Consider the following 262,166-nt stretch of genomic DNA (forward strand, 5'->3'; position numbering starts at 1 on the left):
CTACATTACCACATGTAAGAGCATGACTGCAGAACCGCATGTAAGAGCATCAGGCAGCATACACAGACGAGCACACACGCTACAATAAAACCCTCTATTCCTCTCCTTCCAGTGCCCTTTCTTCAGATACCCCACCGCCCTGTGCTCTTCGATCCAGGACATGTTTGACAGCAGATGGTATGAATTATTTGCTCGCATCTCATCCAAGGCTTCTTGACATCTTGTTTTTTTTTTAGGTAAAATATTTATGGGGCCAGTGCTTGCCTGCGCAGACGTGCACCTCGCTGTGCTGCCGTTGTGTGTTTGTGAGGAAATGAAGGCAGACTGCAAACACGAGGGAGCGGATCTCTCTGCCAGATGGGTCCTGACTGCTCTCTCATGTGCCATCAGCGCTGATGTGTCGGCTGCGGTTAAAGTAGACGTCAGATAGGTTTGGATCGAGCCATGACGAGAAGCCCCGCATGCACACAAACAGTAAGAGAGAAGTCGTCTCACTGCCCTGCAGCCTGCCAAGACTCATATCATCTCTGCTGCTGGGTTGAACCTCATATCTCGAAGAAGGAGGTTTCTATTATGAATCTACTCTTTCTCGCAAACTGCTTTGAATTTTAGCAACAAAACATGTATAAATCTCTAAATTAGCTCTGTCTTGTAGTTAGCAAGATATCACAAAAACAACTAAACTAAATGAAGGAGGTAGTGGGTCCGAGAGGAAACCATTTGATTTTGGTGGAGATCCGGATCAGGGGGCTAATGCAAGACATTTTTTTATTTTCAATTTCAGGCACATTTTGGGAACTGATATCTATGAGTGAATGAAATTTAGTGCAAGTTTATTGAATTTACTGACCATTTGGCCTTGGCAGAGGTACGGGCTATACCGAGTGTCATTCTAGTTCCATGTATTTATCAATGTCTGGTATCAAGAGGTTTCATGTAACATATAGTTAAAACAATACCATCTTCTACATGTTTTATTAAAGGAATACATTGGACCATGTTTGTGTAATATATATATATATATATATATATATATATATATATATCTTCATCCAAACCCCCTGAGCTGACTCCTCCACTCAGACACTTGTCTTTCTGGCTGTGGCCACATCAGCCTTCCACTCAGACAGTGCACTGCATTTAACCTCAAATTAAAGATGCAGTTAAGAACAATAAATTAGTTTAAAGACGTAATACTAAATAACTTGGTTGTTGAAACTTCCTATTTGTTTTTCTATAGTAAAAAAACCTTCATTGACATAACACTGTTCAGAAAGTTAAAGCTAGCTGCTGTATTAATAGCTAATGTTAATCATTTAAAGCCATTTTTATCCACGTCACACCAAAGACCTTTAAATAACATTTTAAGACAAGAATATTACTGCATGTAAAAGGTGATACGGAGGCTAGTTGTCTGAGCCGCTTGGTTTAGTTTTGAAACACTTATCCTCCTGTTGACAGACGAGACTCGAGTTTTTCCATGACAACCCCAGACTCTGGACACCTAACAATAGTTCCTCCAGTCTCATGTCTGCTAACGGGCAACAACAGGACTTAATGAGAACAAGGAGAGACAGGGCTCATTCAGCACGGCCACTGTTGCCAGTATAAACAGAAAATCTATGGAAACTTTTGTTGTTTTTCACGTAGGTCCCTCACAGAACCGGCTTGTATTCTGTAGAATATTAATAGAATTACATTTAAATACAAAGGATATATGATATAAATGTGTAATGACTAATTCTGTGACTTTTATTGAAGCAGCAAGTGTTGACAAAAGCTTTTTTTCACATGTGTGGACTGATGATTTCCACCATTAAAAATCTACCCGTACCTTTCAATTCATTTTTTACTTTAAGGGGAGCAATGCAGTCAACACATGGTCTTTGGACAGAAACATTTCCCTACAACTTAGAATGGGGTGAAATCAGTTGAGCTTATTTACATAAAAATAACCAGGATATTAACATTTTTAAAAGGTTTCTGTGTTTTCCTGTAAGTCTTCCAAACATCATGTGAAATCACTTAATTAATTAACAAATGAACAATTGAACGGTCAGTAGAAGTGACTTGAGGGAACCAGTTCTGCTGTTTTGATTTACTTGGAGACTCTGACCCACAAGCAGTGCTGTTGCCAACAGAGGAGAAGCTACAGGGTTAAAATAAAACAAGTAACACTTGGGCTGCGTATGACAGGCTGCCATTTGTATTGAGACAAATGGCTTTTTAATGGTCTTCAGGGATTGATACTAATCTAAGGAGGCCGGTCTCGCTGTTTCTTCCAGTGTGGGCTGAGACTCCAGATTGGGTGGTAACAGGGGACAGGCAGCCGACCACTGTTGGGCCTCAACATGCCACCCTGACAGAGACCACTTACAACTGGTGCAATGATATCCAGAACAAAGAACGTTTACACACTTCTTTTTTTATAGAGTTGTAAAATCATAAATTGAGTTTCAAGCAACTTGAAACTCAATTTATTGAAAAAAAAAAAGATAAAAAGATAACATTAAGTAGGGATTTGGTTTTATCTATATTTCTCTTTATTTCTTGGTAAACAATAATTATATGAATGCAACAAAAGCACATTAATGGTATTTTAAAAAGGGAAGTAAAATTATATATTTATAAATATTGTCACCAGTAAAGATAACTGGTTGTTAAATTAGGTTTGTAAAGAAGTCCTAAAGCAAAAAGGGGAATTTCAGATGCTGAGCAACCAAATCTCATCAAAACATAACTGTGTTATAGATGTTAGACCTTAATACCAGATGAGAAAATCAGTTCTGAAATGAAAACGGGTAAAAATGGCTCATACCCGTGGACAGAAAACGCAGCTGTGTGTTTCATTTCAGAAGACTCAGACAAAATATGTATTTTGTCAGGCCTCAAGCTTACATGGATGCTATTGACAAGCCCATAATATTGATATTTTAAATGGTTTTAAATTCAGTTTTTTTTCTCCTTCATCTAAATTGCTCATTGAGACAGAGTAGGTGCCCTCGGTGTCCTACTGTGGCTGTACAAGAGGACCTAATTTCACACTGGACTGTGCTGCTGTGAACGAGAGGCTGCACTTTACCTGAGTGAAAAACCCTAAAAGAGCTGGTGTGTCTGTTAAGGTGACAAAGAGATAACAAAAGCTTGAGTGGCCTTTGTTGTGACTGAGACTAGAAAGAGTGAGAGACAGATGGGGAAAATGACAGATGACAACAGCAAGTGAAAAAAAAGAGAGAAAAAAGGATGGAGGCAAAGGGAGGGTGAGAGTGAGGGTTGGAGAGAGCAGGCAGGTTGGAGTGTGCTGGCCGGGCCCCAGTGGAGCCATCGATTCAGGCTGGCCTTACATCAGAGACAGGAAACCTGAGCTGCGTGCTTCATCACCTTCCCCACGGAGTCCTCCCTCTCTCTTCTCCTCTCCTCCAAATCGTTCCCCACCACCATCTTCTGTACTCAGCGCTGTCGTACTGTGTGCTAGTGTCTTCTCCATGTTTTACCGCCTCTCCTCCTCCTCTCCCTTTTCCTCTCCTCTCACACGGCCTGTCAGCTTCTGCTACAAGCTGCTGTCAATTCATCATCTATGGCCAAGGCTGGCTACACCCGGCGCTAAGTGCATACAGCCATCCATTCACAACCACTCATTCATTACACTCCCTGTGCATGTGTGTGTGTGTGTGTGCACTTGTGGCTTTCAGTGTGTGAACATGCGTGCACATCAGTGTGTATATTATGCACAGCCTGTCTTGCCTGTCTGCTTAAAGCTATTGTTTTGAATGGAGGTGGGGGTGTTATGGAGGCCAGTGCCATGCGACTCGGGGGTAACAAGGTTAGGTTATCGAATTTGTTTAGGCGTCACCGTCTCCTGTGGGAGTCTCCTCAACCCCCCCACACTCCACTCCCTCAGTCCTCATCTCTCACCCTGCCCGGGCTAAAATATCTCCGTTGTGAGGCGTCTGTTGTGCAGCAGCTGGGGTGTTTGCTTATACATGTTTCATCACACTTTACGAATGCATTCATTGTATGTTTTAAGAGATGTTATCACTAACACTCTGCAGTTTGCCACAGCAGCCTGTGAAGAAAGCAGCATCATTAAAGAGTGTCTTAGGTTTCACTGCTGGGAATGGAAATAGTGACCGTTGAGAAGCCTGTTATACCATTCAGGTTAAGAAAACTTACATTTAACCTCATGGAAACAAATATGTTTATTTCCTGTGGCATTTAACCTACAATACATTTTATAATTAGAAACCTCACTTGCCGAGATCCATCTACACAGTCATCATTTGAGGTCAAGATAAACAAGTAAAAATACACAATGTGTTTTGAGAGTTGCATATTTCATCAAAAAATCTGACTGCAACTCATTGAATTTTGAATAAAATGTCATGAAATTAGGTTTGTTATTACATGTATTTGTACATATGAGTGGATACTGAACCACAACTCTCAAAAAGCAGCATGAAGTGTCAGTTATACTGAATTTCAACCTTTAGTCTCCCTTGGTTTGGACCATGGTCAGCACTTTCAATAACTTCAGCACTGATTAAAAAGTTCAGCATTAATCTACACTGGAGCTAAAGATAACTTCTACTGTTAAATGTCCTGGGAAACCCCCCATCCAGATGTGTTCTAAGTCCAGCATCTCGCAGACCACACAATCTGCCCAACACACACTGTGTGATACTCTCAACTTACACATGGAGACATGAGCCTTATGATCAACCCAAACAGACTTTTTCTCCTTTCTCATACTGTATTGATCTTCTGTTGACATCATAGCCCCCCCCCCCCCCCCCCCCCCAGCCCTCCCTCTCTCCCTCTCTCACAAACACACATTTGTACATCATCTTAGTGAGGACACTCATTGGCATATTGCATTTCCTAGCCCCTTACCCTTATCATCAAAACTAAATGCCTAACCCTAACCCCTGATTCTAACCATCACCTTAAAACCAAATCTTAACAGTGAGGACCGGACAGAATGTCCTCACTCTGTAGGTTGTTGGCTCAAAACCGACCACACAAACATATCTGTACAATTACACACACACACACACATACACACACACACACTCCTATGCCATGTCTTTCCTCACACATCACTCTCCATTGAGTCTACACATTTGAAAGTTAACAGTATTAAATTGACTCTATTCTTAAACTCTGTGCCTCCTTCTTCATAGTGTTATCGTGTACATCCTTTCTGTCTCTGCATGTACAGATCAATGTTGATGGAATTCCCTGGATGAGGCTGGTGGAAGAAAATAAATATTTGTATATACATTTTCACATGAATAATAAATTGACTAATAACTGCAGAATGACATCAGTGCATGTGACTGTGCGTGTACGTCTTGAGGAAGAGCTGTTATACAAACCAAAAAAATGGTGTCATAATGGGATTATAACTTGATTATGTGTTGTTTTTCACTCGGCCTCTATCTCTTGGTCTTATCGCTCTAAGTCCCAGAGAGGAAGATGCTCAGCGACCCTCTTAGATGCAGTCTACCCAAAATAAGCACCAGCTTGTTGCATTGTTCTATGTTCTTCTTCCTCCTGAAGCAGTGACAGTATAGGCTACAGAGCCAGAGTTAGATAGAGTCAGGCAGATGTGCGAGGGCAGTCAAGAGGAGAGCCCTGAATGAAACATAACCCCAAAAAGCCAGTTCGGCTGTTATCGTGGTTAACTGGGCTATTCTGAAAGGGCATTAGCCACTCTTTTTTTACATGCATGACTGGTTGGTGCATTTGGCCCCTCCAATGAATTTTTCAAGATCACAGGTAGTTTCAGGAGCCTTATAAAGGAAAAGAAATGCAGACACTAATGGCAGCTGAAAGCCGGGGCTTTAGTGTCTGGGCAAACAGATTTCTGGGATGTGAATAATGTAAAAACCAGAAGAGATGTAATGCGGAAAAGAAGAGGATATGGCTCTATTTCCTTCTCATGGCAAGTGGTGAAAAGTATGTGCTGCCCTGTTATCTCAACATCATAATGTAGAGAATGGGGTATATACCATATATCATTTTCAACAACAGACACTAATGTCTTTGCTACATTGTTTATATTTGATCTGGTTAATTTTGGTTTCTCTTTGTAATTCAGGGACCAAGCGATAGACCTTTGTATGACAAACTATAATCATCACTTTGGTAGGCTGTGTATACTTGACACTCTAACCCTGGTTTGTAGACGGAATATGGCTAAACTGATAACACGAAGAAAATCACATCGCAGTCTGTCTACAGTACAGAAGACTGCTAGGCCATCTCTAGAAGGATCTTCTTGGTAGCTCTTCTCTTTGCCCCCCCGTCGCAGCGATCATGATCAATATCTATTTCCTGCTGTGTCAGGTTTCAGAATAATGTCCATATTGGGTCAGTGTTTCGGCCGACTCCCCCCACAGTTTTTTTTCTCGCAGCCATCCACCGTTTCCGCTACTGAAGGAGAGAAAATCCCTACAAATCAGATTAAACAAATGATTTTCAGACAAGCCATTGATCATCCATCTTTCCTCCAAAGGCCTAACTGGGAGATCCTAACGGTGCAGACTGGGCATCTGAGAGGGGAAGGTGCCACTAATCTGGTTTGAAATTCCTGTTTATCCTGCACAGATCAGCTTAATTTAATAGGTGGAAACTCTTGATCTCTCGGAGAAAACCAACCTAAAGCAAAATCCACGTTTTATACAGGGGGAGAGAAAGTTTGGATTTCAGAAACAATAACCTGTGATCTCATTAAAACCGACTTTCCTACCTGACACTTCTGTGGCCACAGATTTTGTCAAATTTACTGTAGTTCAGGTCACATTTTCTGTTATCCTATAAACCATAAATCCAATAGGGGCTATATGAAAACAGTTTTGACAGTGGCGAACAGAGTCAAGATCGGGACTGACACCCCAGTATCATAGATACAAAAAAAGAATATACATATAACTACACATACTTAAATGGAAATGCTTATTTTCCTTTTGAGTTACAGAGTAGAATTAGCTCTCATCAGTAGAAAGCTTTCCTGAAGCAGCGCCAGTTAATGTGATGGTCTCCCTATTGTGAATCTATGTAATCCTACAAACCAGCTCATGTAAAATACATTTTACATTAGTAAACCAGGTTAAATCCCATATGGGAAACAAAAAGGCAGAACCAATGCAGAGCACTAGTAAAACAATCAATGAAGAGTCTGTGCTAAAAGCTCGATTTGGGGGAGGGGCTGCCTACACTTAAAAGCCCACACTTTTGTGTCTTAATCAATTTATGAGTGTACTGGTCATTTTGTTTAAGCCAATAAACTGGTGGATTACCATGAAATACTGCTCAGCCCATTGACCAGCCACGTTTATGATGCAAGTTACACAGGTGTGTGTGTTTGTGTGTGTGTGTGTGTGTGTGTGTGTGTGTGTGTGTGTGTGTGTGTGTGTTTGTGCGTGTGTGTACTTTTCTTGTAAACTTTAGTAGCCTTACCTGGTCAGACACAATGTTGACTCATGAGAGAATTGACATGTTTGCAGATGAAGAGTTTAGGGAAGATTTATACCTTGCTGCGGTAACTCTTGGCCAAAGCCTGACATAGGCACTTTGATCGTGCTCAGCATTCCAACTGCACTATGAGAGGAAAATAAATACGTATCCAGTACTTAGGGCGCTTTCACAACTGAACGTCCAGAAAATTGTCCGAAACAAGGTTCACTTGTTTGTAACATTGTTTACATTTGATCTGGTTAGTTTTAGTTTCACATTGCAATTCAGAGAGAGATTATTTTATGACAAATGTATGTCGTGGTTTTGTCGACCTATAATCGACATTGATTGGTTTGTAGACAAGCTTGTGTCTGACGTTGATGTATCCACTAACGTTTTTGAATACAGTACTCTTTATTTGATCAGAATTAACCAGTTTACTTAGTTCATTTCGTTGCTGCTGTATTATCATGACAGCATTACTACAAGCAAATTGTGCCTCGTTGTTTAAACATTGTGTCTTTGTAGGCAAAGACTACAAATAATTCTGTAAACTGCTTCCGCTTACTTTTCAATGCTGTCCCAACTCTCTGAAATTGGTCTAAAAGTGAACTCACACACACACATGCACAGTATGTAAATGACAACTTCAGGACATACACGTGTTTGTCAGGTATCTCTCTCTCTCTCTCCCCCATTCAGGTTAATTCTTCTTTTCTCACACTGTCCCTCTGCCTCTCAGTCCTGCTCTTCTCTCTTTCTCTCTCCTCCCCTGGCAAACAGGAAGTGTCAGGTCAGACCAGGTTATTTCAGGCCTAATTGGGAGATTGATGTTCCTGCAGAAACCTGGCACCGTGACATGCTTTCATCCTCCCTCATGCACTTCCTCCCAAACTGCAAGAGCCAGACATGTTGACGGCTCGCTGAAAAACAGACAGCTGTCCTTTCTGAGAACTTTTCTCCGCTATCCAAAGACAGGAGCGATGAACAGCATCATTGGGGAAGGAAATCGCAAGTAGGCCGAAGGTCTCCCAAGAAATGACTGCTTGTTCTGACCAGCTTTATCTCCCGTGATTCCATCACACTGGTATTACCTATTACTTATGCTGAAAGGTATCCTTGAATGGGCTGGAAGAACAGGGGCATCGCTCCCGGCTAATGGGGCTATTTGTGGGGAATGTCTTGGGGGGATAGTGGGGGCAGTAGCTCTATTGTGTCCCCTCTTACCAGGCCACGACGGTGCGGGAGGTAACCTGAACCTCACGTCCACCACTTCTACAACACAGACAACGAGGGCCAGTGGAGCATGTCCTGCCCAGTGCTGTCTGTTTAAATAATATATGACTCGGAGGGATCCAGAACATTTTAAAAAGGGTTAGTTAACCCAATATACGAAAAACATATTTTCTCACTTAAGGGTTCAGTGGGTTTAAACTGAAGATCCTGTTAAATGATCGAACAGCCTCTGACCATATACACCTCGCCTGAGATTTCTGCTGCCACCACACTTCAATCGAGGTGGGTAAAATATGGTTTGTTTAGCAGAAGCACTGAAAAGTGATATTTCAAGAATTAAGCTTGACTCTCCGGAAGCAGTGTTTTTCGTTACCCTAATAATTCACAAACATAATGTAACTAGTTTTAACACTTAGCTGTTGTATTGTCCCGCCAATATGTCAATAGTCAGTTTACATCCATGTCTTCCAAGACAAAGAATTCATCGATTTTAATAGAAGGTATTAAGTTCATTTACAGAACATAATGATGTCACTGTAAAGTGGACCTTTGACCTCATGGACATAACAATTTATTTAATAAATTTCTTTCCCCGTAGACATTCGTTTGAAGTAGTCATAGTCCATGATCAGCATATGAAATTATAAGTTATGTTAAAAAGGTGTTTTATAAGGTTGCAATGACCATGACACTTCACCGCCAGAAATTTCCATGCTTCAGTACCCAACCAATCAGCGCTGAAAATACTGCAAGCCCCACCCCAAAGGTTGTTTTACTTTCGAAAAGGCACTGCCCCCCTGTTCAGGAACTTTTGGGGGGGTAAAAAGACTCACATTGAACTTTATTCAGACCTTGGTTCCTGTGCGGAAAATCAACGAGTTAATGCAAAGGAAGCATCAAGCCTCTGACCACAAATATTGCTGAGGCATATAAATAGTTTTTCACCAGACCGTTATCCTATCTACACGAGACCTTCGCCATCCTCCACTGGCTTAAGCAAAGTCTCTCACTCCAAATGCACAAGATTGTAACATTCATATCTGGGATATTTTGGATTCTTCTGGATACGAAACACCAGGTGTAAATGGAGTCTGCTTTAAATGTATGTACTAATTCATATTTACTACATATTATACTTTCAATTTTTTTTACAATTTCTAATAATCCGAACGCTAAATGGAAAGTCAAAAACTAAATAAACAAGTTTGCCTTGGCTTGAACAGACTGAAGTCATGGTTCATGGAGTCTTCAGTGATTTCAGTAACACTGTAACTACAGTAGACTATATTTGGGCCCGGCTACAGAGAACAAAAGTCCATCTGAGTGGCCCCCACCTCGAACACCACCACCACTGGCCACAGCTAGATGCCCATCCATGAGTAGATGGGCAGCTGAAATTACCAATTAGTTTACCAATTGGCTGCAGCGGATTCGATTGGTTTGTAATTAATTCTAGTTACTGGCCCGTGGAGCAGGACGGATGGCGCCATGTCTTTGTCCTACTGACACACTATCCCACAGAGCTGGGCCTCAGGGGGGAGGCAGCGGACATCAATACAGGGCCCTTCAGCTACTGAGCCCTCCACCTTCTCCCCAACACACACACACACCAAAAAAAAAAAAACACAGGCACAGCCTGCTCACCCTGCGCACACTTAGACACACAATACCTTACACATACTCACTCTCTGATACGAAAACACACACAGACGTACCTCCTTTGCAGCGCTCGGCTGATTCCGGATAAGGCGAAACCTCAACCGCCTGAGAAGGTGCTGACGACAAACAAAGACAACAGAAATCTTGTGTTTCGAGACCCTGGCCCCCTTCGTCTGTGTGTGTGTGTGGGGGGTTGTGTTTTCACGTGAAAAGAAGGGAAGAGATTCTCCTCTGTGTGGGCGGCAATTGCGATCCGGACAGTGCGGACTGCTGGTTGAAGAGGGAACTTTACACCTAAATTCCTATACTTTCATGGCATTTTTTGTTATCACTGTTATCTATGACACACTGTCAATGACTTTTTGCATTTGTAAGCAGGTGTGTGTGTGTGTATGTGTGAGTGTGAGAGAGTGGTGTAGCGGCAGTGGCCCAGAGCGGAGGTCACATGGCTCACTGATACCTCCCACACTGAAGGTCAAGGCTTCTACACCCAGGAGCAGAGGAGGGAAGGTTGAAACAGATCGATGATCCAGATAAAAATACACTGCACCTCAGCGAGTCTCCTTTATATAACACACACACACACACACACACACACACACACACAACAAATGACTTAAATGCCACTACAAATGATCCTGGCCTGCTTTTAATGAAAGTGATATGAAAGCGAGAGTCCACAGCAGCGACTGCTGGCTTTTAGGATAACGATGCAGTAATAGAAGACCATTAAAATATCATAACAGCTTAAACGATGAGGTCTCTATTGTTGCTCTGGCCTAAACCTCCTGCAATCAACCCACTGCTTGCACTCGATATAAAGGAGGACAGGTTGGGAGGTAAAGTTACTCCTCATAATGGCACGACAGCAGCATCCAGAGAGTGCGCTGGTCACTGAAGTCCCCTGTGAAGCAGAGAAAGAGAGCGTGTGAGTGGGTGAGCGGGCGAGCAGGCAGCAAGCTGTATAGAGAGAGAGAGAGAGAGAGAGAGAGAGAGAGAGAGAGAGAGAGAGAGAGAGAAAGAGAGAGAGAGAGAGGGAAAATCGTGAGCTTGTGAAAGACGACAATGTGTGATTTATGTGAGCAGCGAGGGGAGTGGTAATTGGGAGTAAAGCTCCACAATGCTTTTAGTTAATGACTAGTCAACTAGTGAAAGATGTCCGTGCCACCACAGCTCCTTATTATGGATGCTGGTTAAGAGTGGGAAGGGGGCCGTGCCGGTGAGCACCCATCAGGTAATGAATGAGGGGCCCCGCTGAGAGGATGGGGGACGCAACAGCTACAGAGGAGGAGACAGGAAATGTGATTTTCTATAATCTGCCTCTTTAGTGGTCACCTGGTCAGTAAACAATAGTAGAATAATGTTGACAAGTAAACAGGTTTTAATACACAACACACAACACTTGAATGCGGATCTCTGATGGTAGTTTTTCTGATGTTTATCAGTTTAAGGTGTTTTTTTTAGCTCCATATGTTTTCCACATCGGAAAATAATTTACATTGTTATAACAGGGTCCTGTAGAACTAATACAGAGTGACTGAGAGCTATCACCTCCGCTGAGTAAAATAAATTGCTGCTTCGTCCGAGAAAATGAATGAGTAACACATCTGATCTCACCGCACTCATCATCGGCCATCAACAGCAGAGACAGATGAGTGAGGTCACCACAGGAGAACTAAAATCAATTCTCTTACTATGTAGCCTTTTCAGACATGAACTAGATCGATTGGATCCGGATGTTATCTGGAGTTTGCCTTTTCGCATACGGAGAACGCAGCAGGAGATTCTCTGGTCGGACATGTCATATACATATTCACAATAACCAACTTCATCAATGCAGGTCGCGGTGAAACTCAGGGCTAATCTCTACCTGTATTCTCACAGGGCTCATTCTGACATTATCTAAAGTTTTTACTTGGAGCGCCAACGGGAGAAACTCCTAAGTATGTCCGGACTCCGCAGCAACTGACTTGGTCGTTTGCATTGCCAGAACCTTTCAGATCATTTCAGGAGAATATTCTTAGTTCAGTGCATGTCTTAGGGCAGCACATTTTATATCAAATTTACCATACAGCTGTTTGTTTTAAGAAAACGACAATAAGATCTGCAGGGTTCAACAAGTTAAATCTAAGACCTTTTAATGAATTGGATAGCGAATAAGTCCTATATCAAGTACGACAGATATGAAGGAAGATCAGAGTCTCTGAATAACTGACACTTAATTAAAGATAAGGTGAAGGCGCCATAATAGAATAACCCTCGACACGCCACGTTCTCTCGCAACCCACAAGCAAAGACAGTAATCAGTCTTTCCCACTGCCAAGCAGAATGTAGTCTCGTTAGTGGTTTTCATACAGCATGGTTATATCTACAACATTGAGAAAGATTTGCAACGCACAGATATTACAAACTATACATGCTGCCACAACCTTTTGTCTTAAAAAACAAAATTTGAATAGCGATAGAAGTAGCATTAAATTATCATTAACATAATTAAGACCTACCTTAACATATTTAATACCTTGTATGTAATATTTTATCATATTTAAGACTAAGGTCTAAAATCCAGAAAATTAAAATCTGTCAAGACTGACATAATAAACCAATATTCCCACTCAGAGCACAGGAGCGGATATAACTTCGCCTAATCTGAACAGGATTATTGATGCCTGGATGTGTTTGGCAAACAAATTATGCAAATAGGCCTCATTTGGAAGACAGGGAGAAGTGCCTCAGGTCCTGTAATGTATGAAGTGGCATAAATTAAGGTGCTTTAGGAGCGTTTGATAAAAACTGATTCAGTATTCGGGCTCTGGATGTTATTCAAACAAATTCATTCAACATGACGCGAACGTCACTGCAAGAGAAACGGACAGAAGCATGACGAAGTGTATGCTGATTTTTTTTGCTGATGCTTTTTAAACACAGACAACTTGAAACTAAAAAGACTTGAGCAGCTCATATTATTTTGTATCAGGAAGTTAAATTATGTCAACATCAACCATCTAAAGATCTGTGATCACTCACTCATGGGTTCTCCTATCAAATATATATATTTATATGTTAATACATTTTATTTATTTATTAGAATGTTTTTATAAATGTTTCTATATTCAGGTCAATTTCATACCTGTAAATAAGGAACTTTAAAACACAGAGGTGCAGACAGGCATCAGTATTCTATGTTCATCTTTGTGTCGGGGGAATTAAAAAAACCTCCAAAAGTGTAATAACACAAACAAAACCACAATCAATAGCTCCAGTGTGTCATGACTAGAATCAAGCCCGGTCGAGGTTAAATACATCTCATCAAACAATCGACTAAATGTTGAATAAGATGTCCCCGTTCCACCGCGACCGTATCAGAACTGCTCAAGCTTGCAAAACATACAGAGAGGGGACAGAGGCAGAGGAGGTTCAGGGTGCTCCGAGCACGCCTGTGGCAAACCTCCGTCAGATATTGTTTGTGTTTAGCACCGGGTCCCATGAAGAATTGATGAAGCTCTCTGGAACGGGTGCTATCATCAGGACAAGGAAGAATCAGAGCATGGCAAACACCGCATTTCTGCCTCCCCTGTGCAAAGCTCCATGCCATTTATGAGAGCCATCCATTAGCTCCAGCCACAGGGCCCAACTCCTGCATGCATCTGTGGTCACTGTGGTGTGAGGGGGGGGGGGGGGGGGGGGGGGGGGGGTACAGTCCCTGTACTCATATTTATGAGGACCATTTTAAGCATAGACCCTAGAGGTTGAGGACATTTTTGGAAAGTGAAGACATTCTGACTGGTCCTCACTTCTCCAATGGGCTGTTTGAGGGTTAAGACTTGGTTTTAGGGTTAGAATTAGGTTTCTGGTTAGGGTCAGGCATTTAGATTGGATGGTTAAGTTTAGGGTAAGGGGCTAAGGAATGTATTATGTCAATGAGTGTCCTCACTAAGATAGAAATACAAACTGTGTGTGTGTCTGTAGCAGGGATGAAAAAGAAAATGGCAAAAAAAAAAGAAGATAGAGTCTGATGGGTTAAGGTATTATATATTACATTTCATGTCTGTGAAGTATGCATATTGAAGTATGGACGAGTATGGAACCACAGTGCAGGTGCATTATCAATTGTTTGAAGGCGCTTCCACATGACTCAATGGTAAAAGCACATGTGTGTGTTCTACCAGTGTGTTTGTAAATGGCACGGCAGGGGGAGATGGGCAACTGAATGAGAACAAAGAATAATAAAGACAAAAGTTACTAAAGTAATAAGAAAGAAAATGATCTAAAGGACAGAGACACAAAGCATGAAGACAACAGAGAAAGGGCACAAAGTAGATGACACACACACACACACACACACACACACACACACACACACACACACACACACACACACACACACAAACACACGCACACTGATCTTCTTACACAGCCTTGGCTGTCTGTAGGCTAACCACAATCCTGCTCCCTGCAGTGCTGACCGCAAAGCAGTCAACAGAGGCACACTGGGCCTTATCCTGCATGACACGCTGGTCGATAATCATGCACACCACCGCATAGCACAACACCACTGTAACGGCGATACCTGGGCCTGCCTCCCTGCATAAGCACTCGCGCCTGGATGGAGCCACACTCACCCCAACACTCATGTATCATGTGGAATCAAGTTTTTTTAAATGTGTTATATATTTAATTATTTATTATTAATCTGGGGGGTATGTATATATTTGTGCAGGTTATATTAAAATGGTTTGAGGGCAGACATTTGCGTTTGGGGGGAAATAAAAGATAAAACAGGACTATAACCAGGCTGATAATATGCTATAGGAAGAATCATGAAAAATTACACCACTGCTCCTCACTGTTGTGAAGATGCAGTTGAGGTCAGTGGAGTAAAATGTTATTTATGACCATAATATACAAAATGATCCATCGTCCAATAAAGCAATTTGTTCTTTTTTAAATTCAATATTAAATGATTGCATTAAGATGCAGTCATACATCCTCGACATAATCAGTCTCTAGTTGATTGCGACTCTGGCTGACTATGCAGAATCAGTACAAAACATACATTAGTGTGTATACAACCCACATCGCTGTAGTCATACACGCTGCATTCATTATGCATTAGCCGTCCTGTCATATATTTTGCGGGCTTAACAAATCAGATAAACAAAAGCAGAAGACCCGGATGGAGGTAAAGAAAAAGGGGAGTTAAATAAACGAGAGCCTCAGTTAATCCAGGTCTGCCTTTATCCATCCCTTCTGTAATACTGTTAAATGCAACCTGCGCTGTCCTCGGCATTAACGTGGCAATAAACTGTCTGATGGATTGCCAACTACCAACCTTGCTCTGCTCACAGCCACACAGCATCAAAGGCAAACTGTCACATAAAGGTGCTGATGCTGCTCTTGTGGAAATCCTACGTCGGTATGCACCACCTAAGCGCCAGTGCACCATCAGACCATTAGCAGCAGAATGTCTCTGATCTGAGCTTCAGTCTGGTTCGCTTTGGTTCAGAAATCGAGAAATAATCAGGAAAACTTAAAACTCTTTGGGGAAACATTGTCCTTTGTTTCCATGCAGAAAACAAGACAAAGCTGTTATACATTAGATCCAAAAACAGTAATATAGAATATATTAACTCAATATATTTTAATTAAATCCTAGACCAGCCTGTTATCAGCAGAAGGCCTCGTCGTCCTCTTAGAGACTGAAGAGAAAGCAAAAAGGAATGTGGAGATCTGCTGAAGATGCATGTAACCACGAAACAACAAATTTAGAAATTCAACAGCCCCACCTGCTGTTTGATATGTGCATCGTCCTGGTTGTGTTGAGTGATACTTTGCAGACTGAATAAGGGACAATAAATATTTTTTGCCAAGGGATGATACAATGTGTTGAAATAAAACAGGTCTATACAGATTTCATACATGAAGTTCAATTTACTTGTGACATAAGGAGTGCTGCTGCTGCTGCTGCATGACACATGTAAAGTTCTTGTCTTCTGTGGCTCTGCAGCAAACGTTATAAAGACTGCAAAAGTAACCTTGATTTGACCCTCTATCTCTCTCTGTTCAGATTCCCTCAATTGTATGAGCAATCTACTCAACAATCCCAGTGAAATGTTACAGCTCCAGTTTTAAACAGCCAGAAGTCCAGCATTTTTGTTGCATTACAGTTTGGGGAAAAGAGACTTGACTTTTGAATGTAGAATCACATTATAGCATCAAAATGATCATGTGGAAATAATATTTAAGACAAATCTGTATTTTTCTATTCTATGTATTAACAAAAGTTGAGGTGGTTTCATTCAGATAATGGTGTGGACAGCTGAGTTTACTTTATTTAAACTATTCCACATTATCTTGTAGAGCAAGTTCAACTGTGTGTATATGAATGAGATAGAGGCTTTGAGGTGGAACCTGATACCTTTAATCAGTTTGTCAAACACCAGGGCACTTTTCACTTTATAGCCTTTTAAGCCTACACACACACACACACACACACACAAACTAAACCTGCACATTCCTGCATGCACGCCCACGGCCCGTCTGTACTCTTTGAACAAAAACAACAAAGCAGAGACAGGAGCTGGTGTGTCGGCCTGCATGTGGCCACACTCTGACTCCCCCTGTGGCCTGGATCAGAGGAGTGAACCCAAGCAGAATCTCCATCTTCTGCCAGATGGATGAAACCACTTAGCAAATTAGCAGTCTTTCCTTTCTGGCTTTACAGCACACGCACACACACCCACACACGTGGACACACAGTGCAAACACATACTGTAAAAGCACAGGTACGTGCACAAGTGCACACATCAGACAAGAGGCATGGGGTGGTAAAAGCCTGGGTCACGAGAGACTGGCTGGACTAGAAACATGCAGTGGCTGGAGAGAGAGAGTGAGAGAAAGAGGAGGAGTGAGAAAGAAAGGGAGAGCAGGAGAAAGGTGAGAGAAGAGGGAAGGAGGACAACATGGTGTGACAGGAAGAAGAGAGGTGGCAAAAATTGAAGTCAGAGGAGAGAAGAAGAGAGGAGAAAGGAAGAGAGGAAAGAAGTTGGTCAGAAGATGTAAGCAAATATATAAAGAAAAGAAGGGAGGACATGGGGGCAGGTGAGGAGGACAAGGTTTGCAGAGAGAATGGCCGCCGAGCTATTTTGTGTAACACCAAAATCCAGTAGAAGAAAGCATGTGAGGGAGGCAGAGAGGAGAAGGGCAGAGGGGGAATTGCCTGTGGCACGCATCCCTGTCACAGAGGTCACCACCAGTACACATCAAATCTACAGACACACACACACACACACATAATCCTTTCCTCACATATTCTCACCAGCCCATAAACTCATACATGAACACACATGCGAGCAGGCGTGGCCATTTTAAAATCATCAGATAAACACAAAACTTTGCCAAGATCGCGTAATGCAACATCCCGGGCTCATCAAAGATCTATACAGAGAAAGAAAAACACACACACACAAGTCGTGTGTGTCCACACATGATTTCATCCTGGTGTCCAGAGAATCCCATCAGGGCCTCAACGGACACACAGGGATCAGATTGATTGAAGCAGGAGTTCTTAGCAGCAATAAGGAGGATTAGGGCAGCTAATAAATGTTTCATTTGAAGCCAGATGTAGATCAAACGTGAGAGAGGCCCCCAGCTCCTTCTCTGAGCTTGGTGTGATTCTGCTCTTCCTCCTCCTCCTCTTCCTCCTCCTCCTCCTCCTACACCTCCACCACCGCCGCTGCCCTCAGCTGTTGGTTTTTCAGCTGTATTATGACAGCCACTACAGATTGTCTCACTAGCAACTACAGGCCCTGCTCCTTGTGCCTACACATCATTAGCTGCCCATCTGTCAGCTTCCCAACAGGTTCCCACTGATGTAGCCAAAGACTCACTTCATTGCATTCCTATTCAGAAAGCAGCAGCAGCCACCCGAGCTCCGCACTCACTGCTTTTCTTTGACTTTTACTCCTCTCTCCTTAACTTCCCCTCGAGTTCCCTTCTCCACTCATGTCAGCTCCATCCCTCTGTTCTTGCAACCTTTCAACCAATCCTCTTCCTTCTCGCTCTCCACATCCACTTTTAACCTTTGCAGCCTGCTACCTCCCACCCTACTGCCTCTGCTCTCCTCCAAAGACACGTTCCCCCAAGTATCTGTGAAGATGCAGGACTGGTACCAATGGTCAACAGGGGATTGGCAAGAGTGGAGGGTGGAGAATGTGTTAAATCACACACTCAGCAGGCCAGAGGCACTCACACGCACACACACGCACACACATACACACATGTACATACATACACAAAGTGCAGATGACCCACACATGCACACAACCCAAGCAACCAGGCACAAGCTGTTTCTGGCATCACATGTTTAACACTCAGCGTGCACATGGGGAAGACTCTACTGCTGAGTGTGAATATAGGCAAACACAATCAATAAACATATAGCATGTTTCACTGCTGCCTTAAAATAAAATTAGATAAAATTAGATAAAATAGAAGGTTTGTGTGAGAAAGATGCCGTGGCTAATGGCAGCGACAGTGACACCGGTCCTGGCAAATGGGCTGTGTGGCAGTGTGTGTAACTCTATCTGTGGAGGGGGAATACAGCAGTGGTTGGGTAATGGAAAGGTCATTTAGCCAATCCCCCAGGTAGGGGGGCTGGTCTGACACGGCTCGTTTGTCACAGTTCAATAACTGCCACTCCAGGGGAGTGCATGTGAGGGAGAGAGAGAAAAGGAGTGAGAGAAGGGTTTAGGAAGTGTGTGTGTGTGTGTGTGTGTGTGTGTGTGTGTGTGTGTGTGTGTGTGTGGGTGTGTGGGTGTGCACGCTGAAACCCTGTGTGTGACTGTGTGCTCAGACCCGGGCAGCACAGCTGATTCCCAGAGCTTGTCCCTCCATTAGAGGCCTCAAACGGGGTCACAGCGAAGGCCGAGCACTGTGAAAACTTGTCAGTCCCGGTCTGGGAGGGTTATCTCTGCTCTACTGGTTAATGTCAGGCTTTTCCAAGTGGGAAATGTGAATTCATCCTCTTGAACTCAAAGATGGCCACTCCACAAGGATGTCTAGCTGTGATCCATGGCTGTAGATCAAGCAGAATGAAAATGTGTAGCTGCTGAGGTATGAGTGGACAACACACAGGTGGAAATAACAGGCTACAAACAACTTATTTGGTAGACTACTTATTTGAAATATTTATGGATGTTAGTTTTAGTTAGTTAGCAGTAACATTCATAAACTACTGGACAATTGATTGGAATTAGAATGCTGGAGTGTGGGTCAAGGAGGGACCCAATTCAATTTTGACCAGATTCTATCAGATGCCACATAGGATTGGAGCTCAAAGTTCTTCACAAACTGATGAAAGCATTATTCTCAGTTGGCTGTATCGATCTGCACTGTCCCTTTAGCATGTCGTTAGGTGTGTGACAGAATGATCCCCCCGGCTTTTTGGGGGAGCCAGCGATTTTCACACATCTCACTGAGCGCCTGGTGAGAGACACCACAGTCTGTCCATCTCCACACTTTGAAAATCCATAAGAAGCTTCGATGTGTTCATTCACGTGTCTCTGTCGTCCCTGAGAGACCCCTCAGGCACACATTTGTGTTCACCTCAGCAGGATTGAGAGATTCTGGATTTCATGTCTGATGCCCCCCCCCCCCCCCGTGGACATTTAAGACCTACTAACCCTTTGTGATGAGGTGGTTTGATCCCACTTAATACTCTACTACTGGGTGTGTTTGAGATGTTTTAGAAAGGTCTATGTCTCCCTCTTGTGGTCTTTGAGGGAACATACAAAACAACTGTTGAATCAAATACAAATATTTCCACGTAAGATTTTTGTACAAAAATAAAGATATTCACATTATAAATCACATGTAGGGTCATATTCAGATCAAACAAACATTCTCTATACTATCCTTAAAGGTTGCAGGGGGATGGAGCCAATCCCAGCTGACATTAAGCGTGAGGGTGTGTTAACCCTGGACAGTTCGGAAGTTTCACAAAACGATTTACAATAAATAAACATGTCGCAATTTGAATTAATTATTTAACTGTCTTTGACTTGGTGGATTCTGACATTTCTCACTGGGGGGATTGGGCTTTGGAAAAAGTCAAAAACAACATTTGAACATCGTGGGGTCAGCTCTCAAATGGCAGGTGAATCTGCAGTATCCCTAGGTGTATATTTATTACAATATAGTTTGAAGTACAACATGTATCACAGTTTTTATGGTAATAATTAAGTTTGTCTTATGTAACTTATGTTGAGGTCAATTAAAAAAAAAAAGATGCATGAAAAAAAGGATCAAGAGAAAAATATCATACAAATAGCAACATCATAATTTAAATAGATTTGATTGTTTTGTATAGTTTTACTTTAATTCAATTTGTCATATGTTAACATACTGCTGATAACACAAGATGGTGCAACTGTACTTAACAGTAACTACCACAAACTGTAATTCTGTCATAGACTAAACCATCAATTTCTTTGCCAAAACAAAGTTGACCTGCAGCTGCCAGAGAGACACAGAGAGACACAGAGAGACACAGAGACACACAGAGACACAGAGACACACAGAGACACACAGAGACACACAGAGACACACAGAGCGCTGCACAGTCATTTATCTAAGCAGACACCTATGAACTATACATGAATGATAAAGCCTAAAGACACAGCCTGGTCTATGGAACCACAGTGAAAGAGAGAGACGGCCTCACACAGGGGCTGAGCTGACTGTGGTCAGTGACATCATGGGACACAAGCTCTTCCTCATTCAATATGACTAACTGACATTTGGGCTGCTCACGGTTTTAAACACAGCTCACTTGGCTCAGTGTCAGCTGACCTTACAAAACGTTATTTAAAATCCTGGAGGAGAAGTCCATCCAGAGGAAAACAAGCAGCAGCTGAGATGACACCTCTGATGTTTAAAGATGCTTTTTGGGTGAGTTCACTCTTTAGTCTTAAGCTTTGATGAAGAGGTTCTTGTGAAAAAGTGGAGGATTATTGAGATCTTAGTTTATTTTAGCTTTGACTTCACAACCTAAGTAAAGTCTAATGGACATATGTAACTGAAAGTTTGTGCGAAATCAAAAGTTTGTGACAGCACTGACATTACATCTTAACTTAAACAAAAAAATGTCGGTTGACAATTCCACATTACTCAACAGAGTACTGGTGAACATACAAACCACAAAATGCCTACACACTGTGTAATTCCTCGATGTGTTGAAGAACCATTGACACTGCATTATTATGATCTAATCTGATAATCTAGATATCCACACATAAGTGCAAGTTGAGGATGTACATGGTCACGTATGTTACCAAGTCCTTTACAGGACTGTGAGTAGTTAGTTCTGCATTTTTACCAAGAAGTGAGTCCAGCATTGGCACAAGAACATGTTGCAAGTGTTGTTAAGCAACGGCGTTCATTGCAGAGTTTAATTTTTTTAATTTTTTTAATCTCTTCCACATACAGGGGTCGGACCTGACCTGTCACGCTGGGTATGACGCTGTGATCCAGAGGTTACGAGATGGAAGGCAAATGTGCAAAGATGTGGAGGAGCTTTTAAAGATGAGGTAGCATCAGTTCGTACAGTATTAGGGTTGGTTGTGGCTCAGGAGATAAAGTGGGTCGTCCACTAACCAGAGGGTCGATCAATCAATCCCCATTTTGGACTTTGGACACAATGAAGAGTCCCTAATCCCAAAATTGCTCTGGAAAGCTGTGCCAGCATGAGTGATGTTTGATAGAGAACGTGCTGCTCAAAGATGGTTGAATGATAAAACTACTGTGTTGTCGGATTACTTTTCCAAAAATGTTACTCATGCAAGTTTTTGGTTTATCATATAAGAGCCTTTTAAGTTGCACCCTCAACAATGTGAGTCTTGGAAGAACTTCCTGGAAAAAATAAATACATATACATGTATATATATATAATGATTCAGTAATACTAAGCAGATGTTTCACCAATTCCTGAAAATGCAAAGAGTGAGTGTGTCTGTGAGTTACAAATATTCTATATCAATGATTCGGCAGATCATATGAGTGACTGAATCATATGAGTAACTGAATCCAACAAAACGTGGTTTCAGGCCGATGAAGCACATTTTGTGAGCAAGCAGAACAGCTCAATACAGTATTAATCCTAAACTGGGAATTGTTGTTGTTGTAGGTTTATGATGTTCTGGTGCAAACACATAGAACAGTGCTTCTGTGTGGTAACAGGTTGAGTGATATGTCTGCATGTTCACACTGCACAGGGCACTGGCAGAGGAGAGGTACGGGAAGGAGCTGGTAACCATTGCTCGAAAAGCTGGAGGACACACGGAGATTAGGTAAATGCATAGTTTCACATTGGGTATCTGTGCTACGTTGTCAGCAATACATTGTCTATATCCACTGTTGATTAGTCATTTGGTTAAATATTGAACTAAAACATACATAAGACACGTTTTAATGCTGACTCAAACATCCCCCATATGTTCTTTTTAGAGGAAACACATGTCTGTGAGAGAAAATGAGTGGTGAGTGTGTGGTGGGTCTAGCACCTAGCAGTTTGTAAAGGGGTGATTAACTGTTTCCTGTTACTACTTTTCTGTTCTTTCAAATTTCTCTCGGGTCAGTCACCTGCCACTGACAACACTGTAAGAGTGAAAGCGACAGAAACAGATGACTTTTACAATGAGCTAATTGAATTAAATGAAAATTAGAATTCAAAACACTTTTTCCATTTTTACAGAAGCGAAAGTAAGGTCACATTAATGCTCTGTTATGGTTGTGTGTTTGACTCTAATTCTCATGATCTCATGAACTCATGATCCACAATTCAATCTTTCTCCAAATGATGAGATGCTTTCTGTTAAGTCTGATATGATAGTGTGCAACTGTTACGGCAGCCAAAAATAATGGACTTTTTGGTTTGCAAAGATAATCAGCCTCATTGTTTCCTATAAGAATCTGCAGACAGTCACTGAATCACGTCTGATCTGACATGTGTGTCGTTTTTTTCCAGCACCTTGAGAGCGTCATTCGACCAATTAAGAACACGTAAGTTCATTCGGTTGTTTACTCCCCGGACAATAAACTCACCACTGAGCCCTGCTTGCTTCCTTCTAATCATTGAGTTTGCTTGTGTTACTTTTGGCTGCAGAAATGGAGACCATCGGGCACTTCCGCATGCAACTTTCTGATATATTGAAAGAGGAGGTGAAAAAGATCGAGACATTCAGAGAACGTCAAAAAGAGCAGCGGAAGAAGGTTATGGAAAATTCATGCTCCTTAACAACTGACTCATTGTTTACTAAGTCTAAGGTTTGATTTCCCTGATGAACATTGTGTAAAGTCTAATATCTAAGACTGGCCTCATGCTAACGAGGAACCTATAACCTACATAAAAACATAATATGCAAGACTGAAATCCTTTACTTTGTCCTTATAGTTTGAAAGCATCATGGACAAGGTTCATAAGAAAAAGATTTCCTTCTTCAAGAAGACCATGGAGGTAGGAAAACGTTTCTAATTAATCGACAAAACAGTTTCTTATAGTGAAACTGATGAGCATCACAGTTCTTGCTTTCTATTTCTCTTTCTGCCAGTCGAAGAGGAACTATGAGCTGAGAAGCAAGGAGGCCGATGAGGCCGAACAGGGCGCTGAAAAAACTGCTGTCACATCCAAAAACTCAGAAAAGGTACAATCGGTATATGAACGATCATATTTCATGTTGTATGGTTGATCCAGGACGAAGGGGATCACGGTCCAATCCGAACAGGCTGGATGGGTTTTTAAAATCCTCTTCAGGCTCCAGGGATCAGCTTTTCTGCCTCCACTGTCAAGAAACTAGTTTATCTGTTTTATTCCTCCTTCCTTCACCTCCTCTCACTTCACTTCCCCTTCATGTTGGATTTCCCCTCTCTTTTTTGGCTCACAGGTGGGTCAAACTTATCATTTCCCTAGCTCCTCCTTCTATTCCCGTTGAGGTGTAAAAGGCCATTCTATCCATTTCCATGTTCTCCTTAATGCTACAGTTTCAATATCAGGCAATTCCCCAAATCAACCTGATTACATTCAAGAAAGTTGCAGGAGTAACATTTACTTCTGTTGTTCAAGTTCCTCGTCTCTCTGGTTTGTGATCAGACCGTCACATGAATCCTGCATGTCACTTCCTGTGCAATATTTTCTTCACAGATACGTCACAGGGCCAAGCAATGCAGACAGACAGCCAACGAATCAGGTGGGACTCAGAGCCACTGTGTGTTCAATGAGCAGTTTCAGTACTAACCATAACCGTCTATAATTAGACTTTGAACTCTCACAGAGAAGCTGTACTTCAAAAACGTCATGCAGCTGGAAAGTGTTCGCCAGGACTGGGAGGAAACACACCAAAGCACATGTGAGGTACTGTGGATGGTATTCCCTGAAATGCTCTGGAACATGGTGTCTCAGCCCAGATTAAAGCTCCACACACACTCAGCCTCACACCACATCCCCCGGACTCCCAGAACACCTTCCTACTGCTGCCCAGTGAGGAGGTGCAGCAGTGAGCATGCAGTCATTTACACCACCATACAATTATAATTCAGCCATGTGCAGCGCCAGTGGTCTCTATTTATGTATTCAGTGTGCACAGAGGCAGCATTAATGTTAGATAGAGGGATAAAAGGAGGAAACACTTGGTGTTTTTTACAGGCATCTATTGCAACATATTGCTTAACATCCCACTCACACACATCATGTCACTGCAGAAATGAATCAGTTGCTGACACTCACTTGGGAAAGTTACATTAGGAACTAGTGGTGTCCACTTGTCCTGTCAGGTGTTCCAGCAGATGGAGGGAGATCGAATCGGCATGCTCAGGTGTGCTCTGTGGGACCACTGCAACCACTTCTCCCTGCAGTGTGTCAAAGATGATGAGGTAAGCTCTCTGCACATTTCCTCCTGATAATAATCTACAACTTCACGAGGTACCATGGTAATATTGTTTTTGTAAACATGGTAATGTGGTCACAATGGTATAGTCCCAGTGACCAAAATACCACCTAACTGCACTACAATAGTACAAAAATAACAAGATAGAGGACCATTCTACTAAATTCCAAAAACAACACAATTATCAAATTTAAGCAGAATGACTTTATCAGAAGACTACAGTCAATACAAATTATGTATTGGTTTTTAAAAACTCAGCACTTCAGATTTTGAGTTTTTAATATATTTTGTTTAAATCTACGTACATCTTCAAAGTAAAAAAATAAAAAGTATCATCAGAAATATAGGAATGTTGCAATTCCTGATTGCTGCACTATTTGGGTACTGAGTTTAAGCCACACCACAAAGGGCTTCCATTTCCAAACCTAAATTAATGTATTCATTTAAGAATATCAACGTAAGTAGCACAGCTCTATGCACGACATTTCATACAGACATTCATGATCCCCAGAGGATCTGCCATTTAGCAAATGTTAGCAGGCTAAAATGCTGAATTTGATGCAGAACACCAATGCTGATGTAGGTTATTTAGCACTGGGGAATAGTAACCATTTGGTAGATGATTAAGCAAAAACAAAAGCTTCTCATACGTGGTCAATGATATTTTTAGCATGGATAACTGAAAAGCCTCTAACCACTGAGTTAACCAGAGAACATCAGCAGCTCTGACCTCACACAGATTGTCTCCCGTTTACAAATCAGTTCTACGAGGAAGTGAGGAAGCTTCTGGAGCAGTGTGACATCACGACGGACAACAACTGCTTCATAGAGACGAAAGGAACGAGGTCGCAGCGTCCAGGTGAGACATCTCACCGTCCTCTCCCCTCTAAAGAAAATCGACTTACTCGAAAAGAGAAGCGAGAACAAACGTTTTATCTACAGTGCTTATCAACTATCAACTTTTTCTCTTGCGACTGAGTGACAGTGCAGCACTTCTCACTTCTCATTTTCTCTCACAGAACCCATCGTGTTTGAGAGATACACTCCGACTGAGTCACCCGCACACAGCAATGGCCAATCACTTATCGCACGAGGAGGAGAGGACGTGATGAGGAGGTGTGACACAAATAGTAGCTTGTAGGAGGAATCAGCAGGAAGTAGCATTGTTACTGAAACTTGACAGGGTTATATAGGATTGTTGTTGTAGTCACACAATGCCGTCTGCTATCGGTTTCATCTTTTCTAGGGCACCTTCCTGTATTTAGACCATTATTAAATATTTACATGTTAGTGTCAGGCAAACATACTCATACATCATTGAACCTGTGTGACACAGAAACTCTTCACATCGCGGGAGTTTTCCGAACATCAATATGGACAGTGCTCGATCATCACTGACATCTGTTGGTGAGTGTTAGTACTAAAGTTACTCACTCTTATTCCAAGTGGATTTCTATACAGTTTTCTGTTATGGATTTACATATTCATATGTATTGTTAAGCAAACACAGTGTATGGCTTGAGATTTAAAACTGAAATGATCTTGATTGTGTTGAAATAGAATCATGATAGTGGTAGTAGTGAATTATTGTTATACAAATTAATCAGATATACAGATGAAAAAATAATAAAAATATCATAAAATGTTTCTTTCTACTTTCTATGCTTGCAGGAACACGTCACCCTATTTGGGATTCAGGGTTAGGGCTTTGTAACAATAGATAAACAAGTAAATCAGGAAAAATCATTTTTAGATTTGAACTGCATTCATTATTAATATGATGTAAAGAAAGTTTTATGCTTTAAACTATAAAGAGAAGCTCACATGTAGCCTTTACAAATGTCTCCCATGACTCAGTTGAGATTTCAGATGGAGGATATGCGCCTCTAACAGGCCTCCAGCAAGACACATCACTGGCCACATTTACAGCGGATGAAGAGACCTACCATGTGCTTTATGCATACACTGCACAGGTGATCACTTTGTATCATTTTATTTATATTAGTTATTTATTAAGATCATATTGTTATTCATGAAAGGGAACAGAAACAGGCTGGTTTGTGTTTGTGGGACTCACCTTTAATTGTCTTCGTTCACATGAACTGGTCAGGAGGAGGATGAGCTGTCTGTGGGCAGAGGGGACGTGGTCCGAGTGTTGGAGCGAGGAGGAGATGGTTGGTGGACTGTGGACAGGGACGGGCTGACTGGACTGGTGCCAGGGAACTACCTGGGCCAAATCTGAACACACACTCACACACACACACAGACACACACACATACATACACACACACACCCACAGACACACACTCACACGCATAAGGCCAAATCACATATTGCCACACACCAACATATATATGTGCTTAAAAATAGTCATTGCTTCCTGTGTCACATTTGCATAACTACATAGATGAACATGAACACATATTGTGCATCACTATAGATTCACTCACATACACAGTCCTTTGTCTAGTGGGTGTGTTAGATGTTTCAAATTCAGATGCAAAAAATTGAAAAATCAAAAGGAATATTAAAAATGATGGACAATGTTGATTATATCTGTGTGATACTTTTAGCCTGAAGTGATTGTTTTGTCAAACCAAGAGTTTAAAATCCTATTGTGAATGAGAAAAGTGTCAAATCAGCACCTTTGAGAAAATGGGTGCAGCAAACCTTTGAAATTGTTGCTTAAAAAGTAGAATGAAATGTTCCTAGAATATCTAAATGGTTGACGGGTAATTTTCTGTTGGTCGATTTATCAATTAATTTATTAAAAGCCCATTTTCCCCTGCTACCTAGTCTATAGGGTTTTTATATTGTGTTTTATTAACATTGTATATATTGGTTTATTTTTGTTGTGCACTGATTGCTGGTTGTAAATCAAATTGCCCTTGAAGGATATTAAAGATTTTCTTTTATGGATAACTCTATTTAATCCCAAACTGCACAGAGGAACCCAGCAGCCAGCAGGGGGCAGCCTCAGGACACAAGCAGCTGCAGACTGCTTGGAAATTATGCAGCAAAGATCCAGGGATTTGTTGTTGTTGTAGAGTCGTGCAGTAGTGAGTCCTCACCTGGTCTGTGCATGAAGTGGAACAATATGTTATTTATTTGATAACCGAATATAAACAAGAAGGTTTTGAATGAATTTTCAGAATTTTATTAAATTAAATGTGTCCCACACTGTGATTCTTGTAAGGCGTCAGAAGCCAAAGTTGGAAACTACTGGGTTATTCTCTAACAATAGGTTTTTAAAGCATGTTAAATCATCCAGTAGTTGATCGATCAGTTGTTCATCAGAAATGTTCTGTCAACCAAATTATTGACTACTGTTGTAGATCTCAGATATTACCTATATAAAATCAAATATATACTAAAACCAGGATTGCTCAACCCTGGAAAGTACCAACTAAAAAATGCAGTTTCTAAAAGGACTGCAAAGCAGCACTGAGCGGGCCCGAGCACACATTTTGAAGTGTTGCGTGAGTTTTGCCTTTTGCCTGATAGGACAATGCACAGTGGAGTTATTCATTAAAGTTGCAATGAAAACATCACATTAAAATGTATGACTTTATTTGTCCCCTGCCTCTTCTCCCATCGATACACAATTTTTGTTTGCGTTTTTTTTTTTCAGCACTCGCTAAACATTTGGGGGTAAACTTAAACAACTCAAAAATATTAAAACAGGGTACAAGTTCACAAAGATGTATAAAACGTAATTTTTCATTATAGCTAACAAACTTAACAGAAGGAATTTTCTGTACGTACACAAATGTTCAAGTAACACTGATAATAACTAAAATCACTGGAGGTTAAGAGTTGATTCACAATGTAAATAGTAGGAATGTCTCACTAGTGAATCTAGCTTCGGAGAACATCCACACAAAAACAGAATCATGTGCATCATTCACAGCCCGGATATTTGAGTATATGAAGAAGTCGTTTTTACCAAACGTGGCTTTGAACGCAGCAGTGCTTCACAAACAAAATCTAATAAATCTAAAGAAAGATAAAAACATTTCTTTCTACGGTAAAACATGTTCACAAAAGTCTGGTCAAGCCAAGGTATCAGGAATACACAACATGATCTTTTAAACACAAATCCTCGCATTTGAATAACTGTGGAATCTCTCCAGAGCTCCAGCCGTAGTGCAAACAAGTACATTCCACGCTCCCAGTCGTAACTCACAATCATCATCCTCACTGGGTAAGTGACAAATTTCACGAAGCCATAATTAAAGGAATAGAAACAATTCAACATCAACATCACAAATGTAAATTAGCCATTCACAACTTTGGCTTTTGTAAGTGTTTCAGTATTTGTAAGGAGAAAAAAAGAACATTTAAAGAAACAGTAACTTACGATGCATGTCAATAAATAACAGCTTTTTTCGCCACGAGGCCCCCGCCCACCCAAACCACGTCCACCGTGTTCGCTACTTTATCATGAATTGTGCAAGGTGTGCTTGAGCTTATATAAGTACAGCTGAAATCTACTGTGGACATGTCCGGTGACGCTCCTTTTTTGATTTTCTTGAGTGCTTCTCTGACTAGCCGCGACCTTCACGCGTAGTTGTTGGTTGTAACCAGCAGCTCATACGCCGGGTCGTGACTCCTCCTGCACAGCACCACGCAGGCACAGAGCATCCCCAGCATCTGCATTGACACGACACAGGAACGAAAGAGAAGCTGTTATTCAAGTCATTATTCCCTGACGCAGCAAATAACATCAGTGTAATCACAGAAGAAGAACTTTTGTCACTACTTTAGGATCTGTGGTTTCCTGGTCAGCAGCGACCACAGCTGGGTCAGAGTTGCTGTCAGCTCAGTTTCCTGCTGACTGAGACGTCGGCAGCTTTAATTACGTTCCCAAAAGACGTTGTTTGGATTTGATTTTAAAATAGTCGTGTAATAATAACTTTGGGAGTAAGGATGCTGGATTTTGAAAAATCAGGCAGCTGACTCAGTGATTACAACTCAAACTGGCTTCAGTTGTTTTGTAGACTACATCCACTCTTCTATGTTTTAGTTTTTTTTAAACGCATCATTGTTGTTAAGTTAAGATCTGCTGTCAAACTATTGTGGAGAACTTTAGAAACACTCCGGAGAAGAAGCAGTCAGGTGAATTTGCATCAAGACACAACTACAAGCGATGAAGACAAAACATTGTAAACACAAACTTTCAGTCACAGTTCACGTCACCATCGTCGTTTCTCGTGTGTAGTATTTTTTGTAAGTAAGAAACGAGTGGCAGAGCAAACAATCTACTTCCTGTTTACGCCAGCAAGCACATATGCAGTGAAATTGAAGGGTCATGTGATATGCATTTCTGGTGAGTTCATTTGGATGGGTCTATAACTTATACGGAGATAAAATGCTTATGTGGAAGGAGATCTTTTTAGTATGGATGAAGCTTTAGGGTTAAGATAACTGTCACATATTGTCTTATTTATTTAAAATCTTACCTGTATAGATGCAAAAGTTAATGCAGCCCATATGACGTACATCATGATCTCCTTCAACTTCTTCACGACAAGAGCTTCACAACCCTAAGACAGAAAATAAATGACCTTAAAAGAGCTTTCAAGGTCAGAAAACGGTACATCAGAGAAAAATATCATCAGAGAATTTAAGTCTTCCTGAGCCACTGGTAAATATACTACAATTCTGTGGTTGTAGCTGATGTTCCCCTACAATGAGGAATTGTGTACCTCTTGGTAGAGATCTGATGGTCGCGTGAGAATACCAGTACAGTTGCTGATGCCGGGCTGACAGCAGCTGACTGGGACGCTGTTGTTCTTAGATTCTTTAAACCAGCGAGTGTTCCTCCAGTCAGAGTAGTTGTGGATGCCGCAGCAGTGAAGCTAACAGGAGAACAGAGAAGAAGGATGAGCGACAATCTTTATCAAGAATACAATCTGAAATGTGTCTCTCAGTCTTAAACATCCATCAAGACAATCAACAGGCATGAAAATAGGCAGACTTTTTTTGGACTCACCTGCTTCTGCACATAGTCGATAGCGCGGCTGGGAGCGTCGGTGCTGGTGCCGTTGTACTGGTTGTAAACCTTCTGGATGGAGTGATTCACCTGGTCTTCAACCTGGAACAACCACAAAGCTGCTGTTACTGTCCCGGCTCAGGGATTTGGACTGGGTAACAAACATCAATCATTTAAAAGGTGGCCACCAAAATGTTTGAGTACTATTGAGCATCTAAAACATACCTTGTAATTCAGTATAGCATGCAGCATGCCTGCATTAAGATCTCATAATGCTTGGGATTGGCTGTCTAATGAAATTTAACCCAGAAATCTTCTAGAGGCATGCATGAGAGGCTAAGCTACACACTGAGATGAGGCTCATGTGTGTTGCATTTTAAAGGCTGGACTAAAGTGTGAATCGCACAGAGACCAAACGTGTGGCTCTATTGTGCCAGTGAGGCAGTGTTTACCTTTGCCCTGTAGGTGTAGCCGAGCACCACCACCACACACTCTGTTACAAACACCAGCAGGAGAATTGCAGCAAACTGAAAAGACAACAAAGACACATTGTTCAGGGACCCGGGAGTCAGGTAAGTTAGAAGCAGTGCAAGTACAAGTGACAACAATCCACACTCACGGTGGCCAGACCACAGGAGCTCTCACGTATTGTTGCACAGCAGCCAATCAAGCCGATGATGAAGAGAAGAGTCCCCACGGCTATTATTATGATGGCCGGGATCAAAGTGTACACGTCCTCAAAGAAGTGGTCATAGTCGTCGTATGTGATAAACACATAGGCTCCGATGTAGCATAAGATTCCAGCTGCAGCCTGCACATTCAAAAACAGAGAAAAAAGTTAGAGGATGACAGAGAGAAGGGCCTCCTCTTTTATTTATTTAGGTTTCATTTGATAAGGACTTGCTCTTTGCTCTATGAGTCACACATGACAATTACACCAAATTGTAAGTCTGTAATTATCAGTAGATTTCAATAATTACCTACATATATGTCACATTCATATTTCCTTTCAGTTTTAAGACTTTAGGGTTAGAGGTTACACTCAGGAGTGTAGCTTGTGGTTTTACACTTTTCTTTATGAACATTTTACAAACCTTGAGATAATGTGACATACCTCCTCACTAAGCTTTTTTACAGTCCAACCGGTTGAGGCAGATGGCCACTCCCACATTGAGGCTGGCTCTAGAGGTTTCTTCCAGTGAATGAGACAGCTCATCCTCCCCACAGTCTCCAAAGTGCTGCTCATTGTGGGAACTCTGGGGGTTTCTCTATGGATTTTAAGGTCTTGACCTTGTATGTAGAGTGCCTTGAGATCATGTTTTTTATGATTTGGCATGATACAAATAAAGTTGAATTGAATAAACATTATATCTTTATATGGGACTTTTGTTATATTGCTATTGATGAAAATTATGTTGTAGCAGTTATTATAATTGTTTTATTACCAAGCTGTTTGTTAAACTATGTCTCATTAATAATGCATATTATTTTTTAATGATTGATCATTTGCTTTTATGTGACTATAATAATAATATAATAATTCAGTTGGTCAAAGCAACAGGACAGCAGACAGACTTTTTGACTTTTACAGCCATTTAGCCTCAGTTAGGTGCATTGTGACCAGGGCCACTTGTTATCTCCACATACAGATAGATGGTGGTAAATTAGTTTAGATCAGTTTATCGTTATTATAGATATGAATGTAGCTCAGCTGATAACATATACTGACACATGTATATGTGCGTGTTGACTCAGCTGCAGCAGCTGCCGCATAACGTCATAGCTACAGGTAGTGGGCGGCAGACACACACTGCAGCCAGCTACACATATTACTGTTCGAGTCCCTGATACTGATACAACATTATAAACCCAGTGTCCGTGGATGTCCCACAGCAGCTCGGGTGTCCTACAATCCGCACACAGCGCAGCTCTGGCGCAGTTAGCTAGCTAGCATTAGCATGGCTCTCCATCCCTGGCCCCAGTGCTGCTGCTGTTGCTCATTGTTCCCACGTCTGTCGCTTTCTTACCCAGAATATGAGGTTGAGAAACACCAGGACGGTTTTCGACGACGTTATCCCACACTGTCCCATCGTGCCTGCAGCCTAACACTGGAAACCGAGATTGGGAAATACGACTATGTACAGAAACTGTGTTTACTGGTGCACCTGCTCTTCCGCTGCTGGGATAATAAAATGGCTTCGGCTGGTCCTGCCCCACTGTGCACGATCTCCTGGGCTCCACCAATCACATGGCCGCGATGGGGGGGTACGTGCACAGATGACATCATCAAAACATATGGAGGATGATCCACCATTAATTTAAAATAATTTATTGTTAATAAAAATAACGATTATTATCGTTATATTACTATTCAATTTACTGGATAGATAGATGGGGTGCCAACATTGCCAGGGCCGGCCCTGGATATATATATATAGATAGATAGATAGATAGATAGATAGATAGATAGATAGACAGATAGATAGATAGATAGATAGATAGATAGATAGATAGATAGATAGGTAGATAGATAGATAGATAGATAGATAGATAGATAGAGAGATGAATAGAGCTGAGAATTATAACATTGAGTTCATTATTAACCTAATGATTCTGTTCAGTAAATGCAGAATAGCAAACAATGCCCCTAATTTTACAGAATTTTGATATGAATTTAAAGAATATATCAAGATACTTTTTTTCACGTCTTTATTTATCTGCATGTCTGTTTTTTGTTCTGTACTGTATTTTTGTCTATCAAGTGCATATCTGCAATGTTAATACAGATACAATAGTGCAAACACTGTTGTTAAAGGAGGGATGTTTGAGCACTGATCCATTAAACTGGGTTAATATTTACACAATGTTCATTTGAATCTTTTCATTTCAGCCCCACTACTTTACTCTTTTTTTTTTTCTCTTTGTATATCCCTCTCTACACAACAAGGATGATATTCAGCTTCATACTACGATGGCCACACATTTGGATGTACACGTGCAGTAAGAAGAGTTTGATAAAAAGCAAAAAGGACAGTATTTTAAGTACATTTGTATTTGTTCAATAGTCAAGCTTATCCAGACATTAGTAATTATTTTCATGAATTAATGCATCCAGACCTACAGCAGCTCAGGTGTGATGGAGGCTGACGCTTCTCTTTTCAACACTTTGAATTTCTCATGGGCCTGTTCAGCCTGTTAGTGTAGTAAGGGTCTCACTGCCAGAGGGGGGCAGTGTATGATTGTTAGTTTAACACTGGGGTGTGTGGGAGGACGGTGCATCAAGCGCAAGTAGTTGCTTAGAACACACAACTATATGAAACGAGCCATGCTGACGATGTACACATTTCAGATGTTCAGACCCATGGATGCTATACAAGGCTTTTTTAAATACAATATTGTCCCGGGCCTGAATTATTAATAATAATAAACACACGGCACCCACACATTGCCTGAGCAAAAATGAAAGAAGGTAAGAGACACATATTACATTCGCAAGTCTGTCTCTACTCAAAACCTATTAGACCCATGCACCTCGTATGAGGGCAAGATAGATTATTCAATAGAAAATTAGCACCTTTGAAGCACTCAATCAATAATGACTGGGACCTGTGCCCAAAGCCTTGCTTGGTTTTATTGAGTTACAGCTTGCAACATTTGTCTCTGTCAGCTTTGTAGTGTTCAAACTGAACAAAAGCACAACTTTCACTCTCAAGCAGAAGCTGAGGCTGCTTCTGTTGACACAACATACATCCACTATGTGAATTATGCATCAAGCTGCCCTCAGGGCTTCAATTCGAATCATTATTAAGCCAGGACAAGAATCAAACTGATAGGTGGGAAGGCAAAGACAAATACCAAAGGTTACAATTTGCATGTGACTTCTGACCAGGACAAATTGCCTTGTAATGAATGCGTCTGTTGCTGTGTTCAAGTTTTTGCATAAGCTCAGGCAATCAAACATATAAAAAGCAGTTCATTTATTTTCAGGCTAGTGAAATTTCCCTGAGATTTGGACAATACGGTTCATGTTTAATGTTGTTACAACAATGGTGATATGGTCAGAAAAGAGGAAAAAAGTAGAAGAGGATCCTTTATTAATGATAACTGTTTAGATTTGTTCTTTGATTAGCTTCGCGATTCAATGTAAAAGATTCCATAAATTGAATAAACTATATGAAATATTTAGTTTTGCTGTCTTTCGTTGGTAAAAGCCATATAATATGACCCTACTAAACATAGCAGTGTTAACGCCACATTAGCTTTTAATTTTAATTATTTTGATCATATCACCAGAGAGAGAGTTTAGTGTCCCCTTGACACGCTGTACATTAAATATGAAAATTCTGGGTTGTCCCATTCTTGGTGATTGTAATATGGAAAATTAAAATGAATGCTCAATTTTCAATCTTCTTTCTGATATTAACATGCACAACCCAGTTGCTTCAGATTCTTCTCTTAATCATGTTTAGCTCCATACCCTCCCGTCTCAGTGATAGAGATTTATTCAGGGTGAGTTAATAAATGATGATAAAGGATTTTAATGAAATCTTATCTCTGCGGAAGAAGAATTTCTCCTCCTGGAATTTCGATTTTAAGACGTTTCGTTCTTTTACTAAGCCTCTTGTGAATTTAGAGTTGCTCATTTGTGTATAGGTTGACATAAAGAGAGATTATTAGAACAAATCTGAGCAAGTAGATAAAGGAACAAAGCACTAATATGAGCAATAGAGCAAATGCAGAGTACACAGCCCAGAGATGTTAGATTGGCTCACTCCTCCCCCCCAGGAGGGAGGAAGCAAACATGGGAGATGCGTGCATGCTCAAATTGTGTGGAGACGTCGCCTTCCTAAACAGTTAACACTGTGCAACATGTTGGGATCTGCACTTTGAAATCATGAGGGGGCAGTTAAATCCACTCAGTCACACAAGCACATATATACATGCACCATAATTGATTATTAATGTTTCAACACGCTGAACTGCACTGTGCAACAGATGAACATGTTAATTATGGAGATGTTTAATTTACATTTTTAAAAGATAGCGTTTGTGGCTGATGATGAAAACTCTCTCCCTGTTCAACTGGCACGTCTCATGTATCTATCTGTGTGACAGAATAAATCAAATACTGTGGCTGATCCCAGACTTTACAATACAATGTCCATCTAATAGCTTTAACAAAGTGTTTACTAACAAGTACATTGTTTGTACTCTTTACCAAAAAGATGTTTTTAACTTTCCAATCAGAGGTCGGGATGCAAGTTTCCAGTGCTTTTCTATAGCGACTTACTTTGCCTTTATCCTATTGAGGAGGCTTGTTTGTGAAACTGCACCAGCCTACTCTCTTACTTATTTACAATGTTGTGCAGCTGAAAGTTTCTTTCTCTCTGTTGTTTGTCAAAAATGACATTTGGTTAAAATGTGTGATTATGGAGGAGTCAAAATCAACTTCTTGTGTGAAAAACTCACAGAAAAGACAAAAAGATTATTGGTTCGTTGGAAATGATCGCGTCCCTTAGCTTTACATTTCCGTTTATTTGGAGAGCCTTCACCAGAAATTCCTCCATCCTTATACAACGGTGTGGAGTTAGATGGATGCAATGACCACGATCGTTACAATAGGAGTGGAAACAATATTACAAACACCTTATTGTAACACAAAAGTACATTCTCCAAAATGACCACACAATTCAATATTTTTCCAAAGCAGTTTCAACATAAGTTGAACATAACCTTCATGGATTTATGACAGGACTATTGTGTCAGGCTGCTTTAAAGTGACAACCGATACAACTGTCTTCTTTGTTTTATTATTCTTGTCACTGGGCCAAAATTATGAAGATAGGCAAATGTCAACACTACACCACACGCACCTCTCTCACCTGCATAGATGAAGTACTGGCTTGGCAAACATCACTCACCATTCCCACCTTCTCCAACTTAAAAATGACACGACGCAGCAGACAAGGTACTGTGGGAGCAGAAGTGAAAATAGCTGTATACCCTACCGACTCAATAGATTGGCCCGGGGAAATGTAGCTGCATGAGGCATCTCACTTCACCACTATATCGATCGAGAGAACAGATCATCCCTTCATGTGCAGGACAAGCAAAGTAGAAAAGATAATATCGATTTCATGTCCAAATGTTCAGACAGTGTGATTCATATAAGCTGCCCACGCGTGTGTTTATATAAGTGTTACTTTGGAAATGTTTTTTCAGCCAAACAATCCGGCTAAGTTATCAGTTGATTGTCAGTGGGAGACCTATAAATAATGGCTGTAAAACTCGTGTGGAGAAAACAGAGGGGGTGACTCAATGTTAAGCTTAACGATGAACTAGTTGACATATCTTTGAGGGGCCAGAATTAAATTCAAGGAGCCATCTATCTTATTTAAAGAGCGGCTGGGCTGTGGGATTTTCTAGTTTTTGTCTTCTGCATTCTCCATTGTCCTGCATGAATATTTTCTAGATGATTAGAATAATCCAGGACACAATGAAATTATGAATGTTTCCTCGACGCAAGCAGACAGTTATCTATAATGCATCACAGATCAAGGTCACAGCAGTGCAAATAATACCTTTATTCAGTATAAATATTCTTTAACGACGAGATAATGTGAAATTTCCTCTTCAAAATCAAGTGAAAATAAATGACATTTACTTGTATTGCAAATGAGCTGCAGAAGTAGAAGTGATGTTGATACAGTGAATTACAATCATGATGAGCAGGAGACTGTATATTCTGTTGTCTAATGCATTTATTTTAACAGTGGAGCTCAGGATGTTCATGCGTGCAACACTTTTCTTCTCCTGTATCACTTTCTGCTTTGGATGTAGCTTTCTAAAATCTTCATCAACAAGTCCGCCTCCTGAAAATGAAACATCAAGTTACACAGGATCGTTACTTCAGTCAGTTTTACCGTGACGGTTTGTCTTTAAAAGTTTAGATATCAGTGACACACTCGCCTGGTTTTTCGAGCGGCTCTCCTGCGTGTCCACCTGCGTTTGTAACGCCACCCGCAGGAACTGTTGGAAAAGCTCCTCGATCGCGCTCTGCTCCCCCGGAAAGGAGACTTCCAGCGCATCGTGCCCCTGCCCCTCCGCTGAAGGCATCAGGGGGGCATCCATCACACTCTTCTTCCCCATGAAGTGTCCTGCCAAGTCAGAGAAAAATCTCATTAGAAGTGGCTTTGAATTCTGTGAGGAGTGAGGGAGGAAGGAAAACACATTTTAGTGACCTGGCACATGCATCAACACTTTAAGGTCACGTTACAATTAATGTAGCATGACACTGTAAACATGAATTCCCTGTAGCCTATACGGAGAACACATAAGATGCAATCGAAGACAAATAAAACAGTGTTGTCCACAGTGAGTTAGATTGTGGGATGGATCTTACCTGTAGCCCAAAGATTGCCTCTTGGATTCACTTTAATTTTTGCTACTTTATTCCTGAGCTCAGTCAGGTCGAAACTGACTGCATCCGTAAAAGATATGAAGGAAAACAAGACAATATACGTAAACAAGCCAGACTGGCAAACGTTATTCAGAGTGAAGCCCCTCATCTCAGCGCGTAAAGTGGCAAACTGATCCTTCTCCGAGAGTCTCCTCCTGTTGGTCGTGGATTGCTCAGTCGCATCATGCTTTTATACATGGTATCCTGGCCGGGGTGGGCTCTCGTTACGTTGCGTGTCAATTTTATTCAGCCTGCAGCCAAAAAAAAAAAAAAAAAAAGCTGTAAGTCGACGCGTTATCAAGTTTCGTGAGAGCGCGTCTCTGACCGTGCGTCTTTTACGCACCGCACGATTCAGCTCCAGCTCGGTAGCTGAAACGTGCTCAAAAGACAGATGGGGATGTTTGCTCAAAAGACTCCACACTACGATAACAATCATCAATACACTTCAGAAATTGTTTTATTCAGTTTGTGGTTAATTCATTGAGGTTTAATTATTTACCTCTGTGTTATGGTGGATATAGTTGTAGGTGATGGATATACAAGTGATGGATAGAGGTACCCTGCATAAACAGCTTATTCGTATTTCTTTAAGAGAATTTCACTCAGATACATTCCTTACATCCTTGTGGATCATAATAAATCTATGAAATATTGCACAACACACAACCATCCATATAACCTCCATAAATTAGAACAGAATAACATTTTCTCCCAGCCTGGGCATTGTTGGTGTAAATTGTTGTGTCAGATGATGGCACATCATCCCCTCCACAGCCACACATATAGTAATTACCAGCCTATGCCCCCCCATCCTCCCTCTCTCAGGGCCTGGCCCCTCACAATGAGCAACATGATATTTGGCCAGTTGCAGCACGCCGCTGTGATCACCATCAGTCCTTTGAGAACAAGAACCTGCTGATTCTCACTGCTAATTTAGAGCTGATAAGACCGACGGCCTCTGTGTCACTTCTGGGTGCTAAAGTTGCAAGTTTATAGGAAGAGCTGCAGCTTGCGTATTGCTCTTTTCGTAAACCTTTGGCATTTGCACACACACACCATACCTGACCATTCAGACATTCTGCATGTTTGAGTGTCGGCCTAATTAGAAAAGTGTGACCATCACGGCTTCCTTCTCACTAAATCTCACAGATTAGATGAAATGAGACAGCCCCGCTTCTATGAAACACTGCACTGTTCCTAAAAGCTGTGATGGAGATTTGCATCTCAGGCTCAGTCCAGCTCCAAGGGTGAAATTAATTCCAGGCGGAGATGGCTTGAGACAACGGCCTATACTTTCTCTGTTGTCCCATGGCCTCAAATTAAAGGTTGACTGTGCAAAACTAATCCCACAAGTGACACCGTGTAAGTAACAAATATGGACGTCAAACCTGTAGTTGTATTTTGGAGGTTTAATTTTGGTGGCTCTTGGAGATGAGGTTCAACCAATGCAGCGTAATTTGCTGCTGAAAATAACAGTAATAAGCCCCACTGAAGTAACATAACAGGGAAGGTCTTTGAGGTCCAATAAAACTGCACCCCAACACAATCAATCTTAGTCAGAGATGAACAACCTCGATAGTCTCAGGTGGATCCAACTAAGAGTTCTGTATCAACAGTGACTAATGTGTGATACATGAACGTGTTGAATGGCCCAGGTATACTTCACCTTGATTGTAGGAACACATAGGTCCAATTCAATTCAATTTTATTTGTGTAGCGCAAAATCATAATATACATCATCTCAAGGCACTTTACATAGGTCAAGACCTTAAAATAAGTGTGCTCACAGGATGTAAAACAAAGAGGGGAGAAAGGGTTAATGCTCACAGCCTGAGCCCCTCTTCATTGACTGTGTATGAAAATCACTATTACAACATTTCAATTACAAGAAAATGAGTGAACAACAAATTATATCTGTCCGTTCTGTGAACTGACCCTAATCTGACTGAGGTCGATGTGTATGGTTTCATGGAATATATAAATAGCCACTTATGAAATACTACAAAATTCATTATGAAACAATATATTGTCGCTTTAAAGATACATTTTTGTGTAACTTTCTCTTGAAAGAGCAACAGGAAAATGAAACAAATTTTCAGATGGTAACCAGATCTCATATTTAATATCATTCAAATTCAGTTCTCATAAAATACATCACACATTTCCCCCCCAAACGATTCAACAGGAAACAAACAAGACTTATTTCACCTTTAAGAATGCCGTTTCCCATTCTGAGGGAATAAAGACAAACTTTGAACAAAATTTATCCTCGTTCCCTCACAAAAATATTTTTAAAGCTTGGCTTCTTCTTTTTTTTTCAATGTAAACACCCTATCCACAGTTCTACAAAATGTTCAAACAAATGGTACAAAAAAGCCAGTTGGGTTTGACAAAGTTGTAACTAAATTCTGTTTTGAAAGGCATGACTGAGGTTTCCTGGACGTAGTTTATCCTTTTTGAGTCCTGAAGTCTGGGTACCTCACTCCCGATGGACCAGCACGAAGAGACCCAGCAAAAAGAGGACAGCGTACTGCAAAATCAAAACACAGAGCAGTTAGAATCACACAGGAAACATCAACACTACACAGAGCCAAGCACATCCTCTTGATTAGGAGCTGGTCGACAGACTTACTTTGAACTTGGGGTAGTCGTTCATGAGGATGGTAACAATTCCAATGTATGGCACAAACCTGGAGATGACAGAGACTCACAGTCAAGAAATTGAATTGGGACATAAAATATGTCAGTTTGATAAAATTCCACAGCAACTCAAGCAATGAGAAATCTGTTCCATATGTATCTGGATCACATTTCTTCATAGTTGGTCTATAATATTGTAAATTGTAAAATGCTTTTTTATTCCTCCTTTCAGTCTTCTCTTCCAAATCGAAGGTGGAGGGAGTAGACTGTAAATCGCCTTGAGGCAATGTTCTGATTTGAGATACTGGGTAATACACATACAATTTTTATTTAAAAAGGTTCAAGATTTGTACTAGCATAACATATGAGATCAGACCCCTCAGACAGTTGATATTAGACCTTATACAAATGCTACTTTTTTCATCTAGACCATGAATTATTCGCTGAAAGACAATTTGCATAATGATACATTTGCGTAACATACATATTTGCAAGGTAATTATTTTGATAAGTAGACGTTTTTTTCAAGCTTCTCACATATAAAGATGACATGACGATGTTACATTATTTTTTACCTGTAGTCAAATAAAACATGGAAAGAAGATAGAGAAGTAACAATCATGACTTGCAGCCCTACAACCACAACTCTGCTGTAATGAAATGAAAATAGGAGGTTCCCAATTATAAACCTAAGTCCTCAGTGTCCTTTCTGTCCTTCTCATACATATGGACAAGTACAGATCAAGAGGATGAACTACTCCAGTCACATCTTGTTCAGTGTAAATTAACTAGCAAAACATAAGAGACCAACCGTAATCCCCAAATCTGAAACAGCGGAGAAGTGAAATTACTTGTTTTTCCAGGTGACCTTGACACATTGTCTTCATAGAGAAGAACCTCTGTGACCATCAGGTAATTAACGCTATTAGAGATTACAAATATTGCTGTGTTTGTGTAAACACATACTGTTGTAAATAAAGATTTTGTCTCTGAACTCCCTAGATTGTCATTTCCCAGTTTTGTTATCTGTATTGAACATGTGATTAAGATACCTGCACTGCTGTGCATCTACCTGACCAAAGAACTTACCCCCTAGCTCGTCCCACCACATCTTTTTTCTCCAGCCAGTGTTGGCCCTGCTTGTACAGGCCTCTGTCATCCACTGCATTGTTGTCGCCTTTGGTCAAGAACTTAATGTCTCCATTTTCCCTGTGAACAAAGTATTAGCATCATTTTAGACCACAACCTTCACTGTGTCCTCTATGTGTAGATTAGGAAATATAACAACTGTGATATATATTACCGGTGTCCCTGAGCATTTTATTTAAATACTTTTAATAGTAATCTCTGGTTTGATACACACGTATTGGACTGATAATCATGGACGATAATAACAGGTGCAGTCATACTTTTCATGGATCTTTAGTACTCTGTGTACTATTGGGATCTCTCGGCCTTCTATCCTGAAGACTACGATCTCTCCAACTCTGATGGGATCCTCTACTCGATTGGTCAGGAACAAAAGGTCTCCTCTGTGGAAAGCTGGCTCCATACTCCCACTGAAATGAATGGTAAATACACATTAGAAAAAAATTGTCTAGTGCCATTTAGATCATTTTAATATTTTGTCGACATTGATTAACAATATGATGAAACATCACTGGAACTATTTTATATTCAGTTTCTGCCAATTGATCCCTTTCACCTAAATCTTTAACAACTACTTTGGACATAACTAATAAGGACCCGCAAAATATAGGGAATGCAAATGCAGACTACCATAGTTTAGACTGGTATTATGTTACATTACATTACATTACACTCAACATTTTTTATGAGGGGCCATTTTAGGGGTTCAGTATCTTGCCAAGGACACTTAGGCATGCAGATGGGAAAGAGTGGGATTCGAACCGGCATAATAATAATAATATTATTTAAACGCTAAATGAATAAAATGTGACCAAATTAAATAGTTGAATCAAAAAAATGACTGAAAGTTTTACGGATCGACATGTGCGTTTCTAAGAAGAGTGACAGTGACAGGATGTTACAAACCATAACATCCTGTGAACAGCGCAGCTTCATCTTCCTCATTTTTTAACAGTATCGTAAATAGATCAACTCTTGTTGTGATGAGTATATTGTCCCCATTCTAAATGTAAGTAAGAGAAATGCATGAGAGGATCAATTATCATCACACAGTTAAGCAAAACAATATGTTTGTAGGTAATCATGTACCATCAGGAGGTGGTTCTGTAAAGAGGTTGTAGAGAAGTTCCATTTCAAGATGTGCACCAGAATGGCTGAATCTGGCTCAAAGATCTGGAAGTATTGACTTATATTGGATTTAGCATAATTTGAGGTTCCTGTGGTTGAGAGTTTAAAGCTATTTTCTGTTTAATATGTCTAACATGATACTCTAAATCTGACATGGTTTGCGTTCAGATATATAAACTCAAATGCACGGTGAGGTAAAGGTATTTATAAAAAATAACTGATTGATTTCAGTTGGGCAGTCAAATTAACGTCAGTTAACATTGTGTATTGGTTTATATTGTTGATTCCAGCAAAAAGAATGTGTCCAAGCAGAACCCACCACCCTGTGAGGTTTGCTCAGGCTACACAAAATAAGCAGCACAAGAACCGAAAGCCTTGTCTTGTGAACTCACCTGAGAACAACCACAATGGGGCTCTCGCTGCCTGTGACCACCATCAGCCCCTTCCAGATCATCAGCGCAGAGGAAACTATCATACCGAAGTTCAGCACCTGGTAATAGAGCTGCAAACACAGAGCAGAGAACAACACTTCCGTTAGCAGCAGCCCTGCAGAACACACACCCGCCTATAGAACCAAAAATCATGAGCAGTCAGGTATAACGTGGCCCCAATTTAAAAAAACACATGGGATTTATTTTGGATAACACGACTGCACATATGGCGTTAGACCTCAGCTCCCACTGCCATGACAGTAGTGTGCTGAGGAGAGGAAACTGGCTAGCTACCGTGAGGTTACTCATATAAAACCCTTTATATACAGTATATGTTTAAAACTAAGGTTCCCATGCGTTTCAATAGCTGAAGCGCGATATGTTAAACAGCTGGCCCGAGCATTTGACTTTTTATGCGGCTAACACGCGCCCCACTGGGGCTGCAGTGATACAAAGCGCTCGGCGGCTAGTTCCCATTAGCTCCGACAACACAACATGGCTCGAGCAGAGTGAGCCGAGGCTGCTGGTCCTACCTGCCGCTTATTCATGCGACGAACATCGTCCAGAAAGTCTAAAGACATCATGGCTACACGGGAGAGGCACACGGCGTTTGAATTACACGGAACCCGCCGATCTAACGAGCATATGGATGATGCACGGTCACACACAGACCGCTAACGCCGCATCCCTGACTTCCGGGTGCGTTCAACCGGAAGTCCCGCCCTCCCGGCGAGCGCTATGTTGAGGTGTCAGTTTAGGATACGAGAGAGAGGGGGGGAGGGAGAGAGAGAGAGAGACGTGGCCTTACTGAAATATATAAAAAGATAATAAATAACCAATGCGTCTTTACACATTGGTCACTTCTATGTATTTAAACATAAATAACTTATACATCTTTATTCATAAATAAATTATTTGTCTCTATACATAAATCACTTCCACATCTATGTACATGAATCCCTTCTATGTCTGTAAACCATGTTTACATCTTTATACATATATATATGTGTTTGTATATAAATCATATCTGTATGCATTAATAACCTCTATATGTCTTTATACATTATAATACATACAATCACTTCTACTTCTTCAAACGTAAACCATTTGTACATCTCTGTATGTAAATGCACCACTACCTCTTTAAAGGATAAAGCTTTTGTATGTGTCTATCTGTTTTTTCCGGTACATTTCCAACACACATTTTCTTTTCTATTATCGGTTTCTGTCTTCCACAATCTCCTGACTTAAGCTTATATGCTCTTCTCTTGTTTCTAATAAACGTAGCTGTTTGGTGCTGGGCAGTTAGCTTATACTAGTGCTTGTCAGTGCTTGTTTTGTTGCTAACGTGTGACTTAAGGATACACAAGCTGTCAATGAGAAGGAGATGTGAAACTCAACTAAGATGGTATTTTAGTAGAACCTGAAATACTGAGCTGGTAGACACATTAATGCTCTATAGAGATAAATCGGGTTATTCTCTCTGGATATGCTACAACAACCCCCTTCAGAGTACTGATGGTCATCTGAGCCGGTTTTCTTTAAAAATACTGATTGCTGTTCTTGTGAGTCAGATGAAGTAAAGATTATAATCAGTTATGTGGATATAATGTCTCAGTGGGTAACTAGTGTAAATCATACCACAACAATCATCGAATTAATAATTTACGACATACTAATAACTGCCTTTAATTGTTGTTTAACTCTCTTCTGCAAATAAAACGGTGCCTAAAGTGATTGTAGATAAGTTTACTTTCCACTACAGCTTTAGTTAACATCTGGGTGCTCTTGTATGCAACGCTGTCACATTCTGACTTACAAAAGAGCAAAATGTCTGTTGACAAGTGCAAAGCTTTCATCACGACTAATTATTAACTGCTTTATTTTATTGTGGAGCACATCTAATTTCCTAGAGGAAGTGCGTTCCACTGGATTTGAATGATATCATAATTGTTCACCACACACCTGAAACCCACCGGCCAGTTTTGGTTTGTTGACTCCATCTGTGGGGATTATTCGCAACACATATGTCCAACGTGGAACAGTCATGAATCTTGTTTCCATTCATATGACTGGTACACTATGTGTTTTTATGAGTTGTGTTTTGATGTTTGGTTTTCCTGTGACACAGCGCAGGTTCACACGTATAATAACAAGGAGGCCCTTGTTAGACTAATGTAGTCATTGGGAAATTACCTACAGTTAGGATTTTAAAATGTCCGGCCTTTTTTCTAACAATTTCATAATCAAGTGTGCCAATTTAACTTTTTAAAATAGCAAATCACCAAATTTAATCCGAAACAACCAAGCAAAGACTTTAATTACTTAAATTCCTTCCTAAAGTGCTGAGTTAAGAAAAAATATACATCTAATTATGCAATCATTTATATTATTACTATCATAAACACAAACAGGCCAGTTATTCATCACTGTCATCTGTTCATCTATTTGAATATGTGAATCAACAAAATGTGAATACTGATTACAAAACTCAATTCACAGTTTGTGACATTGTACATTCATACTGATTTTTGTGATCTCTCAAGTATTTCAAGATACATGTGTCATGATTCATGCATGCCACAACCCCCACCATCACTAACCCCCTCCCCTTGTGCAAAGGAAAGCATTCATTGGGTGACATCCACTACTCTAATTCCATCAAAGTCTAATGTTTAATCATTTCTGAACTGTATTATATTGTGAGAACATTTATGATATAATGAATGTTTTGTGTGTGTAATTTACTGTTATCCACTGAAGCTGATAGAGGTTCTGCTGACCTCTTGAGTATGAATGTCCCTGTAAGTCTAGATTCCAGTGGAATTCCTACATGTATTTTGCAGATACTGCAGACACTCCCTAACACTCCGATGTCACAAGAGGTGACTGTGAGCTTCATGCTGAGTAGTGGAATCGACATTTCTCTGTTTATCAGAGGATTGTTTAGAGGACATTAGTGAAGATTCTCAGTTATCCAGGTCACCTTCAGGAGTTGTTGAAAATATTCTCATGACCCTATTAGTCATGAGTCTATACTGTATACAGTACTAAAACAACTTATTTCATTCAGGGTTAGCCTTTAGAACTTCCAATCAGAGGAAATAATGCAGGATAGGAATCTGAATGCCATTTTTATAGTCACCAAAAGCTATCTGATCATCTCAGCACTGACTGTCAACCTGGCGATGGCCCCGAGAGCAGTGGCGGCCGGCGACTTTTGGCGGACTGAAGATAAAACTTTTTCCAAATGCCAACTGGTCTGTGACATTTAGGGACGTGTGATGCTTTTCATTTAATCTGCCTAAATGGTCACAACTACCTCGGCACGACAATGGTAATTGAGGTCAGCCAGGCACAACGATGGGACGTCACAGAATCACAGGCAGCCCTGTGAGAGGGAGGTTCTTAGATACCACACTTGCCAGTCGCTGTTTCTGTTTTCACCCTTATGTTACGCGCCTTTTCTTTAATGAGCTCTAACTGACTGTGCCACAGGGTTGGTGTCTGCTTGAACGCAAAGATACAATTCTATATTCTCGTATGACCTTTTGCATTCTCCCCTCCCTTTTCCCATGGCTGCCGGTATCTGTCCAAACAATCACTGAAATGCAAATATGATCTTTTGTGTGGAGCATTTTCTTACATGTTGCCACATAATGAGCCTGCTTGTGAGGCTGAACGCTGCAAATGTGGTTAATGTGCCACAGACCGAGTCTCTGGGTGCGAGAGCTTTGCATTAACTCAACATTATGTCCTGTTAAATAAAATGACAATTACTTAGGCCGTAAGTGTACACGCACAATCTCTTCAGTTGGGGACTAGCAATTCTCTCATTTGCCGTGTGCTATCCTGGGTATCAATGCTGAGATTACTCCTAGTGATCCCGGGCTCTTCATGATGGAGCGACTCAGTGCAGCATGAAGAGCTGTGCCGGTGCATCTTCCCTCTGTAATTTCCCTGCTCCACTCGTAATGTTTTCCACTAATGTCGAGTAGGAAACAGTTGGATTAAGGTTTTTTCTCGATGTCTGATGTAGGACAAATTAAACAAGACAAACTTATAGACAGAGTTAATGACGACGTGAATAAATCTTACAAAGTGAACATACAGATTTGAGATAATTGCAGATCACATTTTTCTCTATAGGTATTGTGGATAGCTCTCTTTTTACATTATTAATACTTGTAATTGTACGAGTGTAAATACTGGGGTAGACACTGACCAGACCATTGTATGAAAGGGCCAACATGTGCCGAAGTACCTTGAGAAAAGCCACACAGACAGGGGGAGAACATGCAAACTCCACACAGTGAGACCATGGATGCCATGGGCCTGTGAAGTGACAATGTTAAAGGTAAAGACAAATACTTCATTGCTGTAAACTGTATGCACAAGTCACTGCATGTGTACTGATGATGTTGAGCTAGCACTTTTTAGATACAGCACTCCACCTCACAGCACCCTTGTGGTACAGCTAGTTATGCAAACTGATGTACCAGGAATTTTGCTCAAGCTTCCAAGATGGACGAATGCAAACCAGAACAATGTCCCCACCTTTCCTGCTCTACTGAAGAATTCTATGCATAATTTTATGTTTCGATTCGATTCAAAACAACAATATTTTGTCTATCGAGGCACAGGAATAAAATCTCTATATGATTTTATCCTTTTGTACTTGTGATATGTGATGATTGTATTTCTGTGTTGAATTTATGTTTTACTGACATGTACCTTTGAATCTGACATGTATTCAATAATGCCTGTTTGTCATTGCCAGTTTGAAATCTTAAAATTCTGTGTCGCACAAATCAATTGCAATAACAGTGGTATCTTGTGTTAACAAATATGATTCAGACACTACGAAATGCTTTGAACATCCTCGCAACTGTCACAGGTCAACCAGACATTCTGGTCAAATAAAAACAATGTAAATTACTGTGCATGTGAGCAGGATTGTCCTTTACCTTGCGTTTGATCAGTGGCAATGAGGCATGGTGATTGAACTAACAGTAGGTGGCAGGAGCGTCTTGTGTCATGAGAGGCCGACTCCTCTAAGTGTTGTTATCACGCCTCGGTCACGCTCGATCCCGTCTGTTACCTCGGCGAGACATCATCCAGGATAGTTCCTGTGTGGCTTCTCCAAACATAGATCCATGTCCCCTAAACCGAGCGGTGCATGGAGGGGACCAGGTCTAGAATCAGCGGACTTGTGGTGTAAATTAAAATGTAGAAGGTTAATCCCCTCTTAGAGATTTCCTTTGCTCAAAAGCATTACAAAAAGCATGAGGGCATCATAGAGCTTGTTACAAATAGTTACATTTTAAGTGTTTTTTTGCTGTGTGATCAATTGCCAACACAGTTGACACAATTGATCACAATTGAATTGAATTTCTAGCTTGTCACAAATATGTGCGTAGGAAATATGTATAACAGGATCATACGGCTATCTCACAGGAACAAATCCTGTGATCTCAATCCAACTGTTGACACCATCTGATCTAATGCTGCAGGACATCATCAGAAGTGATGCAGAGCTTCTTTTGTGTGACGCTTGCCTTCAGCTTCCTGGTACTGTTCACACGTGTGCGTGAGGCCACCGCTTACATAAACGATGACTCACTAATGACTGGGACTCACAAATGATTATCATGATGAAGCTAAACCTTTAACCTTGCAAACACACATTGGTTTTCCAAGCAACACTTCTCCAGTATCTGCGTAGGGAAACGGTTTGCCCCTGAGTGGTAGTGCTCAATAGGCATGTAATGGCATGCATAATAAATCGGCTGCACACATTCATGTCACCCTCAAGATTAAGTGTTAAGTTCAGGAAACGCTTGCCTTTTAGTCCTTTGTCATCAAGTCAGATTATATCTGTCAATCCTTTGGTTTATGACTAAATACCTGCAAAGGTAAAGACCTTGGGAATGAGACTTAACCACACCTCTTTATTTACACCTATATTAGCCGCTAAACATGATTTATTTATGTTTTGGCTTTGGAGCATCTTCATTGCTGTATCTGTCTCCCACAGCCGCAAGCACGTCTGTGGACTCTGTCTTATTTAAGCTTGAGGGTTTAATTTTGATGCTGAATGACCTTTGTATTATGTATGATCCACTTTCATGATAGGAAAGAGACAGGTTGATATTCTACAACTTCGATCAGCTCTTCATCTTCTGCAAAATCCTGACGTCACTGGAGAAGATAAAGTTAAAGTGCTGTTCTCTGAAATAATCTGCCCAGAATAGAAGCTCATAAATAAAGGTCGCATTGGTAATGATATCAGTAATAAATGAGACAGATTCCTCTCAGATAATCGGAGTCAGTGAGATGACACCGGGTTTCTTATCTTTGGACGATATATATGATAATGAGTGAATGCGTGATGGCGTCCGTTACTTTCCATAATGTGATCATTTCTATTAAGAATGACATTTGGAGTTTATCAAGCACATGTCATGCACTTCACAGCTCCTCCAAATGCAAAAGGCTTAATATATCTTAATATATATTTTATTTTACAGCAAGTTGCATTCAAAGGTGCAGTTTCTGAAAATGTGGTGCAATGTAACAGCAGGTCAACATAGCAGCGTACAATATAAAAGCTCTGCAGCACCAGCCACTGTACAACAGTGTGATTTTGAGGCTACATTTGGACTGATACATGGAAAAAAATATTTTATTTTCCTCCAGCCTTTAGAATGTACTCTCCAACCAGATATATCCTGTTGTTTGTTTCCATTGCATTAAAAAGGTGACTATAAAAGAAAAAATTGTGCTCTTACATCGATAAATACACATGGACTAGACAGCACTTGATGCCACTTCAGTCCAAAATGTTTTATGTCACAACATTGTACAAAAACACTAACCTCTGACTGGCACCTGTAACCAAGGGTTCATGGTATTATAGAACACAATCCCAGGACAAGCCAATACTTCTGATTACACAACAGCTTCAGTCACAGCATTTCAACATACATTCCCGTGGAGATTTATCACAACATGTGAAGGGATCAGTCAACAACAAGTGATCATGATGCGGAATGGTGGCTGTTAGAAATAAGTCAAGTCTTATTATTTATTCATCCCCTTCCCTGGGGTCTGAGGGGTTTCATCTATCGTCCCTCCAGCTCCTTCTTGTTTATGTGGAGATCTTCATTCTGTGTCTGTCTTAACTATGTTGGGAGCATCTGCAGCTTTTTGTGTAGTTGGGGTCTTTGTGGCGTCCTGCTCTGTCTTTCTTGGCACTCTGGGGCTGCCAGCGGCTTTCCGGCCCGTCTGGGGGCTGGAGGAACCAGCAGCCATCTTGCGTTGAAGCAATGGGCTCCTGGAGCCTTTGGGCTTTGTTGGTGTCAGTAAAGAGTCCATGACCTTCAGTGACCTCAGGCTCAGCAGACCACAGAAGTAGTTGCACTGGTGCTGAGAGACAAACTGCTCAAAAACTTTGGGATTCCCTTCAATAGATAAACCTTGATGCCTGCAGAACCACGCAGCAAAACCAAATGAAACAGATGTATGATCAGAAGGGACAAAAATCGAATTAACTTTAAAATGCAGGTTTTTAAAGCATAATTTACATAAACAACACAATGGAAATATACTGACCCAGTGGATTTGACTGAAATCCCAACATTGGTGAGCCTGGTGTCAACACCTGCAAAAATAAAACCATGCAATCACTTTATTTTTCTCTTATCCATGTGGTATATTCAGACGTGACACATTGAGTCTAACAAACCATTAAAAATGTGAAAAACAATATTTAAGCATGTCCTGAAATAACAACACACAGAATACTAAAAATCTGATCAGCATAAACAGCGGGGTCAGGTGTCCCTTACCTTCCAGCCGAGTGAGGAGCAGGTTGCCATTGGTCCACTGAAAGATCCAGTGCTGCAGGGCACAGCATTTCTGCGCCACCTCCGAACCGGTTTTCACGTCTAATCTGCCCGTGTGATCCAGGACACAGTGTTTCTGGTAGACTCCAGTCAGATCAGCCTCCACTGTGGCGTAGGGGACAGTGTTTGCTGGTCGGTAAATCAGGTAGACTGGAATCACCCTGTGTAACAAAGATCATGGTGATGTGTGTTATGTGCTGTAAATAACACCCAGGCTGTTATAACTTTAAACAGATGGTACTCACTCAAGAGAGGAGCCAAAATTATCAAGCACTCTTGCTTCAGCTGAGAAGATTTTGCAGTATTCACGAGCCAGGTTCTGGATTTTACAATGCTGTGGGCAGAACATTGGAGGACAGCCAGTAAAGATGAGCTCAACCTACACAAGTAAATGTGTTAAATCTAAATTTAATTCAATTTGTGCCATAGTAATCCATATGTGGGCGGCAGGACCGACACCTGACTGAGTCACTTTGATGCCAAAATTGTTAGCTTACTGTTTTACACATTTTCGGTAAATCTAGGATGACATGGATAGTATGCGAAATCCAACCTTCCCTACATACCTGCTTGATGTTGTCCAGGTTTCTCTCTAAAAGGTTTCTTTCTTCTTTGCCTCCATATGCGATAGGGTTACTTATTTTGATGATGCATGTGTTACCAGACTCAAACACAGGCTCCAGACCATAGATGACTTTTGCCCTCCAGACTTTGTGAGAGCAGCCAAAGCCGATGTGTGACTCCTGCATCGTTATACGGCCAAATAATTTGTTGGCCCAGACGCCAGAATCAGCCAAACCCTTGGTGAATATCAGGGGCGTCATTTCGATTTCTTCTCCAACTGCACAGCAATAATGATAGTAATGCAAACTGATGTTACAAGGCCAGGCAGTCAGATGGGCATATCAGGCTTGGACAAAAATCTGTGACTAAGACATATAAACTCGTATCTTACCACCAAGATCCTCACGTAGGGACATTCCGGCTATAACTGAGAGAGCAGAAAAACAAAATGTGATGTGCTGTTAATAAGTAATGAAAAGAAAATGTATACTTTAATGCTAAATGTAAAGAAGACGACATACTTTCTGCACTAAGCAGTGTGTCTGTTGAGTCCGTCCCATATTCGTTTGTGATTGAGCAGCCGTAAACACCGAAGTCTCTGGATGATGCCTGAACAATGGCAAGATTCACCTGAGTCTCATCCCCTGCACTGAAAGAGAAACATGTCACAAATGATACAGAATCTGTAAAAGAACGGTCTTTAAAAATAAAGAATACCTAATTTAACCGGAAATACAGTAAAACTGAATATACTTTTGATTTTGTTCCAATTTTAACCCTATAAAAAAACGTAGCAAACCAGAATATTTTATGAGGAGTAATACATTTCAAAGAATTTTTATACGAGAACTCACCTTCTTTTAATCTGCGTGATCACCTCTTCATTTTTGTACCATTTGATTGTAGAGTCACTAAGAACATTGAAGAACTGGCACCACAGTTTCAGGTGTCCTGAGGCGTCGGAGAAGGTTTCGGCCCTGATCTTGCGGATAACTTGAGGAGCTGGAGGCAGAGACAGACAAGACACACACACACACACACACACACACACACACACACACAGGTCTCAGTTTGTTTTCAAGGATATATGCTAATGCTGGCTCATCTCATTACTGGAGCTTATTCTGCTATATAAATTGTATGCTGTTGCTATAGGAAATCAGAAAAATTACACATCTTTTAAAAATTTTAATGACAAAGTTAGCTATCAAATTCAAATCTAACCACTTCATATATTGCAAGACTATCACACACTATATTGTTATCAGATATTCATGAAAACTAAAGTGCTTCTCACGGGACATTGCTGTGTTCAATTGTTTCAGAATTCTGGTAGATGGTGCTGTGAGCTAATGAACCGTAGGAAAGGAGTATTAATCAGTCTGTGAACATTTTTATTCATGACGATAGTTTTACCTTTGAATGGGTCGTGTTTGTCCTTCTCTGTAGGTTTCCCCTGTTCCTCAGTTTTCAGGTTGTTGGTCTTCTCAGTGGGCTGCTGGTTTGAGGCTTCCATCTCTAGCATTGTCTTTCTCCTGTTCATAAGAGGAGAACGTCTTTCTACAGGAGACGTCCGCTCACCAGCCGGCTGACGAAGAGCTGTCCGTCGAGACAGGCTTGGAGACACAGAGGGGGTCACAGGACTCGTGGAAAGCTTGAGGTTCTGTGTAGAAACCTCCTTTTTCTCAGCTTGGTTATCGACAGGAAATGTAGCCTCTGCGGCCTCCTCGGATTTGGACTTGGGCACCAGGATTTTACGGCGGGCCCCAGAGGCCAGCTCTTGTGGAGTAGCAGAGGGAATTGGTGAAGCACAGTCTCTTCTCTTTAGCAAAGGGCTGGCCTCAAGAGTTGGACTGATTAAGGGGTCGCTCCTTGAGACTTCCTCCACCATAGAGCTGTCTGGCGGAAGAAGTTTCGGGATATTCTCTTGTGTTTCTGAGCTAGATAAAGTTTGAGCGGGAAACATTTGCACACTCTGCAAAGAACTTGTGTTTGTGTTCTGTTCTTTCATGTCGCAGGGATCTAAAAGTGTTGTGGAATTCATTTCAGTAATCTCCCTTTCAGGTTCGCCATTGAGTATAATTTCTGGAGTTAACCTTTTAACCGATTCCACTTCTTTGCCTTGAGCAGGTTCGTTTTGGACATGCTTCACAATCATAATATTTGACTCCTGACTGCTGGACCTTATAGTCCCAGGTCCTCGGCTGACAGTTCCGGATAGGTTTGAATCTGATGCCGGTCTGTTGGCTTGTTCAACCTCAGCAGTTGAGGGAGGAAGTTTGTCTTGACTTGTGAGTGAAACAACAGGACAATCTATCGAAGGAACCAGACGTGTTGCCCCAGTGTCCACAACACCTTCATTTTGTTTCTGTGGCGGCTGAAGAGGTGGTGAAGTTTTACTAGGAGTATGAATTTGTTCCTCTATAGTTGTATTGAGTTGAAGATACACCTCCATAAGTGTTGCCTTTATGTTTGTTGGGGGAGTATCTTCAGTAATAGTCTCAGATTTGCTTTCAGGCGGTGACTTCTTCACTTCCACTGTACACTGTCTGTCATCATGTCTCAATCCCTCAACTGTAATTGGAGCAGCTGCTGTTGGTTCTTGAACTGGCACTGAATATGTTAGAGTGGGATCAAGTAGCTTTAATTGAGATCTAAGAAGTTCAGCGATAGATATGACTTTTGACACAGGTTTAGGAATTTCATTGAAGCCTAAACTTTGCTCCTGTGTGTTTTCTGGGTTATTTGGTAACTGTGACAGGACATTCTCAGATATATTTGGCCTTACAGTCGGCAATTCTGGACAATTTTCTTGCACCACTTTTGATTCATTCGTCTCTTTGGAAGAAGCTTCCATAATTTCAAGATCCACGTCTTTATCCACAGCATCTCTACTCTTTTCATCCGGAGCAGCAGCGTCAGTCTCCATTTCAACTATCTTCTCAGTTGGGTCTACTCTCTCAGACTGCATTAATACCTTACCTACCTCATTACCCTCTACCTTCTCATTAACTAGTATATCTGTGCCTTCAACTGTTTTAACAGCCGTATCTGCTTGGCTCTGGAGGGCCAGGGATGAAACATTACACTCTTGGTTGTCCACACCACCATCCAGACTTTCAACGGTTGGCTTCTGTAAGTCTGTTAAAAGGACTCTATGGCTTTCATTTGATCCTCTGGAATGATCCAATGTGTCCTGTGTCATCTTGCCAATAGGTCCTTGAAGACCACGCTGCACAGACGTGGTCTGCAGGTCATTCCTCGTCGTCTGTCGTTTTGAAGGAGTCTTATGTGGCTGTTGAGCCTCCAGCGTACCCTGGCTGGGTGGAGGCCTGAGGCTGACAGGTGCATCATTCTTGTTCTTCTTTGTACAGGCCTGAGTAACCTTGGGACAGAGCACAAGCAGATGTTTCCATGTTGTAAGTCCCTTATCCCCAGCTATGCAGGACATGGGTGAACACATGTAGTTTTAAAAACAGCAACAGCTTAACCATGAAACAAACAGAGAAAGGAATGGCAAAAAGAAAAGATATAGTTAGTAACTGCAGCATGTGATCCATCCTGCTCTGAGGGCCACATTTTACATTGACTCCAATTTTAGATTCCATTTAACATTTAACTGTGCCTCAAAAAGCAGCCACATAACTCACTGTGAAAATGTTCAGCTTTTAAGATCACATACAAAACTATATTTCTAATTGTTTCCCTTCATGGTGAGGCCTATTCAGAAACCCGGCCGCTAGTTTACATTGAAGTGTAGCCAGAAAGGTATGCGAGTCATTTCAAGAGGCTTGTCAGCCCTGCTGGGTTTTGTCTCAGGTCTCAGTGCCGTCAGCGTTCAGCCATGTCGCTGTGGCCTTGACCATTGCATAAGCAGCGCACAATAAAGATTCCCCACCCAGACAAGCAAAATGATTACAGGGGATGGAGGATAGAACCATGTAGCATACAAATCTACAAAAAAAAATGTTTTTCTTATTACTTACACTCATATGTGGTATTATTGTCATTGCATGTCTGTATTTTATTATGTCTTTTAGTTGCCCTAAACCTTGCTTTCAGGATTAGTAAAGTTGTATTGTCCACAGGACACCATCCATTTTACTTCTAAGCAATATTTCTAAAACTATTTTGAGAAATACTTCCTAGAGTTAGATAAATACAGAATGCAGAAGATAAATACACTAATATTATCTGGTGATTAAATATATATTTAATGGCTACAGCCTGCAGCAACAGAGTTTAAAATAGCACAGAGGATGGAAACAGGGGAAACACCCTGTATGGTTTCATTCAGCTGTAACTAAATCTGCCTGACTAAACCTCTAAAGCTCAAGGATCAACACATTATATCTTGTTTAGTTGTTAAATTGTTTGTAGTTGTTAAGTGTAAAACCAACAAAAATGGTATTTTAAAAGAACAAGCTAGCCGTTTCCCCCAAGATTCCTGTCTTTGTGCTAAGCTAAGCTAACCCCCTTCTGCTCTGTCAAAATGTCTATCTTAAGAAGATGCTTCTCTGGTCGTCTCTCACACCTCTGAACTGAAAATGTCAAATGTGCTGAATCAATGTAAAGTCAGGTGACTAAATCAAGGAAATAGCGACATGAAGTGTCTGAGTGAGGTGTTGGGCCACTGTATGCTTCAGTGCCCTTTGGTATCACAAGTCTACAAGTCCCTGGACACTACTAGACAGATCAATGTTATTCTTTAAATGATGTAACATGTTGACATCACTTTAGAAAGTAGAACAAAATTAAAATCTCAAGTTAAGTAACTCAGATCTCACATTTAAACCTTAAACCCTTGAAAACAGTGGATTTCTGAATTGATTTATTGGATGAGGCAGTGTTTTACGGTTACAGTTAGAAAGATACTAGTTTCACAACTTATCCTACGTTGAAGTTGTTCACCAGAATTTTCTATAAAACTTCATCCCCTCCATGTTATGACAGACTCTGCAGAAAGATACTTGGTTGTTCCTTCTTTACAAAACATTGCTCAATGTTGGCTGATGATTCTGTTTCACATATTGGTCTTAATTTCCCTATATACATTAAACTGTCTTGAGATCTGCCCTGTCAACCTCTTTCAACTAAAACTTTTTTGGGGTTTTCCCTGTAATTTGTCACCTGGCTTTACCATAAGCAGCTGTCAACGCATGCGTCATTTAATTCTTGTCACACAGCACTGAGCAGCTATAAATAGCCTCTGGGATTCTTGTGTTAGTGATGAAGCCTGTGTTGGCAGTACAAAGCACTCATGAGCTCATGCGAAAGCACTCACCTCACTCTCTGGGACGGGTCGCGGTGCGGACACACTTTTTGGGCAGGGGCCTGATTCCTTCTCAGACGGCTTATCTCCAGCCTGTTCACATGGAAGCTCGGGCAAAGCAGCCCTGATTTGACACGGTGTGTCACCTGTCGTGAGCTCTCTGTGTCCCAAAGTTACACTAGTGGAAGTATCTGACCTCTCATCAATATCCATGGCTTTAACATCTCTTTTGATAGCGTCCTTCTCAGTTGTGCGTAGGTGTGTCGATGCCACTCTTGACTGTCTTGTTGAGGTCATGTTGAGGTTGAGGTTGGGACTTTGTTTCTGCGTTTCCACATTCTCCTCTTGGCTCCTGAGTCCAGCCTCATTCACATGCTTTGCCACATGATTATCCTCAGGTCCTGACACGAGCTGACCTTCAGAAGTAAGAGCAGCAGGAGATAGTGAAACAGGGAGCTGCCCAATCTGTGAAGGCACATGACACACGCCATCACCCTTTGAAGGCCTTTTAACTAGGATTGCCTTCTCTGCTGCAGACTTTTGACGTGGTTCTGTCATGTTTCTGTACTTTGGATCCAAAATTGTTGGAGTAGAAATCTTCTCTACTTCCATAACTTCTTCTTGATTCCCTTTACACGGTACTGAATCTCTGCAGGTTGGAGCTGCAGAGGCTGAGGTCTCGTCCTTTGCCCTCCTCTCCTCAGTCGCCCTCTCTCCCAGAGCATCTGCTTTTGCAACTTTTGCGCAGTTAGACATTTTTATCTTCTTCTTGACAAAGGGAGTCTTGGGTTGGTGCGCATTTAAAATCTTATGCCCACCATCATATGTGTACGTTCCGCCCTTGCTTCCATTTTCAGTTACGACTTGTCCGTTAGTGACTGGCTTTTCCTCAACTTCCTCCACAGTGGCCTCCTGTAATCTGGCCTCGGTCACTGCAGCCACAGCCTGCTGGTTCTCCTCAGTGGCCTCCTCCTCCGTGGAGCTCGGCGTGCTGAGGAAGGCCTCCATTGTGGAGCGGCGTTTCCTCTGTGCCCGGTCGGGACTGATGGTTCGTAGCGGCTCCTGGTTTTCTTTACCTTCTGCTTCCCTGCGCCGATTCTCAGCTTTTTGTTTGAGCTTTGCAAAGTAGCGCTGGTGGATCTTAAACTCGTTCATTTCACCCACCTCCAGAACCCCAGAGCAGGACACGATACCTTTACTGTTGATGGCTGAGGCCTGGTATATAGCTGCATCCTCAACAGTGCAACTGCAAAAGAAGACCATTTAAGTTCAAAATGAAATACATCAATTAAAATAGATCAAGAAATCTAACTGATGCAACAAAAGTAAACATTGATGACAAGAGCACTATTAAGGGGATAGGCTCTTTTTTTATGTTTACTAGGTTGAGGCAGTCTCAATATTTGTTTGACTAAAAAGAAAGATATGATTAATACAAACAGCTTTAATACAATGTTTTTTTGTCAGATTGTTCTTTGCTGTGTAGTGTTTCTTCTTAATGTAAAGTATGATCTTGGTAATATCTTGATATAATAAGTGTTGTCATGCATATTAGTGGTTTGAAACATACTTACTTGTAAATGTGAAGGGAATAGTTCTGTCCGTTGCGGAATATTTCATATTTAGGCAGGCCACAGTATCTGTCTAACTGCACATCATCCTTATACCAAGTAACCTGAGGGGTAGGGAATCCTGAAAAACAAATATTTCAGGGCATTGGTTAAACAATTTCTTTATCCAATAAACATAAGTAGCAGTTTGGGTTATATTGGCTAAGAGCAATGTTTTCTTGAGTAATGAAATAGCTTTATTTGTCTTATTGTCTTGTTAGCCTTGTTATAGCCATGTTGGGAATCTTAATGATTTTCAAATGCTCAGTAAGTATAAATCCATGTGTATGATGTTGTTTTGTAATTTTGTTTTTCTACTTCCTTTTAGTTGTTACCGTCTCATGCACATGCTATTCAGAATTAATTTGTTTTATTGAGCACAATGGGTTACTGTGTCCAGTTGCAATATATTTCCATTATGTCACACAAGGCCTTAAACTGTTAGATGTTTGAATCATGTGTTTACCTGTAACCACACATGAGAACTTCACGTTGCATTTCTCTGACACAGCTTTTGACTTGAGGGTGGTTTCAAAGGAGGGCTGCGTCTCCTCGGTCAGTTGTGCCATCACGCTGGAGAATGTGCTCCTGTAAGACAAGGCAGAGGGCATCGTCATTATTGTGTTGTGAAGGTCAGCAGCATTGCAAGTACAGCCCTGTCAACAAGTTAATTTTAATTATATCGTTTTTTTGGAGATTAAAATCCAGATCATTCTTTAATTTCATTTTTCTAAACTTTCTGATTTGATCATTTAAAGTCACATTTGAGGGAAAACATCACATGTCAATTGATGCCGTGCATATTTGTGGCTTTTCCTCAGACCACATATGCAAAAATAAAATGTACAGTCCAGAGTGATTAGTTGGAGGTGTCATCAGTTGAGTTGAAATTAATTCCAGAAATTAGCAAATCACTATAAATAGTGTGACCGAATATTGAACCATTATAGCATGTGGAAATGCCCAAGGAACATCACATGGACATCACAGTATAATATAAAGTGATCAGGGCTTGCATGCATATCCTACAGAATCATTATTATGGTGCTTGGGTTAATTGCAGTTGATCCATGTCTGGTGTTGACATCCATTTCATTGCTGGGTCAGTTTACGGTTTAAGGATAGTGTTACACTTCACCGCACGTTGCTCACCATTAAGCAAACAAAACAAGACAGCAACGATAAAGACGTTCACTCTTGTTATTTATAGGAATAATATGTATGGTTTAATGTGTGCACTTCAATATAATGTTTGTGTTCATGTATTTCAAAGTTTATCTACAGACATGCAACAGAAATAATATCAGAAATCAGCTTGAATATAACTTTAAAACAAAGGTTTTGCAGGAAATCTGTCTTGTTTTTGGTTAAAAAGTAGGTTTTCTGACAGGATTTTATAGTGAAAGTCTATCATGCAACTACAATGGCACTAGATCTGGATTTTTTACGGGATCTGCACCAAATTGCAGACACTCATAAACATCAGTCCCACACCAAAATAGCATGGATTCTAGCTTGAGAAACGCCCAACCCCTCCACAAGATGTAATGGCAATGTTATCCTGCTAAAGATTACTGAACATTCTTGGCAGAGATAAATAGCGGGGTGCTGGACAACACATACTTCCTTTGCTAAGTTTAAAAAGCCCTACAATGCTTGTTAAAGAAAACATTTTAAAAAAAATGGATCCACCTAGAGTTAATCCGGATCTGACCACAATCGAATGGTGTCTTCTTTGTGTTATGCCCCACTCTTCCGCCAAATTTCATGAACGTTGATCTTTTGGTTTGGTTTTTGGGTAATATGGCTGACATTCAGACAGACACAAGCTAATAGCAATTAAATCCTGCTTGTTGGAGGTAAAACTACATGTGGAACTCACTGGTTTCGTTCAGGTATGTTGCCCTGAAACATAAACTATATAATCCATCAATATTTATTGGTAAACACATCATGATAGACTGAGACCTGAAGGCCAGTGCTCTTGTTTCATGAACAAATCTTTCCATGCAGGATCTGTTGTCAGTGGATTGCACGATGTGAAATGGGCCCCATGGTGCATAACTGAGATGCTGTTCTTAATCAGCAGTATATTTAAACTTTGGGACCATGGCAACAAAGCAAAGAAATAACATGCCGCACACTTTCATCCCAGGTTAGGAAAACCATGAAGTGTTGACGTCTTACGGTGCCCACGGAGTCAGTGAAGAATCTGTACCTGGTTTCTGGCCTCACATTGGAGAGGTAGCTGCAGCCGCTGGACCTACTACTGCCAACAATTGTTTCCCCGTTGGTGGATCTTCCATTCCCAGAGTTGGAGCGAGTCGGTGCCCTCCGAGAACCCATTTCAAACAGATATTGTGACACGTGAGGATAAAAAAAATATGTCTTCAGGAAAAAACGTATTCTGGCTTTTCTGGGAGATGAATTCAAGCTAAGAGAGAACAAATTAGAGAAAGAATGAAAGATGATAATGTGACAATAGACAGAGGAACAGAAAGACACACAACTAAATAAACACAATGATCTGCCCTGTTCATTAGTTACATAAACAGCATTCAGTTGTCTATTGTACAAAGTTTACTCACCGTCCACAAGTGTCTTTCCCTCCTTTGACAGATACCCCACAGCTCTGACTTAAGGCACAGAGATTTCCAATCTTACATGAGCATGCGTGGGCTGCTGGACTATTTATAGTTGGCCTGCAAATAGGCACAAGAGCACATCAGACTTTCCAAAACTTCCCTTTGGACCATAATGTAAAAAACAATCAAAGCGCAGCAGCAGATAAAACAAACATGTAGGAAAAAGCTTTTGCATAAGCAATTGAAATACTTTTAGAAGAAGAGCTTTCCCCAGGTATCCCATGCCACATACAAGGTCATCCCAGATTTGGTAGCTCCCTGAATAGGAGGAGAGGATTTAAAAGACAGGGTGAGGGTTTTGTTTTTCTATTCTCCTAATGTACATCGTGTGCTCAGAAAAAAAGGGGGACTATTTGTGTGGTCAGCGGTCCTCTGAAACTTTTTAGCTCATGTGTTCACACCATAATAAAGAATCACATGAGCCTGTCAATCAGGAGGATGAGGCCTTCATTTTACGTCCATTAAAATGAGCCGCCCATTCTTATAGTTGCACAAGGTTCTGGTCATAAAACTGTGGAGTAATGTTTTCCACCAAGGCCTGTTGATGCCGAAGCAAGACCGCATTAGGTGAAACATTAATTCAACTATCTTCTTTTTTTTTTTAAAGGCTGAAAGTGTGTTTTTGTGATATAATATAAAATGGAGAGGCCTAATCATATTTCTGTTGCATGCATTGTCCCGCGGGTGACAATTGCAGTAGATCCCCAGAGATGAAGCAGTAGGAATAGAACAGCCTTATATAGGCACATCCAACTGACTGCCAAAGAGCTATGGGCTCTTATCTTTACACAAGCCAGCACACACACACACACACACACAAGCGTGCCCACACACACACATGCACGCACACACACACACATACACACACAAAATGAACCTGTTTTTTTTTAGTATCTATATGTTATTTCTTTGATACGGATTGTTTGTTGATATTTTTCCTCTAAAATATCTCGATTAGGACAATTTTAAATAATTGTATGTTTGAGGAAAAAGGCACAACAAAATGACCTTTAAGAATGGTAAACAAAATGTGACCTCTACAACTCATCATCACCTGACACAGTGTGAATACGAGATCTTTGTAAATCACTGTCCCCGAGTGAGTTCTCACTAATTCACCTTCTGATAAATCAATTGCAATCAACTCCTCATGTTACCACATTCACTTCTCACATCACACATGCCTGTATGCCGTCTGTCAAGCTATTTAAATGTTTCTGTTCCATCCATTAATCATCGTCTGAGACTCCCTCACTTTCCCTGCCAGCGAACGGATAAACTGCCACGACTCGACCACCAAGATTAAGAATTTAATTTCAAAATGAGATAAACACACTTATAAATCTTCTCATGAACAATGAGAGAGCTTTAATGGACACACGCAGTGTGACATTTCACATCGCATTCCACGATGATTCCCATACAACACACACGTACACACACACTTCAGTGATAGACATGTATGGGCTGGAGGACCATGTGTGTGACTGGCTGCCAGTTCTCTGTGAGGGGGCTGGAAAACACAGTTGCCTCAGCGTGGTCTAGATATTCTGGATGGGGCGTGTGGAGAGAGATCAAAGCACGACAGGGTGTGGAAACACCACAGAGACTGGGGGAGTCGCTCACATGATTCTCTCTGACAGTGTATTCCCCTTTAAACGTATGAATAAACTTCTCCTGGTGGGAGGGGGACTTCCTAGATCCTGAACCAGAAATACAGAAAAGATGTTCACTCATGTTGTTAGATAGCTGGTAATAATCTGAAAGCGATCTGCAACTGGGCTAGTAAAAATAGGATTAAACTAAATAAACTAAATTGGCACTCATACATCAGGCCAAGGCCCAACAGTCTCCTTATGAAACCACATTTAAATTCACTAGATCCAGATTTTTATTTGGATTTTATCTAACTTTATCTAAGCTGGGCCTGATTTCATCCATGAATTATCCTCTGAAGGAATCAACGACGTTGAATGTTGAAAAACTTCTTGGGTCACGACCCTCTAGAAGATTTCATGTAAATCAAGTATTTTTTTCGTAATCCTGCTAAAAAACAAATGAACGCAGACGTAAACTAAACTTCCTCACCGGAGGTAACAAAATATATGATCAAATATTCTTTGACATACATCAAACAGTAACCTTTCCATGAAGTTTTGGTGAATTCCTGTCAATTTGATGATCCCTATACTCAGAATAAATCACTACGTCAGTGTTTGAACAATCCCTCTCCAAATCTGAATTCAGAGGGTTGGGTCTGTGGGGACAAGAATTTAGCATTGCATGCTCATTGCCTCATGCCATCTATCTATAGAGCCTGTTAAAAACCCTGTTGTGGTTGAGTCTGTAGAGGGTTGACAGGAGATGTACCCTGAGATCACTACCTCTGGCTCTGTTTATACCATTATCTGTCTGCCCCCACATCATTTTTCTCCAGCAGGGATGGGGGAAGGTTACTGCAGGGCAAATGTGAATGACTATGACCATTCATTAGAACCAGAGGGGTAATGGACACATACAGGTCTGCAGGACTGTTGTTGTTCAGGATATGTGCGTGTGTGTGTGTGTGTGTGTGTGTGTGTGTGTGTGTGTGTGTGTGTGTGTGTGTGTGTGTGTGTGTGTGTGTGTGTGTGTGTAGCATAAGCACAAGGGTGAGGCATCTAGTTGTGGCCAGGGAATGCATTATGTCAATGACTGTCCCCTCCTCTCTAAGATAGAAGTACAAGATCGTATGAAGCCAAAGTAATTCTCATGATGGGGATCTAAGTTTCCATAACATAAATCATTACGTTTTAAGGTGAAGACCTGGGTTAAGGTTCAGTGTAAGGTTTAGGGTTACAGTTAAGGTTAAGTTTTAGATTAAGGTTCAGGTTCGGGTTCAGGTCCGGGTTAAGGTTTAGGGTTACGGTTAATGTTAGGTTTTAGATTTAGATTAAGGTTCAAGTTAAGGTCAAGGTTAGAGTAAGTCACCAGCAAATCAGAGGATGTCAATATAATCGAATGCAATGTCGGCTGGAGTCCTGGAGACATGACCGTGTGTGTGTGTGTGTGTGTGTGTGTGTGTGTGTGTGTGTGTGTTTTACTTTTGTGAGAAACATTTTGTGCATGAAGTGAGGATCTGTGTGAGGGTTAAGTCTTGCTTTTGGGGCTAGAATCATGTTTTGTTTTCAACTGGGGTTAAAACATAATCCTCTGAGTGAGTGCTTTTAAGAGTTTGGGTACATGGGAACCGTGAGTTTTAAAGTCACTTTCAAAGACCTGCATTAAAACCATGATTGATTCGTAGAAATCCCGTCCAAAAATGAATAAATATATAAACCAATAAATTCTCTGCCCTTGCTTTACATAAAGAAACTGTTGACATGACATATCTAGAATAAATAATAATGAATAACAGCAATAATAAAAAAAAAAAAATCATGATAAGAGTATATTAAGAATAGGTATTATTTGAGTTAATTAAAACCGTTTAACATAAATTTATATACATGTATGCATACCACAGTCAAGTATGATAGGATTAGGCATTTAGATTTAATGTTAAGGTTAGGTTAAGTGGCACGGGAGTGGATTATCCAAGGAGTCAATGTCCTCACTAATATAGAAGAACAAGATTGAGTGTGTCTATGTGTGTGCCGGTGGAGACAGCGAGTGGCCAAAAAATAAAAGGTATGAAGCAGGTTCAGTTTCACCATTTATTTTCCAGCTCCATGGACGTCAAGTAAATAGCGACCTTTCAGCATGTGGTCGTGAACCTTTCACTCATAACTTTGTCCTGTCCCCCTCTGTTCCTCCTCAATTTGTCATTAGCACGGCTGACAAATTGTGTAATTTTTTGTATTAATCCCACCATTTCATTTAAGCGTAACAGGCCAACAGGAGGACACCTGGCTTCAGTCCGACAAAATGAGCTGCGGTGGTTTCAATTTTCTGTGCAATTAAACAGACGCAGCCGTTAAAGTGAGGCTGTTTGAAACGTCTCACCTGGTGAAGTCGCCTCACCACAGGGAGCTTTTGTTGGTGGACGGAGCTGTGTTATTCGTTGGCTACACCGGCGCATAGAATTAGAATGGGATGTTGTGGTTAATCTTTAAAAAAAAATGGACATGTAAACTTTACCAGACTCACTTTAAGCCAATGAAGCAGCTCCTGCTTTAAGTCAGTGAATAATGGCCAATATATTTCTTTTTGTTTGGTTCTGTTGTCTTATCAAGTGGTTGAGTGGCATCATATTATTCTGTAATCTCAGTTGATCAAATTGATTTCTTACAAATGATGCTTCTATTGAAGTTGACAGAAAATGTAAAGCCTCATCTCTTTACAACATGCCGGCTGGACCTTTTGCTTTTCATCAATCTCGCAAATTTAATGTGAAAGTGGAAATGAAGTGTTTGATGTCACTACCCGTGCAGAGAATAGGCTCTTGATATAAACCACTAATATTATAGCTACATGAAACCCCAGCTGCATGGGAACACGCCGTCCTTATCCAACTGGGATATTACAGCACCCAGATCCAAGATGGTGTGAGTGGTGAGGTGTTGACACACTGGGGGACGGGGGAGAGGGGCACTGCAGTGGACGAATAGAGGTCAAGAGAGTTTTATTTGTCGTTCTGATTACAGATCAATGAGGGACTGAGGCTGAATTAAATTGCTTTAGGGCCAAAGTTGCAGATAAAATTATGGATGATTTCTAAATTTCCCACAAATCTGTACACAGTTGCATGATTTTAGTTCAGTCAGGCTTGTTGGGGTCAGACCTGTTCTGTGGTTGTGTCATGAGAGTTCAACAGCAGAGTGGCCCGGTGCCAAGTGTAACCCCCCCCCCCCCTCACCCCCACCCCCATACATCCATGCAGACGGACAGCAGATTGTTTTGATGTTTGAGAGGTCTCAGTGGAAACTGAGCCTGGCTTTGTAGAGACGTCTGGCGCGCTGCTGAGGCCATGACATCATCTTCTGGATATTCACACCAGTGTCAGCTCCAAGGAAGCAGAAACAGGAGAAGACTTCCGAGGACAGCTGTGTGCCCCGCGCTCGCTCGTACACATCTTGCCTTTACGTAGTGCCGCACTGCTCACGCTGCCTTCAGTCGACCACATGCAGTCTATAAACATACAGCATGTTGTTCTATATTGACTTGTGGCTATGAGTTAATCTTCCATGGAGAGAAAATGAAACAGGAGCTGCTGGCAACAGTGATGAATGGGATCAAATTGAGTTTTAGAAATGAGTGAAAAAAATAAAGGGTGAATGTTTGACATAGTGGTTTGAATTAATGAAACCTTAATTAATTTTTTTAATAAAATGTAAACATGGTACATTCAAATTGATCAACTAAATATTTAAAATTTTTAAAATTTTTGATTTCATTGCACATAGGAAAAAACCTAAACTATCAGGATAGTGTTTTTGCTAATACACAGAAATGTATTCTCAAAGTTTTCATATTACTCAGATTGTTAAAAACTTAACATGTCTGGCAGGTAATAGCACTTATAATTATTATCATCACGGTTTTATTTTTAACTTGGTCGTCTTTACTTTTATACAGTATGAATTAACTGAACAGCCTTGTGACTGATCATCCTGCATGTAGACTAACAGTGATCTCTAGTGGTAAAAGTGAATGTTCTTAATATCAGAACTTTAATAGAATTTACATTTTCTTTGTTATTAAGATACAGAACATTTTGTTTTGATGTTTTATAAAAATTACTCATATTGCTTTTATATGGAATGAATGCAAACACCTGAGTAGTGACATCAAGGGTATAATAAGGCAATTTGGCATTTCAAATATTTAATATTTAAAAAACATAGCAGTGAACCAGAATGATCAGCAGCCAAACATATATGAAACAACATTTATCCCAAGACAAGAAACAAGTCTCAAGTGTTAAGTCTTCCAGTATAACTCTAACGCAGCAATTCTACTCAGAAATAAATGTTTACAATAAAAAAAGTGAAAAACAAGAACCGTATTAAATATATAACATAGAAAACAATGTAGGGTGCAATAAACCATTAGATATAGTCGACAGGCTGCCTGCATCAACAAGAAAAGTTTAAGATAGACCACTTTACTCAGTTCAAGCTTTAGCACAAGATGAACACAAACCCTATGTATTCAGTTATTTTTAACCAACAGTCACTCAGTGATTTACTTAGACTTAACTAGAGGGTGATTTCTTTCTTTTTTCTTTTTTCTTCATCATGTCGACAACAGATGGACCCTTGCGCTTTACACCTATGAGGAAAACAGAACCAAAGACATATTGAAGAAGTAGGATTTCATCTCTAAACTTAACAGACACCAAATGAGATCAACGTCTAATAACAGTATTTGTGTAATACCTTGCTTTTTAGTGGGTGAATCAGTTTTGTCTGAAGATCTCTTTGCGTAAGCTGACTTCATCCTCTGGATGTTCTTCTTGCTGATCACATCATGTTGTACAATAGGATGTGGGTAGTCTTTACCCACAATGCATCCTGCTGCCTGCTGGACGCTCCCAGGAGCTTTCCAAGGCTCATAGATGTACTGAGCTGGGAACTTCTTTAGAAGAGGAAGATACTTCCTGCAGAGAAAAGGAATGAATAATAATGAAATATATCCTGTTATTATCGATATCAACTGGTATGAACATTTTTATCTTGATATAATTTTGGCCATATTGTCCAGCACTACTTCAACTTGTTATCTTACTTGATGTAGTCTCCATTCTTGTCAGTTTTCTTGCCGAAGGCGACAGGCGAGTAGACCCTGAAGTACTGATGGAAGAAGGTACTGGCTGAGAGCCACTGCCAGTTCCCAGCATTCAGAGCCCAGTCGCCATCCAATAGGAGATCTTCAAAAACCTGGAAGCACAGAGAGGAAATACAGACGAAGCCCCAAAACCCCTTTAGTAGTGAAAGGGTGCCATTTTCTGGGCTGCAGAAATGTTCACTGATGCACTTTATTACCAACAGGCCTCATGTTTTGTGTGAAGCAGTTATTAATCCCATTTGATTTTACATTTGTATTCCATTTGTTTAATCCTAAATAGTTGAAATTGTTTCAGCTCTAAATATATAGCATATGTTGTTGTTAGGTGATAGTTTGGATATAATAACATTCGCAATGTTCGTTTCAGCACAACACCAAACTGTAGCATGTGACATTTTCTGTCCGAGCTGGAAAAAGCTAATTTCAGTTCTGCATGGGCTTCTTGTTTATTCTCTGGTAGAGACCAGGTCACACATAAAAGTTAACCTAGAGAAGTAATAAAGGCAAGACCATGTTAACACCTTCTGTCCTTCTTCCCAGTTGATCCACAGGTCTCCCCTGGTGAGGAAACAAGCGACAGCATGTCTGGCCAGGTGGTGGATCCAGCCCTCCTGTCTCAGCTGAGTCATGATGGCATCTATGAAGGGGAAACCAGTCCGAGCCTTAAGGAAAACACACAATGACAGGAACTATTTATAGAACAGGACATTTTAATAAATGAAAGGATAATAATGAACTTTTTTCCGATAGAACAGAAACAGAAACTCAAATGTCAATACCTCTCTCCATGCAGCCAGATATTCGGAGTTAGTGTCCCAGTCAATTTGAGTACATACAGGGTTTCCCACCATCTTGTTGAAGTTTGGGATACCCACACTGGCTGTGTAGAAGAATTCTCTCCACAGTAACTGGCCATGCAGGGACACTGGAGGATCTGAGTGCTTCTTCTGCAAAGACGACACATGAAACAATGTGTTCATTTAACTTCTGATACCATTATAGACTGTGGACTGGGCAGCATCATCGACCATTTTGTTTTCCAGTGATGGTGACCATGGGGACACTCACCCCCTGGTAGACGTCTGCCAGCCTCCACCAGAAGGTGCGAGCGGACAAGCAGCCGACCGTGACGTACGGACTGAGAACAGTGGTGCTGGGGCTCAGAGAGTTTGGAGACGTCTGGGGCTTCTCAAATTCACACACCCATCTCTGAAATATAGATTCAGAAGAAACATGAATCAGACATTTATTTTGTTTGTGACTTGACAACAGAGCTTAAATTAAATTATTTTTTATTACTGAAATGGGAGTTGGGTAATAAAGCTGCTTTCAGACAAGCACTAAACTCAACAGACTGTTTCCTGAAATTATTTGGAGGGTCTGCAAACATCCAAGTCAGTTCCAGCCCCCAAGTAACTTGTCTGGAAATGCCAGTGTGTCCATAACAGCAGGATATTGTCTGCAAAATTCACTGTGCGCAAATGGGCGTGTTGATGTCTGACACACAACTAATGCAAAATTTAAACACACAAAAAGAATATGAGAAAGTGGTGGTTAAAACAAAGAACACGCAGACAAAGATGAAAACTTGGAAAGACAAGATTCAAGAGCTTTTGGTGATTAGGGCCGACGCCAGTGTTGATAAAAACTAAAACATGTGATTTCAAAGCAGAATTCACACGTCATGTCCTTTCTCTTGTATGTTCGACCCCACGCCACCCCTAGTGGCAATTGTCCGAACCCAATTGTCAGGACAGTTAATGTCGGTAAATGGCTTAAAATGATGTAAAGTCATGCAGAGTTAGAGGAGGAGGTGAAATACCGTTCGTTTCATATGTTCATCCAGTCTCCTCAGAGCCTCCTGTTCTCCTCCTGGAAACGGCTCCTCTCCCGGAGCTGCAGCGTCTGGGCAGAGCTCCTCCAGAGCAGGGATCCCATACTGCTGCTCATGGCTTTCTGTACAAGGAGTCTTCACCTCTGTGCCACCAGAAATAAATACATACATATTACAAAACAGTGCTTAAAATATACACTTGTAAGTTACATTTTGATGAACTTGATCTAAACAAAATAATTTGAATGATTATTTCAACAAAGGTAATGATGATCGAGTGTTTGTGGTCGTGGCCCACCTGCCATGTCCTCCATGGTTGGCGCAGGGACGGGTTTCTTCGGAGGACCAAGTGTTTTCACTAATGCCTGCATTCGTGTATAAGTAAGAGGAGCCTTCCCATTGTTTTCCTCAATTATCCTGCAGATAGGAGAGAAAAAGACATATTGACCATCTGAATGTTATATCACAACCTTTAAAAACCCTCAAAGATTGTCTGAGTACCTCTCTATATCATAAAGGGTATGAGAGATTTTGTAGATGACTTGGACTCCGTGTTCTTTGGCCAATGCTGTTACTGCCGTGTCCCGGCCCAGACTGTAGGGCTCAGTGTCGTACTCATAGGTCAGCTTTGTTATTTTCCACTTGTCGAACAGCTTTGGGAGCACGTCCTCTGGTCGGCCTTGCACGACAAACAGCCTGGAGGAGAGGAACACGACTTATTGGGAAAATAATAAAATATTACAATTACATTTTTCAGTTTTTAACTTAATTCTTATTCAATATTTCTGAAGAGTCCCCCCTCCAATGTTCGCACCTGGAGTTAAGCTTCCTCAGGCTGCAGTCCAGGTCTTTCAGGGCCCCGACGAGGAACCTCCAGCGGTTGATGCACATGCTGTTATGGAGGTGAGGGTCCAGGAGGAACACAGGGTAGAGCTGCTTACAGTCCCTCAGAGCAGCCAGGAGCGCTGGGTTATCGTGCAGCCTCAGTCCCTTGCGGAACCAGTGAATACATGTATGAGCCATGTTGGTGAGCCTGTGAACACAACAGTGGGAGGCTTCTGATATTATTTCATTTAAGAGATACAGGAAGCAGAGCTTTGCGTCACTGAGGGGCTGCGCAATGAAACTATGTTAATTATCATCGCAGCTTAACTTTCATCTAGAACAGGACAAGGGTTAAAATGATCAATATATTTGTTATGTATTATAACTATATCCACCTCAGATTTGTAAAATGTTTAACTGTTTATCAACTGTTGCCATTCTCTGCTGTTAAATAATCATTAAAAAAATCTCACTCTAGAGCAAACATCTTTAAACTTGAAACAAAACAATAATAAGACATTTATCGTGATAATCATCGACATCAACTGATATGAAACATGTTTATCTCGGTATAATATCGTCCAGCCCTACATCTCTGGTCTCTTTTCGTGTAACCAGGGCATTCAGTTGCATGAACACTGCACGGATTCACGGACACAAACTAAAAACAATGATATCAACATGTGACGCAGTCAGTGAATCACATGCACAAGTTAAACCAACAACAATGCACTATTAAAGAGAAAACCTTTACCTTGAACGCACTTTCCTTCCACGGTTCCAGCTATGCGCGTGCTGAGTCGTGTTTGGTAACACACAAGATAGTGACTCTGTTACAAAACGGGAAGTGCTCCTACGTCAGAATCAGCCAACCAGAGGAGAGGGGCCGGAGACACATGGTTGTGCGTGACTCCATCCACTAGGGGTCAGTACAGCGCCAACAATGATCGCGGTAACTGACAGCTGTGTGTCAACGAAGGAGAGAATTTTCTTCGTCTATAAGATTTTAGTATTTTTAGTATCACCCAGATACAAGATACAAATAAAAAGTGACTGAGAGGAAGTTCATTAATTACAAATCTTCATGCTCAGAGCCCTTGAAGTTGAGCAGAAGACAGGAAAGGTTGGGATTTTATTTTCAATATGTTTAAAAGTAAAATGAAAATATCTATGTAAGCAAGTAAGCAAAAGGTACAGCAAACCAGTTTGACACTTTAGTTAAGAACATCAATAATGTACTAAATACTTTGACCACACTTTCTTATTATCAAACTTCCTGCAGTCTTTTCAATGGTTCTTCATTGGAATGTGTCACTTTGACTGTGTTCTGTCCTGAACTCGTTAATAAAAACTGCTGCCAAGATTTGTGTCTGTCAAGGTTTAATAAAAAGAGAGAACAAAAAGTCACAGCAGATAATAGCACTGTTGTAATAATGAGAAAAGAATGCATTGAGTTGTGTTGCGTCGAGTGATGTTTTGTCAAACCCTTTCATTTTCAATATTGCTTTGACAATATGTGGGAATACTTTTTTTTACATTAAAAGACCCACATTAATATAGGCGACATCATGTTGTGTCAAACTAGATGAAAAGTTTAAAGTCAGGCCTTTATTCCAGTTAAAAACACGAGGATGGTGGCACTACGAGGAACCTTTTAAATCATTTCATTACCAACACCAGAACGCACCACTAGATGGAGACAGAGTCAAAGAAACTGCACACTCTGGCTTCCTAATCACAGACTTACTGTACCTCCTCCAATGATCTGTCTCTTAACAATATTCACGCAGAATCTTCAAATGTATTAATGGAGAAATTCCCTCCACACAAAGCTGTATGACAGACAAAAAGGACGAGGTTATATAACATTTTTAACAAAATGTCTCCCAGTGGCAAAGTTCTGAGTACACTTAGCCTAAATGGTTCATGTTGAATGTACTTTATTCTACTTCATTAAAATAATAGCAAAAACAACATCAAAAAATAATATAATAACAACTTTATTTATATAGTACCTTTCAAAACAGCAAGTGTTTTACAAATAGGACACATAAAAAGAAGAATCTCAAACACCTAAGACAAGAGGTAAAATAATATGAAACCTAAAATAATCATTATAAAGTAATGGCGAAAGAAAAGGATAAAATGAAAATGAGAAGAAACTAAACACAATTGAGAAACATTCCCATTTAACTTGAAGCTATTCAGCAATTATTCAAGACATTACATCAACCTCTTCTGAGAATATTAAAGGTTCAGTGTGTAGAATTTGGAGCTGAATACCCCCCCCCCTTCCAAACATGAAAGAGAACCTGTGGTAGCCTTCAGTTGTCATAAAAACTTAAAAGATGTTAAGTTTTTCCAACTGTAAAATGCATGTTGGCCTCCGTAGAGAGCACCTGCTCCCGTTATAAATATAGAGTATTTAAACCTAAACTGCCCATTCTAGGGTAAAGAAAGCAACAATTTGTACAATTTAGATGATTAGATGATGATTATTTTATATTCAATTTCTGCCAATAGATCTCTTTCACCTAAATCTTACACACTGGACTTTTAAGACCATATATTTTAGTTATCTATATGGCATTAAATGTGAGACGTTAATAGGGTAGTTCAACTAAAAGTAGGCTAAAAACATGGTGTAAATGACCTCTTTTAAAGACGAATTTCGATTTTGAATGTCGGGGGTTGTGGACACTTGGATGACACCACACGATCAGTGTGTAAATATTTTCTATTAGCTTTTTAGTTAGTAGTAGCTTTTCTGTTGTTTTTTTTACTTTTGAAAATCGGTCACCGTTTACTTCAATTATATTGGATTTGTCTACAATGCTGTGAGACTCCAAAAGGGTTTTGTGTACTCAAATACTTCACCCACCCCTCCATCTGCATAGTGGTGAGATACTTTTTATATTAGGGTGAACTATCCCTTTAAATGTGAGACCTCCGTTGTATTTTGGCACGTTTCTAAGTTATTTGCAAACCAGAGCAATGCTCAGAGTCAGTTTGTTCATCAAACTCCTGCAGCAGCCTGGTTGTTGTTCGTCTCATGCAACTACAGTGGCCGCACTCTTTATCATTCGCGTCCACGAGCCTGCTCGGTCACGACGCGCTGTCTGCACCTGCCTATCGGAATTTCTACTCCTCTCTTGAACTGTGTGAAGTCATCGTCTCTGTCACTGCGGCTCCGTTGGCTGAGGGGGCTGCCATTCACCAAACCCGCCCGCCCCACAGCCCCAGAGCGGCGCGGCAGCGGCGAGGAGACAGGGGGAGAGGGCGCAGTGAGGTGTGACAGGAACCGGACCAGGGAGGGAGAGGAGAGGCGCAGGCACCATGTCACTGCTCCACTGAATGAAGAACCGTGGGGTGTCTCTGCCACTCAGCTCCATCCCTCTCTCTCTCTCTTTCTTTCTTTCTGTCACTCTCTCTCTCTCTCTCTCTCTCTCTCTCTCTCTCTCTCTCTCTCTCTCTCTCTCTCTCTCTCCCTCTCTCTCACACACACACACACACGCGCCGCTGAAAGGATGCCCCAGCGTCGCCGCCGCTGAGCAGGTGTTGCACCTCAGACGAACACCGGGGACGTGGTTGCCGTGGACGTGACGGGAGATCAACTTGTTCGTGTGCATGTGCCGTGTGCCCTCGTCCCGGCCGAGAAGATGCTGAGCCGCCTGATGAGCAGCAGCATCCGGAGTCTGGACAGGGAATACGAGTGCACCGTGAGGCTGCTGGACGACTCGGAGTACACCTGCACGATCCAGGTCAGTGAGCACGCGCCTGTCTCTCACGTCACCTCTGTGAGGTTGTTTGTGGAGAGCGCAATGCACACGCGCAATGAGGTGGTTGTCCTGCAATGCAAATCATCCCACATGAAGCAGGTGTCATCCGTCCTGACTCCATTCAGTGAGTATGTGGACGTTGCTGTGGCCATGACCAGGTGTCTGTTACCATGTTGCTTTCGTCAGACACGTTACCTCTGTGGAGACCCCATCATGATGCATGTGGTGCGTGGAATGCGCATAACACAATCTGCAGGACTGTCAGATGTATTAGATGCGTTTCCAGTACGAGGAGCCTTGTCAGAGTATAAGCTGTTGCAGTTTCAGCAGATTCAAGCATGCATTGATTTGAATGCATTGTGGAATAATCTGCATAATCTGATCAATTTAATTGGAAGGCTCCGATTTTTTTGGGGTGGGGGGGATCCTCTGACTACAGGAGGCAGCAGAGGCACAGGAATTTCTGGTCCATATCCAGGGAAAGTGACATGTAATTTAGACTATTTAGTTTAAGAGAAGGATGGCAATAAATCTGTGTTAACAAATTGCAGACGTCATGCTCTCAGTTGTTTGCCCTTCAGACTGACCCTGGGTTTGACAGAGGTCTGGACAGTTTGCAGAGGGAACTCTCCATCCACAATTGAGTATCAATAATACAATCAAATCGTTATATAGTGGAGATAACTTTAATGTGGGCATATCTCTTCACAAATCAATGTCTTAAAACGATGACTCATTGTAACTCAAGGGCCTCCTGTCTTTTCTCCCAGGGTACAATCAGGTCCAGAAGAGCCACTCTTCTTGCAGCGCTTGACCAGAGTAGTATGTCAGGTCATCTACAATAAATAATTTACTGAAAGGTGCTGGAACCAGAACGTACTGATCCAGACTTTCTTGATCCCTCTGCTTACTTTGTTTGTCTTTAGCCATGTATGAAAAACTCACAAGGCAGTTATTACTGTGTAGCCTTGGCTTGCATCAGACAGCTGAAGTAATGCTTTAAGAGGAAACAAAATAACAATTTCTGCTCTTTCTCCAGACTTCATTTTATGAAATGTGAGGGTTGAAAAGTGTTAAACTTTAAAAAAAAAGGCCACTTTCAAGTATCTGCTCTATTCTGTAATTTTCTTACTTCCCTTCTCAAATTGAAGCCAGATTTCCTGCCGGATTGTTGTATTAGACTTAGGCTGCATTGGTTTTCTATGGAAGTCAAAGACTGGAGAGGCTGGTCACTCAGGGTAGAGTCAGGTCAGTGCTGTGCTTTGTTTCCCTGAAAGGTTTATTCAGAGGTCTCCCATGTGTTCTGGTAAAACCGGATTAGTGATGCAATCAGTTCCGCACTTATTACTCTGAGTTGTTAAAAAGAAATCAATCTTTATATTGGCCAGAATGGAGTAGCGACATCACTGGAGTCAGTAAACAGACCGTGGGTTTGTAAAGAAGAGTGTGGAGGAGTACGGGCAAGCGATTAATGTGTGTTACCTCCTCTAAATCAAGTGTGTGTGCGTCTCTGGTGTGCAGCTGCTGTCTGCTGCGTGCATCAGCTCACCTGGTCGTTCGAGCTGCTGGAGCTGCGTTTGATGCTCGTTCCTTGAAGGGATTCCGATGATGCTGAATCAGAGATCACAGCAACACAAAGACCATCACCACCACGCTCAGTTCTAGGGTCTGACGGCAAACGAAAAGAAAACCTTTCAACATCTAACAAGTTAAAAGTGACTGTTCTCTGGGGACACACATTTTACGTCAGTCTCAGGTCTTTCCCCACAGGTCCTCCTCCTAGCTCCACGTGTAATCATGTTTTGATGTACAACGGGTGTGAGTATATAGTCATAAGGTTGTGACTTTCACACTGTCCTATTTCTCCTCATTTCAAACATCCATTGATTATCTATAGCGCTTACCCTTCGAGGGTCGCGGGGGGGTGATGGAGCTAATCCCAGCTGACATGGATCGAGAGGCGGTGTTCACCACAGACAGGTCGCCGGCATATCGTAGGACTGACTTACAGTGATCAACAATCATTCAAACTCATATTCACAATCACAGACAATTTGAGTCTTTAATTAACCTATCCCCAAATCCGCATGTTTTTGGGCTGTGGAAGGACGAAGCCGGATGCCCAAAGTAAACCCACATAAACACAGGGCGAACATGTAAACCCCACATACAAAAGCTCAAGCTGGGATTTGAACCTGCGACAGTGCTCACAACAGCAGCACCCTGCTCCCCCTCATTTCGTCTTTACGGGAAAAAAAGAAACCCTTTATGGGACTTTTGATCAATTTCCTAACTTAACTTAAAGGTAAAACAAGCTAAACGTGATTTTGCCCTCTGCTGATCTGAAGTGGATGTGGTGTCTCTGGTGTTTTTGTGATGAGCTGTGTTTAACAACGCACGGCCCGCACTTGATCACCCTCTTGACGTCTGAGCAGCTCACCCAGTGATTTTGTAAAGTGTCTGGCTGTCAGGATCTGCTGATCTCACCCTTTTAGAAGCTGAAAGCACACAGCAGGAACAGAATGCGTAATTTGTGCTGCAGCTTCTATTGAGAGGGATTAGCTCTCTATTGGCATATTTCAATATTTCCACCATGGGAAATAATAGAACATGCCATTATTTCATACTATGGGGCACAACTGGTTTAAAAAGGAACATAAATGGGATCATCAGCTTAACCAATCATCTATTGTTTACAGAAACAACACAAACATAACATTTTCTGGCATCAGAATATGCAAACCCAGCATTTAGAGTGCTGCATTAATTATATCTCACACATTTCATCTGTTAAGCTAAATCAGCATGAGTGGACACATCATTTGTCATTTACCTAAATAACATCACGGTGACCATACTGCAGGATTGTTGGCTCGCTGAGAAGTAGACTGGATATCTGCTGCTCCTTCCCACACACCTTGGAGATGTGGCCCAGAATGAAGGGCCCTCATGAGGCTCAGCAACCGTCACACTCTCCATTTAGCTCAATTAGCCTATACTTTGGACTGTTATAATCATAGGGGAACGATGGTGGATATGACCTTCAGAAATGGAAAGGAACATAAACGTGAAGGCAAAGCTGAGGCACATGTCCTATGTTTTAAACATCCTCCTCAGACCCCCACTCCTTGCCTCAAAACCTTATACCCCAGGGGTGGGCAAACTTTTTGACTCGCGGGCCACAATTGGTTCTAAAATTTGACAGAGGGGCCGGGCCAGGACCTGATGGTTGGAGTGTTTTTATGAACTAATATAAATGACGTGGAGAAATCATTACATGAAAGGATTTGGCCCTTAACAAGTAGCAAAGCATTTATTTGCAAGGCAATTTAACAAAAACTCGCCCTCGGAGAAGGCTTCCCAGCCTTTGCTGCTGAGTCTGTAAATTAGCCGCCAACCTCTGAGCTGTAGCCGCCCGTTTTTGCGTTGACTGCTTGCTTGGCACACTTGGCACTCATTGTCCACCTTCGTTCCCTTGATTCGCTCATTTTACAGAAAAGCTCATAGGGCAAAGCGAAAAAGTGAAGGGAGATCATGTGCCCTTTCGAGCCCTATACACCACACTCCCGGTCAAATTTAATTTAGCTGGCGCTTTTATCCAAAGCGACATACAATAAGTGCATTCAACCCCGAGGGTACAAACCCAGAACAACAAGAAGCAAATATTTGGACAAGTTCGGAGTGCCGGATTAAAAAGCCCAATGGGCCGGACTTTGCCCATGTCTGTTATAGCCTCATCAGTTTCCACTGCCACCACCCATTTATCTAGCCCATGCTGTGTAGGCTACCTCCCCCTTTTCCTTCTAATTACATTGTTGCTGATAACATCATACCCAGAAAGCCGGGGCAGAATCATGTCCATTGAAGTCACTCTTTTGACACATTTAGCCCATTAGGATGTTCCCATGCATCTCACATCCACAGGTCATAGTACGATCTCCCAAAGCTTCAACCCAGGATTAATGCACAGTGCTATTTCTGCTGACAGAGGGTTAACCGGAGAAGAAGCAAGCAGAGAGGCATAGCATGTGACTGAGCCGCGGAGAGGGTGAACTGCTGTGGGAAAACTGTGGAAGGTGCAGAGAAGAGAACTTAAAAACCCTTGATGGGCACTGGGAGGCCCCAGGCAGTTGGGAGAAGGACTGTGTGTAGCCACGTGATGTCGGTGGGTGGGGATCATCAGCGACTGTGTGAGTCAATGTAATGTAATGTGGAGGGGAAATGGAAAACAGCCTTTAGTGATGAGGATCACAGTTTAAGGATAGATCGACCCAGTAAGTGGTCACTTTGCTCTACGTGCTAATCCACGGAACCCCTGTTTTTGACTGAATGTGCTGCCGATGTGTTATGTCATGATCTATCAGTATTACAAATATAGGATAATATATAGTATATCACAATAGGATATTTTATCTATATGACCAATACCTCTGGGTTCAAGATTGGCCAGATGATGAGATGTTTGATGAACTGACCCTAATAACCAAATGTTGTCTAATAGCCAGAGCCAGATATGGTTTATATATTTATATACTTTGTCATAGAGTTCAGCTGATTTACAAAAAGATCAGTAACATAATCAGCTAGCCACACTGCTGCACCTGTAACCCGTCCTTCATTATCATTGGCCAATGCAATTCCGTGTACACCGACTCATTAGGCTATTGAGTACCTGTAAAGAGTACCTCTTTCTTTAAAGTCAATATCACTGCAATTACAAAGCTTAGTACAAACAGAGATAATTAAGATCTATTTTTTGTTTGGCAGATCCTTTAAACTTTGACTTGTGAAGTCGTGGGCTCTGTGATTACACAGCTTTGGTCTTACATTGCATAATCTCATTAGGTAACATAAAGGAGTTAAATTATTACTCAAAAATCGAATTTAGTCCGACCAAATGAGGTCGTCTTGGCACAAATCAAACAGAAACGTTTGCAGTGTGAAAACACTTTGGATTGTTTGGATTTTCGGATCAATTGCAGGAAGTTGAGAGAGCATTAAACAAAAGAAGAAAAATAAGCACAAAACGTACTGGTCTCTCCAGGAACTGAGTTGCCCAGGTTTTAAAGATTATTTTTGTCTACGCCTCAGATATTATGTCTGAATGGCGAGGACGTTTATTTGGAGCATTCGAACAAGTATCGACTACTGAGCCTGAAGTTGGTGATGCTGTAGTAATATCATAACGATATTGCAGTAGGAAAATTTACAAAATGAACTGGTTCACACAATGTCATCAGCGTATCAATGTCAAGTATAGGTAGATGGAGCCGACATACTGTAGCTAATGAAAACAGGACAATTGTTGAATTTGCTTCCTAAAGTGCAATCTGAAACTGAAACAAACCAGATTAAATAATGTAACAATATCTGGACTTTGGTTCGGTGTTTTTAATGTCGTACAATCAGGCTTAATCATCCGGGGAAGTAAGCATCGGGCAGTTTCTTTCTTAAACATGGAAACTGTGTATAACATTTACGGGAAATTATTATTCCTACCACGTACCAAAGACATAAATCAGAGATTGAAAGCAGGATGAGTGTCAGAGTAGCATTGATCCAGAAAGACGTATACCTCATCACTGTGAGTTAGAGGTTGAGACACCTGGCACCAGCTCAGCTCCTGCATAGCTCTCAAATGAAATTAGGGAACGTTCCCAAATGCAGCAGTTGGAAGGAGCTCCACTCCTTTTGCACTGTAAATGCATTATTAAAATAGGTTGCTCTTGTCTCCTGAGTGGTCTCCCTGCACTTGTATTGTTTTCTTCTTGGTGTGTGCTGCTAAAATTAGAACAGAGCTTGTAACATATTTTGTTTTCATCCATGGGTGGGCTTGTTCTTCTGCTTATGTTTCCCACTCAAAGTTTCCACCCTAAAATGAGGTTCAAGCATTATCTTACACCAAAATCAGAGCATAGGTTTAATTATTTAAATTGGTCTGAACAAATCCATAACCAAATATGAATCTGAAAATGTCTTTTATGGTTTGTTTTGGAAGAAGAAAGTTAAGTGAACATGTCTTTCTCTTTTGTGGCTGACAAATGGATAAATGATCTACTCACACTTTGAACTACAGCAATCCTATATTCATCCTTGGTATATATCACCTCACACATGTATAGTACAGGACCATGATCCAAGTGCAGGATAATCCATAATCCTTCTGTGGACATCAAAACGATACTGCCTAAACCTTAATGTTAACATCAGCATGATAACCTTCTCACAACATAGACTTTAAAAAGATGGATGACATGACTGCTCCCCAAAATTGAAGCTAACGCAATCAGAAAACACCGCCTGATGGCTGACTGCAGTATTTGTCATAAATATTCCTACATGTAAGTAGCTGGGATATACCAACAAAAAATCAAAGGACATGTCAAATCATTTTTTTTCAAATACAGCTTCTGTCATTTTACGTAGTTCTGTGTGTGTGCGTGCATGCAAGTGGATTTGGTTTTCCATGTTGGTTTTATTTAAAAACCTCACAAATCTACAAAAATGTGTAAAATACAAAAAAACGGTTGATTTTCAGTGCTTAAGAATTTAAAACAAAATTAAAATGCAGTTTGTAGTTGTACTGCATCTCAGAACCATATATACATCAATATGTAACGTTCATGACTTAAATGTACAGACATGTAGCTGACATCTTGAGAGAAGTTTAAAGTAACGGTGATTAATAACAATCAACATAAACTGGGGATACAACTGAAGAGGGAAGTAAAGTAATGCAGAATATGTCACAAATGATAATCATTACATTACATTACATTACATTACATGTCATTTAGCAGACGCTTTTATCCAAAGCGACTTACATTTTTAGAACACTCATCATTTTATGAGGGGCCATCTAGGGGTTCAGTATCTTGCCAAGGACACTTAGGCATGCAGATGGGACAGAGTGGGATTCGAACCGGCAACCTTCTTGTTGCAGAGCACCCGCTCTATCCCCTAGGCCGCGCTCTCCCCCAAAACATACATTCAATTATTATGGTGTCTCTTTCCTCCAAACATTACATTACATGTCATTTAGCTGACGCTTTTATCCAAAGCGACTTACATTTTTAGAACACTCATCATTTTATGAGGGGCCATCTAGGGGTTCAGTATCTTGCCAAGGATACTTAGGCATGCAGATGGGATAGAGTGGGATTTGAACCGGCGACCTTCTTGTTGCAAAGCACCCGCTCTATCCCCTAGGCCACGCTCCCCCATCATACAGTCCCACCTACTGCGTGAGTAGTACTTCTGTGTGTGTGTGTGTCTAGAGCTCTCTTAAGAAATTGTTTCTCAACCAGCGAACGTGGTAAAGTTGACTGTAATTGCAATTAATTGTTTTGGATGTTATGCCAATTTATTTTTCTTATAACAAAGTATTTGTTTTTCGCTCTTTTGTTTTATTTAATATTTTCATTATTAATTCTGCCCTTTTGGGCCTTCTTTATGGGAAAATAAAAATGTCCATCATACAAATTACATCTCCAAGACCTCCCGAGAGTTTTTCTACCTAGCTCAACCGCTCCTCTACATCTACCTTAAACACACATGCACAGGGGGAAACTATTGGCAGTTTCTGGCCCCAAGCCGGTTTCAAGGTTCCCCTCATCACCTTTATATTATTTTAGACATATTTTTCTTATTTTAAATATTTTTCACAATAGGGGGCCGCGATAGGGGCAGAGGACCCCTGTTTGAAAACCCCTGGTTTACTCTGTACGGCAGCTTTGGGAAATTATCAAAAACATAGGGACCTTATTTACTCAGTGGACAACCAACTGTGATTTGGTTTGAATGTTTGGAGTTATGGATCAGCTGGGAAATGCATGAACACCCTCACTTCACTCAACAACTTCTGTCAACATGTCTTTGATCAGGACTCTCAGTCTGCGGCTGTGGACCTGCTCAGAAACCGATAACATAACTCTGCTTGGATGGAGATGCTCCCAGGTGAAAGCTAAAGGAGCTGAATGGAGAATTTTATAAGGAGTTCTCTGTATTTTTAGACATCTTGTGAGAGACTGTTAATGGCCTGATTCTCACACCACAGTGAATGATGCTACACGTAGCGCCTTGAACTGTATATCAACAGTTATGCTAACAAAGGCCTTGAAGCTCAGTCAGCCCTCCTTGATAAAGGTTGTTGGCAGGCAGACAAACATAAATTTCACCTGATGTTCAAACAGCCAGCCAGTAGCTCACAAGCATAGAGTTCAGGTTGAGCTGTTTACCCATATCATCAACAGACTGGGAATGCTGGACCCTAAGTAGTATTTCTCACTAGTAAAGGCTTAATATAGAATAAAATGAGGATGTGCATTAGAGTGACCTCCTGCCTATCAGCCTCGCTGCCATGTGCTGCAGAATTCTGCAAGGAACACGTCTTCCTGATGTGAAAACTCCCTCTTAAATAACATGTTAATCCATAATGTGGAGAAAAGGTGAAATAAACCCTCAAGGCTTTGTCATGCTTTCAGATTAGAACATTCAGCTGTTGGCTATGAAAGTGATATCAATGACTCCAGTGGTGTCTCAACACAGCTCATCCCCACTGACTGCATGTTTTCGTGAAACCATACACATTGTGCACTAAAACTAGTGCTGTGTAGATAGCAGACTAGCTTCAAATTTTGAATTTCATTTTGATTTCAGTTTGTAATTTTGTTACTGGATTATTCAGTTGAGTCTTGGATATGATATGAAATGATCTGCATCATAAGATGCTTTGAACTTGATTGTTCTGTTAAGGCTTCAGGATAATATAAATCTCTTGGTCAACCATATACATGTTAAAATATGTTTTCATGTGAATTCCCAATAATCTAGATTTGTTGTCATCTGCAGTGGATTTCAGAACTATGTGTGAAGGGAGTATGTTTTACCTCAGAGGTGCCTGTGCCTCCATGTTCTGTTCTCATTTGTGCCGGTGAGGATGATTAAAGTTGTTTATCTAAAGTTGAGGTTACTGGATCGGGTGTGTGTGTAAAGATTTTCTGTGATGCACATGTTTCATGACATGTTTGATCAGGCGCAACACTGCAACCTGTAGATACACTTGGAGCACTTGGCTGCCTCATGCTGACGTAATTGGATTTGTAGCACAGAAGACTCTGAAGGATCGAGAGTTTAAAGTGAGGCAAAGCTTCCTCTGGATACTCTTACTCACGGCTGCTCTTACTTCACTCATAATTTCTCCCTGTGTCGCTGTGTCTCCCCTAAACTATGGCTGTGTTCGTAAAGTCCATTTTGGGATAAGGAAAGGAGCTTCAATGCTTCCTAACTTATCTCCTTTTGCGTAGGAAACATCGGACCATTCTTTATGAAAGGAAAGGAGAAAATGCCGCCCAACAATTATTTGCGGCAGGATTTAAATGAACAAAACCTTGTATTTGTACCTTTTCACACCAACATAAATATGGAAAAAACACAACAGCTGTTTTATTCTCCTAACACGATCCAGAACTGATGTAAATTCTCAAATGATCGTCTGAGCTACTGATTTCTGTCCAGTGTACAACAATCTGATTTAACTTATAATTCACAACATCATCATCAGAACTCAATACTTGGGTAAAAGTTATTTGAATCTCCTGATTGTGGAATGGACAGAATCTTTTTTTTTTTCTCCACGTATATTCCACACGTTACTATATTATTTCAACATTTCAGTCCTTTATGGTAACTGTCAGCACTATACATATTCTGCATAAAGCGTGTAAGGGTAAGTGAGGTCGGATATCATCCGCCCAATGGTTCTCCTTTACTAACTCTTTTCTTAACTCCTTTCCTGACACCTTATGTCTTCTCCTACACATCTTTCCTTGACCTTGTGACGTATTCCATCCGGGTCAAGGAATGGTGGTGAGGAAAGGAGATAACTTAGACCTTTCGAACACAGCCTATGTGTCTTTAACTCTATTCCTTTTGTGCTATATATATATATATATATATATGGTTTCCCTTCTTTTTTGTCCTGTGTATCCTGGCTTCTTCTCTCTTCTTCTTCTCATGTGCTGTGTGTCCTTGCTGACCTCTGAATTCCACGAAATCTCCTCTTTGTTTCTTTTCACTTTCATTCCTCCTCCCTCTGTCTCCGTCTCTCTCTCAGCCAGTAGCACTGCGCCTGAGTAGATAAATGAGCTTGCCCTGACTGAACCCGACACTGGAAGACAACACAGCAAAGACATACTATACGTGACACAGCACGGATGGTGCTTGAGGCATTTCACAGAAGGCTGTTAGGCATTACAGCCATTTCTTTACACTGAAAAAGTGTGGCTGCAAGTATGCAATACTTTGAAATTGAATACACAGTGGTTTCCTAGCTTTCATGCACATGCACTATAAGGATGGATAAAACGCTTTGGCTCAGAATGAAATATCTCAACAACTCTTGGATGGATTGCCATGAGGTTGAATCCTTTGCTCTTGCTCTTGTGTCTATAGCACTTGAACTTGATGTGCATGAACACAAAACCACTCACTTCTATGTATCACTTCTTTCATCTTATTTTGCCCTGACACATATATTTTACAGCAATATAACACATGCAATACATTCATCCACTGCTTTTTTTCTTTAGTGATGAACTCCATATCCTAGATTGGTGCTGTGTATATTCTGTTGATTCCTTGATGAACCAAACTGGGAGAAACGAGTGCAGACAACTGTTTGATGTTGGCAGTGGGAAAGGAGGATGTGATTGAAGAAGAGTAGGTCAAGCTCCCAGCCAGTCGAGCTATAAGCCTCATCAGTTTAATTAAAATGGTAACGATCAGTGTTGCAGAATTTCGGCGCAGCATTGTGTGAACAGAAGTCCCCTGTATGGCTGCTTTTAATTTTTGTAGCTGAAACATAATTAAGTAATTTCCCTGTCATATTTGGGAGGCATCAAGGAGATTATGGTTTAATGTGGGGAACTAAGCAGCAGCCAGACTGAAACCAACCAAACTGAATCACCCTGCTGCCTGTAGACGAGCAGTTCCACCTCAGAGGGATTATGTAGTCAGACTACCAGGACTGGAGCAGCTCTGAGCAAAAGGGGTTTGGAAATGGAAGATTTTTTAGTATTTCTGTTTAGCTGCTTTCTCACATGCACTGAAGTCACTGATTCACTGAAAGTGCAGCCCTTATGTGAGAAAACAGCGGGTGAGATTGATGACATTTCTTACATGCAGATGCAAAAATGAATAAAAAAAAAACAAAAAAAGAAACATCTCAGGAGGAAAAAGTGGCGCCACACAAGGAAAAGACACTGACGAAGAGCGGACGCCGGTGTCGGTGTGCTGTTAACAAAAACATAGAATAATAACTTTACATTCTGCCTCTGCCTGAACGCTGCAGAGATTTCTGTGTTGTTGTGAGCACGTCCGAGTGGAGAATCTCCCGCTGCACTGTTCATGTGTGAAAGGCAAACCGGACCTAATTGTGAGGACATTTTTTCAGATTTTATGTCATGTGTTCATGTCTGAAAACGCCTCTATCTCTTCACTTCTGTAACAACTTCATTCACAGCATCAGGCCCAGCTGCAGTTGGGTTTTAGTGGTATGCCATGTATGAAGCGCTGAAGATTAGCACAATGAACGTGTATAAGCCCCTTAAGGCTGCTTCATATCCGCCTGGCAGAGAGATCCTTCTCACCATGGCACAGGCTGTGCAGCAGGGAAGCCTTTAAAGACTTAACTGAAATAGGGGCACGGTTTCCTCTTCTTGCTGGTGTCTTCTCCAGCGTGCCTCTCCCCTCTGTTTCTCTTCTCTCACTTCTTTCATGTCAAACTTGAAAGGAAGAGACGGGAAAAGCAGAGGCTTGTTGAAGATTCACAGGAGAGGATGTGCTCAGACTCAACAGGGATTCAAGACTCAGACTCAACAGGGATTCTGTGTCGGCCGATGTTCGGGCGTGATGAACTTGGAAATCATTCTTCAGTGATTTCTGGACAGACATGAGCCTCATGTGTTATTCATGACCCACTTCCTGCTGGCTCCGATGATTGATATTTATTCACCATATCAATGATGTTTCCTCCGAGGTGTTTCTCCTCACTTGTGAACAAACAGTGTTTGTAAGGGACTGTGTGTCAATATGAAACAACGAGGTCAGCTGCATATCTGATCTGTGTAAATTGATGCATAAAGAACAGATGGCACCAAATGCAAGTAGCTGGTGACTTGTGGGTATCAGCTAAAGCAAAAAGCTTTAATTACACACGGATGCTGACATCCTGTAAGGCTGCATGCCTGCTGGCTCAGCACATTACAGAAAATGGTGTCCTCTGAGTGTTCAATTGCGTGTGTGTGTGTGTGTGCGCGCGTGTGTGTGTGCGTGTGTGTGTGTGTGTGTGTGTGTGTGTGTGTGTGTGTGTGTGTGCGTGTGTGTGTGTGTGCATGGCTTCAGGAAGAAAGGTTTACATTGAAGAATGGTTAACACCATGAAGATGTCTGTAATGACTCCAGGACTCTCATGAGGGTAACACACTGTGTCTGCTAATTACTCTGCGGCTAAGAGACACAATTCAAATCCACCAATGTGCAGAGACAGAAACCTGCAGATAGTAATGTCACTTCAATTCTTCAGTGTTGTGCACTGATGTGAGCAGTGGAAACACACGAGCAGCCTGGTTCATACATGCATATAGGTTCACCATATACTAATGTACAGTGTCTGTGTCTGTGTGGTAGATCCAGGCCATGAGCTGTGGTCTGTGGTGTGTATTGTGTTTGTGTTGTTTGTCATCTCTTGGGAATGTGTGGCGGTCTGCTGCTCTTCCTGCAGGATCCTCAGAGTCAGTTTAAGGGAAGAGGCCACGGACTGCAGTTCAGTCCATTCTAATGCTACTCAGTATCAGTGTTCAGTATCAGAGTCTTAATTATTAGGGTCATATTATGGCAGAAATGTAACGCTGTGAGCAGATAAATATCTTTATGGCTATATATTGCAATGCCACCTAATGTAAAAGCTTTCACGCAACAAATTACAAATCTAAATTGAATGCATTCAGACAGAAAAAAACAACAGTTCCTATGATGCTCCTGCACTGCATTATACTGACCTTGTAAATGCGGGTGAACTAAACACGTCTCAGTATAATGCAATACAATTGTATAATAAAATACTATTAAATAGCCACGCACACAACGACCTCTAAAACCTAAACAATTCTATCAAACATATATCCGTTTATGAACGTTGGATTTATTGCAGGACAGAAAAATGTACGTATGTTTGCTGAAACCTCATGTGAACTTGAAGTGCTAGATTTACAGAGAGCTAGAAAAAGGACAAAAGCTGTTGTTATTGTAAAAATACTGACAAAAACTCGTCTTCACAACATGAAAACTCTGTAAAGATGTGATGTGAGACTTGACCCAGATTTCCAGCCTCACTGGCAGGACAACAACCTTTTCCTGTTTAGATTTTACCAGAATGAATATCAGACCCGCTGTCTCCTCCTCAGAAAGGCTGGATCAAATTTTTCATTCACAAGTTCAAGTGAGAACAATCGCTTGTGCTGGTTGAATTTCAACCAGACTCATCAATATTTCACAAGCTTCAGGAGAGAGAGCTTTTTGTTAAATCTCATGTGTTTTACAATTGGAGATACTCTGAATTTAGCAAGTGCAAAATCCTCGAGACCTGTAGGGTTCATCACGTGGCATTGCACCTCACGTCACCTATGTTGGTTGGTTAACCTTTAGTTAACCTCTTTGTGATATAGTCAGTTGTATGTGCTGTTGAAATTGCTTAAACATCCTCCTATTAACGTGTGATGTCTTTATATACAGTATCTTATGATGTTTGATTTTAAAGAAACTTCTTTGCTTAGATGCTTCTGTAGCTTCTCTGCCTATTAAAGTTTATCTGGTTGAATATATCTTATTTGATTAGGTGTATGTTGTTAACTGCAGGAATGGCTGTAGTTTTAATAAACAAGTTATAATAGACGTTTAGATTGAGAATAAATTATCCATTCATAGATTTTGCTTTCCCTTTATCAATTAAGAGCACACAGGACCCTCTCTAATGGTTATTCTGAGCAGATTCAGATCACATCTTAGTTTACGTCATTTTTCCAATGCTCTGTGTTTTACTGGTGGGAACCAGTCAATAATTATCATGACTCAAGTCAAAGCCTTCCATCTTCCTCCTCATCACATTATTCAAACCAGTCTGGCTCCCCCCTCATCGTAAGCTACAGCACCGCTCTTTTTAGCCCAGCTCCACAGTCCACAAGTCTGCTGCGGTCTATTTTTAAACCCTTGCAATAGCCGAGCAACTCTATGTGCGTGGAATATTAAGCACTGCTCCTCTATCACTGCTGCTCATCCCCTCTCTAAAGTCACCATCAGCTCACTTCCATACGCAGCGCGAGCAAACTTCAGTCGAGTGCCCTTGCGTTTCCTCCTGGCCCTCCGGCTTGCCCTCTTGGGCTCGGCCACTGACACACAAAGACAAAAATCATTCTGCTGTCTTCTCTCATACATGTGTGACTCTCTCTTTTTCTCTTGTCCTCATATGTCTCAGAGATGTTTTAGAATGAGTCTCTGAGAGGGACTGATGACTTGGACCTGATGTGTTCTTATATATCAGCACTGACTCCATGATGCTGCTGACATTTTCTGTAACATGTTGTTCTCTGTTACAATGTAATGGCTATTTTTTAGTTTTGCTCCATTGCTGCATTATAACGCTGTGTGCAGCACTGCTCACAGAGCTGTTGGCTGTCCACACACTAATGCACTCGGGCTATCAATACAAGGTTGTGTTTCAGTCTTTAATCTAAGTACCTGTCACTTTATGGGACAGCAGCGTTTGTGCGTGTGCACCCACATGCTACTGCCATGGATTTACTGAATTCTGAGGGAAACTGCAGCAAAAGTGAAACAAATGTCCTGGATCCACTCATTTATTTAGATCTGCACCAAAATTGAACAGGTTCTTTCCTTAGCCGTACCACAAGTATTTCATAACTAATAGATACACAAACAAAAAGGTGTTGTCAAAAATGCATGGTCATCTGTCATGAAAGCAATAAAAGGATAAATTAAATTAAAGCAGGGAGGCAAATTGATAAAAATGAAGTCTATAGCCTTTTGAAACACTCTTCAAACTCAAATGTCAAGTGAAATTAGTCCAAGCTATTTGTGATTGACATTTCCTTCAAACCGCTCCAAGACATCCTCTTCTCTCATTCAGGTATACAGTAAGAAATATATGTGATTGCACACATATTCAGAGAGAAATAAACTGATCACACATCTCCATCCAACAGTCAGACCCTCGGCTTCTGCCATTATCACCACAGGAGGCAATGAATCTATCCCAGACACATTCTTCATCAATCACTGCAGCTCCGATAGTCACAGTATGAAATATGGATTTGGACGTACCCAGAAAATCTAATTGACTCTCAGCCTTGATGAGTTCTCTGTGCCTTTTGTGAGAATCTGACTCTTGAGATTTTTATCAGGATAAGAAAAGGAGGCTTGAGAGTCACCTTTCTATTGAGTACTAGCTCATTTTAAAGCCTTTTGACACTTTCAAAATGATTCAGAGGAGCTTTTATTAGAAATTATTACATATCTCTACTGTCAACTGTATTTGAGTTTATTTTATCACTTTGCCTCAGCCGTAAAGCCCCTAAAGACTTGGTTTGAAATCCTGAGTGTTGATCAATAACGTAAAAGATTAGTGACAACTACATTTCTGCAAAATATAATTTAAGCTTTTTCTCTGATGAATGTAAAGCAAGGTCATGAGTGGTACAAGAATTGAACTGCCCTGATCTGACCAATCAGATTCCACATCCTTCGATCATAATATGTTCGGGAATAGGCTTGTCATTAAGTAAGGAGATAGACATACTCTTTGTTTCCCCCAGTGTTTTTCTACTTTCTGTTTTTTCTCTTTCAACAATATCCTCAATGTTTCTGGACACAGATGCAGGACTCGATGTAGAATTCATAACTTTATGATATCAACACCAGATTTACTTATTTCAAGTAAATCTGGAGATACCAGGAGTGGTAGCAAATTCAAAACACTCAGTATTCCTAGCTGCTGAATTCACCCACATTTGAACCAGAATGTAAAAGTTAATCATTTTATCCTGCAGATTATGTCTTAAGTTGTTTCAACACTGATGTAATTAGCGTCCACCCACCATTAGTGGTAAACACAATTGAGTTGCACTGCTGTGCAGCTGGATGCTTCCTGCTAAAATGCACCTTTGGAGTCGGGAATGTGAAATGAGATTGTAGTGAGAGTTGAAACTTGATGTCATGGTTCCATAGCTTCCTTTATCATACTGAAAACCGTCTGAAACAATGCAATAAAGCCTCATATCTGTGAATTTTATCTTTGCTATCTTATAGTGATACTGTTTTATAAGAGCTTTATTGATTTGAGGATGAGTTTGGGTTGACACTGCTTCACTGAACTCTGGTGCCTCCATCGCCTTTCTATAAGGTAGGCTAACAGTCCTCTTTAGGCCTTTTAGAGTGGGCAGATGATTTCTGCTTTTTTCTGGTGATGATGCTTCTAAAGCGCGTCAGACAAGAACAGAAAACATAAGCGGTGAGGAGAGAACCTCCTGCTGTGTTGTGCATGTGCTAAATGACAAGTCAATAGGACATGCAATATGTGTCACATCCAGACTATCAACACTTATCACAAGTATTTACAAATGTAAATTTCCTGCTCATATTTTAAAAGAATATATATTTTTGAATTACAAGGGACAAACACACTATTAAGCCTAGTTTGCTAATGTTAATTAAAAAATGTAATAAATGACTACAAACAGCTGAACATAATATATATCTGGCAGCTTCTTCACGACTTTTCAAATACGGTATAATGTTTTCATAGTATAACTAAGTTTTAATTTGATTGAAACTTAAAAACTGTGCTTCCCTGTCTTTTCTCTTTGTTTGAAGTGACAGCAGATTATCAATGAACTCTTAGCAGTTAAAATGTATGAGAGGAAATTAACTGTTGTGGGAGTAAAATACTCAGATCCCTTTGTTCTACTGCCCAGGCAATAATGGCATAACTTCAGAAAATAATAATTTTTTCCACAGTTTTTTATCATGTGAAATAGTTTCACGCACTGACTTCTTACAAAAGAGACAGCTAATTAGATTTTTGAGTTCTGTTTCTGGGCCTCAGACATCAAGGCAAGGGCACCACTTCATTCTCTGTGTTTTGAGACAATTCGCTTTTCATAAACTGAGATGCGGTCTGCTACGATCGCTGCTTTATTCTCCAACTTCCTTTGTTTCCATTTGCTTTGTTTCCCTTATTATCTCAGCCAATTTTTTACATCTTTTGCTTCTGTCTCTCCAGAGCCTCCTCTGGATCTCAAATCATCTATACCAAATGACTGGAGGGGTTCGCTTCCTCAATTAAGGGGGGGATGCAGACTCAGAGGAACAAATAATAGTCGTGAAAACTTTCTTGCATTTACACTTTGCTCCACACGGTTAAAATGATGAAAGACTTTGGATAAATCCTATGAGAAGCAGGTTTTCCTCTTTTCCAGCAACTTTGCCCTTAGCTTGTTCCCGTAGCATCTGTTTGATCGGATGATTTATTTGCAAATCCCAACCCAGCTGTTTCAACATCATGGGAGAAGCTCAAAAGGTCATGTGGGTTTAGCTTGAAGGGCTAACTTGCTCACATGACAATCTTCTTACCATGTATGCTCCTCTTATCCTGCAAATGGTCTTGTCCCGACCCTACCAATAAATATCATGATGTGGATTCTCTCATAGTTCTTTTTTTTTTTTTTAATCATACTTTAAATTAGGTTTTCTGTCCCAGCATGAGCACTCATTAAGTTTGTACTGTGCTAATCAGCGTGACGATTATTCAGGGATGTCTGTTCCGATGTCCCGCTCCCGTGGCTGTGTATTACCTCGTCACTGTGGCCCAGCCGGCGAGGCCCAGTGACTTTCCACCGCCCTTGGATTTTTTGGGAGATGTTGGGAACTACAGGTCTCCATGGCAACAAGATTATTACATCACTAGTCTCCAGCTGCTGTCGTCAGGCTGGTGTTTGGCCAAGCTCTGCGGCAGCCCAACAGTGACTCCACACACTGCTACGCATGCCAAAACCCTCACTCTAAACTCTTCTTACTACAAGAGGATGATCACATACTTATCGAGACAGGAGCTAGTTCCATTTGATTTTTACTGTAGAATCTATTGTTTTTACCTCAAGATAATGTGTGGTAAAAGGCTCCTTTAAACACGTTGTGTATTTCGGTCTAAGCAGATGCACTGCGGTACATTTATATCAGGATTTCATGCATATTAAGGTTTAATCAAAGGAATAACTATTTTATGATTTTATGATTCCAAATCTGACACTTTACTGCTTTGAGATAAATTGATTTTGGGCGTTTGTTTCTTCCAACAAAGGCAGTTTGAATTTTGTCTCTCATGACCAGAATGACACTATTCCCTGACATTTTATAGATCAAATAATCAAATAGTTTAATCCAGAAATTTGTCAGATTAATATTTGGAAATAAAAATACTGACAAATTCTAGCTCTACTTGATACTATAGCTGCTTTCAGACTTGACCCAGAGGATTCATATGTGAAAAAGCAAATGATTGCAGTTGCTCCCCACATTTCTGGGAACTTTACCCACCAGCCCCTAAATAAATTTCCAACACATCTGTTGAGAATATTCGAAGTGAGTAAATGGGCATGTTGCTGACGTTTCTAAATCAAGATGGAAGCAAAACTGGAAAACCAAAAAACTGACAAAACGAATACGTATCTCTCAATAAAAAAAAGGGGGTGTCATACATGTACAATACTTGAGAGCACTTGATAACGGGTAAACACAGACACGTGTATTCCACAGCTGAATTTTATGTCATGTCCCGCTACCACTCATCCAGTTGTTCCAAGTAATGAAGAAGTCCAGAGAGGACAGAAAAATGGGAATGAAGGAAGGAGATCGAAAGAAACACAAGAAAATAATTATAATAATAAATGTGAAAGCATAGTTTTTTCAAATTACTAAGTCATAGAAGAAAATCTTGAAGACCATAAATAGGAGATGAGAATCTGTAGCTGACTTCTCCACTTGTAGCCTCTTTTACCCCAGTTTAGTATTTGCCTTGGGGAAGGTTAGTCCTTAAAATGTTTGGCACTCTTTAAACGGGGTTAACAGTCCATGTTATGTGGGCTGGGTCCCTGTGGATGTCAGTGACAGATGGCCACATGTACGAGACGTACCTACAGCTGGCTGGGATGTGCACATGCAGAGCAGGGGGTTGTGATTGGTACAAATAGGTCTGACAGCATCAGGCATGTCATTCGTGTAGCTTCACTACGGCTGGCTCCCTTTTCTTAACCCCTGTCCCTGCCAGACAAGTGCAAGAGCGTTGAGAATTCCACTGTGTCCCTCAGCTACGTGATTCATCAAGTTGCCTGAGCTGCTGCCGACCTGACAGTGTATCCCAGAAGGCCTCATATATTTCCAGCTTCAGCAGAGGTCAAGGTGACCTTCCCGCCTGAGTGAACTCCCCCCACTCCTGACTGTGTTCCTTCAGCTGGACTGAACATGAATGTGTGTGCAGCGTATCTCGGGCCCTCGGGTCTCCTGAAAAGGAGATAGTTTAGGACGGAAGTCATTATAATCAGGTGAGGGTTGAATAGAATGAGAGGAGAGAAGGACAAGGAAGAGAGGATTGATGGATAAGAGAGAACGTCAGGTGTTTCACACGTGGTTTACTTTTAAAATATTATAGTATAAAGAGATAAATATTTATATTTAAAATACAATATTATCCGTTCACTCTGGCTATGAAGGTTACCTTTTATCCTCTTGTTCTACGTCCAGGGCTTACATAATTCAGGTAAAACTTCAAGAAAATCTAAAATAAGAATTATGACGTCAGCGCACAAATATCTGCAGAACGGTCATGGGTGATGGGAATTAAAAATGTATAAATTGCAGTAGGTGGAGGATAATGCAGCAAAATGGGAGATGAGGCCCAGGAAGATATGGGTAAAGAGACCAAAATGGGGGAAAAGATAGGTCTGACCACAGAGCAAGGATGAAATCATTATTTTGTGTAAAAATTATCAGGATTTCCAGTCCGATGAACTTTCTCTTCATTCAGTTCTACCTTTCCTTCAAGAAGAGATCACAGCTCACCTCTGTTACGTCAGCATCAGCCAAATCCAGTACCTCTTGTGTCTACATGGTCCTGATCCAGTTAATATATTAACTTGTTCCCATTATGGCCTGAAGAAAAGGTTTGCTGTATACTCACTTGATTACAGTCTTGATCGGAATGGATTTCGATTAACCTTTATTACAGTATCAAGAATAGAAAGAAAAAATATTTAGTTGCTGCACATCCATTTTAAGTATATATAACATATAGGTGGCCTTAGTTTCCCCCTGAAAATGAGCAAAGTGTTCACACTTCTCTGTGGCTTTAAGGGACCTAATAAGGAGCATTAATTGTGGGGTAAGGAGACAGCTACTGTATTCAACGAATGAAATGTCACCTATTTGATATCAATTTATCAAGACATTAATCTTAAAACAAATTAATGAGCAGAGATGTCAGAATCCGGGGTTATTCTTTAACACGTCACCAAAGTCAATATTTCTAATTAATATAATTCATTTAAGACATGACAACCTATTTTCGCAGGTCAGGGGAGGTCTCAGAAACCCTGTAAAATCATGAGAAATAGAAATGTTATTGTTCCCTGCCTCATTTCAATAAGCACACATCACATTCATTGAGAAACAAAAATTTGACCAGTTAGTGTCATATCATATCCTGGAAATCTCCAAATTACTTTCTACGATATGGTCCTAATTGTGTGACAATAAAGAGATTTATTTTTCTACATTTACTGAGAAAAGGCTATTTTATTTGATGTTTGTCTAGGCTATGGCATCAGAATGAACAAAAAAACAACTGTAGTTCATCAATTTTTTATGTGTTTCAGTCCATTTAGCATTCCCCATGAAACAGGATCTGATGTTTTCAGTTTATGCACCTACATTTATTTGTATGAGATAACACATCCCTCCCCGACAACTTGACAGTAGCTTTTCTCAGCACTTGTCTCATACATCATAAACATTTTCCTCCCTTCTCTCCTCTGTACTGAATATATGGCCGAGCTGTTGGAGCTCATTAATTAGTCAGCGAGCTCTGACTTTGCAAAAATGCATGACCCCGGTTTCATACAGTCTTGTGTGAATATGGGTGGAACATTAATTTGCTCTGGCAGGAATAAACCAACACGAAAGTGCTTATAGTGAATTCTGGCTAATGTTGGAGAAGACTTGGGTTGTTCAGTATGTGATAAATCAGCAACATTATTCTCATCCAAGGCCATGATAGGTCCAACAGCATCGACTGGGGATATAAAAATCATCATTTTCAAAATGCAAATTCTATCACACTTTCAGTTTTATTTACTCCTAAGCCGATCTAAACAGATTTCTCTTAAAGGTTCAGTGCATAGTATTTAGTGACATCTAGTAGTGAAGTTGTATGATGCAGCTGAATACCCCTCATCTCACCCTCCCCTTCCAAGCACGAAAGATAACCTGTGGTTGCCTTCAGCTGTAAAAACTCAAAGGGGTTTAGTTTGTCTAGTTTGGGCTGCTGAAAAAAACATGGTTGCCTCCATAGAGAGGACCCGATCCAGAGTTAATATAATGTATTTAAATATAAAGGGTCTATTCTAGGGTAAAGAAAACATCACTAGAATTATTTTAAATTAAATTTCTGCCAAAAGATTCCTTTTACCTAAATTGAGCTGCCAGAACACAGATGACAGAAGCTAAGAGTAGATCAATAAGGGCCAGTGTTGCAGTCCAGTGGTGCAGTAATTAGCAGAGTTGGCAGAGGTCTTTCTGTCGGAGTTTGCATGTTCACCAGGAACTCCTGGTTCCTCCCTCATTGTGTACCCTGCCTCTTGCCCAATGTCAGCTGGGATTGGCTCCAGCTCCCCACGTGACCCTCAGCAGATAAGCGGTATAGATAATGGACAGATGGGTTTCAACATTCAGGTAGTCCACGGTTAGGCTGTCCCATTTCAAAGGCTCCTTCGGGCTGTCGAAATGCTTCCTTTCATCCCAGAGATCAAAACGCTCCAACAAGTGGATACTTCCTGGCCAAAACTATCCCAGATTTCCTTTGTGTACATTGTGAATTCAGACTCTCTGTTTGATTGCCGACCTGCCTATTTATCTACCAGAGACTCAGTATTATTATTGAACTGGTCCTTGCTGGTGCATTTTGTATGCCGAGAACCTATCCTCACAACGGCAGTAAAGGACGGTGTCCGCTTTATTATGCAAATATAACATTGTTTAAGAAGCAGTTCAACAGTTCGGAAAAAATGCTTTTTAGCTTTTATGTTGAGAGCTACGTGAGGTGATCAACACAACATATATGTTGACTTAATACATAACTGCAATGAGCAGAAGGTATCTTAGTTGAGAATTTTTTTTTTTGTGTATAATTGATACCATAGCACCAGTAGGAATAAAACTATTCTTGACTACTTATTTTACCCAAGTAGTCTGATGACCCTTTTATTCACAACAAATCCATAATGTTTCAAGTAATATTTCTGTGCATTGCAAGGGCATTGCCAAGGCACCAATTGTAATGTGTTGGGGTATTTTGGATCTCAGGTTTAGAGTTAGCGTCAGCCTTCCCATGACCAACCAGGTCAATGAGATTCAGAATGCATCTAAAAGTCAATTAGCATTTAAAAGCCACAGAGAACCCAGTCTAATCATGATACAGAGGCCTCAGAACCCAATCTTCTCTCAATGAATCTGTTTTGTTGAACAGATGGTTTTTTATTTCACTGCAAACCTCACATAATTTGTTGCTTAGACATTTGTTCAGTATTACAGCAGTGAAGCAATGATGAATGTTCAGTCGGACTATTACTAAGAAACTAAACAGCTCTGCCTTTAAAAACATACAGGTATTCAAGTGCACTCAGTTGGATACATGTGGTGTACAGCAGCAACACTGCACACATTAACTGTTTACCTTCAGATGAAACATTAATGCTCACGCTCACTTTCCTTGTTTATACTGAACCAAACAAAGCTGACATAATGCTGCCCCCATGTGTGATACCAGCTTTACCATACCAGTGTTACCATGCCACTAAAATCAAGGATTATGTTCTGTCACATAATACCAGCTCTCCTTTTTACACAGATGTGATTCGACTCTGTGGCAATGTTCCCCCATTTTTACTTCAGGATAATATCTGGATCTTGGACTGATAAATATACCCAGTTGTGCTGGTTTGCTGTTTGGTGCTTAGCAGGATGGTTTTGAGAGGGTTTTCACTGAAAAAAGCCTCTGTAACGAAAAGTAATGCTGAGAGCTGTGAGTGAACTCCAAGTTTTGTGTTGTAAAAACCAAAGTAGTCAGGCTAAATATTTTGTCAGGTCTGACAATCGCTCGTAAGGTCTGACAATCGCTCGGAGGATTTCATCCCGGTGCTTAACAGCGGCCAGTGTATCGTTGGCTATACCATGGAGATCTGTGCGACCCACCAAGAACATGACTCCCCAAACCATCACTGACCCACCACCAAACCGGTCATACTGGATGAAGTCGTAGGCAGCATAATATTCAATACGGCATCTCTCTCTATATATACCACTCCCTTTTTGAGGGCTGTCTTGCTTTTTCTTCCCAATTGCGCCTTTTATTTGCACAAAAGTAGGTGAAATTGATTCCCAATCTCTTTGATATCCCTTACTTTGTTTGAGGAGTGTTTTTTTAACCTATGTCTAATATATATGCATGTGGCAATTATTGTTTTCCTTTTTTATGCTTTTAATAATATCTAATGTGTTAAAACACAAACCACACTTCTTTGAAATTACCTCTTATACCAAATGTCTCAAATAGAACAGTAGAAATATTCGCCTCTTTAGTTATCAAAAGCTTTCACAAGTGGACATTGAGTGGCAACAAAGTACAGATGATGTGTGTTCACGGCTAAGACAGATGCAATACAAAAAGCCTACAGATCAGTCCCTATAGCTCTTAAATCCCCTTCAAGTGTGTTTTGTCTGCTCTCAATTTTTGCCCCTGGCTCGTGTTAGGACACACAACCAGGAGGATGGACGGCTTACTCCCCTGGTGAGTTGAAAGTTTGGCACTGGTTGCCTGAGCTGTTTACCCAAGTTGGCACTGCTTACGTCGGCCTCCAAGGGGAGGCTGGTGTGGCTGTTTGGTTTAGCTGGGCATGTGCCCTCAGAAGAGGCTTAGCTTACACATGAAGCATCGAGCCCTGCCCTGTGAAATGAGCCAGCCTGAACCCCTGTGTGATTATATCCAGCTCTGTCTGACCTGCAGCTCCGGGCAGGCTGACCTCCTCCATCAGGCTGCACTTAAGACTTCAGACTTAATCTGGCAGCCTTACAAACTGTCTGTCATTTGTAGTTTGAAAAGCAAATAAAAACTTTACAAGGCTAGGAGCTAAGCAACCAACAGAGGACAACAAAAATGAATCATCGAAAAATAGAGAAACACTAGTTGCACACTGCTCCTGCTGCTGCTGCTGTCTGTGAAGGTGTCCTGAGTGATGACATCCGCTCCCTGAACTCTCTCTCTTGTTGGACATTGCGTGGGGCCAGGACATAAACAATAAGAATCATGGCTTAAGCTTGTTTTCCTTTCTGCCAGAGAGTGGTTCCTGTGAGGCATGTTTTGTTGAGCTCAGGGTTGTGTGACATGAATAAGAATGACTTCTTGCTGTCCTCTCGGGGGGCTCGGTGAATCTCTGCAGCTAATTGTCTCCTCCGCCATGTGTTGGGATCCTGAATGCTGTTGCAGCAGTGCTGTACCTGTCACAGGCTGCTGTTTGCCTCTGGCAGCAATGGAGAAGGTGCTGCCTCACCAGTGAGGCTTTGAACAGCAGGTACAATAATGACAATAATTACGAAGCATAGATTTTCACTTAAATGTCGGTCTAAAGTGTAATTTTCTTTATTTCAGCTAAATTAAACCAATAATCTAACAATAACCCTCAGACACACAAACTGTCAGGAGTCGGCTTATCTGTTTTCTTCTTACACCAGGCCCCGACTCTGTGATCTGTATGTTTTCAAATTTGCATCTGCATGACTTCAAATATGCTTCAATGCATTCATCTGCCTTAGCTTCTGTTTTTGTGTCTGCTGTGTTTTCGATATGTGTGTGTCCAGTCCCAGAATTGTATCCAGCGCCACTATTATTAAATGTGAGTAGTTATGAACCTTTTATTCTTGCAGCCTGGAAATAAGAAGCCTTTGCAAAGCATGGGGATTGTGTTAAAGTAAATGCATTGCAGTCTTTCTTCAAATCTGGTTCTTACTTGGCCTCTGTAATAAACCCTATACCCTTTTTTAAATGATGATCTAAGATTAGATCAAGCCTGAGGAGACTGAAGAATATTTTAGGCTCATTTCCCCTGCACCAAGTGATGTTTTGAAAACTGGATCCAGTCATGTTAAATTTATGGCGGCGTAGATGTTTAGTCGGTTCACTTCAGCAGAGAGGCAAACCACCTGCCGATGAATTTATAAAAAACTGTGATGCAGAAACATTAGTCTCCATCTCTGCCATTACATCTTAATTAAAAAGAAACCACTCTGTATTAGCAGATGGTGTTTTCAGTTCTGCATTTATTAAATGCAGCCATACTTGGGGTAAAAGTCTGGCTCGTCCTCATTTCTCTTTTGATACTGAATGTGTATGTTTATTTCCAGCTGGCACACTTGCTGGGTTGCAACTGAGTTGTATTTTGATGACTCAGCTAAACCCTGTATTCTGGCTTCCTTTGCATCCTACTTGATAGATGCAGGCCACTGGGATTGTGTACGCAGCCAGCGAACAATGCTCCATTTTAAAGCTGCCGTTTGCATCAACTTTAGTGTGTCAGCTGCACTTCTTACTTTGCACTCACAGCAATGAGCTCATCAAGCAGCAGTGTGGTGCAGTGACGAACTACGAGACTTTTTTCCCTGGGTTGCGTCTCTCAGGCCAAAGAAAGTCTGTCTTATTGTAAATACATTAGAGATTTCTATAAGATGACGTCATCATGGAAAGTACTATATGCTAATTTGACATAATTTATCAATTATATCTTATTCATATTTTTCCATACCCTGAAACCTTTTTTTATATTACATTGCTCTTCAGTTTAGCTTTTCAATTTAATGTAAAAAGGTTAAGTGACATTGTAATGGTTATTTGTGCTCATTTTCGAGTGTGTGTGTGCTTGTCAGAGGCTCTTGTGCTGATGGAATCCAGCAGGCTGAATATATTGACGTGATGTGAATAGACCTTCATGCAGTTATGAGCTGGTTTGCAGTAACTCTGGACACTGACACTGGAGATACAATCTGACAGAGCTGGAGGAGGGTGAGAGCGGCCATGAAAGACGACTGAGCTCATCTCAGGATACTAGTGCAAATTCTAGATTGCACTAGTAACTGAATGAGCTTTGCAGTCAATTTGAGCCAGTGAAGGCTGATGTGCTGTTCATCTGTGTCTACAAATACTCTGATGTCATAGGTTCTATATAAGCCTGTACTGCAGGATGTAATTGTACAAGGTGTTATATAAAAGACAGCTGGGTGTGTAATGCAAATAAAATACAATGAAATGTCAGTTTTCTTCTAGTCTGGGAAAAGCAGTAAAATAATTCTGCTTATCTTCAGTAATCTTTATGCACCGAGCCTGCTCTCTGTGTGTATGAGCTGGCTTTCCATCACTTTGATCATGAGAAAAATCCCTGAAGTCTCACTGACATTTCTGCACTCCCCTTCCTTTCATCAACTGTATGAGCGTTTCAAAACGTTAAGCAGACAAGGGCCTTAAGATACTTGGAGGGACAAAACCGCTACAATAATCAGAGGGAAGAGTACATTTTCCATCTTAAATGGGCCAGTGGATAATTTAAAAAAACGTTGTTGGGAAGGTTAAACCCTCAAAGCACTGTCCTGCTGCAGGTGGAGCAGACTGAAGAAAAACCTGCTTGGTGGGGGCTTTCATGTTCTTGACCTCATGGCAATTTGTTTCAAATTTAAAGCAAAGTCTCCTTATATATCCTCTATTTATCGGATCAGTTCCGGTGTGAGTTATTTAAGGGATAGTTCACAGAGAAATAGAAATTCATTCATTATCTACTCACCATTGTTCCGATGGTGGGGTGGGTGAAGAGTCCACGAAACCCTTTTGGAGTCTCAGTGACAGTGTTGCAGACAAATCCAATACAATTGAAGTTACTGGGGACTCCTTCTTCAAACATAAAAAACAACAACATGCCTCTATACTGGTCCTTTGGTGTCATCCAGAGTCCGGAAGCCCCGACATTCAAATTCGACTCGAAACGGTTTCATTTAACTCTGAAAGACTGAACCTGAAGTAGCGATGCTAACGCTCACCCTACGCCTGCCATTAGGACAGAGCTTTTGTGCAGTGTGTGTACTGTGTTTCCAGTGTGTGCGTGCAAACATGGCTTCGAGGAGGATATCAGAAGACATTTAGACTAAAAACATAGCATGAATGACCTCAACACTTGGATGAAACCACAGGAGCAGCATGGAGACATTTTATGTGTTTGGGTTTGAAGAATTGGGGACCAGTTACTTCAATTGCTTTGGATTTGGCTGCAACACTATTTACCCCTGACACTCAAAATGTGTTTTGTGGACTCAAACACTCACTCAGCCCTCCACCGGCATAGTGCTGAGTAGATAGACTGAAATAAAAATTTTCGCTGAACGATCCCTTTAAGAGACAAGAGGACTACTTTTCTTGTGCACACTTTGCAGTTGTAGCGACACCATGCTTCTCATTGCTGTCAACTTAATCCTCTGTCAGCTGTTGAAGAGTTGTTACACATATCTTCAAAAGCAACTCAGCAATAGTTTAGTTTTTTACTATTTCTATTCTTTTAATAATTACTTAAAAATATACCATTATGGTGGACTATACCATAATGGTGATGATTTATATTTGAGCACATATTGTAAGTCTTACAAGCATCAATGTTTTGCATGAGCTTCTTTGTCTGAACTGAAATCCACTTTCATTCCCCTCACCAAACCAATCTGTGGATATTGCGATTGGCATGGGACCTACCACCTTGCGCTGGTCTTTGAAACTGTGCCAATAATCATTTATCTTATCAGCTAGCAACGAGCTGATTGGCCGAAGCAGAGCGGAGTGAACGGGGTGGGGTGTAACGTTTGACCATGTCCTGGATGTAGACTGGACCGGATCCGTTCACAGCATGGTACGCAAGTACTAGTGTTTTGAAACGGATGCGAGCAGCCACTGGTAACCAGTGAAGGGAGCGGAGGAGAGGAGTAGTGTGAGTGAATTTAGGTTGGTTAAAAAACAGTCGAGCTGCTGCATTCTGGATGAGCTGCAAAGGTCGGATGGCAATAGCAGGTAGACCTGCCAGGAGCGAGTTACAGTAATCTAGACGTGAGATGACCAAAGCCTGGACCAGAACCTGCACCGCCTTCTGAGTGAGAAGGGGGCGTATTCTCCTGATGTTGTACAGCATGAATCCACAGGACTGTGTTGTTGCAGAAATGTTGGCAGTAAGGGAGAGTTGGCTGTCGAGTGTTACGCCCAGGTTCCTAGCCGTCTGAGTGGGGGTTAACACAGAGTTGTCAAAGTTAATAGTCAGGTCGTGGATGGGAGAGTCTTTCCCTGGAAGGAAAAGTAGTTCAGTCTTGTCAAGGTTAATCTTCAGGTGGTGTTGAGACATCCACTGAGAGATGTCGGTCAGACAGGCAGTGATTCGTGCTGCTACCTGTGTTTCTGATCGGGGAAAAGACAGGATTAGTTGGGTGTCATCAGCATAGCTATGGTAGGAAAAGCCGTGCGAGTGAATGACAGAGCCGAGGGAGTTGGTGTACATATAGGCCGAGCAAAGAGTTTCCATGGATGATTTATGAAAGTATGAGCTTGTTATTCTCTATTGTGGTCCACTGACTTATTTCAGAACACAACTCTATAAGGTTCAGGATCTCACACTGTGCGATACACTGTGTTTTTTATGTTTGTGCGTATATGCTGTGTTAAAGGTCCTGTGTGGGCAGTCAATCATTGTTCATATGCTGTGGTTATATGGATGAGATGAATACAGCAGAGAGGGCCATGCATGCCCACAGGGATAAAACACTGGAAAGCATAACATTGTAGTATTGTGTGTACAATTGGTTAGTATAGGGAAAAAAATTGAAAATGGAAAAGCAGCAGATTAGAATGTTTTTAAGAATAGTGGCATTTGAAGTTATCATATATTAGAAACAATCGATCCATTTAAAGTAAAAGGCATTCACACCTCACTGTGTAAAATAACTGCTGACAAACACCATCTGTTTCTGGGATTTCTGAGTCTGGGATACTTATATGGGACATTTGTAACACTTTTAAAGGGTTACACTATTACAAATGGGACATAACTATTGAAGACCTACCTGTGAGTAAAAGCCGTCATCACTTCTTCCTGTTTCACAAAGCTACTGGTGCTGGATGATTTACAGTCGTCTCGACCTCGGAGTGTGCAGCTCTGAACTATCCTGTCACTTTGGTTTTGAAAGTACTGTGTAGTTGGTCATACTGCGAATGTCCTTCATCCTGCCACTCAGGAGTTCTGTATGTACCAACCACAGCCGAATGTTTTTTTCTTTCACTCTCGCACTCGCCTGTGCATTAAAACTGCCCAGCTCTCAGCAGGAATTTAGTTTTAGATCATTTAAAATCTTCTTGTGAAACATGATTGTGATTGAATTGAAAATATGACAGTGTAAACATCAATCTATAAATTATTCATTCATAATCAATACTTTTGGTGGTTGGAATGTGAAATGGATCCTTAAAAAGTTTAAATTTTACAGTAATAGATGACGGGAAGAAAGAAAAACAAAATGTGAAATAAGCTACTGAGAGTTTCGGAAATAAAAATTGAGGCAAACAATAAACACACACATACAGTTATGTCTTCATTTCATGAGAACATTCAGTTACATTAATTTACTAATGACTTGAACATAACAAATACTTGCCTCACATTAACCTAACCTGAATGATATCCCCACCTTGACGTTTAATAATCTATGAAATCTGGATATTTTTGTGCCCTCGAGGGAGCTGGTCTCCATAATGTTACTGTGTAAACAGATATTATTCCCAACAACAGGACTACCACACCCACACGCCCTGTCAGTCTTTTTAGCTAGAAGAACAAGGTCAAGACTCTTGCAATCATATTCAATTTATTCTCAGGTTTTCTCAGGTTTCCTGTTTGCCTTTAGACCAGCTTCCTTTATCAACAGATCGGTAGAAGAGGGAAGCTGTTTTACTGCTGCTCTGGCTCAGTTTTCTCATTCACCAAATCCTTCTGGCAGCTTCCTGAGTGTTATGACAGCGCATTGATGGTCACATTGTCCCCAAAGGAGATAACCCAATTCATCCAACTTTGATGCATTGGTGGTGCATTCTGTGGAGTCTGAGGAAATAATGAAAAACCTTTGTGTTTGGAGAATACATGGCCACTACATTGTCTGAGGGTTATGTCCGTCTATGTGTGTGCACCATCTGGTGCTATGATGAAATATGATAATGCCGCACCATGTGCATGTGTGAGCAGAGCTTTAAGATATAGCTGGATCCAACTGCCCGAGTGTGTGAACTCTGAATCCCCACCTCGCTCTCCTGAATCCTTTACTGGGTGCAAGTGCAGCATATGCGGGGCGCCTCCTCCCATCATGGGCTGCGATCAGTAACACATTTGACCTGCTCACTGCTCGGTCAGGGCAGCAGTATTGCCTGTTAGCACTTTCTACAGAACGACCCACTGTCTGTGGTGTCAGAGCTCTAAACTTACAGTCCTGACCTTCAATGCTGCTAACAGCCAAGAGTTTCAAGAGAGAGATATTTGAATTTGTAACAAATCTAGAGATGTATCTTTAGGTCATGTGAAATCTTCCATTGTGTTCTACATGCCACGTTACATTTTTATGCAAATCTTTAAAATGGTGTGTAATTGGGTTTTACATTCACTAATTCGACCACAATCTCATGCATTGAGTCATATCGCTTACCTTTTCACAGCAAGCCAAATGGTTGCTCAGCCAAGTAATAACATCTATGTATTAGCAGGGCTCCTTGAGTTAATTTCTTTAATGTACGACCATTATAAGGCCCAGGAAGCTGAGTAATTGTCGGGTAAAGTGACCTCTGGGCATTTACTGCAGTTACCTCCCACTTATTACTTGCACTTTGCATGAACATAGAACAAAGAAGCCACTGCCACCATAGGGTTGTTTTTTAAATGGCTCTAGAATTTAGACAGGGGGGAAGACCTGCATGGAGGTCTCTTTTTAATTCTTTATTTGCCTATACTTTCTTCAGATGTGTCGGTCTTGTGCAAATATATACACAGTGAATAAATCATGTTCACTATGGCATAGTAAATGAGTTGGTCCTACTTCTGCAATAGGGATGATACCACAGCTATAGATGAAGTTATAAAAAACAATAGCCAAAGTGGAGGGTTAAATTTGACAGTGTTTTGTTTTCAGTTTGGAAACATGCAGTATCTTGAATGATATCTTTTGGTTTCATTGGGCAAAGAACTGGCTCTGAGCTAGAAGAAATGGTTCGACTGTGGCACCAACTAACGCTGCTCTAGAAACACAAACTGCTTATGTCAGGGACTGGGGGGGGGGGGGGGGGGGGAATTATCAATGACCATTGAGACCGACCAAAACACTGTGACCACCCTTTTAAAAAGAAAAATTGTGCCGTGTGTAGTCTGAATATTTTAAATTGATGCCAAAGCGAAGCAGCATCTACATGGAGGAGAAAAACTGTCACCTTGTTTTGTGGTCATCAGCTGAAGAGCAGACCAAACTAGAGGAAGCTTCACATATGCATGTGTTGGAGGATCATAAACAGAGAGAGATGGCTGCAGCAGGATAAGAGATATGTTTACAAAGCCAGGACAAACACTTGAAAGGAGATGCTGTAGTCCACTCATTTTGATAGCTATGGTCTTCAAGCTGGATGCTTGAAGACATGATGATAATGTTGCTGGTTGGAAATTTTTGGAAATCAGAGACATATACGGTGATGTAGTGAGATGGCTCTATGGTGCCTATAGTCCATTGAACAACAAGCTGTTCACAAGCCTGTCAGATGTCTGAGTTTACCAGCAACGCTTTACTTTGTTTTCAGTGATGCTTAAGCTGCACCAAGTGAAGCAGAGACTAATACAATGACAAAACAGGTTATTGTATTGTTGTCTCCAAGATACAGCAGGACGACAATACAGGAAGAATCTAATTTAGCTTCTTGATCTAGTTATAAAACTGAAACAACAAATGGAGACAACAGGGATCAGAGGTTTAATGGTTATTACTTGCAGATATGTTCAAGTGAGCTTCAGGACTTAACTGAGTCTCATGCAGAAAACCTAATAAATCTATAAAGAAATGAAAGTGTGGAGGTCATTACATTTCTATTTGCGGAGAGTCTCTTGTGATCAGGAGCAATGTTCCAGATTTTGGCACAGTTTAGGGAATCCAATTTACAGTGTCCCCTCATTTCTTAAAAGGCCCTGCTCAGAATGACAGTGATATTTTAATGCGAGACAGATAATGCGCTAGCTATACCTGGAGGCCTGACATGTCTTCTGTGCTGCTTTGAAGTGGAAATAACGTCACTGGCGGTCAATTGTTTATATGCACATGAAATATTTGCAAGGGAACCCGACCCTTATATTGGATCCTGACTGATGAATGAGTTATTACAAGTTAGTAAATGGCCTTTGACCGCAAGTTATATAATCGCAAGAAGGAAAATTTGAAGATTGATTCAGATCCTCCATGTTAGTGGATGAGGCATGGAGCACACTAGAGAGTAAAAGTACATTTTTCCCAAAGATTGTTTCAAACATCTCAGGTAGTCCTTATCACATGTATGTTCAAGTATTCATGTTTATTGGGTGAAAGTTCATTATTGATAGCTGAGAATAACTCGCTTTTGGTTGAGTGTGTATTGGCGGGACCTCTATACTGTGGTTCAACATCACTCTTACTACTATGTAGACTCCAAATGATGCCAGAGGATAACATGGCGACACCCATATCAGAAATATTATAGCTGCATTTCTCTAAACATCTTTATATACAGTCTACAGAATACATCATATTGGTCTGGTAGCTAAAATTGTATGAATAGTTAACGTGTGAAAATAATAAGAAAAAAAAACAAGACAGAACCCTCACAGATACCAAGGTGTTTCCAGGGAATCTGTAGCCTACTCTCTCTGCTGAAGGACATGGCATCATATGCCCAGGGGTGCCAGTGTTATTGATTATGTGTCTTCTGTCCTTGGCGTATCTGTTAATGTCATACCAGCCATGCTCTACTAAATAACAAAGTCAGCTCTCTCCATTACAAGTGAGAGCGCATCTGTTACAGAAACCAGAACACAAAACATGACCCACGTTATTTTTCAAGGTTTAGGTTATCATCGTCATAAACATCATTAGGAATACGAAACTTTTACAAATAAGTGGTGTATGTTTTTCTCTGCGATCCTTCAATTCTTCAATACTTTTGAAAACAAACCCAGAGGAAAATTGGATGCAAATTGCAAATTTCCTGACTTAGATGTAAAGATTTAAGTTTCTTGAGTAAGTGCACTGCTGAGTCCCTCGAGCTGGAGGCGTATGGGTAGGACCGAGAGGACATGTCTTCATTTCATGTATATGCACATCGCTGCCCTTTTCCTGGACAAAAGCCTAAGAATTTGCTCACCTGGGACAATAAGACGCTTCGTGACGCTTTTACTTTTGTGTTCTTGTGCTTCTCTTTACTTCTTCTTTCCTCTGTCCAATGCATTAACCCCTCCCCTCGCTTCTCTTCTACCTATAAAAATACCCCTCTACAGTCATTAAAGCTTAGGGTTCTAAGAGTATAGTTTCCCCTATAACTCCCACAGGTTTCCTGCTCTTTGGCCGGCTTCCCCAGGTTGGTATCCTGTTATGGAGCCCTCAGGAGGCTTTAGACAGGATTTACCCAAGTTCGCAGCAATTGTGAAACTGGTCCAAGAGTCAGTGAGTCCCACATGGCCACTTCAAGAGCAATAAGAGGGAAGCCTGCTGATAGTGAACATCGTTTTAAGAGGATCGCTGTCTTTCCTTGCAGCAGCTGAGGGGTTTGTAGGAGCATGTGAAAGCACATAAGAAAGAAGGGGAACAGGTGCAATTCACAGAATATAAATGTCTTGTCTGGTGAAAGCCTGTTGTCAAATCATTGCAAAGTTTTGGTTTTTTGAGTACTTTATTCTGAAGGAGATTCTGTCTTTAATAATGCAATGCTGTAGGAAAGTTATAAACTGACTCATCACTGGAGTTTACAAGTATTGGTAGATTTATTTTTGAACCTTTGAGAGAGCCAGGTTAGGTCTTTCCGCCTGATTCCACCTCGGGAACCAAACTGGAGCCAAGCCCCAATTACCAAAATTCTGCATTTCTTTGAACTGTGGGAGGAAACCTGAGTAACCAAAGAAAACCAATGCAGACACAATGATAACATGAGCCTGAACTGGGATCACACCGGAACCTTCTCGCTGAGAGGCAACAGTGCTGACCCCTTCACTGTTCATATTCTGCTAATTACTTTACTTACATAAGTAATCGTGTATGAATATAATTGTACACATCACCACGTTACTCAGGTTTATTTACTAATGTGCTGGATTGCACTATTGCCCTGTTTTGGTTCCTACTCTTTATTACAAGTCATACGCCACATAAATTCACGTGTGCATTTGTGACATTTTGTGAACTACATAAAACACATAAATGCACGTGAATATTTATGTACCATGAAAAACTACTCCTCAAATCCGCAGGCAGTGTTGTTATAAAACATATTAATTACTTCCTCTTGGAGCAGAGGAAACCCATGTTGAGTATAAATCTTCTTAAACTATCAGCTGCCGACTGACGGGAGCATCCACTACAGTCTTTCACCTATACATGTACGTCTGCTTTCCGGAATATGGAAAGTAACCATGTGATACAATTTCCTGCTGGCACTATCAAAGGCAAGAACTTAAACAACAGTGAGGATCAGGTTAAAGATCAAAGCATTGGAGGACTGAGATATACCAACTATCCACCCTGTGGTTGAGCCCCCGAGGAGCGGGTGTTGTTAAAAACATCAAATAACTATTCCTCGACTTAATCCCCTGCCACCCAGGAGCTCAGACCTGCACGGTAATGTAACACAAACAAAATCCCTGTTAAGCACCAACGTTCGCAGGAGCTGCTATAGAAGCAGTTACCTTTCAGGTCCATTTGCTCAGTTGTTGCAATTTCCATCCTCTAGCTCAAAATTACACCATCATTTATTGATGTGGTATTTCCCAAGCTGATATGGAACCTGTCTCAATAATTAATATGACGCAAGGCCTGGGCACGCTGAGAGCGGCGTGCCACTGCTGACGCTTCGCTAAGGACCCCGGTGATCATTTGGCCCCAGTCTGGGTTATTTCCAGCTCTCCGTTTATCACTTTTATTGTTGCTGTGATGAAACGCTGCGCATGCCTCCACAAAGCACTTAGAGGCCTCTGCTTGTTTAATACATTCCTCTCCCACTGACAGGTCTGCACTAATCTCATTTGCGATATCTCACTGCGGCTAATATCACAGCTGCTCCAAACTTGTATTACTCTTATCATTAACAAATCACAGAAGACTAACAAGAAACATCAGTATTTGATGAACAGGTGGTTGAAACCTAACAGCTAATACAACTGGCAGTTACCTTAAAACTTCCAAAACAGGGGCTTGTACCCATTGATGCCTGAACCACCTCAACTAGCTTCTTGCAACTTAAAATACAAAGATACTGGTGTCTGAGTTCTTCAACCCTCCTTTGATGGAATGTGCCCAGAAACTCTTATGCTTCCCTAAACATTAGATCATAAATTGACATGTTTACGGAGAGCTTTTTCTTAGACGCTTACTCTCCACCACAAGAATCCATTTCAAGTTCACTTAACACCTTCAGCAACTTCTTACCAACCCCCACTTTTCCAGGTAATTGACAACGAGGAGCTGATTGTTATTCTAGTTGCTTCGCACACAGCTGCAAACATTCCTGTGACCCTGAAACACTACACAAGTATGTGTTGACTGGTTGTAATTCTTTGATTCCTCCAGTGTCCTTGCAAGTACAGAGTTGATCTACTTGTTCCACAAAAGAATAGATTCTTCCTCTTCAGCTGGACTAACAATGACACTTTACTCTCTTATACTTTCAGGGAAAGCTGATTAAAGGAGTATACTCAACCTACTCTTTTAAAACACTCAATATTTTACTTCTGTGACATCAAATCATGCTGCAATAACTGATTAAGGTTGATGCTATAGCCTGATCTACTTCTAATAAATCCATATCAATGAGTTGTTACTATAGATTATTTTGTCTCCTGAGTTCAGTTATGATCAAAGGTGCACGCAAACTCATACACTCTAGCACACAATATGTAGCCTGGATGCCAGACGAACTTAGCCCCGCCCCCACAACATTTTTGGTTGGGCAGTTCGGTCTGGAGTCGCTCCATTGGGAAAAAATTATGCCCCGACCGGGCCAATCAGATTGTCAGGGCGGGCTTTATACGATGATTGACAGATTATCAACGGTAACGTAATCAACCACGTCATCAAAGTGCCCTTGGGTTGAATTTGTTTTCAACAAACATGCCTGCCGCTGGCGAGCTGAGATGTGTAGATGCTGCCATTGAGTCTGTTTTAGAAGACATTGACAGCGCATTCATTTTGAAAGAGGAACTGAGAACGTGGAGGCGACGCCAAAGCAACACACTTATCCCCATCGCCCCGGTGCTTGGCTGTTCACACCGGACACTGAAGCGACGCTGAACCGCCGGGCAGCGCTAATAATATCACCCGTTGATCGAGTAGATCGCTGCACGGCTTTGTGCCGGTCACACCGGGTTATTTACTAACCCGTGAACCCGGCGTTAGTAAATAACTCACAATGCGTTGCTTAGCATACGTCACATACTACGTTGCTCTGATTGGTTGTAGGTCTATCCAATCGAGCGAAGAGGAATTTTACTTCCTGGTCAGTTGAAACACGCCCCATAATCACAGCCCAATGGAGCGGTCTCAGACTCACATTCTGACTATAATTGTGAGTCTGACAACGTCAGGCTACACAATATGTAGAGGACAGGGCCTCCAGGCCATCCATTTGTCCTGATCAGGGAAGATATATGAATCCAACATCTAACCTTAATGACTTCTCTGTGAAGTGAATGGAGGTTGACATGGTAATCATGGCCCAGCTTCTTTATTTTATTATACTTATTATACAAGGCTTCCAGCATGCACAGTGCCATAATATGGAATTGTACAAAGTGTTTGTGGGGACAGTGCTGTTTGTTGGTGGTTACAATGCAGGTGGTTTTGCTCATAGCTGGGCAAACTCATACTGCAGATATGTTTATCACAATATATATCAATTTATCTTGTTGATGTAGCCTAAAGATTATATTATCTTATTTTTAGTGAGAGATGTTACAACCTCAGAAAAGTGTGGCGCTCTAATTAGATAAATTACTCTGAGAAGTTGTTTGGGCAACTGGGTGAGACTACAACTAGCTTTACATATGTCCCCATGGACACATAGAAAGCGTCCTTGGGTCTCTTGAAAGCCGCTATATAAATTCAAGCTATTATTATTATTATTAACTTCATTTATTTCCAATTTTCAACACAATAGTGTGAGGAGATGACAGTAGGCAATTTGCAAGCCACACTTTGTTTACTTTGATATGTGACATAGCATTACTGATTACAACTCAGCTCCATAAATCTCTTTTAAAGCCCAATTACTGTGGCCTTATTACAGTCCTGAAGAGCCCCATGAAAACTTTGAGCCTTAGATTTGTTTTCATAATTTAAAAGTTTATGATAAAAAAATGTAGGCTAATGCGAGAGACACTTTTAGTTTTGTATGGTGTATTATTAAGATAAAGGCGTGGGAATAGTCATAAGCACAATGGGATACCTCATTAAGAATGTGTTCATGATACACAATGGTCAGTGTACAGTCCTTACGTTGAGTATAAAACAAAAATGTATCACACTCCAAAGCCTAATGTATACATACCTAAGTGTGTGATCATTTATCTAAATTCTAGGCTCTTGTATTTCCTTATTTCCTGGTGTTTTTCCAACAAAGGGTTTTTAATCCAAAGATAGCATGGATCTAATTATTTCCTCCGCAGCGATAAAACCTGAGGGAGAGATAACTGTGAGAGAAGCAATTCCCTCTCTGAAATCGCATGACCACAAACCACATAATAGAACTTCAGTTTATCCACTCAAAAACAATAAAAAAGAGTTTTAACTGCACACATATAGAGTTACCTCGGGGCAGCCAGCAGTGTATTGCAGCTTGGCTCTAAGTAAAGTCTCATAAGGATGTTGAAGAACGCTTAACTCCAGATCAATAATGTTTCTGCCTCAGAGCCTGCCTCTGTGTCCCAGGGGAGCCCCGGTCAGCCCTCGGAAATTCAGTGTCTCATCATTATGCAACACAACAGCACATATACATTACAAGTGTTTGTCCAGCTGCCCATATGTGCAAGAGAAACTGTGCCGCTTTATTCCGTCCCTGAATAGTCGTGCCAGACAATGAGCACTGCAGGGCAAAGTTAGCGTATCGATCCCATAACGACACACTGCTTCATAGTGCAGAGTCAGGTAAATAACCTGCAACAACAGGACTGCCTGCTCTCATTGTGATGCACAATAGAAGACTTCCAAGTTCTTTATTGAGTCACACGGTTTGATTTCTGTTGTAACAGCTGATAAACCCACTGTAGAAACTTGGTATGATTAAACTGAGCTGCTCTTTTAAAAAGCACTGCAGCTGGTGAGAGCTTGCTTCTTTTAAGGCATTTCATCCTTTCTTTAATTCTACCTCCACCAAGAAAGTAATGTTTTTTTTATTGGCATTTGCTTGTTGTTTGTCTGTTAGTTAGCTGGATTACACAAAAGCTACCGGGCAAATGTCCACAAAACTGGAAGGATGTGGTTCGGGTCAAGGAAGAACTTATTCAATATTGGTGTAGATCCAGATTTGGGGGGGGGGGTGCACATTTCTTTTTCACTTTCTTTAACATTGTAAAACTGGTCTTTTTTAAACATTTTCACCATTTTCTCAGTGAATAATTCATGGATCTTGATGAAACAAATCAGGCATGTTAAGGGGACTGATATTTATGAGCGGTGCAGATTTGGGGCAGCTTGCTTGAATTTAAGGGGCTGTTGCAGAGGAATGCACTCCACTGAGTCCCAATCTAGTTCATTGGTGTTTTCTTTTAATGCGTTTGATCCTTTTTCAGTTATTTGCTGAAAAATTGCTCTATGATAAATTGCCCTGTCTTTCTGTTGTTGTTGTTGTTATTAGCTCTCTCATACACACAGAAACACACACACACATTTCACCATTTCATATACAAACATAATGACGCACACATAGGAGGCTGGAGCACAACGTGATTAATTAGGAAGGTTTTTTGGGGGCCTTTCTGTAGTTTACACTACAGTGCACAGCAGATGGAGTGAGTGGGAGGTACAGGCTCTGAACATGTTTGGGATCTAGAGGTTACACAGGTGTACCACAGACAAGCAAGAGGGATTAAACCTCTGTGTATGTGTGTGTGTGTGTGTGTGTGTGTGTGTGTGTGTGTGTCTGTGTGTCTGTGTGCGTGAACATGGATGCGTTTGTTCCTATTTTTGCTGCGGGGATGCTCAGCAGGCATTTACTGATGTGTCCTGGTGTGTGTGGTGACAGTGACATACAGACACACTGACAGAGGCGATGGAGGGTCAGCAGCCATGGAATAGTCTGGCCATTGGTGCACTGCTTGACAGAACTGGAGCTGATAGATTTTTGGGGGGTTGGGCTTTGGTTGAGTTGCTTTGAGTACATTTCTTTGGCAAATATTTCATTAAAAAACACCAGGAACAGACATTTGTTCTTAATGAATCCCATCCCCTCACTTAACTTATAAATACATGCTGTTTCTGTGATTTTAATGTAATATAATTTATAACTTTTAGGTTATACTTATTCTTACACTTCTTTCCCAGGTTCATCATCAGACTCATATTCGACCATTATATTTCTAAATCTGCAAAGATTTGATTTGATTTCAGTTACATTTTGGTTAACAATGTGTGCTGTATAGATTCAATGAAATGATGTCACAAGGAGCAACAGAATATGTTGCTACCTGGGTTCAGAATGAGTTATCATGACATGACGACATGAAATCATTAATGCATCTGAACAGGTTCATACATGGACTGATCCCTCATTTCAGGTTTTCTCTTGTTCTCTTTTTGATTGCTGAGCTGTGATGTGCTGTACAAGGACAGATCAGTGTCACCTGGCCTCATTTGTATCTCTCCCCTTTCTCTCTATTCGTTCCCTCTCTTCTTTTGGTTTAGTCTTTCTCCTCTCTGTTCCCCCTTCCGTTCTCATATATCTGCGTTTGATTTTCTCTGACTGTGCAGTTTTGTGTCACTTGCTTGAATGCAGTGTCTCTTCTAAAAGGGCAGAGTAGGATATTTTATTGTGTCCTTTACCACTGGGGAGGGAAAAGCTGAATCCTCTATCTATAGTACAGATGATACAGAAAACTTTCCACTGGATGTGCAGGCACTCACTATGCTGGCATGCACAAATCTCCTTGGTGATAAAACACTAAACAAAGAGATCCTCTCCAGACATAAAACAGGGATCAAGAACCCCATATACAGCCCTTGAGATGATTCATGAATCCAAAAAGTAATTCTCATGACTGCAATACATTTTTTGTGATAAAAGAAAATAACAGAGACAATCTTGTCCTTCAGGGCGGTCCCTTCCAGCTGTGTGCTTGTCAGGTCACAGTCAGGGTGAAGGAAAAACACATTATTATTATGATGTGTGATGATCACTGATCAGCATCATAGTGACTGTCAAGAAAAGATGATGCATAATGAGGCACTTTACAAGAGAAACTGACTAACAAGACCGTTTGGACCAGACAATCTAGCCTTGTTTGCAGGGACGTGTGGTTGCAGAGATGAAGAGAACAAATCTCGAGCCTCATTACAGCTGTTATCTGCAGCTAGCCTGTCCTGTTATAAGGACAAACTGTCTGGATAATGCTACACTCTTCAGCAGAGTTGTTATGTCAAACAAGCAGCACAAGAACATATTCAGACAGGAACAATATTCAGCAGATATGTTTTGTAGTGAGTGAGTTAAAGAGTAGAAACAGATCCTCATGCATAATGCCACCATCATAAGAGGACCAACAGTCCTCTTATGATTATAATTTGGATCTGAACCAAATTGCCTATTCTGATAAATATTTATCCCCTAAACAAGATGCACAAATTGTTCTCTGAGAAATTAACTAAAATTTTTAACAACATTTACTGAATCTGCTTCCTGACTCGGATCGGTACCAACATTTAATGGACTCTTTCCTGACCGATCACATCCCTCGAGGAAGTTTTTTTAATAATCTGTTTAGTAGTCTTTGCGTAATCCTGTTTACGAACACAAACAATCACAGTAGATAATATCCTCAGCTTGGCATCACATTTGGATTTCTACCAGGAGGTGGTGATAGTCTGCATGATCTACCACTTTGAAGGTTCATCTTCCTTTAGGCAAGGGTGGGTGCTAGTGGAAGACGAGCAGCCAGCCACCAGGAATCGGTACATGCTTTGGCTTGAGCCACTCTGCTCGTACAACACAACTTAAACTTAGCACAGAGACCACTTTCCTCCTTCTGCAGATGCAGCTTTCCTCTTATTCATCATAGCAACCTGCTTTTTAACCCGCTTCTACAGTTACTGCTTTTCAATCTGAGGTGTGTTCTGCAGTTTTGGTGTGTTCCTCCTCAGACAACAAGCCTTTGGGGGACTACAACTATGTTAATAAATGGCAGTGTCTTTATTAACTGTAAAATGTTGCTGACTGCGCTGCCAAACTCCAATTACTGGTTCACGTTTTGTTGTGTATTAGTGGCAGCCTCGTTGTGTTGCACCTTATTCTTGCAGTTCAATCTGAATCACGACTCCATTTAAAGAGTCTAATGAGTCTTTTGGGGTAGATGCAGCTTCATGGAGGAAACAGCTCATGTCGAGTTGAACTGTTAGTTCCAAGATAACAGGCCTGTTTTCTCCTCATCTACTGTCATAGCATGACATTTTTTGAAAGAATAATCAGACAAACTATTTAGTCTCCCCCATACTGCGACCAGTTAAGAGATTGTTTAACCATGAAAAGATCGTTGTATTTTCAGTTTCTTTGCTTGGAAGAAAACATAGTCCGATTTTTGTAGTCCACGGTATGACAGTGGCTTCCTGTCCCCGGCCTGCATGTTCTTTCCCTTTACCTTGTCTCACTGCTTCTCTCAGGTCTTTTCCTGCAGCATAAATGTCTCAGAGCTTCCACAGATGGCTGCTGCCTCGATATGAATATTTGATAGTCCTTCTATACCTCCCTTGAGAGTGGTGAAATATTCAAAACAGTTTCTGGTGGACGTTTGGACTCCTCAGAGGCTGCAAAAGGACTGGACTTCCTGATGAGTACAGATTAAATCTTTTTAGAAAATCTTATCTTTATTTTCCTAATGTGTGATGGTGGTTGCTCCTGTATACCTGGACTCTTGAGTGGAGCCTTCACATATATTATGCACCATTGATTTGCAAGGGGGTTAAATAACTGTGTCTGTGAATATGCAAATATTAGAATGAAGTCCTGTGGAGTCCTGTGTTTTCTATTTCCTGCGTTGTTTTTATCAGCAGTATTTACTTTTTTTTGAATTTTCTCTTATTCTGTCTCTTCCAGCGGGATGCCAAGGGACAGTACCTGTTTGACCTGATTTGCCATCATCTCAACCTGCTCGAGAAAGACTACTTTGGCATTCGATATGTTGACCCAGACAAGCAGAGGGTAACTATTATTTTTTTTAAATAAACCCAATTAAAATTTCCGTGAGTCACATAACGTGGCGGTGAAGTTCCTGTGAAGTTTAGTTTTTTCACAGGACCTTCACTTTTTACTCTTTGGTAATTCATGAGTACAAAATTGCCATTTGTCCCCTTGAATGAAAGATAGCCTTGGAAATTAGTTTCTGAAACTCTTTTTATCGTATTTGTTGAAATCCTCTCCACAATGGCCATCAATAATTAAAGTCCATAAAAAAAGAAAACCAGCCGGTGTCTGTGATGCTCACAGGAAAGTAATAAACACAACCAATCATTATAGAGACCAAATTCATATGGCGATCATATAGCCATAGCTTTGACGAGGGGCTTGGTAAATCCTGTGTGGCTGATGAAAGCATGAGAGTCCACATTAATAAAGCAGGTCCCAGTTAGTCATTACCACATAGACAGGTCCTGCAGATCACCAGGTACAGCAGATTATCAATTAGATCTCAGGGACAGTGACAGAAACCCTTATTAAAGGCTGATAGATATAAATGTCAGTTCTAAATGGCCTAATGACTTTTTTTCACTCGCTACATAAATATTCAGGAGAGGCTGGTGAGTCAGCAGGTTCATTATGCAAACTGGTGAGAAACCATCCCCTTTAATTGATGTGAATATCCATCATCAGAATTTACACAGGCCTGGGTGAATTTGCGTGGACACCATGTATTTATATTATCATGCACTTTTGAACAGTGAATATAGGTTTAGAGATTAAAAATGTATCACCTTAAATGTTCCTCCATATTTCAAAGGAAAGATATCAGCCAGCTGAGAGATGTAGGTAGTGTAGCGTCATTGTGGGGGGCGGTGCCTCATTATTGTCAGCGTGTCATCATCTCAATGATCAGGGCCAGTTGTCGACATGTGATAGTCGTCGTTCTGACAGAAAACAGGGCCCCTTCAAAACATCTCTTCTCTGAGTCGGTGGGAGTCTGAATGAACAGAGGGCCGAGAGATGGGAGTCATTGTGCTGTGCCCTCCAGCTACAGAGTACAAGTCGTCATGCTGAGGTGCTGAGCAATCAGTACCTCCAGTTTAGCAGCTAAAGTCCAAAATGCAGATCTTCTTTTTCTGTCTCTTTCAGCACTGGTTGGAGTTTACAAAGTCAATTGCCAAACAAATGAAATGTAAGTATCTAATATAACATGCCAGATTGTTGTGTGCCAAGAAGGAGCAAGAAAGCTATTTAACATAACGATTTAAACTTTAGAATTATAACAAAACAACTTTAGAACATACTTGAAAATTCTTGTCTTTCTTCTGCAGCCCAGCCTCCATTCACTATGTGTTTGCGTGTCAAGTTTTACCCCCCCGACCCTGCTGCCCTGAGAGAGGAAATCACCAGGTAAGATTTCAAGATGGCTCAGAGCAGGTGGGAAAGCTGAAGTTAGAGATGGAAGATATACTTGAGTCTGGGAAAGCTTGCAAGGGTCAATTTGTTTCTTTCAATAAGTTTTCTAACTAATGGATTTTTTGCATCATTTAAGTAAAAAAAAAAAAAAAAAGGAAAGTAGCATAGCAGTGTTTGAATGAAGGTTTGTCAATTTGCAATTGGTTTTCAGGACCACAGCTATTTAATCTGAATGGAGGACGAAAGTGGGTGTAAACCTATACACAGAGGTAACCACTGTCTCTCCCTTCTCAGAGACAAACATTCTTCATTCAACATCTGCACACATGCATTTACAAATTTGGTAAGTGTGGCTAAAATAGTGGACAAGGAAACTGCAACTCAACAAAGAATCCAGACGGACAAATAGAGTTTTTATCGACAGCCAAAAGGTCAACGGGCAATTAAAGAGAGGTTTTGCGAGGCAAAGTCAATTTAATGGAACCTAAAGGTCTCTTGAATATTTATGCATACATCACGATTCGGCCATTTGTTTTGAGATGCTAAATTGTGTCTGAAAATTGTATTATGTAAATTTGTGGTGCCACTATATTAAAAAAGGGCTGAGTAAGTAAAATGACACAGATAGTAAATATTTTTACAAACACTGCCACAGAGAACATCCTTAGAAATCCAGTTCTATTTATTTAGAGCCGCTACCTGTTGGTTTTTCTTTGATGTGGCATCAAACATCCCGTGCAGCAGTGATGTTTGATGGGGAGGAGCACAGGACTGGAACAAGCTGAGGCCTGAACTAGAAAATAGTCTGAAGCAATCACTTAACAGCAGTTTAGTGCCTGAGCCATTTCAGCAAGGGGGTCACAAAAATGTGTGATTACACTGAAATGGGATTAGAAAAATGACAAAACAGGACAGATAGGAAAGAAGACAAAATAAATCGCAACGGAGAATTACATTGTCATCTTCCAGTATTTTCATTTGGAGCCGATCTCAGTAAAAAGAAGAGACACAGTTGAAGTTCAGTTTTGTGCAGCAAGACAAATCTGGTTCTACTGGACTTCTGACACTGACTGACAGAGAAAGTGAAGGGTGTAGACAAACATGTAAAGTGCGGGGCTGAATTTTAGAATGACCGCCGTTATTAAAACGAAAAGTCAACATAGAATTTCATTTAATAAACTTCTTACACTCAAATAGGGGTTACAACCAAATATATCACTACTTTTCGGGAAATTGCAATTGCATTCTAAAAATGCTGACATTGAGCATAGCTAGCTTTAGGATACCTGTATTTCTTCTTCTTCTTTATTATCTTCTTTGTCGTAAAAGGTATCTTAAAATTTGCTGATGGGACTTCATGTCTCTGCATCCAGATTTTACATAATTGAAAAATTACAGCAGCAGATGAATAGTTGTATGACTAAATAAAAGTAATTTTCCCCCTTCAACTTGCTTTGAGTGAAAGTAGCCATCTTATAAAAGGGATCAGAATCCCAGTGTTTTTGTCTGAACTCTTAAGATAGGCTGGTTTCAATACAGTTACAAAATAAAGACCACAAGTTCAATTTCATAACAGCATCCAGAGCTCCATAGTGAGCCTGTGTGCAGAGGGATTTGACTCTAAGTTTTTTTTTTATAAGTTGCAGTGTCATCTGGCACCTCACCACTATTATATTGTGTGTGGCATCCTTGACAGCTGAACAAACTGCTGTGAGGAGTGTGCCAAATACCGAGCGCTCACAAAGATCCCTCAAAATCACATCCCTCCACTGGTTGCCATGCAATGAAATCTTTGACTGAGCTGAGCTCCGGCAAGGGAGCGCTCCTCCATCCCCCGCAATCTGTTCAGACTGAAGGCTTTCACAGACAAACAAATATAGTAAATGGGCAGGTAGCAACATTAAATTAATTTTTATTTTGCTTTAACGATTCTATTTAATGCTTGTTTTAGAGAAATCTAATGTGGTTGGATGCCTCCACCAACCAGTACAGTTTCAGCCTAAATTCCTTTTTTGCCAGACTTACCTGAGTTCACCATGACCTCTGACTACTGAAATCTAATCAGTTAATATTTGAGTCTGAAGTGAAAACTGGTCAAAATTTGTAGAGATTCCCTCTGGCAGACTTGAGATATCATGTTAAGGAGGCCAGAAACATATTTTGTGAGGCCACTGTGACCTTGAACAATGACCACTCAAATCTAATCATTTAATATGTCACACACTGTGAACATTTTTTGACATATTTGAAATGATTCTCTGAGGTGGAACACAGTCAAATGGCTTTTTTTTTTTTTTTTTTTTGATTCCCTCCAGAAGATCTTTAGACAACCAGAAAACCTAGAGCCTCCAGTGTGGAGACATGAAAAATGAGATTGGCAATATTTATTCATTTGCACATGTAACCCCACTCAGCTTTCCCTTTGAGATAGTGCAGAGTATCTGATCTGGAACCAGGGAGTATTGTTCTCTAATCTTCTCTTCTGTCTGCTTAAGTAGACATTAAACATCCACCCCTGAAAACGCACAAAATCAGTTTCCAAGTCACTACGAGTATATAGAATGATGGAAAATCCTAACCTTCTACTGGCCAAGTAATTTGTGGATCACAAACCAAAAACCCTGAGATCTCAGGAAACTTTTAAAGTTAAAATAAGCCAAGAAAATAAAACATGCGTTAAAAAGGATAATAAAATGAGCGTACTCAAAAAGTACTACTGCCCAGTCTTCAGTCAATGAACAGATGAGAATGTAGACTGATGTCGACTCAAGCTCCAGCTGTAGACCTCTTCAATAAAAAAGACGGTTACTCATTAAAATCCATACATAAATGTCCTCTTCTTTTTTTGTAACTCAACCTCAATGTAAATGTCATGCTCACAGTGTACTTCAAGGTCCATACAGTCAACATTGACGTTTCAAAGTGAATGCACATTTTATATACATACAGTTGTACAGGGAAATAACGCAGCAGCTCTGCAGAGCCGTATAAACATCTTTCATGAGCCTTTGCAACACGTGCAGCACCTAGCTAGCCTTCAAGCTAAATGGTTTTAGCGGCTCAACACAACTCAATTATCACATGTTCATGAGTGAAGTGCTCATGTGTACCAGCCACATTATATAATCCCTGCGTGCTGTAGTAGCTAATGTAATTAGCATCATGAGCTACCATCATGAACTCACCGGGACATCAACGTTCACAGTCCTAAGCCTCTCCAGGTGAAATCACAGCTCCTCTTGCATCTCTCACAAATCATAAATATCAGGTTCCAGGTTCCTGCAGGACCGAAACATGGTGGAAGGAGGAAAACAACAGGAGCAAACTACCATATCAAAGATTTGTTTGATGAGAAAGATGGAGTGTTTTTTTCCCAGCTGAGGTCAAGTGTACCTGTCACTATATCAACCTAAACTGTAAAGAGACAGTAACAGTCTGGTTTATAAAACAGGCCTGACAACGGGGAGAAATAATCACAAGGTGTTTCCTCATAGGGAACTTTGAATCTGGTCAAAGTCGTACAAAAATACAACAGCAAGTGTCATATAGGTGAAGTTTAAAAACTTTGCGTTCATCTTACCTGGTATATCTGCAATGAACCAGATGAAGTAAAATTTTCTCATTTGCCATTACTCTTATTATCTTGGGATCTGCTTACTTTGTGAATGATAAATTAAACCCACTGACATCTGCATTAAAATAAACTCAAATTAACTTATCTGATATTTAAAATCTACAGACATCACGTAATATCACCAGGTACTAACTGTTATTTGATGTTTAGTATTGCTTAGTGCTGCTTTACTATTTATAGCTTTGCGGCTTGGGGACAAATTGCTGTGTGGGAAAATGACACACAAAGTAATTTGTGGTTGTGAGGGACGAGACCAGCCGAGCTGCCCCAGTGGACTTCATTGCGAACCAGCAATCATATTTTATATCACCGTCAGTTCTCTGAAGCTTTAGGTCAAGTTCTGTCTCAAGGCAGCTAAAATGTCCTGTGTCCAATGGTCCAGAAGATAACTTCCAAATTGATAATCATACATTCATTATATTATCTCAATTGTAATTATGATTGGATTGTAAATGGATTGTGAAAGTTAGTAGTTGTTGCTAGCCTACATTTATTTTATATATATAATATCATACATCCAAAGTAGGCTGGTAAACACAAAGGCTCCTTCATCATTAGCTATATCATGATCGATTTTTTAGTTTTTTAGTTTTTAAGACCCATATCTTGCCGACAAGGTCATATGTTTTTCAGCCTGTTATTACCATGTATTGGTTGGATGACCATTAAATTAATATTTACTTAAATAGTAAATAATTCACAATTCCTTGACTTCTTAAAGACTGCCATCAGCTCAAAATGTTTTTCTGTCTAACACTGGTTCTAGGGAGATTGTACGTGGGCTTGTCTTGTTTGAACCACAAGTCCAAAGTTACTATGTGAAGATATTTCTTCTCACAGTCTCCTATTAAGTTGTTAATGTCCAGCTGTCAATATGTTGATCCTAACTAAATAATGACCCCAATTAGTTTATTTGTGTCCCGCTCCACAGATATCTCGTCTTCCTGCAGGTTAAGAGGGATCTGTACCACGGTCGCCTGCTGTGCAAGACGTCAGATGCTGCTCTGCTGGCTGCCCACATATTACAAGGTACGACAATGTGATCATTTAAGAAAAGTGATTTCAGCTACACTGCATTTACAAGCAATTCCCCAAAAGGCACAAACATGTCCTCACACAAGACAGCTTGTTTTTACCTTGACTAGAAACACACGTGTTGCAGAGGCTCACTCTGACTGATGCATTTCAACTAAATGTTAAATGTTATTTCTCATTGAGAATTGCTTTTATCTAAAATAAGCTATTTTAAATCTCAGTGTTAGTTGTTCATTGTTCTTTCTACTTGTGCTTCTCAATCATCATCTCAAACTATATTTCCTGTAATTGTATGTAATATTCATGTTTATGACCTTCTGTAGACTCTATATGATTTCCATACAACCCTGTCTTGTTAACAAACAAGAGTGTGTGTGTGTGGGGGTATTGTGCAAGCACAGCATGTTGAAGGTGCTTTGCTTGTGTTTGATTTATACCTTGAGAATATGTTGTGTTTAACATGAATTGACTAATTACTAATTTTAATAACCCTTCACAGCACAAAAAAAACATATTGTCAGTTATTATTCAAATTCAACGGAGAGTCTGTCAGTTCTGCACAGACGTTTAACATCTTGGCTTCTTTTGTCATTTTGGCTCATCAACATGCTGAGAGGCGAGAAGGAGCAGTTCACCTGCCAAGCAGCTCCTGTCAGCCTTTTCCTTCTCTAACAATCCAAGCATTTACATATTTCTTTGTGTGTCCTTAACCCACCATACAGAACATCGATATACTGAGGGACACTGGCTGATATTGGCTTATTTGTTCGGCAAATAAACCTCAATCTTGTCCACAGAGGTGCTGGACCTTCTACAACACTTATTTTAAGCACATTTATTTAAATACAGTTCAGCCTTTCCTTGCTATTTATGGAAAACGCAAATGTAGTTGCTCCTCTCATAGGCGACACAGTATGTTAAAGGCACATTTCACAATTTTAACTGTTACATGTTATCTATTCATCTGGTAAAAACCTCATCTATAAAGGCTGGCTTTTCTATAAAGCCAGTCTTCACCAGGTGTTTCAGGCTTATATAAACACTTTTTGACACTGTTTAACATGTCATCCCCTGGGAAAGCATTACATCTACTTGCTCCAAAAAAACCTAGTTTTGATTGCCTGGGTTGGTACAGTTCTCTCTACAGAGCAGAGAAGGAGCCACAACCCTCTGTGTGTTTTCTCCAACATCTGCAATCAGCACTGCAAAGAACACTGGCAGGAGGTATTACACGTCAACTAGTGAGTGGAGACGTGGATAAATATTGGCAAAATAATTCCTTCTATAAAACTTAATGGTCCACACACATTTTTTGTGTATTTGTCTATGTTGTTAAAAGATGCTGTATTCAAATGACTAAATATATATCGCACAATAAACCACAGTCAGCTGGCATTTTTTATTTAAAGAGGATCTTTGTTAGATTGAGACCTGGTGGTTGGAGTTTCTCTGATTCGGCTTCGGCCTATTCACTGTGCACATTTATGTTATAAGGTGCATTCAAAACCTTGATTTCTTGGTGTGTGCCTTTTATATTGTGTACTTGTGTACTGTGATATTTTCTCAGAACGACCATATAGAAATAGAAATAGAAACATGTCCCTGGCAGAGTGATGAAAAACAAAGAAATAAATCAACTAATATTGTGTTTTTTATAGCAAACATTTTTATGTCAAATTTTTACTTTATATATGGGACAACCTTTTAGTCAGTAAGTGAGCCATGTGCCAACCGTCGCCATTTGCTCTTGGCAGAAAAGAATATATCACGTAATTTTATTGCAGATGGAACAATGCTTTCACGTCTTGTTATAACTTCTTCAAACCTTGCTCAAGACAATACGTAAACTGTGCCTCGCTGCATGTTTCCACTGTAGACATTTTGTGATGTTAATGCCCAGAGCAGAGCACAAAACTCACCAACCCAGCAGCCGGTCCATGTATTATGAAAAAAGATATTGCTCACCGTGTTGGACAAAAATAAAATGTAAGATAACGGTTTGGCCACAATGCATTTCCAAGATTTCAGTAACAAAAAGTTCTTACAGAAAATCCTTTTTTTCTTTTTTTCTTTTCTTTGTTGTGTCTCCTTTTTTTTTCTGCGTTCCAGCCGAAATTGGGGACCATGACCCGGGGAAACACCCAGAGGGCTACAGCTCCAAGTTCCAGTTCTTCCCCAAGCACTCAGAAAAGCTGGAGCGGCGGATTGCTGAGATCCACAAGACTGAGCTGATGTAAGGTGACACCTGTCCATTTCCCTGTGTGTCCTCCTTGAGAGAGCAGGCGCCATAGCTGCTACATGTGCTCTTACAGGGTTTTTTAAGAAATAACCCATGAGAGGTCAACACTCGTTATTGATGTAACACTGGAGTATCACAAATTTTACATGATCATCAGAGTCAATCATAAAGCGACAAAGAAAAAAAAATCAAAATATTTTTATTAATCTGCTAATATCAGCTTTAAGTAACAGATTATAAGCAGTCTGGAAATCTAATACATTTTTTGGGACTTTGACAAACCAAAGGATGACAACTCAAATCTACTAGGCAAGAAAATATTTGAAGAAAAGGAGAGCTACTTAATGGGCAGTGTTAACACCTGTGGTGATGTGATGTGTGAGTGTTTGCGTGTGTGTGTGTGTGTGTGTGTGTGTGTGTGTGTGTGTGTGTGCTACACTCTAAGGATTTCCTTCACACTCTGCGTGCCTCTCAGAGTGCAGCTTTAGGACAGACACAAGCTGCTACACATGTCTGGATCTGGTCCTCAGCCTCCTGTACACTACGGTGTTTGGTCAATAATTCAACAGTGGCATCGGTGCAAAGAACGTTTTGACTGCAGATCGAAGACTGCAAGTGTTTGCCCTCAGTTTTGGAGGGACCTTGCCTCGGGCGGTGATCGCCACCGGTAAAATAAATGTGTTTAAAGAGTGTGAGCTAAGTCAAACCTCTCAGCTGGCAGGAATCAGATTTCAGAAGCGGTGAGGTGAAAAATTGACAAGACTTTTACTTCTGTTTGATAACTTCACAGTCTGTGGCTCAGGAGAGGGTCATCCAGTAACCAGCAGGTCGTTGGTTTGAACCCCCGGCTCCTCCAGTCTGAGTTCTGAAGTATAACTCAAATGTTCCTGATCCATTGACTGTGTGTAAAAGGTGTTGAAAGATGAAACACTGCTGACTTACCTTCCCTTTCTATGTCTTCACTTGTGAATTCATAATCCCTACTGTGCATATAAACTTGGAGGATTTTGGCTTGTAAATGTAGTTTCCAACAGTGATGGCTGCCTGGGTTGGTGCAATCCTCACTGCAGAGCAGAGAAGGAGCCAACACTCTCCATGTACTTTCTCCACCATCTGTAATCAGGCGTCAGTTAGTAAACTCTGCTGCTACATCTGGCTGCAGCACTGCAGAGAACATTGGCAGCCATTATGATACAGACACACCAGCTGATTAACTAATGAATGTAAACAGGAGTTCCTTCTATAAAACGTACTGGTCCACACACATTCTCCCTGCATTCATGAATGTTGTTGACAGTTCCTGCTATACATCTTAGAGCAAAATACACTCCACAAATAAATCACAGTCAGTTTGTGTTTAAGACTTTTAAAAGGACATATTATGAAACTTCCACTATTGTAGTGCTTCTACACGTTCATTTGGGTTTCTGGCATGTCTGCCGATCCCAAAACTCTGGAAAAAAACAACTCTGGAATGGGAGTCTCTCTTCCATGGCCCTGGCCGTGTCTCCGCCGTGGAAAGACACGGGAGTCTCCGAGTGATGGAGAAGGGACCCTCAGACAGGAGAGTCAGCCGGGGGAGAGTCAGGGGGGGGGGGGGGGGGGGGGTTTGCTGACTCGTTAGCTTTCAAAGGAACAGGCACTTAAAACAAGTCAATCTGAGGAGGGCTGTTTTAGACAGGGTAAAAAGGGTGCTGTTTTAAATTATCCTTGTGGTAATTTGACCAAAATATGTTACAGACATTTCATTGAGACCCCAAGGAACCAAAATGGGCATAATATTTCCCCTTTAAGCAAAGCGGATCAAAACCTTGATTTCTTGGTCTCCGGCTTGTGTATTTCAAATACTCTAAGTACTGAGTGCTTTTCAAACACTCAGTCCACACAGTATTCAAGGTCAGGGCGCTCACAGATAGATACATAAACATGCCTTTGGCAGAGTAATTTAATACAAAGAAAAAACGTTTCACGATATCGATAAAAAGATATTGCTGCAGTTTTTCTTATCAAAAATATTTGCTGTCAAAGTTTGACTTTCACAAGTGTTTCTTTCTGAATCCTGATGGTAAAGGTGTAGCATGTGAGTACCATGGTACAGGATGGGTGGGTCCACAGTCCACACAGATTCTTCTACATAAGAGTAGGGCCATCCCACGTGACACTTCCATGGGAACATGTTTTTGCACTTGGCCTTGGTGTTTGAGAGGTGCTGTATGAAAATCTAAAATTTATGCATAATATGTATTATTAGTCTCCTGGACGATTGGTGTGTCAGGCTCCTCTTGACACAGAGTTTTTTATCAGGCGACTGTTCGGGTCGCTCAGTCAGGTTCACTGATGTTGCTTTGCTATCGAGCCTGTGAATTAAGAACAAATGAAAATGGAAAATATTAAAATAGTCAAATATATTGACCTTGCACTCATCCTTGTGTCCGACTGGTGTCACAGCAGGATGTGTAAGCATCTGCTTTTGCCTCCAGCGGTCCAAAGACCCAGATCAATAATCAATACAAATTAAGATATCTTTATCTTTGTTACATGTCCACCCCCTAACATCAAGGCTTTTTCTTTTTTCAACTATAACCAGGCTAGCAGAATTCAAAACTAAAGACCCACACGGTTCGGCTGAGATTAAGTGTACTCACATATGATTCTCAGTGAGGATTAGAGAGACAAAAGACTGATTTTGAATCCTTTATTTCTTTTGGTTGGTATCAACTTCTGGCTACAGCTGCTTTAAGAACATTAGTAACAGCTTTGGTCTCTGTTCTGGGAAAGATTGGATCAGACAGGCCTCTGAAATATGACACAGCTTGAGTGTTATTCTTTTGACACAATAACCATATTTGATTATCAGACAAAGATTACGAGTTCAGATTTATTTCTTATAGGGACACACACCCTGCTGAAGCACTGGATCATGAACGTTTAGGCAGATCTAACAAGTTTTCTCTTGTGCTCCAGGTTATTACTGACATTTTTCAAATTATTTTCATTTTAAGAATAATCACTTATTCAATCATATCTGCCTGAGTCTGACGGATTGGTTGTGACTATCCAATTAACAGACTTATTGTTTTGTTTGATGGATTTCCAGAGGTCAGAGTCCTGAAACGTCAGAGCTCAACTTCCTCCAGAAGGCTCAGATGCTGGAGACATATGGAGTGGACCCTCATCCATGCAAGGTGGTCTTTGTAATACAAACCTATTCTGTAATTAGAAGCTTCTGAGGAAAAACAAATTTATGACTTAAATTTGAAAGTATTTTTTGTGGATCATTTCCTTTCCTTTTTCAGTGTATCAATGTAACACGTTTAGAAAAAAATTCTAATCTCACCAATATTTAAAGTTCTGCATCGGCAATAACAAAACCTATGGACGTGTGTTGTCTGTCAGGATGTATCTGGCAACCCTGCCTTTCTGGCTTTCACTCCTTTTGGATTCACTGTGCTGCAAGGAAACAGGAGGGTCCATTTACTCAATTGGTGAGTTCAGATGAAAAGTTATAACTGGACATGGTGAGAACATGTATGAAAGATTAGTCGCTAGATAATTAAGTGAAAGGTCAACGCATGTGTGTTTGTGTCTGGCCACAAGAGAGAGCCAGTCTTGCCGTGTCAACGGATAAATACAACAATTAAACAGCATATTAACTGTCCTTATATCCACAAATTAGGATTCCTTCCTGCTTTAAATCCTATAGATCAGCTATACTCACTTCAAAATAACAGACATGCTTCAGACAGTGTTATTTTAGGTGCCAGAACAAGAATATCTTAAAATCTATTCAAACAGCTCCTTAGGCTTAATCCCATTTAAATGAAATCCAAATTATTACTGTTGTAATGTTTTTTCATTGTCTTTAGGATTTAGATTCTTCCTATTTCCCACTTTAGTCAAATCTCCCAATAGATTAAACCTAATCCGTCATTTTATAAAATGTCTGGGAGGCCTAATGTCTTGTGTGAAATGTTGTGTAAGAATAAAAATAGATCTATGATCTGAAAATGTATACGTGAAACTAATTTATTTTGATCAAATATATTTGATTGATTCTGAGCCCCATATCTATGAGCCAAAAAAATCCCAAAACGGACTTGGAGCTTTTACTCGAACAAGTATGCCAGGAACACTGCTGTGAGTTAAAAATGATTTGGCCTTAATCATTGTGTCGTGATGATGGCTTCATGCAGCCAGATGAACATTTGTCTGAAAACGTATCTTTGTGTTGATCAAATGAGAGTGAACGAAAAAGTGGAATATGAGTCACCTTTTCAAGACGACTGAGTCGACAAGCTGTGACGCTCATGTTTTCAGACTCCGAGGCGTGTTGTTGTAGAAATCTTTTTTTTCATCACTTGTAGGTTATTCTTGTAATTTGTGATTCTTGTAATATTCTTTAATCAATGTGTTTTGACTTTTCTTCTCTGAAATGAACGACTGTTGGGTTTATTAATGTGCCTCCAGCCAAAATGAATAATTTAGCACCTTTTCTCAACTCTCTGTTGCGCCCTTCTCTCTCTTCCCTCTCTGCCTCCGCCGCTCTCGTTGATTTTGTTTCTGCTCCTCCTTCATCTTCTGCCTTCCTTTAATTTGACTTTTTCATCATGTTTCCATTTGTCATAATTTTCTTCTTCTATATCAGGGAGGAGGTGACCAAACTCAAGTTCGAAGCAAAGACATTCCACATATATGCAAATCAGAAGGAGGTAGGCGTGCATGCATTATTGAATTGCTGCCTTTTCTGGCCTGTGGAGCTCAGGAAGTTAAATGACTGTGGCCTTGTTTAATGCACGAAGACACTGTTGCTGGGAGCTAAAGTAATCTGTCCTTTATAGAGAGGTAACTAGGAAATGATTGGACAAAAAAGTGATTTAGCTGTGTGTTAAAGCAGAGTGTGGGAGTTGCCTAATATACTGTATATTCTGCAAATTCTTAAAGAGTGATTATACCTTGTATCAAAGAGCTCAGTAAGTCTGAGAGTTTAAATGTCAGGGAGGGCTACATACATTTTCTCTTTACACGGAGGAAATTTCAATTTAAAAGAAGGATTTAGGAGCTTTAATTAAAATAATCTTAACATCCATCAGTATCAGAAAAGTGTCTTAATATTTTGTTCAGTCAAACACATGTATTGTACATATGGATTCATGTGCTGGACTTGTTGCAGGATAAGAAGATCATACTGACTTACTTTGCACCGACACCTGAGGCCTGTAAGCATCTGTGGAAGTGTGGAGTCGAGAATCAGGCCTTCTTCAAGTGAGACGCACCACCCGCTAAACATTGACTTCTGAGAGGTTTTAACTTTGTTCCAGTTTATGATTGAATTCATGATTTTTCTCCCCATATCACTAACAGGCTGGATAAGTCGAGTCAAGTCCGAACTGTGTCCAGTAGTAATCTCTTCTTCAAGGGGAGTCGCTTCAGATACAGGTATCAAACAGGACTTTATCATTGAACAATCCAGAAATACTACATGTTTACATACTGACAACTTTCTGTATACATTTTCACAGAGCTGTGCAAATATTCTGTGTGTTGAAATCGCTTGTTTTGTATAAATCTGTATGATCACAAGATACTTTGTTTTCTCAGTGGAAAAGTTGCAAAGGAGGTAATGGAACAAAGTGCCAAAATTAAAAGAGACCCTCCTGAGATCCACAGGTAAGATGTCAATCTTCATATTTGTAAGGAATTATTCATACATTTCAAACCCTCTTGTATCCAAGAGTCCCACATGCATGTGTTTCTGTTATTTAGGGCTGGCATGGTACCAAGTAGGAGCTGTCCGTCCATCACCCACGGCCCTCGTTTGACCAGTGTACCTAGGACCCGACGTAGAGCTGTGCACATCTCCATCATGGAAGGTAGAGCACACACGCACACACACAAAACATACACACACAGATACAAGACTAGATAAAAACTTAAGTCTGGTTGAACATTCAAAATGCATGGCATCTTAACGCTTAGGAAGTCATATTGTAATGTGTGAGTACAGTTTCCAAACATATCTGCACATCTGTAATAATCTCCGTACCATATCATAAATTATGGCAGCTTGAAGCACATGCATCTGTAGCTATACCTATAGTCACCCGTTAAGATCCCAGAACTATCCACCATGCACATGTGCAAAAGTTCAAAAGATCCTGCTTTGTCCTCTGCTTGAAAAGCCCCGGCTTTAGTCAACAGGTCACAGCCCCGCCCATGAAAACGGCAGAAATGGCAGACACAAGACTGGCAGTCAGACAATAGCCTGCTGCTGCCACAGGTGGGCAGTAGAATATAAGATCCTGTATGGGACAGAAAGCTGTTCTGAAATACGAGGAGTGATATCACACTTTGTTCTGATTGATTCGAAACATTCTCCTTTCTAATACAACTAGTTGAGACGGTTGCTTGTCCTGACTGAACGCTGCTGCTGTTAGATATCTTAACCATTGAGAAACCACTGTTATTGAGATGTTAAGGTTGAGCCTACATGTTGTCTCTGGGACTCTGGCTCTTGGCTGCGGCCCCGGGCTCTTTTCCTTGTTCAAAATTCTCTCACAGGTAATTGCATTATCTAGAGCTCAGGTGTTACAGCTGGCGTAATATGTGTATTTTTTATTTATATTTTAAAACAAAAGTCAGAAAAACACTAAACTGAGGGCTCCCAGCTAATCTTATTTACCAGGCATTGGTAAAAACTAAAGTAACGGATATTGAATTAAATTTGCCATCAATGCACTGTGAGGTTGTTGTTTGTTGCCTTTAGTGTGTGTTATCGTAACCCCTGGCAACTGCCCCCCCCCCCCCCACACACACACACACACACATGCAGCAGTGTCGGGGAATAAACTTTTTCTTCCATGTGATTTGATCTGCAGTGGAATTAACACCTACAGTGCAAATATTTCTCGGCTATTAACTCACAAAATCTGAAACTTTTTCTCCCTCATTCTCTCTGGGCAATGTTGCCTTCTGAAACACCCAAAAAAACACACACGCATACATACACACACACACACACACACACATACACACACACACACACACACACATACTCACACAGGCTGAGTAGCACCCGTCAGCCTGTGGCCTCAGGCATTATTTTGACATGAGAAAGTCATGCTGTCAGTTCATAAAGGGCACTTATTCTACCCTCTTTCCAACAACAGGCCATTAACCTTTTACCAGGGCTGCCACTGTGAGTCAGTTTGCTGATGATTTAATAGCCTGAATAAAACAAAATGGACTTTAAGTTTGTTTACAATTAGATCAAAACGGGTATTAAGTCACAGTGGCCCCTCTTGTCATTGACACAGAGAGCAGGAACCCCTGTGCTTTGTCCGGTTGCTCTGTCTGTGCTGGTATGTCCACTGGTAATATCATCTCTGGCTGAAAATAGCTCCTGCTGTCAGCGGCCATGCTGTGTGTGTCACAGCTGACAGCAGGAGGGGGCACGGGGTTGAACTGTGGCCCAAGTAGAACACATTCCTGTGCCTTGTCTTTCAGTCTCTGTCCGTCTCTCTGTGTCTCTTTGGCTGTCGGCCTGCCTATGGGAGGAGGGGGTGCTGCTTAGCCTGGCTGCCTGCCGACGTGGCTGTGGTGAGGTGGTGGGAGGAACGAGCAGAGAAACAGTTGTAACACAGAGATAAAGAAGAAAGTAAAAGAGCAGTGGGTTGGAAGGCAGCTAAGGTTCCGCTGGTGTTTGTTGCTCCTTTTGCACCATGGTGAAGTGTCTGATCCGGATCAGGACCAAGGTGAACGTTCACCTGCGCATGATCAACCATTGTTACCGAGATGTGACTGTGCGCGTGCTGTCTATGGGACCCCGGCTCTTGGGCAAGGCCCTGGGGGTTCTCCCGATCGTCCCTGCTCTCCCTGGGGGATCCTTGAGCTCAGGCTCAGGCTCTGGAGTGGGACAGAGCTCCAGGACCCCTTCCAGGCTCACTGTCCCACCCCATCTCCAAGGCTGCCAGCCAGCAGGTAAACAGCTATGAATGGTTGTGAATAGGATTGAAAAGACCAGCTGGGAAAACTGTTTCTGTTAAAAATAAGGAAACAGTGATTCAAAGATTTCAAATAGTGCATTTCAAAGGTTTGTTTCTATGGTATTCCGTTAGTATCACATCAAATTGTGGAACTATACAATAAGATTTGTACGGTCTTGATCTGGCTATGCAAAGTTTCTTGAGATGATATATGTTGTGATAACAGCTTCTAGGGAAGATTAGGATCAAGTGAAGGTCAGAGTTGAGTATTTCATTATATGATGGGACAATTTGATCAGTTTCTTAAGAATAGGCAATGACAAGTTAGTCATTTAAAACGAAATCCTTCTTCCCCTCTGGCCATTTAAACGAAAAATAAATGTTGGCACAGTGAACACAGTGTTCCTGATGCTCTGGCAGTGCAGCAAACCCGTCTCTGAATCATAAGGGCTGAGTGAATCTCACTTTGGAAATAATAAAATGAAAAGTGAAAATGGTTTTAAAGTTGCTTCAAAAACAAGGACATGCTCTTCGAGTTTACTGAATAGAAAATGGAAAAGTAAACTATGGTTTGACGTGCAAAGACAGAGTCTAATATCGGAAGAAAAGGTGCTTTGGTGAATTTGTTCCAGTAATAAATGTTAGGTTTGAATAGATGATATGAAATAAATTGTGTGAATCGATTTCCTTCAAATGAATTGTAACTTCTGAAAGTAGGTTGTGTTTTCAACCATTTGCGTGGGAGGGTCTGTTGGTTTCTCTGCAGGGTAACACAAAAACTCATGAGCTTGTAGAAACGATGGGACATGGATCAGGAAGGAATCCATTCAAATTTGGTCTGGATCTGGAAAATCTGAAATTCACTATTTTACTCTTTTGGCTCTTTAGTCATTTTCATCGATTTCCTGGAGAATACAAAATGGATCTTGATGAAAAGCGATCGCAACAAGGATTTTATGATCTGCTTAAGGTGTGAATGAATGGAATAAGGTGTGAATGAATGGAAGAGGACTGTCAGGCCTTAGCGGAGCCACGTGCTCTACTGAGTGCCATTCTCTTATGGTACGGTTGGTTTCCTCCATGTCTGAGGGTGGGGATAATCTCTTTAACCTCATTTATTTCCACTTTGGTTTTCAGAGTCATGTCAGATAATCTATCATGAACCCTCTGCTGTTGGTTTTCAGGTTTGGAGTCCCTTCGAGACAGCGCCCACTCTACGCCTGTGCGCTCTGTGTCCCACGGGGACTCCTTCATGTACTCCCGGCGCCAGCTGATAGACGGCAGCGAGGCGAGCACCTCAGCAGTCATCTCCGACGAGGCCTACAGCCCCTCGGACAGCATGCTGCCCACGCCTGTGGCTGAACACCACGCAGAGATGCCATCGGCTCGTAACCTCAACGGATCGACCTGCAGCAACGACGAGGAGCAGGAGGCAAAGGCGGGAACATCGAAGAAAGAGCAGGCGGCAGAGTTCGGGCCCGGCAGGAGAGCGTTGCGTATGGTCAGGAGCCGGCCGTCGCCACCCAGCGACGCAGAGGAGCTGAACAAGTTTGTCCTGAGCGTGTTACGTCTATTTCTGGTCACTATAGGATTGCTGTTCGCTCTGCTGCTGCTCCTCATCATGCTGACTGAGTCCGACCTGGACATAGCCTTCCTGAGAGACATCCGCAAGACACCTGAATTCCAGCAGTTCCACTTTGAATACTTCTGCCCTCTGCGGCGCTGGTTCGCCTGTAAGTTACGTTGGATGGGAGGTTTCCTTGTCAGTCAGTGAGGAGAACTGAAGGATGCAGAGACTGAAGGACACAACACAGGCCTCCACTGAGATGGGACATGTACCACAGACCGTCAGGAAAGACGGTGAGAGGAGGGCAAAGGAAAAGTGTGGCAGCCATGTTTCCACCATGGACTCAGCTTCTACCGAGGAAGGAGTTTCTATCACAGAACCATGGCCTGTCCCCTTAATAGCCTTGTTCGACCATCACTGCGAGGAAAGTAAATCATATTTTTCGGAAATTATTTATTCTTATCATTTTTACACAAAGTCACAGCAACAGGGTTTAATTTAAACACTGAAAGGGACAAGCAAGTCTGACAGACTTCACCCTATCCACCACCGATAACAGTTGCCTTTATTTTTGTATCATTCATGTGTTGTGACATTATTGTTGTCCGAATTTGATGTGTTGGGCTGTGCATTCTGTTGACCTGCATATTTTGTTGTCTTTAAAGTTTAGAGAGAAGGCGACGGGACGAGGGTGCGGTATAGCTCATCTTGTCAATTCATTTCAAAGCCAACAACAACATTTGTGATGATTAAATGTTGTTATAGTCACTTCTAAGACTGAGAACTGCTGTTTGGAGCTGTACCAGGAACCTGGGTTGTGTGTGTGTGTGTGTGTTTGTGTGTGTGTGTGTGTGTTAAAGAGAGCGTGAGCAAATCTGAGCAGCACTTTGTGAATGTAGATCAAGTAAAATAATATTCGCAAATATTATATTTTTTTCTTTATAATTTTTAGACCGATGTGTGGAATCTGCTGTGTAGAGCAAAGATAATGTAACGTACTATAAAGTAATTGACAACTTTCCCTAATTCATCTGATGTGGTAATCAACGACAATTCTGGCATATGACATTTTGTTGCATTAGCTATTTGACCCTGGAGAGATTTCGGTGCTTCCCATAGATTGAATATAAAGATGGATGATTTGTCTCCATTTGTTCCTGTTGTGCAAAAATGAAGCCAAAATATCTTGGATACGGTTGCTGCCATCCTTCACTTTTTGGCAATGGAGCCAGAGTCTGCAGTGTCTCTATTGTGGTGCTGCACTGTGGTATCAGAGTTCAGATAATACACATGCCCGACTAAACACAAGTAAGTCTCAGCTGTCAGTGGTGATGTTTCCCCTGTTTTATTTCAATCAAATATCTGACACGTTTTTCTTAAAAAAAGGATAGTTGAGGATAAGCATGACTTTTCCATATTTGAAGTTTAAATTCAATACATAAGGATACATGTTAAACATGCAGCCAGCCACAAGGAGGCTACTAAGGTGATTTGGCTTCACTTTTGGCAGCTGTCATGTCGTCCATCTTTGTATACAGTCTACGATGCTGCCTTGTTAGAAGCCTAGTATCATTTTCTTTTTTTTTAATTGTGGCTTTATTAGGGCCCGAGCACCAAACACGATGGGAGGCCCTATTGTTTGTGAGATGTGTTAAGGCCCTATTGTTTGTGAACGTTAAGACTTTATTTTGTTCAGATCACCAATACACTGTCATTGTCCAACGATCATAAAATTAGCCTTTGTAAGTATATAAGTAACAGAAATGGTAGGTTTCCTGATTTTATTAAGTAGCAGTCAAATAATGATAATAACTACAATCGTGTGTTTAAGGAGCAGCTGTCACTTTGCTGTCGTTATTTTAACAGTAGTTGTAAAAGGGATGGAGCTATGTGAGCTAGCACTGTAGTGATAGTGAAGTGTTTGGTTAGCTCTTTGATTCCGTAGAAGGAGTTAATCTTGATGTGCTATGCTGTTAAAATGAAATATTTTTCCATTATGGTTAATCTGACCTTGTTTGACCTTTGTAACTGCTCAGATTACAACTATTTTACCAGAGTAGAGAGTTTAGAGGCAATTGTACTAATTTTTTGTTTTATTCAAGACCCAAGTTCCATTTGAGTTTAGCCTGATCCGTTACATTCATACAGTCATATATAAGTGACTGTCTAAAGACAGAATTTATTTAAATCATGTTTTTGTACAAACTGATGTCTTGTGAGCACAGATATCCTCACAGTGACATTAAATGGACTTTGAAGAGTTATTTTTAAAGTGTGGATAACCGGTTTTCAGCCCTGCACCGGCCTAACAAGAGAGCCTAAGATAAATCATGTTTACTTCAATCTTCATCGTCGTACCTACCAAAGAAACCTCTGTTGTCTGTTTGTGTCAACAGATGGGAACTCTGATAGTCTGCCGTGCTTCTCCAGCCTTATTCTGTTGCTTCACATGTTAGCCTACAGCCCAGAGCGACTAACAGCATACTGGGAAACCACAAGTCAGTTTGTGACCGTTAACTTCAACAAACCTGTGGCTGCTTCATCAGGATATACAGTGTGTAGGTATATGTATGTATGTGACAGTGGTAATTCAGATTAACAAGAATATGGATATATTATTCATGCAACAAGAGGAGTGGTTTTGGGTTGTGATTGGCTGCAGGGTTCAGTACGTCCAAGGGCGGTTTGGAAAGTGACAGTAATAATATTAAAATCTAAAAACCTCCACAGGCTAAACGTTACATGAAAACAATACTATGTGAAAGTCCCTGTGTTATTATTATTAATATTAATGTTATTTCTATACAGTTGTAGGAATGTAGGAGCTATAGGAATTATTGCCTGATATATTTAATTTTAATAGAAAACCATATTTTGCAGGTGATTGTAAACTTTCCTGATGAATTTACTTTTATTTAAGATGGTGCTTTATGGTTTTTAATTTAAGTGAAAGAAATTTTGCTTTTTACCTTGTTTATTTATTTTAATTTGAAAATCTAATTTTATGTCCATGTGTATGAGAATAATACAGCATAATTTGAGCAATAAATGAAAAATAATAAATGAGGGGTAATGTAATAATGAAAACCAATAATAATGAATTGCAAACCACTGTTTGTCTCTGTCTGCCGGACATGCTAAATGTCTGGAATCTTGTTGAGAAGCTGGAACAGCCTGTAAATGTACGTGTGAGGGGAACAATGTTGGCTGAGGCTCTGTGGTGCACAGATATTTTCCTCCAAAGTATCAATTGTTCTAAAAAAAGAAACTTGTCATGTAAATCCTGTTTGGTCATTGCCTAATCCTAGATCTGCTCTCTGTAGATGAATTGTGTGAAAATACATGTAAATGAACTCAACACCTGACAGTAAATCATTTTCACATGATTCCAATTAGGTTTTGCCAGTGAAAGCAAAGCGGTTTGTATTTTTGGCCATTTCAAAAACAGCATAAGTAGCGTACTCAACTACCTGACTCTTTCTTTGTGTGATGTAGTTACATTTTTTTGTATTGCTTTGACGGTTTTCTGATCCCCTGAACCACACATTTAAAAAAGGGTGACAGCTCTGATGCTTTACCGAACAATGTGAACAGGAATAATGTCTCCGATGTGGTCTTACTGTCAGCTGCTCCCTGTACCATGGTCCCACACATGGACATGTCTCTGTAACCATGTGGTCTGCTTTTATTACCTCCAACAAGGCTGCTTCTTTCCACCAATGACTGAAAACTGGTGTCCTCGATTTATGAATAAATGTAATCTATTCTTGACATCCAGCAGTCACTGTGGCTACAGGCTCAATGTTGAATTCACAGAGGAAATGATCGACAGCATAACATAGTTCCTTCTGAGGCTTTTCTGTGTCCCTGATCTCTCTCTCTCTCACACACACATTTGTATGTCTATTTTAGAGAGGACACTCATTGGCGTAATGCATTCCCTTGCTCCTTATCCCAACCCAAACCATCCAAGCTAAATGCCTTCCATAAACCTAAACCCAAGTCTGCACCCTATAACAGCCCTTTGAAGAAGTGAGGAGCAGCTCTGTTGGGACTCTGCTTAAAATGGTCCTCGCTAAGCAATAAGTGCAGGAACACACACACACACACAGACGTTTTATGTTACAATGCTGCCATCTTCAGGAGCCGACGATAGTACCGCTGCAGAGACGAACCGAGATTATTTTTTAAACATATTTATTGTTTCTGCTTCAAAAGTAACACAAAAAAACAATATAACAACAAAAACAACCAACTTCTCAAAACCCATGTTCAGTCACCTTCATGGTCTGTACATTATCCATTGCCTTTTTATATATTGTTGATTCAACGGTTTGATCTGCATTAAGTGTATTTTTAGAGGCTAAATACATTGAATGATCACGTGTGTGACATTAAATAAAACAAATAAAAAAAAAAACAGCAGAATCACATGAAGATGAAAAGTTCAGGAGACGTGAAGATGACCTCAAACGGGCCGAGTCTCCTCAGGAGTAGGGAGAGGAAGGAAGATAAACAGCTGTTAGCGGGAAGTACAGCTGTATATCTGACACATCTGGAACAAAACTGAGCTTTTTGTGGCCGTTGAAAAATCACTGTAACTAAGGATTAACACATCCTCTCCATATTAAGCACTGGTAGAGGGACCATTAAGAACACTTTGAGGCAGAGTGTTAAATTAAAGTTGAAAAGAACCCAGAGAACGCCGGAGAAAGGCAAATGAAGGTGATGGTCAAACATGTTTTGGTCTCAGTCAGAGAAGAGGTGCAGGCGGCCTGACGCGTTGGCCCCCAGGAGGGCGTTCCTAGTGGGGTGGAAAGCAGTGACGGACAGCACTGTGGTAAGGTGGTCATCGTCACTGAATGTGTGCTGAAGCCGCCCACCTTCGTGGAACACCTCTACCCTCCGAGGCCTCATCATGCTGCCCACAACAAAGCAGTCTTCCTGTTTGGGGTCCCACACTGCTGATAGTTTGGTCAGCCAGCGGCCTGTGTGCATGTTATGTCTGAAAATTGAGAGGACAGGTTGTCAGCAATTTGAGGTTACACAGGTATGAAAACACATAAAAGAAAAAAATCAGGACATAGCATGAAGTAGGTGAATTAACAACTGTCCCAAGTTCAGACGTACCCGATCTTTTTCAACAAAGGAGATTGTGTGGTCATTGCAGATGTGTCATATATTCTGTGATAAAAAGAGAGGACACATTGAGCTGGGATAGAAAAATTGACCTGCAAATAGATCACAATTTTTCAAAGTGCTGAGGTGGCTGCACCTTATGTGGTTATCCATACAGGAAGTGAGAACTCTGTTCCCCGTGTTAGGGGAGAAATAAGCGCTGGATATGCTCAATGAGTGGCCGTGCAGCTGGGAGACTGCCTGGCATTTCGTTTTCTTCAGGGATCTGCTGTCGTAAATACTCACTGTCCTGTAGACAAGATTAAAACATCAACATCAGAAACGACAGACTGACAGAAGATTTTAAATAAAAATTTTAATTAAAGTCGGTATTCAGCCATACTTGCTTTCTGCCACGGCAAAGTAGTGCTTCTGCACAGGGTGGACACTGACACAACGCAGGCTCTTTGGGTCCAGTGAGTGGACGGACTCAGAGGAGTTTCTGCAAATAATTAAATAACCGGTGCTCATCAGTTAATCCATACTGCTATTCCTCAACATCATGGAAAGAGTTAAAAAAAAAACGTCAATAATGTGTTACCCTGGGGTCCGCCTGTCAATGATGGCAACATCTCCATACCAGGCTCCGACAACTAGCGTCAAACAGTCATGAGACATGAAGTCAAAGGTTTTCAGGCCATGATTAATGCCATAGACCTGGAACAATAAACACACATACACACATCTAATGTTAGTCGCTCAACTCTAGACTGAAAGTGCTGCACAGATTATCTTATTTTTTTATCTCCATAAATTGTTGCATTCGATCACTGTACTTTACAACTGCTACAAAATGTACTTAAAAGAAAACTAATTTATTTAAACAGAATTATCTCACGTCGTCAAAGACCGCTTTCTCTATATCCATACAGCGAAGGGACCCGTCGTAGCTGAGACTCAGCAGCTGGGATGCCTGAGCCCTGGAGAACGCCATACAGGCAACTGGACCAGTGTGAGGCTGAAAGAGCAGCACGCCATCATCTCCCCAATCAGCACCCTATACGGAATATAGACGTGCACAAAATGTAGATTACATAAAATGATATCGAAGAGTTGGGACATTTAAAATCCAGGAAATCAATGTGTTGTGTGCTTTTCATTTCAAAACGCTGTTCTCACTGTGCAGGTTCAACAGTCAAGGCCTGTTGATCGGAGGATGTATTTAAGCATGCATGCTGCCGTCTGGTGGTCAAATATCCATCTTCAAAATCAGAGCAGAAAACTAAAACCTACCAACGTCCACAGGCCAACTTTCCCCCACTTGTCTCCTGCGGCCATCAGCAGGCTGCTGCTGGAGGGGTGGAACGCAGCAGAGAAGATTCGATCCTTCACCACTTTGGTCACTCTCTCCCCAGCCAGCTTCATTTTCTTCAGAGTCGAGCCGTAACTACATCAACACACCGAGATAGAGTTATGTTACATATGTTTGTAAAAAAAAATTACATTTATCAATATACAACTCAAAAAGATATGTTGCCAGAAGTGGAGCACTGGGAGCAGTCATCTCTTTAACAAATGACTGATTAGCTGAAACTGAGTGGAACCAAAATTCCATAACTTACTTTTCCAGATCAAGCTCAACTTTTCTTTCCTCCATTGAGTTCTATGAAAAGAAAAGCAATTTTAACAATTAATTACTTTACAAGCCGCAGAACTAAACAACAGCTGGATGTATCACAGATTAACAGCACTGCATATATTAACTATATAAAGGGAGGAAGTTTCAAATTTGTGGGGAAACTGAAACAGCCTTTGCAGTGATATAAACTTAGTTGTATCACTTCAAAGACTTCCTCTGGTTGTTGGTCTCCTACCTCTGAGCAGATTTCAAGAAGTTGCGATGGCAGCTTGCATCCTTCCTCCGTGTTGAGTGGATCCATGGGCAGAGGACCAGTAGGCTTCTTAACTGTCGGAGACTTTAAAACAAGTAAACTAGTGAGCAACAAGCCAAAGAGATGACAGACAGGCAGGCAGCCGTGGAGCAGTATGAATTCAGAGATAACTATCTACGTCTAAATGGTTATTTATGTGTGGCTTTACCTCTCTATAGATTGTTTTCCCTGTGGGTTCAGGGGGAAGTGTCCTGATCTCTGCATCTTTGTTTTGGAGACGAAGGGATTTTCGAGGGGGCAGCACTTCTTTTGCAGCCGTGTTTGACCTGCCAGAAACAGCAAGATATTTTCCTGACCTAGAATCTGATCTTTAATGTTTGAAACTAACAAACAGTCTGAAGTAAATCTGTCAAAAAAACAAACAGATGATCAACGCTCCGTGGTATTAAGTTCACTAAGTTTATATTAGGAGAAATGAAACAAATCCTCATATTTAAGAGGATGCAGCAACAAATTTGCTTTCAACGTCTGTACATTTCTTAGTCGTCAACACAATTATTAAAATGCCTTGTGACAGCTCAGCTCAGCAGTTTTTACAGCTCAGCATACATGCAACCCCACCGGAAAAAAATTAAGAGCAGTAACTATCAGTCGTCCATAGATACCTCATGAGACCCCTCTGCGATGCTTTTGGTCGGGACAACTGCTTGAACTCGTCAGTGGCCTTTAGACAAAGACATGAACAGTTAAAACAAATCCTATCTGTTCAGTGTCACAAGATGGCTGTAAAAAAAAACAAAAATCAGTGTATCCATCCGATCAAAATACACAAACAGCCACATCCTATCAATTTTGCACACAACTGTTAAGTCGACCTCGCTTCACTGAATATGCAAAAAGCTTAAACAACAGACAGCATTCTGCCGCTAATACTCTAGGTTGATGCAAGGCCTCCTTTCTAACACAGCGTGAAGAAGGGAGGGGCTTGGTGATATGAGATAAAGTATCCATCACCAAAGAAATTCCTGAGCTAGCTTGCTCCAATACTGCAGTAACAGTATGAAAGAACAATAGACTCAAAACAATATAATTCAAAGAAAAAAGTGAACGTGTATATGTGAAAAGAAGAATGTAAAGAGTATACGAAGTGAATATGGAATCAATGCTTGGAAATAACAATATCAATTAAATAGTGAGAATATAATTATGTGAGACTGTAAACAATAAAAGTACATAACTGATTTATATTATATTAATAAAAGAACACAATTCATACATAAATATGATCCTGAAAATGCTTAATGGAAACTTACTTGGAATAGTTTTCACATATTGCAACAGTCTGTACGGTTGGTGAAAGCTGCTCTGACTGTTTATGTTAGAATGAGACTCCGTGTCAGTTACAGCGGATCTTCCAGTTTATATCACTGCTGGACTCATCCTCATGTTTGCTGAGACCCGGACATGCTGCGGCACAGAGTCCAGCTCCTGTGTGTATCTACCTGGAACAGGTTGATGGAGGACATGAAGGCCTGGTTCTGTCGGATGTTCTCCAGACGCTCCAGCTCATACACAGACAGTCCCTGTTGTCCACTCTGTGTGACACAAAAACACTCGTGTTCTGTCCTTCCACAAACATGAGTATGATCCGTAGTGCAGGGTTCACACTCACCGACTGACGCTCACTAGTTTCCTCCTCCTCCTCCTCCTCCTCCTCTTCCTCTTCATCCTCCTCCTCCTCTTCCTCCTCCTCCGGTTCCTGCGTCTTATTCGGAATGTTCTCATCATTGCGCTCTTTGGTTTTCTGCCGTGAAAACGTGGCCATATTAACAGAAAGCCAAACAGAGGACCCGTTCCTGTCTCTACGTGTTGGTTCGGTGTCTCCTCACCTGCTTCTTGTTGACTGTGACCGCTGGTGGTAGATCAGGAGAGACCTGGAGGCGTTTAGGAGGCACGACAGCTCGAGAGGATCTTCGGACTGGACCCTGGAGATCCAGGGGAATCCTCTCCTGAAACATGAGCTCTGTCAAACAGCCACCTACCTGCTAAACTACTAACACGTGCAACTTTCAGAGAGACTCACAACACACTGGACATCAAATATTACTCGACCCCCCGACGCAGAGGACGTAGAAGTTATCCAGCTCTTAATGGTTACAGTTGCAGGTTCCGATAAAGAACCATTAAAAGAGTTATAAACGAACCATTAAAATAGTTATAAACTCACCATTAACACCCTCATCGCAGCTGGACGTTTAGCTCGTGTTGTCGACATCTTGTTATTGAGTCGGGAACGCTTGGTCCTCTTCACTTACACGAGCAGGTCCCGGTTCGAACCTCTCAGCTGATCACTGAGCTCAGTTGGCGCCACACGAGCCCAATGTTTGGTAACCAGTCCCTCCCCCTCACTGCAGGTCATTGGTTTGAAGGTTATACGTCGACGTAAAGGGGGTTCGGTCTCTTCTGTTAACAGCCAAAGAACGCCTTGGATATTTGATTGACACCTCAAGTGTGCTTCCGCAGAGCCGCGGAGAGCGATGTCGCCATCTTCTGGCAGAGTGAGGCAGTGAGGTTGAAGAATTACAGGACGGACAAAAATCCTGAAAATGATTTCTGAGCTGAAGCATCATTAAATGCTGCTGTTTTACTTTATTTCATTTCATTTTTTTTATTTTCATATTTCTATTTGCATTACTACATTGTATATTTATTTTATTATTTTAACCTTAAAACTGTACCAGCACCATTAGACCAGGCAAAGTAAGTGATTTTGGATCCAAAAATCGAATTAATTGTAAAACAATTTTTTTCAGCATTGGTCAGTTCTACGAGGTGTCCAGAACAACATACTAAAAGTCCTAAGAAATCCTAGTTGAGGAAATATGTTTAATTCTCATCAATCTGAGATGTGTGCAAATAAGGCCAGGCAACAACACACCACAATGGGGGTGTTTTTTTCCTTTACTTCTATCAAAATGAAACTTTACAGAATGAAAGTACCCATGAAAAGTAAAGAATGTTGTATTACAAGTTTCTTGAAAAGGAATTTGAATATGCAAATGAGCAACACACTTATCGAATATGCCCAAAATACACCCAAATAGGCTTAATTTTTTCCTTTACTCCTACCACAATAAAACTTTACATGAATACATGAAAGGTAACTTTTTTATATTACAAGTTTCTATTGAAATGAATTTGAATATGAACTCCACATTTATTGAATATTTCCTAATTTGCATAGGCAGAAACACCATTCATATGTATAACAAATACATCGGCCCAATCTTCATCCAATCACTGCCAATGGGTGATGGTAAGGCATCTTTTAGCTGGCCACTAACCTGAAAACGGACTGGCTTGGTAGTACCTGCCAGGGGTATAACCCCCGCCGGGATAGTCTTCAGGGTCACGGAGGCACACAAGCCTCCCCACCACGAAAGAATACAGAATGACACGAAATCGGTGGTAGGTAACGGCCAAGTAGAGAATGGTGGATTTCCGGTACCCAACCCTAATTTAAACCAAACTTACAGGGGGAAATGAGCAGTTGAACACACTACAGTTTGATAAGATCGACCTTAAATCTTATTGATGTTTGATGACTTTTTACTTTAGTCCATGTCCCACTAACTTTAGTCCATGTCCCACTAACATGGATGAGGTGGGGTTCATGGCATGTACTGCAGTCAGCCACTAGGAGGCTATCAAGGTGATTTGGCTTCACTTTTAGCAGCTGTCATGAAGTCCATCTCTGTATAAAGTCTACGATGCCGCCCTGTTAGAAGCCTTGTATATTTTTTTTAAACAATTTGTGGCTTAATTTGTGAGATGTGTTTTAACAGTTTGCTCACGTTGAGACTTTATTTTGTTCAGATCACCAATACGCTGTCATTGTCCAACGATCATAAAATAAGCCTTTGTAAGTATATAAGTAACTGAAATGGTAGGTTTCCAGATTTTATTAAGCAGCAGTCAAATAATGATAATAACTACAATCTTGTGTTTAAGGAGCAGCTGTCACTTTGCTGTCGTTATTTTACCAGTAGTTGTAAAAGGGATGGAGCTATGTGAGCTAGCACTGTAGTGATAGTGAAGTGATTGGTTAGTTCTTTGATTCCGTAGGAGTTTATCTTGATGTGCTATACTGTTAATATGAAATCTTTTTCCATTATTGTTAATCTGACCTTGTTTGACCTTTTCTCCATGAGCGATTTACAGCACTGAATCTTCTTGCCAACACAAATACATTGTAATGTAACATCAACAGGAAGCACGCAACATGAGAGAACAAATCTTTAATGTGTGTGAGAAACAAAGTAACCCAGAGAGAACACAAATGTCAATAGGGACCATCCCTATACTCTTTCTACCATTCATATCAGTGTTGTGTGGAAATCAGATTGATCTTTGTGAAACAGACCACCTGAGCGTGACGGATTTCTGTCCTCTTGCAATTGACTTGACCTTTTCTCTTCTGTGTTGTGTCCTAAGTTTCTGTCAATTCTTCAGGATACATTCAAAAACACATAAGTATAAAAAGTAAAAGTATAACAATCAACGAACTTCCTTTCACGTGGACTCTATTAATGTTGTTTCTGTACTCCTCCACTTTGTTTCCATCTTTCCTCAGACTGAGGGCAGAGGGTAGGAGGAGCACGCAGCCAGTCCACACATGTTTCGTCCTCGCTCGATCAAAAAATATCTGATGGAATAAAAAATAAGGTCTTCATTGTCCTGGAAAGCAATAACCAGTCAGCACAATGAAATACACACAAACACTATATTTACCCGTCCTTTCCCCAGTCTGTGCCCCAAGAGTTCTTCACAATCCAATAAGGCGTGCTGTTCTCCTCAGAGCCGTATCCCACAGCCAGGACGGCATGATTCACCCAGTCTGGCGTGTCCTTACACTGGGTACTAGACAGACAACACACACGCTTTTAGATCAATATAATCCATGTCTTCTTCTCCCTCAGTTGCATGTTTCATCCTGCCTGTGCAAACATTTGTCTTGTAGATATCTTCATGAAACAGAGCTCAGCCCAAATTAATCAAATGTAAACAATCAAAAAACGTTTTTCATTTTGTCTCCCTCAGTTCCAAAACATTGCACCTTGATTTGATTTCACGGTGTTCTGAGTGTAGAGAGGACTATCAGTTGAAGTGAATGTTTCTCCTCGTCTCACCTGGAATAGACTCCGTCTTTGTAGTGCATAAAATCCCTCGTGACATCAAAGCTGAAGGTCACAGGGTTGAGCCAGGCCACAGCATCAACCATGGCTTTTTCATCATACTGTGGATGGACAGACATGCAGGGTTTTAACATACGGTTGAACAGTAAGATGTGGTAACAGTGATCACTCAGTGGACTCTTGTACAGTGTTTCACACAATGTAGGTTCACATCTGAACTCACACTTGTTATGTTGACAACGTCCTGGACAAAAGCAGCTGCACGTGCAGGATCAAATTGGCAGATGTCATCCTAAAAACAGGAAGTACGAAATGTATTTATCAATAGTTCAAAAAAAGAAAGACAAATTTAAATAAGACTTTCCTCTAGAAAAGTGAATACATGGCCTGTGTAGGGATAGTCCTCCTCGGCCATGAGACCTTTACTGTATCGGATGTATTCAAACGCCTGACTGGGGAGGCCACTGAAATAAACCAGGTGGTTTTGTTATTTCTCTGAAGAGCCATCAGTTTGTGCCACCGGTCAAAATCTTATACAGAATCATTCTTATAAGTTATAATGTCTTATATGTAAATTGTTGCTCTTAGTGTAAAACCTGCTAACATCTAACTTACCCCATGCATCCATGATTGTTGAAGTCTTGGGCACAGTCTATCAACTGCTGCTCAGACTGAAATGGAGATAAAAGAACTATTTTATGTTTCTATACAAAGGTTATAAATAAAAAATCATCATTAGACGACTGAATTGAGTGTTAATGAGAAATATTCAGTTTTCACCAGAGGTATCAGCTTCCCGGTGGCGATAGCGTTCACTGACTCCAAACAACCAGTGGTAGAGAAGCTCCAGCAGCTTCCACAGTGACCCTACACACACACACACACACACACACACACACACACACACACACACATAGCTGAACAACTGAACGAGTTAGAGTTAAAAATACCCTCTACCATCGTTTTTCTGCTGCCATCGCTATAATTTAATCATTGAATGTTGTCTATTTACTCACTTATTGGCATATTATACATTTTTTGATAAATATACTGTACCTAATGGGAAATTACTTTTTTTCTGTAGCCTACCCACTGTTAAAGCAAAGTGTTTCCATCCTGTGTGTCACAGACATTATGCTTCATAACAAACTGACATGAGATCATACATGAGACAAGCTTGTCCGTCAAGTGAGCATTATAAAACATGCTATAGAGTTAATGATTTAATTACACTGACCAATCTGACCAAGTTTATATTATAACTGACAAAGAGGGAGATGAAGATTAGTAGTAACTTCCCTGATTAATGTTCTGAGCTTCCTAACTTTCTGTTTCCCTCTCTATGTTGCGGTGGTTCTTTTTATTTGCCTGTTCAGAAACATCATGTGATCATCTTGATACCTGATTCTTCACGGGAGTCACATAGTTGCCTTTCACTCTCCAGTCGACAGACTCAGGGTTAGGACCCGTCCTGCTGACGCGACTCCCTTTAGTGGCTGAGCAGTTCTTCAAGAGACCAGAGGCATAACTTTTTTTAATGGAAATCCATAAAAAAAACATACCGTAAAACTTCAGGCTGCATACAATAAAATGTGATTACATATTTTATACCTGTGGCTGTGTCAGAAGGAAGAACTTCCTAAACTCCTCAAATGTCATGTCTGAGAATTGGTTCAGGCCCACTACATTAGAAAATAAACAGCCTGTTATAACACACGTCATTGTAAAATAAGCAGTTCCTTTTTGTGGTGTTAGTTTGTGCAGCATAGACATTATGAGACATTATGAGAACTGTACTGTACTTGTGAAGGAGTGATTCCCAGCATTATGACGATCAATTATTCTCTTATTCTCTGTGAATATCTGGAGCCGTTGGTAGAACTCCTCAGTGTCGAAACCTCTGCCGTGCTGCATGTCGAAAAGAAGTAACAACATAACAAGGAAGGAATAAGCTGTTGTGGAAACATTCCAAAATAAACAGATTTATTAAGAGTGTTTAGTGGGAATTTGAAATAACTTCACCTGAAACATCCACTGTTTGAATCGATGTTCTTCTGACAGGACACAGAATGAAGCCAATAGTGAATGAAGCTGCCTAATAATCCACATTTTGCCCTGAAGTTGTTATTATCTACAGTAGAGTTATATAATGTATATATTCACTGAGTACACCTCAGTACTGGTACTGCGCAATCTTCATTTAATGACAATTATTTTTGCGTGTTCTACAAATCAGGGGATGTATTATAAAATGCTCTGTTTTTAGAATAGGAATTTAATATATTAAGAGATAATGAGATAATACACACACACACTGATTGATGTTATGGGGACTTGATTTAGTCTCAATAAGGAAGACAAGAATAAACAGAATCTGGTCTCCACAAAATAAATAATCTGGAACACACGCACACACATGCTCTGTCTCACACACACAGACACACACGCACACCTATTGTTGCAGCTATTAATATCCTGACATCTGTTAGTGCTGGAAACAAGAAACTACACAACTTTGAACTGACCTCCTTTAACTGTCTGTGACATTTTGGATTTAACAAGAACAAATGAATATAAAACAATCAACACACTTCACGAGTGTTAACTTACCTTCGAGTACAATCAATGGTGTTAAATGCACAAGAGTAAAAATGGTGCAGAGGAACCAAACAGAAGTGAGAGCCATACTTTCCCTCTGCATGCTCAGAGAAGTTAAGAGAGCGTCACATGACTCCACTTCTCTTTACACAACTTCCCCTCAACACCCCCTTCCTCTGAAACCCCTATGACCCCCCCCCCCCCCCCCCTGCACATCCAGAGCCACAAAGCTCCTGGGCTTATACAGCATGAGACAAACACACGGCAGCCTTCAGAGCCTTCTCCCCCTGAGAAAGAATAGATTTATTAACAAGAGGTAATCAGGAAAGAATACACTTTTATACAAAACTGGAAATATTACTCAAGCTGTTGAAACAGACTGAAATATAATTCTCATACCACTGGGTATTGCTCACTGCAAACATCTGATGTGCCTGTTAGAGGGTAAAGATGCATGTGCAAGGGCGGGGTGTAAATACAGAACACGTACTGTTCTAGATATAGGTTTGATTTAAACACGTGAAAGTGGTACATGCCTGCCACTTAAGCATTAGATGTTTTTCTATACAAAGCCAGTAAAAAATACATATAAATATTCCAAGAGTAAGCACAATATTACTACTGTATAGCTCCTGCTAACACATTATAGACAGGATACAGAATGTGTTACACTTGTACACTTGTTTCAAGGTGTCATACACAGGAAAAAAGTTATTACAGAATAACACATTTTGCGGGATATGTCTTTAAACACATTGCACATCAGGAAATGCTTCAGACTGCCTGCACGTTAATATAGTACAGGGCAGGTGTCTCTGCTTCATTTGGCAAATTGTAGAATAAAATAGTTGACATAGTTCTGTGGTATATAATCCATTTCATGATTAAGGCAAAAACCATAATGCACTGGCCAAAGAGGATCAACCACAAAATCTATGCTCTCGCTGTTTTGAATGTAAAAGCTGGGAATTTAACTTCCTGAAGTGGCTCAATATTGGTTACATCTGCTACATACACTGCCCGGTGCTTATACTGGATATATACATCATGATGCCCACCAGGGGAATAAGTTGACAGTAAGCTAAGCGTTTAAAACCCGTCTCTACAAACTGAAAAAACCTGTCCCCGTCGGAATCAGCAGGCTTTGACTCCAACACGTTAACATCTCTCAAATCTCTGCAGTTCTCTCTTGAGCAGGAAACGTGATGGTCATGTGTCGAATGTCCCCGCCACCTCTCATGAACAAGCGTCTTTGTTATGCTGCATATTTCCAGTATGATGTGGGTAAGTATCATGTCTACGTACTCTCCCGGCTGTTTTATTCTCTGGCTGAAAATAGCTTCATTGTAAAGTGTAGTTTAAGACGATAAATAACATATAAATACTCTGTGACTATATAAATAAAACCTCTCTGGGCTTCTACTCAAGTCTCTAATAACAATTATACATAACGGGTCCATTGGGGAACACATACTAGAAGAGAAAGGCCTACTGTGTCTAATACAAATAATAGTGTATGTACATTATGATATATAGTTTGTGAACTGTCCATGTGAGGTCGAGGGAGATCCTCCTCATGATGAGGTTTTGGGCTCGATTCTCAGAGACGCTTCGTAGAGGCTCTCCTCGTCCAGCGCTGCACTACAGTCCAGCAAGTACTTTGCCACCTGCAGCAACAAAGAGCAAAACCACAATGGTTATTTATATCATTTCTGTTTCCCTATAATATAGTAATATTGAAAGTGAGCATGTACACATATAAATTTGGGTAATTTTCATTTTCTTAATGCATCTCATGAGTTGGCTACTTTTTTTTTTTTTTTACTTCACTCTTTTGGCTCTCAAACAGGAAAGTGTAAAAAATGTAAATGAGGCTATCGGAGCTTTTATCGATATTTTTTATCGATATTACTGTATTGTTAATTATCACTAACTTGTCATCACAGGTATACATTTGACCAATAAGGACAGGTAATCAAAGCTCCTGAAAATGAAAAGTAAAGGTAATAATAATCTCACCTTTGGTTGATAATCAATCTTGTAAGCTGTTTGCTGAAACTGACGTATCTCTCTGATGATATGAGATATCTGAAGATAAGAGAAAGAAAAATGATATAAGATTCAACCTTACAGACTTTGTTGCCCACCAGTTTCACAATCATTAAAAACAATGAAAAAAATGAACACAGAAGATGCAGATAAGAAAAACTAAATTCAAAAAAGGATTCAATCATTTGAAGTGATGAATGTAGATCATCACATGGGTGTTTTTACCATCCTCATCTTAGAGAAGTTGACCAGGCTGTCCTCGGTGTAGTTGGGCGTTCCCTCCTCGATGAAGGCCAGGTCGGTCAGGTACATTCCCAGATAGGGGACACAAGGAGGGTCACAGCTGAGGACAGCAGGCGGGTCAGAGGGACACAGCAGTTATACAGGTGTACACACAAAGAGCAATAAACAAACACACAAGGAGCAAGTCAAAATCCCTCTTGTAGAATGTGTGAAGCCTCTACAGGAGAGAGAGGAGCTGTCGACACTTACTTCTTCAGAGCTTCTCTCAGGTTTTTGAACCGTCCCTCTGACGACACCAGCTTCTGTAACTTGTCGATCACAGTCTTTGTCTGGGAAATGTACCAAGGCAAAAAGATTACAATCCAGATAACTTTAATTCAAATGTTTAGTTGAGGAGTAAGAGGAGGTACAAGTCTACCTACAATCAAATGGTAAAATGGTTACTGATTTTTTATTTTTTTTTATCTCATTTGTTGAATCAGCACAAAAAACAAAGTGTAAAAACAACTAGTTGTGGTTTTATGCAAAGTCAAATCCTGGAACTGAAAAAATCAATAGAGTTAATAACTCCACCAAGGCCTAACAGTCCCCTTATAAAACCACATTGCATTAACTATATATAGAGTATTTTTAATATGAGTTTTTAAATGTTCACCATGAATCATTTTCAGAGAAATCAATGAAAATGTTAAAAATGTCTGAATCTATCCCCTGATTGGATTCCTGGGCTCTTCCTTCAAGTTTCGTGGTAATCCGTAAAGTAGTTCCTGTTTACTAACAAACAACCACTGATGAAAACATAACCTCATTGGTGTAGGTCATTATTTCTCAGGTGGGATGTCCAGAAAGAAAACAAGCTAAAATATTATATTGGTTAAGTTCACCGCTGGAAGAAATCAGGCTTCCTTTGGATTAGAGGCCGGTACCTGCTTGGAGACTTTGACCCAGGTCTTCTTGAGGCGGAAGACAGAGCTGCGGTTCAGAGAGGATGTGATCTCCAGCACTGCATTGTAGTTGTGGAGGCAGCGGCAGATGTCAGCCACCGCCACCCATTTCTCTAACACCCCAACACGCATGTTGACATCGTCCCACTGCAGGATCTCTGTGGCGATTCTGTTACTGATCTGACAAAACATAACAGACATCTTGATAATAATGTTTATGTATGTATGTATGTATGTCTGTATGTATGTATCTAACTATTTATCTATCTATCTATCTATCTATCTATCTATCTATCTATCTATCTATCTATCTATCTATCTATCTATCTATCTATCTATCTATCTATCTATCTATCTATCTATCTATCTATCTATCTATCTATCTATCTATCTATTTATCTATCCAACTATCTACTGTATCTATCTATCTATCTATCTATCTATCTATCTATCTATCTATCTATCTATTTATCTATTTATCTATCTATCTATCTATCTATTTATCTATCTATCTATCTATCTATCTATCTATCTATCTATCTATCTATCTATCTATCTATCTATCTATCTATCTATCTATCTATCTATCTATCTATCTATCAATTTATCTATCTAACTATCTACTGTATCTATCTATCTATCTATCTATCTATCTATCTATCTATCTATCTATCTATCTATCTATCTATCTATCTATCTATCTATTTATCTATCTATCTATCTATCTATCTATCTATCTATCTATCTATCTATCTATCTATCTATCTATATATCTATCTATCTATCTATCTATCTACTGTATATTTCTGTCTAAGACACGTACATCGTTGAAATGCTTGGTTGTTTTCATGATGTACGGAGTCCTCTCGTTCTTGTCGTTCTTCATCCAGCCTTGACCGAAGAACTCCCTGTTGAAAAAAAAATGTTTTCAAATGAACAACAATGAAAAACACACAACATGTGCGCTTCCCTTCACCCACCCACTCAGCCCCTATGACTTGTTTTTTATTTGATGGAGCGAGTGGCTTTGTTCGAGTGTGTGCGTGTACTCACTCGTATGGGATGACCTTGAAGACCAGGTGGTCCAGCAGTGTGAGCTGCTCCGCTATCTCCAGGGCAGAGTGGCTCTCAAACGGTTCAGTCTTAGAGTCCTCCATGGCCTGACACACACACACACACACACACACACACACACACACACACACACAGAGACAGACACACACACCCACATACACACACATGGTAAATGCCTTGTAAATATAAATCATTTCTACAGGACACACAGCAATTTAAAGAAGTAAAAGGTTTTTTTTTAATACTGAAAAGACTTTTGTAATGTTTCCCTCACCATCTGTGTGATTTCCTCCAGGGTGACCTGGTTGTCTCCAGGGTCCTCCTGAGTAAGAGTCCTGCATACAAACAGACAAACGGGCCATTATTTGTCAGTTTTGTCCAAAATTGCTTTGACCTTCACTTTGACGTAAATGACGCTTTGACGTAAATGGATTTAACCTGATGAAAAGTAGAAAACGTTGACCCATTAAAGTTTTGTATTCATTTCTAGTATTTGTTCAGTTTGGGTTATGGGCACTTCAGGTTTCAGCTTCATACTTTAATCTTGTGGGGTTGATAAGTTTATACACAAAACTGTATTTTTTGTGCTACACAAATGTTAGTGCTTGTTCTATCTTCCGCAGTGGAAGATTGTCTTCTTATGGTTGACATGGTGGCATGGTTGTGCAGTGGGTAGCACTGTCGCCTCACAACAAGAGGGTTTCCAGTTCAAATCCAATTTCTGAGTGGAGTTTGTTTGTTCTCTCGGTGTCTGTGTGGGTTCTCTCCTGCTACAGTCTCAAGGCATGTAGACGAGGGTTGGGTTCATTGGAGACTCTCCCTTGATCAAAGATGTGAATGTGAGTGTGAGTTGTTTGTCTCATATGTTGGTGGCCCTGTGATAGTGAACGGTCCAGGGTTTCATTGTTGTCCTCAGTGGTGGCAGTTCACTGATACACGTTCACATGAGTAAACCCCATTCAAATCCTGACCTTTCTAGCTTTCCATGGGTGCGGCAGATTTCAAGGCTCCACCGACCTCAGGCTTTCATTGGAGACCCGAGGTGAACCTGCCCCCTCCCCATCTCTACTTCTGACTGTTAGATCTCAGCAGGTGGACACATGCAGAGCTCACCAAAATGGCTCACTAACTAACTAGATTAACTGAGCCTCCCATTGACATAATATAATTGACTGAGTGATAGAAACTATATTGTGTGAATGTGATAATTCAGTTTTTTGGGGTGTGTGCCCCATACAGCCCCCGAAAAATGCATACATCTCAATCATATCTAAAGCATTAGAATAAATCTTGCAGAATGTTTTTCCACCTGATTACACACAGATCATTGTGTCATTAATAACTGTGTGTGCCACCAAGCAACGCTAACAGGAAACCGACCTGATGATGTTGGCAGCTGCCTTTCTTTCCTGTGTCAGCAGCTCTGGGTCATGCATCACCTCCTCCAGGAAACTAATTACCCGCATCTTCAGCTCTGTGTTCAGCTCAAAGTCCTGAGGACCAACACGACAACAACAACAACAAGAAGGTCATCACACAAGGGTTTTGTTTTTTTTTTCTTCTGAAAAGGCATGGAGTGACAGAAACAAAGAGGAGGAGAAAAGTAGGAAAGCGAGGTGTACCTGCGAGTGTTTGGAGACCCAGTGCCGCAGCACATTCAGGACTCGGTTTGTGGCAGCTCTTCTGATAACAAACTCTTTGTCCCCGTTCCTCTGGTCCGTAGGGTAACCTGGGACCATGTATAACAACATTATGTCCAGACTGAATGTGACATACTAAGGGCAGCACTACTTTTAATAGGTTACTATGTTGTTTACATAGAGAAAAAGATGAGTCATCAGTTTGCACAGTGAATATTCATCAAGGATATGTACATTCACCCGAACAACTGATCTGACAATCTAGATGTTTTTTTCTCAAAAGTAAAAGAATTACTGTTTTCGAAACTGATTAAACTATAGCATATCTAAATGACAGCACAATAGTATAAACAATCCTCAACAAGCCAACAGATGCTCCATCCCCTGGTGTGACTGACCTGTGCTGGCGAGCGACATACGACGGTACTTCTCCTTGGTTGGCGTGCCTTCGTTGGCACCAGCCGTGGCGATGGCAAAGGCTGAGGCGGCAGATAGGGCACTGCGGTTGTTGTCCAGCTCCCGGCAAGATGACACCACCATGCCATTGTTGAAGGAAAACAGGGAAAACTCTGCAAGGAGGGAAACAATCAAATCCCTTAATTACTCTTCACTGTTGTTCGTAATGTGAAGAGAAAGTCCCACTTAATTAAAAAAAGTGTTTGTCTTTGACAGGATCAGGCTGAGAGGAAAATCGCCTGTTAGATTATTAAAGGGATAGTTCACCGAAAAATGAAAATTCACTCATTATCTACTCACCGCTATGGCGATGGAGGGGTGGGTGAAGTGTTTGAGTCACACAACTCTTCTGGAGTCTCAGGGGATACTGCTTTGTTGAAGCAGTACCCAATACAATTAAAGTCAATGGTGTCCTCTTCTTCAGATGTAATAAATCAAAAGCAAACACATAAGCTGTCCCCATACTGCTCGTGTGGTGTCATCCAAGTTACCGGAAGCCCCGACATTAATTTTCGACTTGAAACAAGGTAATTTACATGTTTTTAGCCTAAGGGCCGGAGGCATGTTATGTATTTTCTGCTGTTTCATTACGTTTGAAGAACAGGAAACCATTGCCTTCAATTGTAACATATTCTGCTATACCCCTGAATCTCCAAGAGTGTTTTGTGGACTCAAACACTTCACCCACCCGTCCAGCGGAATAGTAGTGATTAGATTTTTTTGAGTGATTTTTCATTTTTCAGTGAACTATCCCTTTAAAGGTGACTTTGTTTCCTTTGTTGACCACTAGAGGGGAACAAAGAGCTAAAACGGACCGAGTGGAGTGTGCCCTGCAGCTTGTGGTGGTGATGGCGTACACTCCACCATGTCTGCCTCTCTGCCTCCCTCCTTCTCTCCCTGCCATCCTCCGTTCAGCCGGGGGCGGTATAGAAGAACACGCACATCGTTGCTAAGGTACAAGGTTTCCTTCCACCTACTCACACAAGGCGCTGGCTTCCCTTGTATCCAGCACCGTGGGAAGAGAACACACTGGGGAGGAATTTTGCCTGACGACCTACAGGCTTGATGCTCCCTCTCTCTGCAGTATGGGAAGGGCCAGGAGGCTGTGGGTGTTTTTTATCCAGACCTTATTTGGCTATAATTACACTCCTCGCTTTCTGAGAAGTTAGCTACAAGTCGTCTGTGGCGATGTTTATTTAACTCTGTATAACTTAACCGCTATAACTTGTCCCACCTGCTCAGTGGGGGGGTTTCACTTTTTTAGATTTGAGACATGATTGGAAAACCTATTATATTTCCTTTGATTTTGATATAATCGAGAATCTACATGTTTCCACTGGCCGGTAACACCTGCCAGGTTTTTCCTGCAAAAAATTGAACTTAACAGAAAGTTTTTTTGTTGCGTGACTCCAAGAAATGTGCAGTTGAATGTTTCAGGTGTATAACAGGAATATTTAGACATTTTGAAAAATATACTAAATCACTTTCATGCTGAGAGTATATTGAGAAGATTTGACATCCTAGGATTTCCATGGTTACCTGGCAACCTAATGTGACTGAACAGCGTGACCATCCTTGTATTTACACATCAGTCTTTGTACTGATGAAAGATACAATGTATATCTTTAATACAATACTAAAGGTCCCGGCAGATATTGTTCCCTTCTGACAGAGCAAAGCTACTTTGTTGCCCCTGTTTCCTGTTTTTATGCTAAGCTAATAGACTGCTGGCAGTGCCATAATAGTTCCTTCACAGGCATGAGAGAAGCATTGATCTTCTCATATAAAAAGTAACTCTTGGTAAGAAAGCAAATTTCACAAAATCCCGTACAGCTAGCAAATTTTGTAAGGAAATATCCTCCCAATCCGGCACTCCTGAATATTGTAAGGTAAAATCAGGTCTATCTATAGCCAAGGTTATAGCTGTTTTGTTATAAAAGTTATTGTTATTATAAAATATCTATTATCATTGATGAGTTCTTTGACAGGATGTTCCTCTGGTGAATACTTTAAGCACTAAGCTACTGTAGTTTCTCAGCTTTAACATTGTGCTCAATGTGCTTGTCATTTATTGTTGACAGCTGGAATTTAATATTAGATTACAAGACATTCTGAGAAAGTCTTGGAGATAGATGATGAAAATAATAATAATATAATTATAATAATAATGGAGAAACAGAGACATACTGTACCCGAGTTTTTGGACTTGACATTCTTAGGTGTTGACGGGGACTTGGGTGGAGACATTTCTGCTTCTACCTCGTCACTCAGACCTGGGTTCTCATCACATTCCTCTTTCACTGAAAGATCTGCACAGACAAAGTACAAAGTGTTTCAGATCAAGAGGAGAGACAGTAGAGAAAATGTGTGACAAGGAAATGTGCAGACGTAACCACTGAGATGGTTATAGAACAAAATGTCTAGACGAACATTGTGGAAACTACAAAGTCCATTAAGTCTAAAAACATTTAAAAAAGAAATTGTATAATTAAATACAAATATTGTGATATTATTGTTGATAGTGCTGATCAGTTGAATTATATCAAAACATTGTTTTATCCCCAAATAAACACAAAATTATCTTTTGTAATCTGATCTTATATTATGATTCTACATTTACAACTTGATAATCTTTTGGCTGGTTCTTGGTTGTTAAATCCCAAGCGATACCCTTTATTTAAACAAAATATGAATTATGTAAGCTCTACTTTAATGGAATACCGAGGATACACAATGATAGATGTGAGCCGTGGACAGGGGACTTGTAAAACTGTAACCAAAGTGAACAAGCTCCTCATTAAAACTGAGTACAATCCCTCGGACAGTGGTTCTGACCTTGCTTGTTAAGGGCACTCTCCTCAGCCTTGCCTTCGGCTTTGGCCTCTCCCTCGTCAGGGATCTTGCTGGCCATGGTGCTGGACACGTACAGCTTGTTGATGTCCAGTGTGGTCTTACTGAAGGGGGGCATGGTGGTGTGCATGCTTGCATAGCCATTGGGGGAGCAGCTGAGCGCGGCCAGGTCCAGGGCTTTGCCCCCTGTAATGATGGGGATGTTGAGCGAAAGCTTGCGACGGCGGTTGGGCGAGGACGTCTTGGTGATGGAGAGAGGAGGAGGGGAGGAGAACTTGCGGCTGGCACGCGGCGACGTGGGTGGCTCGCCGTAGAGGAGTTTGTTGCTCTGGCTGCTGGCGAAGAAAAGCTCCAAAGAACTGCAGAGAAGGAGGGAATGAGAGAGATGAGAAAATGGAAGGGCGTGTGTGAAAAAGACAGAAGGACGAACATCAACAACTCTTGTTCACAACTGACAAAACAACAGTTTAAAATGATTTGAGCAGCTTCAGTGGGAGACAGTGGTACGGGGAGGTATGGGGGATCGTGGCGCTCGGTGTCTGTACACAGAAGCAGAGAGGGAACACCACAGGGCTCTTCGGGAGATCTTGCCTCTTTTATTTAAGCTACATTGTTTAAGACAGCATCCTCCTTGCACTGAGAGCCACCCCCTCTGAAGGCCTATAAATAGCATGTCAAGTGACAGTGTGGGAGGCACGGGTGCTGCCAACAGCAACCAGCCCAGGGGAGGCCCACAGAGACACGGGGAGAGAGAGACCGAGCGAAAAGGGGAGCCAGATAGAGATGGAGAGAGGGGAAGTGGGAGAAAGAGACAGAGGTGCAATGCAAAAAAGAGAAAGCAGGGGAGAAAACAGACAGAGAGGGAGGGGGCGAGAGAGGAACAACATAGTGGATATGGATTCCACCACAGCGAAGGCTGTATGGGAGTGGGCGAATGGTAAGCCTCCTTGTTGTTAGCCGCAGCCATGTAGTGTCTCCTCGCCTGTATTTGCAAAACAGTAAAAGGGAGATGAGAGGAGGGAAGATGAGGGCTGAGGGAAGGAGGAGGTATAGGTTGGAGGGGAGGAGAGGGATATAAGCAGGTATAGGACACAAGAGGAGAGTAGAGGAGAGGAGAGGAGAGGAGAGGAGAGGAGAGGAGAGGAGAGGAGAGGAGAGGAGAGGAGAGGAGAGGAGAGGAGGGTTCTGGGTGCAAAACACCACCATCAATATTTAATACTGTAGAGCCACTGCAGATGATGGGAGAAAAGAAGAGGGAGAGGGAGAGGGAGAGGGAGAGGGAGAGGGAGAGGGAGAGGGAGAGGGAGAGGGAGAGGGAGAGGGAGAGGGAGAAGACGAAGAGACAAGTAGAGAGGGTGGGGTCCTGCAGCAGAGTGAGGGGTTGCCATGGTGACAGCGCAGCGGAGAGAGGGATGGTCAGACTTGTGGAAAGAAAAAGAAAAAGCGAGAGAACGGTAAAGGGTAAAGAGAGTAACGAGAGAGAGGAGGAGGGGTTGGAGTGAGATGGGCGGACGCAGGACCCAATTAACTGTGATGGCGGACTGAAGATGTGACGGCCTGACCCCTCGCTGCCTCCTCTCCGGTCCCTTCTCACCTGGACGAGATATCATTGCATGACAGGCTGCGCATTGACCGGTCCACGTGAGTGCAAAGACAAAATCAAACAGCAGGGAAGTCCCACCTTTTCACTGCACCATTACCACGGCAGTGGCGCTGCATCTTCAGGAGAAAACAAGTGGAAATCAAAACTTTGTTCCTCACTCGGTGGCGACGGGGCTGCAGGGATTGACCTCAGAGACGCATTACAGTGTCTATTCACATGCTGATGGAGTGCTCAGGTATACAGATATAGAAATACTTCACCAAGAAGGGTGAAAATAACTCTGTGACAGATTGAGATCTGCAGTTTCTGCTGGTTGACACATGTGTTCTTTGCCTGGTTGATATTTTTGAAGACATTACTTATTTGACTTGATCGCTTTTTACTAGGTCTTAGAACTTAGTTACCCCATGTTGTTAAAGCATGCACGCACGCACACACACACACACACACATTACATTAACTTATCATTTAGCTAATGCTTTTGTCCAAAGCGACTTACATTTTTAGTACACTCAACATTTATGAGGGGCCACTTGAGGGGTTCAGTATCTTGCCAAGGACACTTCGGCATGCAGATGGGGAAAAGTGGGGTTTGAACCGACAACCTTCATGTTGGAGAACGCCCGCTCTACCCCCTTTGCCACTCCGCCCCCCGTAAACACACACACACACACACACACACACACACACACACACACACACACACACACACACATGCTACTCTTATTAGTACTTAATCATGACCAATTCATGACCCATCTCAGAGCCCATTGGCTATTAACCTCTGAAGTCAGCAACAAATATTTTGGTGCTTCCAGTGTTGAGAGTGGATATCTTGGCGCTACACTATTTAGAGCCAAACAACACGAGTGGAACGTTTGTCCACACAAAACACAAACAATAATAGTTTTAGGTGTTTCAGGTCCAGGCGAGACTTTGGCTAATCTGCAGATGAATTAAAAGAAAATATCAAATGCATCGATATCCAAACAAACTGCCAGCAGGCAACCAAAGCCTGGTTAAATATGATTGGTCCAACTGGAAACGGAAACCAGAAAGGTTACCGGCCCCTAAAGATTCTGCGTATACACCTGCAGGATGTGTTTATAGAGATTCAACACACACACGCTCACCGTGCAGGGATGGCACTGATGGGCTTCTTGTAGATGGTGATGAGCTTGTCCAGCACCACGTCGGCGCTGGTGAAGACGCGGTAGGAGTGGAGGAAGGTGTTCAGGAAGTCGATGGAGAGGAAGCGCAGGTCCGTCAGCCTCTCCAACAAGCGCTCCACACTGGCGTAGCGGATCTGCAGCACCTTACAGGAGTTCATCATCTTACTGAAGCGAATGTCCACGTCGTCACAGTACAAGCTGGTGTCAGACCTGTGTCGAAAGGGCAAACAAAGGTTGGCATGTTACTTATGTTACTAAACTGTAGTTATGTTATGTGTGGCATATATAGATATGTATTTGTTATCTACCCAAATTGAAAAAGCTTCTTTCATATGATGTGCAATTATCCAGGAATAATTTGAGGATAAATTAATTTGAAGTACAAGAATAAAGTCCTTGGTACTGGCCTCTGGGGGCCATTAATGACTTAAGGAACTCTTAGGGCTCAGTCAAATATACCAGAATACAAATTTCAAAGTCAAAGTTCAGGGAAATTCAACAAGCTTGTTTTAGCAAACCAAGAAAATGTTTTTTCAGCCCCCTTCCTGCTGCTGACCCAGGAGGAGAAGGTTCCCCACTTCTACATTGTGCGTATATGGGACTGGGCCCCTCATTCAGGCCCCTGGGACCGTACAAAGGACAGAGCATGAGGGTTTGTATGTTTTTATTTTTAGCAGAACTTGAGGGCTCTAAAGTTCAAGTGGTGACTATGCACATTCATAAGGAATGTGACCATGTTATTAGATTATTTGTGTACGTCTATGAATGTGAGGACTGATTTTCAAGTTAGAAGATGTTTGAAAAGTGAGACATGTTTGTCATGTTCTCATGTGTTTGCATTGCTGTTTGAGGTCTTGGTACATTTTGAAGGTAAGCCTGTAGTAGTGATTATTCAGGTTACAGCCCAGAGAATTGGTTTTGTAATTAAAGGTCCTTACAAGTATAGAGGCCTGAGCTTTGGCACATATAATCATGCATTTGTCATGTTACTATGTATCTACTGCATGTGATGCTGATGCCAGTCGCTGTTTGTGCATGTATAATGTGTGTGCTTGGCTGCGCGGCGTCCGACACACACTTAATCATCTGTGGCACGGAGACTTTACTGTTTTCCTCGAAGGCGTTCATCATCAGACCGTTGCAGCGGATGTTGTCTATGCACTGTAATAATGCAAGCAGACAGAGACAGTATAACAAAGAGGGTGAGTGAGTTCACAAATCCTGCAAGTTTCTATTCCCACATCAGATCACATGTGGCCCTATATAAACCCACAACATCGTTAAAAGAAAACTTACTTCTATACTCTGACTGACAACAGATAAACATAGTTTAGTCAATATGATATGTAGTGAGCTTTACCTCTCAAACTCTTCCTCATCTAATAAGAGTTTATTCCATGACTCCTGCTCTGTGTTTATTTATGATATACTGTATTCAGACTTATATTGTTTATACCGGTGAGGAGACCAACCTGGCTGATGTCACTGGTCCACGCCGTCTTCTCCTGTCGGGATGAAGCCACCAGGATGACGGTGAAAGGCTGGACGTCTTTGGGCTCCACCATCACTTTAAAGTCCAGATGCTCTATGTCCTGGCCGCTCCTCTCCACTTTAGCTGCAAAGCACAAATTCAATGATTTTTTTTTTTAATAAAGTACAGTGACATCAAACACCATAAGACCATGGGAAAAGAGGAATAGAAAAGAAAACAAAAATGTTTAAAAAAATGTAGTTCAGACTGTACCTCTGAAATATAATATTTTGTGATTATTTGCTTTTTTCTATACTCCATATTCATGTTGTATACTACACCTCCCTATATAATTATAACACTCTATATGCATATAGGTATTTTTCTATTTCAATTTCTACTCATATATAGGGCACAAATACAATAGCCTATACATCCTCCGCACTTTACTTGAGTATGTCTCTCTTCAAATAACATTTCTGTCTGAAGTGAAGGTGTATCTTATCTTATTTGATTTGAACTTATCTTAGAGATTTATTGATGAATATTTGAGGAAGAAGCCAAGTAAGGGTAATAAATAACCATGTTTAGTATTGTGAGATTCCAGGATTGTGTCAGATACTATAAAACCGGCCACTTAAGTAATTTTTATGAATCCTGGACTGAAGTTTGTTTTCTCTTTTTGGGAGGTATAGTTACAGAGAAACAGTTCGACTTGATGTTTCATCAACTTCCTTCAGCACATATAACCTTCTGCGTTTCTTCATATATATATACCGTACTGAGTAAAACATGAATATACTGCACTGTGTGTGGAAACTTACATTCATCATCTGTGCCCTCTGGCTCCTCCATCAGTGTGCAGTCTATGAGAGAGATCGTTCCATTCTGTGGCAAAGTTGAAAGGTTGCAATGTTGCAAGGTAATACAGTGTGTGTAGTAACTCAATTTTGCTTTACACTTTTCTAGTGGAACAAAAATAACACCCTCTACTGAAATGATAGTTCATTTGGTCAACTCGTGGAAGTCCACAATTAGTATAATTGGATCTAATCTACAGTCCGGCTCTACCTTAGTGATGTGAAGCTTTCCTCCAGAGCCTCTGGTACAGATGATGAGATGTTTGGAGAACATGAAACACTGTCTCTCGCCTTCCTTCTTCAGAGATAGAGAGCCCAGTCGTCCCCTCGTGATCTTCCCTTTCTCACTCATAGGCACTTGGATCAGAGAACCTGTGGAGTCAGGGACACAAACACACGTGAGAAAAGATTCATTTTACCCACTTTGAGCTTAAGGTTAATGTCCAAACTTTGAAAGCCATTTATAATAGCTTTGCTGATACGATTGCATAAAGTTTAAAGCTTCAGACAGTGGGGTGTTCTTCTTCTACAGTGTTTACCCTCATTTTTATTTAATGGCTGAAATCTTGACAAAAAAGTGAGAGCAAAAAGATAAATGTCATAGTTTCACTGTCATTGTTTTAATCAGACAATAAAACAGACTTACCTTGCCTAACGAAGGTCTGACTGGTGTCCAGCAGCACTTCACAACCCTCCACAATCATACGCTCAATCGCCAAGTTCTTCCGGATGTTCTCCGTCTCACTCACCTCATCGTGCATGATTCTGACGGGACAAAAATCGCTCATTGATTCATGTACATCACAATTAAAGCTCTACAGCTAATAGAGCCTCAGAAACTGTTATTAACTTTGGTCGTAAATCATCACTAACCATCAGAGGACAGAAAATGTGAATTATGAAGCTAAACATAAGATATTCCTTTGTACTTAAGCCTTTAGAAATACAGCACTACTTTAACAGACTGATGGATAAAGATTGACTTTTAACTACAGATCATTTAATCAAATGATATAAAAAAATTGGCTTGGATCAGTTTTGTAAAGTTTCGAAATCACATGTTCAGTGTCAGCACTGAAACACACATTAACGACGTGGTTAACTCCAATTTAAAATGAAAGTAAAGTAATTGAGTAAGTGATTGTAACGTACAGTACAGCATACAATGCATTTTCAGTTGTTTGACTGACTCACCTGGAAAGTTCTTCCAACTTTGACTTAGCGTAGTCCAAACTATTTCTCTCCACATGCTCATGGGGCGTGTGAGCCAACAACTCATGCAATGTCAGGATGTAACGAGGGATCTGAGGGAGAGAGAAAGAGAGAGAGAGAGAGTTTTAAATTGAGTGTACATTTTTGAAATCAACAAAAATGTTGGATGTTTGAAATTAACAAAATGTGTGGTAAATAAATGCAATAAATATTCTCCTTAACAGAAAACTGACAATCCACTTTTATTTTATATAAAATATATCTAATATAATATTTATATTTTTCTCGCATTGGTAATTTGATTAAGATTGTTATTGGAAGGTTTGAAAATAAGGGTACTTTGATGCACTATTGTAAATGTCTAACTCAAAGGTGCAGCAGAGATCAAAGCAGAGATCAAAGTCTGACTTTACAGAAAACAAACAGGTATGAAGCCTTTTGGACAATTGCATTGTGTAAAATATTACAAATGTTGTTTTAACTGTCATAAAGTTCAAAGACTGACTTTTAAAATAGAAGCAGCCCCTGTTGTTTCATTAGATTTAAAGGAATTGACTCTAGATTGCTTCATTACACTGACATTTTACTGTTCACCTTGAGGCAAAGCACATTAACCAAAGCTGATATAATACTCAGGTGTGTCCCTGGAGTCTCACCTGAAACATGGGGTAAGTGAGGAAGGTCTCCAGCGTCCTCTCCTCACAGTCGGGTTTGGCCTCGTACTGTTTCAGCAGCTTGTCGAAGTCTCGGTTCTGTTTGCAGTGGGCCAGGATCTGCAGGCTGTACTGGTGGTTCCTTACAAACTCCTGGTAGATGTTCAGCATGGGCAGCAGGATGTCGAACAAGTCAGCTGTGAAGTGAGACAGAATTCATTCCTATTGTGTATTCCCTGTGTTTTGATCAAAATGTTAGAAAACCCATAAAGCCAATGAACAAGAGATGAAAAAATTTAGCTGCTCATATCTATGCAAACACATTCAGGAAGTGAATTCAGTCTGATTTGTGCTCTCGTTAGATCTTAATTTGAAAAACAAAACAGGCTGTACAGTAGAAGCTATTAGTGTTTACAGTACAGATTGTGCTATAATATCATTTTGGGATATAGTGAGGGACATCACTCAACCTCTATCATACAGGGTTTGAGGCATAAATCTCAGAAACATCTATCTCATCAACATGCAAACATTTATCAGACAATATCTTATGTTTATATTGACCCATAAACAAATCGTAACAAAAACAAGATTAATGCCTGTTGACTGAGGGGTTGATCTCTGTGGACCTTACCCAGGACCAGTGTCGGCCAGCTGGCTATCCTGGCCTTCAGACCCTGGTAGAAGATTTGGTGGAGGAACATGATGGTCTCACTGATAAAACACATAAGCAAAAATGGCCGTTATGAAAAATTGTTCAGTGGCAGCCCCCTCCTTGCCGAGTCACACCACTATCACAACCAGTCTCACCACTAGCCACCTGTTAAGGAAGATGCTGCTGACATCATCATGGGTAATGGGCGGCTTCTTGGAGCTGGCGGCCATGCGAAGCGGCCGCAGGAAGTTGTTGACCAAGATGTGGAGTTGCTGCACGTATTCTGCCTCGGCCTCCAACATGCTAAACACCACCTGGTTCCTCTTCCTCATGCTCTCGGCATGGGGCGAACGGATGTAGTCCTGGATGATGGTCTTCCACTTCCTGCGGCAAATCCAACCTCGCAGGAAACTCTGGACCTGTGGTGAGAAAGTATAGCATTAAAAGGTTATGCTGTTATGGATATACCTGCAGTAAACAGTAACATATTCCAGATGTAAGACAACTATTAATCTTTACACAAAGCAATGTTAGATACTTACAACATGACACCCTTAAAATGACCAGTGTTACATAATTTGGAGCAATATAAAAGCAAGAGTTTTTACACATCCTACAGACTACAGTCGGGTTTGTCCTGACTGGACATTTGTAAGTTCAATATTCAATACCCCCGTTTGGGTCTCACCCAGTCTTAGGGGAAACATAGGCTCTCATACCTGCTAACTTTCCAATATATTCAGCAGCTAGCTGGTGTCTGACCTACCTGCTCATTGGCGTAGTGGGACAAGCCGTGCTATGAATGCAAGTGTAAAGCTGAATAAACAAGGATTCAAAATAAAACCTGCAGGTGCCCAGAGATGATGTATGATTTAAAAAGCTGTCACAAAAACTATACATATCCCCGGAACAGATCAAACTTCACCAAAACCTTCCCTACTTTCCCTTTCCTACTTGCACTACATTTACACATTGAGTCCGACTCTCTTCTTTCAAACTGCGCAGCACCAAACCCAGTCACATCTCACCTTTTTGATCTTCTTGATCTCGGTGTCATCGTCACTGGGTGGCACCTCTGGATTCGACTGGATCTTCTCGTTGTCCTTGAGCAGCCCAGCGATCTGAAATTCAACACAAACCTGTGATGCAGTCACTTAACAACTTGTGCTATGAGCTAACCTAAAAATCTTTACTACAATCCTACTCAGTTTTATTCAGTGTTTTAAAGTGCTTATGTTCATTTGTTTTATCATCCATTAAAATAACTGTACCAGTTGCCGCCAAATTAAAACTAATCCACCCAATATTATTTACCCTGATTATATGACACAGTGTGTTGGGACAGTGCATAAGAAAAGATTAAAAAGGTTAATAAATTATGAAATTAAGCAAAACCAACCCAAGTCAATACAACCTCATGTTTTAGCATAGAAAGTGAGACAGAGGATTATCAAGCTCTGCTGCAGAATCAGGTACAATAGCAGATGATTCATGCATATTGAAGACATTCACTTAAATTGGAGCGACCCATTAGCACATAAAAGAGAGATGCATTTGATCCAGTTTGGACTGAATAAGTAGGATACAAAGCACTGAACAGAATTGTAGGTGTTTCAGGCTCGATGTTGGTGATGAACTCAAGGTTGTGTTGTGGTTGTAACCTCATCTGTGACCTTTGTCCCGTGCTGTCTTTTTGTGTGAAAACCTCTCTGCCTGATTTCTTTCACTTCATCTTTTCTCTCTGTCTCGCTCACAATGTGCCACACACACTAACACAGACCACCCACTTATATACAGGTGTCACTGGCATGAAATCACACGCGGGTTACCTCTGATTTTAGCCGCTCTATCTCGATTTCCCCATCCTCTATCTGTTGTCGAAGTTGCTTGGCAACCGTTTTCTCCGTCTCCACGATTTGGAGTAGATGGAGGTACTTCTGCATGAGGGTCTCATGCTCTGTAGCCAGGTTCCTGTAACTATACAGACACACACAGAGGCATCGCAAGGACCTCATTAACACATGTTTCACGGGCTCTCCTTAGAGTTACAAAAGCTAAAAGCAGACCTGTGATCAGCATATGTTTGAACCACAGATCTTAACGTCCACACACAGGCGCTTACATGACCCGGCCTTCAAATACTCACCAGTTTAGCAAACCATGTGTAAAGGCTGCTTCTGCACGCGGAATAATTCTGTACATTACCCATTTCAACGCATTATGTATATGCTAAGTGAGGCTTAAAGTCTGTGCAGCCGACTCCTTCAAGCTCGTATAAATCAGCCCTCAAAGTAATTTGAATCTAGACGTATCCTGACAAGTGAGGACTGTTCAATAGGAGCTTATGTTTAAATTAAAGCGACATGGGAAAACGTCTCGTTAGACCGGTAACATGCTGAAATAAGACGGAAAACACAGAAATTCAAAGCAGTAGAGCGACGATGTAGACGATCAAAATGACGACAGATAAGCACAGATCATCATTCTTCTGCTGTGCATTGCATACGTACAGGCCAACTTCCTCCCTCTACAGTAAAGTGCTGCTGCCTTGACAGAACACTAATCAATGTAATCCTCAATGAGTCCAATCAATTGACCTTTCGCCAAACAAATGCACCCCGCTGACATTTACAATGATTGTGATGCTTGTCTTTCATGACCCGTTTTTGTCTCTCAGCCTTAGAGGGGCATTTCACTCATCACACATCCCAGGACTCCATACATCAAGTTGAATAATAATTTGTTTGTTTTTATTTCTTAAAGTGATAGTCTTATGAAAGAGTGCAACAGGCATCCACTTAAAATCCAATGGAGGGTATCATGAAAGACTTCTCCTGTCTTGTATACGAAGATGGACGACGAGACTAGAACACTTCCTCGCAATATCCCAAAATTAAGCTGGAATACGCAGGAACAAATGCTGCCATCTTGCACCATTTGAAGCCAGACTGCGCAGTAGCGATTGGGGATGGAGCCACGGCATTGAGGGCCCACGCACGACACACGCACTTCATCAATCACGAGTCAGTCAAAGCTTTCAATCATAATGTTGAGATGTTTTGGCTTCACTGTTAGGATTCAATCATGTGTCCATTGGTTGGTAAAAAAGTACACACACACACACACACACACAATCACACGTCTCAACAACACTTTCCGCTGCTGAATGTGTGTGTGTAGGTCAGAGGTCATGTGTGAGAGGTACCTGGCCTGTGTGATAGCAGCCACCCACTCGTCACAGTCCTTGACGTCCTCGGTGCGCAGCTCCAAAGCCTTCTGGTTGTCATGATTAAACGTGACAGTGAAATAATACTGCAAAAGAACAAGATAGAGAGAAACGGTCTAATATCTATTCAGAACATTATGAAAACAATTATTAATGAATTCACTTATTCAAGAGTTTGATGGTAAATGATTGCTGAACATCCCTCTGTGGTCGTCGCCGACCAGCTCTTTCGTTAAAACAACCAAAGCTCTTGTTGAAACTGAAGTTGTATTTGTGTACACAGGCATGTGTACACAAGTGCATGTGTGCAGAGATCCTAAAGGGAGAGGTCTTGAGAGAATCATTATAAATCCTCTCTACATCGGTCTGTAACCTGACAGATTCTCTGCTGAGGCCATGTTTTGATTTGTTTATTTTTTGCGTGGTGGCGGTGATCTGGCTGCATTTTAGTGACGCACCTGGGACCTCGCCTCTTTTTACTCACTCTCCAATTATCTCCCGCAACCCCACAGCCTCAAAGGTTCAGTTATGGCAATTATAGCAGATGTTCTCTAGTAGGCTTATCAGATCAAATCATCAAAGTGGTGGTCATCGCAGTTACAGCACAGGCGGACTATTTGTGGTCCAAGCGCATCAAATTATATAACACTGATGCATTGTAAATAGACCCCAACAAATCCAATATATTGGATTTTTTATCCCTCCCAAATGCCAAGAGCAAATCATTTGTGAAGGGGAGTAATGTTCCATATTTCCTGATGAGCAGCAGAACGGCCCTTTGTCAATAATGTGCTTCTCATCTCCCGCTTCCTGCAAGCTGGTGTGTCAAGCCTTTTAGGAGGCTATACTTAGCTCCAGGCCACTACTTCTTTTTTTTTGCCAAAGAGAAATTAGCTGTCGGTAAGTCAGACAAAACATCCCATGCAGTCAATTCTTGTCTAAAATCTATGAATAAAAAAATGCTGAATTTCATCCAGATCAGAGGTGGAACAGGATTAATATGAGGACTGATGAAGGCGACACTAAATGAATAAACATCAGAGTTGTGGTATCTCTAAACACCTTTCATAAAAAAATACTCTTTGAGTGGACCTTCTTTGGACTGTCTTGTGAATTTTAATCAAATATTGTTTTTTCCATTCCATTTTTTGGTGTCTTTTGCATCTTGAAAAAGAAAAGAAGCTGCTATTCTGTATAATAATGACCTGGTTTATATTAACAACTTGATGGATCATCATTTTTATAATTTTATGAGAATTACTTGTATACATGATTTCAAACAATAAAAGCATAGTTGCCATGTTTTAGAAGTCTGCTTCACAGAAACATGCCTTACTTTGATTTATGATTCAGCAGGTAAACACTGTTAAAACAGTGGAGTTGTTTATTTACACTGAATATATGTGCTTGATGCTGACACTACCAAGTTCTGTTTGAACACAACACTACACCTGGTATAGTGTAGTTACCTCTGCCAAGGGGTTTTCTTGTTGGTTCGTTTGTTTTTAAGCAGGATTAAGCAAAAACTACAGATGGATTTCCACAAAACTTGTTGAAAGGATGACGTATGGGTCAGGGAAGAGCCCATTTAGTTCTATGGTCGTGTTCCTGTCTGTGTGTGTGTCCACACACACTCCATTTCTTATATGCACATATTCTGCTGGGCTCACCAAGCGACGCACAATGTGCTCGTCGTAGCACATTTTGTCGGCCCCCTTCAGATGCACTTTTTCAGATGCAAATAGGGGTTGCCATAGTAACTGGGGGCTTAAACGTAGCTCACCTTCTAAATGAGGACTAAGAACATTTAAAAAGTAGACCGCTCCAAAGAATACAATGAGAACGGGGAGATGGAAGCGACGGGGGGGGGGGGATCTTTTGGCTTTTTGAGGAGGGAACGCTATAAAAAGCTCCGTAGCCCTGCAAGGTGGCAGTTGGCTCGGCATCTATTCGCAGCATTGTCCCTCTCGCTGTTACACACAGATAAGATCCAGTTCTGGCCCCGGCCGTTCCTCTGTCGCCTCCGACACACATACAGATACAGTACATACACACACACCACTGAGAGACGCAGAAACAGACACCTGGAATCTGCTGGAATCTGCATATGTAGCAGCGTAAATGTACAGTACAGTGTAGCCGCACACGACCTCTGATGTTCCCTCATCAACTCGATTTTCATCCTTTGTTTTTCCAGAGTGGGGGAAGTGAAAAGGAAATCTGTATGCCCTCAGACACCTGCAGCATTGATTACTCTTCCTGTCCTCAGATCACCTTTTTTCTATGAAGCAAGCTTCTCTATGACACAAGCGTCTGCAGGGGGTCCACACTGAGGCACACACCTAGACCTCAGGACGAGCACCCCAAAGTCCCACCATATGTACAGATGTGGACCCCCACACACACACGTACATGTTGGCATGATTGACAACATGCAGAACTTGTGTTTGTGCAGTCAAACACACAAATCTTATTCGCACATTTAGCATGGCAGAAAACGAACACCCCCACACAGCCAACATAACACTGAGAGAATTTATTCCTGACACATATTAAATAAAGGGACACGTGCTGAACAGAACACTGGGTTATGCTAATTGAAGGCTTTCAAATTCATTTAATTCACTGTTGAAATAAATTCACTGGAGCAGACTGCATCAAGTTCCGTCACTGTGGATGCCACTCAGCCCCAGCTTCATCCCCAGAGCAGCACATGTCTCTTCTACGGACATGCTTTTAAAGAAATAGGCAAAGGGACAAAGTTTAGCTGATGACTTGTGTCTTCCAAAACAACCCATATGACAGATATGGATTTATTATATATTGATCTGTTACTTTTGCCTAAGTTATGGCTGAATTTAACCGACTAACAACACAACATTGTTTGTCAGGAACACAAATTTGAACAAACAGCCAAAGATTTAATTTAAATTTGCAAAAAAAAATGTTTTAAGTGATCTTGGATAATTTAAAGATTTAGCATTTGTGTTGATTGTCTGATATACATAGCGCCCTCTTGACGACATAAACAATAATCCTGATGTCTCAGGAGAAGAGGGCAAGTGCTGTTTCACGAACGTCATGTGACGCAGAGTCCAACACAATGGACATGCACCCCAGGTACAGCTGATGAAAACAAGCACAGTGCGACTGTAGGAGGTGCTGCATCGGGTTTACAAAGTGTCTATCATTTATTTGATCAACTCTGGATCGTAGCTTTAAAACTCACTCCTAACCAGACAACCTACAGAAAGGCCCAGTAAGAATTAAATGATCAATTAATCAACACAGGACATGGGATATTACATGAAGATATTACATTTGTGACGTTGAGATTTTCCTCCACGGGGTAAACTGTCGTTTTAGCTTTCTAAAGTTGTACTGTCATCTTTGACACACATGACGCCCTGAATAATGGGCTCCCATATTGGTTTCTTTTTTGTTTTTACTTCTCTCTCTATTATCAGGGAAAGGAGTGGGGTTGAACCTAGGAATACCAAACACAATTCTTAAACATTTACAAGGATCTAGCAGGAAAGCAAACAGAGCAACAAGAGAAATGGTTTAGAAAGCTGCTGTGCATGCCTCCCCATGTCGGGTGAACCCTCAGTGGTTTGCGCACTCCTACAGATATAGGTGAGTCGATTAGGAAGCAGAGGGAAGTTTATTTAAAGATGATAAAATTACATGTTATAGTGATTGTTAAGTCAATGTCATCCTAAACAACCAAAATAAGTAAGTGTATAATACTAATACTTCAAACTTCAATGTTGTTTATAGCTAAAAACGCATGGGGTCCATAACTGTATACTGATGTGTAGGTCATTGAAAATCCCTTATCATATACACTTTATGTTTACCCAGTTGTTCTCATTAAATTAGGAAAATGATGTATGATTTAATATGAAAATTTAGTTTTTATTTATTTAGAGATGCTTGATGGAATGGGTTTCACACTGAACGCAAGGATAATAGGAGGGTTCATTTGCTTTGACAAATAAGAACGTTTTGTAGCACAGTTGTGTTAAAGTGTGACATGTCTGCAGTGCAGGGCCTGAGGTCCAGCTTGGTGACAAGGTTTGCAGCTATAAGTAAAAAGGGTAATGATGGTGACACAGATGTGCCACATTTTGGATATTGATGGAGTTTGTGTGGGGAAACAACTGGTCACCTGAAGGAGGGTTGCTATGAGCAGCTAAAATGACCCATCACTGGAGTTTCGGTGTGAGTGCTGCAGGGGAAGCAGCAGAGCAGACTGCAGCTGGCGGGGCAGATCTCAGAAGGTGACTGCAGTCATCATAGCTCAAAGCAGCTTGACCAATTCTCTGCCTCTTTGACGCTTTTATGTCACAAGGTTCATTCCTCCAGCAGCAGCAGCAGCGTCTCTAACCTCTTCAAAGTCCGCTTCTCTGCAGGAAACCATCCTTCCTCACATTTATATTGTATGAATAAAAATGGAAATCATCCAGCCTTCGAACATGTTCATCTACAGCTCTAGACTCCAGAGGAAACCAAACGAGTGGAATGGGGGGTAGTCTTGTTTCTACACTGAGAAACAAGAGCATGCCTGAGGCATCGTGTGCTTTTCATTCATTCGTTTACAACCGTGTAATAATTAGAGGGCTATCAGACGACCCGAGCCACTGTAAACCGGGGAGACGCAGTTGCCAAGGTAGGATGCTATTAATATCAAGACAAGGAATTAAATCAATACGTCAAAACGACAGGGAAGGGGGCAGCTCCCCTCCGCAAGATGGCAACCTGCAAAGTTTGGGATGCAGCTGAAGTTTATGGCCCCTCACATCTGCGCTGCAATCCCCGACGTCTAAAAACACACTGTACACCACTGTGTGAATGTGATGCAACAAATGATTTGGTAATGAGCGAATACGAAGAGGAGGAAGGGGAAGTAGCTAAGTTTGCGCAAATGAATCCCGTTGATCCTGCTCTCTCCCTGTGCGTTTTGCGGCTTTCTTGGTATTTGAGTTTAACTGAGAAGATGTTTTAAAGCCAGATGTAGACAATCGATTTCTGAGGATGACGCCATTACGTAACACTGAGCGTCAAGTGAATTGTGATTCTCAGGCATCTCTAGGAAATCTTTTCTGAGTGTTTATGGACGTTGGAATAAAACTGCGGGAGGGAAATATCTGTCCCCGTGTTGGTGCGTAAAATCTCAGCCAGACCCACTGAAGTTGATATTATGATTCGGATGTGTGGCCTGAGTCCGAGTTGCGTGAGCTCCCTGTGCGCCCACACACTCTCTTACCTGCTTCTCCAGGCATTCCTTCGCTGACAGCGACGGTTTGGGTGACGGCGCCCTGTCGCACCCACATCCCTCTAACAGGTACAGTCCGGAGGGGCGTGAACTGGAGTCGCTCTCGAAATAAAACAGCATGTTCTGCAACAAGGCGAACCACTTTGAATGCCATTTCGTGTTGTCCGAGCTCCTCTTGCTCAGGCAGCCTCGCCTCGTCCCGTCCTTCTTCGCCAAAAGCGCCAGATATGTGATGTGGCCATCATTGAGCCGCATCCCTTTCTGCATTTTGGCTGCGGTGTGCGCGCGGAGGGGGGACGGGGGGGAGGGGGGACGGACGCCTGCGGATTCTTACATGGTCTCTTCTCCTCTCAGCGGCTCGGGCGCACGGTCAGACTTGGTGGGCAGCAGCGGCAGCCCACTCCTGCGTGCAGCCATGCACGGCTGCCACGCGAGTGTTTGAGAAGAACAGAAGAGAAAAAGATGCGCGTTCGCTTCAGCTCCAAATCCACGCTCCGAGCCTAGAGACACCGCCGAGCTACAGCCTCTCTCTGGAGCCTGGATCGCTCATGATGAGGATTGAAGTGTCCGCGTGCGTAGCCTACACACGTGCACGCGCACTCACTCTCCACCCCTCTCTCTCTCGCTCTCTCCCTCTCTCTTTCTGTCTCTCACACACACACACACACGCACACACACACGCACACTCGGCATCCAAAGGAAGCGCAATCACGTGACCCCGGAGCAGCAGAATTCAGCACCTTGGACAGAGACTCAGAGGAGCGAGAGCGAGTTTTAATCATGTTGAGTAGAGAAACCCCGAAGTATGAGGGGCACACACACAAACACACACACACAAACACACACACACACACACACACACATACACATAACCTCCACCAGGAGTGTCTTCTTTTCAAGAATTTGGAACACACGTGGACAGAGAAGGAATAAAGGATAAATCAGTCAGATCACACAGTTGGACATTTCAGTAAAAACTAAACATTTTGCCTGCTTTCGTTCAGAATCCAGACGTTCTGGCACAGTGTTCCTAATAAACAGACACCTGAGTGTGTTTCATTGTGTGATTGACATGAGCAACATGTATCCCTGCAATACATCCTGTATTTTAGAGACGATTCTTCACTCAGTTACCATCACAGCTCATGCTAGGTGCCGTTGCTTCACACTGGTTATATAATATGGACTTTTCTATTGATCCATCTTTTGATTATACTTAGAGGGAATTTGAACAAATAAAATAATGCAAATATCGTTGTTACAGTAGATATTTAAGTAGCATCAACAAAGTATATAAATACAGGTAAAATCGATGCGTATGAAAAGTGACTTAAATCAAATCCCAATATTATTAACATCAAACGGGTAAATCCTGTCTATGATACTGCTACTGGTGCAACCTGGTGGACTCCATGGAAGAGGACCCACTCCCAGTGTAGATGTAACGATCTTATTTGAAGTTTACAAGACGCAGCAGTTTTTAAAATGTGCATATACACTAATAAAAATAGAGCTGTGATTATTATATTTAATTTATGTGGCTTGATTCTCCTAAGTCCAACATGATGGACCTTTAAATTTCAGTTGTATATGCTGTTGCTCTGCAGCTTTGTGATTCATCATGTTTTGTGTGGAATTAAGGCTCTGGACATCTTTTCAGTACTCATGAGACTTTGGAAATGCATAATAAAAGTTATCTTATTTGTTTTCATTTCTAGACTGACACAAAATTGTGTTTTATTTCAGACAGTTTATTGCAATAATTATATCTAGAATGTAAAAAAAGAATAGCTTTTATTGTCAAGGTGCGATCTAGAAGGTCACACGTGACATCACTATGATACAATCATGTTGATTCAATTAAGGACTTTATAGAGGGGGAGTGTGGTGGCATCATAATGTGTCAAATTAGACTGAATGTTGTAGTTTCATAATGTACTGTTGATCACATGTGTTAATGACTTTCATACCATCTACAGAATAGAGAGAGAATCTGAATATGGCCCGTGTGTTTGTGTCGTCCATCCTGCACCATGGACATATGTTTGCAGACTCAACCCATCACAATTGCACTCAATTCTGGACATCTATTACTCCTAATTTCCTCTCTGGAACCAAAGAGAAAAGACCTTGTGTTTTACCTTAATACTTGAAATGATCTATGTGTCCCTAAACCTTTGTCCTCGTCTCTGTCCGTCCTGTCCTGCCTACTCTATAGAACACAGAGTTAGAAGCCTCTCAACGCAGCATCCACGCCTGGAACATTTACATATCTAAGGGACCGAGAGGGATACTCACTAGTATTGGCCCATAATTAATCCTGGATTACCATATTGGGACGAGGACACACACAATGGTGTATTTCATCACAGGGTGTTTCACAGTGGGATCACAGTGCTTTGTCTGTGTGGGATCATTAAGAGCAGCCAGGGAGGAAACAGGACATAACAGAGGGAGATTTGACTGATTGGATTTAACCAAAGGAGGGAGGATTTTAAGTTATGATTTCTTTTAATTGCATTGGAGACGGGTACAGTGAAGAGAGGTGTGAAAGTGGAAGGAGAGAGATGCAACAGTGTGGAATGAGTTGCAGCTTAATCACATGCAGCCATTAAGAGACTGAGCCGCCAGGACGCCCTGGGCTCAGCGCTGTTGCCCGGCTCCTTACATCCCATATTTAGCCCCTCAAACAGGGGCAGTAATGAGCTGGTAATTCTCGCCTCCGATAGTAAAGATTAGTTTTATGGCTTCCTATTATAGAAGGTTTTAAATGGGATGTGACGCAGACGATTGTGGAGACGGAATGGCGGTGACATTTGACAAAGGTCATGAAAGGAATTCAAAATCATGAAACCAATCGGAGAGGAGCTTTCCGAGGGTGGGGCCCCACAGCAGGTGATTCTCGGCATATTGTCCAACAGGACTTTGAGGCATCCTGTCTTGGTTTCTGGGCTGCCGTGTATCAAAAGCTAAGCTGCCTATAACCCAGACTTGGTCATAAAAGATGCCAGAATAGAAAAGAAGGTTAATGGACGGATCAGATAATTAAACTAAGTGATAAAGCAGAAACAGGTAGTTATTTTGGCCACTTGAAGTAAGAAAATATAATTAAAAGCTTAAAATAAATAAAGTCCAATATTAACCCTCACTTCAGCTCTGTTTTGGTCTTTACACACTCCTAAAACTGTCTGGCGATTATAATTTATATGTATATATGGTAAATGGTTTGAATTTATATAGCACTTGTCTAGTCCTGATGACCACTCAAAGCGCTTTACAGTACAGTTTGCCCTTCACCCATTCACACAAACATTCAACAGTGCATCTATGGAAAGGGGGGGGGGGATCAGCATCTTGCCCAAAGACACTGTGGCATTTAGATGGGGAAGACTGGAATCTAACTGCCAACCTTCTGGTTAGAGGATGACCGCTCTGCCCCTTAGCCACAGCCACCTATATGCAGCCTTAGTTTTAGTTTATATATTGCTGGTTTCACACATATATTTAATGTTTTGTCTGTCTTTGCAGAATATCAGGGCTGCAGTTTGTATACTTCAAAGTTGCTTAATTTGCCTCTGGATTCATAATCCTTGTGTCAACAATGAACTAAAAATACCTTGTATCGTTAAATGCTTTTTCAGATTTGGACCCTGTTTGAACTGACCTCCAACCTGAAGCAGGGGATGGGGTCTGTGTGAATCCTGGCAGTGTAGAGACAGAGGACCCTGAATCCTCTCAACCTGCATCCATTCAGAGACAGTGATTTCAAGTCTCAACACATTAACGGCGCTGTCACTCCTCAGGGGACGTTGGAGTGAGACTTGCTGGATCAGAGAAGTAGCCTTGTTGACACCTCACAAACATTTGTCAAAGACAAGCCAATGTATGGTGTGACCATATTTAGTCCACCGTCCCTGCTGTGGTGCTAGCGTCTAATCACTTTCTACACTCATGATGCAATGGCTGCTTTATTTATTGTCATTCTTGATCCCTTGTTATGAAATCCGCTCTTTATTTCTCTGCCAGAGTATTTGTGTCCGCAGCTCATTCACGACGGTGGCAGATTGGCCAGTGTGGGCAGCTCTCAGACTCTGGGACTTGGCTTCAGCTCTGCGCACTCTGCTGTGTGCCTGGTAATGCATGCAGGGTCACCACCTGGCTGCAGCCTCCTCGAGCCGAGCAGCATCAGAACTGAACAAAAGCTCGGGCCTCAAGCAGGAACAAAGAAAACCACAGATCTCACCTACTTATTTAAAACGAATACAAACCAAATAGGAGAACAAAAGCTTTAAACGGCAACATGATGGAAAAATAAATGAGCAATTATACACAATATTCATCTAATATTATTATATTATATTATTTGCAGCTTAGTCTGGGGTTAAGCAATTTAATGTTTTCGCAAACGACAGAAGAGACTTATCTTTTCGATAAGTGAAATGCAACAGTTCTTGAACCTCCCATCCTCCACCTCCTCATAACCCCATCCTCAGCTCTGTGGCCCCGGCAGAGAGGCATCTGCCTACCTGTCTCAACAGGTGTCATTCCCACACTGCAGCATCCGACGGCTGGTCCACAGATATATGCTAATATCATGCAAATGCCAGAGAGCAGATCAGGAGGTGACACGTATTAATGAAAGTCAAAGCTTCATAATCAGCCACAGAAGTGCACTGTCCTTGAGAAACGGGACATCTTCAAATGTAACTGAAGGTCAGCGGACAGTACATCACTGGAGATGCTGCTAAAGGCCTTATAGGCAACATCTGCTGTGACACATGGTGGCACAGACACATGCACGGGGTCGCACATGCTGAAGAACATGCACACTTTCATACGTTAATACACACACACACACACACACACACACACACACACACACACACACACAAAGAGCCCTGGCTGCGGGATGAAGGAGGCTGACTCATGAAGACGTGTGTTCATTATTATAATATGGTCAGTGAAGAAGAGTCTTCAGCTGATCATAATTTTGGGCCAGGTGATATGTGTGACAGAGCAGGAGACTCTCTTACAGACTCTCTCACTGCTTCTTTCAAACCAGCGAGGGGAAAGGAAAGACTTGAGTGGAATGTTTGTTTGTTCCACATACATCGTAAGACATGTGTGGACAGGGTGTTGCAACACAAAGTCAAACAGGGTCAGCTGTGAGCTGTGGTGCATTGCAGAGCAGTGAGGAACAGGAAGAGGAATCTTCACCCAGTTCATTTGCTCATATTGATGAAGTCACAGTGATTTGTTTTTTCCACTGTTTTTCTAACAGCTCCCCCCACCCCCGCCCCAAAAAAAAAACTCAGAGTTTTGGATCCAGTTTTCACACAAATTGCACATAAAAGCAAAAATACCGTCTTAAAAAATCTGTATTGAATTTAACTTGACACCTGCAGAGTGCAACACACGTCTGTTCTTTGACTGCAATTTGTATCAAGATCACTTAGACTAAGTAATATTTATTTTCTCTTTCAATTTACCAGGGTCCACTGAACCATCATGATGGTAGATCCACACGGTCATCATAAAAAGACACAGCGTGTAAATTCTCCATCTGTGTGTGATAAATTATAATGATGCAACATTTGAGATCAGCTTCATATTCTTTTTGATAAAGTTTCCTTCTTATACCCCAGTGCGAGGTAGAACACCATGGAAGCACTTCTGCGAATCAGGTGCTTTGGATATGGAGTCTGGACAGAGGTGGAGGTGGTTGTGATGAGCAATGGAGCAGGAAGTTGGGTTGTCTGATGAAAGCTTCTGATTGGATAGTTTGAAGGGAGATGACCTGGTAGGGACAGGAGGGAGAGAAAACGTTTTAAACTTGGGAGTTTACAGGTGATTGGTTCAAGGCGAGCGTTTTGGGTTGTGATTGGATGAAAAGAATGAGCTGGTGGAGCCTATAGATAGCAAGAAACTGTGTATGAACACTTAGCTTCAATTTTTGTCAGCTGAAATCATTTTTCCCCCTTTTATTCTACAATCAACGTCTCAAACGAGTCGTATTATGGTTTTGAAAGTGCTATTCAACATATATATTTTATTTGACGCCATTCAGTTATTCATTTGTAGATCTAACGGTGATGCAGCACAAGATCAAAACTAAACATGTGGGCATGATCACAGATGTTAATTTACAGATGCAGCGTCACGAGCACAGATGACTGTAAATGTTCTGTGTAACAACAGGTGCGAGCAGGCGTGCACCCCCACACCGACAGTCAGCTACAAACACTCAAACCACTCTCCTCTCGTCTTGTTCCTTTTATGGAAGCTGTTTAGTGGAGAGGCCCAAAATTCGATCATGCATTTCTCTCTCTCTCGACTGAAGCCCTCCATATTTAGAGAGTCTATTTGTGGCAGTGTCTCTCCACAGTTGCCTTTGCCATGCCCTGAGGAGAGAGAGAGAGAGAGAAAGGGAGGGGGGGGGCTAATAAACCTCCCTATGCCGCGTTTAGTTTTCAAAACTGCAGCAGAACTGGCACTCACCGCCCGCAGTGCACAACAGAGCATGAACACACTGATAAACTGGAATAGACACAGTACCGAGGATTGTCATATAACCGGAGGAGTAGATAGTCTGACCTGTGCACACTGTTTGAAACCCCTCACTTTCTTGCTGTTTCATGGCCGCAGGTTGAACTGTGTCTGATAAGAGAACATGTTTATCCTTCAAGAGATGCACAGCATGCAAAGAAGAGCCACAGGATTTATTTACCACCTGGAGCTGAGGGAAGAGAGCAGCTAATCAAATTCCTTTCTGATGGTTTTGTTCTTGGTAATCACATGTACAGCTAGGATGGCACCATGTAGAGGACATACATCCACCGAGACCCGGCAGTCCCCTTAAATTAAAACAACCCTTACAGCTAAGGCCATATTACGTGTGTTGTAACAGGTTGTTAGCCTCGTCTGTTACCACACAGCAGCTGAAGACATTTGTATTTGGAGTTGCACGGAATTGCACACACAAGATTCACACAAAAATATCACAAAAAAAATCAAAGTATTAAACAAAAAATAGTATTGTGGAAATCCACTCAGTAGTTTCTATGTAATCCTGCTGACAAACAATTGCAAAGAACATAACCTCCATGACAAAGGTTATAAACAATTCTACAATATATAAGAAAACTAGTTATACATTATTTCTGATGGCATGCAAAATGAATTTTGAGCCCACTCTTCTCCCTCGGGATTATTTTTGAGACTGAATTTACAATGTTACACAGAGTGTCACATGTATAGTGATCTATAGATGGAAGAACATATTTTAGAATTGAGTGTCAAAGACTTAACCACAAGCCATTTGGCAGGACATAGTCTTAGCTGAGCTACATCCATGTCATGACAAGACAGGTAATTGCAGTTGATTCACACTTTCACTCCCTCTCTACACATGAAGTATGAGCAGATCAACAGGCAGGAGGCATGGGCCCTGTCCCTATTCACCCTTTAACCCTACTTGGCCCCAACCCTTTGTTTTGCATGCATGAAGGGGTCGTGTTGTTTCATTTCTCTATGTGAACAAACGGGTCAAGTGAATCAAAGTGTCTAAATCCAGCGTAAGATCTTCCAGTAGAAAATGAAAATGTTATTGAACAGCTGTGAGGTGGATTTCATAGCATTGGATAAAAAAACAGAAAGCAGACAGAAGCAACAAACTACTAATATAAAATCTTTGTTTAAATATGAGAGGCACTTCATAATCCGATCTGATGGAGAGTATATTTATTTCAAACACTGGATTTTTGCTGCTGTTGACTGTTTGACTTTAAGCTGCAACATGTTTGGCTCCATAATGACAACATCCCTTCAGTAAAATAACATCCAGGCTGAGCTTATTGGCTCATTGTCATTAATTAATATTTACCAATGAATATAAAACGTGTCAGTGACCTAGAAACACAGAGCTGAAAAAGAGGGAACATGCCTTCAGTCGTACTGCAGCATAGATCACAGTGTTATCAGGGAGCCAATGTGGGGAGCAGTGTAGCCTACTTCTTAATTCATCCTCCTATTGAATGTTTTATTTTTCTCATAGACAATAAAAATGTATGTACACTTGTCATTGATGTAACTCTGGTTCTCAGCCAACCTGCACCAACACTGTAAGCATCTATACAAACAGCAGCATGTCAGAACTCAGTGAACAGATATAACTGATACAAGTGACATCAGAATTTAGGAGTTAACATTAACAACAGCTCTGTTAGTTTCACTAATTCATTTTCCTCTGTGTTTTTCTGCCTTGACAAGTAAATTGCCTGTATTTATATAACTTCAAGTCTATCAACCACGCAAAGGGCTTTACAGTATAAGTTGCATTCACACATTTAGCACAACAATATTACTACTCTGTCAGTACAGTCAGAGGCAGTTTGGGGTTCACTGCCTTGCCCAAGGACAGTGGGGAATGGAGAGGATCAAACCACTGACCTGCTGGAGAGTGTGGAGCTTAGAGACAAAAGGAGGCAGGATAACTGAACTCAGGTGGGACACTGTGGTGGGTGGAGTCTCAAGGAGCAGGCAAACAGGAAGTACTTAAAGCAAGAGCACACAAGGTCAGTTATTTCAAATTAAAAAAGGAAATAATGAATTGAAAGAGAAAGAATTACCAAGTAAAAACAGGAAGTGAGAAAAATATGAGTGGAAAACAAGTTCACAATCAAAACTACAAAGATCCTCTTGTCCACAAAGCTGTGGGGGAAGAATCATGACTTTAAATAAACAAATAGAAACTAAATGTCACCCACTGGACCCTCTCTGTACAGAGGAGACCTAGATCCAGGAGAGACCACACACACACACACACACACACACACACAAAAGGCCTAACTCAAGGTCACCATCCACACAAAGAAACATAAGAGACAGTAGATGCTGGAAAAACATGTGATTAAGGGACAGTTATGGGAAAAATGTAGGTGAGCAGAATTGTTGTTGTTTGTCCAGTTACGTGTTGATTAATCAAAGAACACACGCCATGTTTTTCATATGGATCTTTATTGTTTTAAGTACTGCCCTAAATCAAATCATTTATCATTTATGAGCTTTTGTTGTCTACTGGCAGGAACAATTTAAGACTCAAGAACTATATTGTGATTGTGCATGTACAACGGAAATTCAATTCAATTCAATCCAAGCGTGTATTGTCATTGAACAGCTGTACAACGAAAATGAAGTATGTTGGTGTCATCCTCAAATACAATTGTACACACAAATAAAACCAAAAGCAGTATAAATTAAAGTTACGCAATAATGAAATTATACAAGTCAAGGTCTACATACAATAGCAGTAAAGTGACAGTTATAGATAAGTGTGATAAATGAAATAAATATTGTACAGTGTGTTTTTCGTGATATGAAAACTTGATGCAGTGTTCTAAGGTGGCATGATGAATATGATGAATCAATGTTGGACGTGATACATGTGATGACAGTTCAAAAGCCTTTCTACTTTTTCCTTCTGATGCAGGCACGTAGACCTTTAATTTATGTTTTCGAACAAATGCAACATGTTATCAGAGTTAACTGAGTATACATGTTTGTTTTCATGTGGCACACAGTGGCCAGCCTGTGGATTCAAAGTGAAGGCAGTGATCGCCCTCTAGTGTTCAGGGGCTGTCAGTGACCTGCCCCTTGTGGGCTGGCCGCGCTCCATGATCTCAACTCAGCAGCAGCAGAGGCCCTGGAGGCTCCACACTGATGCCTCTGCCCCCACGAGGTTCACAAGCTCACTCTCCAGGTCCATCAGATACAGAAGACTTTCTCCAGGCTTTAAACTGAAGCTGGTGCTCTGTTGTTTATCCCACCAGCACATTTTAGCTTGTATTCTCACCACAGGTCACATGTAACAGAGTGGTGTGAGCAGCAAATCACTCGACTTCGTTTTATGAATTTAAATCAATATTTAATTACAAATAAGAAAATAAATTAGCAAAACGTAGGCAGATTTCTTGGCATCTGTATTTAAAGCTATATACCAAGATGGATGGTAATCAGAATGTTAACAATGACATTTAAATCCACTATTTGAAATAGGGTGCTATACTATAGTGGAAGTATGAAAACACACACACTTTTTAATTGGATTATAAATCCATGTCTTTCTATTTGTTCTAAAAGTCTAACAGCAGAGGTCACTGTAGAGCACTGGATATTTGGCTGCTATGATGACACTGTTGTTCTCAGAGACTGTTGTTTAAACAGTGGAGTAAATACAAATCTTGTTCTAAAAAGAGTAAGGTCATAGGTCGCAGCAGGTATCAACACACCAGACCAGCTGTCCCACTAAAAATCTTTGAATGATTGGGGAGTATAATGGATTTTTAAGACTTCATGTATTTCTTAAAGTCCCCCTAAACATTTTAACAGGGGTGGGGGCATGACCACATTTTAGATGATATAGTCACAAACTGAGGAGCGAGGGTGTTGAGTTAAACTTAAGTCATCTATTTCATATTTCATGACAAAGGTTTTGAATATGTATAAATATTAGCAAATAAAAGTTTCCGGCTCTTTTTTCCAGAGACTTGTTGCCATGTCAAAGCCTTAAATGAAAAGATACATGGAGACTTTTAATAAATTCACATCACTGGCCCGTTCAGTGACAGAAGCAGATCCAGGTGTGACTGATGGTCATGTATGATTTGACTGAGGGTTTTAAATGCACACATGTTTGACAGTGGGCATGTTTGGGAAAGTCTCATCAGTCTTTATGGTTTTGCTTCATGTTCTACTGCAGAAGTTTGTCAATATCTTGGATTCACTGAAGCAAAGTATCATGTCCTGACTCAGATATAGAAACAAATGACATGGAGCTGCACAGAGGTCAAATTAGCTTTAGGTTATCATCACACCTGAAGCATAGGGTGTCATATTTTCTCAGAGGCAGTGGCACATGGAGAAGGAGTTTAAAGGCCAATGAGGAGCTAAATTGAAATCCCTTAAACAACATTGATTCTCTGGATGTGAGAAGTGAAGCCTTCTCCTTCCTGTCACCACCTGATGGTAGCTTGTGGAATATTTAACGCCCAAGAGCCTCAGTAAAGCTTCTGATGACTGTCAACAAAAGATCTTGTGGTTTGGCTGATAGTCTGCACGTTGTATTTCTCCTCTATTACAACCACACATCCACATTTCTTATCTTATCACACTGTATCCTTTTGAGTTGAGTCCTGTTGCATCATCCTGTTTGAATTGGTGTCATCTTGTTTCATCGATCGGATGTTAAAACATGGCGAAAATGCATTCGTCATTGGCTCTTGTGTTGACATGAAACATAAGCACATGATTGGTTAAAGGTTCAGAGTGTAGAATTTTAGGCGCTTTCAAACCTACATTGATTGGTCCAGACATTCAGACTTTTCAACTTAGTCTGAATAAAAAAATAGGGGTGAAAAGTGCCTCAGACAGGTGGATCTAAATCAAGTCTATTTTGATGTGAAAATAGCAAAAATGGTGAAATGGTAGGACCAATTGTTTTAATACACTTAATGTCGTATAAGATTATTTAGTACACTCTCTAAACCACCCCAGATGAGACTGTAACTAACAGATCAAATGTAAACAAGGTAACATATATAATATGAATCTTGGTTTGGACCATTGATCTGAAAAGTAAGAATTGTCTTGTTGTTCTTAGAATAGCTTGAGTCCTTCATATCTACATAGGAGGCGGGTCCTCTTTCGAAGAGCCTGCCATGTTTCTACATAAGCTCATAACTTTACATTCTAGTTCCAGAGCAGGCCTTTCATGTTTATACCTGAAGGCACCATAGATTCTTTAAAATGCTTAGACTTCAAGGTGTGAGGGGAGGTGGATTTAGTTCGGTTGCAGTCTCACTACTAGATGTCACTAAATCCCACACTAGCCCTATGATAACGTTAATAAGGCTGGATTCCATTTAGATGTACCAGTTCCAGGGCCTTGCTATCATTTGCCTGCTTATAGAATTTAGACGGATACTCTTTAGGTTGATATCATAGTTTGTTTCACTGAAGGTCTCTAAAACTGAGTTTATGAGCATTTCAGTTACCAGGGTAAGAGGAAAGGTCATTTCTGAGTTGTCTCTGGACTCAACCACAACATTCTACAGGTGCAACAATTACACAGAAAATGTGTGTGACAGGAATCTTTATGAGTGGGAAAACCTTCTGTGGCGACTGGAGGAGGCATGTGGGGACATTCCACTGGAGAGCATCCAGGGGAGGATTCAACACACCAGGGGGTACTTCCCCTCGCTGCCTGGCCACGGCTTACATCGCGTGTGATGTGTGGATGACAATGGAAATGCTCATGTAACCAAACATAAAACTGAGGAAGACAATGTCTTGACATATCAACACTGAAGAAGAGGGTTTATGGGAAATAGGCTGGTTCATAGTCGGGATTATTCTATTCTCACATTTACAATATTGTATTACCCACCATCAGTTTGGTCCTCTGTAAAATAAATGATGCTTGCGTATAAAAATACAGAAGAGTTTCTAAAGCATGTCAGTGTGTAACAGGTAGAACATGTAATCAGTGTGCTTCATGTATATGGGAGGATGTTTACTAGAAGAGTTAGATTACGAGCAGAGATTTATAAATTAAGAGAACATAGTTTTTTTTTATGTGTAAATATTACAGTTGAATCATCTTTGTATTACAATTCCAGAATGAATTAAATTGTACCAATCACATGTTAGTATTGAGTGTTGTATAGCTGATGTTGTATGAATTCACACGTGGGTTTTTCACACGCACATGTGGCCGTCAGTGCAGTGGTGGGAGCGACAGAGCGGAGGGGCCCGGGAATGTGTCGGCTCTAATCCCAGTGAGGGACAGAAGATGCTTTAGCAGATCTCCTCTGGTCCACATGAGTGGCCCCGGGAAGCGATGTTCCCACAAAACCCCCCGGAACTGGATAAAGAGAGGTCGACGCCTGTTTGGTTAGCGCCAGACTTTCACACTGACGGGAGCAGATCAACTAAAATCATCGACAACAATGGCGGCAGAGGGGGCTGTGGCCCTTTCTCTCCCGGTGATTTGCAAAGATGTCAGAATAAATCAAGAGCAAAAAGTCAAACCATGCGGAAGAGGCCTGCAAGCACCCACATGGAAGGTTACTATGAATAATTACATATATAGAAAAGATTTAACTACCTTAGTGAGACATTGACCTCAACACCTAAGGTCAGACAGAAAATAAACTATATTGATGAGCTTTTTTGGCCTAGTCCTGACATATTAGATGTTTAAGCACCGTCATCCTTTCATGGCATCTCATTTATAAGTTAACATAATATTCGAAAAGTAAAAAAAAGAGTTTAATAACAATGATATATTATAAAGCATTAATTGTGCTTATAGAGGTGAAATGTATTCATGGAGAAGCCCTGACTCCGGACTTGAGGGGCTGGTGGGAACCGTGCAGCAAAGAGTCTGGGGCAGCGCAGCATGTGCTAAACAGGGCGGACAGCTGACTCAGCACCACCCGGTTGTCTATGTGTGTTCACTTGACAGTGTCTTTATCCCCGGCGACAGGACACAGCCTCAGGGCCCGCACGTCCCTCACAGCTATCAGAAAATCCTCCTCCCAGTCCGGTCCCAGGAATTCTTACAGACGCCCACTGATCCTGATCCATCCTCTCCCTCTGTCTCTCATCCCACAACAACAACAACCAGTCATTAGAGCAGAGGGCAGTTATTCAATACCACACGACTAGCTCACAGGGTACTTTTATAGGTTTATGAAAACAGAAGATTATGTAAGTATTATAAAAGTGTTTGGATGAGTTACTGGATGAGAAACCTGAACATTAGTGATAGCTTTTTCTCCATATGTAGACTAACTTTATGAACATTAATCAAATTAACCCAACTTTGCTTAATCATTGTTTGAGCCCTCGGTTTATGGGTGTCTATATTAAAGGAATGGTTCACCCAAATATTTTTAGTCACTGATTATCTGCTCACCCCTGTGTCAACGGAGGTGGCAGATGAAGTGGAGTTTTGGAGTTTGAGGGGTAATCAGCATGGAAGCCAAATCCAATACAAATGAAGTAAATCTTGACTCATTCTTCAAACGTAAAATGACAGGAAAAAAACGTTAAATGCCTAAATGTCCGCTGTGATCCAAGCACGAGAACGGCTCCAGAGGAAGATATCAGAGGACATTTAGGCTAAAAACATTTGGCTGCTTCATTGTCGAACCTCCAAAAGTGTTTTGTAGATTCAAACACTTCACTTTCTCTACAATGCAAATAAATTCAGTTTACTGTCCAAAATTCACACTGCGTCGTTTGCCACATGATGTAAAAGGATTTGGAAGGCAACTTGAAACATTGTTAACGCTGTTATGTAACATAAATGTAATGAAGCTCATTCTGTCACTAATTGATGTGATGGGGTGGTTCACTGGTTTCTAGCTTCACTGGTTTCTGGCTTCTCCTCATGTTGATTTCTCATATATACATAGTTTTGGGGACAGTGTTAACATCAGCACTAGTTATAGTTTTATGAACTTTTTTGAATTTATAGACCATCATTGACAACTGTGTGTGATTCTTCCTCTGGGACACCAAAACTTCACTCTGCCACTGTGAGTATTTCAGATTCAAGAGGCTTTGTTATCAAACTCCTGTATCACTTAGACAGCATGACTTTCTGGAGAAAACTATTATGGGAGTCGCTTCTTTTGTTGATTTGATGCTACAAACTCCATATTAAAAGCACCTTACATTAAACATGAGAATATCGGAGTGAAGATGAACTTTTGGACAAACCTCTCTCTGACTTCCCTGAAGAATGTTAGAAGTGGCTCATGAAACATACATCAGTGGTTTGATAAGAGCCCGAACTGTTCTGTGGGTAAATAACTGGCCACACAGAGAAGCTTAGTCACTGCGGCTGCTCTGATTCAGCTCCACACATGCACAGACTCGTTCAGCGGTGATCACGGCATGGGCCCCGCTCTGATCTGCTCTGCTCTGGGCCCATGAATGCTGCAAACCTGCATTCCCACACCTGCCCGAGGCGCTCACTGTTCACGTCTGTACTCTGAGCAGGAGAGAGAGGAAGTGAGACACGGAGACAGAGGAATCCATCACAGGAGACCGAGGTTTAAAGGAGGTGAGACAGACAGATGAAGACCAAAAGAAAATGGACTTATGGGTATAGTGGGTATTCTCCACTACACGCATGTCCTTGCTGAGGCTTCGTGGCCTCCAGCACGAGGAAGACAGGCACAGATGTTGTTTGCAGGATCGTGGGGGGGAGCACATGCCGCTGCCTGCACCTGTACACTAACCGACGGCTCCACATAACAGGGTGTGTAAAGAGAAGCGTGGTAGTCTGTGTTTCCTGAGTACAATTTGTACACACAGAACTGCCTTTAATCCCTATAGTGCGTTCACCAAGTTTCACAGTTGAATAGCTGCTTGTGAAACGTTGCTTATAGTAACTTGCACGTGTTTACTCTCCAAACAGCCTTCGAGGCACAAAGCAAGCCTTTCCTGTCCTATACAGTCCCATTTGTTCAGAGAAACAGGAGATATTTCCTTCTCCCTCTCCGTGGGCCCCTGAGAGGAGGAAAGGGCAGAGCGAGTGGTCAACAGAGGTCTCACTTTCTAGGGGCAGCTGAATACCGGAGGAGCTGACAGGTATGTACATATTGGAATGTGCTTCTCAGCCACACCTGTGAGGGGGGAACACACCATCCAAGCCTGGCCTCTCTCATCCCACTGGCTGATCTCCTCGTGATTGACAGCTGAAGGAACTATTTGGCTCCGGTCCACGGAAGCCCAGGGGGCAGGTATGGTGAGTTCGGGGCACGAACCAATGGCAGCTGTGAAGTCCCTTGGAGCGAGGCGGGGCCGCAGTGAAATAAAACTCATCAATGGGGTGTGTCTCCAAAGGTTGTCAGCAGTCGAACAGCGAAGGGCCACTGCTGCAGGAGCCCACTCTGACTAGTTACAGCTTAACTAGTTCCTCGCTGTGTACAGATCCGGGTGGTTTCCAGCCTGCAGAGACGGTAGAAAGAGAATGACAGGAACTTTCTCTGCTTCTGACAGATCCACCTTTGCTGGGGCTGAATGATGGAAATGGAACAACGGACCTCATCCGCTCCGACCTCTGGAACTCCGCTCTCAGGGCCAGGACTTTGAAGAAGAGGATGGCAGATTCCTACAGCCCTCACTGGAGGCTTTTTCTACACCAACAGGTCCTTCGTCAGAGCTGGACAGAGAGGAGAATGTTGCTGTGGTTCTGTGGTCGCTCACATCTCCTTATCACTTTTCCAGCCCAGCTATAGATTGTGTATCCGTTGGACGGAGAACTGATAAGGGCATGTGGATGACATAACCTACAGATACTGCAGAGACAACGTCATTATAACATCGTTATTCTGTCACTCACTCTTCAATTTGTGAATGATTGAGTAGAACTGTGATTCATTGCTCTTTAAAGATGTGATTAATATCAGAGCTTTTAAGGAATGTGAGCTTTTGTAGTTGCAGATAGAAATTTACAGCTCAAATTTTTGGTTTACATTAGAATCTTGAATGATTTGTTTATAATTTCTTTATCTAAACAGTGATTCAGCTCAAGACAAATGAAGTTTAAATCCAAGGACTGAAGTTAATTTAAACTTAAAAAAGTAATATCCTGTTTCATAAAACGCAAGAAAAACATTCCTTTACTTCAGGCATCTGTGAATACACCTGGTTAAAAGTCATAGTCAGCAAACAGGTCAGAAAGCAAGATTACAGCTTGTTTTTTCAGGTGCGACCTCAGGCACAAGGATGCATTTCACCAAAAAGGGCCCAGTCTGGTTTGACAGTTGAGAAACCAGCAGAGTCAAAGTGAACTGACAGCCTGACATGATGCAGCATGACTAAGATAATCCATTAACTGTACACTGAGGACCAGCTGGAACACACAATTTAGGTGAGTGAATTTCATGGACACCTACAGACTACAGTTTTTAAAACCAATAAACATGAACCTTTTGAAAAAAATGTTTCAAATAGAATATATATCTCACACTTAACTTTCTTTTTAAAATAAAACATCTTTCAATTAGGTGTTTCTTCCATTATCTCATGCTTTTTGAGAAGAACTGTACAATGCATTACGTTTGTAAACCAACCAACACACACACACACATATCTAATTTTATAAGTTTATTTATATAGATATATTTTGGGTGTTTTACCTTTATTTATGAGTGTGAAAAGGTGAGAGAGAGCATGGAGGACATGCAGCAAAGGACCAGGTCAGAGCCGAACCGGCTGCCGCTGCAGGAGAGCTCGTCCTCTGTGTGCCGGGCACATGGTTTACCAGGGGGAAGCATTATTTTAATAATACTTTTCTATTTCTAATGCATGAGTTATTTCCACCCATGCATGAGTTGCTTCACTTAAAAGAGCTCTGGGAAACTCTTACAAATTACAAGGAGCTCTGGCAGACTGTCTTTCTCTGTTTTCCTATATCCATGACAAGAAGGGGGTTCCTCACAAAGGCCTTGGTCATCCATTTGTTTCTGCATATGGGGAAGTATGTCTGACCAACAAGCAATTGTTTTGGATATTATTTCTCACTAGCAGTATTCCATGTATGTAATACAACAATAATATTGCTATAATTGATCATAATAAAAACATTAACAATAATAATAATAGCCAGAAGAAAATCTCTTAATCAGACATTTATTTCAAGAGCACTGCAATAGTGATGTAAGCTGTTGTACAATTTGTCAATACAGGCAGATAATGTAATCCTCACCTCAAAAACCAACTCCAAAAACAAGCAGCATTCACCGTATATAAAGAAGATCCCTCCTCTGAGGGAAAACCATCTTCTCACCACCTGAGGTCACTTTCACCGCTCAGCAAAGTGTTCCTGTTAAACCTGGACACATACAGGCTGTCATCCTCCTAACATTTTAGTTTTTTGGGAAATTATTCTTTTGTTTTCCATGTTTTGTGTCTGTGTCTCTGCAGTGAGGATGTAGCAGAAACTTTACAATCATCTGTATGTTGGTAATTACTGTTAAGTGCCATTAATAAACACAGTAGTTTGATGCATTGAGCGTCTCCTGGAGTCTGCAGCACTGATCATATGGATTAAAAAAAGGTTTGTTTGGCAATGACCATTTTAGCATTCCAATCGCAAACATGTTTGAAGTGAACTGTATAACAGGAATTGCTCATTCAAATGCAAACAACTACCTGAGATGTAAGATTAGAAAAACAAGCATAATTTTGTTTTGTAAACCAACACAAAAGATTTCAATATATATACTGGTCTATAAATGTAAATAAGGAGATTTTATAAAGAGTGCAATTTATACTTATCATCAAATCTTAGTGATACTGCAATGACCTATAATGCAGAATAGATAATAAAATGAATTTACTTATGTAAACATGGTTGGTAGGTCATAAAAGCAGTGCATGCTGATGATGGTTATGCCAGACCGACCATAGAAGCACTGAGGTCCCACAGCTTTTTGGCTGCGGCGTCATCCAGGGCCTGTGGCGCCGCCGTTCTGGGAGCACAGTCACTGTACGGTGGGAGAAATGAAAGAGGAGGACAAGATCTCCAAAGGTCAGTGATCTATTGCTAATAGATGGACAGGCATTTTAGCAATACGTCTTTTATTAGCCATAAAACTAAGTTCAGTGGGATTGATTACATCCACTCACTGCTCTGTGTTACTTTTGTGTTATTCTTGAATGCTGGCCTGGCCCCCAAGTATTAGCTGAGCAGGGGGGTGAGTGAGGGGGGTGTGATGACGTGTCTAACACACGACAGATGTAAAAGTTAAACCAAAAAAAAAAGAACATGAATCCTCCCTTGAAAAAGCGGAGCCATACGTTACATCCTACCACTGTCTGCTGCACCACCCCTCTCCTGAATCCTAAGGATTATTTGTCGTTGTCGTGAACGCGTCGGCAGAGAACCCTGCACTGTGTTAGGCAGGTGTGAAAGGCAAACTGGGGGAAAGGGTCCTAACCCAATTCCCCACAGGACACATGAAAAAGGATTTAGGAAAATGTTAACTAATCAAGTGAGAAGTAGGATCATTTTCTCAAAGACAAACTTCTTTTTGCATCCAGCCCTCTGCTGGTCATCTAAGATAATACAAGTTTTGGGCCTTTCCTCATTGGCTTCACTTCCAGACCCGAGACTACATCCATTTGATATACAATCTATGATGCCAACTAGCTCTGGTCCCTGGTAAATTCACTGCTAATTACTGCCCCCTATTGACATAACAAGTGCACAGCGCGACATGAGATGGAAAACATGAGCAACAAATCATGACTAAGAGATGGATTATATTCTAGTGAGATGATTCTCTGTTCCCTGTCCATTAAATCCAAATCGAATTTTCAGAAATACACTGATCTCATGCATGACCTGTCTGGAATAGAACTGACGGAAATCTATCGTAGAGACAATGAACTTTCAATTCAAGGACATTTTTCGGGGTTGAAATTCAACTTGATTTAATTGAGCTGTGCAGTCAGGTGAGATGTTGCTGTGGATGTACTTGCCTGTAGTAGAGGCCGCTGACGTTTGCCAGGCTCTCGTCCACAGCGCAGTGGATGGTGGTCTGGGCTCCTTCCCAGGGACTTTTGAGCATCATTGTAAGTGGCTTTGCTATGATCCTCACCAACAGTGATAAGGTGGGGAAAATGTGGCGGCCTAGCTCTGTGCGGATGACCCCAGGGTGAAGGCTGTACACTGTCACACCGGTGCCTGATGGGAGGGGTCCACCAGATCACGTGTTAGTTACAATACATGAAACTTTGAGAGGGACGATGTGGATTTGTGATTTTCCTTCTTGATTCCTTTAATCTTCCTTAAAATCATCTGGTTGATAATAACCTGCATTATAACCACACTTTATTTTCAGGTTGAAGTTTGCATCATACACTACCTTCCAGTCTTGCAGCCAGCTCTCTGCCGAAGAGCACATTGGCCAGTTTACTTTGGCCATAGCTCTTCTTAGGGTTATAGTCTTTATCCAGGTTAATGTCATCAAAGTGTATCTGACCTACAAGAAATAAACCAATGTACAATTTAGACTTTGAAAATCAGACACAGCTACGGGAGTTTTATCAAGAGTGAAACATTACAGCTGCATTTTAACAAGGATGTTATCCAGCTGTAAATATAGGGCCTTCACCTCTCTCGTGTGCCATGCTGGAGACGATGACAACGCGACTTGGAGTCGACTTCTTCAGCAAGTCGAGGAGACTGTTGGTGAGGAGGAAATGACCCAGGTGGTTGACACCAAACTGCATTTCAAAGCCGTCCTCGGTCTTCCATTTTGGACACATCATGATACCTCAAAGAAAACAAAAACACATGCAGGATAAAACAAATAAACACACTCACAATCATTAAGTAATTACAAATAAGAAAGAGAACACTAATACAAGCAAACATAAATAAATGGGAATAAGACACTATATGTGATTGCACAACTTCCAACAGCCAAAGTGATCATCTGCATTGTTTATTCCATAAAATAAAAGTATTCATGTTTACATACACTGTTGCTGATATGTCTTCATAGATTCATTTCGCACAATACATTTGTGGAAATTCTCTAAAGAGCAAATGTAAAGATTTAATCTGTGCTCCTCCCCCCCTGAGCACTATGAATCTAACTCTGTGTATGACAGGTGCTTGACGAACAAAAGTGCCCTGCCTTGCCCTGAGGGGCTTAAGGAATGTCTCATCTTCATCTCTGCATGTTGTTGGTCTTTACTTTGACATTGATCCTGCAGTGACAGATGGAAAATACCTGCATTGTTGATGAGGATGTCCAAGTGGTCCTCGCTCTCCCCGATGTCTTTGGCCAGGTCTCTGACGGACTGCAGTGAGCTCAGGTCCAGTTTCTTTACCACCACATTGCCGTTACCACTTTTCTGACGGATCTCGTCGGCGGCGATGCGGGCTCGGGTCATGTCCCTGCAGGCGAGGATCACTCTGGCCCCTGGACGAAAAACAAAAATCACAGTGTGCGTGATAAGATTTAATTGGTAATAGTGGAGCTAAAGTCGAAGCATTGGTGGTGATATCAGTCAGCTGTTGTAAATTTCAGTTTCACTTTAAGGTCAATGACAAAATCCTGCACACAAAGAGAAGTTTGAGACAGTGAATAAACACATCTGAAGGTCTCACCTCTCTGGGCCATGTCCAGGGCCGTCTCCTTCCCAATGCCAGTGTTGGCTCCTGTGATCAGGACTGTTTTCCCATCCAGCCTGACCTTGCTACAGCAAACTCTGCCAGCCATCCATCTACGGAAGGTCAGCGCGCCAGCAGCTGGAAGAAAACAGATGTTAACGACACTGTTAACAATACTTAAACACCAACATCACATGTAGTGTAACATCTCGAGTCGTCTCATTGTGGTTCATTTGATACTTTTCCCACGTGAAACTTGTCGTGGCAATTGCTGCAATCCCACTTTGACAACGAGGAACGAGACACAATTCTCTTACAGTTTTGTCACACTTCAATGCTCAGAGCACGGTGCAAAAGACAGTGGTTAGTTTGTAATATGCACACCAATGGGAAGAAGTGCTTTGTCTTTATACATTTGGCTCATCCCTCCCACTCTGGTCAGGGGTTGTTACAAAGTCAAAGGTCAGGCTCTTCTGATGAGATCCGGGCAACAATGCCTTCGTTAAGGCAATCAGGCCAAGATTCATTCAGTTGTACAGGATACAGCATGATCAAGGTTACTTTGTATGAGATTCAATCATGATCAATCAAAGGGGAGATAGCCTGATCATATTGTGGTCAACATATTCCATTTGCCTTACAAACTTCACTTCTTCCTTTCCATAGACAGATGTGACAACAGTATTGAGGTCAAGAGTTTATGGACATGTGCACCCCAATAACATTTAGCGTTCGCTGTCAATGGAACGCTTGAGTCACATGCCCTCTTCTGGCAATGCTCGGCCATATGGCAGCAGGCAGAACAGTTAATGGCTGGGGTGATAGGGATCTTTAATGATCCGGTTGGCCTACTTCCTACTCCCAGGGTGTAGAGGTCCTGTGTGGTGCTTTGGTTGATTTGTATCCACCAGGTGGACACTCTCAACATAAAGAGTTTACTTTTCAACCAGTGACATCTAAGAAAACGTGTGAACATACTCTGCCCCCTCACACAGTACACACCCTCTTCAAATGAAACGTTCCTCTTACCTGCGATGACAGCAAACGTGAGACCGACCTTGTGGTTGTCCACAAAGTCCTTCACGGCCTCTCTGTAGTTCTGCATGCTTCAGCCTATCAGTTACAACCAGATTCACTGCACACAGAAAACTTTCTCTGAAACCGGTTCACTGTGACCTGGAGTTTCTCTCGAGCTGCTTCGCCACTGACTATTTTACATCACAACACAGGGGAAGTGACGCAAGCACCGGGGGGACTTTCAGAATAAGACTCTTGTTTATCGGCGTTGCTGTCATAGATAAGGACGTGAGAAACGGCACATAATGGCTGCTCCGATGATGTTTGTGTTGCTTCTGCAGACAGTGAAAATGTATTTTGGTATCGTGAGTCAATGTCGGGTTCTCTGACACAGGTTTGATAATGTTTTGCAGTCCCAAGAAGAACAGAGGAGACTATACAAGAGCCTGGTAAGAAAAAAAACATCCAGGTCAATACACAGCAGCTCACTGACTCATCCACTGTGATTCTCTGCTGGCAGGTTGCCTCATGTGCTGAGTGATCACAGATTAAACAAATAAATCACACATGCACTGGTTTATTCGCATGAGAATATTTTAAACTACAGTTACTCCAGTACTTTAGGTCTATTTTTAAAATGTATATCTCGGCTACTTGTAATTTCTACTATATTTTTTAAACCATTCATTTGATCTATCTAATTAAAATTCCCTTTAGTACTACGCCAATCAGAATTCTTTGAACATATCAGGGCTTAAATAATAATTGTACAGTAACAGATACTATAAAAGATAACAATAAATAGGACTTTTTACATTATCTGAAGACTTAAAAATATCTAACATATAGGTGGCCATTTTAATTATTGTTGCTTGGACTTGTTTCACTTCCTTAGAGAAAAACTTAAAAATGTTACAGTTTGAAACATAAAGTGTAGATAAAAAAAAAGCTTCCGGGTCTGAAAAGTGAAGCCGATGCGACAGTGCTTTAAAGTGCAATACCTCGGAGGGCCGTAATATCGTGCTGTTTGATTCATTGGCAGCCAGTGGATCAGACAGGTTTAGACCCTGGATACAAAAGGTTTAGACCCACTGAGGGTGGTTTTGATTAAAATGTAGAAGTGACTCGGTAATATGTCGTTTATTCGGGGCTTTCATTGGTTTTAAAGTATTTTTCTCTCAGATTAAAGTGTTTCCTGTTCTCTTTTGGTAACAACCGCAGAATGTTGTACGATTTCTAAAGTAAACAAACCTGCACCGGAAGTGTTTCGAGCTCTGCCACGTCAGAGAAAAAAAACAGTGGAGCTGGGTGAGTTTCCCCGGTCCTGAGAGCGCTCTGTCCCCGGCTCTGTGCTTTCTAGCCCCGGCTCTGTGTACTCAGTGTCCCCGGCTTTGTGTACACTCTGCCCCCGGCTCTGTGCATCCTGTTCCCGGCTCTGTGTGTTCTGTCCGCGGCTCCAAGTGTCCCCCGCCCCCGGTTCTGTGTGTTCTGTCCGCGGCTCTGAGAGCTCTCTTTCACCGGCTCTGTGTGTTCTGACCCCGGTTCTGTGTGTCGTGTCCCCGGCTCTTAGCGGTCTGGCCCCGGTGCTCTGTGCTCCCTGTCCCCGGTGCTGCGCTCTTCTCTCCCCGCTGCTGTGCGCTCTCTGCCCGGTGCTGTCACAATGCTGACCCTGGGTCTGGGCTGTGTTCTGCTACATGTGTTCGTGGTGTTCGGCACCGAGCTGACGTTTGAGCTGCCGGACAACGACAAGCAGTGTTTCTACGAAGAGCTGGAGAAAGACGTGAAGTTTGACATAGACTTCCAGGTGAGTTACCGTGAGAGAGAGGAGGCTGCCCCACGAAAAGAGTTGTTATCCTCCTGACATGTGTTTGTTGTTTCCGGTTCTTGTAAATGAAAAACATATATAGTTGTAGTGTTCTACATCATTCAATTATTCCCATTTATGACATTAGTTAATTTACCTGCAGCTTACTTTACCACGATTAAACTAAAGCTATATTGTTATGTAGATGTTTTCTTACTTGAAAAACGTCTTTACTTGAGAATAATGTGCAATACTGTTTAATCTCTTTTACTATTTAATGTTGTATCACCATGCACTATTTTACCACCTTCACTATGGATACAATCTTGTTACTTTTTATGTTTTGTAACATTTCTATTCTATTCTACCCACACTTACCTGACTGGTCTGTTGCACAGCCAGCTTCAGTCCTCCATATGTTACTTCAAAGAAACACTATCTTCCCATGCATATGACCTGTCGTTCATGCGTGTGTTTCTAATGTGTGTTTTGGGCCTTTCTCTTCTTTGAGGTCATTGCAGGGGGCAACTATGATGTGGACTGCTTCGTCACCGACCCTCAGAACAACGTGTTGTACAATGAAAAGAAGAAGCAGTACGACAGCTTCTCTCACACCACAGCCATGAAGGGAGTCTACAAGGTCTGCTTCAGCAATGAGTTCTCCTCTTTTACCTACAAGACGGTGTACCTGGATTTCCGCCACGGAGAAGAGGAGCCTCTCATGCCGAACATGAACAGAAACTCAGCTCTGACCCAGGTATGTCTGAGAGGCCTGGATTACACAGGGACATGGTGTTCACACTGTTGTTTGCTGCAGTGGAAATAGTCAGAGGGGGAAGACTATGACTGGCTCTTTACTGCTGCAGTGTATGAGGAGGGAGAAAGGACTTAAAGATTCAGTGTGTAGAATTTAGTGACATCTAGTGGTGACGTTGCATGTTGCAGCTGAACACCCTTCACCTAACCCTCCCCTTCCAAATGTGAAAGAGAACCTGTGGTAGCTTCAGTTGTCATAAAAACGCAAACAATTTGTTTGTCCAGTAAAAACATGGTGGTCTCTGTAGAGAGGACCACCTCCAGATGAAAATATTAAGTATTTAATTACAAAGGGTCCATTCTAAGGTAAAGATAACAGCAATTACTACAACTTAGATGATATAGATGATCAAAAACTAGTGAAAACATCGCAGGGATTATTTTATATAAAATTTCTGCCAATAGCTCCCTTTCCCGGTAATCGTACTCACTGGACCTTTTAATGTTTATGTTTCTTAAGTGACATGATAACCAAATCCATCAACTACATACCAGCTGTTGAGGAGAAGCTTTGAGAATATAGATCAGTGTTTGCATATGTATGACCCAGGTCCTTTCCATGCTCTTGATTAATCTGTGTTGGCATTTGGACTTTCAGATGGAGTCATCTTGCGTCTCCATCCATGAGGTCCTCAAGGTGGTGGCTGACTCGCAGACGTGGTACAGGCTGAGAGAGGCGCATGACCGCACAAGAGCAGATTACCTGCATGAGCGAGTGACCTACTGGTCCATTGGAGAAACTGTCCTGCTGTTCGTCATCGGCATTGGTCAAGTCATGCTGCTGAAGAGCTTCTTCGTTGAGAAGAAAGGCTCTGCCGCCACTTAGAATCTGTCGTCAGTGCGAATGTAGAAGTGCATCTGGGAATTTGCACACATCTCCTTGTAATTTCAGCGAACCCTTTGTTAAAGGGGGAGGTCAAGGAGTTTACCTGTTTCTGACTGTTTACCCAGTTTCAAAATTGTGAATTGTGCCTTCCTCATGTCCATGTTGTCTAGTTCTGAAATGGTTGTGTTAAAAATAAACACCACTTTCAAACACTTAAACACTGAAATGAGGCTGACATCCTTCAACCTTGCACAGATTTTCTTACTCTATTTTACAGGAGTAGTGTATTTTGATTTAGAAGAAAAGTTAGTAACCAAGATTTCCATTCTGATGCCCATCAATTAGAAAGCTGTGGAACATTGTTAGAGACCAAAGAATTGTGTTTGTTTTGGAATGTTAGTTTTATTTGTTTAATTGTCTGTATTTTGTCTGTTATTAATTTATCTGTATGGAATTGTTGCTGTTGTTACAGTGTAGGATCTTCATTTCCCTCACATCCTGGTCTGTCTCTGACAAAGTGCCTTAAGAAGTCATATGTGCTTGGTTTTTTTCCTACTTGAAAGTTACTGCTTTAATTTGTCTTTTAGTGTATGTGCCACCCAGTAGTTACTGATTGAATTGGTTTCATAATTTCTAAGTGATACTTCCACAACAAAAAATATAAAATTTTCAGTCCCCATTCGTGTATTGTCTGATTGTTGTATTTAGAACATGTCAAAACGATTTTATTAAATATAACGGGAAGTTATAAGATTTGAACTGTTTATAGAAATTGTTGGCATTGCCAGATTTTGATTTAGATTTTCTACATTTGTTGTAATTCCTGCCATATCAATTCAGACATGTTCACATCACAAATTACTTTGTGTTTAAAAAATGTCAATAAGAACACATGTTTGATTATTAACTTTCCTTGGCCTTGGCTGATTTCCAGTCTCTTAGATTAATTACATATAACAGCTCCATTGTCAGGCCTTGATTATCAATACATTTTCCCATATAATGAACAAAAGTGTACATATAAGAGATAAAAATAACATTAAAACAGGTTGCATGTAAAGTATAAATCCAATACTAATATTTAGAGCAAGTGCACTAATGCAGATCAAAACAAGTATCTGAACCCTTGATAAAAGCTCCCAAACATGTGTTTTAATTGTTTTCAATGAGAACAAAAGTCAAATTTGAAAATCAACATACAAATGAATGAAGCTCTTATTCAATGTACTCGTGTTTAGTTTCTCAGTTGGGATTTTCAAATCCCCCACCTTCACTCAAAAATGTTTTGAGTGCTTGACCTACAATGTGCAGCATGGTGTGTGTTCAGAGTTTGGTGCATTAAGTCTGTTCACATTCATCTGTGTTCCTCTTCAAAATCAGGCAATCACATGCATGCGCAGAAGCGAACTGCGCAGGATTAATTCAATTTCATTTAATTTAATTTTTTTCTCTTCTGTATTTATGCAGTTTTTTTTTTTAAATTCAATTCACATTGTTATTCTGAATTCCACTCCAAAATTTATTACATCTATATATTGTATATAAAGCACTTAAATTTGAAATAACGTTGTAGTTATTATATTATTTTATATTATTATAAAGTGAAATAGTGGAGCAGACAATGTGAGAGATGTGAGAAGAATCCAAAAGTTGAAGTGAAACTAAACTCACCTTAACTTCCCCCTGATTGACCCGGAACCGGCTTTGCTGACCAATCAAAGCGAAGCCTGCCTGGTTCTGGTGCTGACGTGTGACGTGTCCATTGGTGAGCGGGTGCAGCGTCACCAGGTAACCGGGCTCCTCCTCTCGGTCCACGGCTTCATTCATAGACGAACCAGCCCCGGTGAACATGGCGGGTTTCCTGAAGGCTCTGATCCCCGCGTCCAGAGGCGCCGCCGCCGGACTGTCCCTGAACCCCGCGGCGGTGTCACCGGCCGCCGCCCTACTCCACAGACCGCAGCGCAGGAACTGTAAGTCAGATCCAACTCAGCCACTCAGCAGACTGAGAAAGATAGATGGCAGGTAGAAGGTGTGAAAGAGGAGGCGTTGATGTAAATTACTGGAATTGGTATTACCACAAAGTTATTAACATGTAATAAGTTACTCTACATCAATAACTTCTTAGCCTACATGTTTTACTTCACAAAGTTACCCAGTGAAGTTATACTAGTGTCAGTATCAGTATCTGTCTGGGTGTCCTCGTGTTGTCTGTACAGTTAAAGGTGTGACTGTACTAACTGGTATCACAGCGCTCATATAATCCAAAGGTCAGTCTGTGGCAGACAGTCTGTGTTACACTGACACTGTTTCACATCAGAACCAAGTGTCAAACTGTTCATTCATGAAGCGTGTAACATATTTACTTCTACTAAATGATAATAATAATAATAATAATGATAATATAAGTTAATTTCGGTGGCACTTGACTAAAGTACCTTACAAAACATATGGGAATAACACAACACAGGAGAAAACAAGTCAACAACAAAAAATAACAAAAGAATATTCAAAACAAACTTTATCTGTTAAAACCAGTTAAAATCCGTTCATGAAAAGGCTTTAATTCTAAATATGTTTCCAGCAATGATTTAAAAACAGGTAAATTTCCGGCAAGTATAATCTCCTTAAGCAAGGATATCCACTTTAATAAAATATGGAGTTGGAAGCTCTGTAATGTGACTAATAACATACATCTACGTTCATTATTCCTGTGTTTGATGTATTGTAAAGTGTCCATGGGTTTTTAGAGAAGTACCATCAAGTAAAATGTATTATTACTACTATGTAATTTTAACATTCTCATATCGTTTTCTGTAGTTTAATTTCTAATGAAAACATGTAAATTATGACTGTGTGTGTATTGGTGTTCAGGTACATGTATATTAAGTCGATAAACTGTGACAGCTTATCCCTGTATCTTTGCCCTCTGCTGCTGTGAACTCTGTAAATGAATACGACCGAATCTCCTCAGATGCAACAAAGCGCATCAAGGTGGCGCAGCCGGTGGTGGAGATGGACGGAGACGAGATGACTCGCATCATATGGGAGTTCATCAAAGAGAAGGTAGGAAGCCGTAAATCACGTGGAAGCTGCTTGGCTCCAGAGTCACATCTGTTTACGGCTGAAACAGTTAGTGGATCAACGAATGACTTGGTGAGAACTTGACAAATGGATCATGTTGATATGAGGCCTGATGAGCTGTTAGGTTTTAGTAGAGATGCATTTGGGCGTCGTCTCTAAACAATTGGCCATTTGAGAGTTCCCACTATAGAACTAAATTGGAAAAAAATAAGCAGAATTATTTTCACTTATATGTCACTAAATATATTTGTTTCATTAGAATTCAACTGTTAATTAAATAATATTGCTCTGATCTCTGCATAGTGCTCTACTTACTGCAGCAGAGTTGAAGTGGAGCTCCTTCACACAACATAGAGGACAAACACATTACCTGTAGGGGGATATGTCGGCCGTCAATTGGTCAATTGGAATTGGGAACACCACAAAGCCTCAATGTCTTGCCAAAGCTGGAGGCAGTGTCCAAAGGGGGGAATTGAACTCAGAACCAGTGGTGACGGATGTGTTGTTCACTAAGATATCATGAAGTGCAGTTTCCCACCATCCAAAAACACATGGAACACCGCAGGTTCAAGGATTGGGAAACCATTTTCTGCTGCAGTCAATGAGAGCTTGTGGTGTCTTGCCTTTCATACATTAAGGTTACAATCTTAAACTATCAAACATCAAATCAGTTGGATGATCTAATCTTCACACAGAAGAGGCTTGGTGCTAACACTTGATACAAATCTTGTTCTTATTGAGATAAATGTGTGCACTCAGGAGCAGTTATCCAGTGTCCGAGAAGGTACTGCTCCACTCTCTATAGGCGGTCACATGACACACTGATGAAATCTCGACAAGCTGTAAAACCCTTGACTTTAGAGGCAAATATCTCTTAAGCTCAAGATTCTGCCACACACACAGAGTCAAACATTAACAGATCAAAGTGTTTTAAAGCTTAAATGAAGTCTGCAGCTGCTTGACAGATGAGACAGCTGTGTGAGGGTTGAGGTTTAAAAACAGTTGAGGCTGCACTCGCATTCGATCCCATTCATTTTGATGAAAAATCAACAATTAAGGATTTCAATAATAGAAGTTACAGCACAAACTTCAAAACAAACAGGCTCAACATAGAAAAATTGTTGCTAGCTGGCAGAATGAAGAAAATACATAAAGAGAAACAGGATCTCAATAAATCAAGATATTTTTTCTTCATGCGTGTGTGCGTGTGCGTTTGTGTGTTGTCCTTAGACACATAACACATCAGAATCTTGTGCTTTACAGCTCATCCTGCCAAACGTGGCTGTGGAGCTGAAGTACTTTGACCTGGGTCTGCCCTACCGAGACCAGACCGATGACCAGGTCACCATAGACTCTGCACTGGCAACTCAGAAATACAACGTGGCCGTCAAGTGTGCCACCATCACTCCCGATGAGGCCAGGGTTGAGGGTGAGAGACACTCTGTGCTTAATCAGACAGTTTCTAGCTGTTTCAGATATGTGGCATAAGGACACTCTTCTTTTTCAACCAGTAGAAATGCTTGGAACTAAGCTTGTATATATGTTTTTTCAGAGTTTAAGCTCAAGAAGATGTGGAAGAGTCCAAATGGAACCATCAGGAACATCTTGGGTGGCACAGTTTTCCGTGAACCAATCCTCTGTCGAAACATTCCCCGTCTTGTTCCTGGTTGGACGCTGCCCATAACGATCGGCAGACATGCTTTTGGCGATCAGGTAATAAAAAGAAAGAAAAAATGCAAATGTGATTTATTTTCTTTCAGACCAGGCATTGAAGCTGTCAATAGAACCATCTCACATACTGGGTGGGGTTTTGAATTTCTCAGTACAGGGCCACAGACTTCGTTGTTGAGGAGCCAGGAAAGTTCAAGATGGTGTTTGCTCCAGCTGATGGAAGCAAGCCGAGGGAGTGGGAGGTGTATGACTTCCCCGCCGGGGGCTGTGGGATGGGAATGTACAACACTGATGAGGTAAGAACGAGTTTGGTCCTAGATTTATTTACCCTTGTCTATTTCATAGACAATTAATGTGTAACTTCACAGCCAGCAGTTCAAAAGGTGTTTGGGAACCGGCCGAGGGGCGGGAGAGGCTGGGGGATGTCTCTGATTGGTAGATGATGTGATGGTTTAGGGATTTCATTATAGATTTTATAATAAGTGGCGAGGGGCTGAATTTTTCTTTAAATAAATTTGATATTAAATGTTATTTTAAAACCAGCACTAATGTGCTTCATCAAACATCAGTCATATGATTCAGTTTACAGCTCTAAAACACATTTAAGTTAGCAGTATCTCTTTCATTACATCTCATTACATTTCATTTAACTCATGCTAGCTTTTAGCTTCATGACAATTTGTGTAAAACAGACATTTGATTTCCAATGTTCTGTGAAGTGATTTTTTTTCTGGACCTTCATGTTTCCCAGTCCATCACTGGATTTGCTCACAGCTGCTTCCAGTATGCCATCCAGAAGAGGTGGCCTCTGTACTTGAGCACCAAAAACACCATCCTGAAGGCCTACGACGGCCGCTTCAAGGACATCTTCCAGGACATCTTTGAGAGGTAAGACATCAACCGACCAGCTGAACTTGAAAACTGTATCAAATCGCTCAAAGACAACTTTATTCGTCAGGCTTGTAAAAGTGTTTTGTGAAAAAAAAGCCACGACAAACAGTGTTTTCTTGTTCCGTGTCCTTCAGGAATTATAAGCCCGAGTTTGACAAGCTGAAGATCTGGTACGAGCACCGCCTCATCGATGACATGGTGGCTCAGGTCCTGAAGTCGTCCGGAGGTTTTGTTTGGGCCTGTAAGAACTACGACGGAGACGTGCAGTCCGACATTCTGGCTCAGGGTAAGTTCACTGTAACTTGAATGAACTGCCGTTATTCGAATGTCACATTATTCATATTAAATCTACATCCCATGTCTTGTTTTAGTGAGGGGATGCCCCTCTGATAGCATGTTTGTTGTGTGTGGTGTCAGGCTTTGGGTCTCTGGGTCTCATGGCATCAGTGCTCGTTTGTCCTGACGGTAAGACCATCGAGGCCGAGGCTGCACACGGCACCGTCACCAGGCACTACCGTGAACACCAGAGGGTAAGCCTCGTCGGGTCGCTCTGACTGGAGCTTTGCTTGTGTGTGTAAACATTGTTGTACCATCTGTTGGAACCGATTCGGGAATGAGGAAATGTTTACACACTTTGACCTGAGCCAGTTTTACAGTGGATTCATTCAGAGCTCCGATTTGGTGTCAGGTTTAAGGTTAAGGTTAGTTTGAGGACAAAGGCTTGAGTCAATGCAAGGTGGAGATAGGTTGAAAATTAAAATAATGTAAGACACCATACTAACTATATTTAACAAAGTTCGATTGGATGTTTACACCAGAATGTTAAGAAATGAAAGTTATGATAAATCACTTTGCTATATTTTCAGTTCCCTCAGGACAGATGTTAACACCAGGTCTGAAGCGGTTCTTAAACTCACCCTTTTACACCCATTTTACACACAAAGTCCTTTTTAAAATCCCATGGTAAAAAACAGGCAGAGATACAATTGTCTCCATGCATTGGGACATCAACAGACCTGAATGCAAAGCAGCCACTTGACATGTTGAATTTCCAGTAACTGACATTAACCGTTGCTCTGCAGGGAAGACCAACCAGCACCAACCCCATTGCCAGTGTCTTCGCCTGGACCAGGGGACTGGAGCACAGAGGCAAACTGGATGGAAACCCTGATTTGATAAGGTGTGTTTTTTGATTAGTCACACAATGTTAGACACTCTGTATTTATTATTTTACAACACACTGACCTATCGCTCTGCATCGTCACTCTTCAGATTCTCCCAGACGTTAGAAAAAGTCTGTGTGGAAACTGTGGAAAGTGGTTTGATGACCAAGGACCTGGCAGGCTGCATCCATGGCTTGGCCAAGTGAGTTTACATATTCAAATCTCTCACTCTAGCAAACTCTCTCATGAAGATCAAACACCTACATTTGATATCATTATATTTATTATTGATCTAACCCCCTGCTCTGTGATTTTGCAGCTGCAAGCTGAATGAACATTACATCAACACATCAGACTTCCTGGATGCAATAAGGACCAACCTGGACAAAGCTCTGGGCAAATGATGAACATTCACTTCCTAAAACGAAGCACGTCTGTGGATTCTTAGCCTCTTTCACCACTTAGTTATTGTATAAACCTTTGTATCCAATTTCAAAGGAAACAAGTTTTGTGCCTTTTTGTATTTGTATAGCTTGCTTAGTGTTCCTCTGCCTTTTCTCTGCCAACACCTTTTATTGCACAAATTGAATGATTTTATTGTATGAATCTTTATTAGTTCTATTGTTAACTTATAATGAACATATCAGCCTTTCAATTTAATGGAATGCATCAGAGTCTCTGAATTGTCTGTATAATTCCATGTTTTGCACTTTTCTTATGAATACAAACAGTCGTGATTGATAATCAATCACTAACCAGCATTGTGTGTTGAGTTGTGTGTCTGTGTTGACAGAATCATTTGGGGTAGGGTTAGATTAACAAAAAAAAAAACTTTAACCACCAAACATTATGATTCACAAACAAAAACCTATTAGTGAGGCAGTTTTTAGGCTTTGGAATTTAAATCATGGGGAGAAAAGTATTATTGAATGTTTGAGAATGAGAAGTCACTCATAGTGAAATCGGTTCACTTAAGATTTCCTTTTATAAATACATTTGCTGTATTTGCTTGTAGGAGCTTCTGTCCAGCAGTGCAGCGCTGCAGGTTCATGTATTGGGCATCACACACGTCCTCCAGTGCACAACAGAAAGCAGTGTTTGATGGAAGTTCTGAAAGATCTGTCTGCTTCAGAGGCAACTACAGACCCTCACCAGCAGATGTCGACAGTCAGCCTGTCATGCACTTTGTTCTGTACTGGAAAGACTAGTGGTCATTGTACCAAGACACAGACTACTGATTCATTTCAACTGATTAACAAAATCATGTTAATTGTATTTTCCCATTTAAAAAACTAATACGTAAATAATGTAGAGTAAAGTATATATGTTATATTTGAACAGGGGTCTCATCAGAGGTAACTGGTGATGTGATTGAAAACATATAAACACTGTTGGGACAAAATTAATTTGGTATCTTGTTGTTCCTCTTTGGTCCCCACAAGTCCTGAAATTTACACTTTATAGCCAGAGAATATTCTCGTCCTGTTTTCCTTATTAAAAAAGCTGCCTCTGGCAAAGAATAATTAGCATTTAAATTATTCCTCACACACTGTCTTTTAAAAGTTTCCTGATAGAGGAAGATTTCACAAGTGCTAGAGAGCCTCCTCATAATATCTTCAGCTGGAGAGGAGACATTACATTACATTACATGTCATTTAGCTGACGCTTTTATCCAAAGCGACTTACATTTTTGTTAGAACACTCATCATTTTATGAGGGGCCATCTAGGGGTTCAGTATCTTGCCAAGGACACTTAGGCATGCAGATGGGATAGAGTGGGATTCGAACTGGCGGCCTTCTTGTTGAAGAGCACCCGCTCTATCCCCTAGGCCACGCTCTCCCAGCGTCACTGAACAAATTGAGCAATCATGTCCTGGGAAGTGATCGATGTGGAAGTGTTGTCCATACACAAAGCGGGGGGGGGGGGGGGGGGGGGCGACTTCAGAAAGTCCTAAAAGTCCCAGCTGAGTTTGTGACAAGACATGAACCTCCTACCAGCTGACTGCAGTAAACTAAATATACCTAAGGAGGAGATATAGGATTATAAATTAACAAAAAATATATTCAGGTATTTAAAATGTATTGGATGATATGTAAGAGAAAAAGAATTATATCATTGACACAAGTATTTATGAATTGAGCTCTACTTCCTCCCATGAAAGACAGCAGCATCTCTCTGATCTGGACTTGGTTGTGGGGAAAGAGTCACCAGATGGAAGCATCTGCATGACCTTCATTCTATGTGAGAAACTAAATTCTCAGAAGGTCTGATGGTGTCAGCTTGATTGTGTGTGTTTTTTTTTCAGCAGCATTGAGAGACTGCTCAGGGTAGACAAACCTGAATGCAGCAAAATACAGACTTTACTGATACATGGTGCAGAACGCTCAGCACCTCAGAATGAACCTGAAGTTCACCTACTAGGACAATGACCCGCAGCACACAGTCACGATGACGCCTGAGTGTCTGTTCACATCCTGCAGTGGCACACCCAACCCTGACTGGTGTCCAATCAAACATCTCTGGACTGACCTGAACATGTATGTTGGTTACCATTCAACCTGAGAGAGGATCAGCAGAGAAATCACATCAATCATGTCAAATCCCAGAGGTTTGAAAACCTTGTTACTTCGTATCCAAGAAGAGTCGAGCACATCACTGCCGATAGAGCTTCAACTAAGAACTGTATAAAAGGTGGATATCCTGTAGTTATTCAAAACCCTAAGCATTAGTATTTAAAAAAAATCCTGTTTGGAGAAGATGAAGATTTACGGGATCTCTAGATTAGAAATGACTCTGAAGGAAACATGAATGTCTCTTCCAGGTGTCACTCCACCTAGATGCCAAAGAAAGTCCCTGGAAAAAAAAACTCTACAAGTATTCATGTAGAGTATTCATCATCTTAACTCTGCATTGTAGATGCGATTGCCCTCTGTATCTTGCTGCATTGATCCTGCATATGATTCTGACCATGTCCCTGCAGTATGAAGCTGCCACCACCATGTGTCACTGTAGAGATGGTTTCTCAACACCACTCCACTGCTCTTCATACAGTTTGAAGTTCTCGCCAAGGAGTTGCATTTTTATCTCATCAGACCAGAGAATCTTTTCACTAATGCTCTGTCTTTTTAAATACCAAAGTAAAATGTCCAAAAGTAATTTACAAGAAAAAAGAAACAATAGATTTAAATACATTTGCAAGAAATGGTAAATACATGTATTTTTTCATTTGCTTTTTTTTATTAAGTTTAGATTCCTTGGCAAAATGGCAATTTTACACACACACACACACACACACACACACACACACACACACACACACACACACACACACACACACACACACACACACACACACACACACACACACACACACACACACACACACACACACACACACACACACACACACACACACAGAGAGAGAGAGACAGATCACAACTCCAGTCTCCATCATTTAAACTAGAGAACCTTTATTAAATAATTGATGGTCAATTTCCATGAGGTCTCAGTTTTATATTCCCTCATCTGAAAAAAGAAGTAGTCCACCATTCCTCTGGGTAAGTGTGCATATCAAGGCTGACCTGCATGGCAGGACAGGGGGAGCTGACTGTCTTCCCCAAAACAGAATGATGAAGAGCAGGACTATTGTCAGTCCAATTTCAATTCAAACGTTCAACAAAACATAACCAGGACAAGCTCCAAATATTCCACTGCTTCTCTTTAATTTCTATTTCAGTTTTTTTCCCTTAAGGGAGGAACTATTTTTCTGAATTAATTGAATTGAGAGTGAAGTGAATACAGTCCTGCATTTAAGAGTGCTGATACTACAAACAACAACAACAAGGAAACAAAAAGAGACTGCAGAGTTTCTGTTCGAATCGCTCATTCTTCACATCGTATGTGAATTGAAATACTTTGAAATAGGTTTGTTAAACCGCAGTTTAACAAACCTATTGAGAAAGAATATCTGTTTGATTTGAATAATATTGCCGGAATGGGCTTTTAAATATTCTATCACCTGATTTCCTCCAAACTTCTAGGCTGAGAAGGCTCCTGTAGGCAAACGAGTCCACCCGTACTGAAGACGGCTTCACAGAAAAACAACAGAACTCAATGAAAAAGTGCTTTGTATTGTTCACTCAGTAATTCAAAAGCTAGAGCAGTATATTCACTACACAGGATTGATTATTAAATGTAAAGCCAAACCATTGTGAAAACTATAAACTGTGGGTAAACACACTGCATGTTGCAGCCTTGTTGTGAGAGGGCTCATTTCTGGTGTCAGCCAACATGGGACAGAAGCAACTTTGGTAATAAGTGCTCTATGAAGAAAAAGTCTACAATGTCCCGTGCAAAAAACAAAACAAAACATAAACGCACTGAAATACTGGCCTGTGTGAACTGTGTTAAACTGAGGGCTTGGAAGGAACAGGTAACCATGACTAGGATCTGTTTAGTAAGAGCATTCACACCTATGAATATGTTGTGACTATGTATCAAAAGTTCCATATACAGTGAGTAAATAGCCAACATGGAGGAACTTATCGGCAAATGTATCCAACTGGCATTTTCATTCAAAAATATAAGGGCATACATTGGTTGTGAATGACAGAAAAGTGGCTGAATAGTTTACAAATTTCTATCACATCAAATGTAACTGATGTCTCTGCAACTGCAATGTTTTTTCTTTTGTGTCTTCTTCTTCCTCTTCTTCTCAAATAACTGATACATACACACAACATACAGGTTTCACTGTCCGAGTCATAGAGTTGGTTAGAGTAGCAATCCCCAAAAAAGGAGCTCCACACGACGTCAGCGGTTTCAGCGTCTCTGCTCTGCAGAGCTGAAACGTCTCCTCTGAAGTGTGTCTGCTGCCCGGCCTCCAGTCAGAGTCTGGCAGTTCTGGCTCTTCTGGATCGAGGCCAAAACTAAAAGAAAACCCCTTCCCCAGAGTCTCCCACAGCCTTAACAAGAGCATCTGTAATTTCCTTCTGCTTTGAAAATAAACAAAAAAATCCTGTTCTCTGGTCAACCACCACTCAGGGTGTAGTGTAGCTGCTTGTATCCTTGCTGAAGTTGTAATACTCCTCCATGTCTTCCATGTTTGCTGTGGTTAGTTTGGTGAGGTTTTGGGAGCCACCATTGTCCATACTGTCTGGTGAAGTGAAGCTGAAGTTCTGTCCTTCATACTCCCCCTGGCTCTCCATTTCTGGAAGGACATCTGGAAAATACAAAAGAAATTTATCATTAAGGACATTTCCAAAGCTATAATATTCCCTATAAAACATAAATCAGAGTCACAACGTCAAATAATTCTAACATTCCAATTTTTTGTTTTTATCTTATGGGCACAAGTTATGAACTTTTTAGCAAAAGACTATCAGCTTTTGGGAATAAGTTTCCTGCAGATGGTAATTGTGTGTTTTGCCGTACAAGAGCGGCGAGAATTTCCAAGGTGATTAGCAGAGTTCTCTCCATCATGGAGGAGGTGAGCATCTGATGTCGTTAGAGACATAAACATTATTTATAAATATCTTGTGCACACAAGATAAAAAAAACATCACCTGAGGGGATTTTAGAAGCTCTGCAGTTGTAGGCTAATTATGATGCACGTTGTTTTCTTGCTGAAGTTTTGACAGAAAAGAGTTCTTGTGTTAAATCAAAAGAGTTAAAATGATCATACAGTGCAGTGGTTTGCATTGTCACCTTACAGCAAGAATGTTCTCCCACAGTCCAAAGACTTTAAATTGACAGCAGCCTGTGGGTGTGAGTGTGAGTATTGTGTCTATATGCTGGTTCTGCAAATACACTGGCACTTCTTGTCCCGCGGTCACCCTGTCTCTCACCAAATAGCAGCTTGGATTACCTCTAGTCTGAAAGATGGATTATAAAACCAGTTTTATAAAGGTTGAACTTTTTTCGATTTAAAGCCACTTAAATTACATTGGAAAAAGGTATCGTTAAGTATTAATGATAAAATAAAGAAAAAAACATAATTTAAGTAAGAGAACTGTGTGTGATATAAGATCCGATATGATTGACAGGGTCGCTGCAACACAAGCACTCAACCCTAGAACTGATCTGATTCAGATTCAAATGTAGCAGAAGTCAACATGAAAATACATGAGATCATGTTTGATGTATGTCTGGTCAAAACAATAAAATCAATATTGAAAGTCTCAGCCCAACAATAAAACGGCCAACATCAAAACATCTGATGTTGGCTTCAAAGCCGTCAGATCTGGACCCGACCAGCAGCAGGTTTATGATCTGAGCAGCACTGAAGACACTGATGGGTGATACCACTGAACAATGAAAAGGGGCATGAATCCAGTTGTTTGATGCAAGGTTGAAAAATTTCGAAAGATTAATGAATATATTGACTCAAATCGGAAAACATGATAAAGACAGAATGTACAGATGTCCTCACCTTGTCCCTCTGGTGAAACTTCCATCCCATGTTTGACCTTCATGTGCCTGCTGAGGTTCCCCTTCAGGTTGAATTTACTGGTGCAGTAAGGACACTTGAAAGGCTTACTACCAGCATGGAGGTGCATGTGGCCCAGCAGGTTGTACATTCTGTTGAAAGACTTGCCACATACCTTAAAAAATAAACAAAAATCAAAACAGTGATATTTATTAGCACAGACATATACAGAAAATATGCAGTAAAGCATTAGTACGGTATAGATATTACCAGCCTTCCAAACATTAGTCTGCTCTAAGCTCTGGGATTTCCTCTCGATGTTAGAATGTGAATTTAAATCAAATTGCTAAACCTTTACGAGCTGCAGCTCCAAGCAGGAGATAATCTCATTTCTCTTCTGAACTTTACTGAATTGGTTTATGACCCATTTATTAAATTGATTGCAGTTTGTACACATCAACTGTGCAAGTTAAACCTGAAGTTAGTTTCACAAGGTTCTGTGTTCGGACAACAGCTGAACTCCTACTCCACGGCAAGCCAAGAGTTTCTTCTAACTGCCCACTTCAGACACCAAGAGCCAAGCATGTAAACCCTTTAAAAAGGGAAATGCATACAAATCTCCTGGTCCACTCCAGACCAAACAGATGATGGGATAGTATTCACATTGCAGCCTCTCCTCTCCCATCTGGACCAGGGGAACATTTGCATGCAGGGTTCATTGACTACAGCCCCTCATAAAGCTGAGCTGAGTTGCATTTTATTTTCCTCTCTGTGCAGCTGGACCATGGACTTCTTGACAAACAGACTCCAGATCAGCACTACCTGCCTGTTCTCCTCCACAATGACACACAGCACTTCCCCTGGAGGGTGTGTTCAGCCCTGTGCTCCTCTCCAGACTGCATGGCCTCACACAGCTCCAACTTTGTCACCAAGTTCTCAGAGGACACCACCATCATCAGCTGCATCACAAACCGTCACAAGTCTGCTTACAGAGCAGAAATGAGTATCAGGAGATCCTGTGCTCAGTAAGACCAATGAGCTGATTGTAGATAGATTGTGAGGCTGCAGGGAGGGGAGCACGCCCCCATCTACACGAATGGAGCAGGAGCTGAGAGGTTCAGCAGCTTTAGATTTCCCAGGATTTACATCAGCCTAGATCTGAGCTGGTCACACCACACAGATGAGATTGCAAAGGCAGCAAGAAAGAGCTTTTTCTTCATCCGTCATTCTGGCTAATAACGTTTCACTGGCTGATTCAGAATGGTGCTACAAGTGCACTGACAAGAAGTACGAAAATAAAACATATCAACCACATATTTGCACCGTCATTGGCTCTCTGGATTCTGAAATTCTTCTCCTTGCTTACAGTGCAAATCCCTAAATGCCACAACCACATCTTATAGAGTTCATATTTCCTTTTAACCCCACTAGAACAATGCATTCCTGCAATACGGACTTGCTTGTGGATCAGAGAGTCTCTTTCATTTTGTTGCCTCTGTACTTGTACTCTGTGTAATGACAATAAATTGAATCCAATCCAATCCAATAAGTAGGAGTAGATCACCAGTCAGATCCTTCAGATACCTGACTCCTCTCCTGTCAAACCAGCTCCTAGTTTGGGTTCAGACGGCCTGGACTGCTGGAGGACTTCCCATGAGGCACATCTCACTTTCTCTTCTTCTCTGTCTGTACTATTCACATCCCATTAATGCAGTTTACAAACTCTGCTTCTTATCGCTCCTGTAATTTAGTTATTTCTCGTCTTCCTCCTCTCGTCTGTATCTGTGACTTTGGGACCCCCCTTGACACCACAGGCCTGTTCAACACCTCCCTGTTGCCCTCTCTCTCAATCTAACCGGCGGAGGCAGATTCCGGACCGTCCAAAGTGTTTTTCCTCACAACTGTCATCGAATACTTGTTTATGAATGTTTCCTGAAATAAGTTCTGTTATGATTTGGTGCATGTTAATAATATAGACACAGTCCTGTAACATCAAAAAATGATAACACCAAGCAGTAAATAATCGCTATAAACCAATAAGAAGTAATAAAGACGGTTAATCTGCTTTGATACGATATATTTTTACAAATAATTGTAAAACTTGAATCAACATATGCAATTTATGTCCTTGTGTCTACGAGTGTTACCAACACAAAAAAAGTGAACTCCAAGGGCAACATTAAAACCGCAGAATTTTATTTTTTACAGAATGGTTGATTTCTTTCATGACGGCTGGAACATGTCTTTCAAACATGCCAGGTTGTTTTGGCCTCCAGGGTGTTAATTGAAGGTCAAGTACTCACCTTGCACTTGAATGGCTTGACAGGTAGGTGGACGATCATGTGCGTCTTGAGGGTCTGTTTCTGGATGAAGCTTTTGAAGCAGACGTGACACTGGAAGGGTCGGACGCTGTTGTGAATGAGCATGTGCCTCTTCAGGTTGGCAGACAGGGTGAACTCTCGTGAACACACATCACACTTGTGGCCTTTCATTCCCTGCGGAGTTCAAACAGAAGAGAAGTGTTAGTTATTCATTTCGATATAACTAACAGTTTTTTTTTTTTCGTTTGCCACATTGTTTGGTAAAAGTGTGAGAGAGGTGAAATATCTGCTTCATTCACAGGTTATCAGTGAGGGGAGGTGTGGGAGACTGCAGGAAAACACAGTGTGAGGTTCATGTAGGTCTGAAAATAATTATAGGTAGTTTAATACAAATTGAGATTAGTTCTTATGATTTGGCTGCTTTGTCCTGATTACCAACATGGGCAGTAGTTGCAACACCTCATGGAGATCACTGCTGAAACCTGCAGTTACTGTCGCGCGCAGACGCACACACAAACACACACACGCTCTGAGTCATAACTCGGTCACATCTGAACACACAGACGTGACACATATTTTCAGATTCAGTGGGAATTACCTTTTTCAATTAATTCGATCGGCTTTGATATTACTTATCCTATTAAAAGTCCATAAATCTTCTATCTACTAATTGCAGAAATATATGTCTGACTGTAAGTGGAGCACATATCTCAAAAAACAATCACTTCATCGGCTTCGCGCTTAGCATGTGTATTGTTAAGGGCCTGAGGAAGTGAAGTGTTGAGTTTGGTGGAATTTGGACACGTTATACCTTGTCATTCACGACATTGGCACATTCACGACAACGGGCGGCCACTGATTCTCCAGTTCGGATTTCTGCATACTAAGATGAACTTTACTTAACTTTGAATAAACAGGTGAACAACTCCTTGTGCAGCTGCGGTGATGCAGCTTTGGGGTTCTGTGGCAAGAGGCCAGCAGCAGGGACCTACTTGCTGCAGCTCAATCACTGCAGTTCACTTTTACATTCCTAGCATGTTAAGAATGGCCCCTGCACTAGTGTTTAGAATCATTGAAAACAACAAATACATTTGACCAATTATGAAAGTAATACACTGATATCAATCTGTTCATCCATTGGTGTGCTGCAAACTGAAAATGCTAGCAGATTTGTTTGTCTGGGCTGGCTGTAACACTTGTGCCCATAAAAACTACTGACTAAATTTATGCTGTTGTAACTTAACATTTTCCAGAAAACATCATAGGTGGTATAATCTTCCTGCTGAACATGCAGCCCAAAGAGGAGGTCTACAACTGTACTCTCATGGACAGAACAGCTTTGGGGTTTTATCCTGGCATGGAAATATATTAAAAAAAAGCTCCTTTCATCTTGTCTGTGAGATGTCCATTTCTTTGACCATGAATCCAAGGCAGCCATTTTAGGTTTAGCAAAAGAAGGTGACTGTAGTGCAACGCCAAAAGCCCACTTTACCCGACCTTATACTGCTCCCATAATATTCTCAGACACATACAACAGTAAATGTATAAACACTGAGAAGCAGGTCAGAGGCGCAAACAACTCGAAACATCCAAGGTTGCTCGTCTTAATGAATCTGCATCACAAACGCCGCGCTCTGGAGCCAGTGTCTGCAGACAAAAATGTACCATTGAAAAAGTGGATTCGGGTAAATCGAGAGGAACAGATTTGTATCACAGGTGGGTTGAGAAACGGCGTCTGTATAAGCAGACAATAGTATGTCAGTCCACCTACTGTCTGCACAACAGATGGATGTTGTTGCTGTTGTCCACCAGGGGGAGCAGTGGAAAGACAGCAGGCTCAAATACCTTACAAAACCAATTTGTTTCATGAGATTTTTCCCTCCCAAGATGCATGTGTTTTTGTTTGTGAGTTACTGCATTCATGTGTGTGTTCAGAACCGACAGGAGAGATTGAGCGATAGCAGCTCATTAAGAAAAGGATTATAAAAGATATGTACATGTGAATGCCTTGTCTCAGTAAACAGGAAATTTATGGACATTTCTAAGTGAAAAAGATTTTGTTTTTCAGCTCACAGTAAGATTAAGACATTTTGCAGGATCTTCCATCCGATCAGTTCTGTTTTGTTAACATGAACAAACGTCTTTTCAGAGCTGGAAACTCTATTCTCTTGATGGTGTTCCCAGGAGACACATCCTGCAGCTTTTCTAGTGAAGTCAAACAAATCGTTCCTGATCTAGACCTGGTAGAACTACAAAGTGAGGGTCTTCAGAACTTGTCACAAAGTCTGTCATTAGTATGTTGCTGATTATATGGTGTTTGTATCATTTCAATTTAATCTATTAAGATTTATAGACTGGGGGACTGATTAGTCTTTGCTACGATGGGAGATTTCGCAGTTTATTCTACTGTGGCTTCAGAAATGTGTTAGGCCCTGTCCAGACCTGGTATTAACCTCTGTCCTGGGTGATCCGAGTTCCAAGCGTAAAGTTATTTGCCCACACGTGGCATCAAAATATATCCTGAATATGTTTTCTGTGAACATTTGAAGTCAAATCTTTTTTCCTGCTTCATATGCAAATTAACACATACATCATTTGTGTTCTTGAAGACCAAACAGTGTACATTTTACCTAGTCTGAGTTTACTGACGTCACAGTGTTTGTGTGTGTGTTGGTGTCTGTGTGGGGCCATCACTGAATGCGGTCTGATTGATCAGACCTCAGACATATTAAGGATATATTCAGACCTGCACTTAGCACTGACTACTTGTGATCCAATAACTCCGGACATAATTTAATACCAGGTCTTAACAGGGTCTTAGCCACCCCAAAAATCTGACATACAGACAAAAGGATGCAGGAAGCAGGATGGACGCCTGGCTGGACAAGTGCTCTTACTTGTCTACTTCAGCCAGATCTCAGTGGGTAAAGGACAGGAGATGATGTGCCTGTTTGCATTCTTTCTCCACTATTGTTTGTTTTTACATGACAAGAAAAAATATTATATTTTAATTCATGGCCTGTATGTAACAGTCAGGGTGTTCGGGTGGGAGCAGTAGTGTCTGGTGTCAGTACCTTATGAGTGAGTGAGTGCTGACGAAGGTGGTGGAGTTGAACAAACTCCAGGCCGCACTGGGAGCAGGTGTAAGGCCTTGGGCTCTGGTGCTTCAGGAGGTGGTTCTGGAGCTGGCTACGGTACGCAAACGACTTGTTGCACTCTGTGCACTGGAAGGTGTGGGGGCCCTGGTGGCTTGTCTGGTGGCGCTTGAGGTGGGCGTAGGTCGGGAACTCCATGCCGCACTGTGAGCACACATGGCAGCGACCCCGCTCATGCTTCACCTCATGTGCTCGCAATTCGCTGGGATAGGCGAATCCGCGGCGGCAGAAGCGGCAGCTGTAGGGCTTTACGTCAGTGTGCTGGAGCATGTGTCGCTTCAGGTGGCTGGTTTGAGTGAAGCCTTTCTTGCAGACGGTGCACTTGTGGGGCCGCGTACCTTGGTGGGTTAGCAGGTGGGTTTGGAGGTGACTGGGCTGCTTGAACAGTTTCCCGCAGTGAGGGCAGGCGTGTGGTTTGATGCCATTGTGGCCCAGAATGTGTGTGACTAAGTTGTATTTGGAAGTGTAAGATTTATCACACATGCGGCACTTCCAACGCTTAAGACCGTCTCCCACATCTACGCAATAAGATTCGTCAATCTGGATGTTGATATCGAGCCGATCTACTCGGCGACCGCCGTGCCGACGAGGCGGCTGTGGTTGTGGAGGCTGCTGGTGCTGCGCTCCTCCAGTCCCATCTGTCCACATCATGCTCTGGCCGCTCTCTTCGTACTCGCCCCCCATTCCCATTTCTCCCGAATCATAGCTGCCAACTTCACTGGTCTGGAAGTAGCTGCTGATGGCTTCATCCTGCTGTGTGGGCTTCATCATGTTGTTCCCCTGGTGTTCCACCTCTTCTTCATCCTCTCGCCCAACTCGACTGTGGCCCACAATAGGACGCTGGGCCTGCAGTCCTCTGTGGCCCTGCTCCCCTCCTCTATGGCCCACCTGTGAGGGCGGAGGATGAACGTGTGCGTTGGCTGGCGGCTGGTTTGTTACCTCCCGCTCACACTCTGCACAGCTCTTGTTGGTGCCTCTAAGGGTTGCTGGATCGACTTGTACTAAACCACCTCTTGGGGCCATGTTGTTAAGAATGTGGACACAGGACGACAATCCAGAGTTTACCCCTTCCCCCTTCACGTGGGACAAGGACACGTCACCGGCCTGAAGGCTGTGACGATCGGGGCCAACCATTTTCACATCTGGATGTTGGGGTGGCCCCTGATGCCACCTCCTCTGACTACAGCTGGGCTGCATCTGACCGTCTTCTCCCAAATTGTCTCCTAAGTAATCTCCGTTGGCTCCGATAAGCTGGTCTGCGTACTCGTAGTCGACTCCGTCTACTGGGGGCGCGGGGGACTCTTTGGGTTCGCCGGTATAGAAGCCGTTGGGTGCAATTGTAGCTCCAAACACTTCATTCTGAGAGATGAGACCTAGCACGGCGGCCTGGGCCAAGGACAGCACAACTACTGGATCTGTCTGTGTGCCTATGTCCACCAGCCTGGCCATTACCTTGGGCTCACATCTACCCAGGCGCCGGCTCGCCTCCTCCTGGAAGAGACACACATGAGGACAGTCAAAGTATCAGCACAGCAAGGAAGCAATTCACAATTACATATGTGACTACAAACTGACTTTGTCATGACTCATTTTACCGACGGGAAATATTAGTTCAGAACTTTTCCTGTCACTATCTTTAGTTTCATTGTTTAAGCCAATTTCTGAGGTCTATCTCACGAACAGCAGTGATTAGGACACTACACCACATTTACTTAATCAGGTGGTTTCAATTTGAAATTGTTATAATTGCAAATAAGGCAAGATGATAACTTCATGACCACAGTCAAACTACGCCACGCGGAAGGTGATCCAATATGGACAAAAAAGGGTAGAGGCTCATCATCCAATCTGTGTTTCTTTGAGCTGGTTTTCAAGAGAGCGGAAGAGGGAGAGAGAAACAGGTGTTGGTTTCATATTGTTGAGTGTTGCATCACTGAGAAGGAAACACAAAAAAACTGATATGAACCTGAGGTTCCCCAAAAACTTGTTCTGATACAAGAGGTCAACCTGAAACACGACTGTCCACACGCAAATCTTTAGATCCATTGACAGAAACACAGCAACCATGAGAGACACCATCCTGATTCAGCTCTCCATGTAAGGTTAGTGTGTGTGTGTGTGTGTGTGTGTGCGTGTGTGTATGTGTTTGTGTGAGAGAGAGACAGTGTGGATGTGTGACAGGGGATTAGATGGCCAACTGATCTACACACAAACATTCGTTCAAGTAAGAGAGGAGGAAAAGGAGAGAGAGGAAAAAAACTGAGCAAGATTATGAAATGAAAAAATGGAAAAGCAGGAGAGGAAACAAACAGAGGAGAGTGGGGAGAGAACAGAGGGGGGAAGAGGAAAAGGCAGTTACAGAAAGAAGGAGAGGGAGAGAGAGAGAGAGAGAGAGAGAGAGAGAGAGAGAGATTAGACCAGGCATGAGTCTAGTGGAGGGGAGGGGGAGAGGAGAAATGAAAAAAGAGATAACTAAAAAGGTAAAGGAAGAACGAAGGAGAGATAAGGAGAAGAAGGGGGAGGGGAGACGGGAGGGAAGGAGGGAGGCTGAGAGAGAAAGGGAGTGAGGGGAGAATGAAAGAGTGAGAGGGTGAGTGTGAGGCAGCAAGAGCAAGAGGAAGAAAGAGAAAGATATGTTGAAACAGAGAGGGAGGGAGGGAGGGAGAGAGAGAGAGAGAGAGAGACAGAAAGAGGGAGGGAGGGAGGGAAAGAGAGGGAGACAGAGGGAGGGAGGGAGGGAGGGAGAGAGAGAGAGAGAGAGAGGCAGTGAGACACCAGGAGAAAGAAGCAGAAAGAAAATGACAAAATGAAAGCCAGACAGAATGAAAGATAGAAGGGTAAAAAAAGTAAATACATGAGGGAGAAAAATGAGGAAAAAGGTAGAGTTTGCAAAAAGCTCAGAGGAGGATGAATGGAGAAGGCGCTAATGAGACAATTCTTCATTTGTGAGAGATAAGAAAAATCTGCAAACGGCAACTTTAAAAACTAAAAACCCCCAAAGGAAAATAAGAATCTCTATTATTAGCTTTCCTTACCTGACTTTCAGCGTCAATGTGAACAAACCCATGTTGTCCATCACCTCAGTGAAGTACGGCTTAACATACTACGAGTGAGAGCTAATGAACTCACCACGCTCCTCCTGTTGTGGGGTTTCAGGTGCTTCAAGGATCTCATTCTTCGGCATGAGTGTTGAGTGAGCGAGCGGGCAACGTTCGCCTCCTACTTATATGTGAGGGACGAGGGGAGGCGGGGCTTACACTGCCCACCCTCTCTCTTCTATTTCACCAGAGTTTTCAGGAGTGAATCTGGTCACACCAATGCAAAGGCAGACCAAACACAAACAAACAAACAAAATAGTCTGCCAACATACCAAGATGTGGTGAGCAGGTTTAGGCGGATATATGTCTCCTTGATAGTCTGGTGATAAATGGGTGAGGTCACCTCAAGTCACAAGACACACGCAACAACAAAAAATAAAAATCGACATCATCTCAGTGTGAAATGATGAACCCTCCGGGGCTGCCTCCCGCCTCACTCAACCACATTTCCTCCATCTTTGTCTGTCAATCTTTGTCTTTGTTTCTGCCAATCCCTGCCTGTCTCTCACCCTTATTCCTTCAGCTTCATCTCTTACAGAGTCCTTTTTTTTCCTGTCTTTCGTCTCTCCCTCCATCTCTTCATTTGTTTTCTCCCTCCGCCTTTGAATCTATTGCTCTTCTCATTTATCAAGTAACATTTATGAGTAGAGAACAAGTATTGGAGAGATTGTTTCGTGCTCTGACTCGGATGCAAGTGCAAAGAAGAGAAATGGAGAGAGAGACAGAGGTAGAGAAAGAGAGAGAGAGAGAGAGTGAGAGAGATAGAGAGATGGAAGGTGACTGACAAGGAGATGAGCGAATGGAGGGGGTGAGAGAGAGAGAGAGAGAGAGAGAGAGAGAGAGAGAGAGAGAGAGGACGGGTTGGAAGGAAATAATACTGGAGGAAAGGAGAGGGGAGGGGGTGGAGGGGAGAGTCAGAAAAAGAGAGAGAGAGAGAAAGAGACTGAGGGGGATGGGGAGAGTGGAGCAGAATGCGGTAAAAGAAGGAGAAGAAATGGAAGATGGATGAAGGGAAGAATAAGAGTTACTGGAGAGAATAAACGTATCGTACGAATCGTAATGATGCACCGTGGATCCCTCACACACACACGTCCATTGATTTATGTCCTCGGAAACATCAAGAGTCAAGAGTGAAGAACTTTCATCTCTTTTCAAGTCGTCTTGTGACCAGAGTACCACCAGCAAAATTGGGGATGCATGGAGAGATGAGACGGTGCCAGTGGTGGCATGAGAGTCCAGAAAGGTCACACACGTCCTGCCAGTTATGAAACTGAGACAACACAAAGGCTGAAAATCAGCAACACAAGGAAAGTAGAAGAAGAGAGTCAAATAACTAGTGTCATAGAAGACTAAAGCAAGACGGCATATTTTGAAGCTTCAGCAAGTGAATGAAAAAACAATAACAATTGTTGCAGATTCATTTTCTGCAACCAATTATTAAACCCAACGGCTCTAAAATAATGACAACTTATTTTCCTCTAACTACCAAGGACAGTGAGATTCTTGTGAATGGTCTGCTGCTTGTAATGGAATATGCTGATGTGCAATATTAACGATTGCATATGTCAATGCATGGTTTGCTGAAGGTGTGTTCCCTCTACACGGTGCTGTACGGCCACAACATTCATTTCCATGACGTTACTCATCCTCCCTTTCAATCAATCACTGGTCCTCCCATGTCACAGAGCACAGCTGCAGTAATATCAGGCTGTGCTTTTTTCTGGCTTTAATAGAAACGTAAAGACACTGGCAGCCCTGTGTTTTACAGGCTAGCCAGATAGCACTTTTAGACAAATTTAAATGAACCGACTGAAACTAATCACTCCTAAGAAAACAAGGATGTTAACTAAAAAAAATCTGAAGAAGGTAATGAAGAGGATGGATGGCAGAGAAAAAGCATATATGGACACAAGACAGCTTGAAACAAAGAAGTATTTAAAAATTATATATTTAGATTCAACTAAACTAATATACACAATTAGGCCTTGCTTGATTAGAATTTTACTTTTAGTTCTGGATCTGGACAAAATAAGATATTTGCAGACAAGGAAACTGAAGGAATAAGACTTCTGATTAGTTGGCAGTAGAGTGTGGCTCTGGCAGCAATTTTCTGCCAAACTCATCACTCACGACAAAATTTGTCTAGCTTGTCCCAAGCCCAACAGGCAGAGTTTATGTTGTGCCTGAAACCAACCTGAGCACCGTATTCACCAAGTATGCGTATGCAGCATTAACAAATCAAGTATACAGCCCAAACAACGTGACTTAACCCAAACCAAAACATGAACATAATTTCAAAATGTTGCCCTGATTGGCATGGGTCCGGTATCCACACTCTAGTTGGTAGACTTCTAAAACAATGCCTGGATAACATAATAGATTTAATAAAATATTTTAGGGGAAATTTGCTCAGCAGATTTTTTCAGTAGTGTTGGTGAGTCGTGATGTGTGGATTTGGTTTATCTCATACAAGTCATCATTGTTGAACCCCATATGCATATTTTAATAATTGTATCGAATTACATTTCACCTATTTTTTTTTTCATTTTCTTTGTGTTTCTCAGTTTTGTGAGATCACATATTCAGAAATACTGAAGAGCTGAGATGTGACAGGCAGGGGTGGTCCGGTCTCCAATTTCAGAGGCACTGATTTCTGAGTTTCCATCAAAACATATTAACTCTTCACAAATAGTTGATGCTCTTTGGGGTTATGCTATACAGCCCACATCAATCATAACTCAGTCAACCACAAAACACCACAAGATGTTTGCACAGCATAGCCTTTAAATTCAAAGTTATAATCATGAACATAACAGCTCTGGGAGATATGGAGACACCTGTGGTAGCTTCCCACCCTGGGAGGTGAACAGCCTGTCACCTCTAGCTCTTCATCTAACTGCTAACTGCTGCTGCTCCTGACTTGCCTATTATTACCTGCAACATTTCAGACTGATCCTCTATCCGAAAATATTATTTAAATATAACATTTACAAAAACACTTTAATGGATGCATTTTTGATTAACCATAGTTTATAGTATTTGTATCTATTTACTCGTCGCCGACACAATTTCCTGCGACTATTTTACGGTGAAAGTTGACCCAAACAGTAACCCTTACAAAGTTTTTACTTGATGTAAAGTGGACAGTAACTACTGCAAAACTCTGTTCGAGCTGTGCGAACAACAACATATTCTCTCTGTCATAGGAACAGTTCCCCAGGGATACAGTCAAATGGGAGCAGGAAGTGAAATACGACCAAAGTGAGACACGTCCTGTTAGCAGGTTTAAACTGCACTCTTTCCAGCTGGATGCAGACTCGCTCTAGATGTAAGTGGATAAAAGACACATAGGACAATGTCAGAGCCTGACATGGTTCACACAGACCAGGCTGCCTTTGACCTGTGCAAACTACCTGTGATGAACAATGTGGTACAGGAGTGTTTTATGTCAGGCATGATATAGCTCGATTGTGGGTCCAGGCAACAGAAAACAACAAAATTTAGAATTATCAAAGTTTCTCAATTAATTTATGAAGCGACAAGGTTCTAGTTTCTTCGCTGTGAAGATTTCAAATTCAGTAGCATTACAGTGGGGTCATTGGTTCCCAATGTGTGTCCCCATTGTGTGTATTCCCACAGACAATATCCTCAATGTTATTTAACACAGAAACACAGGACTCTCCCAGCAGTTCTAATTGTTGACTTCATTTCTAAAAAATTATAATCTGTACCTGAGCCTCAGTCACTGGCACTCAAAAGAGTTTGAGTTTTCATAGACTAATCCAAGCCGTAAAGATGCTCCAGCTGTAAGCCATATTTGATTTTCTCTTTAGAAAATAAATGGGACGTTTACATCCTTGACCACGAGCACCTAAAACATCACTACTTTATAATTTCACAACTCAATTATACCGAAATATTGCCAAATCTTATCAATGCCAAAAACCAATGCCCGATTTAACTTCCAGTAAATCCTCAACCAGTGACCAAACGCTTCCAGCTGTGCAGAGGGAACGGTGGCGCTCATGAGGCCATGCTGTCTGTGAACCTGAGAGTTGAGGCGGTCACATGGTTCATCTCGTTTACATTTCCCTGAGGATGGCGACTGCCATTTGTGGTCGTTTTGTGGCCCAGCAAGTTAGCCACTTGTTGAATGTAAACAAACAAGCGACCGCCATTTTGGAATTAAGACCGCTAGCTTGGGGGCAGATTTTTAAAGGATGCCAGTGATTATGATTTGGGTTAATGAGAATAATATAGGCATGTAAATGGCTGTGGAGATGGACGTGTTAAATGAGAAACAAATATGAAATTATTGCGACGGAAAAAGGTTTTTGTTCAATTGGTAGCTTTTGTTAGAAAAAAAATCCTCAAACATGTTGTTTTTTTCTGTTTGAAAAAAAACAGATTTTAAATAAAGTTTGTATCATAAATGTCAAGGGGGAGTTTGGTAAACAACAGGATAGAGAGAACATGGAGGAAAGACAGAGAGAGAAAGGGAAACTGCAGAGGACAAAATGGGGCGTAATAGAGGAAGCAGAGAGAGAGAGCGAGAGAGAGAGAGAGACAGAGAGAGAGAGAGAAATAGAGAGAGAGAGAGAGAGAGAGAGAGAGAGAGAGAGAACAGATGATTGGATGGAATGAAAGAGGGATTGAAAGGGGAGGGAGGGGAGGAGATAAAGAGAACAGGGAGGGGAGGGTGAGTGAGTGAGTGAGTGAGTGAGTGAGGGGAGGGTGAGTGAGTGAGTGAGTAAAATGGAGAGAGTAAAGAGAGAAAGAGAGAGAATGAGAGGCAGCAGTGGGGGAGGGGAGGATGTAAAGGGAGAGCAAGAGAAGCAGCAGAAAGAGAGAGAGACAGACGGAGGGAGAGAGAGAGAGAGAGAGAGAGAGAGAGAGAGAGAGAGATGGGGCAGAGAGCAACGTGAGAGCGAGAAAGACAGAGGGAGGGAGGGACAGTGTGCAACGTGAGAGAGGAAGAGAGAAAGAAAGAGAGAGAGGGAGGGAGGCAAAGAGAGAGAGGAAAGGGAGGGGTAAAGCATGATGGAAACCGAGAGCGAGACAGGAAAAAAAAGGGAGGGAGAGAGAGACAGGCAGACAGAAAAAGGGCGAGAGAGCGAGAGACAAGAAGGGAGGGAGGGAGGGAGAATGAAAAAGGGAGAGAGGAGGAAAGAGAAACAGATAGAGGGGGAGGGTAAGAGAGCTAGAGCGAGAAAAACAGAAAGAGGTAGAAAAAAAAGGGAGAAAAAGAAAGAGAGAACAGACCCTATCTCGCTCTATTTTGTGGGTTTCAAAAACATGGATGCAGCATAAGGAGTAGGAAAAGAAGAATGGTATTGTGGGTTTTTACAAGTCCTCACACACACAGACACACACACGCACACACACAACCAGTAACATTATAATCAACTAGCATCAGCTCCATTCAGGTACATTGTGATGTGGTCACAGCCAAAGGCACTCATCTTTTACTTTTCGCATCTGCTGCGGCACTCAACAATACAGTACAACTGATATATTGGCCGACTTTATCTTCAGATAGATAGATTGAGATCAGTGTATTGCAGGGTCTGAGAAAGCTGCAACCCACCATCAGCCCCTCCTCTCGCCCGTGTTCCCATGGATTCACTCAGTCACAACGCGGACCACAGGTTGTAGTTCTGTTGAAGCTTATTTTTGTTTACATTTTGGCAAACTGGCATCAATAAAAGCCTACCGATTGGCAGCCATGCCAACTTACCAAACAAGAATTATGTGTAGCACATAGATTGTTTAAAGGAAGCTGCCGTAGAGCCGGGCGATTTATTTTTCACATCAGTCGATGTTGATATTCTCCCGATACAAATGAAATCAGAATTTCTGTCATTTCTGCATCAGATGGTAAAAAAGATTAGTGGTATCACCAGCCTTTGTTGGAAAATGCTTTCGACACAGTTTGCAGTGCACGCTACTCTGCTTCTTGTTGGACTTTTAATAACCAAAATGTCTCCAAACTAAAGAATTCCATAGACCCTTCTTTACAACAACGTATTAGCAGGACCACAATACTGCAACTCCACTCCCTGATCACTAATGCGCCACAATGGTTCCAAATGACATCACCAAGCAAGATGGCAGCGAATTAATCCAGGATGTTTTGACATAATTTTTATTCAGTAGGAGTAAATGTAACCACTGAGTCCATCTTTCTAGTCATTCATGTCAAGTTTACATCACTGCCAATAGCAACTCTGGGACAAATTACAATATGGCAGGACACCGCAGAGAGCACTGGTATTAGACCACTGCTCAGTATCTGAATAAAACCTAAGCTGCAGTATCATGGTAGAGAAAAAGTGCCCCAATACTTTGATAACTACTTTTAAGTATCTGTATCAAAAACATCTAAGTTCATGCGACAATAGTAAAATGCTGCGCACTAGAGAAATTGATTAATGATTAGTTGCAATATGTGCCCACGTTCTAAAATCAAGGTGATATTTATACTCTCAGGAGTGAGACAGATAATATAAGAATTGGTATTTATGACACATTGATCATTTAATTCCTTCATAGGTCACGGGAAGAGCAGGGGAATAGACAAGAAGAGTTGACTTCACAGGTTCAGAAATGTCGATCTAGATTATTGGTTTGGATGCGAGAGCACAACAAGGAAGACATGAAACTAGCAAAAGTCCGAACATGATCACCACTAAAAGAGACCACTCTGAAAGGTCAAAGGGTCCTGACACACCGTGCTGACCTCAAAGTAGTGTTACTACACACACAGACTGACCCAACCTCATGTCCTCTATTGTATTGAGAACAAAAACTTATTTGAAGAAAGAAAACGTTAGCAATAACTTTTCAGGATAAATAGACAGTTTAGAGCTCCATCTCTGAAACTCAAAGCTGCTGTTATGATCAGACTTTAGGCTGCAGTTCTAAGAATAAGCATGTTTCCTCAAAGTTGTATTTCTTTTTGATGTTGTTCTGTCATACTCACAATATTTCACACTAATAATGGTGTTCTAAGCATTACATTTCTTATGATTATTTCATAATAAAAGTCAACTCGTGTTTTGCCAGTGGAATGCTTTTTCTTTGAAGCTGCAGCAACAGGACATTTTCAGTTTGCATTGTTCTCAGAAACAATTATTCATCATATGATAACATTTCTGTATTCGGCATTCATATTCAGCTAATTGTAAACAATAGCAGAATTTAACATTGTTCTTTTCCTTGAATATTGCCACAAATAACAATAATACAGCAGATATATTTAAATAATACTGCAATACTTTCGGCAGTGGGCCATAGGCTAAATCACCATTTTGTTACCTCATACAGTGATACATAACAACTGTTTGGCATTTTGGCTTATGGCATTTATTTAAAAAGTTCCAGTATGTAACATTTTGGTGAAAGTAATCTATTCGCAGAGATGAATATGTTTTCACTGGTGTGTGTTTCATCTAAATTTTACAAATTTTTAACCTAGAATGTGCCTTTTATATTTAAATACTTTATATTTAAATGGGGAGCGGTTTTTCAATAACAGTTGAACCGTATTGACCTGAACTTCAGTGACACATAAACCTTTCAAGCTTTCTTTTATATTCCCTAAATTAAGTATAAACAAAGTCAGAAGAATCAGGAAAGACAGTCTGAGGTGATGCTCACCTTATTGTGTCATTTGTTTTTCTGTACAATGATTTTATAATAAAACGTTTGATCTGAAACGAACATTAATTGATATCTAAGACATATGTATTAATGCTTACAGCAGGTGTAAATAGCAGATTTATTGTATCCCACTTGCAGCACTTGAGGCAAGTATACATTGTAATATATTTATGAGGAGCTGTCCTTTGGGAATAAAGTCCTACATTCTCACACACGTGGTGTGTTAACTGCAGCTGTTCCCACTTACATCTTATCTCTCCTCTTCTTAAAAATGAGAAAAAAAGTTTCATGACACAACGGCCTGTTGAACAGCTCATTCTTTCAATACAGATGTGAAGGGAAAAAGATGAATCTGGTTTTATTCAATCCAAAGCACACCTACTGTATTAAAACATCAGCACCAGATGTCATTTTATTCATCGCATGTTTCACCCTTATGTTACAAATTAATTATTGTGCCATAGCACAATAAAATATGATGGCATGGAACCATCAAACAGAATCACTTTTCAAACTAAATCGCTCCTTTATCCTCCTCTCACCCATCAGTCTGTCCTCATGTTTCCATGGATACACCCCCCCTTTTCCTCTCTCACTTTTCCCCATTTTCATCACTTCCTTCTTATCTTATCTCTTCCAGTATCATCCCCACCACTCCTTCACTGCTCTGTTGTTCTGCCCCCACCCAACCCCACTTTTCTCTTACAGAATTAACTTGATGCACATGTGGCACCTTGATACAGATCTTTACTAAACTAAGGAGATGGAAAATCAGATAAGATGTAACCTATTAACCCACTAAATGCAATTAATTAATCAATAGTTTTCCTGGCCTTATGCACAGCGGCACGCATCACAAATTACGTTATTTGTTTATGGCACTGTTTCAGCTGGTCGCACACCTCCCAACCTTTTTTACTTGCTGCGTGGTGCATCAGGCTCAACATGGAGCTAGAGACAATACTCTTCGAACGGGTCCGTCTATACAGATATCTCTAGGACCCATCAATGATATATTATAAATAATGGAACATACAAATTCTCAGAAGGCTCCTGGTGGGAGATTAACAAAGACGAGGCACTCTTCAGGAAAATGTGGATAAAACTGGTTCGTCAAGGCAAAGAATTGCTCAAAAGCTCAAAGCAGTGCACCTGGAGGGAAACAGGCTGGTTCTAAAATCGTATTTAATTTTTCTCTTTTTCTACTTTGCCTTTTTCTGGCAATGTGGTTGCCAGAAAAGCGCCACTTTTCAATGGGGGCTTCATATAGTCATTGTGCCTCAAGCACCATTGTGAAAAGGGAAGGTGTCGTGTTGACAAGTAATGACCAATACATCAAGCATGACCATAGCTTTAAGGTGCAATTGCCAATTTGAAGAAGATGCTAAGGTATTTTGCTAAGCCCACAAAAATTCACAGTGTTTCCAAAATGTGTCACCGAAGTGCTTAAGTAAAGCTGCCTAACTGTTCTCATTGCACAGAGTTAAACTGATTAATGAGCACATTTACCAAATGAAGCAGTTCTTTCTAAATCTACTAGTTGATTTATCAATTAGTAGATTGACATAAAATGAATGATCAAATATTTTGACGTGTATTTTACTTAATATTCATAATAATGTTTCTTAAATATAATAATTCCCGCTTGAAGTTTACACTGAATAAACAAATCAAGACACTTCATGACATCTCCTTGGGAATTTGTGATGACATTTTTCTTACTGTAGGTTATACGGACCAAACTATTAGCTGAATATTAATGAATATAATCTTCTATTTCTAGTGAACGTTAGTCTAAGAGATAATAATACTAATAATTATTATTATTATTATTAATAATGAATATTCTACTCCAAGCATTTAATATCCATTCCACCCCCCCGAAAAATTGTAACGGTTCAATGTGTAGAATTTAGTGTAATCTAGTTAGGAAATTGCATGTTAAAGCTGAACACCCCTCACCTCTCCTTCCCCTGCTAAACATGAAATAGAATATGTGGATATGTGGTACGCTTGTAAAAACATGGCAACTTCTAAAGAGAGGGCCCACTTTCGATGTAAATATTTCCATATAAAAGGCTCTATTCTAAGGCAACTCAAATTCATACAATTCAGATGAAACACACTAGTGAAAACATCACTTGGATTGAATAATATTCAGTTTCTGCCAATAAATCCCTTCCACCAAAATCTTAAACCCTGGACCTTTAATACTTAATAGTCAGAATAAGTATTGAATATTCTTTCCTTTCCACAAAAACAAAATTTTGAAGGTATCATATTTACTGAAATCTGAAGACGTGATTTGTCTCACAGACTTGATCCAACTGTCTTGTACAACATCACAACTTTTTGGACTCAGCGAAAAGACAATGTCAGCAGTAATGGCTGAGCAACAAAACAAATGTTAATCAAAACATCACAGTAAAATGGATGCAATCCATCCACAGAGGTGATCATCACTAAGAGTAAAACTACTGAGCCAAAGTACTGCAGAGTGTCATAACAAAAGCCTGAACAATGTCACAGAGACAATGTGAAAGCAAAGGGAGGAATCGAGAGGATGTGAAACAGGGACGTGACAGAAAGAGACAAAACAGATAAGCTTGCACAAACACATACAAACAATGCACGCACACAAACTAAACAAGCTAAAATTACATCGAAGGGGGTATGAACTAGGCCATTGCTCTACATTATGCTGGAAAGTGGTATTAAGCTAGGTGAACAGCTGATTGCAGTGACTAGTAAGGCTAAAGGCTAACACTGAAGATAGTTGCAAACAGTATATATTCTGCACTATACCAGATCAGCCCATAAGATGATGGTCCAGTCATGATTCAGTACTTGGCTAATTATCAAGAGTATGAGGGGAAAATATAAGCATCTCTGTACTGTAAACTGGTGTGAAAACATTGAATATTAAAAAAAAAGCCATAAATAATTAGCAGATTGTACAATACCACATTTTGACTGAAGCAAAATAAGCTCAACACTTAAAAAAAAAATCAAGCAGAGGGTTTGGCAGAGTATGAGGACTGACAGGCCCAATATGACACACCAGACAACTAATAACAACTTCACACAGCTAAAGCTGGCAGGACAGCATTTAGCAGGATCAGCAACAAGACCAAAAGTTACAGGCACGACTTGCACCTAATGGACAGTATGTAGGTTGTCAAGAGATTCTCCTGGATACACCTCTTGGAGAAGACTTAAGTTTCTTAAAAGCTATTCTGCGTTAAATATACTAGTGTATAGTGTCAACTAATTTATCGGCAGTACACAGAAGCAGCTATTTTGCCAGTCATCTGGTTTCATACAGAAAATGTGACAAAGTACAACTGATGTTAATGGGAATGGCGAATTTATTCTTCTTTTGCAGTGATGGTAATCAACCAAGGTATTGAAATGTACTTGATGGTGGCACCAGATGAGAAGTTTACAGATTACCTTGGTCATTCTGTATGAATAAATGTATTAAAATCAATGGCAGTCCCTCCATTAGTTTTTGTAACATTTCACTTACTAACACAAATGTGAACCTCTGGGTAACGCAGGAGGAAAAGTCAGGGGATCATCCAAGAATAGAGGATTCACCCTTTAGGAGCCAATTGATCAAGTACAAATTTAACGTTTTCTGAAGAATAAGTGAGAATTTATAATATATGGTGACACCGAGGCAAAAAGAGTAAGGGGATCGAGTAAGTCCCAATGCTTCATCCTCTGGTTACCATGAACATCTGCCCAAACTCTATACCCATCCATCCAGTAAATGTTTACAGATATAATGAATAAGTGAGAAGTTATATAATTTACAGTGATTCATCCTCTGTGGCGCTGAATGTTATGAAAATGTCATTGTCATTTCACTACAAAATTAAAATGACATCCTTTTGAGGGCATTAGAGAACAATTCAGAGTATCGCCACAGCATTTGGATTCATCCTCTGGGATCATTGATGTCAATAGTTGTTGAGATATATTTTTCTCTGGACAAAAGTGCTGGACTACCAGTCTGACACTGCCATGCTGCAAGCATGACTTAAAATGATTGCTGATATTTGCTACATATATCAAGGAAAATACAGAGTGTTGAAGAATCTGCCATCAGACAAGTTATATTATCAATAAGTGACACTTTGTTGGTTTCCATCCTGTTTTTTGTAGCTTTTGTTTTAGATTACAATCATACACCTATGCTTCTTTTCAGTCAGACAATATTATTTAAAATGAAAGCTGTGTTATTTGCCGTTCTAAATAGACAAGCTGCATTTATTGATAATAAAGCCATAAAGAGTAAACTGTCAGCTCGCTTTATTAACACAAATGATCCTAATTTGTTATATTTCAAACAATACCACATTGCAGGGCTTGTTTCCAGAAGGCCTCAGTATTGTCGTGTTTAAAATGGGCCTACACATTACACTCACATTGCTCAGACAAACTGGCATTACGCTCTAGAGGTCGTTCAGTAACCAACAGGCCCTACTCTACACATTAGGTCTTTGTGCTTCGAGAAACATCAGCCTCTTTTTTTAACCCTGCCTGCAGCACGACTGTGCACTGCAATGTGCTGACACCATCATCGGCTATTCTAAACCTTTTACCACAGCTTCAGTCCCACATCCAGATAAAGGCTGGAGAAAAAAGGGAGAACTCAACCCCACTCAACTCAAATTTCATTTATAAAAGAGATGTGACTAATTTCCAGGGTCTGCAAAGATGATTGGTTCTTTTCCAGAAATACTAAGGATGTCCCGATATGCGTTTTGTTTGGCCTTGCTGGACCTCATTCAACACAGTTACCAGGCCTACTGATGATCCATGGGTGAACAGTTTATGATCCCCTGAGTAGCATACAGATTGTGTCGTAGCAGCAGCACTGTAATAACACAATATCGATCCAGACTTGGGAAAATTCATTCATCACTGTACAACTCAAGCTGACGAAGAAATAAAAAACTGCACTGTTAAACTTGAAGGCATTTATTCTGCAGACAAAGTAAAAAACTCAATGGTTGACAGCTTGCCAGCTTTTTGTTGATAGTGACAAATTTTCAAGTGCACCATTATTACATTAGGTTATGAGATCATCATACACATCTTCAAAGACTATCGTATAATCATCAGGGATCTTTCAACGCTTGAAACAACGTGGCCTGGTCCAAATAAAGACTTGAATGTCTTCAAACCACACGGAACTCAAAAGGCATAGCAAATTCAGTAAGATAGTCTATTGGCACAAGGTTAACACAGAAGACCACAAATATAGCAGCCAACTGAGAGACAGCAATTTTGCAAAGCAAATTAAAATTTGCAGAGATGCCTTCGAGCAATAACAGACTGGAGATATTATCATCAAACAGTGGAAGTCAAAAGGCCTCAAAACTGCATTCGGGGAGGCAGAGCACTCCAGCCATGACAGGCTATCCACTAGAGCTGCCTGACTATTCAGGGAAAATAGCACAGTAAAAGACAAGAAATGCACTCCACACAAGGCAGGTGGGGGTGCACTGTACTGTGACAAAATACCAGGCCAACATCACTTCACTTACATTTACAAACAAAATACGACCAAATGAGTGGGGATGCTCAACCTAAGGGCAGCGATGAAATGGGATCTTCTGATGAAAGGCTCCAGTGACACTGATAGGGGTGAGTTGGACCGCGGTGGTTGACGCCCTTCACTCCCTTGGGCACCGAGATGATGAAGTCCATAAAAAAAAGTGTCATTTCAGGACTCTCATCTGTTCAAAGTGATACCAGAGAGGGTCACTTCCACACAAAAAAATGACAGACGGCAAGATCTGCAGCCCGGCACAGACACCTTGCTGAAGGACGTCGACTCATTTGAATATTTATATGCAAATGACCATCAATCTGATGACCCAAAAATATCTTTTCAGTCGCTGCCAGCCGTAGAACTGCACCGGCTGACACTGAGCTGCATCACAGCTCCGGTCCCCCGGGCTGCCGACTGGTATGCTCAGTCTGCAGCTGCCTTTTGCTGCATGCAGCTGCACCACTGCACATCATGTGACGAGACAGTGCATGGCAGGTATGCATGGGGTCGAGCAGTGTGATCACTCACTCACTGGCTTTCCATTACATTCAAACAAATGACACTAAAGCAGTAGAGACTAAAAAGACAAGAAGACCGGGACAGGAAGTCACGGTGACAGCCGGCGTAGAGATGCACTGCCGTCATTAGAGCGGAGGAGGATGTGAACCTGTGGCCCGTCAATGATCCCTCAAGTGAGGAGGCAGCCAACCTGGTGATAGCCTGACCCACTGGAGTAGACAGGCAACCTAAAGGTTATCTGCTGCAGTGCATCTTCCTGGTGCGGCCCAAACAACATACCCCCACCCGCCCCCCTTCCCTCCCGTGTGACCAAAAAATGTGGCCTCCAGTGTGCATTACATCCACCAGGGCTGACAGGGGGCAGACATTACCTCCACACCTGGACTGTGGCTCATTACACCTCGTGTGAAGAAGCAGAAACTTGCCCAGCATAAGATAAGTTGGCGGTGAAAACTTTGTTGAAGACGGAGCTACATGGGAGACACCTGGGCCTCCGGTGGTTTGGCATGGGGAGGTGGGTCTGGGCTAAGTGATGGACAGACCCGGGATATAATGTGGCCTGGTGGAGCCCCCCTTCAACACTCCTCTATGCGTCTCTTTTCCCCGGTCTCTCCATCCCCCCTCTCGACGCCATCTGTTTGTGGCATGAGAGAATGTGGAAGTGGAAAAAAAAAAGAAAAGAAAAGACGACATTTTGACTGTAGTTGCTGACCTACATCGACCATTTGTTTTCGGAGCCCCGCACCGACAGGCACCGACACAACCCGCAGTAGAAGAAACCAACAGACGAAACGCAGTGGCGGTTACAAAAAATGGCCTCACATACACACACATATGGCGGCTACATTTAGCGTCCTGCTCGTGAGGAATTTAATAAGTTACGCTTGAAGCACTCCGCCTCCTCTACCTCCGCCTCCTCCTCCCTCCGCCTCGCCGGCCCGGACGAGTAAACGCTCCGGCAAATAAAACAACCGTCGGCCGCGGCCGCCGTCCACAACACGGGGGAGAAACCCAGAGAAAGCCCTTCCACTCACCTGGTTCCAAAATCGGTTTATGGTGGCGACGTGGCTGCGGTGGACGTGGACCTGGGAAACACAGTTACAACGGTGGGTCCCCGTTGTGTGTAGCAGGAAGGAGGGAAGGGAAGAGAGGGGCTGACGTGAATGAATAAACAACTGAGCTCCTCCTCAACGCCACAAGTAAAAGGCGGACTTAGTGCGACTCGGCAGCGGCAGCAGCCATTAATCATCATCTGCATTTACACTTCATCTCTTAATAGCCATTTGTTGTTTACCCAAGTGGCTTCACAACATTTCACATCAACCATTATATCTGACATGAGGCTGTGGGTTTGATGTTTTAAACAAGCAGCCCCAGGAGGAGGACACTTCCTCTCATCTGCATTTGTATGGTTTGTTATTCGAGATCAAAACAAAAACATTTTTATATAATTGTTTCAGTAAAACATTTTTTTTTTTATGACATTAACACAAACCACCAGGTGGCACTATGCCGGCCCTCCGAAATGGAATGTATGGCTATGCAGACATGTTGTAAAACATATTAAAAACACGTTGCTTTAAATACTAATTCTACTAGTGGAAATAATAATAATAGTTCATCTGGAATTATTCAACAAAAAAAGTTACGTAAACTACTTGGGAATGATTGGGTCTCATTGAAAAATCCACAATAGGGAACTTGTTCCTAGTTTGTCATCTCTTGTATTTATTCTCTTGTTTATAGGCATATTTGTTACTATGTACTCCAGTAGTTTATTGTGCAACATTTACTTAGGGAGTTTGTACAGTTTTTAGTCAAATGAATGTTTACTACATTCTGTTTTCAGTTATTTTAATTCTTTGTATCCGCTTTATTGCTGCTTCGCTCTATGTGCAGTTGCCTTGACATGCTGCTGTAACGCAATTTCCCAATTTGGTTTTAAAGTACATATCTATCTATCTAAAAAGTAAATACTCAGTGTGGGGGAACTGACGGGTTCACGTTTGTAATAATCTGGTTTATACATATTGTATCAAATTATGCAGCTTTATAATTAGTTGTGACGTTAAAGAAGCTGACCTGTTTTAAACACAGATTTCATTTGAGCGCAGAGAAGCTTTCCTGCTTCAACAGTCAACTGTGCAAACGGCAGCTATGTGTCAAACATGAACCACATGCACCCAGAGGGTTAAACATCCAAGTGAAGTTCCAATAAGCAAATATATTTTTGAAACTTATCATAAAATATAATGATTTACTGGGGTTCACTGGTGTCCCCAAAATAGGATGTCCATCTCTTTGATTTATTCCATCAAAATGTCCACTGTCTTAGCCCTCACCTTCATTTAAGACCATATCGCTTAGTACTCACCTCTTTTTATCAACTGGTTCTTGAACCTTTAGTATGAATATTATATCTTACCTGAAGGTGTGGACTTGCGTTAGTCATGGGATACTTCCATACATCTTTATTTGTATGAAATGTAACTTATATTATGTTGAGCAAAAAAATATTTTTGAAACTTTTTGTTATAAGTGTCATACTGGACCAATGTGATGTGTGTTTTTTTGCCTTTTTCATTCCTTTTTTCATCCACATTCATTAAACCCTATAGGGACTTCTATATACTGGACTACATAGTGATAAGTGAGTGATTTGGAACACAGCCAGAGTTGAATGCAGAGTAATGAAGCCACACCTGCATCCAAATCTCCCAATTGAAATACGAGCTGGGTATTGAGATCAGTTCTGTCTCTCCTCTCAGCCATGTTGGGGTTTTAGTTTGGCTTTTGATTTGGTATTTATTTTTAGTTAAATACATTTCCCTTATATCGGTCTCCCTCGAATTTGCCTTGAATTGGAGCTGGTTCATGACAACCACAAAGGGCATTAAAATGAATTTCTTTTGAACTCAAATTACATTATAAACCTTTATTCAGATTTCCTCACAATGACACTCTTTCCAGTGTGCGGACTGTGATGCATAGAGCCCTGCAATACCGTTATGCTTTCAGTCTCTAACCAGTGTGGGGAGAACGTGCTGAGTGTTGGACCAGCAGCACGCAAGTATACAGGAGAGAACATCACACCAACGGTGCAGATGTTAACAGGAGATAAATAATAATAATGAAAACGATACCTGAATATTGTGTTAAGCCTGACATCTACTGGTGAACAGCTACAACTTCAATAGCAAACTGCTGATAAGTTGCTGTCTTTATAACTCATGATGATCATATTATTGTGTCACTTTTATTTAAATATTAGGTTATTCCTGCAAAAAACTGGATTTCTATAACATTACGAACATTCAAACAATAATCAAAATAGGTGAAGTTTATGTGATGCAAAAACTTTACTGTCAGTGGGAAAAACACTTAATCTCTTGATGTTTTAAAAGGCATTAGCTCCCTCAGTCTGAATAAAAAGTGCATAATTCCATTTAAAGCTGTCTCTTGTATCATAACATGAGGGTTTGAGTGTATATACGTTCTAAGAAATATTTACATCTCTGACCCTAGAGGGCGCCAGCACTCCACCTAACATGTGTGAGCATTCAGCATGGCCTTTCAAAGTCCATACGTTGAAGGCTCATTCGAGTATTTGTTCTTTGTCAATTCATTGCTGTTAAATCCTAGTTCCTATTATGAACTTGTAGATTGAAGCAGATGGACTCACTGTAACAGCATTAGACTGTGTGGCAGGGAGGTTCATTGCAGAGGCTGATACAGTGGAGTTCTCCACCTACAAACACACTGATACCTTCATAATGAAAGGTCACTGATGAACTCCATTTATTAATAAGGATCATAATTTATCATGGAGGTAGTCACAAAGTATTTGTCTGGTATTTATCTGTATGTCCTAATAGTGCCTTCCACTCGAGTTGGACTGTGCTGTCAGTCTACCCATAAAGCCTTGCAGTCTCTGCAGCATTTGATCCAGTTCTTTTTACATAAACATTCTCCAATACCCTGAACTATTCGTAGGCCAATCAATACAAATTCATTGTGATTTGATGTGCTTGCAGGTCATTAGTGTCAAATCTAAAACTGTATCAGCAGATTGAGATGAGTTTTTATTGATTGTCATGTAAAAGAGTCATGACTCTGCACATATTGACAGAAGGAAATGTCTCCTGTTTAGAGAAAAGTACTAGTGTATACGATGGACACTGTAGGGGCGCTTATAGGAAACTCTGCTTCAGGTTCTCTCACATCTTTTTCACAGCATATGCATCTGTCTTTATGTCAGCAAAAAAAAAGAAGCTATAGGCATAACAGGCAGAATTTGTGTGGTAATATGCAGCAAATGTGTTGAAGTGCTTTAAACCAAACTCCCCCGTTTTTGTATGCCAGCATATTAGTATTCTAGTCTGGTGCTGTTGGTTCATCATGATGCGCTACCATGATAATTCGAGTGCCTGCTTCTTGCGGTGCAGAAAATATACAGTGGAGTCTTTGAAAAGGGCTTTAAAATGTGACTGCTGTGGGTGGTTGATTTAACAGTAAGGCCGAGTATCTCTCGTCGCCTGCTGCCTCCTCTCTGCCCTGCCTGTCTAGACTGTGATTACCATCTGCTTCATCACTTAAGATTGCTCACTGTTTACCGGTCTCTCTCTCTCTCTCTCTCTCTCTCCCCCCCCCGCCAACCTGTGTTGTTCAGATACACTATATCATATATACAACAATCATATAAGATACAATAGCAGAGTAATTTCTGGCTGATGTGCCATTTAATCCGACTCCTGTTATTTTTAAGTGCATTTATCCATAATACTCAGCTTTAGAAATTGGTGTCCACTCTGTAGGTACAGTTAATGCAGGCTGAAGCAGGAACAGCACGATGAGCTCAGAATTTATGGCTGAGTTTGTTTCTCAGGACGAGAAACATGTTGCACAATGATTAATATGAAACAGACATTCACTTAAGGAGAAAGTATTGAGAGAAAAAGAGGCAGAATAAACCATGTGCTCTGTGTTATGGCCTCACCGAGTTGAGACCTGTTCCTGTGATCAACTGTAATTTTCTTCAAAAACTACAAATAATAGAGCCAAAGATGATCTCATCTGTAAGACAGTTGTGTAACTGAGTGTGAGTGCAGGGCAGAGTTTTTGACGGAGGACAACAGGAATCTGGGCAGTCTTCCTACACAACATCTAAAATATTATCATTATTATCAAGTCCAGCCTGATTACAGTAAAACTTTGAGACAACGACTTCGAGCCCGCAAACCCACTTGAAGTCAAAAGAGAGCTGCCCACTCTCTCCCTCATTTAAATAACAAATCAAGCCCTTGATTTTCATCCAACATGCGACCAAACACACTAATATTTATCAGATTGTCCGAGAAGGTTCACGGCCATGCATGAGCAATATGGTTCACTGGACGAGGATGTCAGTCAGTAACCAGTAATATCCGACCAACTATAAGGCGGACTGCACTGAAGGTTGTAACATGTTCATGAACCCCAGAGGATGAACCTAACGTTCCTCCACACCTCCATGATGTTGACATTTGTGGTTTAGAATTACCTCTCAACAAACACTGGAAAAGAATGGATTTCAGTGCCAACATTCATTCCCTGCTTAGGATGAATTGTAATCACATTCGTGAATGTTATACCCTTTCATCTAGCGCCATCATCAGGTGAAACGTCGACATTGATGACCAAATAACGGCTAATGAGCTTTCCAGCATCTTCAGACTACCTTAGTGTTTCTAGTATGCTGAGCGTTATAATATATATTATACCTACCAAACTTCAGCATGTTAGCATTGTTGCTAGGGCCATTTCAGCACGCTACTGTTAGCATTTTGTTCAAAGAACCTGCCTGTCTCCCTCGGTGATGCTAGCACAGCTATCCCTCAATAATGATTTATACAAAAGTTATTCTAATAGTTCAAATGAAACCGATATTTTATGTCTAGTACTGAGCTGATAAGGTTAAAAACACTATGTCATATTTCACTGCATGAATTTAAAGGGGGCATACACATAAAAGAGACCAGCATGCACAGTTAGCTACACCAGTAGATCTTGACCTTGAGCTGCCATATGTTTGCTATTCATTCAAGGCAATGTAATACTCTGTTTTCCCATTCACTTGACAGCATGTTTTTATTAGGGTGTAACAGTCTTACCTCATACGTCCTCTGACAGCTCGCTCTGAGCTTTCAGTGTTTTCCAGAGATGTACAGGCAGGGCGTGTTGAGGCAACTACAGTTCACGTGTTCAAATTCTAACCAAATCCCCGGGGAATACACAGGCTGTTGTGTAAGAGCCTCTTTCAAAGAAATATCCCTTGTTGTGAAGCATTATTTTATCTGAACAACCATGTAGCCATTTAGCTTCAAACTTGATAGATGTATTAGTTAGTGTTTATTAATATCATGTCTTAATGTATACCATCTTACAAAATGCCATAATACCACAGTATAATATACAGAATACTACTATGTTGACTTTTGCACACACATTCCTGAGGATTGCAGAAGAAGCATGTGAGCTATGACAACAGGGGGAATGCCACAGTGGGGTCAGGGTGTCTCAGGAATCCCACTCCAGTGAGGGGTTTAATATAGCCGTGTCCGTTCTCACCCCCCGATGAGAGACCAATAATTAACACCAGGACGACACTCTGCTGCATGACATCCTGACCCACAGCTCACAGGCCCGAGTTCTTGTGCCTATTTCAGGATAGGTGGTGGTGTATGTTTGTGAATTTACAAGAGTATGTAGACAGAGTGTCCACCGACAGACAAGATGGGGAACTTAAGAGACATCTTCATTAACAGCTGGGCGATGGACGTGACACATGCAGAACAGGAGCTGTCATGGAGGTCTACTGACCAAAATACAAGTCTCTCACAGTTACTGCATTATTTATAAAGAGAAACAAGAGTCAGAGATAGAGAAGTAGCTCAACACTGCATGAATTATGTTGTTAAAAGGGAGACCTCTTCAGTCCGACCCCCCCCCCCCCCCATCACAAGATGAATACAGGACTTGATTTGATTTCTCAAGTGCAACAAGGTACGTATGTCCAGCCAACCTTAAAATGTAGTTGCATAAGGTTAGATGAATCACATTTTTGAACTGTCAAATACAATATGTCTAGAATGAGCCTTTGAGTCCATTGAAAAAGGGAAAAGCTTAAAGGACTCAGATCAGAAAAACTGTCCACCTGTTTGGAGTTCTCAAGGGTGCATCCAGAAATACTGCAAACTCTGCAAGTGGACAACTGAAGGGATTATACTGACAAACATCATGGTGGGACTGCCTGGACAACTGGGCCATCGCTTATTGCTGTCTGATGAGGTGTACCTTCACAAAACAGCCTGCGTTTCCCACCATGAATCAACCTCTGAGGGTTTAAAAGAAATTAAGCAGCACTGCTGACGTAACACCAGCCAACTTCAAAGTGCTGGAGCACTTTGTTCAGTGAACATAGACACTGAACAAGCTGAAGGGGCAATACTCCAATCACTGATTGGTCCCACTTTCCTCAGGACTATTTCTGTTCTACCTTTAATGTGCTCAGCTTGACATCCTCTCCTTTACAGATGCTCTCAGTTTGGATAGAACCATAGACTATATATAAACATGGACGACATGACAGTTCCCCAAACGTAAAGCCAATGTGGCTGATCACCACTTGCTGGCTGGCAGCAGAACAGGTCATACAGCGGGCCTCCTCCACGTTAGAAGATATGGACCATACTAAAAAGTCTAAGAACACAGTGGGTATGGTCTTGATTAGTTATTTGATGCTATAAATATGAGGTGAAATCATTGCCAGGTGTTACTGATTTGTGATTGGTAGGGCCCTCGCCACGTGGCTCCACCCCCCCCCCCCCCCCCCCCCCCCCCCGTTTTGAATCTCCAGATTTGGTCTATATATATGAGGAATAATTATATACCAAAAATAGAAAGTTATGAAAATTCCGAGTTACCAGGGGTGGGAACAGCTAGACCCGTTTAACACTGTGATGAGTGTGTTACCTTATTATTTTTCCAGTTACTTTAAACAACTTTGACATGATACAAAGAAAGTAAACAACAATAAACAGACGACTGTCCTCGGTGATAAAATTGGGTTACATGCTGCTTAATTTCCTGTAATCTCCTCTTGTATTTGAAGGAAGTTGGAATCCAGATCGTGAATAGTAATATGTATAGTTCTACCATTGCAGGAAAAAAAGATGAAAATTAAAACAGAAGTTTGATCTCACACTTTATTCCAGATGAAATATCTCGCGCTCAGCTACTCTGCTTCTTGAGAGTGTGCTGAATTAAATCTAATGCAGATTTTTCCATCAACGTGTTGGAAATGTGTCCACGTCTGTGAAGGATATCCTCATTACACTGTGTTGAAAGTGGCACCGACCCATCAAGTTTCCTGGGAAACTGCACTTTTAATCAGCAAGTAAGTGAGTCCAGCGAACACTTCATTGTTCTCATGAAACTTTTGCTTTCCTTTCAGAGCCTATAGCGGCCATTAAAACAACCACAATAGCTTTTACAGACCGGGCGGGGGGGGGGGGGGGGTATACTAATAGGAAAATAAACTGAATCTGAAAAATCTTTTTTGGAGCAAGCAGTGTTTTGAGACTTTGTTGAAATAAGTGGAGGAATAAATGTGAACTGCGCTTTGTCGTCTTTCTTTCTTGCAGTTTAAAGAAAAGAAAAAACTGGTGATCAGGATATATCATGTCACCATGGCGACCATAGCTATAAAATAGAACAAAGGATGCACCACAAATGTGACCATTCAATAGATCACCTGTAAACAATAGTGACACTGGGCTGTCACAATAATATAATGAGCCCTGTTACATGGTATTCGATAGAGCACATACATCCACCTAGGTCCAACAATCAAAATGCCCCAAATTTCACACACATACATATCAGTTCCTTCAGCTCCATGAATCAATCAATGGGAATTTGGCAGAAATGTAAATTAAACAACACTAAAATGTGTTGGGTTCTTTTCTGACCCACACCGCATCTTTCCACTCAGTTTCATAGAAACCGTTTGAGTATTTTTTGAGTAATCCTGCTGACAAACAAACAGACAGTGGCCACAACATGAGCTTTTGGGCAGATGTCATTATTCTAAATGAATACTACTTGTAGATGTATAAATGAAGTAGAAGAATGAGCTGAGTGAGGTTGACCACATGATGCACAGTGTGTATTTTCAGATTTTTCACGGCACAGCAAAATACCCACAGTTTTCAGGTTTTGTGTTTTCCAGCTGAGAATGTGAAGAATGCAAACAGCGTGAAAGCTTGAGTGTAGGTGATACGTTCTTCTGTTTGGTTTTGTTCATGTGGGAGAAGAGAGACAATTCCCTGAGATTGTTTGTGTCTGTCCGGCTCCGGCACAGAGCTTTGATACAAACCTGGTGATTTGATGGATGGGAGGATGTAAGCTGTGCACCTGTTTGGGGTTTCTCGATGCTTCTTTGAAAAAAAAAGAGAGCGTGTTTTGTAGCCCTGAGGTGTGAGCAGCTATAACACAGGTGCTGCCTCCGTTTGATGTATCGACACTCGATTCGGGGAAGTCCACCAGCCTGTATCCTCCTGACTCACTGAAAACTTTCTCTGCTCTGAATTCACACTGGGCCTCACAGCACCTTCCCACGTAGGGCTCACGACAAAAGGGATGAGGATGTTACAGTCTGAAGCTGAGGCGGGTTTGTTTAAGATTAGATTCATGAGTTTTAAACTTTTAAAGTTAAAAACAAAGTTATAGAATTTCAGAAAACAGTCTCTGGTGAAGACACTAGCACTTTAATTCAATTACAGTGAAATTTTATAGCAAATCATTTTGATGAAAATATTTGATGATGAAGATGTGGCCATTTCCTAGAGTAACTGTGGCAATGTGTGGCTAAAGTCATGTTAAGTCATCATTTCTCAACTCTAGATTCTGTGTTTAAAACGATAATGACATTTTTGCATGGTTAAACTACAGGAGTTATTTCAAAAGTATATTTTTTGCAATTTTGGCGAACCTTTAATTTGAATATGTTCAATTACATTATAGCAATATTGAATCAAAAAGGAAGAAAAGAAAAGAAACCAAGATAATCTTGCTATGGAAAAGTGTAAAATCCTTTTTAAGTGTGGCTGCTGCATGGCAAAGATTTAAGAAAATGCACCCACGCATTCAAGCACAGTGGCCTCCATCAGGGTGACTAATGTGTAGGTGTATTTTTAATATTTGTCAGGCATTAGCAACACTAATTAAGTCTTTCTTATTCTCCCACGTATTCTGTTTATTTTTGTATCAAAATGTATCACCCCTTTTACACATATATTTCTGGCCTCATTTTATTCTTCCATCTTCCTACATAACACCAATTGTTTACTACCAATAAACACTTCAGTTTACACTTTAGTTATTCACAAGTAGTGGAAAGGAAAGGGCAAGTGAAGCATCAGGAGACCACATTTACCATATGCCTAAAATCTGAGTAAGAAAAGTTAGAAAACAGAACTCAAATGATCTCTCTTGAATATGAAATCTTTACAGCCTGTAAAAAGAAAAAACAAGGATCTTTAGAAAGACCTTTTTTTACAAATGAATAACTGTACCAAACCATAAGGACTTCAACCTTCATACTTGACATCAGCAACATCACACATTCATTATATGTCATTAGGGCCTGACACTGGCTCCTGACTCACACATCACAGCGTCACATTCCTGTGAGACTGTTTCACACAAGCTTTTATGTATCAATTAAATCCCACCAGTCAGAAGTTATCCACCATCCAGTGAGTCAGGAGATGAGCCCTGGATGATGCTTCAGCACATCCTGTTAACTCTGAGTCTGTTCAGCTCTGAAAGACCTATTGTGTTCTTTAAAGAGAAGCAGAAAGTCCCACTGGCCTTGTTGGTCACATCCCCCTGACTTTATTGTGTGCATTCATAGCTTATAACTCCCCCCTTCTCCCAAAGGTGCATTAAGCCATTTCACTTCTCTCTCTTCTCTGGGATGTTGAGGTTTTGACATCAGAATTTGTGAGGTCAAAGATGCTGTGGCTTAAATTTCATTTTATTAGCGCCGCTGTAGAACTGTTTCCCATCTAGACCGGGATACCACTTTTTTGTATGAACTTGGGGAAACTACATTTCCACCGTGACGGCATCTTTTAACAAAAACTGTTTGCATTTTGCAGGCAAATTAATAAAAGTTCAATTTAACTGCAGGTTTCTCTTGGATAAACAAAAAAAGAAGATTCTCTTCCTTGTGGGCGTTGTGCTAGAAATGTATAACACAGCTGAAATGCACCTTGTGCTTCATTTCAGCTACTGGGAATTCTGCCATGAATCACACCGTGTATGCTTTGCCATAAATCAAGTCTACATACATATGTTTTGTTGTCAGCCCTCTAGCATCAAGTAAAATGGGTTTGACCTATGGGTTTATATTAACAGAAGTCTTTTTTAAGCACATGTACTTCCAGTGAATTGCACAGAAGCATCAAACATCAGGCAGTAACACAGAACTGTTAACACAACTATCTATCTATCTATCTATCTATCTATCTATCTATCTATCTATCTATCTATCTATCTATCTATCTATCTATCTATCTATCTATCTATCTATCTATCTATCTATCTATCTATCATAAATAATATTCAATCAGTGGTGAATTTCAGCATTGCTCCTGCAGATGTTGTTCACTATCACGTCATATAATGAGACATAAGGGAGCCATATCTACCGCAAGGTGCATAGTAGTCAAAGTTTGGACGTGAAACTGATCAGTTGTGTTTTACGAAGTGACCGTTTTTCTGGTGTTTTACATTACATTTCATAATTTGTGATAATGGCAATAATAGTGTTTGTGCAGGCTGCAAAAAACTCCATCCTGTCAGGACCTTGTGTCGACAGTTGTCCAGACAGAAAGAAGACTGGTACCAGCTTCTGAGCTTAGTTATTTGATGCTTTGAAAAAATGGGGTGAAAAGTCAGGTTTGACAGCTGAGACTGACTTGTGATTGGCTGAGAGATCTCACAAATGGAGCTCCATCCCCTGATGGCAGCTGGAAAGTATCTGGCTCCACATGTGAAAGATGGTGGTGGTCTTATCCAGGATATTGTTGCTCAATGTTTGGATACTGGGAGGAAGTGGACACACAGCATCCATCTCTATGATCCGTCTCTTAAAATGTACATCTTTGCTTTACTTTTTTATAATCCTCAGTCAAAATGATGTCTAAGGAGGGGATAGACTAACCATGTTACATGAATCTGCTGTGACATTTGTAAGATAAGGTATAGTATAGTACACACCCACATGCTAAATTGAGGAGGAAAGCATGTGTAGTTTGTGATGTATTCTAAAACACTATGACGCACCCAGGGACCTACATTACAATATTGGCAGTAAGTGGGGATAATTCGATAGAATGATTCTAAAGTACAGGAAATGACGAGTGTTTCTGGAAAATGACTCAAAGCCCCTGTCACACATTGCATCACATCCTACTTTCCCCCTCTGGGCTGACTGTAATGGGCTTGGCTGGGCCTGGACTGCTAGTGACGACTTCTCCTCCACTTTTCAACCCGGTCAGAACTCGACTTTGGGTGCTGAGAGTGTGACTGTTGTCTGCTCTCTCCTGGCTTACCTTCTGTTTCTATCTGCCCTCCTTCTCAGATGTGTCATAGCATCAATGATTGATGTCTCCCCATAGGACTTGACTCATCTTTCACCTGCAGCCTGCTTCACAGCTGTTCGCTGAGCTCAGCGCCGGCCCACATGCATGAACACACAGAGCCCTGTGCAGCATAATATAAGCTCCTCAGAGGTGTTGTGGTTTTCACAGAGTCCAAAAGACTGATGTATCACATGCAGCATGCTCTGTCTCTACATGAATCATTTTGCATCCAGTATTTCTCTCCCCGCTGAGTTTCCTCCCCTGCATGTTTGAATTCAAAGATCAGGAGAGGATTCAGGAGACACACATGAATCCAGATGCAAGCTGTGCCTACTTTTTAAATCTTTTTATGAGAATAAATGCCTTTATTCAATATATTTCCCACCCTCTATTGCCATTTCCCAGGAGCACACAATTAAAAAAGCACTTATCAACTGCAGAGGCTGTAATTCCATGTTGTCAGAGCCTATTGTGTTGCAGAAGCTGCATCTGCTCTGGTCTTGTATTGTGCATATGGTGTGGGGGCAGCGTATATAGTGCAGATTCACACACCAGTGAAACTCTGTTTCCCTGCACATGAACCTGTTTCTTTTTCTTGATACCAAAGGTAAAGAAAGAATAAATAAATATGGTTAATCTCTCAGGTAATGGACATGAAAGCTCAGCTCCTCAGCGCCTAAGGTAACATATTCATGCAAATGTGATGAGGAGGTTGTGTTCCCTCAGCGCTGCATGGCTCAGACCTGGTGTTGTTTAACTGTTTGTTTAGCCTTAGCTTTAAGGCAGAGATGATGCTTTCAAAAAGCTTTAAGTCAAAAATCTTTAAACACAGAGACAGACGTCTACAGAGCTGTCTGTCTTTTAGAGTCGTGACTGCTCTTTATAGCAAGTAATGTATTTAATATAATTGTTGTGAGTTCATTGATTGTTTTTCTTGGCAGCCGCTGGTGGTAAAGCTCCATGTCTTACCACCTTGTAAAGCATGCACAAAGGTCAATTGTAATGTACCATTAATCAGTCAATCAAACGTTTTTGCATTGCCCATAGTGACAAATCACAATTTGCCTGTGTGGCCATGGAGGTGGCTCAGAGCACCTCCACCTCTACCAGAGCAGTCATCTGCTGAGGGCTGTTAGCTGATTACTGCTCAAAAGGCAGCAGCCGAGCTGTCAGAGGAGGGACACATGAGAGGAACACAGGAGACACGTGGACAGTGTTGAGCAGCCAAGAAGCCTGCAGAAAGTGCTGGCAAGTTTAAGGCAATTTTTGTTTTCCGGGTTAAAATAAATCATGTTGAAACCTGAATGGTTTGTCTCTGGTTGTTGTTGGGAGACCCCCACAGTTTCATAGGTCTGAACAAGGTGCCAGGCCCTCTGCACTTATCCATCGACTAGAGAGAGGAAAAACCTCAAAAACTACATTGAAACCTCAGAGAGATTCACTTGTGAAGGTTCCCATTCCAGAGGTGCAATAGATGTCGAGTGTGATAGAGCTCATCAACAAAATAATAATATCTACAACATTCATGAGACGTGTGTCTAACAGGTATGGAGAGTATTTATTAAACAAAAGAAAATGTCAGACAGAGAAGAAGAAAGAGGCAATGACAATTGTAATGATAGCAATATTGTCAAAAACAGTATATGTCAGACATATTGTATATTTAATCCTTACATACTTAGAAATGAAAATTTGCATTAGAATAACAAGCCTTTTTGAGAAATAAAATGTACTGATATTTAAAATCTAGAGACTAAGAGTAAATAGTCATCAGAAATAAATTAACAACTAAAGTACAGATACCTGAAAAATGTACTAATTACAAAAAATGTGTACTTATACAAATCAGATATCCAAACATTCTACAGGCACGAAACAGATGGCTGGCTGTTGCACAGTGGATATGCACAATAACAATGTTATATGATTCATGTCTCCTCAACTGTTGATGTGAAACAGGACACCGACGTCCTGATTGTTTGTTCCAGCTTTCTGTAACACCGCCCTCCTCCACTGTTTTGGAAAAATACAAGGTTCAAAGGCTGGAAACGTGTAGACAAATACGACAGAATCAAGTTTCCTTGACAATAACATGGACCCAACGATTAAATCAGCATCATTTTACCGGAACAAGACGATCATACGTCAACAATGCATCTGAATTTAATTACTGACCTAGATGGCTGCTCCTGAATCAATCACTTCCTGGAAAAACTGACGCAACCGAAAAAAACACTTTGCATTCCCGGGAAACTTGTCACTTTAAGTAGTTTGTCCAAGTTCATGTTCAGCCTGCATGCTTAAAGTCTTGTTTTATTCTGTATGTTTATGTAGCAGTGAGTATAAACACTGTTGTTGAAGTGATGCATATAAAATGCATTAATAATTAATTGTGTCTCATCCATAATGGCTTATCAATTTTTGAAGCTAACATAATGCATTTACTCACTCATGATAAAAATGAAATATCTTAGTTACTTTACTTTCAAAATGTCATCATCTGGTTCAGAATCGGACAAGGAGCAGGTTTTTTCTGATAAAAAAATGTGTAGGTGGCCTTCACTTCTCATTTTACTTTTACTGCATTTAAAATAATGCAAGTATATTCACATCAAATCAAAACATTCAGTCTTGCCAGGGGTTATTTCAATTAGTTTCTTCCCTCTTGCACACGTGTGGTTTTAACAGAGGACGCTGACAAATGTCCTAATTTACTGCTTTACACGTCTAAACTCTCGTGATTTCCTGTGAAATTCAAAAAATGCACGAGCAGAAATATCAAACAAGGTGTGTCACACTATTGTGTTGCTCAGAAGAAATACAATGATTTAAGTAGCACATAAACCTGATACACCAACCTTTATAAGTTCAACTATTGGTGGTGTTTGAAATCATGGTTTAGAATGAAACTCAATGGAGCACATACATACCATGGTCCATAAGTCATTCTATGAAACCATTTTTAAATTCACTAGACCTAGATTTTTATTTAGAGATGCACCAAATAAATATCAACTCTACCTTATATGTCACCTTGTTTTTCATCAAGATCCAATTTATATATTGAGAAATCAATGAAAATTCAAAAATGCAATGTAGCAATGTCAAAGAAAGTGACTCCTGATCTTGAACCACACCAAAATGTAATGGCGTCTTCCCTGACCCTTACCAAATCCTTACTTCAAGTGTCGTGGAAATCAGTCATTTAGTCTTTGCAGAATCTTGGTTCTCTTGGTTACAAGCATAAAAACAGGGGTGAAAACGTCCTTATCAAAGGTAGAAAACATAATTAAGTAACCCACATGTAGCCTATGCCGGGATTATGAAACTATGCAAACTGCAAAGTACAAAGTAAACAAATCTTTTTTAAGAATCATGCAGACATGAGCATCCAGAAGCTGTTCCCTTTCTCCTCCCACAGGAAGTTGAGCTCATCGACATGAGAACCGTCCGACGGCTGACATCATGGAGAATCTGTCCGCCGCACTGATAATCCCCCTGTCACCTCTCAAAGACTTTCCTCTTCCTGTGCTCGTGTGTTTAGAGGCAGAATACGCATATGAATTCATGTCTTGACTGGCCCTTGCACAAAACACCATTGACACACGTCGGGGGCGTCCGCCTCAAGCTCCCCTTGACGTCACATCAGCAACAATAAGACAATCAATGACCGGGCCTACGCCTACAGTGCGTTGAATGGACGTCTGCCACCACTTGACAGGTCTTATTGGTTCTTGGTAGTTTGATTCTCTTATTTAACTGGACACAATGTGGCCTAGCTGACATTTGCACATGACCCTGACAGATTATATACAGCCAATCATAGAGAGGAACAATGAGGTATTCATGGTGCTTTTCCAATTGCCTTGAGGAAACACAGGAACTAATCTCTGCTGTTATTGGCTGTAAGGATGGGTGAGGGTTTGACCTCTGGCTGTTCAAAATCTTTTCCTGAACACGACTAATTTATTCATTCAATCATTCATCCATTGGTTGAGGGACTTATTCGTTTACAGCCCTATTTCTTCCTCTCTAAAATCCTGCTGAACAAGTGCTTCACATTTATGACAATATTTGTCCTGAGTGAAGGAAAAAACACTCGTCAGCTTTTTCCCTCTTTCCTTTATGTTCCCACTATGTCATCAGTCTTGTTGATGACTGGCTGCCAAGCTGATTAATAGGCTGACAGGCTGGCTGGCTGGCTGCTCTGCAAACTCACTGTGTTTGTGTGTGTGACTGACTGAGCGGCAGACTTACATCAATGAATGATTAACTCAGCGTACAATTAGTTGGATGTGTCGCTGACTGCTCACCGAGCTGATCGACTGGCTGGTTTACTGGCTGCATTCGCTCGTTACAGTGCCAGCTGAGTTTAGGGATGAAGCCAGAGTCATTTCTACAGTATAGATGTAGTCTAAAGTCTGATTTAAAAGAAGACAAACTATGTTTTAGTCTCTAAATATTTACCAACTTCTTCTGGAAAGTGGTCCTCAAACCCAAATCCAGTTGCATACAGCAGTGAAATGTTATGAAAATTCACATTGAATGAGTTGATTTCCAGAAAGAGAGATGCCATGGAGGTTACCGAGGCTTGACTCCTCCTGCAGCGGCTGCAGGCTCGGTTTCCACCTTGCTCTTGGATTCCTGTCTCCTCATTTCTCTCTTCCTATTTCACAGTTGCACTGTCCACCCAATAAAAAGACAAAAATGAAAATAAAAGGAAAAAGAAGAGGAGATGCTGATGCTGATGACGCAGAGACACAGAGATTGAAAAGTGCTTGTGCTTTTCCGCAGCAGAAGTTATACGTCATGTCCTGCCTCCTGTATGCTCTACCTAGGTGCCACCCTTCACCTCAACATTTTCCTGTTATCATGACCATTATCTGGACCTAATTTATCTGAGTAAATATCTGAAAACAGTTTAAAGGACTAAATACTGAGGAATAAGTCTGTAGCAGACTTTGGCTACACAGGCAGAACTTGTGAGAAAAAGATAAATACAGAATATTACCAGACCTATTCTTTTTTATGATGCAGAATTGAAAACTCAAGGTTTTAGGTTATGTACTGTGTATTCAAATATTATCTATAACATTGCTTTTTATATTGCCCTCTGCAGAAAAAGGATTAACGAGGACTCATGAATGCATCTCTGGGCTAAATCAACTAGATAACATTATGTGAGGATGGGATGTGGACTCCCATACAAGGTCTTGGTTTTGAACTCTCTTTTGCAGCCATTGTTCAGCAAAGCGTGGGAGTTCTAAGTTATTGTGAAAGATCTGTGAGACCGACGGAAACAGAAGAGAAACATCACGGGGGGGGGGAAAGGATTATCTCGTTCTCATAACGCTTTTGCTTCAGTCGTTCTTTGCATTTATGATCGAGTAATCATCTCATTAGCTTGCTTTAGTGATTTGTGTCTCGTCATTGCCAGTGTCAACAAAACAAGCTGATCCACGAGACCTATCCGTCTGTCACCCCCGGGCGGCCACAGTCAGGGATCGCTCAGAGAAAACTCCATATTTGTCTCTTTTACTCCTCCGCTGGTGAAGAGATGGAGGGTGAAGAGATAGTTAAAGGCCGAGTGACATCTTGTTTCTCTCTCCCTCTCCTTCTATCTCTACAACTCGGTCGTTAGAAGATGTGTCTGTTTTGACTCTCGCTGTATCTAGGAAACAATAAATGTCAGCTAAAAGCATTTTTATACGCAGAATGAGTTTAATACCAGTAACATGTCGGGCTACAGTGTTTCCTGAATGGTTGAACTCCAGACTGCACCTGCCTCTCACGTTCTTTGTTACCCTGAACTCCAAGAGATCCTTGACCAGAGAGGCTCTGTGAAACTGGAAGATCTTGTTAGGAACAGAACAATTTGTTCTGCCAAAGGGGAGACAAAAACAGGCACACACACACACACACACACACACACACACACATCATGATAAAAGTTCCTTCAAAGAAACAACCAGGCAATTAAAGCTGATGAGGAACAGATGAGGACAAGAAGTGATGACCATTTACATGACACTTCATTAAAATCGCTCCAAACAGAACATGGGAAAAGGCCCCTCGGTTTGTCCATGTGGCTCAAGTACATGTTGATGTTGTGATGATATGGGACAAGAGACGGCGAACTGAAACTGTTCTCCAGGAATTAACATTGCATTGTATATTTTTCTGTTTTTTATTGGTGAAGCAAGACAAAAACATGAAAACATCTGTGCATGACAGACAGACCGATTTACAGATAAACCACAGTGGAAGAATAACACATTTTTGTTGTTACAGATTGATATTTACTTTCACTGTTTCAACGAACACACAAACCAAACAAAACAAATCTGTGCTGTAAGTTCTGTATCAGCATTTCACTGAGAGGGTGATCATGTTGAAGTTCAGTGTTGATTACAACTCTATGAGTATCTTTTAGTTACTCAAGAAAGCACAAGCCTGAATTATTATTAAATATATTATTATTTGATCTTAGCACTTTAGAAAAGGCACTCATTCACTTTCTTTTACAGACATGGATGAGATTATTAACATCCTCATTAGTTACCACTACCCTCAGCTCAGCTCACATTTCAACTATTATTTCCTGACCTTGGACTTTTTTATTTTCATTCCCTGTTTTCCTAACTCTGTGAAGTGGCCTTGGGTACCTTGAAAGGTGCTGTATAACTTAAAGCTATTATTACCATCATTATTCCTGCTTGTATATTCTGTACTCAAACGGAAATGTGGTGGAACAATTTATTTTGTGATGATCATGCAACTGCTCAGCACTTCCTAAAACCACAAACTGAATTTATTTCTAGTTTTATTTCTGTACGGATTGAAGAAAATACCCTATGACAATTAGTTGTAAGATATATTGATAGCATGAAAAGTGATTTTGAACAATGTGATTGGGTGACACAAATGTTTCCTTAATGCACATTATGAATAATCCTAATGAAAACATAAGACGAGGTGGAAAAAAGCTATTCACACACTCAGAACTAGTTGCATTGTTGCTGTTACCAGTTGAGACACTGGTGTCGGGGCTGAATTAACGTAAGCAATGCAAACAGTTCAGAGACTTATGGTGAAAATTTGCTTTGTGTTTTAACACACATTTCTAAATGTTATTGGTTGTTCATGTTGAACTAGTTCTAGCTGCCACTCAGCTCTGAATAACACTGTGTAATAAATGTCTGTATTAAAGGGGAAAAGTCTTGTTCCTACTAAGTTTAACTATCTAATATGGACTCCCTTGCCAGATGACAACAACCTTTAGCTAATTGGGTGAGAAAGTGGAGGAAATCAACAGAGGGACAACGTTTTTCTCAGACCTGTGTCATAATGAACCCAAATCTATTCTCCAAATGACCAAAACATCATTGTTTCCCAGACTGGCACTACCGCCCATGTCTGACCTGGAACCCAGACGAGATGATCCTGAGCGGTGTCTGACCTTAACGTTTCAGTTTGAAAGGTACATATGAGTTGCAGTTTTCAGTCACATTTATATATGAAAAGGTTTCTCTTCACTTTGAGATGAGTTGTCATCCTTTCTGTGCTCATGCAAGTGCCTCACCTTCTCCACTGCAGAACCTCAGTGGGTCGTTCCTCAGCTGCTCGGGGGCAAGAACAGACGTCCCTGTGTATGCCGATAGACAGAGAGAGAGAGGGAGGAAGAGAGAAGGAGGAAGAGAGAGGGAGGGAGAGAGGGAGCGAGCGAGGAAGCGAGAGAGAGAGAGAGAGAGAGAGAGGGAGAGCGAGGAAGCGAGAGAGAGAGAGAGAGAGAGAGAGAGAGAGAGAGAGAGAGGGGCCTGGCTGGCCGGAGGGTTGCCAAGGCAACAGGGAACAGTGCAGGCATGGTGGTGAGAGAAGAGATGGTGGGGGGGGGGGGGGGTCTGGGCTGATGGGGATAACTGGAGATGCCAGGGGACACCTTTGTGCATTAAGATACTCCACACTCCATTTTTGATAGAGGGAGAGAGAGACTATTTTCTAAAGCCAGATAAATTAAACTATTAAGAGTTCTGCTTTGGCTGCGTCTGAAAGTGAAGACCCCAATATGAGGGAATGCACCTCAAGGGCGACACAGAGCATTTTCCAGACTGGGGTGAATTGGAACTGATATTTCTCCTGTCTGCTTTATTAGATAAATGCTCTGCAGCTCACTGGAAACTGAATCCCTTGTAATTATTTTCAGTTATACATCATTAAAATAAAATACATCCCATAAGAATTGAGGATATTCATGACTATACTAAAATACAAATCTTACCATTCTTCCTGCTATCTCAAATATGTGGTCAATGAGTTCTTACATGTATTTCCTCAGGTCCAACCACAATACATTGTTTGTTGCTTTGGTAAATGATGAGTATAAATCTTGACTGAGGGATATTCACAACTATCTTTGCTGTAGAGGGTTAACGAAATGTCCATTAGCTTTGAGGAGTAGGAGGAGGGGGAGGAAGAGGAGGAGGAGGAGGCGGCGGATGAAGACAGTGTTCATGAAATATATTTTTAATCTACATTACTGTCCAAGACTTTAGCCCAGTCGGAACAGCACTGGAGTAAATAATAATGTTTTAATTTTTGTCTATTTAGCAGCTCCCTCCGTTCCAGGGTTCATTCTGGCCCAGCATGTCTTACTGGGACAGTTAAATGAAACAGAGCCAACACTCGTACTTTTCCTGATATGAAAAATCAACATGTCTGCTGTGAAAAAGACTTTATCTATCAACACAGTGACTGTCTGAATTCTTTAAGAGAATTGAAATTCAAGTTTTGTACGGTAGCAAACAACAAATCTGAGATACATGAAACAGGCAGAGGGACACTCTGATGAGCACATGCTGCCGTGTTAACAGAACATTCAGTGCAGCTCCACTTGTCCCTCTCATGTCAGCGGTCGTAATAAGTGCTCTGCTTCCAGAGCCTGGGAACGCTGCCACCATGTTGACTTTAGATGTGGCCCCTTCCCAACAGGGCCTGGTTTTGTTATTGTAAGACCAGGAAGATACAGCTTCACTGGAACTTACACATAACAAGTGGACCGTAATGGACATGGTCACTCTATTGAGTCATATAAACTCTTTCAGCCTGCGGTTTTATCCTTGGATTAAAGTGCTTAAAACCTGAAATGCTACTTATTTGTAAACCAAGCCAGATTTTTGCAATGAGCCTATATTCTGTCATCATGATCCTCACTCTATACTGCATTGTCTCCCATTAATGTTATCTAGATTTAATTTATAAACGTTAACATGCATTAAAATCTCTCTCAGTGGTTCCCTACACCAAACAGGAACCAGTGCAGGAAATGCATGTGTTTGAACCACATGGAGCCTAAATGATTCACATCCACTCACATGTGGGCACGGAGCCATTAGCCTTAGTCACGTTTCATGTGGTGAGTGAAGATGACCTTTAATGGCTCATGTCAAACAAAAGGTCAAACCCATTTAGATCAGACTGAAAGGGAGGAAGTGGAGAAAATGTAAGTAACGCACATACTCTTCAACGGGTTGATGTAAGCTATGTAGAAAATAATTGTTGCACTTTTTCTTAACCTTTCCAAGGAAATTGCTTTAATTGAGCGTAATTGACGAAACTGCATCAGTAACAGGATGAGGAACTTGTCATGACAGCTCCTCAGTTCAAACACAACATCTATCAAATACCTTATAAAGTAACCTCACCACTAAGTTTTGGCTTAGTTTTCCTAAGCCACTCAAACTGCTGACACAATTCAACCAGTGTGTGTAAGAGACACGTCCGAGGGGCAGGAGAGGACGGGAGCTCTCTGAGTGGTAGACGACGTGGTGCTTTGAGGGTTTAGTTTTAACATATATTTGAAAAAGAGCGCATGCGGCTTTAAAGACCCCAACTCTTGAGCGGGTGCTGGTCGCTGCGGGCTGCCCACCTTTGATTTGATTGGGTTTTAACCTTTAAAAATATATAAAGATGTCAAGACGTAGTGAGGTGATTCTATGTAATCATAGGCCCTGCAAGACAGTTTGAAACACTGGGTGGTGTTATGAGCCATAGTCAACCAATAAATGCTTAAATGTATATATTTGCTGATAAAGGAGATATTGAGACCAAGCCTTATGTGTTTCATCAGAGCACAACAGTAGTTGTGGGTTTACAGCTTACAAAAAAACTATTTATGAGTGCTTTTATGTTGAAATGAGTTTAAACGATCTTTGACAGCCCACCTCACAGAAGGTGCTTCCCATGTTAAAGAGGGGAGGGGATCAATAAAGCCGCTCTTTAGCCTGTTACTGATAACAGCTAAAACAGGCCTCACCTTGAAACAGCAACGAGAATAATTAGGTGAGGGTATAAAATATCCAGTATCTCATAAAATGGTATTGGCAGGCGTTAGCTCGAGTGGCAGCACTTCTGACCGCCGGCGTGACGGCGAGCATGCCAGAAATATTGTAAACAGTATCATCAATCACTGCCTCGCTACTTTGAGGTATGATAACTGCCGGAGTGCTGCATTAATCCACGCTGCTGCTGAATCATTGCCGCTGTTATCTTTCAAATATAGCTCCGCTGCTACTTCCTGTAGTCGCACACTCAATGAACCTGTCTTTTGTCAGAAAGCTCTACCCGTCTGGACACTCCAGGCCGAGTCAGTTCAGTACAAGGGTCGTGATCAAAGGGTCGGGATGCTAGCGGGGTTCGGCTTCGCTACGTCCTGATCGAGAGCTCAACTAAAACAACAGGCTATAGGTCACAGAAGGCCTGCAGGGCTGAACACATAACTTATGAAAATCAATGAAGAGAGCTGGGATCTTATCACTGCGTTTCTGCCACCGCGCTGCTCCTATCGTGTTTCTGTGTCGTGTCGTGTACAGACAGAGGAGAGGTGTGAGGATGACCCTGAGCTGTCATTGTTTTGCCACTCTTCTTCCTTTCTCACTCCCTCCTTCTTATCTCTCTCTGTCCTCTTTCGGAGATGGCAGCCTCCAAAGAGTCAGGAGATGGCTGCAGCTGCTATAAGTTAAAAAAACAAGTGTGTGTGTGTGTGTGTGGGGGGGGGGGGGGGGGGGGTGTTACCGTTCAATTTAGAGATGTGCTTTGTCACAGCCAACAGAAAGTGTTTGGAATCACTCACCTGAAATGTCAGTGGCGTCCATCAGTGCCTTTTTTTCAATGTGACAAGGGAGCCATTAGCCAGTAGCTCTGAGTGTTGCAATTTTATTTTTTAATGCCCAGACTGCAGGAGGAAAAACCGGATGGAAAGTCAACATCTGGAATTCATCTTTAACTGAAAGCTGGGACAACACTTAGTTATGGTTACCGAGAGGTTTGGGAACATGATCTGTGAAATGTGGTGTGACGATTATACCTTCTTGATCATAGCTGTTGTTTAGGTTCTGCTCATATGAACACAACCACTGACACACATCACACACACACACACACACACAAACACACACACACACACACAGGTGCAGCCACCATGACGACACTGCTCTGTATGCAGCATGGACACAATCTTTAATCATCCGGTGCTCTGCTGTAGAGGGAGATTGTACAGTACTGGTGTTGCAGACACAAACACACACTCGTGCACACACACCGTCCCCCACCCGTAGCCCACCCCCTGCAAACGTACCATTCCCTTGTCCATGATGTAATGCTATCACACCCCTCCTCTGCCGTCTCTCCCTCCGTTCGCCTCTCACACACTCCTCTCTCTCTCTCCTTCCCCTCATTCTATTGGTGGCTGCCGCCTGCATCTGCTGGATCAGCTCTGACTCCCTGCACACACACATACA

The 262,166-nt window shown here is 41.2% G+C and overlaps 13 protein-coding genes across 17 annotated transcripts; 3 read left to right on the forward strand and 10 right to left on the reverse strand.

Moving 5' to 3' along the window:
• The first annotated feature begins 21,135 nt into the window (after positions 1–21,135).
• LOC133953916 (proline-serine-threonine phosphatase-interacting protein 1-like) lies at positions 21,136–28,504 on the forward strand. Of its 2 annotated transcripts, XM_062388087.1 has the most exons (15): positions 21,136–21,303; positions 21,841–21,941; positions 22,626–22,700; positions 23,378–23,412; positions 23,516–23,622; positions 23,804–23,866; positions 23,961–24,053; positions 24,551–24,596; positions 24,681–24,760; positions 25,180–25,278; positions 26,055–26,151; positions 26,312–26,408; positions 26,629–26,699; positions 27,150–27,265; positions 27,403–28,504. In XM_062388087.1, exons 1-15 carry the CDS (start codon positions 21,271–21,273, stop codon positions 27,532–27,534), a joined length of 1,245 nt encoding a protein of 414 aa, XP_062244071.1. In that variant the 5' UTR covers positions 21,136–21,270; the 3' UTR covers positions 27,535–28,504. The 2 variants fall into 2 exon arrangements, with proteins under 2 accessions (XP_062244071.1, XP_062244079.1); XM_062388095.1 differs by lacking the exon at positions 21,136–21,303 and having other exon boundaries at positions 21,840–21,941; positions 22,637–22,700.
• A 342-nt stretch (positions 28,505–28,846) lies between these two features.
• Positions 28,847–33,489, reverse strand: LOC133953926 (tetraspanin-3-like). The gene is made up of 7 exons (XM_062388108.1): positions 33,316–33,489; positions 31,908–32,099; positions 31,741–31,815; positions 31,289–31,390; positions 31,002–31,154; positions 30,756–30,839; positions 28,847–29,946 (listed from the first exon to the last, which is right to left on the reverse strand). Exons 1-7 carry the CDS (start codon positions 33,376–33,378, stop codon positions 29,854–29,856), a joined length of 762 nt encoding a protein of 253 aa, XP_062244092.1. The 5' UTR covers positions 33,379–33,489; the 3' UTR covers positions 28,847–29,853.
• Positions 33,490–36,785: 3,296 nt separating this feature from the next.
• Positions 36,786–38,921, reverse strand: nmbb (neuromedin Bb). Its single transcript, XM_062393665.1, has 3 exons — positions 38,691–38,921; positions 38,258–38,445; positions 36,786–38,160 (listed from the first exon to the last, which is right to left on the reverse strand). Exons 1-3 carry the CDS (start codon positions 38,854–38,856, stop codon positions 38,107–38,109), a joined length of 408 nt encoding a protein of 135 aa, XP_062249649.1. The 5' UTR covers positions 38,857–38,921; the 3' UTR covers positions 36,786–38,106.
• Positions 38,922–40,839: 1,918 nt separating this feature from the next.
• On the reverse strand, positions 40,840–44,807 carry sec11a (SEC11 homolog A, signal peptidase complex subunit). Its single transcript, XM_062388119.1, has 6 exons — positions 44,629–44,807; positions 44,057–44,166; positions 42,797–42,946; positions 42,477–42,596; positions 41,380–41,437; positions 40,840–41,277 (listed from the first exon to the last, which is right to left on the reverse strand). The coding sequence occupies exons 1-6, from the start codon at positions 44,677–44,679 to the stop codon at positions 41,227–41,229; spliced, it is 540 nt and encodes a 179-aa protein (XP_062244103.1). The 5' UTR covers positions 44,680–44,807; the 3' UTR covers positions 40,840–41,226.
• A 5,791-nt stretch (positions 44,808–50,598) lies between these two features.
• Positions 50,599–62,096, reverse strand: LOC133953943 (alpha-protein kinase 3-like). The gene is made up of 14 exons (XM_062388134.1): positions 62,037–62,096; positions 61,667–61,882; positions 59,915–60,036; positions 59,413–59,530; positions 57,851–59,084; positions 53,983–55,951; positions 53,421–53,568; positions 53,088–53,215; positions 52,958–52,993; positions 52,569–52,843; positions 52,248–52,336; positions 51,946–52,163; positions 51,710–51,758; positions 50,599–51,581 (listed from the first exon to the last, which is right to left on the reverse strand). Exons 2-14 carry the CDS (start codon positions 61,792–61,794, stop codon positions 51,260–51,262), a joined length of 4,836 nt encoding a protein of 1,611 aa, XP_062244118.1. The 5' UTR covers positions 61,795–61,882; positions 62,037–62,096; the 3' UTR covers positions 50,599–51,259.
• A 5,785-nt stretch (positions 62,097–67,881) lies between these two features.
• Positions 67,882–72,362, reverse strand: cry5 (cryptochrome circadian regulator 5). The gene is made up of 11 exons (XM_062388147.1): positions 72,275–72,362; positions 71,510–71,728; positions 71,197–71,391; positions 70,994–71,112; positions 70,684–70,838; positions 69,930–70,070; positions 69,641–69,808; positions 69,383–69,523; positions 68,802–68,953; positions 68,453–68,673; positions 67,882–68,345 (listed from the first exon to the last, which is right to left on the reverse strand). Exons 2-11 carry the CDS (start codon positions 71,716–71,718, stop codon positions 68,269–68,271), a joined length of 1,578 nt encoding a protein of 525 aa, XP_062244131.1. The 5' UTR covers positions 71,719–71,728; positions 72,275–72,362; the 3' UTR covers positions 67,882–68,268.
• Positions 72,363–75,179: 2,817 nt separating this feature from the next.
• Positions 75,180–140,044, forward strand: LOC133953957 (FERM domain-containing protein 5-like). Of its 2 annotated transcripts, XM_062388157.1 has the most exons (14): positions 75,180–75,281; positions 118,317–118,421; positions 119,550–119,592; positions 119,732–119,810; positions 124,382–124,479; positions 126,595–126,718; positions 129,822–129,909; positions 130,121–130,209; positions 131,370–131,433; positions 131,895–131,986; positions 132,086–132,160; positions 132,323–132,391; positions 132,488–132,594; positions 135,891–140,044. In XM_062388157.1, the coding sequence occupies exons 1-14, from the start codon at positions 75,180–75,182 to the stop codon at positions 136,478–136,480; spliced, it is 1,725 nt and encodes a 574-aa protein (XP_062244141.1). In that variant the 3' UTR covers positions 136,481–140,044. The 2 variants fall into 2 exon arrangements, with proteins under 2 accessions (XP_062244141.1, XP_062244149.1); XM_062388165.1 differs by lacking the exon at positions 118,317–118,421.
• Positions 140,045–140,463: 419 nt separating this feature from the next.
• On the reverse strand, positions 140,464–145,666 carry wdr76 (WD repeat domain 76). The gene is made up of 15 exons (XM_062388179.1): positions 145,511–145,666; positions 145,173–145,292; positions 144,956–145,087; positions 144,786–144,878; positions 143,949–144,007; positions 143,492–143,609; positions 143,266–143,367; positions 143,014–143,054; positions 142,685–142,838; positions 142,290–142,448; positions 141,993–142,108; positions 141,795–141,893; positions 141,549–141,701; positions 141,404–141,457; positions 140,464–141,278 (listed from the first exon to the last, which is right to left on the reverse strand). Exons 1-15 carry the CDS (start codon positions 145,556–145,558, stop codon positions 141,023–141,025), a joined length of 1,704 nt encoding a protein of 567 aa, XP_062244163.1. The 5' UTR covers positions 145,559–145,666; the 3' UTR covers positions 140,464–141,022.
• Positions 145,667–147,566: 1,900 nt separating this feature from the next.
• Positions 147,567–151,181, reverse strand: ctsh (cathepsin H). Of its 2 annotated transcripts, none has more exons than XM_062388206.1 (12): positions 151,089–151,181; positions 150,501–150,532; positions 150,281–150,386; positions 150,090–150,160; positions 149,880–149,984; positions 149,259–149,345; positions 149,094–149,149; positions 148,861–148,942; positions 148,702–148,770; positions 148,473–148,579; positions 148,075–148,203; positions 147,567–147,988 (listed from the first exon to the last, which is right to left on the reverse strand). In XM_062388206.1, exons 1-12 carry the CDS (start codon positions 151,177–151,179, stop codon positions 147,913–147,915), a joined length of 1,011 nt encoding a protein of 336 aa, XP_062244190.1. In that variant the 5' UTR covers positions 151,180–151,181; the 3' UTR covers positions 147,567–147,912. The 2 variants fall into 2 exon arrangements, with proteins under 2 accessions (XP_062244190.1, XP_062244198.1); XM_062388214.1 differs by having other exon boundaries at positions 150,501–150,529; positions 151,089–151,179.
• A 165-nt stretch (positions 151,182–151,346) lies between these two features.
• LOC133953974 (ras-specific guanine nucleotide-releasing factor 1-like) lies at positions 151,347–176,990 on the reverse strand. The gene is made up of 27 exons (XM_062388193.1): positions 176,454–176,990; positions 171,164–171,270; positions 169,788–169,935; positions 168,987–169,079; positions 168,124–168,377; positions 167,938–168,017; positions 167,307–167,500; positions 166,633–166,742; positions 166,085–166,203; positions 165,650–165,810; positions 165,403–165,466; positions 164,580–164,722; positions 164,186–164,268; positions 163,069–163,317; positions 160,318–160,691; positions 159,675–159,791; positions 157,425–157,595; positions 157,009–157,115; positions 156,767–156,879; positions 155,661–155,721; positions 155,366–155,472; positions 155,136–155,220; positions 154,295–154,492; positions 153,618–153,697; positions 153,351–153,468; positions 153,096–153,164; positions 151,347–152,743 (listed from the first exon to the last, which is right to left on the reverse strand). The coding sequence occupies exons 1-27, from the start codon at positions 176,727–176,729 to the stop codon at positions 152,651–152,653; spliced, it is 3,774 nt and encodes a 1,257-aa protein (XP_062244177.1). The 5' UTR covers positions 176,730–176,990; the 3' UTR covers positions 151,347–152,650.
• A 17,164-nt stretch (positions 176,991–194,154) lies between these two features.
• Positions 194,155–198,897, reverse strand: si:ch211-107o10.3 (uncharacterized protein LOC407663 homolog). Its single transcript, XM_062388227.1, has 7 exons — positions 198,694–198,897; positions 197,662–197,802; positions 197,282–197,473; positions 196,658–196,819; positions 196,409–196,525; positions 196,023–196,227; positions 194,155–195,025 (listed from the first exon to the last, which is right to left on the reverse strand). Exons 1-7 carry the CDS (start codon positions 198,767–198,769, stop codon positions 194,929–194,931), a joined length of 990 nt encoding a protein of 329 aa, XP_062244211.1. The 5' UTR covers positions 198,770–198,897; the 3' UTR covers positions 194,155–194,928.
• A 1,098-nt stretch (positions 198,898–199,995) lies between these two features.
• On the forward strand, positions 199,996–209,694 carry LOC133957671 (isocitrate dehydrogenase [NADP], mitochondrial-like). Its single transcript, XM_062392999.1, has 14 exons — positions 199,996–200,485; positions 200,997–201,242; positions 201,900–202,124; positions 203,920–204,097; positions 205,099–205,190; positions 206,472–206,637; positions 206,761–206,921; positions 207,032–207,175; positions 207,631–207,767; positions 207,905–208,056; positions 208,188–208,300; positions 208,853–208,950; positions 209,043–209,135; positions 209,253–209,694. Exons 1-14 carry the CDS (start codon positions 200,342–200,344, stop codon positions 209,335–209,337), a joined length of 2,034 nt encoding a protein of 677 aa, XP_062248983.1. The 5' UTR covers positions 199,996–200,341; the 3' UTR covers positions 209,338–209,694.
• A 2,690-nt stretch (positions 209,695–212,384) lies between these two features.
• LOC133953999 (zinc finger protein 710-like) lies at positions 212,385–239,343 on the reverse strand. Of its 2 annotated transcripts, none has more exons than XM_062388250.1 (5): positions 238,717–239,343; positions 220,757–222,328; positions 217,665–217,856; positions 215,365–215,536; positions 212,385–214,155 (listed from the first exon to the last, which is right to left on the reverse strand). In XM_062388250.1, the coding sequence occupies exons 2-5, from the start codon at positions 222,284–222,286 to the stop codon at positions 213,974–213,976; spliced, it is 2,076 nt and encodes a 691-aa protein (XP_062244234.1). In that variant the 5' UTR covers positions 222,287–222,328; positions 238,717–239,343; the 3' UTR covers positions 212,385–213,973. The 2 variants fall into 2 exon arrangements, with proteins under 2 accessions (XP_062244234.1, XP_062244224.1); XM_062388240.1 differs by lacking the exon at positions 238,717–239,343 and adding an exon at positions 223,967–224,425.
• Between the last annotated feature and the right edge of the window lie 22,823 nt (positions 239,344–262,166).

This window comes from Platichthys flesus, chromosome 1 (assembly GCF_949316205.1).
Source record: "Platichthys flesus chromosome 1, fPlaFle2.1, whole genome shotgun sequence".
Lineage (NCBI taxonomy): Eukaryota > Metazoa > Chordata > Actinopteri > Pleuronectiformes > Pleuronectidae > Platichthys > Platichthys flesus.

Coding starts and splice junctions, on each gene's coding strand:
- LOC133953916 (XM_062388087.1), top strand. CDS start 21,271: ATGACACCTCTGATGTTTAAAGATGCTTTTTGG. Junction 21,942..22,625: donor GAGGAGCTTTTAAAGATGAG/GTAGCATCAGTT, acceptor CACACTGCACAG/GGCACTGGCAGAGGAGAGGT. Junction 26,152..26,311: donor AACGAGGTCGCAGCGTCCAG/GTGAGACATCTC, acceptor TTTCTCTCACAG/AACCCATCGTGTTTGAGAGA.
- LOC133953926 (XM_062388108.1), bottom strand. CDS start 33,378: ATGGGACAGTGTGGGATAACGTCGTCGAAAACCGTCCTGGTGTTTCTC. Junction 32,100..33,315: donor TTCTCAACCTCATATTCTGG/GTAAGAAAGCGA, acceptor TTGAATGTGCAG/GCTGCAGCTGGAATCTTATG. Junction 31,391..31,740: donor GCTACACCTACAGGGCAAAG/GTAAACACTGCC, acceptor TGGTTGTTCCAG/GTTGAAGACCAGGTGAATCA.
- nmbb (XM_062393665.1), bottom strand. CDS start 38,856: ATGAGGGGCTTCACTCTGAATAACGTTTGCCAGTCTGGCTTGTTTACG. Junction 38,446..38,690: donor AGGCAATCTTTGGGCTACAG/GTAAGATCCATC, acceptor CTGACTTGGCAG/GACACTTCATGGGGAAGAAG. Junction 38,161..38,257: donor AGAGCCGCTCGAAAAACCAG/GCGAGTGTGTCA, acceptor TTTCATTTTCAG/GAGGCGGACTTGTTGATGAA.
- sec11a (XM_062388119.1), bottom strand. CDS start 44,679: ATGATGTCTTTAGACTTTCTGGACGATGTTCGTCGCATGAATAAGCGG. Junction 41,438..42,476: donor GTGGTGGGACGAGCTAGGGG/GTAAGTTCTTTG, acceptor TGTCATCTCCAG/GTTTGTGCCATACATTGGAA. Junction 41,278..41,379: donor ACGACTACCCCAAGTTCAAA/GTAAGTCTGTCG, acceptor TTGATTTTGCAG/TACGCTGTCCTCTTTTTGCT.
- LOC133953943 (XM_062388134.1), bottom strand. CDS start 61,794: ATGGGTTCTCGGAGGGCACCGACTCGCTCCAACTCTGGGAATGGAAGA. Junction 52,844..52,957: donor CCTACGTGAGGATCTTGGTG/GTAAGATACGAG, acceptor ATTGCTGTGCAG/TTGGAGAAGAAATCGAAATG. Junction 52,337..52,568: donor ACCTGGACAACATCAAGCAG/GTATGTAGGGAA, acceptor TTCTGCCCACAG/CATTGTAAAATCCAGAACCT.
- cry5 (XM_062388147.1), bottom strand. CDS start 71,718: ATGGCTCATACATGTATTCACTGGTTCCGCAAGGGACTGAGGCTGCAC. Junction 70,839..70,993: donor AACCATGGAGGACATGGCAG/GTGGGCCACGAC, acceptor CTGGTGGCACAG/AGGTGAAGACTCCTTGTACA. Junction 70,071..70,683: donor ATGAACATATGAAACGAACG/GTATTTCACCTC, acceptor TCTATATTTCAG/AGATGGGTGTGTGAATTTGA.
- LOC133953957 (XM_062388157.1), top strand. CDS start 75,180: ATGCTGAGCCGCCTGATGAGCAGCAGCATCCGGAGTCTGGACAGGGAA. Junction 75,282..118,316: donor AGTACACCTGCACGATCCAG/GTCAGTGAGCAC, acceptor TGTCTCTTCCAG/CGGGATGCCAAGGGACAGTA. Junction 119,811..124,381: donor CTGAGAGAGGAAATCACCAG/GTAAGATTTCAA, acceptor CCCGCTCCACAG/ATATCTCGTCTTCCTGCAGG.
- wdr76 (XM_062388179.1), bottom strand. CDS start 145,558: ATGTCGACAACACGAGCTAAACGTCCAGCTGCGATGAGGGTGTTAATG. Junction 145,293..145,510: donor CTGCGATGAGGGTGTTAATG/GTGAGTTTATAA, acceptor CTCATGTTTCAG/GAGAGGATTCCCCTGGATCT. Junction 144,008..144,785: donor CCTCCATCAACCTGTTCCAG/GTAGATACACAC, acceptor CTTTGTCTAAAG/GCCACTGACGAGTTCAAGCA.
- ctsh (XM_062388206.1), bottom strand. CDS start 151,179: ATGCAGAGGGAAAGTATGGCTCTCACTTCTGTTTGGTTCCTCTGCACC. Junction 150,387..150,500: donor TCAAACAGTGGATGTTTCAG/GTGAAGTTATTT, acceptor TTCGACATGCAG/CACGGCAGAGGTTTCGACAC. Junction 148,771..148,860: donor ACTATCCCTACACAGGCCAT/GTATTCACTTTT, acceptor TCCTGTTTTTAG/GATGACATCTGCCAATTTGA.
- LOC133953974 (XM_062388193.1), bottom strand. CDS start 176,729: ATGCAGAAAGGGATGCGGCTCAATGATGGCCACATCACATATCTGGCG. Junction 163,318..164,185: donor TCCGTGCCACAGATGATTAA/GTGTGTGTCGGA, acceptor CTTTCGACACAG/GTCTGACACCAGCTTGTACT. Junction 160,692..163,068: donor ATCAGTGCCATCCCTGCACG/GTGAGCGTGTGT, acceptor CCTTCTCTGCAG/TTCTTTGGAGCTTTTCTTCG.
- si:ch211-107o10.3 (XM_062388227.1), bottom strand. CDS start 198,769: ATGCAGAACTACAGAGAGGCCGTGAAGGACTTTGTGGACAACCACAAG. Junction 197,803..198,693: donor CACGTTTGCTGTCATCGCAG/GTAAGAGGAACG, acceptor GTTTTCTTCCAG/CTGCTGGCGCGCTGACCTTC. Junction 195,026..196,022: donor GTCAGCGGCCTCTACTACAG/GCAAGTACATCC, acceptor CCCACCGTACAG/TGACTGTGCTCCCAGAACGG.
- LOC133957671 (XM_062392999.1), top strand. CDS start 200,342: ATGCTGACCCTGGGTCTGGGCTGTGTTCTGCTACATGTGTTCGTGGTG. Junction 207,176..207,630: donor GAATGTACAACACTGATGAG/GTAAGAACGAGT, acceptor CATGTTTCCCAG/TCCATCACTGGATTTGCTCA. Junction 207,768..207,904: donor TTCCAGGACATCTTTGAGAG/GTAAGACATCAA, acceptor CGTGTCCTTCAG/GAATTATAAGCCCGAGTTTG.
- LOC133953999 (XM_062388240.1), bottom strand. CDS start 224,011: ATGAGATCCTTGAAGCACCTGAAACCCCACAACAGGAGGAGCGTG. Junction 222,329..223,966: donor CCCACAACAGGAGGAGCGTG/GTGAGTTCATTA, acceptor TGTCTCTTCCAG/GAGGAGGCGAGCCGGCGCCT. Junction 214,156..215,364: donor AGTTTCACCAGAGGGACAAG/GTGAGGACATCT, acceptor TGTATTTTCCAG/ATGTCCTTCCAGAAATGGAG.